Below are 288358 nucleotides of genomic sequence, written 5' to 3' on the forward strand. Positions count from 1 at the left end.
CTAGCAATGCAACTCAACACAAAATGTGTTTTAATTTTTCTTGCGGTTTCCTCTCTGACCAGTATTATTTAGAATTGTGTTGCTTAATTATTAAATATTGGGGTTTTCATAGATGTCTTATGGTTCTCTACCTTAATGTAAAACATTTTTGTAAGAGAACATACTCTGTACGATTTCAATGTTCATATGTTGTTGGTGGACAGATCCTTTATCATTAAAAAATGTTCTTTGTGTCTAGTAACATTTTTTGTTCTTAAAGTCTGTTTATTTGATATTAATACAGCCACTCCAACTCTCTTTTGTTACCCTTTGAATATTTTTTCTACCCTCTTAATTTCAACTTGTTTGTATCTTTGAATCTAAAATGTGTCTCTTGTAGAAAGCTTGTAGTTGCATTATTTTTTAAAATCTATTCAGCCCATCTCTCCTTTTAGTTGGCTATTTAATCAATTTATATTTAATGTAATTATTAGGTAGGATTTATAGCTGCCTTTTTTGCTGTTTATTTTTTGTGTAGCTTATGTATTATTGTATTCCTCTATTCCTCTGTTAATTCCTCCTTTTGTGTTTAACATATATTTTCTAGTGTGCCATTTTATTTCTCTTGTAATTTCTTTCACTATATTTTTTGAATAATTTTCTTAGGGGTTTGAAGATTATAATTAAGATCTTAAAAATCTAGTGTGGATTTATATCAATTTAACTTAAAAAGTGTGTAGTCTTATGTATTTGCCTATATGTTTTTATGGCACTCTTCTTCTTAAGAGTTGAGGTTACTATCTAGTGTCCTTTCATTTTAGCCTAAAGTAGTTCCTTTAATATTTCATGTTGAATAGGTCTGCTAGTGACAAAATATCTGTTTGTTTTTTATTATTTGTGAGTGCCTTAATTTCTCCTTTATTATTGATGAATAGTCTTTCTGGATATAGACTTTTGGTTGACAGTTTTTTCTTTCAGGACTTTGAATATGCCTTCCTCCTGCCTTCTGAAATCTATAACTCCTAGAGAGAAATCAGCTATTCATCTTATTCAAGATGACTTGTATGTGACGAGTTACTTCCTTTTTGCTGTTTTTAAGATCCTATCTTTGGCTTTAACTATGAAATCTTATTATGAAGCATATAGATGTTTTTCCTACCTGGAGTTCACTGCAATTCTTGAATATGTAAATTAATTTTCTAAACCAAATTTGGGAATTTTTCAGCCGTGATTTGTTTAAATAGTCTCATCATTTGTTTAAACAATTTGTTTAAATTGTTTCTCTCCTGTCCATCTGGAATTTCCATTATGGGTTCATTGGTATGCTTGATGGTATCCCATAAGTCTCTGAGGTTCTGTTAATTTTTTTTCTTTTTTCTTTCTGTTCTAAGACTAAATAATTTGAATTGATTTGATTTATATTCAACTCAAGTTTGCTGATTCTTATCCTGCCTGATCAACTCTGCTATCTAGTCTTTCTAGTAAATTTTTATTGGACTTTTTAAACTCTAGAATTTTTATTTCTATTTTTAAATAATTGTGATCTCTTTATTTGGTGAGACATCATTCTCATATTTTACTATAGTTCTCATGCTTTTGTTTTTTGATATCTTTTTTTCATTTTTGAAATACTTGAAATTGCCGATTTAAAGACTTTGTTTACTAAGCTCAATATGTGCACATGAACAGTTTTTATTCTTGTTTTTTTCCCCAGTGCAACAACTATATTTTTTTCCTCCTTTAAATGTTTTGTATTTTGTTGTTGCTGTCACTGGAAACTTTACAACTTAAAAAATACAATATGGCACTCTGAAAATCATATTTCTCCCACTTTCCATGGTTTGTTTTTCTGCTCTTGCTATTTGTTTTTGTTGCTCTTGCTATTTGCTTTAATAACTTTCCTGAACTAACTCTGTAAGACTGTATTTTTTCCTCATGTGTGGCCACTGAAGTCTCTGCACTGTTTAGTGGTCAGATAATGGTTGGACAGAGATTTTCTTAAATGCATGTAAACAATAAATACAAATATCTGTGTTTGTCAAGAGCTCTGTTTTCATGTTGCAGTATGCTTTCGGTACTCGGCAAGGCAGTTTATAACTCTGCCTTAGCCTTTGCTTGCTGTTTGTGCAGAGCCTCCATGTCAGTCTAGGTATGGATTTTTAGGTATTTCCTGAACATGTGCAGCTCTGGGCATGTGCTCAGCCCTACACATGTACATGGCCTTCTTGAATTCCAGGAATATGTTAGAGCTTTTCAAAGCTCCTATGGACCTCTCATTCCTCATACATTTTCTTTTAAGACTTTTGATTAGCCAATTGTTTTCCCCAAATGTTATCCAACATCTCAGGCAGTCACAATGTTAACTAATTGCTAATGATTGTTTTTTTATAAATGTCTCCAAGAAAAAGAGTGCATTAAATGATCTGAGTCAGGTCAATTAGAGACAAGTCTTGTGAATGGGGTTTTCCAGGGCAGCACTAGACAGGTCAAATGATAACAATTCTCTGAGAATTGTGCTTGGAAGGATCCCCAATGCCATTCTGTTCCCTCCAGTGACCAGGTTATTGGTTTTCATTATGATTGCAGACTCTTGGTTTTCAAGGCTACCATGTTGCTGGGGATAGAAAATTAAGAATAGAACAAGTCAAACGCTACAAAACTCACTGTTGTTACAAATATTCAGCTATTTTTCTTGAACAAAATGGCCACTGGATTGCTGCAAGTCTTTGGTTAATTTTGAGTTCTGAAAAGATTGATTCCATTTTTTTTCCCAATGTTCTCTTTGCTTTTTAAAAAATTTTGAAATCTTTTATTAAGTTCTGGGATACATGTGCAGGATGTGCAGGATGTGCAGGTTTGTTACAAAGGTAAACATGTGCCATGGTGGTTTGCTGCACCTATCAACCCATCACCTAGGTATTAAGCCCAACATGCATTAGCTATTTCTCCTGATGCTCTCCTTCCCTCCTTCCCTACCCCCACACAGGCCTCAGTGTGTGTTGCTCCTCTCCCAGTGTCCGTGTGTTCTCATCATTCAGCTCCCATTTATAAATGAGAACATGTGGTGTTTGGTTTTCTGTTCCTGTGTTAGTTTGCTGAGGACAATGGCTTCCAGGTCCATCCATGTCCCTGCAAATGACATTATTTCATTCCTTTTTATGGCTGCATAGTATTCCGTGGTGTATATGTACCACATTTTCTTTATCTAGTCTATCATTGGTGGGCATTTGGGTTAATTCCATGACATTGCTATTGTGAATAGTGCTGCAGTGAACATATGCATGCATGTATCTTTATAACAGAATGATTTTTATTCCTTTGGGTATATACCCAGTAAGGGATTGCTGGGTGAAGTGGTATTTCTGATTCTAGACCTTTGAGGAATCGCCACAGTCTTTCACAATGGTTGAATTAATTTATGTTCCCACCAACAGTGTAAAAGCATTCCTATTTCTTTACATCCCTGCCAGCATCTGTTGTTTCTTGATTTTTTAATAATTGCCATTCTGACTGTGTGAGATGTTATCTCATTGTGGTTTTGATTTGTGTTTCTTTAATAGTCAGTGATGTTGAGCTTTTTTTCATGTGTTTGTTGGCTGTGTAAATGTTATCTTTTGAGAAGTGTCTGTTCATGTCCTTTGGCTAGTTTTTAATGGGGTTGTTTTTTTGTAAATTTAAGTTTCTTGTAGATTCTGGATATTAGACCTTTGTCAGATGGATAGATTGCAAAAATTTTCTCCCATTCTGTAGGTCATCTGTTCACTCTGATGATAGTTTCTTTTGCTGTGCAGTAGATCTTTAGTTTAATTGGATCCTATTTGTCAATTTTTGCTTTTGTTGCAATTGCTTTTGGCATTTTTGTCATGAAATCTTTGCCCATGCCTATGTCCTGTGTCTATTTATTGCCTGGATTTTTTTCTAGGATTTTTATAGTTTTGGGTTTTACATTTAATTCTTTAATCCATGTTGAGTTAATTTTTGTATAAAGTGTAAGGAAGGAGTCCAGTTTCAATTTTCTGGATATGGCTAGCCAGTTCTCCCAGCACCATTTATTAAATAGGGAATATTTTCCTCATTGCTTGCTTCTGTCAGGTTTGTTGAAGATCAGATGGTTGTAGATGTGCAGTCTTCTTTCTGAGTTCTCTATTCTGTTTCATTTGTCTGTGTGTCTGTTTTTGTACCAGTACCATGTTGTTTTGGTTACTATAGCCTTATAGTATGGTTTGAAGTTGGGTAGCATGACACCTCCAGCTTTGCTCTTTTTGCTTATGATTGTCTTGGTTATACAGGGTCTATTTTGGTCCCATATGAATTTTAAAATAGTTTTTTCTAATTCTGTGAAGAATATCAATGGTAGTTTTAATGGAAATAGCATTAAATCTATAAATTACTTTGGGCATTGTGGCCATTTTCACAATATTGATTCTTCTTATCCATGAGCATGGTATGTTTTTCTATTTGTTTGTGTCCTCTCTAATTTCCTTCAGCAATAGTTCTCCTTGAAGAGGTCCTTTACTTCTCTTGTTAGCTGTAATCCTGTGTATTTTATTCTCTTTGTAGCAATTGTGAGTGGGAGTTCATTCATGATTTGGCTCACTGCTTGTCTGTTGTTGGTATATAGGAATGCTTGTGATTTTTGCACACTGATTTTGTATCCTTAGACTTTGATGAAGTTGCTTATCAGCTTAAGCTTTTCGGCTGAGATGATCATGTTTTCTACATAAAAGATCATGTCATCTGCAAACAAAGACAATTTGACTTTCTCTATTCCTATTTTAATACGCCTTATTTCTTTCTCTTGTCTCATTGCCCTGGCCAGAACTTCTAATACTATGTTGAATAGGATTGGTGAGAGAGGCCATTCTTGTTGCATGCTGGTTTTCAAAGGGAACGTTTCCAGCCTTTGCCCATTCAGTATGATATTGGCTGTGGGTTTGTCATAAGTGGCTCTCATTATTTTGAGTTATATTCCTTCAATACCTAGTTTGAGAGTTTTTAACATTAAGGGAGGTTGAATTTTATCAAAGCTCTCTTCTGAGTCTGTTGAGATAATAGAGGTTTTTGTCTTTAGTTCTGTTTATGTGACGAATTACATTTATTGATTTGCATGTGTTGAACCAACCTTGCATCCCAGGGATTAAGCTGACTTGATTATGGTGGATAAGCTTTCTGATGTGCTACTGGTTTTGGTTTGCCAGTATTTTATTGAGGATTTTTACATCAATGTTCATGAAGGATATTGGCCTGAAGTTCTCTTTTTTTATTGTTTTATCTCTGCCAGGTTTTAGTATCAGGATGATGCCAGCCTCATAAAGTGAATTAGGGAGGAGTCCCTTCTTTTCAATTGTTTGAATAGTTTCAGAAGAAATGGTACCAGCTCCTCTTTGTACCTCTGGTAGAATTCAGCTGTAAATCTGTCGGTCCTAGGCTTTTTTTTGGTTAGTAGGCTATTTATTACTGTCTTAATTTCAGAACTCGTTATTGGTCTATTCAGGGATTCAACTTCTTTCTGGTTCAGTCTTGGGAGGGTGTATGTATCCAGGAATTTATCAGTTCCTTTTAGATTTTCTAGTTTATTTGCATAGAGGTGTTTATAGTATTTTCTGATAGTTGTTTGTATTTCTGTGGGGTCAGTGGTGATATCCTCTTTATCATTTCTGATTGTGTCTATTTAACTCTTTTCTCTTTTCTTGTTATTAGTCAGCTTGTGGTCTATCTATTTTATGAATTTTTTCAAAAAAAAAAAAAACGGCTCCTGGATGCGTTGATTATTTTTTTGAAGGTTTTTTTTTTTTTTTTTTTTTGTCTTTATCTCCTTCCATTCTGTTCTGATCTTGGTTATTGTCTTCTGCAAGCTTTGGGGTTTGGTTGCTTTTGGTTCTGTAGTTCTTTTAGCTGTGATGTTAAGTGTTAATTTGAGATCTTTCTAGCTTTTTAATGTGGGCAATTAGTGCTGTAAATTTCCCTCTTAACATAGCTTTAGCTGCTTCCCAGAGATTTTGGTATGTTGTCTTTTTGTTCTCATTAGTTTCAAAGAACTTCTTGATTTCTGCTTTAATTTCATTATTTACCCAGGAGTCATTCAGGAGCAGGTTGTTCAATTTCCATGTAGTAGTGTGGTTTTGAGTGAGTTTCTTAATCTTGAGTTCTAATTTGATTGCGCTGGTCTGAGAAACTGATATAATTTCAGTTCTTTTGCATTTGCTAAGGAGTGTTTTACTTCCAATTAAGTGATCAATTTTAAAGTAAGTGCCATGTGGCCTGAGAAGAATGTATATTCCGTTGTTTTTAGGTGGAGAGTTCTATAGATACCTATCAGGTCCACTTGATCCAGAGCTGAGTTTAGGTCCTGAATATCTTTGTTAATTTTCTGTCTCAGTGACCTAAAATTGACAGTGGGGTGTTCTTCTAGTATTATTGTGTGGGAGTCTATTTGTAGGTCTCTGAAAACTTGTTTTATGAATCTGGATTGTCCTGGGTTGGGTGCATTTACATTTAGGATAGTTAGCTTTTCTTGTTGTATTGATCTCTTTATGATTAGTAATAAACATATTTGTCTTTTTTGATCTTTTTTTGTTTAAAGTCTTTTGTCAGCAACTAGGATTGCAAACCCTACTGTTTTCTGTTTTCCATTTGCTTGGTAAATTTTCCTTCATCCCTTTATTTTGAGCCTATGTGTGTCTTTGCATGTAAGATGGGTCTATTGAATACAGCACACTGGTAGGTCTTTATCCAGCCTGCCATTCTTTGTCTTTTAATTGGAACATTTAGGCCATTTACATTTAAAGTTAATATTGTTATGTGTGAATTTGATTCTGTCATCATGATGCTAGCTGGTTATTTTGCAGACATGTTTATATAGTTGCTTAATGGTGTCATTGGTCTGTGAACTTCAGTGTGTTTTTGTAGTGGCTGGTAATGGTTTTTCCTTTCTATATTTAGTGCTTCCTTAAGGAGCTCTTGCAAAGCAGGCCTGGTGGTGATGCATTCCCTCAGCATTTGCTGTCTGAAAAGTATTTTATTTCTCCTTTGCTTATGAAGCTTAGTTTGTCCAGATATGAAATTCTTGGTTGGAAATTCTTTGAAGAATGCTGAATATCGGCCCCCAATCTCTTCTGGCTTGAAGGATTTCTACTGAGAGATCTGCTATTAGTCTAATGGACTTCCCTTTGTAGGTGACCTGGCCTTTCTCTCTGGCTGCCCTTAACATTTTTTTCTTTCATTTCAACCCTAGAGAATCTGATGATTATATGTCTTGGGGTTGATTTTATCAGGGAGTATTATACTGGGGTTCTCTGGATTTCCTGAATTTGAGTGTTGGCCTGTCTTGTTAGGTTGGGAAAGTCCTCCTGGATGGTATGTTTTCTAAGTTGTTTCTGTTTTCCCCATCTCTTTCAGGTACCCCAGTCAGTCGTAGGTTTGGTCTTTTTACATAATCTCACATTTCTGAAAGGTTTTGTTCATTCCTTTTCATTCTTTTCTCTCTAATGTTGTGTGCCTGTTTTATTTCAGGAAAATAGTCTTGAAGCTCTGAGATTCTTTCCTCTGCTTGTTCTATTTGGCTCTTGACACTTGTGATTGCATTGCAAAGTTCTCATGTTGTGTTTTTTCAGCTCTATCAGGGCATTTATTTTCCTCCATAAACTAGTTATTCTGGTTATCGGCTCCTGTAATGTTTTATCATGGTTCTTAGCTTCTTTGCATTGGGTTAGAACATGCTCCTTTAGCTCAGTGAAGTTCACTATTACCCACCTTCTGAAGCCTACTTCTGTCAATTCATCCACCCCCGTCTCAGCCCAGTTCTGTGTCCTTGCTGCAGAGGTGTTGCGATCATTTGGAGGAGAAGAGGCACTCTGGCTTTTTGAGTTTTCAGCGTTTTTGTGTTGATTTTTTTTCTCATCTTTGTGGGCTTATCTCCCTTCAATCTTCGAGGTCTGCTGGCCTTTGGATGGGTTTTTTTTGTGAGGTCTTTTTTTGTTGATTTTTTTTTGTTGCTTTGTTTTTTCTTCTAACATTCAGGCTCCTCTTGTGTAGAGCTCCTGCCTTTTGCTGGGGGTCCACTCCAGACCCTGTTCACCTGAGGCCCTCCCACACCTGGAGGTATCACCAGTGGAGGCTGCAAAACAGCAAAGATGGCCACCTGCTCCTTCCTCTGGGAGCTCTGTCCCAGAGGGGCACCTATCTGATGCTGGCTGGAACGTTCCTGTATGAGGTATCTGGTGACCCTGTTGGGAGGTCTCACCCAGACGGGAGAAATGAGAACAGGGACCCACTTAAAGAAGCAGTCTTGTTGCCCCTTGGCAGAGCGGGTGCTCTGTGCTGTCCAGACTCTCCAGAGCCAGCTGGCAGGAAAGATTAAATGGGCCGAACCACGAAGACTGCAGCCACTCCTCCGAATGGGGGCTCTGTCCCAGGGAGATCAAAGATCTGTCCATAAACCCCTGGCTGGAGTTGCTGAAATTCTGGTGGGGAAGCCCCGCCTGGTGATGAGAGATGGATCAGGGTCCCACTTAAAGAAGCAGTCTTGCCACGATCTGGCACAGCCACTGTGCTGCACTGTGGGGAATTCCTCCCAGTCCAAACCACCCAGTTTCCTTGGCACCGGCAGGGGAAAACAGTTGACTGGAGCTGCAGAGATGGCAGCCACCCCTCCCCCTGGAAACTGGTCATCTTAGGCAGTCTCCAGCCTGCTGCTACTGGCCAGCCATGGTTTCCAAGCCAGTGGATCTTAGCTGGTAAGGTTCTGTGGGAGTAGGGCCTGTTGAATGATGCCACTTGGTTCCCTGGCTTCAGCTGCCTTCTTGCCTCACCAGAAGTCCCAGGGCTGGAGTATCCACAACAACTCCCCTGTCTCATTGCCTGCCCGAGCAGCCACTGAGAGTCTGTGCAGCTCTGTGCTTGGGACCCAAGGCCCTGGTGGCATGGGCTCACGAGGGGATCTCCTGATCAATGAGTTGCAAAGATGCATGGGAAATGTGTGCTTTCCCAGGTGGGGTAGCACACTCACTCACCACCTCCTTTAGCTGGGGGAGGGAGATCTCCCCTTGCCCTATGCCACCCCCAGGTGGGCTGTCACCCCACCTTACTTTTCCTCACTGTCTGTGGGTGGTACCAACTGCCTATTCAGTCCCAATGTGAGAACCTGGATACCTCAGGTGAAGGTGGAGAATTCATTTGACATTTTCCTTCCTCTCAGAGAGCGCCACAGCCCGCAGCTGCTTCTAATCATCCATCTTGGCCCCTCCCCACTCATTGCTTTTATGGAGGAAGTGATTTTTGGAGGTCTTTACCCCACCATTATCCCAGCTCTTTGTTTTTTTAAATCATTTATCTTTCTCTCTACAGATTGGATATGTTCTATTAATCTATCTTCAAGTTCACTGTTTCTTTCCTTTGTCATATCTATTATTTCATTAAGCTCAGGCAGTAAATTTTTATTGTTAATATTTTTCAATTCTAAAATATTCATTTGGTTCTTTGTATTTTATATTTCCCTGATAATATTTCTATCCTTTTTTCATTTTGAATGCATTTTTGTTATTATCAAGGATGGTTCTATGATCTGCTCTAAAGTTCTTATGTAACTTTAAACACATGGATTCTCCCAACATCTGGGTCATTTTGGGGTTGGCATATGTTGATCATCTTTTCCTATAGAAGTGATTCATATTAGTCAGTTCTTTGTTGAGTAATTTTGGATTGGATCCTGGGCATACTGTTATAATGTGAAGGCCTCTGGGTTCTGTTACATTCCTCTGAAGAACAATGATTTTATTTTAGCAGATAATTCATTAGATCAGACCCAAAGTATAAGCTCTGTTTCATTTACTGTGGTTATTAGTTCAAATTTCAATTTAATTCTTTAAGCCTTTTCTGTGATGCTTTGAGTTTTCCCACACATGCATGGTGTTCTCCAGGTCAGAGATTTATATGAAATTCATATTCAGGATTAGGAAATGCCCTTTTTTTACATCGCCCATTTAGGTGGGATTCCTCTCTTTTTATCTGGGAGCCTGACCTGATATTTGGGGTTCCTTTCCCTAGTTCTTTCATCCAGAAATTCTATAGGGATTCTAGCCCCCCATCCAGATGCTGTGCTGTGTGTATAACCTGCCCTCAAGATAAAGCCATAAATAAGAAAAAAGAAAAGAGAGAAGAAAGAAAACTTAACTTTTTACACTTTACTTCTCCATACTTGACTTTTCTCAACATTTCTGCTTATATTTACTTTCTAGAATTTTTACTTAGGTTTCTTCCCCGCCCCCACATTTTAGCTAAACTTTATCTGTTTAGGAGTAGGTTTGCAGGAAGCTTCTACCATCAAACAGTAAGTAGAAGCCACAGACAATATCTAAATAGATCTTATTATTGGCTTGTTATTTTAAAAGTCGGCTTCTTTTACTTCCTTTCTAAGTAGAAAGACCTTTACTTTAGCCTGAAACAGACTGATTCTAAACCTAGTTACATCATTTATTTTCTGTGTGATTTTAAGTGAATTATTTAACTTTACTGAACTTCATTTTCCTCCTACTTAAAAGGGAGGAAATTATAATAAGGGATTTGATATGTGAATTAAAGGAAAGAGTGCAGATAAAGTGCCTAGGAGAGTATCTGGCCCATAATTGGGGCTTAGTAAGTGTCAGCCCTCTTTTTTTGTGTGGAAAGGAATTAAGCTAGCTGGTGATTATTTGGCTACTGCATTTGAAGGCAGTAAAACCAAAGTCTGAATTATCTGGGTTGATAAGATTATCTAGATCACTCTTAAATCTCCCTGCCACTTTATCCTGTTGATACTGAGACACCTAACTCTCAAATATAATCTTCCAAAAAGCAATCCTTTACAAGGCGACTCTGAAAGACTCTTTGTGCTAGCAAACAATACCCAAAGTGTGCCTTCCAGAGAGACAATATAGTAAAGCAGCACATTAATCTTGCCCCAAATCCTATTTCATGTCTTCCGGACATTGCAGAGGGGAGATGGGTGGAAACAATGGATCCATTGAGAATTACCGGCTGACCTCCAACTGAGACCTCTACCTGGGTGACTGCATTTGGATGGAGAACAAGTACTTTGGCCCCAGCCACAGTTTGTTTCCTGTTCCCTGACTGAGGTTGGCTGCAGTTCAGTTATGAACTCTGCTAGCAAGACTGTGACACTGGAAAAGACGTTAAAAGTGCCCACCCATTCAGGATTTAATTAATGGTCGCACAGGAACCAACTTCTTCCCACTCTGCAGAGAGGAAAGGGTTGGCAGCTGACCACTCCCCAGGCTGCCAGCTCTCAGTCCTTTGAGGACCTCAGCCATGCACCTGTGCCAAGAGGTTGGCAGCTGAGGTTGGATGATCCAAGGCCTCACAAAATCTCGTCCACGAATCAACGTGCTTATCGTTATTTCCTGCAAAGCTTCAAAACCATAAAATTCTTTCTCAGCTTTATTGAGGTATCATTGACAAATAGGAATTGTACATATTTAACATGTATGACTTGACTTTTTGATGTATGTATACATTGTGAAATGATCAGCACAATTAAGCTAATAACATATCCATCACCCATCTAGTTACCTCTCTCTTCTATTTTTTTTCTTCTTTCCTACCTTTTTTCCTCCCTCCTTCCCTTTCTTTTTTTCCTTTTCTTCTTTTATGTGGTGAAAATATTTAAGATCTGCCCTCTTAGCAAATTTCAAGTCTATAACATAAACTGTAGACTTGATCACCATGTTGTATGCTAGATCTCCAGAACTTATAACTTCATCTTATAACTGAAACTTTGGATACTTCGACTAACATCTCCCAATTTCCCCTTGTCCCTCACCCCAATCATTTTACTCTTTGCTTCTATGTATCCAAGTACTTTAGATTTTATACATAAGTGAGAGCATGCAGTATTTGCCTTTCTCTGTCTGGCTTATTTTACTTAGCACAATGTCTTCTAGGTTCATCCATGCTGTCGCAAATAGCAGGATTTCTTTAGGAGTAAAGAATATTCCATGGTATATATAAACACATTTTCTTTATCCATGCATCCGTCAACGGCCACTTAGGTTGCTTCTATAACTTTGCTTTGTGAATAATGCTGCAATGAATATTGGAATGCAGATATCTCTTCAACATACTGATTCCATTTCCTTTGGATATATGCACAGAAGTGGGATCGCTGGATCAAATATTTAATTCTATTTTTAGTTTTTTGAAGAACCTGTATATCGTTTTCTATGATGGTTGTATTAATTTACTTTTCAATCAGTAGTGTACAAGGATTCCTTTTCTCCATATCCTAACACTTACTGTTTTGTCTTTTTGACAGCCATTCTAATAGGTATGAGGTATCAAACCCTCATTGTGGGTTTGCATTTCCCTGATAATTGGTGATGTTGATCACATTTTTACATACCTGTTAGCCATTTGTATATCTTCTTTTGAGAAATGTCTATTCAGGTCCTGTGCACATTTTAAAATTAAATTATAAGTGTTGATTTCTTTTTTTTTTCTATTGAGTTACATGAGTTCTTTATATGTTTTGGATATTAACCCCTTAGCAGATAGATGATTTACAGATATTTTCTCTCATTCTTTAGGTTGACTTTTTTATTCTATTGACTGTTTCATTTGTGAAGAAGCTCTTAAGTTTGATACAAGCCCCCATGTCTATTTTTGCTTTTGTTGCTTGTGTTTTGGGGGTCATATCAAAAATACTATTCTTACCAATGTTAAGAAGTCTTCCCTACCCCTGTGCATAAACCCTTCTTTTACCCTCAAAATATCCTTTGTTGTTGCTAGAGCATCTGTTGCCTTCTTCAGTAACTGACTTCCTTTCTCTTGTCATTTTATAGTTACCATTTGTTGAGTATTACTAGGTACCAGCTATGTCCCTTTAGAAAACAAAACCTTATAAAAAATTCAAAACAATTCTGGTTACTAAAGTTACTCCTGACTAGGTCAATTGCCAACGAATGAATGACACATTGGTTGCAAGCCTGCACCCGGCTGGATGGAAGAGTAAATTTCCACGCACTTGTGGTTTTCTGTGCTTGCAGCCAAAGTGAGTGCTGGCAGTGTGAGCCTGCCCCTGGAAGAAGAAATGCAGGTGCTAGCTTTGGGAGTAGAATCACACCACAGGCTGATGCAAGAAAATGGCTAAGTGAACCAAGCAGATATGTTGAGAGCACCATGTAGCTTCTGCTGCAATCATACATCTTTTCTGCTTAGGTTGTAATTTTGTGGGATTCCTTGGTTAGTGACGGTCCACATCTGTGAGTCATGAGCCCAGTGAGGGCAGAAAACTTGTGTATATCTGTTAAACTTTGTAGAATCCAGTATAAATGGTGCAAACTTTCATTGACTAAATGATTAAATGCCTATTCCTAAATGCAGAAATTAAGGTTCAAATTAAGGCTCAAATAAATGAAATGACATTGCTATTGACCAGATGGATTCTTTGGGGGAACTCAGGATATGAATTTGGGGTTCGTAGGGATGCAAATGCCTTGCTCTTAGTCAACATAATAGGCTCTTTACGAATCCAGTGCCATTGTATGAAATGTCTGTGAGTCTTGGTTCACGTGCATAATTAGGAGAGTCAATAATTATTTCATGTCTTAAGATGCAGATAATTACAGAAATTCAGATTAATACGTGGAAAATACAAAGTATATCCCTTGCTCGTAGCAGATGGGCATTAATGTCAGTTCTTATCATTATATCATCATTGCTTCTTTCGGTTCTGCCTACTTCTGTTGCTAGTCTTTGGGAACTCTAACATCTTAATACATTGTTATTCTTGGTTTAACAGATAAGTCCTAAGAAAATTTTCTGAAAATAAGCAAAACATTAAAACTTCATCAGATGATTCTTAAGGCAGATTAAAAAAATATTTCATAAAATCCACAAGACATTAAAGAACAGTGTGTCCACAATTCTTTCCTCTAGATATTTTTTCCTATTAACCAGTAGGATAGAAATAAGGGGATAATACCAAATTAGTTTTTCCTACCTTCTGCCCTCTCCAACCCTAGCCTTATCATAGATATTTTTCCCTCTTGGGATGGAGATGACTGCAAATACAGATGTTGCTGCTCCTGCCAAACTCTTCAAAGTAGGTTGAATGAATCATGTGTAATGCCAACGGCAGAGCCCCATCACCGTAACTGTTTTCTGCAAGCTGAGTTCAGAATCTTGAACTCTTGTCCAGCAGAAACAGGCTTTTGCTCCTGCAAGGACCCTGTCATTGACATCACAACAACAATAGGTGTGAGCACAGACAGTCCTCATTGCAAGCATATTCTTTTTATTTAAACAGTTTTATTGAGATATAACTTACATACCATAAAATTCACCCATTGAGTGTCTAGTGGTTTTAGTATAAAGTTCGCAATGTTCGACTTCATTCTTAATTCGTGGTTCAAAGCAAAGTAAGCAATAGTTCAGTTCCCTGAAGATATTTCACTTTTGGAAAGGGAATGGGTCAGATAGTTTTAAAAATGGATAATTTCATAATGTCACCTTTTCCCTACACAGAGGGAGGATGACAATATTCTTGTGTTTTTTTATGGTAGCAGAGCATTTTTTTTGGGGGGGAAAGGGAACTTCAGATAATATCACATATATGAATTAAGAAGTGTTTCTTACTAGGTTTTTATTTTAAACTCACTACTCATCAAACTTGTCCTTAAGCTCAACAAAAATGTCTACCTGTCAGGCAAAAATCAATAAATATTTTTATAATACAGCAAAAAGTATGCTTACCTAAAAATTGTCCCTTAATTGACCTAACTTTTAAATCACTGAGTAATTTTAGGAGAGGCTCTAAGATATTTGGGTGTCAGTTTCTATATCTGTGAAATGGGGGAGATAAATGAGCTCTAAATTCTCTTCCAGTTCTTCATTTCTATCAATTTTCAAGTGGACTCCTCTCTGCTTAATGCCATAATTTTGTGATACTATTATTTTGGAGGAGGTTAAAAACACTTTTGCATGATCCTGCTGTGCATATATGATATTCACAATTACAGACTGAAACAAGCATTTTCAAATGCTAACCGGATCAATGTAAAAGTGAGGTTCTTTTTGTTTTTGTTTTTAATATTAGGACTATATGACCTTGTAATATTGCTTTCTGTATTTTTAAGTAAAGTCCATTTGGGTCAGGAACAAGATATTTTTCCATGCTTGGAGCTCACATTGCAGTCGACACTCAATACATACTCGTCAAAAGAATAAATGCATTTTAGTTAGCAAAAATGCAAGAAAAAAATATTAGTTAAGGCAGACCAAACTATGAAAGGGTGACTCTGCATGTCAGAGGGACTTTTAGCACTAAAACAAATATAACATCTAAGAAAATGTGAAATGTCTATCTTAGCAGGCCTAGCTGTGAGTAATAAAAGCCCTCACAATATGGGCATCATAACAAAGAAAGAAATTTGCTGAAAACAATAACAATTATTTCTTTATTGGTTTCAGACTATGTGGATATATAAATAAATAACATGTTAATATTTAAATATCGGGAATCAATCTTAAAAAATACAAAGACTGTGAATTAATAAAACTAGCCATTAAACAGAAACCAGAGGCCAAGTAAAGCACAAACAATGAACCCAACTTCTTGAGCTGGGCCAAAAACATCATTCTAGTGGCTCTTCCCTATATAACTTTTTTTGGTTTTCTTTTGTTTGTTTGTTTGTTTTTTGTTTTTCTGTTGTACAAAAGCTGAAGTTACCATTTCATTTAGTCAAGGCAACCAATGCATTTCTCGCAATTTATAAGGATGTTGACAGTTGGCACCATCCATTAAAAAATGATTAATTCACCTCTTGGCACCTAATGACCAAGCAGGAAATAGGATAGCAGCTGTCATTCCGCCTTGACTGTGCATTTCTATGTAAACACTCACACATGAAGCCTTGGGAGTAGCTTGCGAAAGGCATATTCCAATGGGTATTTCTTCAGCTTTTCTATTATACACTCTTTTTTAAAAAAAAGTATTTTTTTTTAAAGCACAGTAATCTAGCTCTTGCATGTGGGTGCTTGACTGAGAAAAATGGTCAATTGTTTTCAATGTTTCTGCTCCCCATCCTCCAAACCTGAGTGAGTGCAGGTGCTCCTGGCTTGCCTGAGAATGAGAATAAACTAAGATCACCAGCACGTGGGGTCTCGCCTGTGAATTCTTATCTTGACCAACTAATAGTTTGCTGGTGAAATGTACATGCAGAAGATGAGACAGGCAAAGGGTCACTTGATTATTAGCTAAATTTGGCCCAACCACTGCACAGCTGCATGGGATGGCATGCAACCACAGGCACTTGTCTAAGAAAACACATCCAAGCACTTCCTATTTTATTTTTTGGCCTCAGACCAGTGGTTCCAAACCTAGCTATTCTTGAGAAAAACTTGAATGCCTTTTAAAATATAAATTCCCAGGCCCCATCCTCAGGCTTAATGAATTCTATTTCTTGAAAGGGACCTGGAAAGCTTTTGTATAAAATAACTTTAGGTGATAGTGATGCAGCTAGTTACTTAGAAACCATTGTCCTGAATCTTACTCTGCAGCCAGCATGGCTCTCAAAAGGCATGGGGACAGGGGAGAGAAGACCCACTTTCTAGGAAGAGGAGACTCTCAGCTGCTAGGATATGGAGAGTCTGTAGGAACTGAGGGACACACTGAAGAACAGTAGAGCTAGGCCTTCTGCCAAGTGGGTGCTGCCCGCTCCTTCCTGTAGTCCAGCCACATGAAAGAAGGGATAGGAAGAGGCAAAGGGGGAAGTGGGCCTGGGCCTCGTCTCCATGAGGAACAGCCCATGGCTCTGGTTCATCTTCAGAGATCATCTCCGCAAGTGCTGTGACTGTTAATGGACCACTCCTTGTACTGCACACCAGTTTTAAAAAGTCTATTTGCCATCAGAATGGAGGGTTGAAGAAGACCACGTGGTTTGATCTAGAATAGCATTTTCCAGCGTGTGGCATGGGCATTGCAGTGCAACACGAGACAATGTCAAGCAATCTCCTAACCTGTATGGGGCAGAGATGGCCTAAATGGGGAGGCCAAGGCTGTGTGAAGAAGAGAAGAACAGGGGTTGAATGAAACAGGGGTGGGAAGAAGAGACATGCAGGATCTCCTTTTCCTAGATATTGGTGTCTCTTTTTAATCCCAATTAGAATGTTGGGAACAATTTTTAAACCTAATTTGTTCATTAAACCCACCAACAATTATAAAAATGACTTCTTTTTGTTATTGAATGACCTGATTATAAACTCGACTGTGTCCCTCATTAAACAAAGTTTGAGGAAGCCGAGCACAGTGGTTCATGCCTGTAATACCACCACTTTGAGAGACCAAGGCAGGCAGATAGCTTGAGGCCAGGAGTTTGAGACTAGCCTGGCCAACATGGCGAAACCCTGTCTCTACTAAAAATAGAAAATTAGCTGGGCATGGTGGCATAAGCCTGTTGTCCCAGCTACTTGGGAGGCTGAGGCAGGAGAATCTCTTAAGCCTGGGAGGTAGAGGTTGCAGTGAACCGAGATTGTCCCACTGCACCCCAGCCTGAATGACAGAGCAAGATTCTGACTTAAGAAAAAAAAAATAGTATAAGGAAACACTTAGGACACTCTGCAAGTATCTCTTCATGACGTTCAAAACAATATGGTGGTTGTAGATGAGTAAGGCACTATGCCATTGTGGAAATTAACAAATAGCTGGGCACATTCAGAGAAACACACTGTAGATATTGCTTTTGAAGCCTTTTCTACAAAAATTCGTTGAACAAACGTCACTTACATCATGATCCTCAATGTCGAGCTCTATCAGCAAAGGCACAATTAAATGGACATAATTTGCTTTTTCTCTGTGCAATTGTGAATTGGGATTCAAGATAATCTTACATAAAATCCCATATTTATTCTAAACTTAGTGATATTAAACTGACTATTCTTGAGAAACTACGAACAGGTCACTTAGTGTCATTGAGGAATTCTTTTATTTTCAGATGAGTTTTGTAAACCAATTGTAGTGACTATTTTATTTTGTAATTAAAATTAACAAATGTAAATATTTGGCTTTTGCGGCTACCCTTTATGCCATGTTCTATCGATTCTATGTTTAAAGGAGTTAAAAAACAGTTGATTTTAAAATAATTTCTTTTTTTTAGAGAAAATAATTTTTTTTTACTTTTTTTTTTTTTAATTATACTTTAAGCTCTCGGGTACACGTGCAAATCATGCAGTTTTGTTACATACACATGCCATGGTTGTTTGCTGCACCCATCTACCCATCACCTACATTAGGTATTTCTCCTAATGTTATCCCTCCCCTAGCCACCCCCCGCCCCCTAACAGGCCCTGGTGTGTGATGCTCCTCTCCCTGTGTCCATGTGTTCTCATTGTGCAACTCCCACTTATGAGTGAGAACATGCAGTGTTTGGTTTTCTGTTCTTGTGTTAGTTTGCTGAGAATGATGGTTTCCAGATGGAGTCTCACTCTATCCCCCGGGCTGGAGTGCAATGATGCGATCTCGGCTCACTGCAACCTCCGCCTCCTGGGTTCAAGTGATTCTCCTGCCTCAGCCTCCTGAGCATCTGGGACTACAGGTGCCACCACCAAGCCCAGCTGATTTTCGTATTTTTAGTAGAGACAGGGTTTAATCATGTTGGCCAGGCTGGTCTTGAACTCCTGACCTCAGGTGATCGGCCTGCCTCAGCCTCCCAGAATGCGGGATTATAGGCATGAGCCACCATGCCTGGCCAAAATATGTTTTACAGCAAATCATATTTTTACTTAAATAGATTTAAAAGTTGGTAGAGGTGATACATGCTTATGGGGAAAACTCATGATGATAGCAATTGAGTGACAACAGCTTGAGAATCACCTCTCAGGAGTCTGTGGTCCTCTCAGGAGGAAGAAAGTGTCAGTCACCCAGATCCAGGGGTGACTGATGAAAACCATCTTAGGTGTTAACCCTCAGCACCAGTGGAGACCACAAAGGTATTCAAGGAATTAAGATCTTAGGGGAAAGATAAGGTAAAACAGACAAAGCATGGAATCCTTATGCATATTTTTACATTTTCAAAGATAAAACCATATAGCACATAATTAAATGAACTTTTCCACATCACACTTAGCAATAATGGGTTCTGTGCTATAAATTTTCATAAACCATGTCTTACATAATACATGCTGATGTATTGTGAGGTATTGTGGTGTATTGGGCTATTGTGAGGATTAAATGAGATAACATATATAAATAGTTTAGTACAATATCTGATTCCCATTAAACACTAATATGTGGTTGCTCATTACCAAAATGTATAAAGACAATTTTTTTTTTTTCTGATGTGGTATCGTCTTTCTACCATTAGCATATAGAACCCATGCCAAGAGAATTCTTGCTCACGCTTTCCCTCCATCTTAATGGACTTGGAGTTGCAGGCTCCAGATACTCTGGTGTGATTGCCCAGGAAATACTATCATCCCAGAGCAAAGCAATTATTACGGATAAAGACTTAGATATGCAACGAGTCTTTAAGGATACTTTGTTGAAAAGACTAGCTAAGGATTTATTACTTCTCAACCCCAGTTCCCCATCTGAAATTCCCAGCTCTGCCCATAATTTATCATTGTTAAATCACTTATTGTCAAACTCCATTCACATGCATCTCAGGCAAAAAGTAGAGTTCTAAGGCCTGCATACCCTTCTTTTTCTTTCTCTATCCCAGGGTAACGCAGCACAGTGACGAGAACCCCAGTGGATTTGGGTTTGAGTCCTGACCCCATCACTCAGTGACTGTGTACTAGGGCTAAATATGTAGTGTCTCTGAATCCGAGTTGTCACCTGCCAACAAAGAATAATAGTATCTTCCTAAGTGAGCTATTGTTAGGATTAAATGAGATAACATATATAAATAGTTTAGTACAATACCTGATTCCCATTAAACACTAATATGTGGTTGCTTATTACCAAAAGGTATAAAGACAATTTTTTTTTTCTGGGTGTGGTGGTGGGCACCTGTAATCCCAGCTACTCAGGAGGCTGAGGCAGGAGAATCGCTTGAACCCGGGAGGCGGAGGTTGCAGTGAGTTGAGATCATATCATTGCACTCCAGCCTGGGCAACAAGAGTGAAACTCTGTCTCAAAAAGAGAACAAAATATCTTTGTTTCTGTCACCTATTTTATCTGCATCTATTCCATTTTCCATTCTTAATCATAATTTTTTGTTTGCTAAATAGCAATAATTTATATAAAAATTCTCAACTATAAAGATATGCATATGAACATATGTAGACACATATGTAATCACAGATGCAGGGAAAAATAGTCTTTTCAGAGCAATTGGACATAACTTCGCCCAGTTCTTATTCTCCACTGGTTTAATGATTCAAAATTTCAAAAAGCCAAGAACAATTACTTTGTATTTTTTTCTTCTTTTCCTGCCAATCCTTCCCTTCCCCATCTTTATTTTTACAAAAATATTTTACTAAAATGACTTTCAAACGTAAAAATACATTTATGGTAGCTTTATCTTAGATGATTTCCACAAATAAATGTTTTCATGACAATTACAGGGTAACAAAATAGTGTGTCCTCAAGAGGGTAAATGCGTCATCTGTTTCATCCTAGTATTTGATACTTTGATTTCTTCAAAGGCAAACAAGAAAAATCACTAGTTGTTGAATAGCTTATCTTTCCTCTTCTCAATGAAGTTACTCTCTAAGATTTGTTGTTGTTGAGACAGAGTCTCTGTCTGTCACCCAGCGGGGAGTGGTATGGCCCAATCTCCTCTCACTGCAGCCTCAGCCTCCCAAGTAGCTGGGACTACAGCCATGCGCCACAACAGCTGGCTACTTTTTTTGTATTTTCAATAGAGACAGGGTTTTGCCATGTTGGCCGGGCTGGTCTCGAACTCCTGGACTCAGGTGATCCATCTGCCTTGGCCTCCCCAAGTGCTGGGATTACCGAGGTGAACCACTGCACCCAACCATTCTCTAAGAGTCCTGACTGACATTTATACAGTTAAATTACCTTTGAAATTACTGACTTTTCACTAACTTATTCAAGAACTTAACAAGTGTCAAAGATAAAGAAATGGAATACTTTATTATAAAACTTATAAAATAATTAAATATTACACATATATTTTGACTTTTCTCTATAACCCATGGTTTTATTCAACATTTTTTCTCAAAATATTACTTAGAGAAGCAAGTGAGAACACATAATAGGCTATTAATAAATTAATTTTCCATAAAATAATAAAATGATAATTATATAAAGAAATAACTTGCTGTTTTTCAGAAGGCAATGGGGTTGTAGTAGAGAAATTTTTTTTTTTTTCCTGTTGATAAAATGGCCACTCCTCTAGGCCAAGCCAAGCAGATTGAGAGAAGTTCCTAAGCATTATTTCTCTGGGATTCAAGAACTCATGATTTTAATTAGAATGGGAACAAAGTATGCTGCTAAATTTAACAAACCACTGTCTAGTTGATTATGCTGAGCTGGCTAATCCAGCTTGAATTGAGACTTTTTAAAGAAGTAAAATTGGGTTACATTCATCAAAGAAGTTGAGGAATAAAGTAGAATTTATGTAAATATGCCCTTTATAACCACTTCTCAAAAAATTACAGGAGGACACAGTATTACAATTACTTTGGTTTTGGCAAAATAGTGTGATTTTTTTCAATTGAGAACAATTTTAAACTCATTAATGCCTACCAACAGCTGGCTTCTGATGACTGAAAATACTCTTATTCAGTGAGGGTCTTGTCATATTATGATTTATTAATATTAACATAGCAAGAAGACAGATAGATTTTTTTATTACCACTGTTTCCTCCTTTCTCTGTCTCTCTTTTTTTTTTCTTTTGCTGTTAGCTAAATCCTAGGGCAAATTTAAACATATCAGTTGGTAGGAAAAAGCCACAAGTGGTCTTTAATTTTCCAAGCAGCTCTGGTAGTATGTACAGAGCATTATAAATGATGGTCCCTTTTCCCTCACAACACTGCTGTTTTGCCATTTAGCTCCTCCTAGATATTTTTTAAATACCAGAAATGGGTATGTTGCCAAGTCTCATTCCCAAAGAGCGGGCTGTAGCTTTTCATGGACTGATTCAGCAAGCACCAAAAGTTATGAGGTTGGTAACATGTGAAAAGCATCCATATTTATCTTTTCTATGAGTTGTTTCCTTGCATGAATTTCAATTACGTGGAGATCTTAAATAGTCCATGTTGCCCTATTTTCATAATATTCCTTGGAATACTTTTCAAGTTGTCAATTTTAGTCTCAGAGACTTTCTATAAGCAGAATATAGTTTACACAAAATAACAAAGACACACACACACCAAATAAACATAACATGAAGCTTGCCAGTCCAGCAGCAAGCACAATTGCGAGCACCATTTGGCTTCTCATAGAACTCCTGGCTTGGGTGTTCACAGGGTTAGTCAAACTGTGAACTCCACGCAACAGTTAGGCAAGGTATTCCATCCAGATTTGAAAGTTCTGAGTCTCAGTCTTTGACCTGAAGTCATAAAGGACCTTTTTAAAACAGATGTCTTTGCCTTTGAACCCTTTGAAGTTCAAAAGGGGGTCTCTCCCCAAATCAACATATCTCAGTGTGATTCACCACTTCTTGTATGTAACAGTGCAAATCAAAGATTTTTTTTAAAGTCAGATTTGTCATCGCTTCCCATTTTCAAGTGCTTCAGAGTACCACGTGCTTCAGGGAATTGAAATAGGAGCCTACTGGCAACCTGTCTGTTCCTCAGAGCAGGCTCCTTCATCACAGCCGCACTCACAAATGGTTCTTGGTGCTCAGCTCCTGGTCTCAAAGGCAGCTGGTCTCTCCAGAGGTTGAAAGGTAAGCCCCTGGCCCTACGGTGTTGGGGAGGACACCAAGATCAGATCTTCCTTGTGCATGACTTGCAGCATTGTTTTCCGTAAAACTTGTGGTTGCAGACACCATGCTGAGGAACTAGGTGACACCAGTTGAAGAAATCTACACAGGATGGATCCTCTAAAATAAGAAAATACATTTAGCATGTTGGCTAGGGTGTCTATCCTTTTTCTTTTTTCTTTTTTTTTTGAGATGGAGTCTCACTCTGTCACCTAGGCTGGAGTGCAGTGGTGTGATCTCAGCTCAGTGCAACCTCTGTCCCCGAGGTTCAAGCGATTCTCCTGCCTAATTCTCCCAAGTAGCTGGGACTATAGGCATGTGCCACTAAGCCCGGCTAATTTTTGTATTTTTAGTAGAGACGGGGTTTTCCACCATGCTGGCCAGGCTGGTCTCGAATTCTTGAGCTCAAGTGATCTGCCTGCCTGCCTCGGCCTCCCAAAGTACTGGGATTACAGCTGTGAGCCACCGGGCCCAGCCTTTGGTGATTTGCATATTATGATTTATTAATATTAACATAGCACCTGTTTCTTAAGGTGAGGGCCTACAGATCAAAGGTCTTGGGCCCCCCTCCCTTGTGCCTCTATGTGGTTTTTCCCATTAAACATTGGGACTTTGGTAGGGGGGTGAGGTAGGGGCAGGATTTAGATGCCAAGAAAAGACTGTGACCATTAGCAAAATTAAATGATTTGTTTTTAAAAAATGTCACATCTAATCCAAGATCAATGTCTGATCCTCCCTATGTAGCCTGAGAGCTACCATGGAATTGAGTGTTCAGGGAAATACCCTAAAATGGTGCTTTAGGAATCCCCTAAGGATTTTGTTGTACCACTGGTTCTGATTCAGAAGGGCTGTCAGAGGGGAGCATTAAGGGAGGCTGTGCTGCTGGTCCACGAACTATAATTTCAGGAGCAAGAAGCCTGATATATTGGGAGTCAAGCCACCTAATTTGCCTGCAAATGGGTTGAGATTAACTGAAAAACCTGGGTCTCCAACGTTCTGTGTAGGTTTAAGTCCATCTCAACCAGTTTGCAAGTAAATGAATTTAAGTCAACACCAGTCCTTTCTAATTTCTTTAGTTGTTCAATGAACAGGATAGATGTGATTATTTTACTGTACCGCAGGAATTTTTACTCAGATGGTCCTCAGGAGATAGAAAATGCATGTGAATGGGGTATGTAAACATAAGCGCATGTTGTAGGAGCAAGGGCCCAGTCATTTCACTGTTTTGTTTGAGACAGAATTTTGCTCTTGTTGCCCAGGCTGGAGTGCAATGGTGTAATCTCGGCTCACTACATCCTCCGCCTCATGTGTTCAAATGTTTCTCCTGCCTAAGCCTCCTGGGTAGCTGCGATTACAGGCACCCACCACCACGCCCAGTTAATTTTTGTGTTTTTAGTAGCGATGGGGGTTTCACCATGTTGGCCACGCTGGTCTTGAACTCCTGACCTCAGGTGATCGGTCTGCCTCAGCCTCCCAAAGTGCTGGGATTACAGGTGTGAGCCACACCCCCAGCCCATTTTATTGTATTTTTAAGGCACAGTTTTGACTTTAAAAATATTTAGAGTCTACACTACACATAATTCAGAAATGCTTAGAGTTCCTTCTTCAAGCCTTGATTCTTCTGCCTAAAATTCCTTTTTACACACCCCCTTCATGTAAGTCAGGCAGCAGAAGTGAGATATATTACTATTCTGTCAGTATAAGTAAGTGCTTTCTTTGATTATAATAATTACTAACAGCTGGTTGTTTGAGCATCTACTGTGAGTCAGGTACTTCATTTACACTATTGAAGATGACCTTGGAATCATTTCTTTGCTTCACATTCTCCATGCAATCAGCAGATACCCTTGGCTCAATCTTTAAAATGCACCCAGCATCCAATGTCTTCAGTACTGCCACTGCTCTAGTGGAACCTCCTCCATCCGCTTCCTGGCAGAGTTGACAAGTCCTTGTTCTACTCTAGACAACCTGTACTCCTTTCACCTTAACTGCCAGTAAGCTAGATCCTGTTGCTCTTCTGCTCAAAGTTCTCCATTGGCTTCCATCGTACTCAGAGTTAAATCTGAAATCCTTACACTGACTGACAAGGCCTCCAGTACCACTTTTCATGTATTGCTTAACCACTCTTCACCTTGTTTCTTGTACTCCAAGCATTGTGCCATTCCTCAATTAGATTAGTATATTCCTCCCTCGGGGACTTTGGGGTCTCTCTGCCAGGAACACTCTCCTCCTAGATCCATATGTGGCTCACCTTCCTTGAGGTCTCTGTTTAAGTGCTAAATCATCAAGTGGTCTTGCCTGATGATTATAATCTGAAGTTGTTTTCCTATCTCCTCACCCCTGCTACTTTACTTTCTGACACTGTGTGTTAATTGGTTGATTTGTTGTCTGTTTCCATTTAGAAGCAAGCTTGTCAGAAGGTGGGATCCGTGCCTGTTTATTTTCTAATCAGACCCCAGAACAGTTTCTGGTTCATAGTAAGCACTAAAGAAATGTGTGAAAAATTGAATTACCTTCTTTAATACTCAAAACAGTCTTTCAAAGTAAGCATTATTTCCCGGTTTTATGAATGCTCAGAAAGTTCAAAACTTGCCCAAAGCTCCATAGCTACTAAGTGTCAAGTTAGTGTGGATTCAACTCTATTTTTATGATTATAGGGTCCTTGCTCTTTCCACCATACAATGCTGCCTGCCCCCATCTGAAGATGTGGGATTTCATGAGGAGCAGCTTATTAGTATTGAGTGCCTGCTCATCCTTAACTTAATATGACTAGTCTGCAGCCCAGGCAGCTTCCAGACATGTAAACAACCAGTTTCAATGCAGTGTGACACAAGTCTCTGGGTGGTATGACTGCTGTAGGGCCTTCTCTCTTTCCTGAAGAGAATTTTACATATAATATGTACAGTGCAACCATAAGGATGGTTTCATAAGGATGGTTTCCCCAAGGTGGAGATCCAACCAAGATAACCCAGATAAGGCATCACACACTGATGATGGTATACAATGACTGCCCCTAGACTGGCACTCAGTATGGGCAGGGATCTGGGGGACAACAAAGCTGTTTGGTGATACTGGATGACAGGATGATGCCACCATGGGCAGAATGGTCTTCTCTAGGGTCTAGTTTAAGTGACTATAAGGGGAGGAAACTCTCACAGTGCCTAGCAGAGTACCTGGTCCACAGTGGGGGACTCAGAGAAGAGGCAAAGAATGGAATCTTCTGTCACCATGCGCCTCCTTACTGCTCACTAATGTTTCCTGAAAACTCACAGCCAGAAAGTACACTCAAACGACATTCATAGTAGTCACCCTGCCAAGCATGTCATCATCCCTATACTTGTGATGGGAATGGGAGAAAATCCTCAACTTAGTAAACTGAAGGCCACATTTTTGGGTCAGAACAAACACGTGGGCTTGTATCCTTTATTCTTCCAAAAGGGACCTGACTCAGCCAAGAGGCACAGAGAGAAGCTCCTCTTTTTGAGACAGGGTCTCAAAAAAAGCCCAGGCTGGAGTACAGTGGTGCAATCTTGGGTCACTGCAACCTTCACTTCCTGGGTTCAAGAGATCCTCCTGCCTCCCCAGGAGCTAGGCCTACAGGCTAATTTTTGTATTTTTAGTAGAGACGGGGTTTCACCATGTTAACCAGGCTGGTCTCAAACTCCTGACCTCAGGTGATCCACCCGCCTCAGCCTCCCAAAGTGTTGGGATTACAGGTGTGAGCCACTGCACTCAGCCAAGCTCCTCTTTTAATAAGCCATTTCTCATATGCACCCGATGACTCCCCTCATTCCAGCACCACAGGTAGAACTGACCATCACTGTAACACTGTGAATATTCCACCACTTACTTCTTGTTGTAGCTTTCTTTTAAGAAGAGGACCCAGCTCTATTCTTTCATCCCTAGGAGAGTGTAAGGTGCTTGGTGACTTGGCTTTGAACAAGATCGAGGACCTCACAGCACTTTTCACACGATCTTTCATGTAGCCATACACCCATGCATTTATTCATGTAAGACTTATTGAGTACCTATTGTGTACCCGGTGTGGTATTAGGTGCTAGGTGAGCAAAAAATAAGACAAATGGCCTCCCTGGGCCATACGTGCATGTTGACTCTCCCCATCCTGTCCAGGAGATACTGTTGGGCAATTTCATAATTGGGCATTGTCGTTGGGGGTGCTGGTGGCCTTCTAGGCTGAATCTTTGGCAATTAAGGGTGGAAATGAGAAATCACTGATAGTGAAGAAAGGAGGACAGAGTCTGGAAGAACTTGACTGCTTGTTCGTTTCTTCCGTATGTAGTATGCCAGCATGGACTAGGATGATCCGGCTCTGAGTAACTGCTACAGAGCTTTTTGTTGTTGTTGTTCTTGTGCAAGATTCTTTAGCATGAGGCAAGCAGATTAGGCTAACAAGTGTGATCCCTTTGATCTGATTAGAAGGGTTTTAGGCAAATGCTATCTATCTTTGTCAGATTACTTTAAATAGTGAAGAATGGTACAGTTTACTCAGACTTTCCATTTTCCTGTCAGTACTCACTGCACTTCCCTTGAACTAACTTTAAGAAAACATTTAGGTATAGTCCTAGGGCAATACATATTCACTGATGACTATTACTTTTGATTTCTGAATTTTTTATATATTCAACAAATATGAACATCTTTATATACAGATTGTAGTTGTCTCCTCCATTAAAATATGAGCTCCTTGAGGGCTATTCTTGTTCACCTTTATGTTCCCACTTTCAAATTAATAATAGTTAAAAAGCATTATTGTGGCAATTAAATATTCCCTTCAGACCCATGCAAACAAGATCACTAGGATAGGCTGGGCATGTGGCTTGTGACTGTAAACCCAGAACTTGAGGCCAGGAGTTCGAGATCAGCCTGGCCAACATGGTGAAACCCTATCTCTACTAAAAATTCAAAAATTAGCCAGATGTGGTGGTTCACACCTATAATCCCAGTAACTCAGGAGGCTGAGGCAGGAGAATCACTTGAACCCGGGAGGCGGAGGTTACAGTGAGCTGTGTACTCACCTGCATGACAGAGTGAGACTGTCTGAAAAAGATCATTTGGACAGGAACTTCCCCCAGAGTGGTGCCTTATACAACTCCAGGGAGCACTGTCACATAGACCTCAGGCGAATGGCTCACCCTAGAGTTGTACAATGTCACAGGCTGCACCACCAACAAAGTAGGCTTTGAAAAAATTATCTCAACACTAGTAAAGTTGACTGGAGCATGGTGCCTTTTACCTCTCTTTTCAGGAGCTGGACAGAAGTTTGTATTACAGGCTCGTAGCACCGGAGGTTTCTGATGGAGCAGACAACTTGAGGAAGGCCGGCCTTGCTGAACACAGTGGACTGACCGGGTCTGGACCCCTCCCCCACAGGTGACTGTGCACTGCAGGAGAGAGAAGAGGAAGGAGTCAGAAACACTCTGCTGAGGTCAGTGACATCAAACAGAAGGAATTCCCATGCTTCATGACATTACCAAGATGCCTGCTGATGAAACAGATTGGCTGGAGCCAGGCACATGTGCTTACAGTCCACAGCATCTATCCTAACAAGTGTGATCCCTTTGATCTGATTAGAAGGGTTTTAGGCAAATGCTATCTATCTAGCCCAAGAGTGTGTGTCTCCCAGTTAAGTGACTCACTCATAAAGAAGAGAAGCTCCAGAAATACAGAAGCTGCTCTAAGAATGCAGAAACAAATACAGGCACATCGAGGGAGTTAATCACAGGATTTAAAGAATTCCAGACAATCTGTGCAGCTGCAATAGTGGAGGACATAGTTCAAAACTGGGATAGAAAAAGAAATGGTCAGAGACAGCTCTGGAATTAGGTCCTCGGTGCCCAGCCACATTCTGAGTTGGCATGATAGAGTTGGTGCTTCTTAGAAGTCGTGGATTTCAGTATGCAATTAAAAATTTTCAAAAGTAGACAACTCAACTGCCTTTCTTCCAGACAGCCATATGAAAAAGTTACAAAGATACTTCATAACAAAAGGAAAACCAGGGAAAAATGTAGCCCTTTAAACGGATTTTTCTTATTTTAAAAAGTTACTACATTTAAGAAAAATGTACATACACATTAATGTACATATGCATTATAATTGACTGTAGTTTCTATCTCAATTAAAATTTGAGGGCAAGTCTTGTTATCAAATTATCTAAACTAGGAGTTTGTAAACTTTTCCTGTAAAGGGCAAGATAGTAAATATTTCAGGCTGTATAGGCATATGGCCTCTGTTGCAAGTACTCCTCACTGCCTTTGTAGCACTAAAGCAGCTGTGGTCAATATATTAAGCAAATGAACATGACTACTTTCCATTTAAACTTTATAAAAACAGGCAGGTATTGGGGGAGCAGATTTGGCCGGGTAGCAACTGTCTGTAAACTTATTAGAGTCAATTTTTAAAAGAAATCCCCAGCAATATGTGTAACACCTAGCATAATGCCTGGCCAGAGACAATCAGGCTAATTTCCTTTCCTCTCATCCATGTGTTGGTTTCCAGATCCTCCCGAATAGATAACGTATGTACATATTTATACCTCTACCCGGACTCTGTGATTAATGGTGAGGTGGGTAGCACCTGAGTCCTCTGAACAGCTGTGCAACAACATCTGTTGGATGGAATGCTGGAAGGACCGCATCACACACCAATCCTAGCTAAAGTTTCACCCAAGTTTTCTGAAAAGAAGGGTGCCTCTAGCATCTGATAAGTTTAAAAGCTAAGTATCCTTGGCTGAATTGCCTGACATTCTGAGCTTTAGGGACCATACTACCCTGAATAGGAGTACTTAGCACCATGCATAGTAATAGCTCGACAAATATTAGCTATTACATTGTTCAGAAACATGATGTAAGAACCAAATGAGTAAAGGCTGTGAGCAGCATTTCTAAACAGAAAGACTAGAGTGGTAGTTTCAGTAGCAACAGCAAGGACCAACATTAGGAGCGTCTAACTGGCCTAGTGCTAAGTGTTTTACACACATTTTCTGATGAACAACAACAAATCAACTCTGCCAGATAATAATAATTTTCTAGATGTGAAAACTGAGGTTTACAGATTGTTACCTGCCCAGGGCCACATGGGCAGAGATGGCCAAAGAACAAAACCCATTCTGCCTTCAGAATTGGAGCCATTAACTGTTTCTACTTGGACAACCACTAACAGATGGAATGCCTCATTTTTCGACATCTCACTTGAATAGACACCTCCTCATTTGGCCTGTACCCACCTGCTGCCATGGCGATGAATACCATCCAGCTCCCACGTTGTACACTGGATGGGCTGGGCAAGCCCGTCGGTTGCAGGTCTCTTCCAAGTCCAGGTTTGGTTTCTTAATATTACGGCATCTTCGCTCTGGGAAAGTGATCAGCTTTCCCTGGAAGCCCTTCTCGCTGCACTTCATCTCCCTCTTCCTCACACCCAAACCACAGGTTGCAGAACACTAGGAACCAAGACAGGATGTGTAAAAGTGAAGACTGCCAGGATCACATCTTCTGAACAGAGGCAGTTTGACATAAGGTTGCACCATCCACATGAAACAGGAGGGATGGGATTACACAAGGTCAACCACACTCACTCAAGGATCTTGATACAGCAGCTAAGTATCTCATGCTATAGGTAAGGAAACCAAAGTTCAGAAAACGGAAGTGACTTTCCCCAAATCACACAGATCATTAGCCTTATAAAACAAAAAAGGGACCTTGAGATGCCACACGGGTGTGGAGTCCAGGAGAAAGGCAAGATGGGCAAAAGGATTTCCAGGTTTAGGGTTACACACTTATAGGTCCAGGTCTACCTAAGGCCTGAGGAGTTAGGAATCCGAGCTGAGGAGGGTAAGGGTCAGAGAAAAGGATTCAGAGCTTAATGGGAAAAACCACTGTACAGCAAATAATTGCCCTTTAAATTTACCCAACCTCTCACACACAGGAGGTAACATGATAAGGGTCAAAAATATCCTTTTAGGAAAAATATCCTTTTAGGCTGGGTGCAGTGGCTCAGGCCTGTAATCACAGCAGTTTGGAAGTCTGGGGCAGGTGGATCACTTGAGCCCAGGAGTTCAAGACCAGCCTCAGCAACATGGTGAAACCACATCTCTACAAAAATTAGCTAGGTGTAGTGGTGCCTGCCTTTAGTCCGAGGTAGCAGATTAGCTGAGCTAGCGAGGTGGAGGCTGCAGTGAGCTGAGATTGTGCCACTGCACTCTAGGGCAACAGAGCAAGACCCTTTCTCAAAAATAAAAAATTTACTCCCCAGTATTTGAGAGATATATTTCTAGTGTGTCACCCAAGGCCCTCACGATCTTTCCACCCCATCCCATGTTCCTTCTTTACTAAATGTGCAGTCATCACTCCTGTGTAAAGGCTGCAGCCTCTGTCTGGGACAACCTTGCCCCAAATCCCCTTTTGCTTTGATTCCTGCTCATCTTTCAGGCCATGCTCCCTAGAAAGTCTCTTCTGACAAGGGTTCTTCCCGCAGTCCGGCTCCGGTGAACCTTGAGCTCTCCCACAAAATTACAGACTTCTATCAAGGCACTTGGCATAACTTAGCCATGGTTCTCTGCGTGTGCTTTATGAAGTCTTGCGCCCCTACTGCCCAGACATAGGCTTGATCAATGTGGGGGTGCTTTAGCAATGTTTCGTAAAGAAATCAGGAGAGAAGAACTGGCAATTAGCAGGCATTTGGTATCAATGTGTGTAACACAAAGGAGTTTTGTGAGCCTAGATGCTAGCAGGTCAGCTGAGCATCTCAAGAAACCTCCAGCAGTGACTTTTTTTTTTTTTTTGGAGACAGAGTCTTGCTCTGTCACCCAGGCTGGAGGGCAGTGGGGCAATCTCGGCTCACTGCAAGCTCCGCCTCCTGGGTTCACGCCATTCTCCTGCCTCAGCCTCCCCAGTAGATGGGACTACAGGCGCCTGCCACCTCGCCCAGCTAATTTTCTGTATTTTTAGTAGAGACAGGGTTTCACCGTGTTAGCTAGGATGGTCTCGATCTGACCCAGCAGTGACTTCTAAACCATACCTCGCTCCACGAAGAAGCGACCCACTGTAGCCGGTTGTTCTTGGGGCATCGTCTAAGCACACAGCCCTCCTGCAGCTCAGGTCTGGGGAGGCTGGTACACTGGCTCTCGGGGAGGGTTTCTGTGGCAGAGCCCTTGCACAGGAGTTCACGCTTCCTTACCCCTCGTCCACAGGTCTTGGAACACTTGAGAAAAAAAAAAGTTCTATTTGCATTCCCATTAGGTTTCAGTAGCCACATTAAAAAAACAAAACAAAACACTAAATATATATTCCTGTGAAAGGTGGGATAAACTCCATGAACTAAAGCTCTTTTTATGAGATCTACTTTACCACCCCCATTCCCACTTCCCTTTATCCATACCCACCATATATATTTGGCTAAAACAATTATTTGAATTCTTTTTGTAAATTATATTGCTAACTGCAAAGAAAGAGACTAGACTCAACACCATGTACTACTTAGATTTACCCTCTGCTATAAAGGAATATATTCTCTCATATGAAAGAACCCCTAAACAAGCTCAAAAATATTCTCTCTCCCTCCTGAACCCTAATTCCCTAACATAGCGGTCTCCAATTTCTTTGGCATCAGGGACAGCTTTTGCAGAACACTGTATTTCCATGGACAGGCAGGGCGGTGCTTTTGGGATAAAACTGTTCCACCTCAGATCATCAGGCATTAGATTCTCATGAGGAACACGCATCCTAGATCCCTCACTTTTGCAGTTCTCAATAGGGTTCAAGCTCCTCTGAGAATCTAATGCTGCCACTGATTTGACAAGAGGCGGAGTTCAGGCTGTGATGCTGGCCCGCTGCTCATCTCCTGCTGGGCGGCCTAGTTCCTTACAGACCACAAACAGGTACTTGTTCATGGCCTGGGGGTTGGGACCCCTGTGCTAACAGATAATTCCTAACATTAAAAAAAAAAAAAAAAAGCCTGTATATTGCTGAAATTAATCAGAAAGCAGCACCCTCCAGCATGTAACATACCCTAAAGGAAAACACAGCAGAACTGTCATCAGTGGCTGCTGCCTGGCTTCATAGTTCAGGCGGTAAAACTCTCACCGTTTTTTCATTCTTCCCCATAATTTGTTTGCCAGCCGTGATCGAGCAGCGGTTGACCTATCATCCGCAAGGGAGGCTGTAGGGAAGGGCTTCTTCCCTTCAGCACCATTAACATTTTGGATCAGATAATTCTTTGTGGTGAGGAGCTGGCCTGGGCTGTGTAGGACATTCACCTCTACCCACTAGATGCCAGGAGCACTCATCTCCCCAAGTTGTGACATCAAAATGTCCCCTGGTAGGCAAACTTACCCACGGTTGAGAACCTGTGCTTTAGAGGGAATTCTGAGCTGTGAATGACAGGTAGCTCTCTGTCCCTTCTAACTTTAAAATTTTATGGCTTTCACTGGGAATTTGTGACCATAGCAAATTTTATGCCCTACTTTCCTCTGTATTCTTCTAACTTTACCTCTTTCCCATTGAAGCAAGAGTTAAATATCTCTTCTATGCTTCATTCTTTGTATTTGCATTTCCCATTTGCTTTGGAGAATTCAGTAGCCAGGTCTCTATGCCAGTCTTCTTACACTGGAATCCTTTCTAGCTGTGCTCACGAGTCTGGCCTAAATGGCCCCCACACTCCAATTTCTGGTCCTCTCAGGAGGATTCTAAGCTCTGGGAGAGGGGTGCCAAAACTTCAGATTTCCTAAGATTCCCTAAGGAACGTTAGTTAAAATGCAGATTCCCGGGTACATGAACTCAGTGTGATTTCCATGAAGATGTAAACTGCCAAGAGCCCCTTGGAGAGCAAAGACACCTGTACTTTTGCCTTCGTGGGGACCGAGAATAGTAACTCCCGAGTTTTCTCCTGTTACCTGAGACCAGGGTCCAAGGCTCCATTCTGGAGGGCAGGCGTGGCTGTTGCAGGCTTGGACCTGAGTGGGTGTGCTCACTGGACAGAGAGAATGCAACACTGCTTCCTCCTTTTGGAAGGGCTTCTTTTGCACACACTGGATCTTTCGGCTCTGCTGGCCTCCGGCACAGGACTTGCTGCACGTACTCCATTCACCTGGCATCCAGCTTTCAGTGCAAAACAAATATTTCCAATGAAGCCAAACTTTGTACCATAACTTCCAAAGCAGTTATTGTGAAAGGTAAACCACCTATGGAAGCCATGGATCAATGTCAGAACCAATAAGATAAGTTATTCTACTTGTTCTTTGATGGATCCAGAGGCTTATACTAATGTGACTGAGATATAAAGAATCACTTTTAATCATCCCACAGTTCTACAGATATACTCCTGCCTCTGCATGAGAAGAAATCCATGTCACTTTAAAATCTGCACAGTTCATTGAGCCAAATTTGTTGGGATTTTAACTATGTGTCAGGGACTCTCCTAAGCATTAGGATTAGAAAAATTAAGGCGGCAGCCTTCTTTCCATTAAGGAGCCTATAACACAGTAAAGAGGTGGATATGTGAACAAATAAAGACAGTACTTTCTGATAAGTGCTGCAATGGAAGTCAACATAAAATACAATGAGGAGGCTCATGGAAGAGTCATCAATGAGAGAGAAAGAGAGGGAGGTTTGTGCAGGAGAGAGGGGTACGTTTAGAGAAGGTCTCACAGAGGATATCTTTATCCTCTTTTTACTTTTCTGATTACACCTGAATTTACTGATGGGTTAAATACCTACCTTCATTTTCTTTAAAATTTGCCAGACCAGTTTTTTCTTTTAACACCTGTCTGAGACTTGGTATATATTTGAATGGTTTTTTGTTTTTGAGATGGAGTCCTGCTCTTGTTGCCCAGGCTGGAGTACAATGGCGCGATCTCAGCTCACTGCAACCTCCGCCTCCCGGGCTGAAGTGATTCTCCTGCCTCATCCTCAGATTATGACAAATGCACTATTATTTACAAGAAAAAAAAAGTGTGTGTGTATGGATATATATATATATATATATATAAAATAAACACACACACACCTTTATATATAAAGATTGTGTAATATGATTGCATCACCACAAACCAAACACTACTTATTAAGATGATGTAAAACATTGGTGAATGCAACATTGCTTTAGAAGAAACTCCGCCCATTTTATATAAATATATTTGGCAGAAGATAAATCACATAAAAGAGACTCCCTTTAACTGGGAAGATTACTTAAAATTAGTCTTCAAACAATAGTGTGGCTAAAGTCAATCCAAGAACAAACTCACTGAGCCCCTCCAAGGCTGCCATCATCAGCGGTGGAGTTACCACTTGCCCTATACCCCATTCTTTATATTTGTGTCTTGCTACTGTGTAATTTTGCATTTGGGGTTTCATGGCCTGCATAATATTATGATTTTTAAATTCTTGGACCATTTACATAAAAGTTAGGCACACAACCACACACAAATTGAACTAATTTAGGATTCTGTGTTATTTAAATATCTGTCTGATTCCATTCAGAGAAGAGGAATCCCTATGCAAAGGTTAAAAGAAAAAAGCACCTCACGCCTGTAATGCCAGAACTTTGGGATGCTGAAAACAGGCAGATCACTTGAGGCCAGTAGTTCGAGACCAGCCTGGCCAACATGGCAAAACCCTGTCTCTACTAAAAATACAAAAATTAGCCAGGTGTGGTGACGTGCACCTGTAATCCCAGCTACTAAGGTGGTTGAGGCACAATAATTGCTTGAATCCAGTAGGCAGAGGTGGCAGTGAGCTATCATGAGGCCACTGTACTCCAGCCTGGGCAACAGAGTGAGACTCCTTGCTGCTCCTCCCCTCCAAAAAAAAAGATGCCTTCATAGCCCAAGAAAGCTTGCTTTTAAATAGCCAGTAAATTTATTCCTGACTAGCAAGCCAAAGTCAAGTGAGTACCAAAAGTAAATTTGTATTTTTCAACTCAAATTTAAACTTCAACCATCTTTTGAAAAAAACATTGTTTTTAGAGACAAGATCTCACTCTTTCACCCAGGCTAATATGTAAGTGGCACAATCATGGCTCACTGGAGCCTGGAACTCCTGGGTTCAACTGATCTTCCCTCTTCAGCCTCCCAGGTAGCTGGGACCACACACGTGCCACCACGCCTAGCTCATCATCTTCTATTACTTTTTAAAGTATTGCGTCTACCTTTCCATTAGCAGTATTGACAGTGGGCTTTCATCATCTCATAACAACAATGAAGGCATACAAGTACAAAAGTAAACAAAAAGACATTTCCAAATGACTTACTAAGCCGGGCAGGAGAAAGCGTTGCAGATTTTGGGTTCAGTTACTGGCTTGGTTCTTGCACTGCAGAATGAGGAATTGACTTGAGTATTTTGACCTCGCAAGCAAATGGCCTTTACATTTATGTAACCTGGTAAAACATCAGAAGTGACAAAGTGAAAATTACAGATTATTATTTCAATTTGGTTTTCTAAGTTTAGCTTCTGATTTACCAGCATTGTGATATTTTATTTCAGATATGGAATCCAAATATTTTATGGAAGCACCTCCTTTTGATGAAATCTGCAACTAATTTGAATTCCATTCCCCCCCAAAATAATATATTTTATATTTTAATAATTATAACATGTAGATTATTGGTTTTCAAGACTGATGTGGATACTAGATCCATGAAGTGATAAATACAACCTTTTGAAAACAGAATGACTATAAAGGGAAACATCCCAGGCAAACTTTATTATCAGATGAATGTTCTTCAAAGAAAAACCATTAGTGTGTTACATGTGGAAACCCTAAGATTTTGCCTTAACATGAAATATCTCATACTTCCTAAGAGCATGGGACACATAAAAGCAAAGAGTAGAACCCACTAAATATGTTTTAAAACCTATCAGCCAGGGCTCTGCGTTTGCTTTTTTTTTTCTTTTTTTTTTTGAGATGGAGTCTCGTTCTGTCGCCCAGGCTGGAGTGCAGTGGCGTGATCTTGGCTCACTGCAAACTCTGCCTCCCGGGTTCAAGCGATTCTCCTGCCTCAGCCTCCCAGATAGCTGGGATTACAGGTGTGTGACACCACACCCAGCTAATTTTTGTATTTTTAGTAGAGACGGCCATGTTAGTCAGGCTGGTCTTGAACTCCTGACCTCAGTGATTCACCGGCCTCAGCCTCCCAAAGTGCTGGGATTATAGTTGTGAGCCACCGCACCCGGCCTCTGATTTTGCTTCCTTAGTGGCATCCCACTGCCTTGCTTTTGACATTAATTTCAGGACTTCTTATCAGGGGCATACATTTTTTAAAAAATGTGTGAATAATTGTATTTTTTAGTTCCCCAAATAGAGATGCTGCCTCCCCTTTGAATTGTGTTTTTTATTTACATTGGAACTTTGTCTTCAAATATAATCTGAGAAAGAATAAGTCACTCCTGCTATAATGATTAGCAGTTAGTCCAGCTCCTGGGGCTGAAGCAGGTTTGCTTTGAGGAGGCACTCATGAAAACCACATCAACGCCGGGCACGGTGGCTCACACTGATAATCCCAGCACTTTGGGAGGTCAAAGAAGGCAGATTGCTTGAGGCCAGGAGTTTGAGACCAGCCTGGGCAACATGGCGAAACCCTATCTCTACAAAAAAGAAAAAAACGGGCCAGGCATAGTGGCAGGCACCTACAGTCCAAGCTACTTGGGAGGGTGAGGTAGGAGGATCGCTTGAGCCCCAGAGGTCGAGGCAGCAGTGAGCCATAATTGTGCCACTGCATTCTAGCCTGAGTGACAGAGTGAGACCTTATCTCAAAAAAAGAAAGAAGAACAAAAACAAAAAATCAACATTCCTTGAAGTTAACCATTGACTTTAATAGGACTTATTCATCTGAATTCTTTTTCTCTTGGACACAGGACACACCAGGGTCTGTGAGTCATGTGAAGGGGTTGCTAAGGCAGGGCAAGACAAGAATTTAACAACTGGCTTCCTCTGCATCCTCCTCTTGGCTGGATTTAGTTTCTGTAAATGGAAAGCAAATCAAACTTCTCTCCTTCCCAAGTCACTATGCTCTCCCTGGAATACCAGAAAGCTATTGGAAATGTCCTCAAGAAACATTGGATATGAGAAAAACCTCATAATCTGTGACTAAATGAAACAGTGTGAAGAGATATCTATAACATGATTTCAGTACAGAGGGATACAAAATGATACTCATGGTATGTGAGTCTGTCAAACACATGTTTGCTTACATGTGTGTAGGAAAAAAAATGATATAGATCAAAATATTAACATTGGCTATTGCCTATTTACAAATTATGGGGATTACCTTTCTTCTTAATAGCTCATTGCCTTTAAAATGTGTATTACTGGAAAATGTATTACCTTTTAGTTATTTTATATATGTATGCTAAAAAAGTATTTTTTTGTATTTTGTTAATTAGCATGGACCTACAGATAGGCCTTTCAGATATAAGAATTTCTTCATTTTCTGTATCTTTGCTCTGTCTCCAATTCTAAGCCTTATTATGCTTAGTGGGATGGAACCAGTAGGAAGTCTCACTGTCACCAGGTGCTCTGAATAATAGGAAATGAGAGACCAACATTCATGCTTTGGTTTCAGGAACTTATTTTTGGGTACTTGTTCTTCCTCCGAAATGGGCAAGTGTGACAATTGTTTAACCCCCAAATATGTGACATTGTTCACATCTAAATAAAATGCCTTCCTTCTACTCACCGAGTAGACGGTTGCTGTTGTTCCTTCCTTGCAAGGGTTGTCTCAGATTTAATCCATTCCTCTAGTGAGAGAGCCTTTGCTGACCTTACCCCTGAGGGGGGATATCCATGTTTCAGATAGACATCTTAAGTTTTGCCACGTATGTGTCCTCACTTCCCTTGACCCTAGCTTTTATAACTTCCAAATGGAAGGTTTATAATGACAGAAAAGTCAAGATTGGCAGAAACTAAACTATAAGCTGAAAATTAAAAAACATATATGTAATATAAATATGCTTCTATTTGTAAATAATTGAATATATTTTATATGTTTTTCCCATAAGTTTTATATGTGTAACTTTTGAGCCTTGGTTGTGGTTGATTTGAGCTTTGTGAGACTTGATTCCTTACCACATAGGAAAACCCTTAACTAATGCCATAATATTTGCTTTTACGGTGATGGTTCTTATAAAAGACAGTTCTTGGGTGGCTTATTTAAACCATATTGTGTTAAAGATGCCTGGAGTGAAAAAACCTGTTTTAAGAGAGACAGACTTGGAAGACAGAATGAGAAAATCATCTACCTCCACCGCAGGAGACGGAGCACTCTGACTGCACGATACTCCAGGCATAAGCAGGTCTTTTTGTGGTTGGTGGAGTTCCATTCACGACCTTGGGAAGTGCATACTTCCAAGCTATCCCTGGATTTTTGCCTTGCATCAGAATCTGGACAGTGTAAGATAAAAATCAGAGATCAAGATACAGGTCAGACCCTGGAATTCCAGAAATCTTACTGAACATTTTAAAGATATTTACATGACATTTTGACCTTAACATTGGTATACTTCATTGTTCCCAAGTACGTTTTATGTTGACTTAAAGTTTTCCCAGGACACTTTAAAATGTGTACCCTCATGTTATCAAAACTGTGATTTAGGTAGATGCTAAAGAGCAAAACATGATTGACATTTGCCATAAGCCCATAATGTATACACAAACACATACATACACACACTCACACACACTCACACACGTATATGTATCATAATGAAGAAAGGTTATATTGTTGGGTCTAAACCCTAACTTAAAAACCTAGCATGGTGAACACACATAGTCGTACCCTACAGAAAATAGTTAACACTGAATCTACGTATATATATTTTTATGATCTATCTTAGGTCACAATTTGCAAGCTCTCTCCTGGGTGCTAGTGGAAGCCGAAACAAGGGAAACACTCCAAAACCCACAGAATACCCCACTTAGAGTTGCTATCATCAGCTTCAGAATCCAAATGTGTTTCTAATATAATTTCCATAGAAAATTTTCCCAAAGAGAATTTGTTAACTGTGGGCTAGGATGAGCAGGTAAGAAGACAAGAAACATGTTCAGAATCAGCAATTGGAATATATGCATTAGAATAGACTTAACCTCCAAAAAGGCAACAACTTAGGATAAATCTGATCCCATAAAGTCTGACTACTAAAATAAGAGCAATCACATATTGGGCACTTCCCAAGTGCCAAGCACTCTGCAGCCATTCTTAATGCATCATAAAACATTCTTCTAACAACTCTACAATGTAGCTGCCTATATTTTCACTGAAAAAAAAAAAAAAACTGGAGAGAAAGAGAACTTGTGCAAGATCACACAAATGACTAGGGACTGAGCTTAAATAAAGCCACCAACCAAAATGTGCCTACACAATGCAATGTATCACCTTGTTTTTGATGTAGGAAACATATCTGTCTGCCTTCTTAATGCCCTCTTAACTACTCCTCTTTCTTCTTTTTTCTTTTCCAAGCTCAAAGCATGAATATAAATAGCTGGTTCTTTCCCACTCCATGAATCTTGTGGAAAATTCTTTACCACTAGAACTGGGCATTCATGCCCAAGAGGCAAAGCTGATTGCCAGTTAAAAATAGGAACCGCTGGCTCTATCTCCGTCTGGTGGGATCCCACCTCCATTAGAGTTTGGTGGGTGGCAGCTGTTCAAGGCCCTTCATTTCACCAGATCACTCTTTAGGATGGTACAAAATGACTTCTCTTTTGCTACTGGCTTAAACGTCTCCAGGAGTATTATGACTGACTCTTAAGATCTTAAGATTCCATGGTGTACACATCAGTTTGTAGTGCAACAAAACAAATCTTGATGCCTCCCAGAAACAATCAAATGTTAATAGATGGATCTGTGTTCCCCCATCCAAAACAAAATCAATACAAAACACAATAGGTAGTACCATTACATGAACAAATGCCCAATTATTATCAGTTGCCAATAAAAAAAATCTCAAAATCAGTCTTAGGAATCTTTTAGTTTTGAAGATCTTTCTAGTCTTTGCTTTTTTTTTTTTTTTTTTTAACTTTCTCAGCTAAGTCATACAGCTGTTCTTGGAGTCCTGTGTTCAACTTAACACAACATTTCACACATGTTTAATAAATACTATGCTTTCCTTATTTTCATAGTGTTTTTGAATAAATAGTATGCTTTCCTGCAGTGTTTAATATTTTCATCTGATATTAAGTAAACACAGAAACTTTACAGTTTTATTCATGGTCAAACTAGAATTGTGAGAGCAGTTTTACATTCAGAAGATGATCCTGATGCTGGTTAATAGTTCAATTTCATATTCAGTTAAAGCAGTATTTCAAATGTAGCACTTATTTTGCTTTTTTTCTTATGCAACAAAATTGCAGAGACCTTGTACCAGAGAAAATTACACACTGTACCGTATTTACTTGTGTGGCAATACAATGTGAGTGCAATGCATAAGAGTTATGGTGCGCTAAGGCCCACAAGGCAGAATGGTATTGCAGTACAAAGGGTCTCATCACACACATATGCACATGGTAAAGGCAAGCTTAAGTGTAAGTGCTATGCAGAAAGAAATTAACTTACTCATCTCCGCTTTCTAGTACTACCCCATTCCTCCCATTCAAACTAGATCCTAATATTTTCTGCCATAGGGGAACAGATCCCCATTAAAAACGCAAAGAAAATAGAACATTAGTTCTTGCCTTTTGAGCTTCTAGGACTTACATTCTGCTGATTAAAAAAGTAGTTTGACAAATTTTCAACAGACATTTGAAATATATTCCCCTTTCACCTTTTAGACAGATTCTAGAGGCTAAGCCATACATGGCCTATGGTTTCATTGCAAAACATTTTTAAATGTTGCTATGAACAGCAGGATGTGTTTAAGAAAAAAACGTGTTTAAGAAAAAGACTGTGATGATAAAAGTGTCACCAGTATTAAGCAAAAACAACTACACGTCAAGCTTCCCCAGACTTTCACTCAAGCCAACCATAAAAAATTATCAATGCAACCAACAAGAAGGGAACTCACACAATCTCCCATTGTCAAATGTTTCTCTGCGTCTGTATCCGTATCCTCCTCCTCCTCCTCCCCTGCTGTCACTCAGGATGCCCTGAGTGAGTATCCCAGGGCCAGTCCTCTCCCTGAGTTCCTGGAGCCTGGATCTGGGAAGGTGCCCTTACTTTTTGAGCTCCAGCACAGAGGGCTCAGCCCCAACCGATCTTGACCATCTGAGCTGCTAACTCTTTCTAAAAAGTCAGGACTTGGCTTTTACCCTCCACTTTCAGATGGTTGCCCTTGTATTTCTGTTTTTAAGGTACAAACAAGGAAAATGTGTAATGGAATTTTTGAAGGATGGAAATGTGCACAACTAGACATTTGCTTGCAGCCTGAAAATATTTCTTGGGTAACAGATTTCTCAGCAAATGCTTTTTTTTTTTTTCATAGCTAGTTGGTAGGATGCCCTTTTAAGGGATGGCTCCAAGTCCAAGTTCTTTACTACATACTGATTCCATCTCCCCTCATCTCCACCAGGATGTGACCACCATAGTTGCCCCACATATGGCTACTAAGCGCTTGAAATGCACTCGTGTGGTCGAAGTAAAAAGCCTTTTAATTTAAATTTAAATAACCATGTGTGACTAATGGCTACCATATTGGATTCACAGCTACGGATGAAACCCAGCCTCTGACGCTCATCTTCCATACTAGATTGTCTACTCAACATCTCTACTTGAATGCTTAAAAGTGTATCAATGTCTAACTTTTTTCTGCCTCTCCCTGATAGGCTGCTCATAGGGAATACCCTTCCAGTTGTTTAGGCCAAAATAAAAACTTGGAGCCATTTTAGACTTCTCTTTTTCTGACACTCATATTTAATATATCACAAATAGTGTTACTTTAACATTTACCCTCTCTCATATCTTACCACCTCATACGTTGTTGCTCCTGCCCTGATCTAAGCCACCATCATGTCTCTTGTGACCTCTACGGTCAAGACAATTAAAAAAATGACTTTCGGGAGGAGGAGAAGTGATATCCCTCAGTGGAGAAGATGAGACAGATTCACATATTAAAAAAACACAGTCACAGTTACTTGGGTTAAAAATCAAGTGCTAGGGCCGGGCGTGGTGGATCACGCCTGTAATCCCAGTACTTTGGGAGGCTGAGGTGGGTGGATCACGAGGTTAGGAGATGGAGACCATCCTAACACGGTGAAACCCCGTCTCTACTAAAAATATAAAAAAATAGGCCAGGCCTGGTGGTGGGCACCTGTAGTCCCACCTACTCAGGAGGCTGAGGCAGGAGAACGGCGTGAACTCAGGAGGCAGAGCTTGCAGTGAGCCGAGATCGCGCAACTGCCCTCCAGCCTGGGCAACAGAGTGACACTCCATCTCAAAAAATCAAGTGCTACAGATCCTATAAAAGGAATTCAAATGTTTTAGTAAATCTGAGGTGGGGGAGGAAATCACATTATCATCTAAAGAAGCTTTGTAGCTATCACTTATTAATAACAAATCTTGGTTATGATTACAGCAAAGAAGCCACAAAGCAACACAATTTGAGTTTCTGGCCAGGCACTTTGGGAAGCTGAGGCAGGAGGATCTTTTGAGCTCAGGAGTTCAAGATCAGCCTGGGCAACACAGCAAGTCCCCATTTCTAAAATAAAATTTTAAAAAACTAGCTAGGTGGTGTAGTGTGTGCCTATAGTCCCAGCTACTTGGGAGGCTGAGGCAGGGGACTGCTTGAGCTCAGGAGTTGGAAGCTGCAGTGAGCTATAGTCGCACCACTGCACTCCAGCCTGGGCCATAGACTGAGACACCGTCTCAAAAACAAAAACAATCAAACCCTTCTGTTTTCTTTGAAGATTTCTATTCCCCCTCTGAAAAAGACAAACTTTTACACTGTTTCCCACATCCCTTTTCCTAAACTTGAAAATGAGGATCCTCAGCAAAGTAAAATCCTTGAACTAAAGGTAAGACCAGCAATGATCAGAATATTAAACAGCAGTAAGGGAACAAATCCATTTCATAATATCATGGTAATAAGAAACTCATGTATCTGGCCAAAAGAGAAATAACTTACACAATTTACTATACATGTTCTTAGGAATGTGCAGCTTTAAATTAACTCATAAAATACACAGTAGCTAGTTGTATGCCTGTGTATGTGTGTTACTATTACAGTTTTATGGCCGGTAGCATATAGAGCATATTGTTTATAGTTTATTTCCTTAACATATTAATGCATTCAATGAATACATAAATGAAGGCCTCTTAACTTTACAAAAATCAAATGACTCAAGGCTTGCCTTTAATGTCTGTGTAGCTATAAATTCACATGCAGAGTTCAATGTGTTATCATGTAGACTGAAAGACAATATTTGTATAAACCAGCAGAAAGCTGATGTAAGAATTTACTTAACATCAGCTCATAAAGGCCTAGTAAAGGAAGTAAAAACTTAAACAAATAAGTACCAAGACCAAATATATAAAAGATAAGTATGTGCCAATTGTACTATATTATTTGCTTCTCAATAAGTGAGATGCTCCTTGCCCCCATCTTTATCCTGTGTTGAGAAGAACAGTGACCGAGAGTATCCCAGAAATCCTCTTATCGCTTACTGTTTGATGCCTGCAAATACTTAAACCTTTGGAGATTATTGTCCACTTGGCTCATAGAATCTCTGTGGGAAAGTTTCTCTTTCACCCTGTTCTTAAAAAAAATCAGAATTTTCTTAAATCAAATCCACCCTCAAAAACTGCTAATTTATAAAGCCCAGTGCAAAATGAAAATTCAACAGTCATTGTTTGAAAAAATTAAGAATTTCAAGACAGTGACAGTGAAGCATTAAGCCACAGGGTCCTTCCAAGCACAGGGTCCTCTGCAGCTGGGCAGGTCCCATGCCCATGAAGCTAGCCCTGCCCAGCTAAATCCAGGTTTTCTCACCTGGATCAGTTTTAAGACACAATTTAAAATTTTTCAAATTCTAAATGACCCTGCAATCTAACAATGACTTCTCTCTCATTTCCTGGTTGGAGAATATAGCCCCCAATTTGGTGGCCTTGATTATATCTCAGCACGTGCTTTAGTGTGTCCATCACCATCAACCAAACCACAGAGAGCCTCTCCCACTGATGTGGGGAAGCAGGACAACCTTGGAGAGGTGTACATAGAACCACCTAAGATGCTAACTTCCTCTATGAATGCCAGGGAACACATCTTGGGCAATATGTAACTTGAAAATGATCATTCCCATTGTTCACATTTTAAAACATTTTCGGTGACCATATCAAGAGTAGTCCATTGCTTTTCTCAGCATTCCTGGAGAACACAAACACCCTTAGGGCACAGGAGCACCGCATCCCTTCCGTAATGGCACCACATCACAATAATGCCATTGCTTACAACCCCGTGCCGCATGTTGGAGTGTATAGCCAAGCTGTTAAATGCACAAATTTGGAAAGACCGCCAGTGATTCAGTCTACTTAACTGGACTTAGTCCAGAGAATTTTCCAGCCAACTGGCATGGAGTCTCTAATTTACAGCTGGCAAGCAACCTCCTTAAATGCTTCCAGGTCCTCCATAGAGCTGTTTAATGTCTACCTTTAACACACAAACCACCTGACTTCAGACACAACACTCAGCAGCTCTAACCGCAGGGTGCAGAGTTATAAAATTTACAGCTTCTTAAGTTGGAAAACCACAGACAGGGGCTGGAATCTACCAACCACTCTCTGAAGGAAGGGGATGCAGTTTCTGTTTAGGGCACATAAAATTAAAACAAAGGATACCTTGAATCATCATGGGTAAATGATTCTCTTTAGCCCCCACTTTTAATTTTTAATGTTAAAACTTTTTAAAATTCCTTCAGTCAGCTTTGTATTTGTTTCATTATTTAAGGCTTCTTTTTTTCTTCTTCTTCAAGAAGTTGTCCTCATTTTACCATACAGGTTATGGATAAATTTTAAAGACTAGCTTTTTATTTAATGCATGTTAGGAAGCTCAATTCCTGTCCTCAATAATGTATTTGATTGCTTTAAAACTAACAATGCCTATTGAGTGCTTATTATGTGCCAGGCAAAGCATTGTACATGCATTATCTCATTTAAAATTGATAATGACATTAAGAAGAAGGCACTATTAGTTCCAATAGTGTAGACTAATAAACCAATACTCAAGGTCACATAGCTAATAAGTCACAGCAATGGGACTCAAGTCTCTGGTCTTGTTTAACCCTAAAACCTCACATCTTCACTCTCACAACATTGCCTCTCAAGCTTTGAAACACCAAGCCCAGGATTCTAATTCAAAATTTTAAAAACTGTGTTAACTGTTGGAAAGACAACACTGGGCCTCCCTAGGGTGCTGTGACATTTACTTTGTGACACTGGGTTTGAACCTAAGAATTTTATTTCTTGAACTTACTGGCATCTAATTAAAGAATACTTGATCTCCTCAATCCATTTTCCCCTGGATTTATTTATAACCATTGTTTTAACAACTGAAATATAATAGACTTTATTGGTTGGCCTTTTCTTGATAAAGCCCAAATTGCACCTTACACTCCTGTGTCTCAAGGAAGGAATGGTTTTGTGGTGTGGATTCATGTTTTTGTAAGCTGTGATATTTGGAAACTTTTGTGATGTTAGAATTCAGCCAGTTTTCTCTGACTTCTTATTCGCTTCAAAGCTGGAAGAACATGACCAGGTATCATCATTGCTATTATGTGTGAGTGATTGAATTTGACAAGAGACAGTAATACAAAGACCCTGATCGGGGATTTGGAAACGCATCTGTTAGGCAGCTTCAAAGGTGTGGGCTGACACATTGAACCCTGACTACAGTTCTAATTCAACTCATCAACATTCCTCAGAGCGTAGTAAGGAGAAATAAATAGTGTTCTCTAACCCGTCACAAAAGTATTTGCCATGAATTAACTGGAGGCCCCCACTTCAAATAGCAAATGGCAATCTCTAGACAAATGACGTGCCATCGCAAAAGTACCTCTGAATCGTCCTCTCGAGCCTGACTTTTCTATCATCTGTTCTGAATTAATTCTCCATTACTTCTCTGCTTCTTTTGTTTCTTGTGTCTTCACTCAGTCCATGCTACTTGGCTAATCTCCCTTCCCTTACACTGATTGTATCTTGAGGCACTTCCTTACTCATTTCAGCCCCTTTACCTTGGGGAGAATTCAGCAGGCAGGGTCACAAAGGAGCTGGATGACAAGGTAATACTTCGTCAATGGTGCTCACACTGTCATCTCATTGATCAATGTGCCTGTCCACCTGGTCCCCACCACCCTGTCATCTCCTTTGGCCAAAGAGTGCAGGAAGTTGTTTATTATAGTAATTTTCTTTAGATGTCTCTTCCTGCCTTGAAACTAGCCTGTGGTTAACCTATTTCTCACTTACTGTCATGAGAAAGGCTGCTGTAGTTTTCAGCTTCAGGATTCTCCCTTATTACACCAGGAATGGGCTTTCAAAGAGTTAAACACCCTCTTCTTCTGCTAAACATAGAGAAAAAAAATTCCTAACGTAAACGAGAGCTTTTCTGTTTTTTAAAACTTTTTAAAAAAGGAATGCTGTAAAAACACAGGTGGTCATATTTCAGCCATACAATATCAACCTGTATTATCATGTCATACTGAATCACTTTGTTTATCAGACAGGGATGAAGTTACTTTATAATGAAACACTCATGATGAATTTCCTCACCTCCACTCCAACTGCATGACAGCTTGATAGAGAATGTGACTCATTCATTGTTGTGTGTGTGTATGTGTGTGCGAGAGATACAGACAAAGAGACAGAGAAAGATTGAAATGGGGGAAAAGGAAGAGGAGAGAAAGGAGGAGTATGAGCTAGTAAGATACCTCATCTCTAGTCACTTCTAGAGAATGTGTCATCTCTAAGTGGACACCTTAGCTAATCATGAAAAAAAAAAAAACTTGTGTACATTTTAATCCTTATTGCCAAGGTCTCCTAAAACTGTATATGAAACAGGCCTTTTCCATATTGCTTAAACAAAGGACAAAGTCAGTGACCTTAAATTACCTACACCTAAATCTCAAGATGGAAAAACATTGTTTTCAGGCATACTCCAAAAGCCCAGCATATATATGTGTCTACTTCAGACAAACTGTCTGTCAACAAAGCCTTGTGTAAAGTTTCACTCTGATCTTCAGTTTTCACAATTCCATCACTTGAAAATTTAATTTCTTACACACACACTTAATTTAGATATTCAGGGGTGGAGAATTAAAATAGATTTAGTTTTTCTCAGTATTCCCAAACCCAATAAAATAAGCATAATGCGGTCACTGATACATAATATCCTAAACTCAATTAAAATAAAAGCTAACTTTTAAATCTTCTGGATGACTAACAAGTACACTAGTTCAGTGAGAGATTCCTTAGTCTTTATGCCAGACTTATGTTGCAGAAAATAAGTTGAAATACATGGAAATTATTTAGTTTTATATTAACTATATCCATAGTGATCTCAGAAACTATGTGATCGCTAAATCAATATTTATTTTTATGCTAATGTGTGCATGTACCTGGCTAGTTTTCTTTTTTTCTGGGAAATACAGAAATATAACACATGGTCAAGAAAATTATCTCCTTTTCTCCAAGTCACTTATATGCATATATGTGTACATATTTCAAGATCAAAAACTTGATTGATTTGAATAATGCCTAAGAAATTTAAGACCTAAGACAATCATACAAATCCTTGATTACCCTGAGGTATATCCCTTTGACACCAAGGAAATCAATGGGGCCAGCACTGTATAAATTGACATCCACCTGTTGCACATGTTGAAACCATCTAGAACCAAGGACCCAAGGAGAATGGATGTCTGTAATACAGACTGCATTTTAAAATTGGACTGGCATGTGACTTAGTGATAAAAGTGACAGTCTGTTTTCTATTTAGCTTAAATTCTGAGCTTTCCATGAAGACATTCTGTAAAGTTTTGACATATAAAAATAACCAGAAGCAGAAGACACTTTTATTTGGCATCAAACCATGCACTTACTTCCTGGGGTTAACTGACAGCAGTCAATTATTTCCAGGATTGCATTATCGTGCCTTGTACTAGAAAATACCAAGAAATAAGTGGAATGATTGGCAAACTCAACACCCTGAAAGGGTAAATTGCTATTCATCTAGATTGAGGTAAGTCCGCTGTGAACTAACTGGTCAGTGACTTCCTAGGTGTAAGTTACTCACTTCAGGAAAGCAAGTGTTTTAGGAAGCACATTAATTCCTCAAATGCATTTCAGGAGATCAGATTTCATTACTTTAAATGCTATTTGCTGTACTTAACTTTAAACCATATGGTTGTCAAGACCAGTCTCAAGAGATGATCAAATACAGTGGTTTTTAAAATGTGTATTACAGAAGCCTTGGGATCTTCAGAGGATTTCAGTGCTGAAATGGGGTAAGGACAGGCTGGGTTCTGGTCCCTTCACTCCTGGCTTCAGTGAAAGAAGCTCTCATTTTATGTTTTGCTTCCATGTAAAATTTTTCAATTTGAAAGAAGATTGCAATGAATGAATTTTATCATTGGATGTTGTTCACTCAATACATTTTCTTAAACATCCCACAATGTTCCAGATACTTTGCCAACTGTGGAAGTTACAAGTATAACTAAGTCATTGGCTGATAACACAGGGTTTGGGGGTGCTGTAAAAGTACTTCAGGACAGTGCTGTAGGACACTAATGTGGAAGACGTTAGTTCAGCCTGGGGAAATCATTTCTGAAATAAGGAAACTGGGACGCTGATCATTTCAGTGATTTTTCAAAAGTCACACAGTTTGTAGCAGAGCAACCTATATCCCAGCTATTTATGCAGTGCTCCTTGTCTAACCCATGTTGCTTCCCAAAAGAATGGAATCCACATACCAACGCTTGTTTTTTACATTATTTAAAGACAAGGCTGTAAAGTTTTGGTGACAAGATTTATGTCTTAACCTTTTTTTCTTTTTCTTTGGAGACAGGGTCTCTGTTGCCCAGGCTGGAGTACAGTGGCACAATCACAGCTTATTGCAGTCTCAGCCTCCAGGGTTCAAGGGATCCTCCCTCCTCAGCCTCTGGAATAGCTGGGACTAGCAGCAGGCACCACAACTCCCAGCTAATTTTTGTATTCTCATGGAGACAGGGGTTTTGTCATGTTTCCTAGGCTGGTCTCAAACTCCCGTGCTCAAGCAATCCACCTGCCTCAGCCTTCCAAAGTGCTGGAATTTTTGCACCTAGCCTGATTGTGCATCTCCAATATCTAACAGAGGGCTGGACACTGAATGTTTTTTAAACCAGACTATGAGAGGAAGTGAACAGAAGAAAATTGTTTTGATGGTAATTACCTACATCGATACATATGAAGGCAGATGAAAATGAAATTTAGCTAAGATATGGGGAGAATATGATGTCATACATATGAAATGGAAAAAAAGAGGAACATTAATCTCACATTGCCATCCTCATGTTTTGGGAAACATACACTTCTGCGGAATTTTACATCATCATAAGGACTTAGTGAATATACAATAATTTTAGGTGGCCAAAAGAGACGGTGCTTTCATAAACAGATTCATTCTTTCTGTGGATGGAACAGCATTTTTCATTTTAGTAGGTTCCCACAGTGACTTTAGTGTTTCACAAGATTATAAAATAGATTAAACATTTTTGTTGGAGTAAATATATGTTTGGCTCCAAAAGTATTCATTTTGGCTCAATTCATAGCTGTTGTATGGAAAGCCCTATGAACTTTATTTAACTTCCTTTAAAGAATACAGCCATGGATCACTTGTATGTCAATATACAGTCCACTTTTGGGAAAATATAATTTATTGCTTATTATAATTTTATGTTTTTAGAATATATGTGTTCCATCCATTTTAGAGAGATACGAGCATGTGCTAAAAACTGACCAGCAATTTGACGATGTTCTCTAGAGAACAATAAAGTGTAATTTAAATACCAAAGGCATTAACCCAAATTATTTGAAAAGATATCATAGACAAAATACTAGATTACAGGAGGTTGTTTTTTTTTTTTTTTGCTTCGAATATATTTGCAACTTTTGAATGAAACCATAACTCCTTTAAAAATACAAGCAAGGCACGTCCAATTAATCATACAAGTTTCCATTTAGATTGTTTTCAGATAGGTCAAATTCCTTGGACATTAAGTTTTTCTTGAATCTATTGGTAGAATGAGTGCATAAAGAAAGATTTTGGAAAACAATAGCCAGGCAAATATGACCTTATTCCACAGTGGTGAAACTACAATTTTGTATTACTGGAGATATTGCTGTAGTTCTTATTATTTTCTGTAGTAGTAAATAATTATTTTTAAAATATATTATACATATCCAATTGAACCTGGGGAAGACTTCGTTTTTATGGTTTTATTTAGATCTACTCAACATTTGTCCTTACATCTTATTTTTGTTGTTGTTGTCATTCAAGGTGCTGTCTCTATTATTTACAAAGAGATAGATTGATGAACCGGATCAATATGAGAGAACTCTATCACCAATGGAGGTCAACCTTCCATTCCTTAAAAAAAACTTTTCTTTTTTGTGTTTTTTTTTTTGAGACAGAGTTTTGTTCACGTCGCCCAGGCTAGAGTGCAATGGCACAGTCTTGGCTCACTGCAACTTCTGCCTCCTGGGTTCAAGCAATTCTCCCTGCCTCAGCCTTTCCAGTACCTAGGATTATAGGTGCCCGCCACCATGCCCAGCTAATTTTTGTATTTTTAATAGAGACAGGGTTTCACCATGTTGGCCGGGCTGGTCTCGAACTCCTGACCTCAGGTGATCTACCAGCCTTGGCCTCCCAAAGTGCTGGGATTGCAGGCGTGAGCCACCACACCCGGCCGTCTCAAAAATAACTTCTAACTATCAGGAAAAATCTTACACCTGGTGAAAAATCTTAAAGTTTAGTTTTTGTCAGGGCTAAATCATGTTGATGAATGACATATAGAGCTGTGCATAGATTAAATAAAGCACAAATATGCAGCCAAATATGAAAAAATGCTCATCATCACTGGCCATCAGAGAAATGCAAATCAAAACCACAATGAGATACCATCTCACACCAGTTAGAATGGCAATCATTAAAAAGTCAGGAAACAACAGGTGCTGGAGAGGATGAGGAGAAATAGGAACACTTTTACACTGTTGGTGGGACTGTAAACTAGTTCAACCATTGTGGAAGACAGTGTGGTGATTCCTCAGGGATCTTGAACTAGAAATACCACTTGACCCAGCAATCCCATTACTGGGTATATACCCAAAGGATTATAAATCATGCTGCTATAAAGACACATGCACACGTATGTCTATTGCGGCACTATTCACAATAGCAAAGACTTGGAACCAACCCCAATGTCCAACAATGATAGACTGCATTAAGAAAACGTGGCACATATACACCATGGAATACTATGCAGCCATAAAAAATGATGAGTTCATATCCTTTGTAGGGACATGGATGAAGCTGGAAACCATCATTCTCAGCAAACTATCACAAGGACAAAAAACCAAACACTGCATGTTCACACTCATAGGCGGGAATTGAACAATGAGAACACTTGGACACAGGAAGGGGAACAGCACACACTGGGCCTGTTGTGCGGTGAGGGGAGGGGGGAAGGATAGCATTAGGAGATATACCTAATGTAAATGACGAGTTAATGGGTACAGCACACCAACATGGCATATGTATATCTATGTAACAAACCTGTACATTGTGCACATGTACCCTAGAACTTAAAGTATAATAAAAATAAAATAAATAAATAAATAAATAAATAAATAAATAAATAAATGACTCAAGGTTAAAAAAAAAAAAGCTTAAATTACAAACAGAATTGTGGAAGCCTGCTGGAATGGTTCTGTGTTTATGAACAAAACTGGAGAGACAAACAACAGAAAAAAATGGTTGCTTGTCATGAAGCGGTAAAAATCATATTTCTCATCAAGAGTGATTTGCACTTTGTTCTGATTGCACACAGCTGAGGCTGTCAGATGCATGTACCCCTGTTTCCCTACTCAGGTTCACTTTCAGCCACAGAACTTGGTTTCTGTACATTTCCTGTGAGGTGGATCGAAGGCCTCTTGGCAAAAATTAATGAAGTCCTGCTCTCTAAAACTGATACCTTCAAGCTGAAAAAGCCCCTCAAAAGAAAAAGAAGTCTGCTGCTCAGATGCTTAGTAGAAAAGAAATAGGTAACACAACATATCTAAAAAATGACTTAAAACAATCCAGAAATCTTTAATAAGAGAGTTCAACTCCTATGCCTTAGGTTTAATTAAAGTATAATATCAGAGGCTGGATTCACTGTTGAGCTCCAAACTATCCTGGCCATAGTCTATTTTGATTGGGAAATGCTAGTATCTTCCTCTCCAATAAAAATGCTGAGAGGGTTGGAAGAACATTTCTTAATGACAGCTTCTCTCGAATAGGTGGTATGAGATCTTTGAGGGATGTCCACCAAACAGATGGACTGATGGGACTAGGTATCTACAGTGAGGAAGATGATGGGAGTTAACTCACGATCGAGGTTGCAAACTCAAGTATCTCCTGGGACTAGAGGTTTTCTTAAGAGTTTTAAAAATTCATATGTATAAGTCAACTGATATTAAAGCATTAATATATTTTGTCCATTTTAATATTATACATGGCTGGGCACAGTGCACACCAGTAATCCCAGCACTTTGGGAGGCCGAGGCAGGTGGATTACTTGAGGTCAGGAGTTCCAGACCAGCCTGACCAACATGGCAAAACCCCATCTCTGCTAAAAAATACATACAAAATTAGCTGGGCATGGTGGTGCACGCCTGTAATCCCAGCTACTTGGGAGGCTGAGGCAGAAGAATTGCTTGGACCCAGTAAGCGGAGGTTGCAGTGAGCCAAGATTGTGCCATTGCACTCCAGCCTGGGCAACAAGAGCAAAACTCTGTCTCAAAAAAAAAAAAAAGTGTGTGTGTGTGTGTGTGTGTGTGTGTGTGTATGTATATATGTACATATATACATACGATTGATAGATAGATAGTGCGGGCCTAGGGCTGAACTTGACTTGTGATCACCAGTTTGCTAAATATGGTCTCAGGTTTCATATATATATATATATAAAATATATGTGATATGCTCAGAAGGCAAAATAATGGCAATAGTAATTAACATTATGGGCTAAGTATTTTGTAGCCACTGAACTTATCTTCAGTTATCCTTATAATGGCCCTAATAATTAGCTGGTATCATTTGCCCATTTTACAAGTACAGACATTAAGTGACACAGAGATTAAAAAACTTGCCCAAGTTATATAGCTAGTTAAGAGTCTGTACTCTCAGCCATTCTGTGTGTAGAACATCTTAGAACTTAAGGTTATGTGTTTTATTTTTAATTGTCTGCTACTCTTCGTCCTTAGTAAATATTTAAGGCTACTGCTACTTAATCACTACTCTTGGAGACTAATCCTTCATTTTCTATCACCATGGCCTAAAAAAAATATTTCTCTATCATCTACCAATAGTCCTTTGACATTATGGAAAATGCTATGCTTCTGAAATCTGAATAATAGATTGCACGGTCTTAAAACTATGAAACTGGCACTTAGTGGGTTTCTCTGATTGCCTCCACAGGGGGTCTCAAATGTCATCAACGGAATAAAGTAGCAAAGCCTGTTGTAAACTGAATTTGCATAGCTCTTGCGTATAAGATTCAGACAGATTTTAAATACCTTAAAACCTGGATAGAAACATATACAATTGGAGCAACAGCAGGAAGAACAGCTAGGATGCCATCCCTGTTGCCATGAATGAGGGCATTCCACTCTTACGTCTGTGGGTGTGCAGGTGCAGGGCAAAAATACATAACAAGATGCCAGCGTGATGACAGATTTGCATCTCCATACAAATTCCATGACATCTGTGAAGATCCTGTTTCCAGTACAAGCACACCTCTCCATGACAGGTGCATGCTCCTCTTTATCGGTGGTGTCAACCAAGGCTCAACATCTCTTCACAAGGCACATTCTGGATATTGCAATTATTTGGCTACTCCCAAGAGGCAGCTTATCAAAGAAAACTTAGATCCAAGTGCCCTGCTCAGTCAACAAATGATATACTACTATACTACTTTAGGTATTTTTAGGAACTGATTTGCATATTCATTCCAAGGCTTTTTTCATGCATTTTAAACACATACTCAACTGCCTACTTGACAGCTACTCTTGAATATCTAAGATACATTGCAAATATATGGTGGCTAAAATGGAATTTTTCCCCATCCCTACACCGGTTTCCAGTCATCCTCAAGACAGTGATAGTGGTAAAACCATCCTCCAAATGCTGAGGGAAGAAACCTGAGACTCTCTCACATCTTCCTCCCTCAGAGTTCATTTCTTATACATCTCTAGTAACTTTTCTAGCTTCCAATTCTCTACCATAATACACTGCAAACAGATCAACTTCCTGCCACCTTCACAGTCACCATCTGTTTCAGCGTCTATCACTCCTCACCTGGAATTCTAGAACCATTTTCCTTTTCCCCAGTTTACTTCTTACCTCTCCAATCACTTATTTACATAGCAGCCTGGTCGAATTTTTTTTTTTTTTTTTTTTTTTTTGAGACGGAGTGTCGCTCTGATGTCAGGCTGGAGTGCAGTAGTGCGATCTTGGCTCACTGCAACCTCTGCCTCCTGGGTTCAAGCGGTTCTTCTGCCTCAGCCTCTTGAGTAGCTGGGATTATAGGCATGCGCCACCATGCCCAGCTAATTTTTGTATTTTTTAGTAGAGACAAGGTTTCACCATGTTGGCCAGGATGGTGTAAACCACCCTCTTCCTTGACATCCTGATGTTGTTATTGGGATGAAATCTAAACTCCTTACCATGGTTTATATTATCTGTGGGCCACCCCCCGACTATACCCAACTCACACCTCAATACTTTCTTTTCTCACTACACTATAGCTAGATTCTCCTATTTTTAAGTTCTTCTAAAATATTAAGTTGATTCTCCACATCAGGTTTTATTTATTTATTCGGAGACAGTCTCGCTCTGCCACCCAGGCTGGAGTGCAGTGGTGCGATCTCGGCTTATTGCAGCCTCTGCCTCCCAAGCTCAAATGATTCTCCTGCCTCATCCTCCCAAGTAGCTGGGACTACAGGCGTGCACCACCACACCTGGCTAATTTTTGTTTTAGTAGAAACAGGGTTTCACCATGTAGGCCAGTCTGGTCTCATACTCCTGGCCTCAAGCAATCCGCCTACCTCAGCATCCCAAAGTGCTGGGATTACAGGGGTGAGCCACCATACCCAGCCCACGTGGGGTTTTAAATTGTTGCTTCCTCTGCCTGAATTTCCTCTACTCTTTACCTGGTTGGGTCTTCTCATCCTTCAAGTTTCACCTCACATGGTAATTCTCAGATAATTCCTCACTGACTCTCTAATTCAAAAAGTCTGTTTTTTTTTCCTCATACTTTATTTTCTCTCAAAGAACCTACCACAATCTATACATCTGCCTTTATTTATATATTCATTTGTGTAATGCTGTATTGTACCCTCCAATGCTCTAAGTTTCATTATAGCAGGAGGATTTTCTTTTCTGTTTATCCACTACTATATACCCAGTTTACTGTCAATGTGAAACACAAGAGCAGTTCAGTGCAAGTGACACAGAGGAATACAGTGATTTCTTTTGTTTGAGACGGAGTCTCACTCACTCTGTTGCCCAGGCTGGAGTGCAGTGATGCAATCTCGGCTAACTGCAAACTGTGCCTCCCAGGTTCAAGTGATTCTCCTGCCTCAGCCTCCCAACTAGCTGGGATTACAGGCATGCGCCACCACACACAGCTAATGTTTGTATTTTTAGTAGAGATGGGGTTCCGCCATGTTGGCCTGGCTGGTCTCGAACTCCTGGCCTCAAGTGATCCACCTGCCTCGGGTGATTTCTTAATGTGTGGACATTTTCACTATTCTGCTTTCTGAAGTTCTAGCAAATCTAAGAATCCATGAGAGAAACTTCAAGATGTCATCTAATTTCACCCACCATAACTCAACACACAGAATACAAACTCCCACACACTGGGTAAGAGAAATTCATTTCTATTGCTTTCCCCATGAACCACTGCGAGCTGCAGAAGGTCATTAATATTATCATGGTAACATGGTATTTGTTCAAAGAATTATCCAGTCCCACTGTGCCTGGAACTGAGAAAGATGACAAATTGAGTGCTTCAGTTTAGACAGAAGAAGTAGCTGCCTCTGAAAAATTGCCTTATTCATCATTAATCTGACCAAAATACCCTGAGATGATTGAGGACACAGCATGCTGTCAGCCCAGAAAACAAGCACTATGTTCCTTTCCTCAGCACCAAGAACACAGTAAGTACCAATAGTCTTATGTGAATTAACATATATAAGATAGAGGAAAATAAATTATTTTAAGTAAAAATCATCAGACAAGTTTATGAACACAATCTTCCTAATAGTCAGTTTTCAGATCAACCCTCTAATTGCCACAGATCTATGTCAGTGTTGGTCAAAATACATGGATATGTTCTCAATGTTTTATGCACTCAAATCTGGATGAGAGATGTTTCCAAATAGCAAACTATCTATTCCCAACCTCTAGTAGGCTTTGTACCTCCCACAGAGGCAACCATTTCACATTGAGAAAAACCGTATAATGACAAGTAGCTGAGCCTTGCCAGTATTGGTGATATATTAAGATAATGGTGTGGGCAAGTCAGCCAGGAAGACTTATGTTCAAACCTCAGTCCTACCACTTATATGTAACACAGTCTCTTTAAGTCTCAGTTTTCTCATCTGTACAATGGGGATTAAGTAACAATACGTACCTTCCTAAGGTGGTTGTGGGCATTTAAGAAATGAATGCATGAAACTGATCACAGAATGCCTGAACCTACTCGATTACAGTCATGATAATAATGAAAATAATAACAGTTACATTGATCTTGTGTTTATTTGAGAAGAGAACAGTAATCTGAGTGTTACATAGATCTCATACTCCTGGGTGGAAAAGACTTTGACTCCAGTTCAGCTCTGTTTTTTCCCTAGCTGTATGAGATAGGCAAGTCTTTTAATCTTTTTTCACACTTGATTCCTTATTTTTCTGGTTAGTGAAGTCCATTTTCTACCTTAGTTTCACAGGTAAGAAACTGAAACTTAAAATGACTCATAAGAGTAGCTGGATATGCAAGTGCTCAGTATCACTTCTGTACAAACGGAAGCAAATCACTTGCCTGTAAGAGCCAACAGTCAGCCCCATTTTACAAACGGAGAAAAAGCACTCAGAGACATGATGAGGACTAAAGAAAATGTTTCTATGATAACAGCCTTGCAGAGTCATTTCCAGATATGTTGCTTCTTTTAATTATCATTTTTATTACCCTTTTTTTTCCTTTTCTTATCTAGGGAAGCTACAACCTACAAAATCATGGTAGTTTAGTATGACAAAACTCTGCTGACACCCAGGCAAGCATTTTCTCTACTATTAATCCCTTCTCCTAGGCCAGTTGACCTATGTTACGAATAGCTACAATGGAGCATCCAAATGGCAGACATAGACAAACCAGAATAATATAAAAAGTATTCTTGCTACATTCTTTGGCATTCTTGAAACCCAAGCATATTGGTGAAAGGTTGACCTCTAAATATGAAAATCAACCCATTCTCTTGGAGGCCCTTTGGGTTCCTGTCTTCTCCCCTTTACACTTTGAAATTTAGCCTATTAGGAAACACCTGTTTTTGTTGTTGTTGTTGTTTTGAAACAGTCTTGCTCTGTTGCCCAGGCTGGAGTGCAGTGGCGCATCTTGGCTCACTGCAATTTCTGCCTCCTAGGTTCAAGCAATTCTCCTGCCTCAGCCCCCACTAATATAGCTGGGATTACAGGCGCGTGCCACCACACCTGGCTAATTTTTGTATTTTTAATAGAGACGGGTTTTCGCTATGTTGCCCAGGCTGGTCTCGAACTCCTGACCTCAGCTGATCCGCCCACCTCAACCTCCCAAAGTGCTGGGATTACAGGCATGAGCCACCGTGCCCAGCCAAGAAACACCTTTGAACTAGAAGGATTGGAGTTCTTCAAGCTGGCTGAAATTGCAGTCATCAATATAAATGTAGCAAGAAGCACTGAGAACTGAATACACAGAAGGAGCTTACTTCGAAGACCAGCGTCTCATTTGTGGGCCCTGGCGCGTACAGACGTTCCGGGAGGTTGAAGGAGCGCTGGTATTCAAACATGGTCCCAGCGAAGGGGAACTCCCCGGGCCAGTCGATGCTCCAGCCCCCAGTGAGGTAATACTTTTGACTGAGGCTTCGAACTGCGAGGTAACTGGAGGAAACGTGCAGCTCCTGGATTTCGATGCTTCGGGCGCCAGCTGGAATGATGACCACTGGATAATATTCTAAATGGAAAGAAGAGAACATGTCTGAATTCTACCCTGTGCATTGGAGAAAGGCGACTAGAAATGGCCCGACATGTAGTGTTCAGTTTTATAGAGTGAGGTTTTTGAATCATTAACTAAATTCATTCTTACTCTATGAAGTAAACATGATCAATGATTTCATTGTCCAAATAGTAAGAACACTAGACTACAGAAAATGTATGTGGCTTCCCAAAGCCTTCCAAGTATGTTTTCTGTGGACAAGAAATACACTCCTCTCCTTCCCAGACCAAAAAAGGCCACCAAATTCAAGAAGACTTTAAAAAAATCTTCCTAAGACCAAAGTGGGCGGATCACCCGAGGTCAGGAGTTTGAGACCAGCCTGGCCAGTGTGGTGAAACCCCATCTTTACTAAAAATACAAAAATTAGCTGGACATGGTGGCAGGTGCCTGTAATCCCAGCTACTCAAGAGGGTGAGGTAGGAGAATTGCTTGAACCTGGGACGCAGAGGTTGCAGTGAGCTGAGATCACACTACTGCACTCCAGCCTGGGTGACAGAGCGAGAATTTGTCTCAAAAAAAAAAAAAAATCTTTCTGGAAGAAACTTAGAGCCATGTATCTTCAATGATGAAATTCAGAAAACAGGGATCAAAAGTTTAATTTCACCCAAGATATTCAGATAACTGCTTTAAATATTCATTTAGTGCTGTGAGTAGAGATCACGTAAGTTTCACAATGTTTCTTTGCTGAACAAATGCACTTGGACGTACATGGGGCCTGGTCGGCATACTAAAAACGCGAAGCAGAAAGGCATTTATTTAGCTTGTTTCTACAAGGTAATGTATTGACGAAATTCCTCACAACTATCTTCCCTTAGTCTTGCACAAGTGACAAATGCCACCATCACTAGTGTGTCCAGTGAACTAGTAAAAGGCTCAACCACATTTGGCGTGACTCAAACTTGTTCAGTAGCAAAAGTTGTATCTCATTAGCAATAACAAAGAGCAGCATCTCTCACCATTTGCTTTATGCTGGTTGAGGTACAGGCCTTTATAAAACTTGCAAGTTGAATTATCACCTTTGCAAACACCACATGCATCTGAAACTGCTTTAGAGCCTAGTTCATGATCGCATCCCACTAGCTGTGACAAAAACAAAAAACGTGAGAAAATCAAAGATCAGAGAAGCCAGAGGCTGGGAATAATTGAGAGCTATATTGTTCTCTGTATTTATAGAACATTAGGGAAGCAGTACAGCTTATGCTTAAAGATCACAGCCTCAAGTTGGACTCACTTGGGGTTCAAATCCCTCCCCTGACATTATTAGATGATTGGGCAGGTTGTATAACTCATCTAAAGCTTAGACTCTTCATGGATGAAACTGGAATAAAAAGTCACCATTGCCACTAGTACCAGCTGAGATTATTCAGGCCAGCTGTGTGACTCAAATATGAAAATGCTGGACAATATACATGCATGCATGTGTACAAACACACACCCTTAGAAGATCAAAGGGCTCAAACTAAAATTAAAATGGAAGAGAAAATGAGCACTCAAAGTGAAAGGAAAAATAACTGGGGACAAATAGTATTATTTCAAAATACATTTGTGAGGTTCTAATCATGTAGTAAAGGTACTTAGTACACATGCAATAAAAGTTTATTATTTACATTCTTATTTCATTTTTACAGCTCCTATGCAAAGTAGGATATAGCATCATCTCCATTCTATATATGTGCAAGTAGAGTAAAAAATAAACTAAAATAATTGGACAAGGCTCATGCAACAAGTAAAAGAGGAATGCAGATATGGTGCTCGGCCAGGCATGGTGGCTCACGCCTGTAATCCCAGCAATTTGGGAGGCTGAAGCGGGCAGATCACCTGAAGTCAGGAGTTCAAGACCAGCCTGGCCAACATGGTGAAAACCCGTCTCTACTAAAAATACAAAATTAGCCAGGCATGGTGGCATGCACCTGTAATCCCAGCTACTCGGGAGGCTGAGCAGGAGAATCACTTGAACCCAGGAGGCAGAGGTTGCAGTGAGCCGAGGTCGCACCATTGCACTCCAGCCTGGGCAACAGAGTGAAATTTCATCTCAAAAAAAAAAAAAAAAAAAAAGATATAGTGCTCAAATCCGGTGAAACACTTTGCCCTTTCCCTCTATGCCACCTGCTCTTCTCCAGACACACAATCTCTCACACCACTCTTCATGGTACATATATGACATGATGAAACACAAGCATGCTCATGCATTCCAAAGCAGAAACGTTCTCTTACTTCACAAACCCCGTCAATACAAACATCATTTTTGTTTGGGGAGCAGGGAGTTCCATCTTTCACTTTGCTGGACATTGCAAAAAAAAATTCAAAGTTCTCAGCCTTGCAGTACAGTTTGCATCGATCTTCCTCTAGAAGCAAAAGATCAAGATAGGAAATGGTCAAGAGGAAACTAAGGAAAAATGATACAATTGCCAAAAGGATGAATTAAATTTACTTAGAAAGCTATCATGATGAAAATGGAAAATGTGTGTGTATGCACATATAAGCCCACATGATGTAGCTTTCAAAGCATGAGTCCCATTTAATAATCCATATAAAACTAATTTAACAGTAATACATAACAATTTTATTTTTCTCATCCTTAGGGATAGTCACCATACACATGATCGATGGGTTACTATCCAGCCTCCCTGGATAGTAAACCCTTCAGGTTTCAAAGGCCTGATGGTCAGCCACTGACAATGTAGAAATGAAGTAGTGTGGCTGTGTTCTAATAAAATCTGATGAAACAAATACACACCAGATTTGGCCAGCAGGCCATAGTTGGATGACCCTGATTTAGAGCATGGATTACTTTAGACATTTACTCAGTCTGTTAAGAGAAAAGGTTTTAGGCACCAGGGAGAAAAGGCATATGGTTAGTTATGTTTGTAAAACATATAGAGATAAAAAACATGTCATAAAAATGAAGAGAAAGCAAATAAACTTGTCCTGAAGGCTACAAAAAGGTAACTTCTATTGGCCCTTAAGTCCCTGAGACGTTTCTGATATCAAAGGCAAAAATTTAAAAAAATTATATTTATAGAGCTCTTGTTATCAGAAAGGAGTTCCTATGCCAATTTCTCAAATAGAAAGAGCTCTTCTTGGCCAGGAATTCCAGATGACGTTTCTCACAAGAGACCTATGTGGGCGATATTGAGCGATATCCCTAACAACAGTTTTACAAACGTGTAAACAGTTTGCAAATAGTTGTGCTTCATAAAACCTCTCAATAAAAGACAAACTCAAAACTCAAACGTGAAAGGAGTTAAATTATCACAGTCCAAATATGCAGATGTGTGGGTGGGTTAAAAGTTTCTCTCCCATCTATAATTTTTTTAATAGCAGCTTTATTTAATGCCTAATTTTTGCAGATGAGATTAGGGAGTTGAATGACATATGTGCCCTTTCTTTTCTCTATCATTTCCAGGAATTAACAAGTTTTAGAAAGTTCTTTTTTTTTTTTTTTTTTTTTAAAGCACAGATTCCTGGGTGAGTTTATGAGTCCATTAGAAACACAGAGGAAAGAAGGGAAAAAACCTCACTCCTGTAGCACAGAGATTGTCCACATTTATGAAAAAGTCTTCCCTTGTTCTTCTAAATTGCAGGAATGTCACAAGACCTTCAAGTCATGGTCAGTCTCCCCTGATATAAGTAGCAAAAGGAGACAAGGAGAGACTAGAAGGCCTTAACGTTTCTGTCTCCCTCCACTGAGCGGTAAGATCCTAAGGCTGGGAATCTATGTTTGATTCAATGCATTCTCCTATGCATCTAGCAAAGTGTCTCCTACACAAAAAGAGCTCAGTAAACATCTGTTGCATGCATGAATGAAATTGCATGCCCCCTACTCAGTGGAAACTGCAATAAAATTAGTGAAAGAACTTTGAAATCAGCAAGCATTTTCTAAATTGCAAAATTTATCTGTTTAACTTTCTCCTTATATCTTCAACACAGAATTTCTTTAAGGGTGATAACAGGACCAATTTCATAAACACTATACTTGAATGAAAGATGTAATGTGATAAAGGCCAAGGAATATCCATGAAGCCAAAGTAAAAGCAAAGAATAGAAAAGGAAGTAAAAGGAGGGACAACAGAGTCATGGAGAAAGAACCACAGATAGGAAGCATGGGATCTCAAGAGTATACAACCAAGAGAAAGGAAATCTTCCAAGTTTGGAATTGGAAGCAACTGCAGCATCCTCTGGGACCTGCTGTGCAGCACGCTTCCTACGAAATCACTCAGCTCCTGGTAGAATGCCTCTAGTGACGGGGAGCTTGTTACTTATAGAGGGAGTATATTTTCATTTTGGACAGTTAATATTTATTTACTTATTTATTTCAAAAGTTATAACCATTACATAAATATATACCAAGTGCTGTTCTTGGATGCTAGAGATATAAGCAAGCTCAAGGTAGACAAAGGCTTAGTCCTTGTGGAACCTAAATTCTTGTGGGGAGGAAGACAACAAATAAATGACTACATAAAAATACATCCATGCACTGAGAAGAGCTATGAAGAATAAAACGGGGTAAAGGGTTCAGAAAACAACACGAAGGAAGAATATGTTGACAGGCTGTCAAGGAAGGTCTCTCGGAGGAGATAATATGGCTAGAATGTTCTCAGCCCTCGAATTAATTCTGTTATCTAAAGCAATTTGAAATAAATCGAACATCCTTCCTATTCAATAGCTCTTTGAAGTTTTGAATGTAAGTCGTTTCTCATGTACAGTAAACCTCTATAGATCCCTCATTACTTCCTCCTAAGACACAGCTTTGGAATTGTCACAACTGTCTCTACCTATGCTTTCTGGACAAACAGTCATGACCCAAAACCACATCAGTGCTCCTGAAATGGCTGGGCTGATACTGAGCAAAGCTGCACAATCCTCTCTTTTGATTTGGAGGCTCTACTTGTTATAATGATGCCTGCAATTATATTAGCTTCTTTTATGATCACTGATTAATATAGGTTCATGTTGAGCTTTTGCACAGAACAGCCCATGAATTGTCATTAAACTTAGTCTCTTTCCATTCTACACATGGGCAGTTGGGATTCACATATAATCCTGTTTCAAGACAGCATGAATAAGTTTTGATAAATCTAATGGATGGAAGTAATGAAACAACTAGAATGATGACAGCTTATTCTACATAGGTAAGAGCAACTACATTAAACTCTTCTGCTGTAACGTTTTATTATTCAGTCAAAATAAAGACATATTAACTTAAAAAGTAAAATACAAGCCATAACTTTAAGTATAGTAAGTACCAAGAACCTAGTATAATTTTTATTTATGATTCTGTGTGTGTGTGCATGCTTGCACACACTCTACAAACAGGCCTTCCCATGCTTGTAATCAACTGACATGTCAGTTACTGTGTATGGTGCCTCTATGGGGTATATATGGTTTCACGAGTTTTTGGTCTGGACAGTTCATACCAATTTCAATTAAGATCCCTGGGAGACTTAATTGCCAAAACGTCAAAGGTAAGTTGAGAAACATAAGTACATTCCAAACATATGAAACCTTGGGTTTACAGATGTAGGAGACAAGAGGTATCTTATGGGGAAAAAAAAAAAAAAAACAGTGGAAAAATAAACAAAACCCATGGAATGAAACACTGAGCCAGGATGGGTCTGGGGAGTGAAAGGTAAACATTCAAACTCTTTGATACAAGCAGCAATTTCTTCTGTATTGGTCAATCCCATTATTATCCACATAGAGACTTATTTGAATGTCACAGAGACCAAATTACCTTCCACTTTTGTATAGGGTTTCCACTGGTAGAACCATCCACGGAAAGGTTTGCTGTTATATTCTGCGCACTGTTGAGCCCGAAAATCCAAGCTATTTTCATTGCAAGGGTTAATGTTGCACAGCTGATAAATACGGCTAGAACCTGGACAGAATTTGCCACCATACTGAGGCCTGAAAATGAAATTAATGAATTTTAATGTTAGCAATCAAAGGGCTCATTATTAGTCACATGCAATAATATGAAGAGGGGTAATTAAGATGAGCATTGCCACAGTGTATGCAAATGCATACAGTCTATTACAAGAATGGAAGTACATAGCATACAACTTAACACCTTCCTTCTTGAATCTAGGCTAGACGTAAGTAATCAATCAGGGGATTTTTTTCTCGTTCTTTTCATTACCACTGTTTACTCATTAAAATTGGCATGCTAAATCAAATTCATTTGCCATCACCAATCCAATGTTTACATTCTGTCCATTTCCTTAAACACTGATGAAAGAATTTTTACTTTTTCTTTTATTATTTTTGAGATAGGGTCTCACACTGTTGCCCAGTCTGGAATGCAGTGGCATGATCTCGGCTCACTGCTGCCTCCACCTCTCTGGCTCAGGTTAGCCTCCTACCTCAGCCTCCCAAGTAGCTGGGACTAGAGGCATGCACCACTACACCTGGCTAATTTGTGTACTTTTTGCTGAGATGTGGTTTTGCCATGTTGCCCAGGCCAGTCTCAAACTCCTCAGCTCAAGTGATCCACCCCACTCAGGCTCCCAAAGTGTGGGGAATACAGGTGTGAACCACTGCACCCAGGATGAAAGGATATTCTTTTGTTTTTAAATTTAAAAAAATTTTTTAAACTTTTATTCTAGGTTCAGGGGTACATGTAAAGGTTTGTTATACAGTTAAATTGCGTCTCGCATGGGTTTGGTATATAGACTATTTCATCACCCAGGTAATAAGCATAATATCTGACATGTAGTTTTTCAATCCTCTCCCTCCTCCAACCCTCCACCCTCAATCTTTGTGTCCATATGTTCTCAATGTTTAGCTCCCACTTATAAGGAAGAATATGTGATATTTGGTTTTCTGTTCCTGCCTTAGTTGGCTTACGAGAATGACCTCCAGCTCTATCCATCTGACAGCAAAGGACATGATCTCACTCTTTTTTATGGCTGCATAGTATTCCATGGTGTATATGTATCACATTTCTTTATCCAGTCTACTGTTGATGGGCATTCAGGTTGATTCCATGCCTTTGCTATCATGAATAGTGCTACAATGAACATACACGTGCATGTGTCTTTAAGGTAGAACAATTTTTTAATTTTTTTTATTTCAATAGGTTGTTTGGTTACATAAATAAGTTCTTTAGTAGTCATTTCTGAGATTATAGTACACCCCTCACCCGATCAGTGTACCCTGTACCCAACGTGTAGTCTTTTATCCCTTGCCACCCCCTACCCTTTCCCTTGAGTCCCCAAAGTCCAATGTATCATTCTTATGCCTTTGTGTCCTCATAGCTTAGCTCCTACATGTGAGTGAGAACATACAATGTTTGGTTTTCCATTCCTGAGTTTATGGCAGCACAATTTGCAATTGCAAAAATATGGAACCAGACCAAATGCACATCAATCAACGAGTCAAGAAATGTGGTGTATACAGACCATGGACTACTACCCAGCCATAAAAAAGTAATGAAATAATGGCATTCACAGCAACCTGGATAAAACTGGAGACTGTTATTCTAACTGAAGGGATATTCTTGACCCTCATCATATTAGCTCCTGTGTTAAGGAAATCTGTAAATACACCTAAATGTTTTTTTACTGTATATGTGTGCTTGTGTGCTACATGCACATACCCTATCTTTTGGCATCAAAAGCTGTTCAAACATGGACCCAAGCTATCTCTCCAGCTTTCTCCCATTTCCTAATACTCTCATTATCTTCCCACACTTTGCCATGCACCTGCTATTACATAGAATGACAGCACATTGGGGAGAAGGAACAGAAAGCACCATTTGCTGCTCTCCCCAATCCAGCTGTCAGTCACTGAGACATTTTGAGTATAATATGACTGTTTTGTGTTTCTTCTGATTGATTCTGAACCCAGAGGGAAAACATTCTCTTGTTTTCATCAGCATAGTCACTTTTCAGCTTTGCAGGTGGCCTACTCCTTTCCTGCCAAGCACAATGGGAAATGGATTTCCAGAGTAGGGAATTCCATTAGAACATAAATAATTACGATGTAAAGGTAAGCTCTTTAAGATCTTGGTAGGCAGATTCTAATATGCAAAAACGAGAAAGCAAAATAAAGGGAAAAAAAGCACCACCACATTGAAAATTACCCATAACATCGTATCCAGCTTACTCCGTGTACAAAGATGTGGCTTCTTGTGACTCCTCCCATTTTGAGGTTTTCTCTGAAGGCCAAAACTCAACTATGGATCATCTTGTATAACATGAAAGGCGGCTCCAGGTTAATACATTTATGTGATTAAAATTCCTTGTCTCTTTAGGAAGCACAAGTATGCTCTAAAACAGCCCTGGAATTGCTTCAGCATAATTAATTTATCCCATCCTCCTATAACTGCATGCTAAAATGGATTCAACAGAAACGGGAAATGTCACGCTGCCAGAATGAGATTTTTATGCTATTTCAAAACACTCTGGAGCAACTACTTAAACATGCAGCAGCCATTGTGATAAATCAAATCCCTGAAGACTTCTTAAATGATTATCTGAAAAGCACTTAGAAAAATCTTAAAGTGCTATATCATAGCCTCAATATTCCAGTCATCTTTACAAGGCATATGTAAAACTAATTTCTCAGTTTAAGACTTTCTGTGATTTAACGAATAAACCTCATTTGGGCTCTATGTAGTTAATGAAGTGAAAGAGGACTGCAAGGTGTTACTTTATCGACTTACAGAACTTGTAACTTGGAAAAGACCACCAAATTCATACAGCCATTGTCCTCCTTTCATAGATGAAGTGAGAACCAGCTGACAAGAGCTTACAAAACTTGTTGAATGAGGGTCACACAGCTAGAAAGAAACAGAGATGAGCTCAAGCTCAGGCCTGTGGACTCAGTCCAGGATATTTTTTGTACTTAACTATGCCTGCATTTAACTGAGTTCTTAGGCCATGGGGCCGGGCATGGAAAGAAAGAAGAATAGACAGTAAGGTGCAATGTTTAGGGAGCTGACCTTTTACAATGAGGCAGATTCTCTCTCTTTTTTTTTTTTTAAATTTTGAGATGGAGTCTTGCTCTATCACCTAGGCTGGAGTGAAGTGGCACCATCATGGCTCACTGCAGCCTCAAATTCCTGAACTCAAGTTATCCTCCTGCCTCAGCCTCCTGAGTAGTTAGGACTACAGGCATGTGCCACCATGCCTGGCAAACTTTAAAATTTTTTATAGAGATGAGGGTCTGTGTTGCCCAGGCTGGTCTCAAACTCCTGGCCTCAAGCAATTCTTCTGCATTGGCCTCCCCAAGTGCTGGAATTACAAGCATGATCCACCAAACCTGGCCAGACTCTGATTTAAATACAGTATTCTCTGCTTCCTACCAGCTTAATTTTAGGTGATTTTATGTAACCTTCTCATTTGCAAAACAGGAACAGTTGTGACAATTAACTGATCTAACTTTTGTAAAGAATGTAGGGCAGTATCTAGGGCAGAGTCAGAATAAATAAATTATAACTATTTTTAAATGCCTTATGCTTTTGTATTGAGTACCTACCCTGTGCTGAGTATTATGTGATCTGATTTTTATATACTAATACATTTCATTTTTAATTATGGGATATGGTCAAAGTGATCAAAAGTAATTGCTAGCAAGCATTTGGCCATTTCCATAAAAATATAGGCAATATTTTTCTGCAGCTTTGAACATGAGTGTTAGCCTAACTTTACAGAAAATTCTATCATAATATGTCTTGGTGTAAGAAGTTCTTTAATATTAAAAAGAAATATAGAAATAGAAAACAAAAACCTAGGCACATGATTTTGTCCTTATATTAGACAACTATAAAGAGCATACCATCATTTGCTTCTGCATCATTTATCAAGTCCTGACTACAAATAGTTACAATGGTGTTGCTTGGGTGAGTATTAGAATCACTTGGAGAGCTCTGTTAAACTATACACATACACAGACTCCTGGGGACCTCCACACACTTTCTCAATAAGAATATGAGATATGGAAGATTCAGAAATCAGTATTTTTAAAAACACACCTGGTGATTCTGATAACCAGCTGAGCCTCAAATTACTAGTTGGAAAATACACCACCAATTAGATTCAATTATTCTTCTGAGGCCATGATTTTCCTCCATGAGCTAAGTGGCGTGAGAGTTAGCAGACAATTCTTTCTCAAATAGACTCATGTTTTAGAAAAGTTCTAGTACACCTTAGCACATCACTAATAATTTTCTTGGAGAGTTTATAGGAATTTCACTGGGATCCCTTATAGGGTGATAGTTTAGTAAACAAGGAACCAGAAAAAAATGAAAAATGTCAAAGGATTAAGACTATGGGATCTTAATCTGACTCTGCCATTACCAGCATGGGGACTTGAGCAAGAGTTGCTACCGTGAATGGGGCCCTCTGCCTCCCCTGGTTACTCATCTGTGAAATAACTGGATTAGGCAGCAGGTTTCAACTTATGTGTCAGTTCTAATCTGATTGAGAACAAATGCCTAAAGGAGGACACTGGGAAGGTCCCTGAGGCATAGGAGGGCTCAATGAAAAACAGGGCTTCCATTAGTTAAAACTATTTACCACTTACATGGGACAAAGGATGTCCCTGTCTGCCTGGCATTGGCCATTCCAGAGCCAGATAGCCGTCAACAAAAAAAATTGGTAAATCTATGAATCAGCCAAGAATCATTCATTTTTTAAGAAATAAAATCTGTTCTGGGAAAAACACCTTTATATGAAACAGAAACCTCACACTGCTTCTCAGATGAGACAATGAAAATGGCTACACTGAGTGATGTGAATAGAACCAAATGCTTAAACTGAAGCAAGAAAGAAATCCATAACTTGAAACAAGGAGAAAAAACAGCATTACTGCAACAGAGTGAAACAAGAACAGAGAGAGAACAATTAATTCAGTTGTCTTGGGAGAGCCTATCATCTACTTGTTTTATTTTTGGCTTCATGCAGAGTTAAAGTAAACAGTATCCTGATTTATTTTTCATCTTGTTTTAAATGATAAAACTCCACTGAATGAAAATACTTTAGTGATTAATTATTCTATTAGGCATCTCTAAATTACAATATGTTGTTTCCATGAACAATGCCCTATTATAATGAGAGCTCTCAATCCTACAGACATGAGAGAGGTTTTAATTTAAATCTCAGGGGCGTCATTCATGCACTTTACCAGCAGAGCTATTGAATTAGGTAATCTATGTCTTTCTTGGGAAAATATCGAGATTGTAAAATGTTGTAATGTATGAAAACCAGATCCATGAACTATACTTCAAAAATGTAAAGTAATATGATTTTAACAAATCAACTTAAGACATGGCTGCGTCCAAAGTATCAGGAGGCTAAAAACTACCCTCCTGCTTAAACCAGGAGATACTAAAACAACATCATTAATTGTTTTAATATTGTTATTAAAACAATAACCTGGTATAAGTTGCAAACGCATCGCCAGCCTCCTTATCATTACATTCAGTCACTGGGCCTGATTACATCTGTGAGTCCCAATCAGAGATTATTTTGTCCTTATCATTACATTCAGTCACTGGGCCTGATTACATCTGTGAGTCCCAATCAGAGATTATTTTGTCCCATGTAGGACATTTGGCAATGTCTGGAGACATTTTTGGTTGTCACAGTTTGGTGGGTGGAGGGAAGAAGAGTAGATCCTACTGGTACTAGCAGGTCAAGGGCAGGGATGCTGCTAAACATCTTACCATGTACAGGACAATCCTCCACAACAAAGAATTTTCCAGCCCATGTCAATAGTGCTGAAATTGAAAAGATCTATTTTAGCCTGCGATATTCCAAGTAGCACCTAACACGTGATGGTCAAAGTGTCTCCAAACTCTGCTTTATATTTTGGGAAAAAAATAGACTTTTTATCTAACTCAGACTGCTGACTCAAATGAAGTACCATTCATCTTTTTAAAAACTTCCTTTTGCTCTAGTGTCGTTACTTCTCAATTTACCAAATAGTTACGCAATGCTAACGACATGTCAGACCCTCTTCTAAAGCACTTTACAAACGTTAACTCAGTTGACATAGGTATTATCGTTATCCCGTTTTTATAAGTGAGGAATCTGGAGCAGGAAGACTAAGTTGTCTGTGGTCATAGATCAGAAGTATTAGGGTCAGGATGCAGAAACGGTCTGTCAAACTTCAGAGTCTATGTTCTCATCCTCTGCACTATGCTACCGACTTAAATTGTGTTGTAAATTAAATCTGTTTTCCAAGGTTCCATCACATTCTTCTCACTCCATCACATTCTTCAAAAGTCAGTTTCATCAGTAAAGGCTCTGCCTCTCCACCCTGCTTCGGTGGGCTGACCCTCTGTGACCCTGTCCTCCTGGTGAGCTTGGGATGAGGATGATGAAAACCACACAGATCCCAGAACCTTTTGGTGAATGCCCACTGAATGTTCCCCAGTCTGTCAAGCATCCTACAGATGCAATTTCTAATCCTCCTCCAACCTTCCAAGGTTATCTTCTACATTTTTTTATACGTAAACCCAAGTCAAATGACTTTTACAAAGCCACAGAGTTAAGAAGTGGCAGACACAGGGTTTAGATTCTATCTATCGCCAAAACCTGGGCTCTGTCTACATCATTCTGCCAACTGGAAAATCTACATCTCACACATGTTTCATGTGGGAGTTAGAGCATACAAAAGTAACATAAAACCACCTTCATGTGCACAGAGCACAAACTGCAGTTCAGACTCCAGTATGACCAGACAAAACAGTGCCCACAGGTGACCACAGGCCAATTTCAATCCACAGCTGATTTGACTAGTTGTCACAGTGCGTTTTTCTGTCTTTAAAGAAAATTGAATTTGCTGTCAATATTTTTAAAATTGGGAAATTTCACACGCAGCATTTTTCCGTATTTCTGGTTTCTCTTGAAAAGTCAGGCAGATCTGTCAACACATGTTGATGTACATTCCTGCAAGGCAAAAATCAGCATACTTTCTGCAGTTCACCAGTTTGAGAGACACTCACAAGGTTTGCCAGCCAAACTTTTCTATTCTACAATATCACAAGTATTTAATTATATGACTGTAGAACCCTAGTGTAGATGAACAGAGTAGCTCAGAGTCTTACTGGATCATCACAGTCCCATAGAGAATGACTCCTCTGCTGTGTTTTGGTTTCTGCCCACCATACCTTCGCTCGGTGCACAAGGACTTTATATGCAAACAGGAAAACTCTGGTTGACTGTTACTCACCGGAGGGAAGAAAATGGCACTTTAAAACGACATCAGGGCCTGTCGGGGGGTGGGGAGCAAGGGGAGGGAGAGCTTTACGACAAATACCTAATGCATGTGGGGCTTAAAGCCTAGATGATGGGTTGAGAGGTGCAGCAAACCACCATGGCACATATATACCTATGTAACAAACCTGCACATTCTGCATATGTATCCAAGAACTTAAAGTAAAATAATAATAAAAAAAGAAATACCAGAAAAAAATAAAACAGTGTATTCTGTTGGTGGGAATGTAAATTAGCATGGTGGTTCCTCAAAAAACTAAAAGCAATCCCAAAAAAATCCCAAAAGGAAGGAATACCCCAAAGAAAGGAAATCAGTGTACAGAGATATCGGTATTCCCATGTTCACTGCAGCATTATTCACAATAACCAAGATATGGAAGTAACCTAAGAGTCCTTCAGTGGACGAATAAATAAAGAAAATATGGCACATATACATAATTGAATAGTGTGCCATGTTTTCTTTATCCATTCATTCTACTAATGCTGCTACATAGTATAATATAGATACTAGATATTAATAGTATAATATATAGTGTTGTATATACTAAATATAAATACTGTAATATATAGTGTCATATATGCTATATACAATAGTGTCGTATATGCTATATATAATATATAGTGTCATATATGCTACATATAATATATAGTGTTATGTATTACATGTAATATATAGTATATATGCTATATATAATATACAGTATAAATAATACTACATATATTATACTATTATACGTATTATATAATACTACATAATATATAATATATAGTATATAGTATTATATATACTATATATAATAGTATATAGTATTATATATACTACATATACTATAGTCTATAGTATTATATATACTACATATACTATAGTCTATAGTATTATATATACTACATATACTATAGTCTATAGTATTATATATACTACATATACTATAGTCTATAGTATTATATATACTACATATACTATAGTCTATAGTATTATATATACTACATATACTATAGTATATATAGTATTATATATACAATATATACTACATATACTATAGTATATATAGTATTATATATACAATATATACTATAGTATATAGTATTATATATACTATATATACTATAGTATATAGTATTATATATAGTATATGGTATATAGTATTATAATAGTATATATAGTATATATAATACTATATATTAATAGTAATTATATATAATATAGTATAATAGTATTATTTGAATTAATGGTATTATAATACTATATACCATATACTATATATAATACTATATACTATATATTATATACTATATACATACTATATATGTAGTATATATACTATATGTACTATATATACACTATATATAGTATATACATAGTGTATATATATACTATATATAGTGTATATATAGTATATATAGTATATACATTATATATATAGTATATATAGTATATACATTATATATATAGTATATATAGTAAATATATAGTATTATATATACTATGTATATACTATATACTATAGTATATAGTATTACATAATACTATATATTAATAGTAATTATATATAATATAGTATAATAGTATTATTTGAATTAATGGTATTCAGCCTATTATGATAGTATTAATCCTCCTTAATACTATGAATCCTATTTAATACTATTCGGCCATTATAAAAATGAAATCTTGTTATTTGCAACAACATGAATGGAACTGGAGGATATTATATTAAGTGAAATAAGCCAAATGGAGAAAGACAAATATTGTATCTTCTCCCATGTGAGAGCTAAAAAAAAAGAAAAATGGAACTCACAGAGCTAGAGCTAGAGAGTGGATTGACAGAGCTGGGAAGGGTAGTGGGCAGGGAGAACGGTAATATCAGCGTGGTTAATGGGTACAAAAATATAGTTAGAATGAATAAGATCTAGTATTCAGTAGCACAAATAGGGTGACTATAGTTAACAATAATTCATTGTATATCTTAAAATAATTAAAACAGTGGAATGGGCCTAATAAAGAAATGATATTGGAATGTTTTTTAATAAAGAAACAATAAAGGCTTGAAGTGATGGATACCTCATTATGCTGATTTGATCATTTCACCTTGTATACCTGTATCAACATATCACATGTACCCCATAAATATGTATAACCATTATGTAGCCATAATAATTAAAAATAAAAAAATAAAGTTCTTAAAGTATGAACAAGAAAAACCAGTGTGTTACAGGCTGAAGGTTAAGGCCTTGCAAAGACTAACTTTCTGCTGGAGGCTTACTTGGGGTTATTGCAGTGTCTCTCCTGGTACTTGACTCCTCCACCACATGTCCGGGAACATTCTGACCACTTCGACCAGGCGGACCACTGGCCGTGGATGGGCCGGGGCCCGAGCTCCCCAAACTTTACGCACTGACCTTGCCGACACCACTGTGAAAAGAACGTGCAAGATGGTTCCTGTCAGAGACCACCTGGGAAAGCGCAGGGAGTTGCCAACACCTGCACAGTAACAGGAAAAACAGGTCTGTTGGGAGAAAAGGAAAATGCCTGATACCTTGATAAATTCCTTTGCTGTGCTCTAAAAACACTCAGCTACACTGCATTGACCACATACATTTTGAAAGGCTGACATCTACAGAGAAGTGGCATTGCTCACCAAAAGGCTGAGTATGATAGGCTTTGTGAGCTGTGGAGGTGACATGTTCAGATAAGATTCCACCTAACAGCCAAGGGAGTCAGTATAAAGTTACAACGAAGCCTGCCTTGCCACTTAGAGACAACACTACTTAAAGAACAATTGGGATCACTCATTCAGGAAGAAACAGTTAAGATATTAACACGATTTATCATTCTGAAAGAACAACTGGGATCACTCATTCAAGAAGTAACAGTTAAGATATTAACACGATTTATCATTCTGAATGATTATCTTATCATAAAATAGATACAATTACACATATATTATATTTTTGTTTATTCCAAACCCGTCACTATAGAGCATTTCTTAGGAAGCTGAACAACTCAGTCTGTACAAATTGTTCTCTTCAGATAGCATCCTTTTTCCTTTTGTCTACATAAAAGGTGCCCACTTCAGATGCTCTGATGACTTTGAGCTCTTTCAGTGTCTTTGATGAATTAGCCCAGGGTCTTTCATTTGCCCATGATCTGTACAAGCTAGATGGAGAGCTTTTTTCTGTATTAACCTTTCCATTTTAGTTCTCCTTTGTAACAAATTCCCGGCTTTGCTGGTCATCTCTCCCTAGGGGATGCATTAGCCTCTGGTAGTGTTTCTTTTGTTTTTGTTTTATTTTTTGTTGTTGTTGCCTACCCCCCCATGCCTGACCCCTGCAGTGCTTTGATTATGAGCAAGTTCTGCATGACTTAGCATAACTGCTCTTTTCAAAAGCCTCTGCAATTAGATCCAAAGGGTTGGGGTTTGGACCATGCCAGGTTTTGCTGAGGAATTGGGGGATCGGTTACAGAATTATGGGAAGGTTGTTTGACTTTCAAATCTTCACTTATCCCCTGTGATACATTTGGCTTCATGACTGTTTATTGTGTGGCTTGGTTGCTAGTGCATTTTGTCTAGGTTAAGATATTGCTTCCTTTCTTCAAATTCTTGCCATGTGCTGATTAATTCTTCTGTTTTTAATTTTTCTTTTCCCTGGATTAATTGCCATTTCAGAGTTTGCATGAAATCATATAACACTATTGAGAAGTTTTTGGGGAAGGCAATCGGTCATTTGAGGATTTTGTCTACCATAAGCATGCATCTTTTCCACCGGGAATCACGAGGACTCTACTGGACTGAGTTCAGTGGCTGAGACAAAATTACAATAGCCAATAACAGTAACAGCAGCAGCAGCCACAGGTTATCAAGCTGCTTCTATGTGCCAAAAATGGTGCAGAGAGCTTCACATGCAGTATCTCATCTAATCCTTGCAAAGCACTGAGTTAAAAGCCGTTTTCCTCAGTAGGAGAAATTTAGCAAAGAAATACTAGCTAACTTGCTCAGAGTGACACAAACTGCCCAAACAGATCTATTCAAATAACTATGCAAGTATAAGAGATTAGATTTAACTCAGTAGCCAGAACTCCTAAGAAGGACACTTCTACTTCTCATCTTGGAGGCAAATTACTGACCAATGTACCTTAATTCTAATCTAATTTCTTTTTGGAAAATGTGTTTTTTAGATCTCTTCCAGTCATTCAATTAATTTGATGTTCTATTACTTCAGTATTCATTCTAGTATTAGGTTAGGCTGCTATCAGATTGTCTCTGTTTGGCCTTTTAATCAGTGTAGAAATCAGGAATATAAAGGAATGTACACACAGACCTGCACACATTCACATGTTTAGATAAAATTCTACATAGAAAATGCAAATTTAGAAAACATACACCTGTAATTTTATCCATCTTTTCTTTTTTTTTTTTTTTTTTTTTTTTTTGAGACGAGGTTTCACTCTTGTTGCCCACGCTGGAGTGCAGTGGCGCAATCTCAGCTCACTGCAACCTCCACCTCCTGGGATCAAGCGATTCTCCTGCCTCAGCCTTCCAAGTAGCTGGGATTATAGGCGCCTGCCACTACGCCCAGCTCATTTTTGTATTTTTAGTAGAGACAGGGTTTCACCACGTTGGCCAGGCTGGTCTTGAACTCCTGACATCAGGTGATCCACCCACCTTGGCCTCCGAAAGTGCTGGGATTATAGGCGTGAGCCACCACGCCCGGCTCCATCTTTTCATACATACATATTTTTCTTTGTTGTTGTTGTTGTTGTTGTTTTTAGACAGGTTATCACTCTGTCACCCAGGCTGGAGTGCAGTGGCACGATCTTGGCACACTGCAGCCTCCACCTCCCAGGTTTAAGTAATTCTTGTGCCTCAGCTTCCTGAGTAGCTGGGATTACAGGCGTGCACCAGCATGCCCAGGTAATTTTTTGTATTTTTAGTAGAGATGGAATTTCACCATGTTGACCAGTGTAGTCTCGAACTCCTGGCCTCAAGTGATTTGCCCGCCAAGGCCTCCCAAAGTGCTGAGATTACAGGCATGAGCCACCACCTCCAGGCCCAGCATACATATTTCTGGCACTACATCTAATTTCCAATTGAATGGCCTTGACTTGGGCCATTATCTTTTTATAGACAGCATGCACAAACCTTTCTTTCCATGCACACATCTCTAGATAAAAGTAAGTGGCTTGGCCGGGCGCGGTGGCTCAGGCCTGTAATCCCAGCACTTTGGGAGGCCAAGGCGGGCGGATCACGAGGTCAGGAGACCGAGACCATCCTGGCTAACACGGTAAAACCCTGTCTCTACTAAAAAATAGAAAAAATTAGCCGGGCGTGGTGGCGGGCGCCTGTAGTCCCAGCTACTCAGGAGGCTGAGGCAGAATGGCGTGAACCCGGGAGGTGGAGCCTGCAGTGAGCCAAGATCGTGCCACTGCACTCCAGCCTGGGTGACAGAGCGAGACTCCCTCTCCAAAAAAAAAAAAAAAAAAAAAAAAAGTAAGTGGCTTTCATACTGCCGCATGTTGGCTGAGTATTCATAGTACAAATATCGCTGAAGGACAAGGGACTGGAGAAGAAAGAGGAAGGACAGAGTTGGGTTCCAGTTACAGAGAAACAAATGAAACATTGAGTACCTGCTACTGTGTGTCAGACACTCCAGATGAAACAAGAGTAAAACCAGGGCACTGGCCCTCATGAAATTTACAGTCTAACAAGCAGCCAGTTATATCCCCTGGTGAAGGAGGAATCTGAGGAACCCGTATCTGAATGTAATAATCATTACACTGGAGTGATGACGGATGGAACTTATTAAGATGCTTTCTGTTGAGGGTGACATTACATTTAAGGGCTTTTCACCAGTATATAACTATAGCCTGGTGTTTTAAAATAACGTGCTGTCGCAGTGATATCAAGACATTTGTTTTCCCACTTCTGACTTTATTTATCTCGTGTTCTGTTTACTGAAGCCTAACACAAGTATGTTTTACTCCCCTTGGAACTTAGATACCTGATGTGCTTATGTAATAAATCTTTAGACCTAGGTGATGTATCACTTATTTTTCTCATTCATTATATAAATATTTTCCTGTGTATCCCTTATAGGTAACGCTGTTGCTTTTTCAATTAAAAAAGAAAACACTAATCCTTAAGTCACAAGTTCTAAGTTGTGGTGCCTCAAAAGCAAAAAGGACTTGAGCACTATTTATATTTTAAATTATGCCACTAATTCATTGTTTTGTATCATCGTGGCCCCAACACTTCTATTAACATTTTCAAGAACAGTCCTCATTGGGATTCCCTAAGACCACTATCGGATTAAAAATTGCACATAACTCCTCAATTTTTAAAATGTTCATTTTCTTTAAAGAGTTAAAAATTACATATCCTTTTAAGAGATAGTGAATAAACGTCCTAACAAATATCAGAAATCTGTGCCTTTGCCTCTGATGTTGGCCTCTCTCTGAAAAGTCCTTTTCATCATCCAGCTGAAGAACTTTAACCCACAACCCAACAACCATCTTGATGCACACACTTGCTGTGGTTTATTCTAAGTGCATACCTAATCTCAAGCAAGATTCGGCTCTCATTTCATCTGGACCCTGATAGCAACTACTGCTTAGAGAAGGTGTGTTTAAAGAGAGAATTACTTACTTGCTTCTGTATGTGTTTCCCCTGCTAGACTGTAAATTTTTATTTTTTTAATTTATTTTTGAGAGAGTCTCGCTCTGTCACCCAGGCTGGAAATTCAGTGGCACGATCTCCACTTCCTGCAACCTCTGCCTCCAGGATGCAAGTGATTCTCATGCCTCAGCCTCCCAAGTAGCTGGGATTTCAGGTGTGCACCACCATGCCCAGCAAATTTTTGTATTTTTAGTAGACACAAGGTTTTACCACGTTGGCCAGGCTAGTCTTGAACTCCTGACCTCGAGTGATCCACCCACCTTGGCCTCTCAAAGTGATGGGATTACAGGCATGAGCCACTGTGTCCCGCCTGGACTGTAAATTTTCAAAGAAATACAACTGTGGTTTATTTATCTCTACGTCCCCAGAGTCTCCTGTTCCCCAGATCTAGTAGTCAATAAATTATTGTGGAATGAAATAACTTTTTCTTTTTTAGAGACAGGGCCTAGCTCTGTGGCCCAGGAAGGAGTGCAGTGGCGTAATCACAGCACACTGCAGCCTCAAACTCCTGGGTTGAAGTGATTCTCCTCCCTCAACCTCCCAAATTGCTGGGACTACAGGCATGCACCACCAAGCCTGTTTAATTTTTTGTAGAGATAGGGTCTCGCTATGTTACCTGTTCTTGAACTCCTGGCTTCAAGCAATCCTCCCTGCTCAGCCTCCCAAAGTGTTGGGATTACAGATGTGAGCTATCACACCAAGTCTTGAAATAACTTTAAAGGACCAATGACCATTTTTTTTCTGTATAGGTTTATACTGCCTTGAGACAGAGTCAATAATTAAGATCTGCAAACCTGTAACATCTCATTATCTCTTGTCATTCATAGCTCCTCTTTGATTGGTCTTTCAAATGAACTTCCCAAATCTGGATCATTTACTAGTAGCCCAAATGCAACCTGCCCTCCCTCCAGACTCTATTGAGAAAGAGGAAGAAAAATAGAAATATATGAGTTTTTCATTCAAAATATTGAGATTTCCCATAATCTTTCAAAATGGAGGTGGTTCTCTTGGTAGAAGATGCTCACCAGCAAAAGGACCTTAGGTACACACTAGGTGGAGGCGTCTCTTACCCTTCAATAGGAAAGTCACTGTACATGATGGGAATCTATAGGGCATGTCAGAAGCTCAATGACAGGTCCTGTGAGTTGAGCTGAGTAGCCGAAGCCTTGGTCTGGAGGGACAGTCATGTCTTGACTAACAAGATATCTGATCCCTGAGACTTTTTAAATACCACAAGTTTAAAAGAAAAATGGTACGCAATGAAACCTGTAAGCTCATTGAAATAGAGATATTTTGAGCCAAGCCACCATCTAAAACAGGAAGACAAAGAAAAAAGAAAAAAAAATCTTCTTAAACAATTGAGCTATCTGGGTTATATTAGCATTAAGCTTTGTAACTGCTGCTACATAATGTTGGTTAATATAAAGAGAAGTCAGAGAATATAAACTACCAAAGCATTCCATCCTAAGGTCACAATACAAACAGTTTGAATTCTATGCCTTATCAAATTTCTGGAGCTAAAAACTAACAAGTATGCAGTTTACCATACTCAAGCCACAAACGGTCCCTTCCGCTGCGGGCATAAACTTGGTCTCACACCTGTGACCTACTCGGTGGCACCAAAGTGATTTGCAAATGTCCTGAAATAAAAAAAAAGTGGGGGGCTGTTAAGGGTGACATACAATAAAAACAAAAATATTCAAAGATGTTGTATACAATATTATATTTTGGGGTAGCTGAAATCAGAGCAGTTATTCAGAAAGTAGAGGCCAGTGAAGTTGGTAACACCAAAGTTAATATGTTTTAGCAACTATATAAGTGGGGGCTTTCTATAGCATCCAGATATTCATGTGTGTTTCGTAACAGCTGGTAGGTAGCAACAGTTAATTTAGAGAACACTTGGCTTGGAAGTGATAGATCTGGTTTCTCATGATAGTGATAATAATAACCGTCATAGCCGAATACATCAAGATTGGAATAAAGCAAGTCGGATTCAAATCCTCATCCTGAAATGCCTGGTTTCATGCCCTATGGACATGTTATGGAATCCCTTTCAGATGCAGTTTTCTCACCTGTACAATAGTGATCAAATGAGCACTTGACTCTATAGACTTATTCTCAAGGATAAATGAGGAACTACATGTAAAGTGATGGCTTCACCTGGCACAGGCAGTTCTCCAAAATATTGCCTATCATCATTACTACCTTTTTCACCTTTTTAAAAAATGTTCTACAGTTGCTTTTTCAAGGTCCTGTATGTGCTTAACTGAAGCATTTTCTATGAGTGCTGTTTATAGTTTATTCATTGACTGACTGTAGAGACAGATTCTTGCCTTGTTGCCCAGGCTGATCTCAAACTCCTAACCTAAAGTGATCCTCCCACCTCAATCTCCCAAACTGCTGGGATTACAGGCATGAGCCACCAGGCCTGGCCACCTTCTTCATCTCTATTGCAATTTTCAAATATGTAGACAATTTAACTCTCAAACCAGGCCTATGAAATAATTTCATTCTCATGCTAGACTGTGGTACACAGAATAATGGCCCCCAAAGATGTTCGCATCCTAATCCTGGGATCCTGTGAATATGTGAAGTCGTGTAGCAAAGGAGAATTAAAGTTACACATGCAGTTGAGTTCGTCATCAATTGAAATGGAGAGGCAGAGACTGTCCTAAATTTTCCAGGTGGGCCTAACATAGTCACAAGGGTCCTTATATGAGAAAGAGGCACTTAGAAGAGAACCAAGAGAGATGACAGCCTGAGAAAGACCTAGGAGAATGTTGCTGGCTTTGAAGATGAAGGAGGGGCCATAAGCCAAGGAATGCAGGCAGCTTCCAGAAGCTGAAAAAGGCATGAAAATGACTTCTCTCCTAAGGCCTTCAAAACCCTGCTAACACACTGATTTTAGACCTTACTTTCTTTTTTTTTCTTTTTTTTTTTTTTGAGAGTGAGTTTCACTCTTGTCACCCAGGCTGGAGTACAATGGCACCATCTCGGCTCACTGCAACCCCCACTTCCTGGGTTCAAGCAATTATCCCTGCCTCAGCCTCCTGAGTAACTGGGATTACAAGCATGCACCACCATGTCCGGCCAGTTTTTGTATTTTTAGTAGAGATGGGGTTTCACCACGTTGGCCAGGCTGGTCTCGAACTCCCAACCTGAGGTGATCTGCCCACCTCGGCCTCCCAAAGTGCTGGGATTGCTCACATGAGCCACCTTGCCTGGCCTGATTTTAGCCCTTTCAAATATCTACTTCCAGAACTATAAGATAATAAATGTGTGTTGCCTTAAGTCACACTAAGTTTGTGGAAATTTATTTAGATAGGGAACTAATACTTTTACTACCATTTTAGTGGTGGAAACTGAACTAATTCTTCATCTAAACTCATTTAGCTGAAAAAACTGAGCAAGCTTCTGATGCTGTTGAAGTTTTAAAATCACACAGCTGGCCAGGAACAAAGGCAGGCCTCAAGCTGGCCTGATTTCTGAGTCTAGTAACTTAACCACTACACTGGGCCTGGATTTGCCACTGATGGATATTGGAAGGCTCTCAAATTCTCCAGGCCTCAGTTTTCTAGTCTATAAAGAAATGGAACCAGATTACTTTCCGTTCTAACAGTTAAAGTCGATATTTAGAATTATAGCACCAATGGAATGTTGTGAAACATTGTGAAAAGTCAAAGTGACTCCATTTTGGTGGCCACATTCTATTTCCTAAGATTAAAAATGTGAAGATGTACATTTTGGAGAAAATATAAACAACCAGAGAGGAGAAAAATAATTTTTGTCGTTACTTGTTGTAATCCTGAAAATTCAATGAACCAGGTACCTAATGCCCCAAACACTCCATTTCATGTAGATTTTACAGTTAGAAAATATGGCAAGAATATGCTTAGAAATATTTCACAAACACTCAAAAAAAAAAAAAAAACAGCTTTCCATGGAACTGAGAAAACACAGGGAAACCAGATATACATATATATATATATAGTAATTTTGGTCTTGTAGACCATAAAATTCTTCCCCTAAAAGGAGAATGGAAGAATATCGAGGACACTACTTAGAAACACCAACACCACTAGCTGCCCCAGATGTGGGCACGTGTACCATTCCCAAATCTCAAAACAGCTCCTAAGCTAGAATATATACATCTTCCCATGAACCTGCCACTGACATTAGCAGAAAGCATGAGGCAGCCTCCCAGCAAAATGAATCAGGGTCATCATCGCTACGTGTTGTCGTATTGAGTCACCCTCGGTTTGAGGGAAATCAATCAATGTGGGTAAGAGAGCCGCCTATGTGAAACGGGAGGCATGAGAGATAGCACTGAAACGATTAAACCTACACTTAGAAAGGCTTTCAGAACTAAATTGTTTTTCTTCTTACAGCCAGGAAAAAGCCATAACCCACACCCAGTGCCTATGTGGCAGCCACCAAAATGGCCCTGGGGCAGACCAAAGAAAAGGAGGGCTAGCTGTCGTAGCCAATGCCAAGCCACAGAACCAAGAGAAGGGGCAGCTGGAGAGAACCAGGAAAACAAAGCAAAACAAAAAAACACAGGGATTCCAGAGTGAAATAAGACAGGCTGCATGAACATGTTATTTCTTCTGCGGTGGCGTGCAGAAGTCAAGGGTAATTATAGCCAGCTACATACTCTGACGACCATGAAAAGCCCCTTGAGAAGGCTCCCTTTCAAAGGAAATGCAAATCAGAGTTTGCAGTTTTTTTGCTTGTACCTCCCCCCTCTTTTTACCAGCATATTCAAATAATTTTCCCTTATCTATAATTCCCTGGACTTAAGTCATAATTTAAGGGAAAAAAGAAATAACCACAGAGACTCCAAGGTCTCATGTTGCCTGCATATAATTTTTTGGAACTAAGCAACATTTTAAAGGAAAGAGTCCCAATGTTATCCATTATTCTGTCCTGTCACTTGCTGTGTCTTCCAGTTGTACTCTATAGGCTGGATACCCCTTCAAGTAAAACCTGACATGCTGAAAATGTTAATGGTTTTTGCAAACCAAATTTTATGAAGCATTACAAACTGAACACATCCAAAATAAAAGTTCTTCATCGGCTCCTCCAAACCTGTCCCATGTTTCACTGTCCCCATCTCACTCTATGACACCTCTATATTCCCAATGGTTCTGGTAAAAAATCCTAGAGTCATCTTTGACTCTTCTGTTTCTTTCACATTCTGTCAAGAAATCTCCCACTAGATCATGAAATCATTTTGGCTTTGCCTTCAAAATATTTCCAGAATCTGAACAATTATGGCCACCTTCCATTTCTACCACCCTGTTCCAAGCCACCCGACATGCAGCTCACTGCCAGGTCCTCCTCACAAGCCTCGAAGGTCTACTTTACCCGCACCCTCGCCCAGTTTATTCTCAACACAGTGACTAGAGCTGTATTGTCCAATATGATAGTTACTTTCTACATGTGGCTTGTTAAACCTGAATTTACATTACTTAAAATCAAATTAAGAATTCACTTCCTCAGGCACACTGGTCACATTTCAGGTTCATATGTAGTTAGTGCCTACCATATTGGATAACAGAATATTTGCATCATTATAGAAAGTTCTGCTGGATGGCACTCAGTTAGGGAGAGCCTTCCAAATCAACTCAGTGTCGGTCAGCTCATGGCACTTTTCTGCTCAAAACCCTGTTATGTCTTGTCAGTTCATCACGAGAAAAATCCAAAGTCCTAACTGTCATCCATGAAGTCATATGCAATCAAGCCCCCTGTATCTCCCTGACACTGTATCCTACCAGTTTACGTCTTGCTCACTCTGATTTAGCCACACTGGCTCCCTGATGCTCTGCAAACACTCAAATCTTGCTCCCAAAGTGGGTCTTTACACTGGCTGTTCCACTTCTTCAACTATCTGCATCTCTCTCTCTCTCATCTCCTTCAAGTCTTTGCCTAAATTTCACCTCCTGTGACCTCACTATTAAAAAATTTATTCAGCCACCAACCAGTCTGTCTCCCAATTTTCCTTATCTTATTCCAAACTTATTTAGCACTTGTGGCTTCATTTACAACATCATTTACTTATTTATAACGTTTATTGTGTTTTGTTTTCTCTCCCACTAGCCACAAGAGTACAGAACTGTGTTTTCTCTCTGATGTATCCCAAGCACCTAAAACAGTGCCTGGTACAAAGTAGGCTTCAGTAAATTTTTTTTTTAGTAAATCAATATATGAATAAAAATGACAGACTTTATATTTTAAAATGGTCTTCATTTGTAATAAAGACTCTGGAATTTTTAAGAGTTTTCAAGAATTAAAAAAATAATAACATGAAAGAACCTGGCAAACAGCGTATGCTAAAAAAAAACTGGATAATGAGTTTTGCATAAATTATTTCATTGTATCATCACTGTGGCCATATGACGAAAGTATGACTATCTCCTCAACGTGCTCATGAGAAAACTGAGACTCAGAGAAGTTAAGAAACTTCTTCCAACTTCTCTTAGCAGTGAAGTCTCTAGTTGGCCTGGATTTAAGCCCATGTATGTCTGAGTTTATTGCCCAAGTTTTTAAGCTAAGCAATAATTTAAAAATAACAAATGACAATTAACAGGTAGGAGTCACCAAGAATTGCCCCGATGCCATTTAAAAAATCAACTTTACAGAGGTATGATTTATACAATAATATGCATTCATTTTAAGTGTACTGTTCCATGAGTTTTGGCAGATACATACACCACTATAAACACCAACACACTCAAGGCAGAATATTTCCATCATTCCAGAAAGCTCCCCCGTCCCCTTTTGCAGTCAATTCCCTTCTTAGGGCAACCACTATTCTGATTTCGGTCACCAATAGGTGAGTGTTGCCTATTCTCTTAAATTTCATATAAATGGAACCATACAAAATGTACTCTTTTGTTCAGCATGTTTTTCAGTCATCCATGTTTTTGTGTGTATCAATAGTTCATTCTTTTTTATTGATGAATGGAGTTCCATTATATGAATACAGCAAAATCTAATCTGCTCGTACATTCACCTTCTGCAGGACATTTAAGTTGTATCCAGTCTTTGCCTTCTATGAATCAAATAGTAGCTGAGAATATTCTTGGACAAGCCTTTTTATGAACACAGGCCTTTATTTATTTCAGGTAAATACCCTGGAGTACATTTGCTGGGTCAAAGGGTAAAGGTAGGTTTAACTTTCTACATTGAAACAACTCTGTCAAACCATTTCCAAAATGATTATACCACTTGACGCACTCATCGGCAATATGCAGAGTTCCAGTTGTTTCTGGTCTTTGGTATCATTTGGTGTTGTCAGTCTTTTTAATATTCTCCATTCCAGTCAGTGTGCAGTGGTGCCCCATTGTAATTTATTTTATATATTCCTCAGAGCAATTGATATTGAGTACCATTTCATGCATGTATTGACTATGTGTATGTCTCCTTCTGTGATATATTAATTTATTTTATATATTCCTGAGAGCAACTGATATTGAGTACCATTTCATGCATTTATTGACTATGTGTGTGTCTCCTTCTGTGATATATTAATTTAGTATTTTGCTCCTCCCCTCCTTTTTTGGTAAGGGGGTTGGTACTGGTACCGTTTTATATTTTTTCTAGGTAGATAATATGACAGGCAGTATAGTATAATGGTTAATAGAATGTGCTACCCAGATCCAATTTTAGTTCTGCCATTTGCTCATATAAAGCTTAGTAAAACATTTATTTTTATGTACTTTAGATTTCTATCTAGAAAATGTTAATAATAGCACATGCCCCAAAGATATGGAAGTATTAATATGTATCATGTGCTTAAAGTACTATTTGATACATAATAAGCACTGAATAAATATTAGTTATTATTACGGGATGGAAAGAGTATCTTACCCTCAATTTTCTATGAGTTCATTCACATATAGATATTGCTACAATTTTGACTCTAAAACCTGGGCCTTTTGTTTTCCTGTGTACTAGCACTTTCTGCCTAATCTTGCTCAGATTATTTAACTTCAATTTCCTTTCTGCTGGATTGAGGGGGGACAATAAATAATGTTCCTGTCTCTTCCACCACTAGATAAATAAGATATTGGAGTCCAAGAAACGGAAATCTAGGTAATAACCTTATTACCGACAATCATGAATTGGGGAATGTGGCTGAGATCTGTGGCCAAATAGGTCTTCCAACACTATCTCCACTGCATTAGACCAACCATCCCTTCACACTTGCAGGTAGAGGAGGCAAACACAAGTCTCCCATCCGAGGCAGGCAACCTCCGGGGTGGCAGAAGAGAAGTCTGCATCCTGCCGACAGGCAGCACAAGAGAGAAGATGCTGAGATGGTACCGTGGCATGCCTGCTCAGATATAGTGTTAAACTGGTCGATCAGATAAGTCACTCCTGCTTCTTTGAGGAGGGATGAGAGAAGAGGCAGAGGGGACATCTTCCACTTTATGGAAATGGGAGTGCTAAAACATGTGAGCTTTGGTTACCACTGTAAGCCCAATAAATAACACTGAGTATCTGATATGACATCCAGCACATGCTAGGCATGGCAGATACTCTCTATCAACTGAGGCAGCAGATACTTTCTATCAACTGAGGCAAGAGATGTGTATACATGGTTAAAATGTATCACAAGTTCATAAAAGTGACACATAAGCTGGAAGTGGAGCCCAGAGAAAGAAATGTTTAAATCTCCCTGAGGAAATAAGGAGGTAACACTTGTACTGAATCTTTAGCAACAATAAAAAAAATGATTAAGTGTCACCGGGTGGCCACACAGCATACTAGAATAAGAAACATATACAAAGGCTTGTAGACATGGAAAAGGAAATATTTGGAAAACACACAAGAACATCAACATCACTGGAGCGTAAGTGCATGGGGGAAAGTTAATAGAAGTTCAAACGTGATGCAGTAAACTTGGTATATTACAAAGTAATAGTATAATAGTATCAAATAGTATGATTCCATGCTAGGAAGTTTCTAGTTATTCTCCATTCATTAATCCTGATGTCAAATTCTTAAAGAAGTGTGAAAGGAAGTTAAAAGTTAAATGTTGGAACCCCAAACTCATTAAGCCAAAGAGAAAAGTCAAGCTGGGAAATGGGTCACACAAACCTGTCTCCCCCTTTTGGTTCCTAAATAAGATGGCTACAAGACGAAAAACTACACGCCTCCCCCATATTTTGCCCACAAGGAGATTCGTAGTGAGCTGTTAAAATTTCACCACGGCAATGGAAACTGATAGCTTATCTTTACAGGCGCAGTCACCCCAGCCCACCAGACACAAATGCATATCTGATTGTTCCCCTGCCCCACTGTGTCTATATTTATCTTAGGTAAAATGCAGTTTCACTGCATTTTTCCTCTGCCCCATTTGTTCATGTCATCTTATGTAAAAAAAAAAAAAAAAAAATGCAGGTTCACTGAGCCAGACAAAGGCATGAATAACTATTGTTCCCTACCCTACTCTTACATGAAAGTCGTGTACTTCTCAATTTCCCGCCCTTTCCCCTTTAAAGTTGGAGCCCTCAAAATCATCTTCAGAGAAAGGTATAGACCTGTCTCCCGGGTGCATCCTTAACTTTGGCAGATAAATCTCCTAAAATGCTTGAGACTTGTCTCGTCATTTTTCTTGATTGACAGAAGAAATATACATCGATCCTGCTATCCTTCCAATACAATGCTCTCTAGAATGATGCGCCTGAGAACATTCACAAGAACTTAAATATCTTCCCCACAATTTCTACTCAGCTTCAAACTCTCAGTGAGTCTATAAATAAACATTAAAACTGAGCTCCTGCTATGTGACAGTAACTGTGCTGGCTCCTGAGGTACAGGGTCAGCTAAAGAGGATGCATTTGTTCAGCTGCTCACTTCTAGCTTAGTAAAATAACCAGCACAGAAGGCTTGATCAGTCTGTGACAGTGCTTGGGACCCTCTGACAAACAGCATCAGCTCACTCATGGAGTCAGTAAGCATTTCTAAAGTGCAGAATAATCAAACGGGCGCTCTCTCCACTTGTTACAGAGGGAATCCTGCTTTGAGTCTTTCCAGATAACACAGAACCATTAGAAAGATTCTTAACTCATTTTCTTGAACACTTTGGATGAGAACAGAGATCAAGTCTGGCATGCTGAAGACACAGAAAACTCGTGGCTGGGAGAGGAGGGGAAGATGGGGATGAGTGATCCAAAAGAGCCAGCCCCAGAGCCTTTACCACGGCAGCCACTGGGGAAGAAGAGTCAAATGTGATGGTGGCAATGACGCTGAAGACATAAGGAAGAGAGTTAGAAGAAACCGTATTGTTTATCAAGTGATGCGACTGTACCAAGAGATGAATCCTCACCAATGAGCCTTGGAGGAAGTATTATAATCTTCACCTTTCAAAGGTGAACTCTAAGGCTAAGGGAGGTTGAGTCATTTCCCCAAGCTTGTAGGAAATCTCAGAACAAAATTTTAAAGCTACGTCTTTCTGACTGCCAAATCCAGAGATTTGTGTGTGCCAATGTGTATGTGTGAACGTTCAAAATTGAAGACTGTCTAACTCAGCGATCCTCAATCTTGACTGAGCATCAGGGTCATCTAGAGCTTTCGTTAGAATATGGGTTTCTGGGTCCTAGCCCCAAAATTTCTCATTCCTTAGGCCTGGGATGAGACATTTCTCACAAGTTTCAGGTCTTGCCGATACACTGCACCTGCTGGTCTGAGAGGACACTTTGAGAATTAGTTCCTTTTTGTTGTTGTTGTTCTTCTAATCACTATGCAACCCTTTCACTATGCAATGCTTTCTAGGAGGCATGGAGGAAAAAAAAATAACGTGAGGAGAAAAGATTAGAAAGTAATAATGGGACAATAAAAGCCCTGAAGACAAACTTCACCTCTTTCCTGCGTTGCCAGAGCGGGTCTAAACTGTTTCTACTAGACAGGATGAATAAGAGATTTTGTTGTTTTGGAAATCCCTCCTGACTACAGCCTGACAATATTTATGATCCTCAGAGGTGTGGCCATGGGTTCAAGTTATAAGTAGGTTTAAAAACAATACCAAAAGCTAAGCTGTGAGGAAAACAAGCTTCAGAATCTATCAAACCACCCCTACCTTCTCCATTAACCTCATCACCATCTTAAATCATTTCTCTCTTAAGCAAGTCTTTCTCACTTTCCCTGTCCTTGTTTGACTCCATCTTTTACTTTGGAATTTTCATTTCTCTTTGCTCTGCTTCCCATGAAAGACCATCAGAATGAGAAGCTGTCTTTTAAAAATATAGTAAGGTCCCATAAAGCAATCTATAATTTAAAAAGGTTGTTTAAGCCCTGCACACTGCCTGACACAGACCAGGTACCCCACAAATACATGATTCTGAAGGAATGATAGTAATTTTAGGAAGCTCCTTTGTATTTCTAAAGAAAATCATACTTATTACCAACTGTGCTTTTGCTGCATAGTATGTAATAAATTTGTGATTAATAAATAAGATAACGAATCCTTTAGAATGAAGTGAACAAGAGGTAAACTTTTTTGACAAAGTGAATGGCTACTTACTTCTGCCAAAACCATCAACTTAACAGGCAAATAGAACAGTCTGTTAATTTTTTTTTCTTAGCGATAGGGTCTCAGTCTGTTGCCCGGACTGGAGTAGAGTAGTGCTATCATCCTTCACTTCAGCCTCAAACTCCTGGGCTTAAGTGATCCCCCTGCCTCAGCCTCCCTAGTAGTTGGAACTACAGGTACATGCCACTAGCCCAGCTAACTTTTTTATTTTTGGTAAACAGGGGGTCTAACTTTGTTGCCCAGGTTGTTCTCAAACTGCTGGCCTCAAGTGATCCTCCCACCTTGGCCTCCCCAAATCTTGGGATTACAGGTATAAGCTACTACACCCAGCCAATTTGTTAGTTTTTACATATGGTTCACCAGCATTTCTGAAAGTAAGGTCCATGTATCATGAAGGATACACCAAAAAAAGTGAATGACATCTGGAAAATTTTTTAATAGGTATGCATGGAAACTGTACTAGAAAAAAAAATGTAATCCCATATCAAACCTATGATTTGATGAATATTATTTCTTAGGACTGGAGTTATATTTTGAATGTGAATTGGTTTCTAGAAAAGCAATAAGTGAATAATAATATAGAGATAACACAACTAAAGAAGGTAGTTATTAATGACTGAATATTAATGACCGAAGTTTAGGAAATAATATAGAGATAACACAACTAAAGAAGGTAGTTATTAATGACTGAACCTTAATGACTGAAGTTTAGGTACCAGTCACCAGTGAAGAAGAGGAAATTTCATGTCAATGTGTGTGACTTGTTTTGTTAAATTCCACCATTTAAAAGTCTGTGGCTTTGGGCAAGTTGAAAATATTTTCTGAGCTCCAGGTCAAAAGCGGTAATAATTCTTACTTGAAGGGTTTTTGAGAAGATTGAGGTAAAGTAAAATAAAACTTTAAGTAGAATGCCTTACGTAGGGCACAGGCTCACTTAGGAACTACTGGAGATGATAGTAAATGGTGCTAGTGATGGTGATGGTGGTGGTGGTGGCAGAGAAGGAGGAATAGGGAGAGAAAGAGGAGGAAGAAGAGGAACAGGAGTAGAGGGGGAAAGAGGAGCTATAAACCTCCATAATTTCCATGCATTTTTCAGTTACCTAGAACTTCCATATTTCTCTTTGGATATTGGGAATAAACCAACTTAAAAATGATTCTACTTTTTAGTATGGGCCGGGCGTGGTGGTTTATGCCTGTAATTCCAGCACTTTGTGAGGCCGAGGCAGGAGTTCACGAGGTCAGGAGATCAAGACCACGGTGAAATCCTTTTTCTACTAAAAAAAAAAATACAAAAAATTAGCTGGGCACGGTGGCAGGCACCTGTAGTCCCAGCTACTCGGGAGGCTGAGGCAGGAGAATGGCGTGAACCCGGGAGGTGGAGCTTGCAGTGGGCCAAGATCGCGCCACTGCCCTCCAGCCTGGGTGACACAGTGAGACCCTGTCTCAAAAAAAAAAAAAAAAAAATTTACTTTTTAGTAAAGTTGAGATTGTAATACTGTCAGTAAAATGTCATTCTTGACCAAGTGGAACAAGGTGTCTCTCATTTCTATAACCTGGACTTTCGTACTTTCCCAATTATCTTTTTTATAATTTATAATTCTTTGAAGAAAAGACTTGACACAAAAATCTTATTAATATTACTCAAGATATACCTTGAATTTATAGACAAGATTAAAAAAGCTAGCTGCTAATACCTTTCCTATATTATAAAAGGCATATAATGTATTTTGGGATGGTGATGATTTGAAACATATTAAATTAACAGGGAATAGGATCATATAGAGAACAAAAGCAGTGATTAGCGAGCAGTGATTAGCAGTAGGTACAAACTATTGTTCCCAGGTTTACTAGTAGGGATAAAGTTTTCATTTAAAGAGAAAGAATTTTCTACCAAGCAGTATTTAAACCAGGCATGGTCTATGTGGATAGGCCTGGATAATTCACTGACAGTAAAATTGCCACTTAATTATCATGCCAAACAACTGACATGGTAGAGATAACCCAGACCCTAACCCTTGGCCTTGGCAAACCAAATGTTTACACTTCTGTTAGGGACACAGACACATTGCAGAGTCTTAATGTAAGTTTGAAATCACAAGCAAACATACCTTCACAAAACCAAGGCTGCATAACTTGGCTTTTGCTCCAAATTGCCATTTACATTGTGTGTCAGCATCATAAATCTGTCCTGGTAGTTTGTCCGGATATTTATACTGTCCTCCTTGCTTGGGCTCATCCACTAGACACCCCGCCTGAGGTGTGCTGTAATGACAATACATGCTTATTAATTACTCTGTTGATCCGTGATCTTTCCATTTATGACAACACACTTCTGAATGCACTCATGCAAAGAAAAATATAACATGGTTCGAGAAACAGGTATATGTTTTAAAGTTCAAATCTATGTTTATGCCAAAGAGTGAGTCTGTCTAAGAGGATGGAATGTACACAGCCAGGAAGGGTTTTACAGGATGCTGAAAATTCTAGCCATCCAAGTGATTTGGCTTGGGATTTGACAGGAGACAGGAAAGGTTAATACATTTGAAAACTCCCATCAACAATCTTATTCAACAATATTTGACAATTTGTACTGAGTTCCTACTCTGTGGCAAACCTTAGACAAAGCACTAAAGGTACAAAATAAACCAGACAGACACAGTACCTGTCTTCATGGAGTTTTAAATCAAGTATTTTCTTTTTTTAAACAGATAATGGAGCAGAGGTCAAAGATGTACTTTAACTCACAATAAGCCTTACAGACAAAAATAAATAACATTCCTAAAGAATCAAGAGGAATAATGAACTGGGGTATGAGGCAGAAAAATTTCCTTCAGATATGTTTGACTGGCACCTGTTGAGAGCAAAAATCAGTCCTGATGGCATGGGTATTCTTAGCACCTTATCTCCACTTACTTAAATAATTAAAATATGGTACCACTGAGAGGTTAATTAGCATGGTGGTTAAGTGTAATTTTGTAGTGAGACAGATGGGGGTCCTAATCAACCATGCAACCAAGACCAAGTTATGTAGCTCTTATACAGCTCATGAGTGACAATGACTCTCATAAAGGTTGTTACACAGTTCAAATGAGAAAATATAACACGCTTCATAAAGCATAGTAAGCAAAGTTAGCTGCTGCTGTTATCATTGTTATAACATTTAACTACAAAAGCATTTAACTACATACTAATGGAAATTCAACCTATGTTAAGTTGATCTTGACTTTAATACTTATTAATTGCATTGTTACATGAGTTGGAAAAAATAATTTTAGTCACCAAACCATGAATTTAAAACTAATAGGAAAATCTTCATGGCAAAGTTTACTAACAAAAAGTCTGTTTATTTTTTACCACCCTTTGGGCATATGTGGTTAGATATCTTCACGTTTAATATGCTTTGTGTCTATATCTTACTATTTCTTTAAACATTTGCAAATAATATACAGTGGTACAGCTTAAAAATAAAGTATCAAAAATGTCAATTCCCAAAGAAATTTCACTAACATCTGGTCAAAGAGATATGGGATTAGCATCTAAGTGTCCTTGTGGGTCAATATACATTAGCATCTAAGTGTCCTTGTGGGTCAATATAATTAAAAAGGTAGGGGTGTGTGTGTGTGTGTGTGTGTGTGTGTGTGTGTGTGTGTATTTCAATTTTGGGTTAATTGTTTAATATGAATTAAATAGTACAACTTTCCTAAATCCTACTTTTACTGATGCAACTTAAGGGTTCTGTGTTATTAAAAGCATGTTGTATAGCTACCATCTTCTCTGGCTATCATTTGGACGTAAAGCTAGCTCCTGGCCATTTCAAACACAATAGTCAAACAAGAAAATGCTCTATTCATTAAAACACAAACACACACTCATACCATTTGAGCATTTTTTAAATACTCTATGACACACTGATTGATAAGACTGAAATAATTAGTCACAGTAAAAAGATAATATGCCTAGCAGCCTCTGGAAGTCACAGGGGACAGACGGTTGAGTACAGATCCTAGAGTCAGAAAAGATCTAAGTGTGAGTCTTCTGTCTGCAACTTACCAGCGATAGTACCTTAAGCAACACAATTAACCTCTCTAAGACTTGATTTCTCAACTCTAGATTGAGGATAATAGTATTGCTGTGAGGACTGAAAGAGGAAATGTGTGGAGAACATTTAGCACAATATTAGGCTTCAATCTATTTTTTTCAACAATAATGTCATCATCATCATCATCATCATCATCATTATCATCATCATTTGTCTTTTTGTTTATTGAGAGATCAAAAGGTATTTCCACTGAGTATTTGTTTTCAGGTCTATGGAGCACAATTCTGTCATCACTCCAAAAGTAGGAGCACCCCTGGATTTAACCTGTCATACCTGAGGAATTTCTTGAGATACTGGCGGCTGCAGGAAGACCATGAAAACACTCCATTGTTTCCGGTCAGTGTGGGAGACATGATATTGCCTTCAGCCTTTCTGCAGGGATTCCCTTCTCCGTCATGAATCATGCCAAAGCTGAAACAGAATGAAGAAAACAAAATCCTGCTTTGTGAACCCATTTTTCTGAAGGATAATCTGAGGAAGAAAAAAGATGTATTGATCCTCAACAAAACCAAGTAAGAGACAGAGTTATTAAAACTGGAAAAGAGAAAGACAAATTACTATAGACTGTTATAAAATTCATGCAGAAAATTTAAAAAATGCTGAGGGCTTTGTTATACTATTTCCTGACCACAGAATCAAAGAATGGTCTAGCTGCTACATGTTTTATGGGCTGGAAAATTTTGGTCAAGTTAAAATTTAGGTATAAGCTAAGCCAAAGTGACGGAACAGCCAAATTATTTAGTTTCAAACAGTAAAATTCTTTTCTTGTCACCAACCATGGAACTATGGTAAAGAAGTTCAGAGTGAGTAGGAAGTAGGAACAGAGAGATGGTGATTATAAGTTGTTTATGAAGTGTTCATATATAAGGCTAGCATGGTATAAAAACTTCTCTCCAACTATGATCAATTTATTAGCTGAAATCACAAACTCTAATTGTAATTAAACTCTCTTATAATAAACATTTTTTAACATGCTTGAACCCCTTTATTGAAGGCTATTAAATCTTGACCATTACTGTTATCTTTCAGATGTATTATATGAGAAAACTTTAATTTGTTTCATCACAGAAGCATCTAGTAATTATAGAAGAAAAACTTTAGGTGGTCTACTCCCTAGAAATCATGCACATTATACCTAAAGAATTCTCAAATTTCCTGACAGGAAGAATAAATGTGACATTAATGTGCATACCCACATAGGATACATACCATAAAGACAAAGCTTACTTCAGGCGATGTTAAAGTGGTAGAAGATGGAGAAATAAGAGTCTTTGATCTTCTCTAAAAAATTCAGCGCAAAGTCTTTTCTGATTTTTTTTTTTTTTTTTTTTAGGGATGCAGAGGGCGGAAGGATATAAATATGAATTTCATCATTAATTTAAATTGTTCTTAATCTCATTATTTAAAAGAATGAAACTTGTTTCTTAGACCATACATTTATAAGGCAGATATGATTCCTATGTAAATAAATATGTTATTCTGATATAATTTCATTTATAGAGTTAGCCTTTGAAAGTAGTCTATACCAAATAAATATGTTACGATAAAAGATATGACTTTTTTGTGACCCATGTCTATCATATGGCCATTTTTCCAGCATTCTTTCCACTTTGTCAGGAAAATAGTAGCAGGGCAGCTGTATGCTATGATCCTATCAGTGACTTCCTTAGGTATTCAGATGTGACCACTCAAAAATAGGTATTGACTAACCTCAATGTATACTCAGTGAAAGCATTTTCTTATCCTCAGCTTTTCCCAATTTAATTCTTCTTCTCACCTAACCAAGACGTTAAGGGGATTTGTTTGGGAGACACCCTTTCTAAATATATTTGTGAAAGTAAAAAACAGAAAGAAACCTGTAAATAAAGGACGAGAAGAAAGAGCAAGAATCCCAGAAACAGAGATGGGGTAGGAGAGATTGAAGCCATTACACTAGAGGAAAAGAACTTACTTAGAACTTCAGTGGAATTTTATGTGCGTAAGAAAATCAAGTTGGAATTTAATTTTGAACTTAACATTCTTAAATTTAATAGCATTTTAGAAGATGATAACATATTTTCTTTAGCACGTGCCAAATGCCATATAAATATCTCAGGAATTGTCTGTTTCAAAACTTCTTAAGTCCATGTTATTTAGAACTTAGGTATGTATTTTATTTTACCATCTGTCCTTGCCCCAACCTCTGACTTCTCTCCCAAATCCTACCTGAAGAATATGTTCTGCTTTTCCTTATCTAAAATGTTGGATTTTGATTTTGGATAATTTTAACACATATGCAAAGATTATGAAATTTTTCAATGACCAGTATTTTGAAAAGTGAGACCTGTTCGGTTGGACTTCATGCTGGTAAAACAAACTTAGACATACATGTGATATGCACACATATTTTGTTTCCTGCTTTGTATGAGAAGCATTGTTCTTAATGAGCATTTTTGCTTCTCCATTTACAATTTTAAAAATTGGCTTATTCATATCTAAGAAAGTGTGCGTGTGTGTCTAAATGTGTGTGTGTGTATAATAATGTTGGAAATTTGTTGGATAACAATAACAACAATGATCAAGATCTAAATTTCCTAAGATAATAAATGTAGCTCATAGAAGATACTGGCACTGTCTGGGCATGGTGGCTCACACCTGTAATCTCAGCACTTTGGGAGACCGAGGTGGGCAGATCACCTGTAGTCAGCCTGGCCAACATGGTGAAACCTCATCTCTACTAAAACAATAAAAATTAGCCAGGCATGGTAGTGGGCACTGGTAATCCCAGCTACTCAGGAGGCAGAGGCAGGAGAATCACTTGAACCCGGGAGGCAGAGGTTGCAGCGAGCCGAGATCGTGCCACTGCACCCCAGCCAGGGCGACAGACCGAGACTGTGTCTCAAAAAAAGAAAAAAGATACCAGCACCAACATATAAAAATATCAACTATGGTTACTGAATGATATTTGCTTTTAAGTCAAAAATTAACTAGATGCTTTGAAAATATATGAGTTATTTCCTGTATGTTGAATAAAATATACACACAAGTACACACACACACAAACATTCCTAAACTGGTGTATCTGAAGAGTACTACACATTGAAATAATTATTTTGTAAAGTATTATACTTGCTCCAATGCAGCTGCTATTGCTCAAATGTTTGAAAATTCTCTATGGCGTTGTCGCCACCATAAAAGGAAGATTTAGTAACACCAATTCAAAGAATATTAAGTACATGCAATGTTGCCAACTAAAAGAATATTCAGTACATGCAGCAAAAGTTTTTTTTAAAAAGCAGCGTGCCATTATACTCTGGGAATTTATTTTTCTCCATGATTACTTCCTGTGCATAAAGAATCAGCTAGAAGTGTCTTCATTGCTGCAAAACATGAACAAAAATAAACAAATGCCTAGCAGCCTAGAGACTCAGTTAAATAACTTGCAGTCTGTGCACACGAAGGAGTACTGTGTGGCTATAAAATGCTGCTGTTGAAAAAGAATGAAATCAACAACAACTAGCCTTTATTGAGCCATTTGTATAGTCAGAAACTATTCTAAGCTTTACACAAGACTGATCCTCTTTGTTCTGCCTAAGTCAACAACAACCGTTAGAGGAACGCCAATGAATCAGCCAACTAGTTTTCATATAAAGTAGTGGGTCAAAGAGCCACTTACTTGTGCCCCGACTCATGAGCGATGGTGAAGGCAAGGCCAAGTCCTGTGTCCTCATTGATGGTACAACTTCGGTACTTAGAGCACATTCCACTGATGGGGGCAAACCCTATTGAAAGAGCAGTTTCAAATGTGAATCCAAAGGTTGCACACACAGATACATGATGATTTATGTCCTCAAAATGTTCTACACAGTTTTAATCAATTCATTCAGTGTTTTTGAAAAAAAATATTAAGGATCTATAGTTCTTTGTCCTGTGTAATGATAATGTATAAATGCAGCATTTCCTATTTTCTTGCTTTTGTTACATATTGTTATCAATTGATCCTCATAAGAGCCCTGTAAGGTCAGTATGAGTACTGTAATTCCCATTTTACATTTAGTTTAGAAAGTCACAGAATATTTATATGCCTTGTCTGAGTTTATCATTCGGGTCAGAGCAACAGATAGAATGATAGCAAAACCAATGCAAAATGCTCACTGAACAGTGGCATTAACGTCACAGCTCAGGGTGTATTTTCCGAGGAAAAACACACATCCTGGTCTTTTACTAGAGCAGAAAACATGAAAATGCCTAAGCAATGTGTGCAGATTAAATTCATTTTTCTCTGGTTCTTTATAATGTGGTAAGTGCTTCTGTTCCCAAAGTTACCCCCCTCTAAGAGCCGTTATAAAAGCATCCCAGCCAGCCATTAAGTCTATCCTGAAATACAATGTGGTGTGTGAGAACATCTTTCTTTCCAGTTTTGGGTCCTAATAATCAGTAGAACAAATCTATGTACCCATCTAATATTGAATGCATGCTTGTGAACTGATTGTACCCACTCCATTGTCAAGATGGAAGTGAGATCAGCTGGGAAATCTAATACAAAGGCACAAATAAGGGGTGGCATCATTATCATTACTGCCATCATCATCATCACTAAATAAATGGTTGCCAAATTCACACACTGTGCTATATGTCTATCATATATCTGTGTGTGTATGTATTTATAGCTTAGCAAACCAAAGCTCAGAGAGGTGAATTAACTTGTTCAAGATCTCAGAGTCATAAATTCTAGACTCCAGAATCAACCACAGACATAGGGGAAGTCAAAGCCCATGCCCTTTGCATTAGGACACACTGCTTAAAGTAAGTGACCTTTTCCACAATTGGTGGGGTTTCTGATGTTTTGTTTTTTCCAAGCCTTTTAGTACATTTTGGTCTCTGGATAACAGATAACACTGTCTGCTTCTCAGAATCTCTCTTGAAAACATCAACAATGCACTGGATTATCATATGTCACTTTGGACGTTCCAAATTCAGAATATGAATAGATATATACCATATTTCGTTATAAAAACCCTTTCTATGGAACAATTCCCAAAATAGTTGTGTTTTTGAAGACTGTGATTAATGGCTAATTGTTAAAATAAATTTATTTATAGGACATAACAGAGAAACTGCAGAGAATTTGAGAAACATAAAAAATAAAATTTCTGCCCTGGCACAGTGGCTCATGCCTGTAATCCCAGCACTCTGGGAGGCTGAGGCGGGTGGATCTTTTGAGATCAGGAGTTCGAGACCAGGCTGGCCAACATGGTGAAACCCGTCTCTACTAAAAATACAAAAATTAGCCAGGTGTGGTGGCGGGCGCCTGTAAACCCAGCTACTCTGGAGGCTGATGCAGGAGAATCACTTGAACGTGGGAGGCAGAGGTTGCAGTGAGCCGAGATTGCGCCACTGCACTCCAGCCTGAGTGACAAGAACAAGACATCATCTCAAAAAATAAAAAAATACATAAAATTTCTTAGGAAGTCCAACATACTATTATCTCTAATCTATCATAAGGGATTTTAAAGTACTTTGAGGAAAAATATGAGAGGAGTACATCACATAAGCTTTTCTCAGCTCCACAGAATTTTACCATTCATCTGGACTATTAGTTTTATCAGCAAACTATGGCCCCTGTGTTCTGTTTTTGTAAATAAAGTTTTATTAAAACACATCTGCATTCATTTATTTACATATTATTTGTGGCTGCTTTTGCAACAATACAGCTGAAATGACTAGTTGCCACAGAAACCTGTGGCCTGCATAGCTTAATATATTGACTATCTGGCCCTTCACAGAGAAAGTTGGCTGACTCCTGATTTAGACAGCCATCCATCAACTTTTAAAAAATGTTGAATTCCTATTATGTGCAATGGAATATACTAGAATATAGTATAAATATCAAAGATACAATTCTTGCTATCTCTGTCTTGTACGAATATGGAAGAACTGAGTACTTCAAAGTCAAGTAACTTTCTAAAAAAGGCACTGCTACCTAGTGGCACAGTTAGGTACCATGGAGCCCAGTAAAATCCTCTTCAGCTACCTGATTCTGTGGTCATGATGCTTATGAAATAACCTACAAGTTTCTAGTTAAATAATGTGTCTCACACCTCAGTGATCATCAGTAGGATCAATAAAGAAAAATACAAGCCAGGCGAGGTGGCTCATGCCTGTAATCCCAGGACCTTGGAAGACCGAGGCAGGCAGATCACCTGAGGTCAGGAGTTCAAGACCAGCCTGGCCAACATGGTGGAACCCTGTCTCTACTAAAAATACAAAAATTAGCCAGGCATGGTGGTGGGTGCCTGTAATCCCAGCTACTTGGGAGGCTGAGGCAGGACAATTGCTTGAACCCAGGAGGCGGAGGTTGCAGTGAACCGAGATTGTGCCATTACACTCCAGCCTGGGCAACAAGAGTGAAACTCCATCTCAAATAAAAAAAAAAAATACAAAATGAATAAAGTAAGTGGGCTCCCCACATTCTAAGTTCACTTAAAAAGAACAATAGTCACCAGAGGGTACGTGAGGTTACTCCACAATTTAAATATTATGTCTCTTTATTAAGGAACGTAAGGGCTATCCATCATCCATAGAAAGTTTGCATACTGTGTTTTCAGCTAACAGGTGTGTGTGAAGGATCTGTTCATACCATACCTAGAGTGTCACATGGTTCATTCTTCCAAGAACAAATATCAAATCCCGTGAGTAAGATGGCATGATCATGTCTCTTGCCATTCTTTCCAATGAGGGCAGACTGCCATTGACAAAAACTATTCAGAGACTGGTCTGCATGATGGTTGATCAATAATCCTCCCTATGGGAAACCCACACAAATCAAAGTGTGAATTTGTCACAGAGATGAGAATGTTGAATCATTCCATTTGTACAGGCAAGCACAGAAACATATTTCTAGGGAGAAAGATCAGTAAACACTTGAGCTAAGGTAGGAGACAGGAAAATCTCTATTTTAGGTAAATGCTCACAATATTTAAAGCAACTACAAAGTTTCTGTAGTGTGATTTATGATTGACTATAGTTCTACAAAAAATAACCTGGCATCAGTTAGAACACCTTTGTTCATCTCACCTAGTACTACCTTTATAAAACCGTTACAACTTTTAAAACATGGTAATAAATTAATGGTGATGAAATTCAATGGCTTTTCCATAAACCTCATCATTATTTCCATAGATGTCAAAATTCCCCGCAAAGCGTCTGGCACATGATAGGTTACAATCAATCAATCAATCAATATAATGAAAATTCACTGAATGAATAAACAAACGATGATAGGATTCCAAAGGATAAGAGAGGACCTACCCTTAAAATAATCATTTGTCAAATGTTTGCTTAGTCAAAGCTGTTGACTTGGCCAAGTTGAAGGTGTTTAGACAAGATCTTTAATTATCAGTTAATTAGGATGTGGCTGGCTTCAATGTCCTTGGGCAACCTATTAGTAGGCTAAAGACAAAAGTGTCTCCTAACCAGCACACGTCCTTTCTATCTTTCTAAAATTCCAAAAGCCATTTGACAAGCTGTTAACTTCTGTAGCTCTCCACACCTGAGCAATTAGATCAATTTTTGTCTTGTCTGTGTCTCCTTGCTTTTTATGTTTTTTATTGGCATTACAGAAGAAGAGGAAAAGCCTCAGGGGACTTAAAAAATAGCTATTTGAATGGTACTCGCTATCTCAGAGAAACAGAGTTTAAACATCAAAACACTACAAAGCAGTGAGTACCATGTAATTTAACACTTTATTACATGTTCTGGTTTTCATAATTTGCCCCATGTTTGTGTCTTGCATCTCACTGTGATCAATCCAAGGGCAGCTAAATATCCCTTGTTTATTCCCTGTATTACCTAAGATGGTACTGGGGATACAGTAGGTTTACTACAATAATTTTCTGATGTCTTATTTTCAGTATATTTTTGAAATATCCTTCTGCATCTACCAGCAATTACTCAGCATATCAAACTTGCAAAATCTAGCTAATCCTTAAATCTATGACCAAATTCACCTTCTCTGTGAAGCCTACATACCATTTATTTTATGTAACATATTTATATTTCATGTTTTTGTTTATATTATCTATTTGTATATTATTTAATAGTTATGTACCATTATTTATGTATATATATGCATATATAATATAAATGCATATAAATATAAATATTTTTCTGGTGCTTTAGTTTAATTGTGTGATTACACAACCTTTTAAAATTGTACTTTGAGGAGAGTCAGCCTAGTTTTAAATTTGAGCAGCTAATGACTGGTACATGGATTAGTGAACACAGTAGGTGTTCAAGAAATGTATTCTGAATGGCACACTGAATGAAGACATAAATGAAGTTTGCCACTTACAGGTTCTTGTTCCAGAAGAATTAGGCTCACCACAACCACATTTATGTCACTTCCAATAGTTCCATCTTTAAATAGGCCAGAAACCTGTTGGAACAATGGAAATCAAACAAAATCTCAAAATTTTCAAAACCTTAGGGGGAATCAATCAGACATATTGATTGAAGTACGTAGGCTTCAATTTTACCAAATATATGTACACATAAAGACAATTTCCTCAAAACTCAACTTAAAAAAATAAAACCACAAATGTAGCTATTAAAAGTCATGGCAGAAACTGCAATTACATTTGCACCAACCTAATACATCTGCTATTCAATCCATGCAAGAGAATTCTATGACTTTCATCTTCTTTGGAGAGCCAGAAGGTTTGTGACACACCCCCCCCTTACCATGTTCATGACTGTGAGAATGTACGTGGTGACATTTCCCTTGCCATGCTTTTCCACCATTTTCTTGTCTGCCACCACAAGGGTTTCCACATTTAGGCCCTTTTGTGATTTTCCAGCTGATCTCCTGGGTCGCCCAGAGCTCCCATATTCATCAAACCTTAGATAGGTGTCCTCTGTGGGAGGCTTGGGAGCATCTATGATGAACAGAAGAGCATTTGGAAGGAGTATTAGAGAATATCTGGATAAGACAGTTGAGAGAGAAACTGAAACAAGGGAAGAAGAGAAACTATGTAATCAACACTCCACCCAATCCACTAACAAGTGATGCTGTCAGTGCCTGCCCAGGTGCCTTGCATCTAGTATGTGGTCAAGAAGGACGTACTCAATAAATGTTTGGATGCACAGATGGGTAGATGGATGGATTGGACAGGATAGATGGGTGGATGGATGGATGGATGTGTGGATGGATGAGTGGATGGATGGATGGTGAATGGATAAACGGGTAGGTGGATAGAAATAAATGAATAATAGATGAATTCAGTAACTCAAAAATGCTCTAAAAAGAAAGAAAAGAAAAGAAAAAAGAAAAGGAAAGGAAAGAAAAGAAAAGAAAAGGAAAGGAAAGGAAAGGAAAGAAAAGAGAAAAGAAAAGAGCTCTAGGCCAGGCATGGTGGCTCACGCCCGCAATCCCAGCAATTTGAGACGCAAAGGTGGGTGGATCGCTTGAGGTCAGGAGTTTGAGACCAGCCTGGCCAACATGGTGAAACCCCATCTTTACTAAAATTACAAAAATTAGCCAGGCATGGTGGTGCATGCTTGTAATCCTAGCTACTTGGGAGGCTGAGGCAGGAGGATCACTTGAACCCAGGAGGCAGAGGTCGCAGTAAGCCAAGATCATGTCACTGCACTCCATGAGGAAGTCTCTTTTATGTCCTCAAAAGAAACACCCAACCACACCTACACATTCACTTTTGAGATACAGTCTCTGGGTGACAGACTGAGATTTCATCTCAAAAAACAACAACAAAAACAAAAAGCAAGCTATAATTCTAGTTAGTAGAATGGATCAACAAAAATCAATTTGTGGGGAGAAACTTTGAAAGTAGAAAATGCTCATTTTACTACTCAAAAACTGCAGAAATAGTGTTCATCCTTGGGATCTAAATTTATTATTTATGAATTCATTAAATATACCACTTTATACATTATCTTCTAAATAAAATGTAAACAGTTCTAAAATACTGGCCATGTCTTAAACTCTCATTTCATCAACACAGACTTTAACATAGCACATAAGAAGTGCTCAATAAGAACTCTTTGATGTGATATTGACTTAGTTATTGGGGAAACAGCATAGTTGGGGGTGATATTAAAAACCGTATTAAACACTTTTCATAACCGGTAAAGTGTGGGTACCAAGTTAACAGAATGGATGCTGGCCATAGCCATGGAGCAGAGACCCAGAAGTGCCTGCTGGGCCAGACATGACGCCTTTAGTTAATGGAGAGCAACAACTATGAGCATTCCTGGGAAGAAAAACGGCATCCAGAAAGCTCAGGGAAGTAACCGTGTACCAACTAGTACAGAAATATTTTAGTACTATAACACCGGTCCAGCCGTAATAGTGAAACTAGCTCTCTACAGAGTAAAATTACAAGATAAAATTATTTAGAGTTAGATTTAAAAACTCAGGTTGGCCACTTATGAGCACAGTGACCTTGCGCCTCAGTTTCCTTATCTATGAAAACAGGTGACACTTGTTTATAAGGTTGCTGTAAAGATTTGCTTTGATGTCTCATATCAAACTTGTCTTACCACTATAAACATCATTACTATCATTAATACAGGCTAAATCATTATATATGCTAAAGGGATGCCCCTTAATGAGGATATTTCAATAATACCAAAAACTCAAAAACCAGTTAAAATGGTAGAAACTCTTTCATTATTCCTCCTGATTAACATCTTAGTGATACCAGTTCCTCTTCTCCATGAGCATAACCTTCTTCTGGCTGTGCTATCCAACTTGGCACACAATTTCCATGAGCAGCTACTGAGCCACAGAAGAATTTAAAAGTTTAAAAGGCAATACTTGATTCAGGTATTGAATATCTTTTGGCTGGGCGCAGTGGCTCATGCCTTTAATGCTAACAATTGGGAGGCTGAGGCGGGTGGATCACCTGAGGTCAGGAGTCTGAGACCAGCCTGGCCAACACGGGGAAACCCCATCTCTACTAAAAATACAAAAATTAGCTGGGCGTGGTGGCGTGAGCCTATAATTCCAGCTAGTGGGGAGTCTGAGGCAGGAGAATTGCTTGAACCTGGGGGGTAGAGGTTGCAGTGAGCCGAGATTGCGCCACTTCACTCCAGCCTGGGCAAAAGAGTGAAACTGTCTCAAACAAAACAAAACAAAACAAAACAAAAACAAAAACAAAAAAAAACAAGCGAAAAGAAAATGTTTTAAATGTTTTAAGTATGTCCCAAACAACTTGAGTATGTAAATCTACTTTTTTGACCTTAATTTTATGCAAGTTAAATGCAGATTAAGTATTTCCAATAAAAATTTATCATCTGAATTGACTGGTTTAAGTGCTATAAAGTTTAAAATAAATGCTGGATTTCCAAAACTTAATAGGAAAAAATAATGTAAATCTCTCACTAATAATTTGTTATCCTGATTACAAGTTGAAATAATATTTTGCATATGTTGGGTTAAATAAAATGTTATTAAAATTCATTTACCCTTTTTTTAACTTTTAAAACTTGTGGCTATTAGAAAATGTAAAATTGTATTTAAGACTTGTGTTACATTTCTATTGGACATCGCTGGTCTGGAAACGGCCGAAGGTTGTACCTAAGTCAGAAACCATGCTCAAGGATACCTGTGTTTCATAGCTACCTCCCTCACATGCTAATGTTCTTGTTTCTGGAAGTCTCTCCTTTGTGTCCTCAAAGGAGACATCCAACCACACCTAGACATTTACCTCTGATTTCTTTTGTCATTGAAAATCTAGGTACTTTTCTCGGAAGCACAGAAATCAAGACTGGGACCTATGGCATGAAAGTAGGAGATACTAAAAGAGTAAAAAAGAAACCATATCTAAACCTTTCCTAGTTTAACCTAGAATAATTGATCATCCAGCATTTGCCTGAGAGAGATAATTACTGGTCCTACGCCAAGACAGATGCTCAGGGTAGCCCCATTTTGACTTGCAAAGCTTGTACACCCAACAGCACTCAGGAAAACCGGTCGAGGCCCACCTAAGAACAGAACAAGAAAAAGTTTCCTTACATACATTTCTTGCGTCGTCCACAAAAATGCTGCTTTTGCGACCTTCGATGGTGATACTCTGTCTCTTGACTCTGAGACGCATGGGGAATGTGACTTGGGGAGTAACCAGGATAATTCCGGCCGGAGCCGGGGTAGCCACGGTACCCCTGGACCTTCTCCTCTGCTGTCCTTTTGTATAGTACGTGAGGATGGTGACCCGCAGGGGAGCTGTAGTTGTGTTCCTGGGCCAGGAGTTGAGGTAACGGCGAGATGAGGAATTCATTTTTTCGTGTCCTGATTAAACCTGACTAAAAAGCCAAACACAAAACAAACAGTCATGATTCCATGCATCCCTGTGCAAGGGTTGGTTTTCAACAACTGCTTCCTGACTAATTCCTGTATGTGGGCACAGGAGCTAAAAGCTTCACACATATTGCCTCATTTTTATCTGCACCATTACAACAAGTTGCTATTATTATTGAGACAGGGTCTCACTTTAAAACTGAAGCTGGAGAGCAGTGGCGCAAACATGGCCCACTGCAGCCTTGACCTCCCAGGCTCAAGTGATCCTCCCAGTTCAGCCTCCCGAGTAGCTGAGACTACAGGCACGTGCTACCATGGCCAGATAATTTTTATACTTTTTATAGAAATGGGGTCTATGTGGCCCAGGCTGGTTTTGAACTCTTGGCCTCCCAAAGTGCTGGGACTATAGGCATGAGTCATCGCACCTGGCCCAACAAGTTGCTATTATTATCACCCCCATTTACAAAGGAGAAAACTGAAGCTAAGATAATAAGTAGGAAAGCTAGCATGGGCACTCAGAGTTCTCTACTTTCAGAGGCAGGACTCACAACCATTGGACTGCCAGTCCTGATGATTGTGCCTGAAGGGCTGAGCCATGGACATCCTGCTGCATCTGCATTTATAATCTGGCAGATGCCAGGCTCACCACTGTATAGAGTGATGAATATAAAAACACCCCCACTCATTCTCAAGTGGTTCATACTTGATTTTTCTCTTTTTTTTTTTTTTTTTGAGATTAGGTTTCATTCTGTCCCTTAGGTTGGAGTACAATAGCACTATCGTAGCTCACTGTAACCTTGACCTACTGGGCTCAAGCAGTTTTCCTGCCTCAGCCTCCTGAATAGCTGGGACTACAGGTACACACCACTGTGCTCAGAAATGGGGTCTACGTTGCCCAGGCTGGTCTCAAACTCCTGGCTTCAAGTGATCCTCCAACCTCAGCTTCCTAAAATGCGCAGATTACAGGTGTGAGCCACCAATTCCAGCCCATCTTGATTCACAGTTGCTAAATCAATTTTTTTAAAAAAAATTAGCAAGGATGGCAGAGAAAGGTATGAGTGATGTGATCTCTAAGTGGGGGTCTAGAGAATCTGATGAGTGGTGCTATAATGAAGAGACATATTTACCAAATCAAGAAGAAAGGGGAGACCCTGGGAAGCCCATTCAATCACAATCTCACTTTCCAAGTGGATGGCACAGTATGTACATCTTCGTACCTGATTTTGCAGCCAAGATGCACTCTTGTCTTTCTTTCAGGAAATGCTGTACTCTATCTTCTCTAGATATCAGAGTTCCCTGATACCCAAGAACCTGCTGGGGAAAGTGTGGTCTGCAGACCAGTAGCTTCAGCCTCACCCAGGAACCTGTGGGATTCAGAATTGTGGGCCTCACCCCAAACCTGCTGGATCAAAGTCTGCGCTTTATTGATATCCTCACATGTTTATGGGATCCTTTTTATTTCTGCGGTATCAGTTATGTCACATTTTTCATTTCTGATTTTATTTTAATCTTTTTTTCTTAGTCTAAGCTAAAGGTTTGTCAATTTTATCTTTTCAAAAAACCAACTTTTTGTTTCATGAACCTTTTACATTCTTTTTTCAGTCTATATTTCATTTATTACTGCTTGGATCTTTATTATTTCTTTTCTTTAATTAATTTTGGGTTTAGTTTGTTATTTTTCAAATTCCTTGATGTGCAATATTAAGTTGGGTTATTTTTGGGATCTAATTTTGGATGTAGGTGGTTAACGCCAATTAATTTGAAAACTTAGAAAGAATAGAGAAATCCTGGACAAATACAGCCCACCAAAACTGAATCATGAAGAAACAGAAAATCTGAACAAACCAATAATGAGTTAAGGAGATTGAATCTGTAATAAAAAGTCTCCCATCAAAGAAAAGCCCAGGGCCCAATGGCTTCCCTGATGATTTCTACCAAATTTAAGGAAGAACTAATAAGAATCCTTTGCAAACTATTGAAAACAAGTTGAAGATGGGGTAGTTTTCCAAACTCATTCTACATGGCCTGCATCACCCTGATACCCAAATCAGACAAGAACAAAAAAGAAATCTACAGGTCAGTATACCTGATGAACATAGATGTGGGAATCCTCAACAAAATACTAGCAAACCAAATTCAACAGCACATTAAACAGATCATTCACCATGATCGAGTGGGATTCATCTCAGTGTTGCAATAGTTTAACATACATTAATCAACAAACATGATATATCACATTAACAGAATCAACAACAAAAAACATAATTTTAAAAGATGCAAAAAAAGCATTCGATAAAATTTAACATCTCTTCATGATAAAAACTCTCAACAAATTAGGTATAGAAGAAGTGCATCTCAACAAAATAAAGGCCATAATGACAAACTCCCAGCTAACATCCTACAGAAAGGGGAAAAGTTGAAAGAAAGCCTTTGCTCTAAGATCCAGAACAAGACAAAGATGCCCACTTTCACCGGTTCTATCCTACATAGTATTGGAAGTCCTGGGTAGAACAATGAGGCAAGAGAAAGAAATAAAGGGCATTCAATTTAGAAAGGAAGAAGCCAAATTGTCCCTGTTTTCAGATAACATGATCTTATAAATAGAAAACTCTAAAGAAACCATCAAAAACCTATTAGAATAGAGGAACACAGTACAGTTGTAGGATGCAAAAATCAACACAAAACATCAGTAGCATTTCTATATACCAACAGTGAGCTATCTGAAAAAGAAATCAAGAAAGTGGCCAAGTGCAGTGGCTCACACCTGTAATCCCAGCACTTTGGGAGGCTGAGGTGGGTGGATCACTTGAGGTCAGGAGTTTGACACCAGCCTGGCCAACATGGTGAAACCCTGTCTCTACTAAAAATACAAAAATTAGCCGGGCATGGTGGTGGGAATCTGTAGTCCCAACTACTCAGGAGGCTGAGGCAGGAGAATCGCTTGAACTCAGGAGGCGGAGGTTACTGTGAGCAGAGATCGTGCCATTGCTAGTTCAGCCTGGGAAGTAAGAGCAAAACTCTGTCTCAAAAAAAAAAAAAAAAAAAAATCAAGAAAACAATACCATTTACAATAGCTACCAAATATATATATTTGGTATAAATTTAACCAAGGAGAGGAAGATCTCTACAGTGAAAACTATAAAACATTGATGAAAGAAATTGAAGAGGATGCAAATAAATAAGAAGATATTCTGTGTTCATGGATTGAAAGAATATTTTTAAAATGTTTATACAAGGCTGGATGCAGTGGCTTATGCCTATAATCCCAGCACTTTGGGATTTGAGATCAGCCTGGGCAACATGGTGAAACCCTGTCTCTACAAAAACTATAAATATTAGCCAGGTGTGGTGGTACATGCCTTCTTGTACCAGCTTCTTGGAAGGGTTAGGTGGGAGGATTGCCTGAGTCTGAAAAGTGGAGGCTGCAGTGAGCCAAAATCATTCTACTGCACTCCAGCCTGGGTGATAGAGCAAGACCCTGACTCAATAAAAAAAAAGAAAGAAAAAAATAAAAAAACACAATCCTAATATTCATATGGAACCACAAAAAGACCCTGAAGAGCAAATGCAATCTTGAGCAAAAAAGAACACAGCTGGAAACATCACATTACTCAACTTCAAAATATACTAGAAAGCTACAGTAACCAAAAAAATATGGCATAGGAATAAAATAGACACACAGAACAACAGAACAGAAGAGAACCCTGAAATAAATCTACTCATCTATAGCCAATTGATTTTTAACAAATGCACTAAAAACACACAGTGGGGAAAGGACAGTCTCCTCAACAAATAATGCTGGAAAAACTGGATGTTCATATACAGAAGAATGAAATTTGACTCTTACATCTCACCATATGTCGACATCAACTCAAAGTGGATTCAAGACTTAAGTAAGATATCTGAAACTACTAGAAGAAAACATAGGGAAAATATTTCATGACACAGGTCTGGACAAGGATTTTTTGGAGAAAAACTCAAAAGCACAGGCAACAAAAGCGAAAACAGAGAAATGGAATTTTATCAAACTAAAAAGCCTCTGTACAACAAAGGAAACAATCAACAGACTGAAGAGACAACCCACAGAATTGGAGAAAATATTTGTGAACTATGTATCCGATAAGGGTTAATATCCAGAATACATAAGGAACTCAAACAACTCATCAGCAAAAAATAACAATAATAATCTGATTTTTAAGATGGCCAAAAATCTTAAATAAATACTTCTCAAAAGACATACACATGGCCAACAGGGGTATATGAAAAAAATGCTCAACATCACTAATTTTCAGGGAAATGCAAATCAAAACCATGTGAGATATTACCTCACCCCAATTAGAATGACTATTATCACAATGACAATAAATGCTAGTATGGATGTGGAGAAATGGGAACCGTTACACATTGTGGGCAGGAATGTAAATTAGTATAGCCATTATGGAAAATGGTATGAAGGTTCCTTTAAAAATTAAATGTAGTTCTACCATATGATCCAGCAATCCCACTACTGGGTATTTATTCAAAGGAAATGAACTCAGTATGTTGAAGAGATATCTGCACTCCAATGTTTATTGCAGCACTAGTCACAATAGCCAAGACACAGAATCAATCTAAGGGTCTGTCAACAAACAAATAAAGAAAATGTGGTGTATATACACAATGGAATACTATCCAGCCATTAAAATCATGAAATCTTGTAATTTGTGGTAACATGGGATAGTCATCTCAGGAGCTGTGGCATCGACATGATGTGTAGAGCCTGAACTCAAAGATAGAGTCTTCATTCACAAGCACATGCTGGGCACCTGAGTCCTGGTCCTGTTCTAGGCATTGCCATAAACAAGAGTGGTACACAAGTAAATGAAATGGTTCACATCCGTGGCCTTATGAAGATTATGGGACAAGAGAATCAATAGGCAAGATAAGTAAAATCTCACAATCCTAGAAATTCCAGCCATCATATCTTCAGGATATACCTCAGAGAAGCCCACCCTTCCAGATCTAGCACACATCATGCTGGTAGATGCTCACATCTCTTATTTGGACACTTTCTATTAACGTCCCAAATCCCACCTGTCCTATCCAATAGGGTTTCCCCACATCAGCCAGAGTCCTCGTCCAGCACTAATCAACTTCTTCCATTCACTCTGGTATTAATCACAAATTCCTGGCCCACTAATCTCTGCATCATCAACTCCCTGCAGAACCTGCCAGCTTTCTGTCCTCTCTTCCTCTTCTCACACCATTCTAAACAGGACGCTCCTTTCACTTTTTGAACCTAGTAAGTTCTTCGATACGATGGCATTTTCACACATTTTTTTTTCTTTCTCCTACAGTCTTCTCCTGTCAATTCACTTGGCTTTCTGGTGCTCATTGCTGATGTCTCAATTTAAACACCATCTTCTCAGACAAGCCATACTCATGACCCTATTGAAAATCATCCTCTCAGCCGGGTGCGGTGGTTCATGCCTGTAATCCCAGCACTTTGGGAGGCTGAGGTCAGGAGATTGAGACCATCCTGGCTAACACAGTGAAACCCCATCTCTACTAAAAATACAAAAACTAGCCAGGCATATAGTCCCAGCTACTCGGGAGGCTGAGGCAGGACAATCGCTTGAACACAGGAGGCGGAGGTTGCAGTGAGCTGAGATCACACCACCGCACTCCAGCCTGGGCGGCAGAGCAAGACCCCACCTCAAAAAAGAAAAAAAGAAAAGAAAGTTATCCTCTCTCATGCAAAGGCATAAGAATGATATAATGGATTATGAGGACTTGGGATAAAGAGTAGGACTGGAGATGAGAGATAAAAGTGTACAAATTGGGTGCAGTGTATACTGCTCAGGTGGTGACGGGTGCACCAAAATCTCACAAATCACCACTGAAGAACTTACTTATGTAACCAAACACCATCTGTCCCCCAAAAACCTATGGAAATAAAAAAATAACATAAAGAAAATTATCCTCTCTCACTTCCAAGTAATCTCAGGTCACAGTTTACTGGCTTTATGTTTATCTTCAATAAGGAAACAAACAAAATGCAACCCTCTCCCCACCATCCCTCATAGGCAGTCTTGTTGTACACTCTGTGACAGCAGGGGCCACCTGAGTATCCCTGATGCATGCCACTTGTTATCAGCTAGTAAATATTTGTTTCTCTAGGCAGGGCGTGGTGGCTTACACCTGTAATCCCAGCACTTCGGGAGGCCAAGGAGGGCAGATCACGTGAGGTCAGGAGTTACAGACCAGCCTAGCCAACATGGTGAAACCTCATCTCTACTAAAAATATGAAAATTAGCCTGGCGTGGTGGCAGGTGCCTGTAATCCCAGCTACTCAGGAGGCTGAGGCAGGAGAATCGCTTGACCCCAGGAGGAGCAGTTTGCAGTGCACTGAGATTGCACCACTACATTCCAACCTGGGCAACAGAGTGAGACTCCATCTCAAAAAAAAAAAAAAAAAAAATTGTTTCTTCATCCCCAGACTTTTATCAGAGTGGAGGTGATGCTGAAGGCATGCCAATATCAGAGAAGGAAACCAGACATAGGAAGTAACAATTTCAAGACTATAATGCACATGAACTCATCTATATTTCAGACATGACGCCATAAGCATTCAGTGCAATATCTTAATCTAACCTCACAACTCCCTTGGAGGAAAACCCAACAGGAAGCACAGGCAGAATTCAGGTCCCTCATTCTCTTAGCAGGACCCTCCCCATGCCCTCACCTCTTTCCAATTGCAGGCAGACAAAAAACACCATTTAAAGTCCCTCACAGACTAGAAGGAAAAAAAAGTGAATTATCCCTGAAAGGCCTCCAGCCTTTGCTAACTTCCTTACTTGGCTCAACTAATATCAAAGGCTTAAGCCACTTAAGTGCTTTAACTGGACTAACTGGTTTGGAAGCTTTCTATTTTCTCCCTGTTACATGCAAACTGCAGACAACTCAAATGCATAGAGAAAACTTCCACACTGAGAAAGTAATTTAAAAAATAATAACGATGGGCATCCTATATTGAGACAAACACTTTGTCTCACATAGCCTGTCATCTTCCTATTCAGGGTGACACAGATAAAAATCTAGAAGAATTCTTTATAACAAAACAAGAATTTTACAGTGCTAGATATTAAAAAAGAAAAGTATTATTTTTCTGCTTTAGTTTGATAAAAAACCTTGGAATCTAACCAAATAAATACATTTTATTGCTTAAAAATATAAACCCAATACACCCAAAAGAAACCATCTGTTTATTTGTGGAGTGTGTGAAGCATTTTGAGATATCGAACACAAGCAAACTTCTGGCTGAGTAACAGTGAATGAGACAGATCTGTGGTCTCCCGTGGCTTCCAATTCAATGGGGGAACCAGGGACTAAACCAGCAAATATCACAAATGGGAATGAAATATTATTCCTCTGTATAAAGTGTGAAGAAAAAGACGGGGTTTCACCACGTTGGTCAGGCTGATCCCGAACTCCTGACCTCAGGGGATCCGCCCACCTCAGTCTCCCAAAGTGCTGGAATTACAGGCAGGAAAACCCATCTTTACTAAAAATACAAAAAATCGCACCACCGCACTCCAGCCTGGATGACAGAGCAAGAGTCCCTTTCAAAAAAATAAATATGAAGAAAAAGAGCAAAGTTCTATGAGAGAAAATAATAGAAGAGGTGAGAGGAGCGGGGAAGCTAATTTTAGAGAGGGAGGTAACTGAACACTTTTCTGAGGAGAGGCGTTTCTTGTGAGACCGGAAGTCCTCTCCTGGTCCATGATGGGGAAGTCTAGATGGAACTGAGAGACTCACATCTCAGAGCTAAGGAGCGGAAGGGGTGGGGAGAACAGGAGGAAAGCAGAGACCCAGTGGCCTGCTAAGAAGGGGATGGACTAGGGACGCCCTTAGACTCCTCCTACAATAGAGGACAGGAAAGGCCTAGATTCATCCGTTCTCGCACTGCTATAAAGAACTACCTGAGAATTGGGTATTTATAAAGAAAAGAGGTATAATTGGCTCATGTTTTCACAGGCTGTACAAGAAGCATGGCTGGAAGCCTCAGGAAACTTTCAAAACTTCCAATCACGGCAGAAGGCAAAGGGTTTTACGTTTTTTTCTTTTTGTTTTTTTTGTTTGTTTGTTTGTTTGTTTTTTGGAGACGGAGTTTCCCTCTTGTTGCCCAGTTTGGAGTGCAATGGCACGATCTCGGCTCACTGGAACTGCCGCCTCCGGGTTCAAGCGATTCTCCTGCCTCAATCTCCTGAGTAGCTGGGATTACAGTCATGCGCCACCACGCCCGGCTAATTTTGTATTTTTAGTGGAGACGGGGTTTCTCCATGTTGATCAGGCTGGTCTTGAACTCCCGATCTCAGGTGATCCACCCGCCTCAGACTCCCAAAGTGCTGGGATTACAGGCATGAGCCACTGCACCCGGCCGCAGACACATCTTACATGGCTGGAGCAGGAGGAAGAGAGAGTGAAGGGGTACGTGCTACACACTTTTAAACAACCAGATCTCATGCAAACTCACCATCATGAGAACAGCAAGGGGGAAATCCACCCCTAAGACCCAATCACCTCCCACCCTTCCTCCAACACCGGGAATTACAAATCCACATGAGATTTGGGTGGGGACACAGAGCCAAACCATATCAGGCCCCAAGTCCACTTAGATGTGGCTGCCGAAGGCTGATGGTGGTGGAAGAGCTGCCCCCAACTCTCCACCCAGGGAACCCCTTTCCCTCAAGAGACAAGAGTCAAGCCGAGGGAAAGGACTGGATTGCGCCCCCTACTGGACTCTGTGTGCTGCAGAGTCAACTCACATTGCTTCTTCCTGCATTGTGTTTTGTCTTTTCCAGAAGATACAGAAATTCTGTTATGTGACTTAGCTGCTAAAGCTTAAAAATTAAATTGATTCTGACCCAGAGTCAATATTCTATTTAAATAATGTTTTATTCTTTAAAATAAGATAAAAATAAATATGTTTTATTTGTGAACAGGTGTTTTCTATTTTAGATTTCAAGGGCCTAAATCTTTTTTTTTTTTTTTTTTGAGACAGGGTCTCCCTGCAACACCCAGGCTGGAGTGCAGTGGGGCAATCTCAGCTCACTGCAACCTCCGTCTCCCAGGTTCAAGCAATTCTTCTGCCTCAGCCTCCTGAGTAGCTGGGATTACAAGCGCCCACCACCACTCCCGGCTAGGGTTTGTATTTTTAGTAGAGATGAGGTTTCATCACATTGGCCAGGCTGGTCTTGAACTCCTGACTTCAAGTGATCCACCTGCCTCAGCCTCCCGAAGGTCTGGGATTACAGGCATGAGCCACCTCATCCGGCCTCAAGGGCCAAAATAATTCTTAAAGGACTCATGCCAGGTATAAATCACACTTTATGCATTTTCCCTAAAGTTTCCTTTAAAATATACTCCTCATTGGTCATATTTCAATTCCATCACAGGCTTTAGATTTAACAGAAAAAGGGAGACTGCAGCCTCCAGATGTAACTGATAAATTTAGTGTTAGGATGAGTGCACAATTAATTTTTAATAGTTCAGTGTGAAGAGCTTTAAAGATCAAGGAAAATTAGGAAGCTATAAATAAGCTTCCTGAAGGCAGGGACCATGTCTTACGTGATCTGTATCCCAGTATTTATACCTATTAATCAAAATTTAAAAGACCTAATGAACAAATAATGTTTGTAACAATAGAGCCAGAACTTCAAATAGAATGATATAAGCATATCTTAAAGAAATATTTGAAAAAATAATAAAAACAGCCCCATGGGCAGTATCATTATTCTGTTTTTATTTTTAGTAAAGGCTAATTGACAGATAGAACAAAGTAGCCCCAGTAGGCTGCCTGGAAAAATACTAGCAAAGACTATTTGTGGTCATCAATAATCAAGTTATTTTTCACTTTTTAATTTTGAATCTATCTGCAACAACTAAAAAATGCTCTTACCTCAGTCAAGATGTCACATTCTTTAAAAATTTTTTTAAATATAAACAAGAACACTAAAGAGTAAGTCATTGATTTGTTGCCCAACATGTATGAGAATACCCCCAAATGAGAAATCTCAGTTCAGAATAAGAGAAAGACTTAAAGTATAATCAATATGAAATAGAAATTCATGGTCCAGGGGTTGGGGTGAGGAAGGAGGGAAAGAAACACCAGAAAAATTAAAGACTAAGTAAAGAAAATGCTGAGAAACTCTTTGAGGAAAACCATTGGTATAAGGATGTTTAGGATTTTATTTAGCAGCAATGGGCCAGGTGTTATAGCACATGCCTGCAATCCCAGCACTTTGTGAGTCTAAGGCAGGAGGATCACTCGAGCCCAGGGGTTTATTAGCATGGGAAACATCGCAAGATCCATCTCTACTAAAATAAAATATTAGCCAGGTGTGTGTGGTGGCATGCGCTATAGTCCCAGCTACTCAGGAGGTTGAGGTAGGATAATAGCATTAGCCTAAGAGGTTGAGGCTGCAGTGAGCTATGATTGCACCACTGCTGTCCAGCTTGGGTGATAGAGTGAGGCCTTGTCTCAAAAAAAAAGAGAAAAAAAAAAGCCCTTTACTTAGATAATTTTTAGAGGATTAAATGACTTAATACTTTTAAAGTGCTAAAAACAGGCTGGGCGCGCTGGCTCACACCTTTAATCCCACCACGTTGGGAGGCTGAGGCAGGCAGATCACTTGGATGTCAGGAGTTCAAGACTAGCCTAGCCAAAATGGCGAAACCTTGACTCTACTAAAAATACAAAAATTACCCAAGCAAGGTGGTGCGTGCCTGTAATCCCAGCTACTTGGGAAGTTGAGGCAGGAGAATCACTTGAACCCAGGTGACGGAGGTTGCAGTGAGCCCAGATCACACCACTGCACTCCAGCCTGGGTGACAGAGTGAAACTGTGTCTCAAAAAAATAAAAATAGAACAAAAATAAATAAAAGTGCTAAAAATAGTGTTCGGCACATAGATAACACTCAATACATATTTATTATCATTATAATTATTACATTTGACTATTTGAGGGAACAAAGAGAAGTCTGGCCTTTTTCTAACAGTGTGTTTATATTATAACTTTCCCCTTCAATTGGACTTGAAATTCTGGGAAGCAGCATAAATATTCTTTCAGTTTATTGAGAAAAACAATGAAAGAACTACGCAAGGTTCGAAGACCTGAAAAGACACATATTGATGAAATTCTTGCAAAAGTAACTGAAGATATTTAAAGACAGAAGAGAAACCATAAATTTTTCTACCTTGGAGAGATGATCAACCCAAGGACTCTAGGTTTTAGTTTTGACCGGTTGGTGTGTTTTGGTGGGGATGGGAAAGAAAAGTGACCAATGGCAAGGAAAGTATGAGGCTGCCTCTCTCATGAGGCCCCTTCTTGGGCCTATTAACTTCACCACCATAAGTTTTACCAGTTCAAATGTTTAACTCCAGCCTTCGTCCATTCTGAAGGCTCAAACTCTTCTCCTCCTGCTCCACTGAAAAGCAGCAACAATCTCTTTTTGGTTTGGCTAGCATCATGGGGAGAAGAATGCTTGTTACAGGCCTTAAAGAGTAAATGAATGGTTATTGCTGAGAGAACAAAGCAAAGTAGACTTTATGGAGAATGTGGCAGAATAGACTGTGACTATGGACTAGAGTTGTCACCTTATATGCTGGCCATCTGTTTATTTTTATTACTTTTTGAGACAAAGTCTCACTTTGTCACCTAGGCTGGAGTACAGTGGAGCTATTTCGGCTCACTGCAACCTCCACCTCCTCCCAGGTTCAAGCGATTCTCCCACCTCAGCCTCCTGAGTAGCTGGAACTACAGGTGCGTGCCACCACACCTGGCTAATATTTTGTATTTTTTGGTAGAGACGGGGTTTTACCATATTGGCCAGGGTGGTCTCAAACTCCTGACCTCAAGTAATCCATCCACCTCGGCCTCTCAAAGTGCTGGCATTAAAGGTGTGAGCCACCATGTCTGGCCCTATCTGTTTAAGATGAGACAGGTAAAGGCCCACCCCTTCCAGTGAACACCTGAGCACTTCAAGGTCACTCCACAGATGCTCACTGAGTCCTCTCCACCCGTGGTTCATGCAGCTGCATCACTGGGCAAAGCTGATTTGTGAAAGTAATCCTGATCTCCAAGCTTGGCAGGTAGTGTCCATGCACTCTCAGTCTCTGTGACTTTCTGAGTCATGCTGATAATGATAGACTAGAAAAAAGGTTCCAAAAATCTTGCTGCCGAGGTCCTCAGAAATGCTTGGCTTTCTTCTCTTCCCTCACCTGGGATGTTCAGCTACTTCAAATACACCAATAGGCTCAAAAATGAATTATCCTTTCACTTTACTCACTAACCCATTGGGGCTCCAGAACAACGTTAACTAAAATGACTTTGACTATATGCAGTGGTTTATGCTCCTGACACAAAGATTAACAGATTCAGTCTCTGTCTTCAAAGCCCTTCAACTATAACCGTCTGTACGGATGTAAATGTCATACTAGCAGCTCTTAGTAGATATTAAATAACATATTGATGAAAATTGATTTAGCTAATTATAATTTCTACTGAAATAAACACTTAATGACTTCAACAGCTCATATCTCATGAGACCAGAATACAGCATCATGGCTGTATTCAAAACTCCGTATTGGTTTGGAAAGTATAAGCAGATTCTGTCCAAGTTATGCCTGTGCCCATTCTCAATAGAGTATGTACCTCTAAGAAACTCTTTTTAAGCTCTATGTACTAATACCAAATGGTTGACATTCTTAACATCTATTGCATACATTTTAATATTAATTAAAAAATTAAAGGTAAAAATGTTAAAATGCATATAGTTTATAAGCAGCCATAACCTACGTTTCAGCATTTATAAATTAATCTCAGTGGTTTAATAATAATCAACAGATGTTGGTAAGTCCCTTTTCCTTCTTATTCTCCCTGCCTTTTTTTTTTTATTATACTTTAAGTTTTAGGGTACATGTGCACAACGTGCAGGTTAGTTGCATATGTATACATGTGCCATGTTGGTGTGCTACACCCATTAACTCGTCATTTAACATTAGGTATATCTCCTAATGCTGTCCCTCCCCCTGCCTTCCTTTAACATACCCATCTCGGGGTCAGTGTTTCCTATGCACCAGACACTGCACATAGCATTTTATCTGCAGAATTTCAACTGACTCTCACTGCAGCTCTATTTGTTTTTTGTTGTTTTAATTTTATATTTTATTTATTGAGACAGGGTCTTGCTCTGTCACCCACGCTAGAGTACAGTGACACGATCTCAGCTCACTGCAACCTCCACTTCCTGGGTTCAAGCAATCCTCCCTGCCTCAGCTCCCGGAGTAGCTGGGATTACAAGTGCTGCCATCATGCCTGCTGAATTTTTGTATTTTTAGTAGAGACGCGGTTTCACCATGTTAGTCAGGCTGGTCTCGAACTCCTGAGCTGAGGTAATCCGCCTGCCTTGGCCTCCAAAAGAGCTGGGATTACAGGCGTGAGTCACCACACCTGGCCTTGCAGCTGTATTTGATGGGTACTTTATTAACCCTTCTATATCAGGGGGCTGTCTGATTCCATGGCCTGCCCACAGTCTTAAAAAACACACAGTCTGTTCAGATTCAGGAAAGATTCCTGAGAGGGTGGGGGTTGGGGGACAGCTGAAATGCTGGACTCTGAAGGTATGACTCTTTAAGAACAAAGCAGTTTTGGGCTGGCATAATGGCAGTAGGTCCTAGCCTCCTGCCAACTACCTGCTGTTCCTTTCCCCGCTTCAAAAGGACCAGAAAAACAAAGAGATGCAAGTAAACTCAGGTCATTCTCAGAAGTGAGGGCTGAGGTTAAGTGGCATTAAAATCAGAGAGTTGGCTGGGTGGGATGGCTCACGCCTGTAATCCCAGCACTTTGGGAGGCCGCGGTGGGTGGATCACGAAGTCAGAAGTTCGAGACCAGCCTGACCAACCTGGTGAAACCTCGTCTCTACTAAAAATACAAAAATTAGCCAGCTGTAGTGGTGCGCGCCTGTAATCCCAGCTACTCAGGAGGCTGAGGCAGGGGAATCACTTGAACCCGGGAGGCGGAGGTTGCAGTGAGCCGAGATTATGCCACTGCAGTCCACCCTGGGTGACAGAGCGAGACTCCGTCTCAAAAAAATAAATAATAAACAAATAAATCAGAGTCCTCTCAATTTTCACACCAAAAGATATGAAAAAAGAAAGTCCTGTGTTTAGCGGAGACACTGAGAAAGCTTCCCCCATGGATCCAGACATACCTGGCTCAATTGTTCTCTGGAATGTGTCCTTACTGGTCATCACCAATCTAGTTCAGATTTCACCCTGCAATACTCTTATTCTCTCTCTTATGGGGTATATTCTACATACTTTCAGGGCAGAACTGGACTACTCTGCCTTGCAACAGCCACGCCACATCCTGAATGCCGGAGATACTCCACATATACTTGGGAGAGACATATCCACAATAATAAAAGATATCATATCTTCCCAGCCCCTGAGATAGCCAAATACACACTAACAACCAGTTTTTGTTTTGTGTGTTTTTTTTTAAAGGTGATCTCTTAATCTTTTTTTTTTTTTTTTTTTTCTGAGACATTGTCTTGCTCTGTCACCCAGGCTGGAGTGCAGTGGCGCAATCTCCGCTCACTGCAAGCTCCGCTGCCCTGGTTCACGCCATTCTCCTGCCTCAGCCTCCTGAGTAGCTGGGACTACAGGTGCCCGCCACCACTCCTGGCTAATTTTTTGTATTTTTAGTAGAGACGGGGTTTCACCATGTTAGCCAGGATGGGATGGTCTCGATCTCCTGACCTCGTGATCCGCCCGCCTTGGCCTCCCAAAGTGCTGGGATTAGGATTACAGGCGTGAGCCACCACACCCGGCCCCTAACTACCAGTTAAAAGGACAGATACCGAAGCTGCATGACCTTTACAAGTGGTTTGGTCATGAAGACTTTCTCAATCTAGGGAAGATGAAGGAAAGCTGCTTGACACCCTTGTGCCTCATAATCCTCTTTGCTCCATGCTTATGAATGTGATCATTTCAAAGGAAGCTTAAGGGTATCATTTGGAAAACACATGACTGCCACAAAGGCTGTTGGTGAACTGTGAATGACCAAGACAACAGCTAGCATGTCTCGATTTAATGGAAACCAGACTTTCCATGAAGTTCACATGGGAACATGCAGCCAACCTTCCCCCTGGATCATTCCAGGCTTTGCTGCTGTGTCTGCTAATAACACTCCTCTTCACACGTCAGCATCCTTGGGAAGCAGGGGCTTGAATGTCTGGGAGGAGAAGATCCTACCTCATATCCATGTAAGTTGTGTGTTTTAATGTGAATTTCGTGATCCAATTTTGTGTTCCCCTCCTCCAATCCTTCTTTGCTCCAAACTGACATCCTATGGAATGCGGCATTATGCAGTTAAGAATACTGACAAATTGCAACGAACAACTAATCTCTTGAGCTCCTCTCTCTGTCCTTCCTGTGTTCTCATTCCAGTCTGGTCATGTATTGCCCCAAGCCTAGACTAAGCAGTGGTCTCCTATCTGCTCTCCCTGTTGACAATCTCTCTTCTCCCTTGCTCCAAAGTTGTTTTTTTCCAAAGCATCGCTTTTAACAGGTCATTCACCATCATGCTCTATCACTACAAGATGAATTCTTGACCAAGAGATATGGATTTCAAGCCACTTTGCAGCCCAGTCCAATCCAAATGCAGCATCTAGTAGCTTCTCTAGCATCTTCTACCTCTTATTTTTTCTTTTAACTGAATTCCAGCTACATTCGGTCCATTGCTGTTCTATAAAAAAGCCAAGTTTCCATCTCAGTATTTTTTCATTTGCTGTTTCCTGTGCCTAGAATGCTCTTCCCCTAGATATCTCACTTCATGTAGGTTTTTGTCCAAAGGCGACCTCTTTCGTTGTTGTTATTGTTGTTGTTGGAGACAGAGTCTCCCTCTGTCACCCAGGCTGGATTGCAGTGGCGCAATCTCAGCTCACTGCAACCTCTACCTCCTAGGTTCAAGCAATTATCTTCCTCAGCCTCCCAAGTAGCTGGGATTACAGGCACCCACCACCACGCCTGGCTAATTTTTGTGATTTTAGTAGAGACAGGGTTTCACCATCTTGGTCAGGCTGGTCTTGAACTCCTGACATCGTGATCCACCCACCTTGACCTCCCAAAGTGCTGGGATTATAACGTGAGCCACCGTGCCTGGCCCAAAAAGCTGACCGAGAAAACAAGGTTGGCTTTGTTTCAATAGGATGCTTCAAAGGCCACCTGTTCAAAGCATCCTATCAAACGAAACAAAGCCAACCTTGTCATTTTCTCAGTCAGCCTTTTTTTGCCCATAACAGCCCTTATCATGACATGACAGTGCCACACGCAGCTGTTTTCTTCTGTGTTTATTGTTCATCCCTCCTATCAGCTCCTTAAAGGCTGGGACTTCGTGTCTGTTCTGCCGACTTCCCTATGTCCATTGTTTGGCAGCTGGTAGGAGCTTTGTAAATGTTTTTGGTATTAATCAACTAAAAATAAAGCAACATGTATGGTGCTAAGGGAGATATAAAAACAAGCAAGACTTCAATGTCTACATTTAAGAAACTCCTCTACTTCTGGAGCTAAACACATCCAATTAATCAGATATATTATATCCTTTTCCCAATTCATCATTCTGATTTACATAGCCCCCTCGTAGGCTTCCATACCATTCACAGCACATATCAAGAAAACAATTATTTCTCTAGTTTCTCTCTCTTTCCCTGTAATATAAATCCCTGGCAAAGCAGAGTTGATGTTGTATTTGATTTTGTGCCTTTAGAACTCAGATGGTACTGGCATGACACTCAAATCATACTGACTGAATAGGGGAATATGCAAAATTCTCTAAGAGTACAAAGTTAGGGCAGACCACCTCTGAGGATAGTGTTTGAACGTCTGTACAGTGGGGAATGTCTGAAGGTTTTGAATGGAAAAGCCATAAAAACCAATGTACGTTATAGAAAACCCTGGCTAACACCCAACTTATGGGGCATTTCTACTGCCTATAGCAGTGAAGATTGTACTAATTTAACACTTTATATTCTACCTGGCATTACTGTGAAATATGACAAAAATTTAGACAAGAAGAGAAACGTATATAGTAAGCTACACTATCTAACACCCAGTTCATCAGCTCTTCTTCTGATACCATTTCTGCTTCAGATTTCTTTTTTTAAAATCTCAACATTTCAGATATAGTTATTAAAATATTTAAATCTAACCTCTCCATACCAAATCAATTCAGATAAGGTGTTTTTGTTTGTTTGTTTGTTTTTCCTGAGACAGTGTCTTGTTCTGTTGCCCAAGCTGGAGTGCAGTGGAATGATCTCAGCTCACTGCAATCTCCACTTCCCAGGTTCAAGCCATTCTCCTGCCTCAGCCTCCCGAGTAGCTGGGATTACAGGCGTGCACCACCATGCCTGTCTAATTTTTGGATTTTCAGTAGAGACGGGGTTTCACCATGTTGACCAGGCTGGTCTCAAACTCCTGACCTTAAGTGATCCACTCACCTCAGCCTCCCAAAGTGTTGGGATTACAGGCATGAGCCACCACGCCTGGCCATAGATAAATATTTTGATATAAGTTTACTATCCCTTGACATCGAAAGTCTAACTCCTTTGCTATTTAAATTATCATTATCCAAATGTATTTGGTTTCTAAGTTTGGATAGTAAGGAATTTATACTTGATTCTCAATGCATGTTTGCTGAAAATAGTGACTTTCTGAGAAGGAATAGTTGACTTGTATTCTGTAACTAAGCTGGTGCTGCATAAATAGCATCTATCACATTTGCAAGACAAGGATTCCAGTTTTTGGAATAAGTGATGCTCTCCCTTCCCAAGGCTGCTGGCTGCTGATGCACACTATCAGAAAGACACATGTTTTTACTTGTTTCTGTGGTGGTAATGGGTTATGTCAAGCTCTCCACCCAACCCTGCCCTGCCTCCCTTGGAACTGACAGCATTTATTTGTTAAACAGACAGCTGGAGCTGGAAGTCTAGGAATCAGCTGTTAAGAATGTGATTAAGTACGCTACGTGGCATCAACCCATTGGGCAGGTGCACAGTGGAGCTGGATGATTGACAGGACTTCCCAAGCTCTCCCAGGGGTGGGGTGGAAGAGCCAGACATGACCACCATGTTGGAAACAGCTGGTCCCAATTTTTCTCAGTTATTTATCTTTTCCTGCCCCTCCTCACCCCCTGCCTTGAGGTAAAACAAAGAAAAATAATCATAGGATTAAGAGATGTTAGCAATTGTGCAGTCCATCCCCCTGATTTTACAGAGGAAGGAAATGGGATCTGGGGAGAACAAAGAACTGTCCAAAGTCTCAAAGCTGATTAGTAGCAGAACATGTCTGGCTAGCATTTAGTTTTCCTATCTATTTAATGAAGTGATTGGACTTGGTAACTTAGGGGTTATTCCACATCTGAAATTCTATTCCTTTTTCACTTGGGATGTATGGAACTTGCCGTGATACAAAGTACAATTTCTGCACAAGACAGCAAGCTCCCTTGACAGCCTAGTGTACACTCAGCAGTAAAAGTGTTTTGATGCTGCTGCATATTGTCAGAGCCCAGTTAAGGGGCTCAGAGCTCATCATCAACCTGGCTGAACACCAGGCTTAAAGATGGAAATACCTGCACCCAACTTGGACTTTAAGATCCGAATTTCTAGGGTTTTAAAACCAATTTTCTAAAATAGACTACAAACCTATACCTGCAGGCCCAACCTGGACTTTGACAGGTTTTGTTTGTTCCTCTCTGTGCTAACTTTTCCCTAAAGGAATTTGAGCCCAATATTGTCATTTCATCCAATTTTTCAAGAGAAGCCAGAAATTCCATTTTGTGTGTACAACTGCTGGGCAGCAGCTAGAGAGTGGCCTCCCCATAAAGATGTGGCATAAGCTCTCCAGTTCATCAAAGCCCTACCCCTTCTGCAACCCTCATTATATTACTAGCCTAGTGCCCATGAACATTTGACTTTGTGACCCCTGCCCTAATTCAACCTTATACGTGATGCATTTCTTATGCAAAAGTCATATCTTGCTAGCTAGGGCCTTTCTTTTTCCTTCTTTTATAGCTGTCAGATCACCTGTCACAAAGCTAAGAAATCCATATATACCCAAAGATATTTTTTCCTCAATAATTACATTTGCATGTAACTTATTACATGCAAATATGAGAAAACATGAGGAAAATTGGAATAGAAGCATAGTTTATTTAACTTTGTGAAATCTGTGAGTCTGCAAATTCTTGGTGCTGTCCTGCAGAAACAAACTACAGAAGCCCGCAAATGGGTAAACACTTCTGTTGGGTGAACTATGCTTGCCTTCTGTAGCATCCAAAATGTCACTCCAAACAGATGCTGGGGATGATAGCAGAGGGCTGTTTGCGTACTAATATCCCCCATCCAGATTCAGATGCAGAGGGACATAGATAAGATGTGTTAGGCAAATGCACATGCGGTTAACTCGCTAACATGTAACTGAGAGATTAATGGAATGTGTGCAGTGATTTCCAAGTTTTTCCTCCCGCTGTCATCGATTTTCTTGGCTCACCCAACCGTCATGCATATTCTCTTCCTGATACAAGCACAGTGTGGCAGGAAGAAAAGTGGCTTTCTTGCCAAACTCTGGCTCATTTCCATCTCATGTCGGATAGTCATGGGTCATGGATCACTTTACAATGTTTTTCAAATTAAAGATGGCTCAGGTCATCGCTGTCATGGGATAAATTATATTTCATAAACCAAATATGTCTAGGCTTCCAGATTCCCAATAAAAGCAGATAGCCAGCTTCTTGGAAACAATCTCAAAATGCACTACTCAAGAGTACACACACAGAGGAAGCTCTATCCTAACTCTGGCCATTCATGCCTCCTTCACTGCAAATTACTCCATATCCCTTACTTTTTATTTTAATGTAAAGCATTTGAATGCAAACTGCTTCCACGGCCATGTCTTTCTTGTAATGAGGCGATTACAAGCTGGGTATCAGTGGCTTGCCATGATCATATTAAGAAAATCAGCAGCTAGATGTTGAGTTTTTTAACTTCTGCCAAAAAAATTTTAAGAAGTTTTGATCGTCCAACCACAGCTAAGATAACACGTGAACTGAGATGGCAGTCAATATCTTACATTTGTCCATCAACAAGACTGTGAGTAAAGCAACCTTTTCTATCCAGGAGTTTATTTATTTAACTGATGACTGCTGCCCCCATTTGGGCGCTGCAGACTCATCCATGAAGCTGGAATGAGAAAGATGGTGCCTGCTCCTGTATTCTCTGTGGTGCTCTCTCACCACTACACTTACTCCCAACCCCCATCCTTTACTGCTTCCTAGGATGGCAGAGCTTTCCACTGTTCTTTAAACCTGCTAAACCTGTTTCTGTCTTTCTCTGGTAGAAGCTGTAGGCACTACGTGCTCTGCAAGGCTAGATTCACCTACTCAGAAAGCTTTTCTTCTTTTGAGATGCAGTCTCACTCTGTTGCCCAGGCTGGAGTGCAGTGGCACCATCTCAGCTCACTGCAACCTCCGCCTCCTGGGTTCAAGTGATTCTCCTGCCTCAGCCTCCTGAGTCGCCGAGATTATAGGTGCCTGCCACTGTGCCCAGCTAATTTTTGTATTTTTATTAGAGACGGGGTTTCACCATGTTGGCCAGACTAGGCCTGAACTCATGACCTCAAGTGATCCGCCCGCCTCAGCCTCCCAAAGTGCTGGGATTACAGGTACGAGCCACTGTGCCCAGCCAGAAAGCTCTTCTATGACCATCTCATCAAAAACACTTCTCTTTAAGTCATAATATCAGAGAATATCGTGATCACACCACAGACTGGAACCAAACGTGTGGGTTCAAATTCTGACTCTACTGCTTGTAAGGCGTGTGAACTTGGATGAGTTACTGATTTTTGTGCCTCAGTTTATTGAACAGAAAATGAGGATAAATGAAGGATACAGGCTTGCTCTGAGCACTGAAGGCATTAATGTATATAAATCACTTAGAATAATGCCTGCCACACAGTGAGTGCCTAGTGGGCCCATTTCATTTGCTGCTTCACTGTCTGAAAATACTGGATTTCTTGATTGACTTTTTGTTTTCTTCACCTCAGCAATGTTCAGGGAAGCAGAAAGGAGGACCCTTGTATATTCTGGTCCAGTTTTTTAATCCCCAGATTCCTGGTACCAGGAGTAGTATCTCATGCCGAACAGATTCTGAATAAGTGTTTGTCGATTTAATGACTAATGTCCAAATGGTACTTTTGTGTCAAGGTAGCAACTTCTAATGAAGCTGGCAGCAGTCAACTGAATGAAGAAGTCATTAGGTGGAGAATCAGTGATGTGATTAAGTAACAAATAAAAACAAGAGTAGGCTGGGCACAGTGGCTCACACGTGTAGTCCCAGCACTTTGGGAGGCCAAGGTAGGTGGATAGTTTCAGCTCAGGAGTTTGAGAGCAGCCTGGGCACCATAGCGAAACCCCATCTCTACCAAACATACAAAAAATTAGCAAGGCATGGTTGCACACACCTGTGGTCTCAGCTAGTCAAGAGGGAGGCTGAGGCAGGAGTATCACTTGAGCCTGGAAGGTCAAGTCTTCAGTGAGCCTTGATGGTGCCACTGCACTCCAGCCCAGGCGACAGAGCGAGACCCTACCTCAAAAAACAAAGAGTAGTCCAATCTTTACATGATCTAATTCCACAAAATGCATCTAAGATTATAGCTTAAGTGAGAGGGTTGGTTTTGTTTGTTACTGTTTTGTTTTGTGGGAGTGGCATGGTGTTATGGAAAACTCCTTTTATGACAGTGTGTGTCTGTCAGGTTAATTCATTCAACAAACATTTGTATTTATAATGGGCCAGGCACTGAAGTAGGCCCTGAGAACAAGGAATGGAGCAGGGCTGGACGAAGCCCTCAGGGTAGTCAGTTTCTTACCAGGAAGACCTACAGCTGCACGGACATCACAAGACAGCCATTTTCTGCCTACTTGGAAGACCACTCAAGGCACCTGATAAATTCTTTGAAAGGTCTCTTAGAAGAGGGGAATCTATGCCTTCCTTAAAGAGGCTAACGTTAGTCAAGTGAACAAAGAGAGAATGGGGGAAGGAACTCCAGGTGAGGGAGCAGAGGTGAAATAGAGACAGGGGCTCAGTTGCTTGCAGCTATTTGATTTTTCAAGCATAGAATAGATCTGTGCACTGGTATGCATTGGCTGTTAGCAGTAAAAAGTGGTAGATTGTTTTTAGAAGCCCTAAATATTAAAAAGATAACGTGTACCCACATGTGATTCAAAATAAAAATATTAGAAAACTGATGTTCAGCCAACACTGAAATAGCTAGAGTTCTACAGCTTGGAATAAAATCTACAAAGCTACTATGCTCATTAATACTAAGGACTTTGAGCTTTACCCTAAGAAAAATGCAGACTCCTCAGGGATTTTAAAGAAAAGAGTGGCTGTGGATTAAAAGAAAGACAAAAACCGAGAACAGGAAATCAATCAGAAGCTATTGCCTGGGTTTCTGCAAGAGATAACGGCAACGGAAACCAAGCAATGATGGTAAAGATAAAGTAAACAAATTAAAAAAAAAGAAATGTAGATTTGTCAGGGTTCAATTACTGGTAATATGTGGAGAAGAAAATTTAAGGAGGGTACTCAGATCTTTTTTGTAGGTAACTGTGTAGATCAGACAAGAGCCATTGGTCTCATTTTTTATCACCTGTAAAGAATCACCCCGTCCTTGCCAGGTGCAGTGGCTCACACCTGTAATCCCAGTACTTTCGGAGGCCGAGGCGGGCGCATCACGAGGTCAGGAGTTTGAGACCAGCCTGACCGAAATGGTGAAACACCGTCTCTACTAAAAATACACAAATTAGCCGGGTGTGGTGGCATATGCCTGTAATTCCAGCTACTCAGAAGGCTGAGGCAGGAGAATTGCTTGAAACCAGGAGACGGAGGTTGCAGTGAGTGGAGATCGCACCACTGCACTCCAGCCTGGGTGACAGAGCAAGACTCCATCTCAACCAAAAAAAAAAAAAAAAAAAAAAGAAGAAGAATCACCCAGCCCTGATGGCTTCCTTTAGACACTCCCTTTACCCCATTGGGTCTGCACTGTTCAGTACAGTAGTCACTACCCATATGTGGTTATTTAAATTTGATCCATTACAATGAAATAAAATGAAAAATTCAGTGCCTCAGTCATACTAGGCATATTTCAAGTGCTCAGTAGCCACGTGGTTGGCAGCTACCATACTAAACAGCCTGGAAAGTTCTATGGAACAGCATTGCAAACTATTGCCAAATATGTCAGTGATGCTGCCATTTCTCATGCCACCATCCTTCCATTGACTCTATCCAATCTCAATTGTGTATGACTCCTTTCAACATTTACATTTTGTTTTTCCTTCTCATCTAAAAGACATCAAGCCACTTCTGAAATCAGGAGTGTCTATCTACCTACAGGCATAAGTTAAACACACAAATACTTTGGAAGAGAAATGTGCCAGATTAGAAACCAAACCTTTATAAGTCCTTTCTTTTATATAAGACTAAAAGACAGGCCAGGCACGGTGGCTCACGCCTGTAATCCCAGCACTTTGGGAGGCCAAGGCAGGCAGATCACCTGAGGTCAGGAGTTCGAGACCAAACTGGCCAACATGGTGAAACCCTGTCTCTACTAAAAATACAAAAATTAGGTGCACGCCTGTAGTCCCAGTTACTCGGGAGGCTGAAGCAGAAGAATCGCTTGAACCCGGGAGGTGGAAGTTGCACTAAGCTGAGATCACACCTCTGCACTCCAGCCTGGGTAACAGCGCAAGACTCAGTCTCAAAAAAAAAAAAAAAAAGGCTTGGGACAAATGAGCTGGAACCTGTCAATGTCAAATAACAAGTAATTGTTTGAGTATTCCTAACAGAGTACCAATGGCCAGGAAGAGGGGGAGGAGTCACCCTAATGAGATTCAATTCATCTCCCTTTTAATAGTTGCAAAGAAATTTGTAAATAACCTATAATCTGCTGGGGTTAGAAACAGAATGACAATATCTGAAAATGACAACGAAAACTACAACTCTACTTGATTTCAAGTTAAACAGAAAGAAAAGGTATTGTTTTCTTAATGCAGGGGTCAGGCAAGGGGACCCAGGAATTCATTTTAGATCAACTGATACAGATATTTCACTTCCTAAGTTTCTAAAGAGCCTCACAAAGGGATCCATCCACATCATGGAAAGAAGGTGGTTTGGTGAAATAGACAGAGGTGCTCTAACTTTAAGAAATGTAATAGATACTGCCATTGAAAAAATGTATTTCATTGATTACCTATGTTCCCAGAAACTTTAGTATCAGAAAAACAGTCTCTCCACATTGAAGATGCCCAGTCATTGTGCAGAAAAATTGAACAACACCAAGACAATCATGTAATCAATTGCTGACCACACAGATGTGCCAGGAACACCTGATAATGCTCTGGGACAGAAGACAGAATCAAGTGGTACCATCCACTCCTCTGCTCCAAACCCTTGGCTGGCTCCTGTTGAGCTCGGAGTAAACGCTGAAGCTCTCATCATGGCCTAGGTAGTGGTGTCACGTTAATTTTGTGATTTGCATGACCTGAACTCACCCCTTCTTCTTTGACTTCATTTCCTAGTGCCCATCCCTTGTTAACTGAGTCCCAGCTACACTGGCCTGATGGCTAATCTTGGAATATGCCCAGTATGGGGCTCCAGTGTGGAGCATTTTAAAGTCCTGCTTATTCTGCCCTAAACATTTCCCACTGGGTTCACACCCTCATTTCCTCCTACACGTGTCTGCCTCAGAGAAAACCTCCCTGAACACCCTGTATGAAATCTCCACCCCATTACTTCCCATGCCCGCCCCCTGCTTCACTTTCCTTCATTACACTTTACCCCCAACAGATTCGATAGATTCTAAATGCCTTTGCCTATGGTCCATTTCTACACTAGAGTGCAGGCACCAGGGATACAGGCACTGCTGTATTCCCAGTGCCGAGCCCCATTCCTAGCATAGAGTAGACATCGTAAATATCGGTTGAATAAATGAGTGCCTCTGTCCTGATGGAATTTACATCCTAGATGGCAGATCTCTGCGCAAAAATATCAAGTGCTAAAATTATACATCTTTCTGACACTACAGTAATGTCTTTCATTTACTCTTCAGTTTAATCAGGCAATAAATGAGAAGGCGTAAATGGCATCTATTAAATCCTTTTCTATGCTGACTTGATGAGTGGTCTGGCAGAGGGAACTTTTAGACAGTATGGAGAGCTCGTGGTATCTGAAAAAGCAGAAAAATGAAGGCAATAAAGGAAAAAATGGACCCAGAATCAGGAATCGATGGGTACCATCAAAGGGGTAATTCGCTGGTCATGATTTCACTGAAAGTCAGCTGCATTTTGATGAATCGTATTTAAAGCACTCTAAAAATGAAAGAGTACCCAGGGATCATCTGGTCACCATGGAGGTGAAAACGGGTGTCTAGAGCAGAACATGACTTGTTCAAGGTCATGGAGGGGCCACGCTCTGCCTAAAACCCAATGTGCAGCCCTCCTGGGTACAACTCTAAGTTCAGGGCAGTCATTATTACGCCATAGCCCTAATACAGGGGTCTCAAAATGAAAGGCTGCCTGAGGGTTTGCATTCATCCAAAAGAGGAAGCAGGCGGGTTTGAGCCAGCAGGGGCTAGGCTGCTTACACTGCTACACATGAACGAATGGACAGGGTTCGAAACCCTGAGCTGACATATAGACTAGCTGCTATGATCTGAATGTTTGTATCACTCCAACATTCGCATGTTGAAACCCAGTCACCAAGATGATGGTCTTAGGAGGTAGGATCTCTTGGGAAGTGATTAGATCCAAAAGGCAGATGGAAAGATGAGTGCCCTTATAAAACAGGTCCCAGAGAGCTGTCTTGCTTCTTCCACCACGTGAAGAAGCATGGAGGTGAAATCTATAGCAAGAAGGTGGCAATCTATAACCCGGAAAAGGGCCCTCACCAGAAATGGACTGTGCTAGCATCCTGCCCTCAGACGTCCAGCTTCCAGAACTGTGAGAAATACATTTCTGCTGTTTATAAGTTACCCTGTTATAGCAGCCCAAGTGGACTAAGACACCATCCAAACAAAACACCTTTGTGGGCTGGGCCCATTACGGTCCAAAGGCCTCTATTGTTGACTCTTGCTGTAGGTCCATTCTTTCTTCAACTGTCCTTTAACAAATAGAAGCCAAGCATGAGGAACATATCAATCCAGTAGGATTTACTTAGCCACGGTGTACACCATATTCGGCTGGTCCTGGCTATGAACCATACATGTGGTCTAATGGGATTATTGCTGCTGAGATACTTGATTCAAGTTAACAGGGCGTTACATGATTGATGATGATTTTGTTTTTCAAGACCATCAATTTCATTATAAAGACTGATCCCCTGGAATCCATTAAACTTGATATCACTGCACATTAAAACACATCCTTAGCAGCCATTTGGTGGGGTGGAAGTGCAGAGGATAATGATCCCATTTCCAAAGGATTTTTAAATACAGTCTAGTCCATTTAAGTGTGCTTGCTTATAGACTATTCATTGCTTCGTGTCTGGAGACAGCTGGTGGTCACAGAACAGGTAAGAAATAAGACCTAGTTTTAAATTCTGGTTACTAGCTAGGTGACATTTTTCAGTTACATAACCTCTCTGAGCTTCAGGGATCTTATTTAAAAGAAGAAAAAGACAATAGCTTTGCTTGGGGGCTGGCATGAGGATTAGTTATTTGTCTAGTACCTGGTACACAGAAAAATGTTAGTTATTAGTGTTAATGGAGAAGAAAGTTTTCAGGGAAAGCAAATAAAACTAAAGCATTAGAAATTTGTGTGAAAAGGAAGTGATCAGTATGTAAAAATACCTTAATAAACAGAAAGAGGAGGGTTGAAATCTATTACCGATTAAGATAAACACTTAAGGTAAGCGCATTTGAAATTACTTTTTGAATAAGAATAAAATAGCGTTCTCACCCAAAATTTGACTTACCAGGAAAATTTCAAGAAAGTATTTAGCATAAAAAGCAGGCAATTCTTAGATTTTTGGAATTCTAGAACCTGATAATAAACTATAACTGATAAACATTAATGTAGGATTGCCATCATTAATTCATCAGGCTTGGGATGGTCCTTTAGCATCCGTGTTTTTATAAGCTCCATGGGTGAGCCAACTCGGCCATCCTCACTCTTGAGTGCACAGCATAACTGCAAGACAACATGACCATCTGCTTGTAAGTTACAAGTCCATGTTCCTTCCACCATTTCTATGTAGGCTCTCAACATGCAGAAAACCCTAGGCACACGAAGCTGCATTTGCCTGTGGCTAGTGGGACTATGGATGATCTTCCCTCAACAGCAGAGCTTCACAACAACTTTATTTCTGGTCCAAGGAGGTCTGAGGAAGGATACAGCAAGCCGCCGTACCAGAGGAGACCTGAGGAAGACGGGTGAAATTTTCATTTGGGGAAACTGGAAACTCTTCTTCGGTCTTTCCGAATCAATTAGCAGTTAGTAAATGTGACCTGAGATGGGGTTGGAAGGTGGGTAGGGAGCATTTGTAGAGAAGGCCAAAGTTCTCTGGAAAACCAATAAGGTCCTTGGGACTGGCCTCTGAATACCTGTGCAGCCTCTCAAGGACTGTTACTTGGCTTTCTACTCAGTGTGGCTCCATCATGGTAGCCTCATTGGTTCCCCAAGTCAGCCATACTTCTTCCTCCTTCAGAGCATCTGCACAAGTCATTCCCTCCACTGGGGCTGCTGGTGAGGTTTCCTCTCTGCCTAGTTAAGGTATCTTCCTATCATCTCTCAACTGAATCACCTTTTCCCTCAGGGCTGCTTTCACTCTCCATAAAGCATAACTTCATAGCACTATGCTCCTTTCTTTTGAAGCACTTGCCCCAGTTTTAATAACATAGCTCCATGATTCTTTAATGGAAACACTCACCTTGACAGTGTTTTAAGCTATACATTCCAGAAGGGCAAAGATCACACCTTTTAAAAAGTCAATCATTTTATCTCTAGCACCTGCCCTGACACTAAGAATTTTAAAAAAAGAATAATAATGAAAGGATGGAAATAGACATTGACAATAAGACCCTGGAGAAATTTGAATTGGAAAAGCCTTTTGGAATTTTTAGGTCTAGAGAAATGTGATGGATATGAGTTGGATATGATATTATTACTACCACTGCTACTCCAAGCTTCAATGATAGTCATGATATTTTCTAATGTTTTTGAAGCGTTTACCACTATGAGTCAGGCAGAGTACCCAGCTAGTCAATGTCATTTAGTATTCCTAACAGCACCCTAGGGTAGGGACAAGACCATTAATATTTTGTAGATGACAAAATCGAGCCTCAAAAGAAGTTTAGCAACATGCCAAGGCCACACAACTCTTTTGGGAAAGCCAGAATTTTCACTAGCCATTGATGACCAAGCTGTGTTACTAAATCATAATTAATAACTGCCTATCATACTCCACCCAAGTTTTACCTAGAATCAGAGAATTTTTAATCTCTAGACATTCCAGTTGGGTAAATAAAACTATTGCCACTTGACAGCAAGGGAAGTCAAAAGGTGAATCAACTTACTGTGTTTGCCATAAAGGGAAATTTGAAATATCAGCAGAAAGAAATTTATCAATATGGCTTCAAACTGCTGTAAATTTCAAACAGATCACAGCCCTTCTACAAAAAATATGACTGCACTTCAGCATAAATTCATTTAAAAATAACTATTTCCAGATACCATATGGGTTATGAACCAGTTTCACATGAGTAGTATAATTTTTGAAGGAAGTTGTTATTAGAAACACAAGGCTGAAAAATCATTTTAGACCAAAACTACAGGAAATATTTGAAGGTAGATATCTTAATCGAAAAACAAATGTTAAAGGTAAGATAGCTGGTCAAGAGAAAACCTGCAGAGAGGAAGTTCAAAATTCCAGGAGACAGGGGAAATCCAAATTCCAAGAAGGCATGTAAGATATGGAGATTGTTTTGTAAAACACAGAGACCAGGTGAATTCCAAAAACATTACTGTTGTCAGAGAGCCGCACATTAAAGGCTATTCCAGCTTTGTTCATTAAACAAGTGCCAGTCTTCATTGCCTTTTTTTTAAATTTTTTGAGACACAGTCTCACTCTGTCTCCTAGGCTGCAGTGCAGTGGCACAATCTTGGCTCACTGCAACTTCTGTCCCCTGGATTCAAGCAATTCTCTTGCCTCAGCCTCCTGAGTAGCTGGGATTACAGGCACCCGCCACCACGCCTGGCTAATTTTTTGTATTTTTAGTACAGATAGGGTTTCACCATGTTGGCCAGGCTGGTCTTGAACTCCTGACCTAAGGTGATCCACCTGCCTCAGCATCCCAAAGTACTGGAATTTTAGGCGTGAGCCACCATGGCCAGCCTGGATTGCTTTTTAGGAGACCCATACTGTCCGAAATCTAACACAATTATTTCTACATGTAGAGTAAAGAAAAAAATAGGTTTAGAATCTAAGTTAGACATGGGAAACAAGAAATATCAACTGTGTAGAAAGGAGAAACTTTGTGTATTTATTCCTACATAAGTGAAATACACTGCATACAAAAGAAGGGCAGAGTCCTCATTTTTCCAAGTTTCCCAAGTACAAATATAAAAGGATGTTAGACTTCCCACAGGCCATGGCTATAATGTTAAAATGCTATAATTAATATAACTTTTCCACTGCAAATATTTTCATTATCATTCAGCAGATGTTATATTCAAAGAAAGAAATAACTCCATTCTAAAGGGAATGCTCATCTTTTTGACAAGTTTAATGGGTTCTTCTTAACTAGATAGATATGTAGGTCTCATAGAATTTGGAGTCACTAACAGAGTGCTGTTAATCTATTCCAAGAACTGAGTAAAACTGCCCACTATACAGAGCATGAGAAGAAAACAGGATTTATACAAAAAAAGAGAAAATGTTGATATTTAGGATGATTACAAACTGGTAACAGACATGTGCTTTGTTTTGCCCACGCAGAGCTTACAAAAAATGTTGAGTAAGTTGCCCACATTAAACATCAGAAGATTTCACATCATATCCAGATGTTGGCTTGTCTGGAAAACTCAAAGCAGGCAACACTTAGACCTTGATCCTGAAAAACTGAAGACAGTAAGCACCTTCCCTACTGAGATGTAGCCTCCTGTCCCTGTCTGCCACAGGGTCCTCTGTGTTGTCCTATGTACAGCAAAATTGCTTTACCTACTTGTGTATCCTCCCGACCTTAGGATTTGAGTTTGGGACACCCAATATAAAGGATGATAAGGGTAAGAAATCAGGAAGAAGTAATCTAAAGAAGAGGAAGGGCCAGGCATGGTGGTTCACTATAATCCCAGCACTTTGGGAGGCTGAGGCAGGCGGATCACCTGAGGTTAGGAGTTCAAGACCATCCTGGCCAACATGGTGAAATATTGTCTCTACTAAAAATACAAAAATTAGCCGGGTATGGTGACGCGTGCCTGTAATCCCAGCTGCTTGGGAGCCTGAGGCAGAAGAATCACTTGAACCTGAGAGGCAGAGGTTGCAGTGAGCCAAGATCACGCCACTGCACTGCAGCCTGGGCAACAGAGAGACACTCTGTCTCAAAACAACAACAACAACAACAAAATAAATAAATAAATAGAGAGAGAAAAAGAGAGAGAGAAGAGCAGGAACCCCAGGGAGTGGTATAACAATCACACATGACAGAGAAACGGAGCGCTTCCAGAAGGCAGTGATCAAAGTTGCCAGACACTTCAGAAAAGTCAGATAACCTAAAGCCTGAGAGCAACCCACCAGCTTTGCAACAAGGAGGCTGTGATAACTTTGGTAACAACCATTTTAAGGCATTGGTCTAGATCATGGTTTCTCAATCTCTGCACTGTTGACATTTTGGGTCAGGTAAGTCTTTGCTGTTGGGGGTTGGGGGCTGTCAGTGCATTCATTATAGGAAGTTTAGCAGCATCCCTGGCCTCTACCCACTTGATGACATTAGTACCCGCCCCGAAATATGATAACCTAAAATAACTCCAGCCATTGCTGAATACCCCCTGGGGTACAAAATCCCCCATGGTTGAGAGCTACTGTTGTAGGTAGAAAACAGATGAAAATGTGTTCAGAAGTATCAGTTTAAGACCTACAGAGAGAGAAGATTGAAAATATGTACCTAGACGTTTGGGTGAGATGAGAAAAACTGTCATAGGGTACCTGCTGCAGGGAGATATTGAATATACAAAAAATAATTTACTTATATATGTAGAAATAGAGCTGACATTAACCTGTAAAGTGGCCATCAGCATCCTGACCTGACTGGCATCTTTTCTTGTGGGCCAAGAGGAACATGTCTTTGTGGGAAATGCTTCCCACCCTACTTTCATTCCTTCTGATTCAGGTAGCAGCTAGACCCACCACCAGCTTTGGGGGCTGCCACTTTACTCAGGCTTAGAGATGAGGCTATCTCAATCCCAGCCGAGGCACCAGCACTGTGCACATTGCTGTCTTTGGTCTGAAACTGTTAACTGATAGGTAGTAAGGCTAGGTACCACTTCGGGCAGTGGGGGATGCTGAGGATGAAGCAGACAAGAAGGAAAGTAGGCCCAAGAGATGGAGAGACACCAAGTCCTTCTGACATCACTTAGCACCTGAATCCCCCAGAGTTAGAACTAGATACTTCTTTTTCACTTAAATTCAGGTGAATGAAGCATTTATCTCTTGAAAGAAAGCCTCAGAGAAGCTAGAGGAGTTCTGACTGAAGTTTTTATGTTGTTGTTCCCCTACCCTAGAAGAAGATAAAACTAAGTGATGTCTTTTGTTTCTTTTCATTAAGAGACTCTACTACTACTTGCTAGTATTAGGGTTCTAGAAAGTTGCTTAATCACACTGTCCTTTTGCTGTTTCAATCGAGAAATGGAGAAGAAAACACTATACACTTCATAGAGTTGTCTGGGGCTGCAAGTAATACGCTGCTGAGCACAAAGTAGTAAAATGCCTGGGTTACACTAAGCACTCAAAACATGTCAATAGCTACTATTCAGGATGCAACCATGACTTATATTCAGGATGCAACCATGACTTGATTACCACTACTGCTGCTGGTACTACCACTCCTACTAATAATGATGGTATTTACAACTATAACTGTAATGTCCCTAAGTAATAGTCTCTAGTATAAACTAATTACAGATAGCTTTGTCTGTACAATCTGGAATCCTATATGAGTCTATCTTTAGGAAGAGAGTGGCTTATATGAACATCTTGCCAGGTATGGCTTTCTTTAAAATAAGCAAAAAGACTTTCAAGGATCAAGAAATCTATGGTGGCACTGGTTAATCAACGCCCCGTAGCCAGATATCACAAATAAGCTAATACAATTTAAAATGGAATCTCTGACCCTGCATACTTGAAAATCTACCCCCCCAATTTGGGGTCTCATAGAAGACCTCCAAGGTCTTCCACCCATTCCCTATAGGTTCCTCTCATCTCAGCCCCAGCTGCAGTAGACAGTTCAGGGTAAGCTCAGCCTTGCCTCCAGCAGACCACATCCAACCTAGAGCCAGCATTGCATATCTTCACACCTGTTCCCCATGGGTTTCTTCTATTCCAGAGTCTACTTAGCCTCCAGCCATCCTTTGGGGATGGAGTGAGTTAAGACCCCTGGGACAACCCCCTGGAGGGTAGAACCCAGTGAACATCCTATTTCAGGGGGAATTCTCTGTGTGTGTGTGTGTGTGTGTGTGTGTTTGTTTTGGTTTTTGGTTTTTTTTTTTTGAGACGGAGTCTCGTTCTGTTGCCCAGACTAGAGTGCAGTGGCACAATCTCAGCTCACTGCAAGCTCCGCCTCCCAGGTTCACGCCATTCTCCTGCCTCAGCCTCCTAAGTAGCTGGGACTATAGGCGCCCGCCACCGCGCCCAGCTAATTTTTTGTATTTTTAGTAGACACAGGGTTTCACCGTGGTCTCCATCTCCTGACCTCATGATCCGCCCGCCTTGGCCTCCCAAAGTGCTGGGATTACAGGAGTGAGCCACCGCGCCTGGCCTCTCTGTGGTTCTTAAGAGATTCTGGCAGAATTTAACTCACAGTGCCCTCAGAAGAATCCTCTAGAAAGCATTCTTATACTGTTATTGTTCCTTCCTTATCTCATTCTCTCTGTCTGCTCACTTCTGCTTCCTGGGATCATCTCCCAAATAAACTACCTGCACCCAAATTCTTATCTCAGGCTCTGCTTTGAAAGAAACCAAATTGCCAGGCATGGTGGCTCATGCCTGTAATTCTAGCACTTTGGGAGGCTGAGGTGAGTGGATCACCTGAGGTCAGGAGTTTGAGACCAGCCTGGCCAACATGGAGAAACCATGTCTCTACTAAAAAATACAAAATTAGCCAGGCGTGGTGGCGGGTGCCTATAATCCCAGTTACTCAGGAGTCTGAGGCAGGAGAATCGCTTGAACCCAGGGGCAGAGGTTGCAGTGAGCCGAGATCACGCCACTTCACTCCAGCCTGGGCAAAACAGCTAAACTCCATCTCAAAACAACAACAACAACAACAACAAAAGAAAGAAAGAAACCAAATTGTAACATAAATCAAGCCATAATAATCCAAGATAATAGCAAATATGTTTACTGTGTACTAGATGCCATTTTCAGACCTTTACTGAAATTAATTCATCATTCCTTTGAAGTGGATGATATTACTGATTCCATTTTGGAGATGTAGAAAGGGAGGCACAGAACACTTAAATAATTTGTCCAAATCCCACAGCCACCAAATAGTGAAGCCAGGTTTGGAATTCTGGCTGCAGAGCCTCAGTCACTGTACTATGCTCTCCATCTCTACACTAGAATTGACAAGTTCTGTGTGATGATGAACTTTATGTATCAAATTGACTGGGCTAAGGAATTCTCAGATAGCTGGTAAATGTTACTTCTGGGTGTGTCTATGAGGACATTTAAGGAAGAGAAAGCACGGGAATCAGTAGACTAAAGAGGATTCACCCTCACTGACACAGAGAGGCATCATCTAATTTCTTGAGGGTCTAGATAGAACGAAAATGAAGAGGAAGGATGAACTTGCTTTCTCTCTCTCTTTTCTTGAGCAAGGATATCCATCTTCTTCTGCCCTAGGACATCCACACTCCAGGTTCTTGGACTTCTGTAGTTTAGGACTTACATCAGCAGCCCCCACATTCTCAGGCTGTCAGCCTTGGAGTGAGAGTTACACCTTTGGCTCTCTTGGATTTCAGGTGTTCGGACTCAGGTCAAATCACATCACTATCTTTTCTGGTTCTCTAGTTTGCAGACAGCATACTGTGGAAATTTTCAGCTTCCATAATGGCATGAGCCAATCCCTATAATAAATTCCCTAGCTACCTAGCTACCTGCCTACCTAATTATATGTCCTATTGGTTCTGTTTTTCTACAGAACGCTGACTAATACACTCGGTCTCTTTCTAGAACAGCTGCAAACACACAGGTATACAAAGAACTTTAGTCATACAATGAGATACTCAATTTCCTAAGTTTCCTGCTGCAGCACAAAATATGACCCATCACTTGCTTCCTCCTGCCCAGTGAAAGGAATATTCCACTGGCAGATGTCCAGTCCCTCCACCTCTGAGCACTCCTGTCCTCTTCTGGAAGCAGGCCTAGGGGCCAGCAATGTCTATTATCCCGATAGTCCTGGAACACCCTTCTATGTGTGTTAGGTCCTAACATAGAGGGGGCTTTTCCAGGCTCCTACAAATCCCTGGGTGTGGCCTGGAGCATTTGAGGTTGAGAAGGAAAGAACTGGATCTACTTGTAAGCAGTGGCCGAGAACACTAATGCGGATTTCAACTCTGAGAGCAAATTTCAGTCCCAAATTTAGGTAGAATGTAAATAACTTTTAAAAATAACTAGGTAGAAGATTTGTTTATGGGCCTTCCCTTCCCTCATTTGATCAACTTGAATAATTAAAGACTAACAATAGAAAACACAATTTCACAAAACAAAGTGAAGGCTGGATGAGCACGGTTGGTCTCCAAAAAGCAAAGTTTTGACTTCCAGTTCTCATCTTTACAAAATTATTCTAACTCTCTGCCTTTTTAAAAGGTACCTGGCTCAAGACCAAGAACTCCAGCCATGGTTGAATGCCCTGAATTTTTTACCTTTGTGTCCAGCTTCCTCATGGGAAATGCCCCAAATGTAACTGAAACACAACCTCTCCCAAATACACATGGAGCAACTGCCGGGCAGCAATCACATGGTGATACGTTATTAATAATGTTTCATCATTACCATAAATTACAACAAACAGTAGCCGCTATGTTAACTGCTTATTATGTGCCAAGTACTGTTTAAACCTTTGTACTTGTGTTAATGCAATTTCATACTCACTATAACGACGTGACAGATAATGATGTCGATGTCAACTTCGTAGTTAAGGCAACTGATGCACAAAGAGGTCAAATGACTTACCCAGGGTCATATAGATAAGTGCGAAAGAAAAGAATTTATTATTAAGAAAGTGTTAGTACCATTAATAGATGGAGTCATAAATGTGAGTCCAGAAAGAATTTTTTTATCCTTAGGCTAATTGTTAATAATAATGACCAGCACTTATTGAGCATCCTTTAAGTCATCTCATTTAATCCACATAATGAAATTTGGAGGTAGGCAGTATGAAGAGTTAAGCAACTTTCTCAATGTCACAACAATTTTATCAAGTGGCAGAGCCAGTATTTGAACTCAAGATTATCTATCCCCAGAGCCTGTGCTTCTAACTCACTACACATCCCACTATCATATGACATGAAAAGATAGAAAATGAGAGAATGGGAGGAGAGAAGGTTTAGGGACCAATGTGGTTAAAAGTCAATAGTAATAGTTCCCTGCCCTCTGAATATCTCTGTCCCTCTGCCCGGAATACAGCCTGTTGATGCCTCAGTCAGGCCCTCTGAACAACACCTAAATGACCTGTCTGTCTCAGCCAGTTTACTATCTGTTAGGAGAGACTGAGTCATTCATTCATTCAAAATAGATATGTTGAATATTCATATACATCAGAGATGCTGGGAAAAATCAGACACAGCCCTCCTCACAGCACCTACAGTCTAGTGAGAGACAAATAACCAAGGAATCACACAATTTCAAATAAGTAACTTGAAAGGAAGGGACACGATGCCATGAAAGTATAAAACAAAGGGACTTGAGTGAATCTAGGTGGAGAAGAGGGTTGGCTGGGAAGTAAGGCTTTCCTAAGAGTGTGACCTTGGAGCAGAGATCTGAATGACAATCGGAGTTTTACATTGGAAGCAACCCACCCTTCCTCCCTCCCTCCCTACCGTCCTCCCTTCCTCCCTTCCTCCGCTTTCTGCAGAGTACAATATGAAAATTCTTCAGATGGTAATCCTTGTGAAACAAAAAGTCTTGCCCTTTAAAGAAGACAACTGTGTCTCCTGGCAGGAGGAAGAGGAGGAGGTAGAGGAGCAAAAAAATGTGAATGAATAAATCAAGAGCTGGAACTGACTTCTGCATTTCTGCTAAAACAATTATCAAACTTCACAAGCCAATAGATGCCTATGACCAAAGGGAAGGTGGAACTTCTCAGGGCAACAAGCAAATAGATTTGGAGGATAACTTTACGGGGTCACAAAAAATTAGATTTCGGGGGGAAACAGATTTTGAGTGCAAACCTCAATTCCACTGTACTATATAATCATACAGACCTAGGATTTCTCTATAAGTTCTTCTCTATAAGTCTGCAGAACCAATGGCCATAATAAAATTACAAGAAAGAAGAAAGGAAATCATAGAAAATTTACTATAAACTCTGTGGGGCTAAATGTCGTCTAAGAATCAACATTGGAAATAAGACCAAACATAATTTGACTCTCAAATACATAGCAGATGGAGTAGTTAACAGTGTTGGACTGTTTTGTTTGTTCTGTTTGTGTAATGAAAGGATATAACTTCCCTAAACCCAATCCACGTCATTCTGTCCATCTTATTTTCTGATGTGTTTCTCACACAGTCCACTCTGTGATCCTTTGCGTCTAAGGTGACTGATTCTATGCTAGGCTCTGAAGCTGCAAAGATGAGAATAATCACTCTCTATCCTCAAGAAGTTCCTTATCTAGTAGGAAGACGGCCAAGTAAACTGGTAACTGCAGTGCAACATGATGACAAAGATAAGCCCCAAGAGCTCAAAGCATGAATCCTTAACACAGTCTGGGAGTATCAGAGAAGAATTTTTGTTGAAAAGGATGTTTGAATAGTGTCTTAATGAACAAGGCCAGAGCCCCCGTGGTGGGGGAAATGTTTTTAGTACTGCTGTTAATTACCTTAGCCACTGGTGAGGAAAAAATTCAGAGTGATTTTGGGCAGATCAGCTCTGACTAAAGGTGACATTAAAATCCAGACAAAGGGAGCATTTGTCTTGAAGCAGCACTTGGCCACCCCTGTGCTGGGACTGGGAGAGAAAATCTGGACTCCTCAGAGGCATGTTGACAGCTAAGTAGATCCAAATTCATGTCCAGACAAGCAGCTTATGGTCAATTGCATTCAAAATTGTTCAATCCTGAATGAAAATCAAACTGAAACAGCGGAATCCTTTTCAATACCTCGAGGACCTTTCCATCCCACTTGGGAGAACAGCTTGCAATGTCCAATCCTGCATCCAGTGCAGCTCTCATTTTGATCATCAATAGGACAGATTTATTGTAATGCTTTGAATGAGCAGATGGCCTGTAGTAAAGTTTCAACTCAATTTGATGTTGAAGAAATAAACCTTAGGAAATGATCCCTTCCTGTGTGTTCTTAAGTTCAACTTTTCCTGAGTAAGAAAGCAGTGTTAAGCCTACAAAACTTATTCCTCTGCCTTAATAGATGGGAGATCTTGAGTGATTAACCTCTTGTATTGTCTGCCAGGGCTTTCCTAACAAAATACCATACACCATGTGGCTTATACAACAGAAAGTTATTTTCTTACAGTTTTGGAGGCTAAAAAGTCTAATATCGAAGTTCTGGCCACTTTGGTTCCTGATGAGGGCTGACTTCCTAGGTTACAGATGGCCACCTTTTCACTGTGTCCTCACATGGTGGAGAAGGAGATCTCTGGTATCTCTCCCTCTTCTTATAAAGACACACTAGTCCTATTAGATTAGAGCCCCTTCTTTATGACCTCATTTAACCTTTACTACGCTCTCACAGATCCTACTTCCAAATACATCAGGGGTTGAAGATGAAAAAGTGATGATCTAATAATCTATATAAGAAAATGAAAGAAATATTAAACCCAAAGCAAGCAGTAGAAAAAAATCCACATTTTTCAATTCACTTTATGAAGGTAGTCTAACTTTGATACCCAAACCTGACAAGGGGATAGCAGTAAAATTATAGACCAAATTTTCTCACAAACATACAGATGTGAAATCTTAAAAATTTACAAATGAAATCTAGCAATGACTAAAAGTGACACTACATCATAACCAAGTAAGTTTTATACCAGAAAGCCAAAGCTGGCTTAACATTTGGAAAACGAATCCATTTACTGAGGAAAAAAAGAGAAAAATCATATGGTCAAAATAGATGCTGAAAATATAATGTATAGGTATAAATTATTAGAGAATTACAAATAAAAGGTGTTATCATCAATCTGATAGAGGGTATCTCCAAAGAAACCCACAGTTAACATCATGCATAACAGTGAAATAAAATCTTGCCCTCCAAGATCACGATTGAAACAAAGATGCTTGCTTTCATCACTTGTAATTATCACCACACTTGAGGTCCTTGACACTACAATAAACAATAAATAAATAAACAAATAAATCCATGAAGATTGGGGGAAGGGGAGAACTGTCATTATTCATAGGAAACATATTGTATATTTAAAAAACTGAAAAGAATTTATAACATTACCAGGTATATACCCAAAGGAAAATAAATCATTTTACCAAAAAGACACATGCACTCATATGTTCATCACAGCACTATACACAAGAGCAAAGAGGCAGAATCAACCTAAAAGCCCATCAATAGTGAACTGGACAAATAAAATGTTGTACATATACACACAGCCATAAAAAAGAATATTTTTTTTTGCAGCAACATGAATGCAACTGGACACCATTATCCTAAGCAAATTAACACAGAAACAGAAAACCAAATACTGCATGTTCTCACAAGGGGGAGCTAAACATTGGGTATATATGGATATAAAGTAGGAAAATTAGACACTGGGGATTACTAGAAGGGAGAGGGAGGGAGAAGAGAAAGGGCTGAAAAACTACCTATTGGATACTCTGCTCACTACCTGGGTGACAGGATTATTCATACCCCAGACCTCAACATCATGCAAAACACTCATGTAACAAACCTGCACATATATACCTCCTGAATCTAAATAAAAATTGAAGAAAAAAGAATTTATAAGTAAACTTCTACAACTGATAAGTGAGAGAGTTCTTAATCAGAGTCTATATACAAAAATCAACTTTATTTCTACCTATATCTGTGGCAGAAAATTAGAAAATAAACACAATTATTCCATTTTAAATAGCATAAAAATATCAAACAGGCACGAATAACAATCTAAGAATGAGCAAGATCTCTATAATGAAAACTACAAAACATCACTGAAAAGAATTTAAGACTTAACCAAATTAGATATACCATGTTCATAGATGGAAAAGCAATAACATAAATATTAGCCTGTAAATTCAATGCAGTCCAAATAAATATCCCAGCAGAATTTTGGTAGAAATTGGCAAACTAATGCTAAAATGCAAAGAACACAATATAGTCAGGACAATCCAAAAGTACAAAGATGAGGGACTTATACTCCTAAATACATGTAAGACATGTTACAAAGCTACCATAATTAATAAGGTGTGGTATTAGAATAAAGACTTTTTTAAAAAGTGAAACAAAACACAGAACTCAGAAACAAACCAACACATACACAATCACCTATGACAAGTATCAGATAGCAATGTAGTGTGCTTGTAGTGTCTTTCCGATAAAATGCTGTATCAGCTGAATATCCAATTGGGAGAAAATGGTAGCTAGACCTGCATTTCCTATCATCCAAAAACTGATGCAGATTATAAACTAAATGTAAAATTCCAAGCAGATTATAAACTAAATGTAAAGGCAAATAAATATAACTTATAGAATTTTACACTGGAAAATATTTTCATGATCTTGGATGTAAGAAAGTGTTTTAATACAGGAAGCCAGAGACTGATAAATTGTGAGAAATTAAAATTTAAAAAGTGATTCATTTTTAAAAAGCCATTAAAGGGATAAAAAGGCATACCAGCATGTACAAGAAAATACACTTATCCAAAGAGATGCCATATCCAGAAAATCTAATAGAAAAATGGCAAAAAACTTAGGGAGATATTTGACAAAAGAGGATATCTAAATGTCCAGTAAATGTGAAAAATTTGCTCAACTTCTTTAGTCATCAGAGAGACACAGGTTCATGATATGTTATACTAAGCATACTCTAGATTAAAATTTAAAAACACAAAAATACCAAGTACTGGCAAAGATGAGAAACATGTGGAACTTGTATGGACAGTTTGTGGGAATGTAAATTGGTAGAACCACTTCAGAAAACTGACATTTTCTACCGAAGCTGAATTTGCACATGCTAGATGACCCAGAAATTCCATTTCTAGACAAATATAGCCGACAGAAATGAGTACATCTGAACCATAAGACCTGCAAAAAGAATAGTCACAACAGCATTATTTGTAATATCCCCAAACCAGAAACAACCCAAATGTCTGTCAACAAAAAAATAGATAAATAGTGGTTTATTCATGAGGTGAGATACTTTGAAGAAACGAGAATAAACTACGGCTACGTATAACAATATGGATATTATGAACATACTATTGAGCAAAAGAAACTCGACAAATTAGAGAATTAGGGCACTCTATTGAGTGCATGTATACAAAGTTCAAAAAAAGGCAAAACTAACCTTCAGTGACAGAAGTCATGGTAGCAATTATGTTTGTGGAGTGAGACAATTTGGAACTGAGAGGAGGTATGAGTGACGGCTTTTGCAATGATGGTGACATGATATATTTTCATCTGGTTGGTGGTTAGAGGAGTGTGGCCACTTTCTGAAAATCAATTGAGCTGTATACAATAGTTCCTCCTTAACCATATTTCATTTTCCATGGTTTCAGTTACTCAAAGTCAACCACAGTCTTAAAATAGATGAGTAATTATAAGATACATTGAGAGAAAGACCATAGTCACATAACTTTTAATACAGTATATTTTACACTTGTTCTATTTTATTATTATTGATAATCTCTTACTGTATTAAAATAGTTTAATACTGGGTGCAGTACCATCTGCAGTTTCAGGCATCCACCGGAGGTACTGGAACGTATCCTCTGAGGATAATGGGAAGGCTACATACTCATTATTTGTGTACCTTTCTAGACATATATGCTATTTCCATTAATTATTTTTAAAGCAGAAACTGAAATATTCTTCAAAGGAGAGAAAGCAGTTTGCAGGATTGCAGAAGCACCTTGTAAACTGAGTGGCCACATTTTAGTCAAAATCTTTAGACTAAAGCTACATTGCCTGAAGCCTTGTCCTCCGAAACAGACACCGAAGAAAATAGAGATAAGAAACTGCATTAGTGTCAAAAGTAGCATTTAACTGGGGACTGGCTTATTCCACAGAGAATAACAAAAAACTGTTCTCCTAAGTTGATATGACAGGATAAATAGTATCACAGACATTCTGCTCGCAGTAGCTGACTCAACAGCCAAGGCTGACAGATTTACAATGGAGAACTGAATCCTGAGATCAAAAACCATGTGCTCTGTTTGGGGCTTGATGACCTACAGTATACACTGAAACCCTTAAATCAACAGGTCTATGGCATTTATGGTGAACCACTCTGACGGGTCTGCTTCATCAAACAAGCCTTGTCTTGAATCTGAGCTCAGCTAAAAGCTAAGCTATCAAAGGCAAGGATTTACTAACATGTGAGGAAGAATGCTCCATTTTGGTTCAAATGCTTAATAGAAATCTTTCTTGTGCTTTTGGAGTAAAGAAAAAAAATGGCACCAATGTATAGAGATGTTTATAATCTTTAAGACCTATAGTGCTAGAAAATACTTATTCAGTGATTCCATACCTCCTGCTAATATTACCGCAGTAGAATTCTCAGTATTTGTCTGGGTGGGATCAAACTGACTCACCCGATACTATTTACTTGGGGGACAATTACATATATGACTGTATAGATCTACTAAATTTTGATGCTTTATAATAGTGTCTCTTATACTATTGACTAAAAGCCATGGCTAGGAATTAGCACACACACCCACACACATTTTATAACATGGCTCAGTGCACAAACACACTACAAAGTTTCATGAAATACCCATTCTTCCTAGATATTATACAATCAGATGTAGTCTCTTCTATTTTATGTTACTTTATGATATTTTCTTTCTTATTAATGTTGGTCATAACCAACTGAATTGATTTATGACCCATGAATTGGCTGCAACCCAAAATTTGAAAAAAAATTCCTACAAAGAATCAAAAATGTTTAAATGTATGACTAGGCCTAACCTTTTTAAAAGAATTTCACTGATTCTCAAAATTTGGTGAGCATGAGGATCCTCTAGCGTGCTTACTGAAAATACGGATTCAGTAGATCTGGAATGGGGCCTAGGAATCTGAATTTTTATCAAGTACTCCAAATAAGGCCTATGGAGGTACACGATGGCAGTTTGAGAAATGCATCCCTAATCCTATCTTCAAATGAGTAAACTGAAGCCTAGAAAGGGGAAATAATTTGCACAAGAACACAGTATTTGTTGAGTCTTGGGACTAAAACCAAGTCTCTTGACTCCCCTACCATCTTAGCAGGTAGCCAGCGACCTCCCTTGCTTGTTGTAATCCCTGCTGAGAAACTGATGGTATAAGAACAATAAAATTGAGTATTAGAAAGAAGAAACTAATAACACTGGATGTCCCTTTTCAGAAATGAGCTAGCCCAAACCCAGGAGTGAGTACAGGTAGTTGGGAACCCCTTTTAGCACCCAGCCAATATGGCAACAGAAATGCATTTAGCGCAACAAATCATTCTAAAACCTTCCTTTTTATCATCAAACTTCACAGTGTGGCAAAAAATACAATATTCTGGACTTTCAGATATTCCCTGTTTATTCACTAGTTTTGGAAGGCCATTACATCTTTTCCATTGGCTCATTCATTCCAACTGTAACCCTCATTTTCCCGCAAGTGCCAATGAAACATGAGTATCAACTGACTACCTGTTTTAGGTGATGAGTGGAACAGAGTAGTATGGCAGCAATGATTTATTGTGATGCTTGATGCTTATTGAGTATTTGGGTTCCTGGAGTATACCAGTCATTCCTCCTAACCGCAGGGCATTCACACTCACAGCCATCCTGCTGGGGTGCTCTTCCTGATCATAGCCACATGGCTGGCTCCCTGACATATATCCCCTGGTCTCTGTCAATTCATCAGCAAGACCTTTCCTGGCATTCTGTATGAAAGAGCATGCTGGAGTCAGTCTCATGCCAACGCCTTTTTGCAGGACCACTAGGGCCATATTGCTCTCTGGACACTCTCTGGTTGGACCTGCTTGACACTTGAGACATATTTCGTGAGTGAGTAGATGGACTTGGACTTTAAAAATATTTAATAATAGATCATTATTTTGGAGTTCATACACTCATGACACTAGCCATCTAGTACAGGAGACAGACATTATTCAAATACACACATGACTAAATGTAAAAACACAATTGGAGTGTGTTATGAAGAGGTGCAAAGTCAACTTTACCAATGAATGGTGAAAAGGCCTTGTGACGGTTAATTTTATTTGTCAACTTGATGGGCCACAAAGTATCCAGATTTTTTTTTTTTTTTTTTTTTGAGACAGAGTCTCACACTGTCACCTGGGCTGGAGTGCAGTGGTGCAATCTTGGCTCACTGCAACCTCTGCCTCTCAGGTTCAAGCGATTCTCCTGTCTCAGCCTCCTGAGTAGCTGGGATTATAGGTGCCCACCACCAAGCCCAGCTAATTTTTTTGTATTTTTAGTAGAGATGGGGTTTCACCATGTTGGCCAGGCTGGTCTTGAACTCCTGACCTCGTGATTCACCCGCCTTAGCTTCCCAAAAGTACTAGGATTACAGGCGGGAGCCACCGAGCCCAGCCAGTGCCCAAAGATTTAAGCATCATTCTGTGTGTGTCTGTGGGGGTGTTTCCGGGTGAAACCGACATTTGAATCAGTAGACTGAGTAAAAAGCAGATGGCCCTCCCCAGTGGGTCTCATTCATCCACCAGGTGGGTCTCATTCATCCACTGAAGGCCTAAATAGAACAAAAAGACTGAGTAAGGAAGAATCCCTCTGTCTCTGAGGTGGGATATGCATCTTCTGCTGCCTTCTAACTCAGACTGTAACTCATACCATTGGCTTTCCTGGGTCTCCATCTTCTCAGCGAGTCTTGGGACTTCTCAGTCTTTATAATGCATGAGTCAAATAATATTATAATAGTATAATAAATTTCTTTTTTTGAGACAGGTTCTCACTGTAACACAGGCTAGAGTACGGTGGCACTGTCATACTCACTGCAGCCTGCAATTCATGGGCTCAAGTGATCCTCCTGCCTCAGCCTACCAAGTAGCTAGGACTACAGAAGTACGCCACCATACCCAACTAATTTATTTCTTTCATGTTTTATGGAGATGGGGTGTATTAGTCTGTTTTCATTTTGCTAATAAACACATACCCAACACAGGGTAATTTATAAAAGAAAAGAAGTTTAAGGGGCTCACAGTTCCACATGGCTGAGAAGGTCTCACAATCATGGTGGAAGGTGAAATGCACGTCTTACATGGCAGCAGGCAAGAGAGAATGAGAACCAATGGAAAGGGGAAACCCCTATGAAACCATCAGACCACATGAGACTTATTCACTACCACAAGAACAGTATGGGGGAAAATGCCCCCATGATTCAATTATCTCCCACCAGCTCCCTCCCACAACACATAGGAATTATGGGATCTACAGTCCAAGATGAGATTTGGGTGGGGATACAGCCAAACCATATCACAGGGTCTCACCATGTTGCCCAGGCTGGTCTTGAACTCCTGGTTTCAAGCAATGCTCCCGCCTCCGTCTTTGAAAGCTCTGTGATTGCAAGCATGAGACACCATGCCTGGCCCTTATAATGCATTTCTTTACACACTCACACACACATATACATTTATATGTATGAAAAAAACTTGTTGGTTCTGTTTCTATGCAGAATTCTGGCTAATATGCACCCATTCATGTTCATCCTAGCAACAAGAATAGACAGAGAAAGGAGTCACACCTGAAGAGCACCCACTGCTATTTCCCTAAACTGAGAATTCTTTCTGTAGAATAAAGGCCACCTGCTCCAAATTTCAAGTATTCCTGAGAAAACCCTCCCCTACTTTTTGGGCCTAAGGAAACCAGGACTTAGCAAGGGAATAAAACATTAAAACTAAAGACAGGCTCTAACTCTCCAGCTATGGAAGAAACCACCTCTGGGGTAGAGCATAGAAAAACCTTACTCCTGGGGTGATTTCTCCTGCCTTTCTGTGGAAATTATCTGCTTCAGTGCTAGCATTGCCACCAGCAAGGAAAATTTGTTCAAATCCATTTGAGTAGAAATACAAGTTAACTAAAATTTCTGGTACACTAAATGTGACCTCAAGTCAGATACAATTTATTTTTGAATGCCCACTGCTCCGAATTATTTTTGTCACTCAACCCCTCTATTAGGGAGAGAAATTTATAATAGTGGGACATTGGGTTTTAATTTCCTGACCATGGATATTTTTAAAACTATAATTGCTTTGCTTTCTACATATGTTATTTAGTATACTTAAATATGTTATTTAGTATACTTAAATATGTTATTTAGTATACTTAAATATGTTACTTAATATAGCTATTTAGTATAACTAAGAAAGTTATTACAAAAACAAGCCATAAGGCTGACACTTAATAAAGAGGTTTCCATTTGAAAAAAAAGCAAAAGTTAATTAAACTAGCAAGTTTTAACCAAACATAATTAGAAGAAAATCAACATGTACATTCTGAAAATTTTCAGAACATGACCTATTTCACTTATCTTCAAAAGAAACATTTAATTCAATCTCTTTATTTTAAATTCAGTTTTTGCCACCAGAATTGTACAGTTTTCTACACAACTACATAGAAATATAATGACATAGAAATTTCTGCATAGAAACTATATGACCCATATAATGGGTGCACATTAGCCAGAATTCTGCAGAGAAACAGAACCAAAGTAAGTATATAATGGCTGAGTGCCTCCAAACCTGTCCACATCAGAGTATTCAGCTGAAAACTGCATATTCTCTGAAACTACTGTTTGAAAGACAAACAATTTTAGCAAACCAGTCAATACAAAGGGACTATTATTCAACCGGTTTGCTTTCACTGTATCTGTTAGGGAACTTCAGGGTACGAGATGGCTATACCTGTACTGCCCAAGACAGTAGCCCTTACTGGACACTTGAAATGTGGCTGGTCTGAACTGAAAGTACATTAAGTATAAAATGCACACTGGACTCTGAAGGCTCATGTGAAAAATGAAAGTATTTCATTAATTTTTGCAGATTATATTTTGAAATACCAGTTTTAAGGTATTGAATTAAACTATAATACCAACATAAATTTTCCCTATTTCTTTTTCCTTTATTTTTTCCTATGGCTACTAGAAAATTTAAAATTATATAGGTTGACTTGCATTATATTTCTACTGCACAGCACTAGCCTGAAGCAAAGAGTGGTAGAGTTCCATACATCACAAAAAAGAAATAGGAGATTTCATGGGGGAATAAAACAAACTTCTGTTGTCATTATTTAAAAATAAAAATCTACTGCACACTAAAATTAGATTCATTCAAATAAACATCTTCAAAGACACAAATGAACTGCATATGAAGGTTGAGCAATGGTAATCCATCAATAAGAATTCTTGGTTTACATCATTACCCCACATGTCATCATCCAAACAACTAAAAGAAATCAATTAAAAATGGTTATAGAGTGTGAAGTCATCCTCTAAGCCAACCATGAAGCCTCTGTCTCCCTCCAACTGCTCACTAACAGGCACATAATGTGCTCACTTGTATTTACTACTTTAAAAGCATCTGCAGTTATTGTTGGCAGACACAGAGAGGTGAGTAATAACAAGACAACTGACATAGAAAGTAGTGAATCAACAAGACCAATAATGTATCCAAGATGCACTGTGAGGAACAAATATTGACAATGCTAGATGCCATAATACTCTGTGCTGTGGGCATTACACCCAATAAATGTTGATTCATGAAGTGTGTAGCCAAATTGCCCATTGCATCTACCTGTCAGCCAGTAAATGCTCAATGTGCTTATTGCACTATGCTTGCCTGTTTCCTCTATGAGACTAGGAGCTCTTTGCAGAAAGTGTCTAGAACTCATTTATTTCTATCATAGTTTGGACTTTCATTTCAAAATGACAGGAATGAAAGTTAAACTAGATTAACAGAAAAGTGGAGAGGGATTTATGCATAAGAGACCCATAGTACTTTAATTTCAGGCATAGCTGCATATCACGACTATGATGACCCTACTCTCAGGGGGCAAGATGGTTGCCAGCAAACCTGGGATGATCTTCCATCCTCTTTGCTAACCCCAGGTGTCCCAGAATTTTATTTTTATTGGCACTGATCTTGTTGCGTGTTTATTTCTGAACCAACTACTGTGAGTCAAGGATATCTGATGTTCTGACTAGTCAGTATGTAAAACATGGTCACCTCCCCACAGTCTGCATGGACTTGGGGAAGGTAGATCCTTAAGGAAAGCTTCAACGTTATCAGATGACTGGAGTAATGAATGCTGGGCAGGCAAAAAAAAAAAAAAAAAAAAAAAAATCAGAGGTGGCCACTGTCATTTTTGAATCCCCACATAAAAGACACGCCATTGATGTTTTTCCCAATGGATGAAAAAATGAGAAATATCCAATGTATGATGCATTTCAGACATAGAAATAATTTATCTATTTCTAAATTGCCAGGATAATTCTATACATTCATGTAACAAATGTTTATTTTGAGTGCCTATTACTTGCCAAGGATGATTCCAGCCACTGGAAATACAGCAGTGAACAGCAGAGATAAAGCCTCAGCCCTCATGAAGCTGATATTCAAGGGGGCAGGCAGAATATGCCAGGTGATAAGTGAATCAAGCACTGGGCAATAAATAATATAAAGAAAATTACAGCAGAGAAGGGGGTTGAGGAGTGATGGAAGTGTCAGGGAAGACCATTCTGGAATGACAGTATTTGCATAGAGAACTGAGTGAAGAAAGAATCAGATGGATACTTGGGGGAAGAGCATTCCAAGTGCAGTCACTGAGGTAGGACATCTGGGTATGTTGAGAGGCAGTAGAGCCAAGTGGAAGAGCTCAGTGTCGTGCACAATAATGGAAGAGATAGGAAGTTAGGTCCAAGGGGCTTTGTAGGCCATGCTAAAAATCTGGATTATCTACTGAAATGGTTGGGCTGTGTCCCCACCCAAATGTCACCTTGAATTGTAATAATCTCCACATGTCAAGGGCAGGGCCAGGTGGAGATAACTGAATTATGCGGGTGGTTTTCCCCATACTGTTCTCATGGTAGTGAATAAGACTCAGGATATCTGATGGTTTTATAAATGGGCATTCCCCTGAACAAGCTCTCTTGCCTGCCGCCATGTAAGATGTGATTTTGCTTCTCCTTTGCCTTCAGCCATGATTGTGAAACCTCCCCAGGCATGTGGAACTGTGAATCCATTAAATCTCTTTCCTTTATAAATTACCCAGTCTCAGGTATGTCTATTAGCAGCATGAGAACAGACTGATACATATATACTATGCTCAATGTAAAGCCATTAGCTGGTGGAGAAGAGGAAAATGAAGTGATCTTGCCACTATGAGAATAGACTAAAGGGACAGAAGAGATGAAAGAGTTATTAGAGAAGAAGCTGCTACAGGAATCCAGGTGAGAGACGAGAATGATTTAGAACAGTGACGGCAGCAGTGGTAAGAAGTGGTCAGAATTGGGCACGTTTTTAACTGACCTGTGAGCAATGAAGTTTACATGGCCTTGAGCACAAGATTACTCGGTATTTATATATCGTGAAGGGCAGAGGCAGTTGCTTACATTGCTTGCCCTTTAAAAATTAGTCTCATCACTTATTTGTGTTCCCAGGGTCCTTTACACATACCTTAACTATAATATTAATTTTGTTGCAGCATCCTTATGACATCATTACTGCTCACCCTCACATTGAAATGTCCAAGAATTTAGGAATCAAACTATCATTTTGGTATTCTTAAAGTCTGTCATAATGTGAAGACATATAGTAGGCTGAGGAAAATGTTTTAGAAATGTGAATGGGAGGATAGATGGGTGGGTGGATAGGTGGGTGGGTGAGTGGGTGTGTGGGTGGATGGATGGGAGAATGGAAGAAGGCATAGAGGGAAAAGAAAAAAGAAATGTCAAGTTGTTAGTTACTGGCAGCTAGAGACACAAGCCCAAAGTGACTTTGACTTTGCTTACCTTATATATTTATAAAGATATTGAGAAATTTAGAACATGCTGCTAATTATATAAATGCCAGTGTACTACTCACTGTTAGCTGATGGGTCTATTCAATGAAGGGATGGCAGGGAGAGGTTAAATGATTAGGTCAGCTAGTGAGTCTATGCAGATGGGAGAATTAGGTTCCATGTCTTACAATCCAATTGCAAAAGAGCTCTTTGCCTCTTCAAGTATGGCAACTATTTTTAAAAGAACTAAAGTGTAAGTGGCCCAACTACATACAATAGATAGAAAAACCTAATACACCTTTCCAAGGTTCTCAGGCAAGGGCACACATTTGCAAAACACAGGAAACATCCCTTATTTCATTTTCAGAACAGCTCATCGCTCCTATTCTTACAGGTCAAGAGAATATAGAGGACGTTTAACTTTGGTCTTAGGTCAACTGCAAAAGCCCAGAAACAGAATCCACATTTCAAATCTACATCCATGTGGTTAGGCCCCTTTCCTCATAAAAATGCAAGGGTGAATTTTATTATAAATATATCTCTGCTTCTTTAGAGATCCAGTCATTTTCAGGAGTCTGGGTTGTCATGCTGTGAAATTCAAAAGCAAATACACATCTATTAAAACATTCCCAGATGGGTTTTCTGCTGCCATCCAATCGACTCCTAGCCCGCACACACCATTCATACGTAGTCTCAGCAGCTAAGTTCCTCAAACATAGATTACCTGAAATCATTATTCATAATGACAATGAAATAAACAGCAGGTTACTCTGAAAAAAAAAATAAACTCATATAAATGCACTGTGGTAAAGAATAGAGTTTGTGACTGTGCTCTGTGAGTAGTTCTCAGCTGGGGAGAACTGTGCCCCCAGGAAAGATACTAGGCTATGTCTGGAGACACTTTTGGCTGACATAACTGGGGGTTGCTACTGGAATCTAAAGGGTAGAGAGGCCTGGAATGCTGCTAAACCTCCTACAATGCACAGACATGCCCTGCACAAAAAAGAATTATCCATCCTAACAAACCAATATGTCTCCAGACAGCTTCCCCCAAGAAAGAATTATCCATCCTAACACATCACAAATGCCCGACTGAGAAACCCTGTGCTAAACATAACAATTTCCTAAGCAATTTTAAATAATGAATATCTAAGAAAACTTGCTTCTTCTCCTTAGGCTTACTGTCTTACAAGTCATTGACAGGATAATTTAAGATGGCCATGAATCTGAAAAAGGAAGGGACTATTTGGTGAACACCTGCCAAAGAATGGGCACTATACATATTTTCTGTATTTGTTTTCTATTGCTGCCTAACAAATTACCACAAATTCAGCAGCTTAAAAACATCCAATTATTCGCTGAGTGCGGCAGCTCACGCCTGTAATCCCAGCACTTTGGGAGGTCCAGGCAGGTGAATCACGAGGTCAGGAGTTCAAGATCAGCCTGGCCAATATGGTGAAACCCCGTCTCTATTAAAAATACAAAAATTAGCCGGGCGCGGTGGCAGGAGCGTGTAATCCCAGCTACTCAGGAGGCTGAGACAGGAGAATTGCTTGAACCCAGGAGGCGGAGACTGCAGTGAGCCAAGATCATGCCACTGTACTCCAGCCTGGGTGACAGAGCTAGACTCCATCTCAGGGGAAAAAAAAAATCAATTATTAACTCACAGTTGTGCAAGTCTGAAGTGTGGGTATGGTGTGACTGTGTTCTCTGCTTAGGGTCTTCAGGATGTCACCCAGGCTACATTCCTTTTTGGAGGCTCCAAGAAAGAATCCACTGCTAAGCTCACTCAGGCTGTAGGGAGAATTCACTTCCCTCTGGTTGTAGGACTGAAGCCCCCTTTGCCTGCTGTCAGCTAGAGGTCACTCAGCTCTCTGACACCCCCTTCTCACCCCTAGAGCCCCATGTTCCTTGTGACATGGCCTCTTCCATCTCCAAAGTCCACAATGGAGAATTTCTCATATGCTAAACCCCTCTAGCTATGAACCTCTCTGACTTCTCCTCTCTTTGACCTCTAGACCCAATCAAATTTAAAGGGATCATGTAATTAGGTCAGACCTACGTGGAAAATATTCCTATCTTAAAGTTAACCAATCTGCAGTCATGGTTACATCTGCGAAAACTCCTTCCCAGAAATTGACTGAATACTTGGAGAAAGTGTCGGTACACTGGGAGCCAGCAATTCTGGGGGCTGTCTTAGAAGCTGACCTCACCAGGCACGGTGACTCATGCCTGTAATCCCAGCACTTCGGCAGGCAGGTGAATCATGAGGTCAGGAGTTCGAGACCAGCCTCGCCAACATAGTGAAACCCCGTCTCTACTAAAAACACAAAAAATTAGCTGGGTATGGTGGCAGCGCCTGTAATCCCAGCTACTCGGGAGGCCGAGGAGGAGAATTGCTTGAACCCAGGAGGCGGAGGTTGCAGTAAGCCGCATCACGCCGCTGCACTCCAGCCCGAGCAATAGTGTGAGACTCTGTCGCAGATTTAAAAAAAAAAAAAGACGTCGACCTCCTACATTTTAGACACATTATCTCAATTCTCACAACACCCCTTAGAAGCCTTTTTTTTTTTCCATCTCCACTTTACAGACGAGAAAACTAGATTCTCAGACAATTTGATAATTTCCCAAAGGTGGGTGAAGGGTACGTGGGAACTCTCTGCATACATGTTGCAACTAGTAAGTCTAATTATTTCAAAATAATATGTCTTCAAAAAGTCATTTCTCCAAGATCACATAACTAGCATTTGAACATACCATCGTGCCATGTTAAACTGTGACACCACCATGTCTAAGATGATTGCATCTCTAAAGCCCATAACATTTACCTAGCCCAGGGTTTCTCAAACTCAACTGTGCGTTAGGACTACCCTGGGGAGTCTTTAAAATAACACAGACGTTTGGGCCCCATCCTCAGACATTCTGCTCTAATTGTTCTGGGGTGAGACCTGAGCATAAGCGTCTGTGTTTTTTAAAGCTCCGTGCACTAAGAATCACTGTTCTAGACTTATGTGCTAGTCATACACACCAAGGTTAAATATGTAATACTAAACAGACATTAGTTGCTTCACACACAAAAGAAACTTTTTACAAGGATGGAATTCATCCTACTTCAATGCATTTTACTGGAAAACAGTGACAAAAGGAAAACCCTGTGACAAGATGTAGAGATATTCATTAGCATATTTAAAGAGTGAAAGTGCATTGCGGTAATATTTTTTTCCCATTACGTCTCTTCACAGCATAAAACAGACATAGACTCAATAATTAAGGCAGGGGGAAAAAAAGACTGCATGCAGTATTTACCCACAGAAAATTAATTTTGAGTAACACTTCATTTACCTCCTAGAAGAGGCAAAGTTAAATAGAAAAAGGAGATGAGGAATTGTAAAATCACAGGGTGAACCCACAGACACTAAAAAGTACTCTGTTGTAGCAGAACTCGGTAAATCAGCAGAAAGATAATCTCCTTTTACCAGCTTATCTCAATCCCTTTCAAGTGCCGTCTCTCAAATAAGGGTGTGCACATAGCTGACTTGTAGTAAATTAGTGATGTGCACTATATAATTTATATTAGAAAGCATGCCCCTTTGACTTGTAGTGGTAATAAGGGGCAGATAAAATATTCCCAAGCTCAGCAGCATGAAAAAGCAATCAAAGGAATTCAGCTGAAAATGAAATCCTTAGATACATCAAAAGCATCCCTTCAGGAGAGGTGAGCTTGCTGTCCAGACAGAACACTCTCACCAGACTTGCATTATGGTATTTGAGTGTATTTTGCTCTGTAATTGGATAGAAAACCGTGGGAACGGGCTTTCATGGGAAAAACTTGATGTGACTGAAGAGGAACTCCTGGGTTTGTTCACAGAGACGTGTACAAAGTCCAAGCAAATGTTTTTGGTCACGAAAGCCTTAGTGCTATCATTAGGCCTGTTTATATTTAGACTTCAGATATTTATCAGTACCACTTTCTCTTAAACTGTTTATTGCTCATGGTGGGAAACCACGCAATTTCACCCACATTTAGGGTCTTCTGGAGAGAACTTTCTAAGCCACTGCCCTAGGCTTATGGAAAACAAGGATGAAATGAGTTCTCAGTAACTTTGCATGTTATACAAGCAAGGTATTGATGATGGTGAAACTGGGTGGTTAATGTCAATGTTGGCAAGCCATATCTGGCTACAGCTGATGTCCCATATGTATTTGACATGTCAGCTTTTCACAAAGTAGGTCTCTCTCTCCCTACCCTCCTCATAAAATATACAATTGCATGCAACCAAGAAGTGTCATATATCTCCATGTTATTTTCAGCAGCATCACAAAAAAATCCTGGAAATAAACATTAATCAGAAGAAAATAAATATGCAGTAATTAAAAGAATAAAATAGATCTATGCATAGTAATAAAAAAACCCTCCAAAATATACATTGTTTTTAAGTAATCCCTCTTCCCCCACCAAACAAGATGTTTGGCTAATGCAATTTATGTATGTTTTAACCACACACACAACTTCCAGAAATAATAAGCTCTGGTTTCATGAAGAGTGTCCAGCCAAAAACTGTGCAGCCCTCAGTCTGCTATGCATCATTCCAGACCTGCTTCTGTGCATTAATTCACAGACCAATCCATAAATAAAAATATGGTTTAGTCTTGTTTGGATACAGAGACAAATTTAATGTGGTCCTCTGAGGCTTGCAGATAGGTGAGAGACCATATAAAGCTCTCAGCCCCACATACTTCTTCTCAGGTATTATATAGGGTCCACCTGTGGAGTATATTGCTGAATAAGTCACAGGAGATGCCAGGTACCCAAGGAAGTGTTGAAATCTTCATCTCAGGTGGCCACACATGCAGAAGGAAGCCAAGCAGAAGCAAGAAGAGCCAACAGAAAGAGAACAGTGGTGACATCATTGGATACCTTGGATCTAGCCTTGCTGAAAGCTAGCCAATCCTAGTACAAGGGAGGAAGGAAGAGATGCAGGGAGATGGAGAGCGAGGGAAGAAGAGAGGAGGGTGAAAAAAAAAGAGGAAGGAAGGGAGGGAGAAAGAAAGGAAGGAGGTAGGGAGGAAGGAAAAGAAGAAAGGAGAGAAAAAAGGAGGGAGAAGGGAAGAAAGGAAAGAAGAAAGAAAGGAGGGAGGGATAGAGGAAGGAAAAGATGAATTAGGAAGATTATTCCAGAGCCAAAAAAATGCATATTTTTTATGCTTAACATAGCCTGAGATGGAGTTTTCTACTTACTACTGAAAGTCTTATATAAACAAGAACAATCTCTACATTTTGATTCACACTAGCCACCCCACTTCCCTCCTTAGAATACCTACCAGATAATGCTAGGCTGTGCATTGACAGTCACACTTATATGGTGTGATGCATTCCACAAAGCAAAAACAACTCTCCCAGAGAGGTTCAGGCAGTCTCGTTTCCACTGAAGGTCCTGTTCAGACACCTTGAGGACAATGACTGAGTCCCCCATACGTGAAGCTTTTCTTTCCTTTATTAAACTTGAATTCCTAGGCTCTACCCAGGATCTACCGAATTTTCAGAGGTGGGACCTATACATATTTTTCTTTTCAAGTTCCCAGGTCCTTTTGAAGTGCCTTACTAAAAAAAAATCCTACACCTCAGACGTTAACTACTTATCATGCCAGCTCGCAGTTAAATATTCTAAAGGCCTCCCTGTGTGTTTTAGCTGAATCTCTTCTCAATGGCTCCAGTGTTAATAGCCAGAGTAGTTAATAAATATTAACTGTTATGTTTTTATCTAGGCTGAAACTCTTTTCTGCCTGTGGGTTGTAAGAACTGTCAGCAGTCAATTTTGAAAACTCCTTTGCAGAGGAAGGTCTGCAATAATGATAATTAGTACTATATCATTATCACAACTGATATTATCACTATGTGCCAGGTAATGATATTGGTTTTGATAATGATATAGTAATAATATCATTCTAACTATGCACATAGAATATTTTTCTTTCAATTAAGCATCCATAGCCCCCATGAGAGAAGTACCATCATTATTCTCAACTTATCAATGAAGAAAGAAAGCATAGCCAGGATAAAGAGTTTTCCCTGTGTTATGTAGCTAGCAAAGACAAGAGATGGAACTTCAGAGTCTCAGCCCAAAGACATTACACTACGCTGCTTCATCATACATGAATTGATGCAAATCATTATCTATCCGTTGATACTCCTCTTTGATTCTTTTTCTCATTTTATGTCTTCAGTTTATAAAGTAGTGGTTACTTTCCCCTCCTACAAGATCTCCAAACATTCCCGCAAGGAGAATTGCCAGTATCAAAGTGTTCATTTCCTGTTCTGACAGGGTTGAACTTTAAAAGGCCTTAAGGCAAGACAGGGGTGGTAGCCGGTAGAGAGAGAGAGAGAATATGTGTGTGTTATGGGTGACTCCAATGGCCATTTCCTTCCCAGACCTTCTCCTAGTTCAAAGTCAAGACTAATCAAGCATGGAGCTTCCACCGAATACCAAGCTAAGCACTCATAAATCTTCACAATCTTATGAGAGAAAAAGAGGTACCGTTCCCACTTTACAGATGAGAAAACCAAGGCCCAGAGACATGAAGGAAGCCCAATACTTAACAACACAGGACTTGGGGAGCCTGAAGCCTTAGTGGTCATACCCAAAAAGGCAGGCAGGCCAGGCATGGTGGCTCATGCCTGTAATCCCAGCACTTTGGGAGGCCAAGGCAGGTGGATCACCTAAGGTCAGGAGTTCAAGACCAGCCTGACCAACAAGGAGAAACCCCGTTCCTACAAAAAATACAAAATTAGCCAGACATGGCGGTGCATGCCTGTAATCCCAGCTACTCAGCAGGCTGAAGCAGGAGAATTGCTTGAACCTGTGAGGCAGAGGTTGCAGTGAGCCAAGATCACACCATTGCACTCCAGCCTGGGCAACAAGAGCGAAACTCCGTCTCAAAAAAAAAAAAAGTCAGGCAGCACAGGCAGGAAGGACTGGCCTTTCAGCCTCCCATGTGAGACCCCCTCAAACTGACCTTAGTCACCTTGGGGTCCTGCTCTCTGGCAAGAACCTTGGCTATTCTTTTTAAAAAGGAGTTTGATCTGGCATTTTGCTACAAGTTTGTTATGAGCAAATAATTCTCTTCACAAATCATGTCTGAAGAGAAGTCAAAACAAAACAACAAAAAAAACTTTTTAACCTTTCTTGATGAATTGAGTAATAGCCTAAGAAAACATCACTGATTTCAGTTAGCCTGTCTCACAAAACACGTAAATACAACCCAGGCTAATCCTGGGGATAACTTCACGTGATCCTCTCAAGTGACCGAAAAGCTCCAAGGGGGTATATGTAATTCAACAAACCCCTACTAGCTAACAAGGCCCTCCAAAGCAGCTGAGCCTAGTTTCTTTCTGCCCGCCATGGACGAAGGTCATTCAACTTCAGCCCTTTTATGAATGGAAATCAGCTTTGTAAAGACTGTTTGGCAGGCAGTGACCAGCAACAAACAACTCAATGACTGAGCTTTCTGAGTCATAAAATACTTTTGAAAGGGGGAGATCAAAGCGTCCCTACCGCCTATTGAAATCCAATTGCTTCCAAAGTTCTGCAAGAACCCAGGCTGTCTGGAGAATGGGTCACTGCAGTTGTAGTCTAAAAAAGGCCACCACTAAAAAAAAGATACAATGGGGACATTAGGGCAGCCAGCCATGGGGGAGAAACGCCACTTACGGTTTAATTGTTGGGGACAAAGAAAAGAGAAATGAGGGGAAACCGAGTGACAAAATTGGATGATGCATCAGGAATTGAGGCTGGAGGGGGTTCTCATGGCAGCCTTGATCACGGTACATACTCCACTCAGAGCATCAGATGCAGTGCTAAGGCTGGATGGTAATCAGACACCGGGCAGAAGATCCAAGAGAAACAGCAAAGCAGTCCACTACTCTTGCCAGTTGGGCCTTCACTGAAGTTATTCATCAATGGTAAACTCACCCATGTATTACAAAGCTGGGCAGAAATGCAATATGACTGACAGTTTTTGCATGTCTTTTCAATCAATCTTCACATGAAGAATGGAGCTTGGTTTAGAATTTCTTAAGCAAGGGGTGCATTTCCCCAACCGGAACACATGTCAGGTACAAGTAAAGTACAAATAATCTCAGACTTAGGAACTGCTCTTTTAGGGTGAACCGCAGAACCCTGGTACAAGATGTTGATGGAAGTGTGGTTCAAAAAGAGGAGGAGTGGGCCGGGCACGGTGGCTCACACCTGTAATTCTGGCACTTTGGGAGGCTGAGGTGGGCAGATCACCTGAGGTGAGGAGTTCAAGACCAGCCTGGCCAACATGGTGAAACCCCATCTCTACTAAAAATACCAAAAAAATTAGCCAGGCATGGTGGTGGATGCCTGTAATCCCAGCTGCTTGGGAGGCTGAGGCAGGAGAATCGCTTGAATCTGGGAGACAGAGGTTGCAGTGAGCCGAGATCCTGCGCTCCAGCCTGGGCAACAGAGCGAGACTCCATATCAAAAAAATAAACAAACAAACAAACAAAAAAAACGGGGAGTTGGTGGGGAGAAGTGGTCAAATTAGTATGGAAATCCTACCTCTTGGCACTTCACAATGCATATTAGCGTATTAAAAGGTATGAAATATGTTAAAGATTTTTTTTAGCTTCCTTTAAACCTCTAAATTTTCCCTAACTTGTATGACCATAAAGCACTTATTCCTGGAGCATATCTTAACAGTTAAAAATTAATACATAATATTATAGTATCTCTTTTGGGAACCATTGTGTTGATGTTTTTCATGTCACCACCAAACTGAAGAGATGCTCCTTGGAAAAAAAAAATTTTCATTGGCTAAAGAAGTTAGAGAAACTCTAGGTATAAAAAGAGTTAAACAGGTGTCTTTAATATAAGACATTTCTGACTTGTCAATATGCTAATATGCATTGTACAGCTCAGAGAGGTTGCATTTTGGCAATAACTTGACCGGCTCCCCACTTTTCTAAAACCATACTCTGTAAACTCCTTGTTTCAGGGTTGAGTCACAGCTTGGTTCACAATAAAAATAGCAGTTTCCAGGTCTAAAAGTATTGCTCCATTCTCTTCCCTAGATTGTAAGCTCTACGACTCGGATCTAACATCCATCTTGTTGGTAAGCTTCATCTACCATGCTCTCAACAGTGCCTGCACACTAGAGGCTAATAGTTGTCGAATGAAAAAAGAATAGGGTGGGGTGTGGTGGCTCAAGCCTGGTAATCCCAGCACTTTGGGAGGCTGAGGCAGGAAGATTGCTTGAGCCCAGAAATTTGAGGCCAGCCTGGGGAACATGGCAAAACCTCGCCTCTACAAAAATTGGCCTGGTGTGGTGGTACGTGCCTGTAGTCCCAGCTACTTGGGGGGCTGAGTTGGGAGTGTTGCTTAAGCCTGGGAAGTTGAGGCTCCAGTGAGCCATGATTATACCACTGTACTTAAGCCCAGATGACAGAGTAAGACCCTGTCTCTAAAAACATAAGAACAATAAAAAATGATGAGTCAATGTGTCTTTCTAACAAGTTCTAAAAATACAAGCATTTTCACTAAGTGGTTCTCAGATATTCGTATGCATCAGAATCATCTGGAGAATTAAAAATATACCTTCCTGTGTCCAGCCTCCCTGAGCTTCTGTTGTAGACAAAGGAATTCACATTTCCAGCCCTTCAAGTGAAGCTAATCATAGTTGATCACATTCTGATAATCACTGTCCTGACAAAAAGGATCACTTAGACTATTTTTGAGCAGTAAAATTTCTTAGATCTCTTAGTACATAGGAAGAAACATGCAAGTTTGTTCTGTTGGAAGACAAAATTAAGAAATACATGTAAAAATTTTAAGATTGTGGTTCAACAGCAAGATGAAGAGTCTCCACCAATGTCATGGCTTGCTGGATGTAATGACTTTCTCATCCCTGTGCTAGTCAGAGGGAGGCTGGATATAGTAGAAATGACAGACATGTCAGATCACCATTAGATTAGGTTAATCTGTACCTCTGAGATTCTGGGACAAAGGCTGCAAATCCTAGTACCTTCACAGATTATAAGGCCACCTGGTATAGAAGACAGGGGTGACCTTTTCTAGGTTACCCTATAAAAGCATTCAAAATTTTAAAACAATCATCTCTAAACATAACAGTAGGCAGTATTTACTCAGGGAAGTGTGCAACCCCTGTTTCATGAATTATTCCAAGTAAGTAACAACTACCTCAATTCTGGAATAAAGTGAGACCTGTGAGTTGGCAGGAGAGATGGGTGCATTTTAAGAAATTATTACAAATATTTCAAACAGGTTAATTCTGAATGATTAAGGCAAATTCTCTGCTAGAAAAATTTTAGCTGGAGTATGTATGCATGCATGTCTGCTTATACGTATGTATGTACGTATGTATTCACTATTATAACCGTTCTACCATTTTTCACTTTCTTTGGGGATTTCTCTAGCAGTCAAGATAATGGGAGATTCCTATTAGTACTTTGTCAAATCATTTAAAGGTGACATTGCTTTCCTAATATATAATGCATGCACACTAGAAAATTGCTACCACATCCAAAAGGATCCTAAGGCCAGTGGTCTGGCCCCACTCAGAGAAACACTGATACATAAACTTCAGGTGAAGAAGTTTCATCTCCCAGTCTCGTTCATCTCTTCTCAGTTTCTGTATTAATAGAAGAAGAGTGGCTGTCTCTCCTGGCATGTTAACTTGATGAGTCTCTCCAACAAGCCTGTTAAAGTCTTGTTCCTTTTCTGAACTCTTGAATCATCTACAATTCTGAATCCGTTACTATAGCTGCTAATTAACTTTAGAGGAGTTATGAACCCCTGATTAACCAAAGAAGCTGAGCAATGTCTATAAGAAAATGTAAACAAAAAAGTGCCTTCAATTTCATTAACCATCAGAACAATGCAAACTACACCCATAATGTGGTACTACTTCACATCTATCAATCAGAACAGCTAAAATGGAAAAATAGGCAATATCAAGTCTTCAGGAGGATTTGGAGCAACTGGAACTCTCATACACTGGGGATGAGAGTTTAAATTAGTACAACCACTTTGAAAAGCTGCTTGTCGGTACTCATTAAAACTGAACATATACAGGTTGAGTACCCCTAATCCAAAAACTGGAAATCCTGAAATGCTCTAAAATCTGAAACTTTTGAGTACTGATAAGACACTTAAAGAAAATACTTATTGGAGCATTTCAGATTTTTGCCTTAGAGATACTCAACCAGAATATATTCTGCAAATATTCCAAAATCCTCCCCAAATTGAAAATCCACAACACTTCTGGTCCCAAACATTTCAGATAAGGAATAACTCAATTTATACACACTCTATGACTCAACAACTTTATTCTTAGGCATGTGTGCAACAGAATGTGTCCATAAGTTCATCAAAATGCATATACAAGAATGTTCAGTCATAACAGCCCCAAACTGCTGGTGGGGGTGTAAATTAGTTCAACCATTGTGGAAAGCAGTATGGCAATTTTTCAAAGAGCTAAAAGCAGAATTACCATTCAACCCAGCAATCTCATTACTAGGTATGAGAGGAACATAAACCATTCTACCATAAAGACACATGCATGTGAATGTTTATTGCAGCACTATTCACAATAGCAAAGACATAGAATCAACCTAAATGCCCATCAATGACAGATTGGATGAAGAAAATGTGGTACATATACACCATGGAATACTATGCAGCCATAAAAATAAACGAGATCAGGTCTTTTGCAAGAACATGGATGGAGAGGAAGGCTATTATCATTGGCAAACTAACGCAGGAACAGAAATTCAAATCCCACGTTCTTACTTATAATTGGGAGCTAAATGATGAGAACTCATGAACACAAAGAAGGGAACAACAGACACTGGGGTCTACTTGGGGTGGAGGGTGGGAGAAGAGAGAGGAACAGAAAAGATAACCATTGGGTACTGGGCTTAATATCTGGGTGATGAAATAATCTGTATAACAAACCCTTGTGACATGAGTTCACCTACATGACAAACCTTCACTTGTACCCCTGAACCTAAAAGTTTAAAAAAAATGGATAAAAACATTGTGAAATCTTCATACAGAAAAATTTTGATTCTACTCATGTGAAATTTTGATAATATTAATCTATTACTATGAGATTATTAATTTGAGACAATTGATCAGATTCTCCATCACTCACAGAGTGAAGTCCTGAGAGTGCTAAACATGAGGAGGCTAAGTTTTGCTGAAAACAGAACAGCTATGGAGCAATTATTCCCTGCCAGGAACTGCTATAGCACTTTCCACATAAGAAGTCATTGAATCCCCACTTCCCTGTGATGTAAACTCTTGTTATTCCCATCTTAGAAATAAAGAAACTAAGGCATAGTTAACTCTACTTAACAAAGAGTTAAACAATTTGTCTAAGGTCTTATGAGTAAATACTGGTTGGCAATTAGAACCTGGGCAGACTGCTTTTAACTACTGGTATGTGGAATGGGATAGTTTAAGCCACTACGGTGGGTTGTGTAAACTCCTCCTTTAGGATACTGGAATAGACAGAAGAAAGAGAAATACAGAGGGGATGCTAAGTAAAGAGCAGGAGATGTGCCACAACAAAACAAACAAACAAACAAAAAACCAAGATATAGTCATGTGTGCACACACAGAGGCATGTAACCGTGTTATAATATATAGGTCAATGGTGAGCCATGTTCATCATTTTCAATAGACCAAAGAAAGAATACCATGATTGTGGTTGTAATGAAAGGTTTTAGCCGAATTTCAGGCCATAATAGGGGGAAAAAAATTAAAAAGTAACTGAAAGTTTCAACTAACAAAGAACATGGGAGTCCACATTCACCCACACCCAAGCCACCTCTCTTGTTTTGTGCCATGATGTACCATGTACATTACTCACTACATCCTCACTTGGGCTTTCTCACGTTTTCCTTCTTCTGGCCATGCCAGAGCATAATCGCCATGTGTCTCAACACACACAAACTCTTCTGTCAATTCAAGACACTTCTCAATCACAACACAGAATGAAATCAACCCAGAACAACATTTAGCGCCTCGTATATTTGATTGAGTCCTGAGAAGAGTATCATTTACACTGATATTCTTGGCCTGGTGCTCAGCAGATGAGGATTACATAGGGAGCAAATAACACTGATCCCAAATGCTTTTAAAAGGTTCTGCTTCCCTGGATGCCACATTTAATCCTGCCAGCCCAGGAACACAGCACACCACATTCTAAAAGGATGTCTTACGTGAGCACGACACCAGCAACAGATTAGTTCAAAGAAGACAAAAGGCCTCCCTTCAGCAAAGTGAAGGTTGACCTTACCAGGGCTGCTGAATGCAATTTCACATTGAAATACAGTTTTCCCATTTCAAAGCCATGTAGATGCATGCAGCTTGTTAGATTTATAGAATGCCTGGTCTCCCGGGACATTACAAAGCGAATGGCATCCATCAAGTTAATTTCCTTGGAGATCATCTCAAACATGGAGAATGAAAAGTCCCAGGCCATTAAACATCAAAAGATTGTTCTAAATGGTAATTAAAGTTCTATTATATTTTCTTTTTCTGGGAGCAGATTAGATTAATTCAATTGAGAATATTAGAAGTATCAAGGCTGACAGTGTGAATGTGTGGAGTTGGCTGGAAGAGCACTTACATTGCAGACATCTGTTCATTCAAGTTACACAAAACACGAAAGAGGGAGCTCAACTCAGACTGGGGTGTACTTACCAAGCCAGCACACGTAGACACAGCGACAGAGGAGGAGCTGTCATTTCTGATAAATCCCTGGTAGAAGCATTGCTGCACCTCGGGTTTCTGAGTCTCTGAAGCACCATCTTTTCCAAGTACCTGGACAATAAAGTGACTGCTCAAAATCGCCGAGGGCTTAAGTTCTAAGTGCAGTTCCTGTCCAAATGCTGAAAATCGGTAGTGCAGGGAGTTTCTGGCATTCTGCGCCGATCGCTTTTTCCTGCCGTTGTGCAAAATGTCGTGTGAAATATATGACCCGGCTGAGTCTACTTCTACTGGCGTGACAAAGACGTAATCTGCAGTGGGAAAAGTTCAGCTGTCAGCACCCAGAGCCCACAATTCCAAATGGTCTCTTTCCAGCAAGCTGGCAAAGAACAACACAAAGCTCAAAGATATCTTTGTTCCTGTTGCCTTGCACCTAGATCAAATATAATTCAGAGGAGCACAGGAAGCAGAAGACCTGTCTCTACAACTAACTCTGCCACAGTCATTTCTACAGGTGCCCGAAAGCCAAGCACGATTTTGATGAATTTCATGGATGTCTATGGAAAAATTTATCATCTCTCATTGTCTAGAGAGAGATTTAGAACACTCTTTTGATGTTTAATGGTCTGGGCCTTTTATAATATTGGCCACAGAACCATTCATATATATAAAATTTAATTTTTTGGAAGATAAAGTTAATAAGCATAAAACTACAAAATCGGGAAATTTCTTCAAGGAGGTTAATTTCTGTGTGCTTAAACTGAATCGGGAGCATTTTGGCAGAGGCAGAGTTTGCATTTCAAGTCCTAACTCACAGTGTGGGGTAGCTTCAGATATTTCAGATCATTGGCAAACAACAGCATTTTCATATTTCCAATATTATTTATGTGTGATAAGAAAACTCTGGCACTTGTATCACCCTTAGCATTTTACTGTGAGCTTTCACAGGGATGATCCCATTTAATTGTAAGCATAAAATACAGTCATGCACAAAAATGCCTCAAAATTGTCAGAACCCTCCTATATAGTCTGATGTATAAAATTGCTCAGGCATGTTGGTGGAGGAGTGGCAGATCAGGGGACACCTGGAAAGGCATGTGTAAAAATACCTTCACCACTGCTCCCTAGAGCAGCACTAATTGCTGAATGTTCCAAAGAGGAGCTAAAATACAATTTGCTATTTGAAAAGCAAAGCCAGCACACTGTTTTCTTTCACCAAACATTGAAGCTGAAAAGCATCATCCCACAAAAATGATTTGGAATATGCCCTCTGCGCATTAAAAAACAGCCTGCATTTCCACTTTCGAGGCACAGAATGGGAAACTACTTTGGAAAGTCTTTAGAAAGCTGTTGAATAATGACGAGGTATGTTTGAGTCACTTGGGTCCCCAGTTACTTGAGGAGGAAAAGGAAGAGAAATTTCTCTTTTCCCTAAACAGTCAACAACCTTCCCCCTCCTCCAATGAAAAAAAAAAAAAAAAAAAAAAAACCTAAGGAATAGTGGAGCCCCTGTAGCTAGCAAAGATCAATGAGTGATGGCCTAATTAGGCTCACATTAAAAAAGAATTCTCCCCAATAGACAATAATTTTCTTCTGTTTATGAACCATCTGTGACTTATTCCTTGGGCAGCTTTCATTTTTATATTATGTCCTCCCACTCCCATTTTTCTTGTTGAATCCCTCCTTTAACTAAAAATGCTGTATAACTGACACACATATTTTACAATAATGGGGGGAAAAGTTTTTCCCTTCTCTTAACCTTCAAAATCTGAGCCAGATATACAATATTTTTCTTCTCTTAAAAATCTGATATATTGCTTTAAAGGGATGTGGCTCTTGATTATGTGCAAGTTCTTAGAGAAAGTCTACCTTCTCCTTCTGTCAAACTTAACTATGAAAAAGATTCCTGACATATGCAGGAAGTTTGTTTCTCACCAAATCATCTTGTCCCAAATCATCTGAAACTCTGCCTGCTCTTACTTGGAAGGCTCTGTAGGAACGTTATCCAGCCAGCCTTCTATGGAACCAGCCATCAAGCGGCCCCAGACACCTGCTACCAGCTTGTTTCCAAGCAGAGAATAACAGGCTGTTGGTTACATTCAGTCTTTGATGGAAGAAGGGCAGTCAGTGTCCCCTGTAAAGAGTGATCTCTGATTGATCACTTCAGGAGCTGAGTAAGGGTGAGGTCCTTACAAGGTGGTGGCTGGGTCGGACGTGGCCTCCAGCCATCTGATCCTGATATAAGAATGAGGGGTGGTTTTAGAAACTGCAGCCTGTTTGGACAAAAAGTGAATCCCTTCTCCATGACTCCATCCTGCCCCACTCCCCATTACCCTGACAAGAAAAGGAGATAACCTTGCAAAAATTACAGAATTCTAAAGAATCCAGGTTGAACTGTAAGGTTTTGCTAGACACCTTGCGTCAGGAATCAGCTGTTCTCCTGTAGCTGATGGGAAACAATCAAAACAAGGATTTCCCTCTGGGCTCCACGGGGAAGTTAATAAATGACAGAAGTGAGGGATTTTCTGGAAGTTAGTGGCTGGGGAACGTCAGAAAAGATAAAAGACTCAGAGACCTCAAGTCACCTGCTTTCCTCTCTCTAAAAGCAGCCTTAGGCATCCGTAAAACAAGGGAAGCAGAAATGAAAGAAAAAAGAAGATATAGAAAAGGAACAGAAGTCGAGAGAAAAATGAGGAAAGATGGAGAGAGGAAAGAGGCTCACATTCTTTCATCTCCCACTAAGAATTAGCTTCCCCCATCAAGAGTTAGGAGAGGGAGGAAATAAGTAATTCCTTAGTTAATGTCCACTTCCCTTCGAATTTCTCACTACAGTTAAGATTTTTTTTTTTCTTGTTCTTCTTAACAAGCCACCTGTGAAGGAGGGATAGTATTTGCTTTCATGTGACTTGCAGCTCGGGGCACTGATTCTTTTGATAAGTTCATTCCTTGCCAACCTTCCCCCCTCTCCAAATAGGAACCATTTCCAAGACAGCGCACACCTGCCAGGTTAGGGGGTGCGCTTTTCCATCTTTTCTCTCTTTGGGGGAAGGAAGGGACAAAGTGCTGCGAAAGCCCCTTCTTGGGAGTGGGGGGCAAATACGAACCATCATTTAATCCGCTGGCGCCGCTGCTGCTGTCACTGGCTAAGGCCGCGGCGACCGACGCACAGCAGAGGCAGCACAGCTGAAGCGCCTGCAAGAGAAAAGGTGACATCGCGCGTGAGGGGCGCGGCGGGGCTGGCGTCGGGCGCCCCCTGCCACCCGCTCTCGGAGCTCCGCTCGGCGGCACCTGCCTTGGCCACGCGCCCCAGTCCCGCCGGGCCCCTCGGCGGGCCCGAACCCGCAGCCGGGAGGGCACACGCGAGCAGGAGGGCGCACTCCATGGTCAGGTGCGGACGCGGCGGCTGCTGGTGGCCAGACGCGGCAGGCGGAGCGCACGAGCGGCGCACATTCTTTCCGCAGTCCCGGAGCTCGGCGCCCCAGGTGCGGCTCCAGGTGAGAGCTGCCGCCGTTCACATCGCAGTAGGGGCGCGCTGGGACCGCCCCTCCTCCGGCCGTCTGCGCGCCCTCCCTTCTCCCGGCGCAGGCCTGCTGAGCTGCAGTTTGCGGCACCCCAGAGGGTGCGGGGGGCTCCCTGGGCCGGGACTGGAGCGCAAACGGCTGGGAGACTCTGTCGGTGTCTGCCTGCCCTTCTGTGCGTCTGTCTGTGTCGGTGTGAGCGTCTGAGGCTACGGAGAAGGCAGCGCCAGCTGGCTCCCCCAGCGCGCCGGAGCCGAGCGCCCGCCTCTCCACCGCGCGGTGATTGGCGACCAGCGGCTCCCGGGTTCGTCCGAGCCCCCAGGCTGGTGCAAGGGCGTGGGATTCCCGGCTCCGGCTCCGAGGGAGGGGGCGAAGGGGGCGGGGAGGCTGGGTGGGAGCGATGGAGAGGGAGGGACAGAACGCCGTGAGAAGGAGGGGAGCGCCCAGGGTCAGGCTTGGAAAACGTAATTTAAGCGCACTGGGAGATGAGTTCAGAAGAGGAAAGGCTCAGGTGAGTGGCGCGACTTTTTCGCTGCCTGTGCAGACTTCTTATTTTCAACTCTTCTGGGAAAGAATCGAGATAGCGTCCTCAACACTTCCTAAGTGCTGGGAGCTATCCCCTGCTGTATCGCATTTGCCTCAGGCCCTACCTTTTTCAGGTGGAAATTGTTAATTCCTTGACAAAGATGAAGAAAAGGAGGCTCAGATGCGCACAAGATAACCTAGCTTCCCAGAGTCAGCAAATCTGAGGCAGCCCGGAGGACCAGAACAATGAGCCTGTCACTGTCTGCAGCACGTAAAAACTCATGGCACGCGGGGGGCCTCCCTCTTCTCCCGGATCTCTCTCTCTCTCTCTTCTCAACGTGACCGTGCTTCCCACTCTTCGAGATTGAATCTTGGCCCCAGATACCCACACCCACAGAAATCAGTTATAACAGCGCACGCCATCACCAGGAATATGCATCCAATTTGCTGTGTGCCTGTTCATTTACTCAAGACATTTATTTGATCCTTTGATCCCTGTTTGCAGAGGTGAACAAAATACATTCTCACGGGCCAGTGGAAACGAATCTGATTGGATAGCTCAACAACAGTAATAGAAGCAAAATGAACACAAATACTAAAAAGGAAACGAATAGTCTCCTAAATTAGATGGCAGCAGAATCTAATTTAGATGGGGGGAATAAGATGTGTGTATATGTGTGTATATATATGTACACACATATATACACACACACACACACACACATATGCGTGCAAGGCATCTGTTAGGAGCTGACACTTAAAATAAGGCCAGAGAGAGTGGATCGGTTTTATAAGGGAAGAGGGGAGTAGGATCTTGCATGTTAGGACAGGGGGCACAGCATAAGTGAGGGTCTCAAGGTAGTTAAGTGATTGCCACGTGAAAAGTGTTACAGGCCAGAGGAAGAAGCAAACACAGCAGTTGCTGGGTCAGCTGGACCTTGTAAGCTGGGGCGAAGCATGTTGGAAACCATTAGATTTAAATGAATGTGGGTTTGTGTAGGTGTAGGAGGCAACATCATGTCCAATAATAAAAAAATGTGAATCGTTTTTTGAGCGAGTGTGGGGATTGGATGCGCTGAGGCAGGGCCAGAGAGAAATAAACCAGGCAGCTGTTGCTGGCATGAAGGGGCACAATGACAGTGTCTTGCTTGGACGAGGGTAGTGGTAGTGGAAGTGCAAGTAGATGTATTACTCTGCTCAGTCCTGTGGGTACTGAAGTAGTTAACATGAGGTCCATGTCAAGCCTCGATGAAGTGATAGCTCAATACACATAGTCGGTTTTATGGAATGCAGCCGGGAAGAGGTAAACCCAGGCTGTAGCGGCAGAGAAGGTGATGGGTCTGCCTAAGGAACATGAAGCTAGGCCTCACAGAACATCAGGGCTAAACAAATCACTAGGGTTTCCCTACTTAATCTGTTTAAGCCCTGTGGCCCCTGTTTTATAATCTGTAAAATAGGACTCAACATGCTACATCAAAAGGATAGCCTGAGGGGTAAGTGAATATATTTTTCGAAGCACATTATAATGGACTTTAAGAAGTGATGGTGTATTTCTGTTATTTCATACATCCTGTTTCAAACTTGAATGTACGTCAAAATCACCTGTAATGCTAGCTTAAAAATGCAGATTTCCAGGCCATGAAGCACTGTGATTCCGACTCCATGGATTTGGTGTAGGGCCCAAGCGTGCATTTGTAGTAAGCGCTTGTGGGTGATTCAGACACAGGTGACTTAAGTGCTTTATATGATTCTGTGAAGAACTGGACACAAGAGGAAACCGGACATCAAAGACATGCAGTAAAACACTGCTGGAGGTCACGTCACCAAGCAACGGACTGAATAAAATAGGAGACTGGGATTGACAGCACTGTCAGCGGCATCATCAGGTGAACACTGACGGAAACTGGAGGGTGAAGGGCTTGTCCACACTCAGCTAAAAATAACCATGGCCCTGATTTGTGTCTCTCCATTAAGATACATTTGCATGAAATTGTCCATATTTTTCTGGTCCTCCTCTTTTAGGGCTAATAATATAGGTTACTCGCCATGGTCAGAGCTGAAGTCTGGGAGAACAACCCTTAACTATGCTCTATGCTCAATTGTGGAGTTTCTCAACCTCAGCAGTACTGAGATTTGGGCTGGATAATCATTTGTGGTAGGGGCTATCATCCTATGCATTATAAACATAGGATGTTTAGCAGCATCTCTGGCGTCTACTTCATTAAATGCCAGTAGCAGCCCCCAAAGTGCAACAAAATGTTGTGAGATTTCCAAATGTTTCCTGGTCGGTAAAATTCCCCTAGGTGAGAACCTGGATAAATAGTACAGATTCCCAGTCCTATTCTGTGACATTTTTTGTTGAGTGCCCATTTTTTTTTAGAGACTAGAGGCCTCCTCTTGAACTAAATGTTAGTGGTTTATCCTTAACTGATTTTACAGCTCTTCTTCCATACCCCAGTCAATCTTTGCTCTCCACAGATTCAAGTCCTCCATGATTGGGCACAGAAACTGAGACTCATTTCTTGCATAGTTATAGACCTAGAAGATAAAAACTTGCAGTTCCATTCATTTGTAGATGTCTAGTCTCTTTTTTAGGGCTGATAAATACTTGCAAAGCCATAACTTCTGGGATGATTTTATACGTAGTTTTCTAGGAACTGGCCCTGCAATATGTATAAATTGTCTCTAGATGGTGACAGAGAATCATGAGCCCATGCTCCAGTCTTGGAGTTGTAAACTGAAAAGTAGCTTTTAAGTTACTTGGGAATGTCAGTCTTCCCTGATTTTAAAATGATAAATCTAGGACACTACAATGGCTATCTGAAGTTTGTAATAAACCAGTGGGGATATGGGGGGCAGAGCTCATCACTGATGTGTTGTAATCTGTCAGACGTAGCCCAGAATATGCCATGTAACAGACATTCATAAATGTTTGTAAGAGAAGCAGAGGGAGGGAGGGAGGGAGGAATGAGGGGGAAATTTGAGATAGAGAGATCACACTGTTTCACTCTTAACCACGAAAAATATTCCTCCTTTCTCTTCCTTTAAAATCAATGGTACAGTTCTAGGCATTGATTTTCTTTTTCTACTGACATAAGCGTTTTTTTCTTTTTCTTTTTTTTTTTTTTTGCCAAATAACATTAAGATACTTGCCTTCTCCTAGACAGATCAAAAAATAAATGGCAAACCACGTTGCTTACTCACTTTCCTTTGTCCCTGGATTCATGAAGATGCAAACATCCCTTCCATGGTAAGTAAGAAACATTTACTGCCTCTTTCGGTGCAGTTGACTTTCTGTGCTATGACTGACTGACTCCTTATTTACTCCTCTCCTTTTCCATCAGCGAGTAGAGGGAAACTCTTCCTCCTCTAGCTGCTCAAAGCTGCATCAAACAGTGGGCTGGGTTTTACTGAACAGGTGTCCGGTACTTTCCTGTAGAAACATTTTGATGTCCAAAGAGATAGATGCCCATAGTCACACATCTAAACCTAGAAGAGGGTAAAATAGAACACAAGGCTTAACTTACTTCAACACAGTAGCCAAAAGGAAAAGAGAGAGATGGAAATGGATTTACCTCCTTGAAGGCCTAAGACCTAAGGGCTACTTTCTGGTCAGTGTCTCAGAAATGCAGTCCAGTTAGCAACCCAGACCTCAGAAACAATGGGGAGAAGGAGAGAGAGGAGGTGAAAGAGAGCAGCAGGTCCTAACTGTTATCCCTCTAGAGATAACCATCCAGAAAGATAAAGAGTTTATTTTGCCACACAAAGAATGTAATTCAAACAAGTGACAGGCAACAAACTTTTATTTACTTATTAGCAACAATACAGGAAGCAAACCCCTTAGTTTAGTTTTGTAAATAGATCCCTCATCACACACAATTTAGCAATTACCAAATGTTCTCCTTCACCTGCTATTTATTCTTCTCCTTAACTTTCTGAGGACGTTGGTATCCATTTCTTCCCTTTAAAACCTGTGCTTGTCTGACTTATCTATATGATAAGGTTCTCTCTGTTCATCTCATTTTCTCTGTTTCTTCGTACTCTGGCTGTATGGGCTTGCTTTCCTTTGTCTATTTTTAGTCCTTTCCCAAGCCCTACTATTAAAAGTAGCATGCTTGCCAGAGGCTGAAGAGGTAGAATTAGAACTAGACTACTAATTTCCACAAGCGAACTGGAGGCCAAGTTCTGACCTCTCTGCACAGTGAAGAGTGGAATATATTCTTTGTAAAAGCTCTGGAAAATATCAGGCTGCCTAAGAAGGGCAAATAACTTTTGTTTACATGGAGTATTTTCTCCTTCTTTTCCACTATCGTGAGCCCATCATGAACAAGCTCAGATGTCTGCCCCAACGATTCTCAAACTCTCATCTCTAACATCATCTTGGCCCCACTAAGCCTTTGTCCTGGAATAGCAAGGATTGGGAACTACTGCTAATCACGAACACCCAGAACATGGTTAGAAATATACATTCTTGGGCATCCCTGTAAGTATTTCCATTAAGTGGGTCAGGATTTCTGATGTAACTAAATATTATCACAAACCAATAATTATGATCCATAGTACTTGCACTTGAATGCCAGCAACACCTCCTAGTCAATAGGACTTAAAGCTTTTGGGATGCTTTTGACTCATTTCTTATTCATGGAGGAAGCAAAATATAGCAGAAAGAATAAAGGGATTTAAACCTGGAGTTGTTGGCTGTCCTCCTAAGCTGCAAAAAGAAAATACAGATAAAAGTAGAAAAGAAATAGGAAAATACACAAGTTCCAGTCTGAGGCCAATATTTCTGTCTCTTCTTTGATCCTTGAAATCACCACCAGGTAAGCCAAGAAATCTTTCTCCAACCCTATTTCCCCCTTTATATTAGTCTGTGTTGCATTTCTATTTCTTTCAATGAAAGTTGTCTTAGTACTTTTACTATGTGATGTTAAACATGAAGTCTTAGCATGCCCATCTCTAACAAAGGGAAGCAATCCCTACCTCACATCTATTTATTTTCATGAGGATTGAATAAGGCAACATACGTAAAGTGTCTAATGCAAATCCTCAACCACTACTGCTCAATGAATGGTAGTGTTCTTCCTCTTTCTTAACTTTCCTTTGATTCTTATTCCTGTAGCCAATCCCTTCCTAAGGCTGTGAACTCTTGTGTAGAGGTGAATACTTCAGTCTGAGCCCTGATATTGCCCATTTGATTTCAGAATTGCAATTCCCAGAAACAGTGACTGGGTGAGCATTAGAAAATGATGTTCCCTTTTGCATAGGCACAAAAAACGTGACCAAAAGTTGGAAGCTATGAAAATTAGGAAAAGAGCAGCCCTCTGGGCTAATAAAGTCTTGTGGGGACAGAATGAAGAAGGCTAAGACCTACTGGATTTCATTTTAGCTCACCTCAAGGCAGGATACAGCCATTCATCATGCCCAGCATGGGTTGCAATCTCCTTAGCCCTTTTCTTTTTTTTTTTTTTTTGAGACAGAGTTTCACTTTGTCACCCAGGTTGGAGTGCAGTGGCACCATCTCAGCTCACTGCAACCTCTGCCTCCCAGGTTCAAGCAATTCTCGTGCCTCAGCCTCCTGAGTAGCTGGGATTACAGGCACCCGCCACCATGCCCAGCTGATTTTTTGTATTTTAGTAGATACCAGGTTTCACCATGTTGCCTAGGCTGGTCTCGAACTTCTGAGCTCAGGCAATATGCCCGTCTCAGCCTCCCAAAGTGCTAGGATTACAGGCATGAGCTACTGCACCCAGCCAGGCCTTTTCTCATCTTAGATTGGGGAACTAAGTAGGAGCAAAGATTCATTCCACCTACTTCTATGAACTGCATTACAATTTCTAAGCTACCAATTCTGCTTTTTTCTTCCATTTACTGAGCATCCTTTCCATGAACTCACACTGTCTTCGGGGGCTCTTTCACAAGGCTTGGCTGTGAAGGTGAAGATAAGTACATTATATCCTTCATCAATTAACCTTCATTCTCAACAACCTGCAATCTGGCTTCTGTCCCCAGTCACATGTTCTTGTAAATAAAAGTGCAATAAAGTTTATGAATAAATGAATAGAAATAGAGATGTAGACCTTTCTCCTTTCACTCAGAGAGAACCATTAAAAATGCTAGAGAAAGAGAACCCATGCTAATCTTTAAATCGTTGTAGCGTTTGAAACTAATGACCACTGCCTCTTTTTTGAAACCCTCTTACCTCCATAGCTTCCAGGTCATTACTTTGTCCTGTTTTTCTGAGTTCCCCCCACCCCTCTTTTTTTTAATTTTTACCGATAAATTTTTTTTGACCTTTTTGTCTCTTAAATATTGGGCTTCAGACTTTGGTTCTTATCCTTCATTTTTTCTTACAAGGTAATCTTCTCTTTTCCTGAGCAATCAGGGCCCATCTGATCTGCTGATGAGTCCCAGGTCTATTATTTCAGCCCGCATTTCTGTCCCAAGTTCTAGACAGTTATTTCCTACCACTTACAGGGTATTTTTAACTAAATGCATTCGGAGGCACCTTAAACTTGATAAGGCACCAAGCACAGGTCATCGGCTATTCTCCATATGCCCAGAATCCCAAACCGGGAAGCTTAGGAGTCATCCTAGGATATGGGGGGTGTAAGGAGTCACCTAATCTTGCTTTCTCAATGACTCTATTCCTCTTCATACTCGTTGCAATTACCTTATTTCTGGCCATTAGCATCTGCCACCCTTAAAGACTCAAAAAAGGAAGTGTCTCATCCAGGCAGACTACCCTGACTGCCCTGGCTGAGCTAGGCTGGATTAAGCACACCTCCAAGTGTCCCCATAATAACCCACCATTCCCCCGTGGTCTCTGTCATAAAAATGAGACAGTACAATAGAGGCCATGACCGCCAACCCAACTAATGCTGCTGTGTCAGCTGTTTAGAGCAGGGAGATGTCATTGTCATCTTTGTTTCTAATACTAAGGGCCAGCACATACATGCTTGATAATATGTTAAATTGAAACCTCATTGCGCAGAAGGAAAACAATCCAGGCTGTTGAAACAAGCACTTTGAACCACCCCCTAAGCCAACCCCAACTATGGAATCTTACTACTATTCCTGCACCCCATAAGGGAGAACTTCCATGACCAAGTAGGTTCCATACCTGCCTGTCAGCTATGTCCAGAGATTTTATTTGTTTTTATTCCTTCCCCCATTCCCCAGTTTTTTCCTCATTTTCATTCTGTCTCTCACTCTCCAATACACAGTGGTTTCTTTTTCTCCTTCCCTTTTAAACTAAACTGTACATTATTGTTGTTGTTCAAATAAGTCTAAGTGCCTTGAGACTTACCCTCACCTATTTAGCCATACAGTTCCCCACTTTAGCAGATCTTCTCAACCTTGGTGCTCATTGAGCAAGTCCTGCCCCCGGAGATACTGAGTTAATGGGTCTGAATGCACATTGGAATTCTTTTTAAAGCCTTCTGGCTCCAGGTGAATATAAGAGCCAGCCAAATGAGAACCAACCATCATCTAGCCTCTCTGTGATCAGCGTGTAGTCCCCAGACCAGCAACAGCAGCGTCACCTGGGAGCACATTAGATATGCAAAGTCGCAGGTGACCTACTGCTTCCTGCATTGGAGCCAGACCCCCAGGTGAGTGTGTGCACACATTAATGTCTGAGAAATGCTGTTGTAGAGTCACACAGAAACTTGACACTAAAAGGATGCACTCAGAGAGTCCCCTGCCCTCAGTAACCTTCAGTTTCCCTGTCTATGTGATGGCGAAAATAATAGTGCTGTCTCACATGGATGTAGGGATCATGATCATCAGGTGAAATGCCACATTAAGCATTTGTTAAGTAGTAGCCTTGTTACCATTCTCTCTGTCTCCTTTATCCCTCCGCCCGATGTGGTGGGGGTGGAGCAGAGCAAGTACACTGTTTACTCCTAGGATGCTGGCTATGGGATCCCACGAAGCACAGCTAATAGGAGGCTTGCAGATGCTGCATTCACATCCAAATTAAACATTTCCCATTATAAGCACACAAACAGGTTGCAGCTCCCTTGACTTTCTGCATCACCCAAAACACCCACCACGATCTGGCCTCTGGACACCCTGTCTACCCAGTTACGCAGTCACCATCCCGCTGAGAGTGCTGTGTGAGGCTGCACCCTATTACACAGGCAATTTCTTTCCAAGAGCTGCATAGTGACTTGGCCCCCACCACACGTGAGACTGGTGTTTCCACAAGACTGCAAGGCACAATTTCAAGAGGCAGATCATTTAAAACTAATTATTGGAACTCAACTGGCTTTTACAAGGAATTAATTTAAGGAATCCAAGGTGCCAGGAGGATAGTAGAAGAGATGGAGTGGGGAGGGACATGTGTCTTATTTTTAAAGCAGTCTGGGATCTATTTAGAGAGGTTGCAAACATAAGGGTTGTGTCCAGAGAGCAACCTAGTACTTTATATTGCTCTCTTTCTGCAGAGTCCCACCGTCCCCTGTGACTGGATGGAGTGTCTCGCATTTTACATTGTCCCCGAGAGGAGAGGAGCCCTTTGGAAAAGTCTGAAAAGCTAACATTGAACTAGGACATAACAGCAGCCTTGGGATATCAGAGCCTGCTTGTGCCTGCTCTGCAGTATTGGATGTTTTTATGTGTACTACATTAAGAGCTTCCATCTCTCTGGACAAAGGGGAGAAGCGCTTCCATGGTGGGTGGCCCCAATTAAACCCTGTGCCTAGTGAGTTTCCGCCCAGGCTGACTGGAAGTCAGCCAGGGCTGATTAGAGAGCAGGTACCTCAAATGGCCCAGCACGGCCATAATGAAATAGCCCTGGAAAATTGCTAAATGACATAGAGGAAAATCATTACAATTGAAATGCCTCCCTCCCCCTTACCCTCTCTAACATAAAGAAACACTTCAGAATTGCCTAAATATTGCTTTGCCCAGTGAGTTAACTGTATAGTAAATGAAAGATCTCTCACAAACACACAGTTTTGAGCATACTGCTTTAATTATGAAATGTTTATTTTGTTTAAAAGCACATAAAGAAGACAAAAACAGAATAAAGAGGAAACAAAAGCAACTTTCCCCTACTCTACCCCTAAAAAACAAATAAATTGTCACATACACTATAGAATCGACTAGTAGGCTTAATATGGAAGGATTTTAGATATTTCTTCACTTAAAATAGTATAAATATTTGCTTTTTATGACAAAATCAATACAAGCTCTTCTTGAAAACATTGAAAAACATAGAAAAGTATAATGAGAGAATAAGAATGGCTCAGGTGCTGTGGCTCATGCCTGTAATCCTACCACTGTGGGAGGCCAAGGCAGGAGGATCCCTTGAGCCCAGGAGTTTGAGACCAGCCTGGGCAGCATAGTGAGACCCTGTCTCTTTTTTTAAATTGAGATGGAGTTTCACTCTTGTTGCCCAGGCTAGAGTGCAATGGTGCAATCTTGGCTCAGTGCAACCTCCACCTCTCGGGTTCAAGCAATTCTCCTGCCTCAGTCTCCTGAGTAGCTAGGATTACAGGCATGCACCACCATGTTCAGCTAATTTTGTATTTTTAGTAGAGACAGGATTTCTCCATGTTGATCAGGCTGGTCTCGAACCCCCGACCTCAGGTGATCTGCCCGCCTCAGCCTCCTAATGTGCTGGGATTATAGGAATGAGCCACCGCACCCAGCCTCTGTCTCTTAAAAAAAAAAAAAGTAACTCCGCAGCCATTCATCCACCCCTCAGAAATAACCAGAGTGAACATGATGTGGTATATCTTCCTTCTGTAAACACTGTTTTACGTAGTTGAGAATGCATTGTGTATACTTTTGTGTTCTACCTTGACTAGTACTATATATGGAATATGTTGCAGATATTAAGATTCCTTGAACAATTATCATTAATGGCTGGGACATAATCCATTAAAGGAGTGTAACGTAATGCACTTAGCAAAAATTTGGATGTCCCTTTGTCATGGGGCTACTAAGCTATGATAAGCAGTAGCAACATCTGCACCATATAATGGGGAAGGGAAATGGGGACTCATGTTCCATAGGGTCCCCAAACCTTCAATCCTCCAATCCTCCACCAACACCGTAAGGGGGTTATTACTCATCCACTTTAATAGATAAGGAAACTGGGGCTCATTGATAGGTGAGATCACTTGCTGAGGTCACAGAGCAAGGAGGCAGGGCCAGGATGATGAGCTAAGTCTGTCAGATTCTTTTTTCATCTTTATTCCTCATCCATCTCTAGACACAGAACAGTGAAGTCAAAAGAGCATGGTTTTGGAGTCCAGGTATGATTTGTCTTATACCTTGCAAATGTTAGGTGCCCGATAAATACCTGTTGCCTAAATGCTTTTTATTCTAATTAAAATTTTATGCATGCTATCACTCACAAACCTGGTGATTCCACCTGCTAAATGTTACATTTGGAAGGCCCTATCTTTTCACAAGCACTACAGTTTAGAATTCAGCTTTACATATGAAGGGTATCTTAAGTTTCATTGATAATGTAGAACCAGGAAAATAGAAGCAAGATAAGGCATGACTATATCTCAGAAAATTTCATTGTAGGGGAGAGAGACCCTAGTTTGGTTTAGAAATGAAGAGTAGTGATAACGATTAAACGTACTGTCATTAATTGATTGCTTCCCTGGAATGGGGCCAAATTTTACATTACCATTTAAGGAAAATAAGCATCAAAGTAGTTTTCTAATCTGGAAAATGAAAGCAAGACTGTCTAATGTGCAAAGAAGTAATTACCAGCTGACATAATTTGGATAAGAGGCAATGGTAGAATACGAAACTAGATCTGAGTCTGTTGTATTCTAGAAACACATGCTAGGTTCCTCTCCCCGTTCTTTATTGGGTAGCCTGGGGCATTGGACCAGTGGGTGTGAACCACCCCCAGTCATGCCAGCAGTCATTTCAGGTTTCTAGGTGTTCTAATGTAGGAAGAGAAGCCCCTTGTACTCCAGGAGTCTGCCAACAGATGTCTGTATAGCCATCCCTGAAGGCTTGACCAGAAAATACCTCAGCGGAAATGGGTTTGGAAGTCATCCCTAATAGTCAGAATTACATGAAAAAAAGTACCTTCACAGTTCACATGGGCTATGGCCATTGCCAGCCACAAGCCTGACCCAAAATGGCATGTATATGCTTAAATTCTAGGGAAAAGGAGTTAAAGGAAGCAGAAATCAAGACATGCCAGGGGGAGGAGAAAATTTACGAAGGAAAAAAAACCTTAGAGAGCAAAAATCAAAGCCAACAACCATCAAAGGGATGTAACACAATGTAAAATAAACCATTAATAGTGTGTGAAAAGGTAGCATGGAGTAATATCAGTTGGTATGTATTAAATTGGAATAGCTAACTCCTTTGACCCTTACAACAGCCCTCTGAGACGGGTAATATAAATATGTAAATGATTGTTGATAAACTCCAGGCTATAGCACAGAATGCAGTCTCCTTGAATCTCATGTTTCGTTTGTTTTTTTGTTTGTTTGTTTTTTAAGACAGGGTCTCACTCCAGTTGCCCAGGCTGGAGTGTGGTGATGCAGTCTTGGCTCACTGCGGCCTGAACCTCCAAGGTTTAGACCATTATCCCATCTCAGCTGAATCTTTTTTTTTTTTTTAAATCCTTCTATATAAGCCAGATGACAGCTGAGTTCACCCTGTCCCTTGAAATGTGAACACCATCAATGTGATCCCTACATCCCATATAGTGTAGGCAGTCTAGCATCCTTGCCAGGACTTGAGTGACTTCCTAGGGATCTGCTTCCTCATGTTGACCCACCCTAACGTTCCACTGTTCTTTCCTCTGTCCTACATCAACCCAGACATAGAAGGTAGCTCCTTTAGTTTGTCCCAAACCACTCAAGGAAGGCATGCACGTATGTGTGTGCATGCACACATGTATTTGGCAGTTGTTAAATTTTGAAAACTCACACTGGTTTTATTTTATTGTGGTAAAATACACGTCACATAAAATTGACCATCTTAGCCATTTGAAAGTGTAGAATTCAGTGACATTAAGTGCATTCATGATGTTGGGCAACCATCCCCATCATAGAATGAGGTTTACATCACACAGGTGGAAACCAACTTAAAATGAGTATTAGATATCCCGTTTCTTACAAGTCAACTGACCACCCACCATGTTTCTTGAGTCTCTGTATTCCCGAGAGACTCCCCTTCCTCTCCCTTTTCCCTATTTTATGTGCAGAACTATTTAGCCTCCATCCCAATCAGTTCCAGACCTATCTGAGCATATCAAATAACTCATTAATGTGCTCTGAAGAAATCAAAGATTGTTAATTCCTTGCCTCATTCCTCAGTAGAACAGAATAACTGACAGAGGGCATCTCAGCCCCCCATTCTGCTTGCCCAGTTCCCCCAAGTGAACAGCAGCTGAGAAGAGACGAATTACTTCATGGCTATGAAGGGTGTCATTTCCCTGAGAAGGCAGAAACGTTAATCATCAGCTTCAGCTTAACACAAAAAATTGCTGTTGTTGTCAATTTCTAAAATGTGAAAGCTGGAATGCATTCTCTCCACCATGGAGCTGGAGTGAAACCAAGCCCAGTCTTCTCAAAATGGGTTCAGATTGACCCAGTGGGTCTATTTATAAATATAACCAATGAAAGGTCAATTCTATAGGTCATAATTTGAGAAGCACTCAATTTGGCATCAGCCTGAGCTCAGATTTCTTCATGGGAAGCCTTCCAAACCATTCCTAACTTCTCCAGTATGGATTTATAAACCTTCCCTGTGCTCTTTGAACATCCATAGGGCTCTTCGAACTCTGTCATAGGACATAGAAAATTAAACCAAAAATTAAAATAAAGTAGAATGACTTCTCTGCTGGACTTCGAGACTCTGAGATCCAGGAGCTATGTACACACTATCTTTAATGGTGGTTCTTTACTGGGGACATTCTCCACCCAGGGAACATATGGCAATGTCTGGAGACGTTATTGATGATCACAACTAGGCTGGGGGTTGTTGTTGGGATATCGTGTGCAGAGATCAAGGATGCTGCTCAACCTTCTGCACTTCACAGGACAGAACCCCCACAAGAAAAAGTTATTTGGTCCAAAGTGTCAATTATGCCAAGATTGAGAAACTTTAATACTTAAGGTTATTCCTTTCGCAAATATTAAGTACTATATGTGTGTCACATCTTGTGCTAAGGGATGGAAATACCTTGTGCCTGTTTTTTTTTCCCCCCTCTCCAAGACATTTGAGAATGTTCAACTCTTGCTCTGTTGCCCAGGCTGGAATGCAGTAGTGTGATCTCAGCTCACTGCAACCTCCATCTCCTGGGTGCAAGCAATTCTTGTGCCTCAGCCACCCAAGTAGCTGGGATTACAGGCATGCATCATAACACCCAGCTGATTTTTGTATTTTTGGTGGAGACAGGGTTTCATCATGTTGGCCATGCTGGTCTCAAACTCTGGCCTCAAGTGACTGGCCTGCCTTGGCCTCCCAAAGTGCTGGGATTACAGGCATGAGCCACCATGCCCACCCATGTTTTCTTACTGTAATTATTTTTGTGATAATTATAGTAAATACCCAGTAAGCATTAAAGGATGTAGCCTCCTACATTAACTCCACATATACAATATTAATTTATATAATCTTCACAATCACTCTCTAATGTTACTGTCTACTTCTCCCCTCACTCTTCCTTTTTCAACAAATGGTAGAGAGAAAGCTCAGAATGATTGGGTAACTTTCCCAAGGTAACACAACATTTGATTTATGTTTCCTTGATTCATAACCACTACACACAATTGCCTGCCAGCTTAAAAGCAATTGGGAATCATACTATCTGTGTCAGAGGGCTGTTAAAAAGATTATTTATGCTATCTTGTTTGGTGTATTTAATGACCCCAACACTGTAGCTGATTTAGAGATGCCAGATTGTCACTTGAGGTGAGTGATAAGGAATTTTAAAAAGCAGCCATGATGGCAGGGGATTTGGAAGCTAAATTATTCCCCAGGGATGATGAAACTTTCTTGAAGACCCTCTGCAGGAGAGTGAGCATGTGTACGTCGGACAGAGGCAAACTTGATGAATGGAAGAAAACAGAGCAAGAATCCTGGTAAATGATGTTGATGAGACCCTGGACCAACTGACAAAAGAATTTCTTAGAATCTCTATCCACCTCTTTTCAGTAAATGTTTCTATATCTTCACACAAGTAAAGAATGTTCTGTGCCCTCTCATATTACCAGGATTAAACATGCAAGGATCTTAGGGGAAATGTCTACAAGAAGAAGTGGGGAAGAAGCTGGAAAGGCTGGGAAACTCGTCAGATCATAATGTGGGTGGGCATGACCCCAAGTGAATGAGAGAGGGAAACAATGGGTACATTGAACCATAGACTTAGATTCAACTTACACTTAGACTTCTAACTCAACTTAGACATCTGTGCAGTAGAAGGAAGGTTCTGGAAGCCACAGAAAAGGACTCAAGCCACAGTCAGCCATTAGAGGAGTCCCGTGTCGCCTAGAAATGTGTCTGCCTGGCTGGGTGTAGTGGCTCATGCCTGTAATCCCTGGCACTTTGGGAGGCGGAGGTGGGCGGATCACTTGAGGTCAGAAATTTGAGACCAGCCTGGCCAATGTGGTAAAACCCTGTCTCTACTAAAAATACAAAAAATTAGCCGAGCATGGTGGCAGGCACATGTAATCCCTGCTACTCGGGAGGCTGAGGCAGGAGAATCACTTGAACCCAGGAGGCAGAAGTTGCAGTGAGCCGAGATTGGACCAGTGCACTCCAGCCTGGGCAACAGAGTGAGACTCCATTTCAAAAAAATAAAATAAAATAAAGAAATGGGTCTGCCTTAGTAACTCTGCTACACACACTCACTGCTCACTGGCTAAGGGCCACCCACTAGAAGTGTGGCCTGTGCCCTTGGTCAATTACCCACCCCGTAGTTGAATGTTTCTGAGGCACATCTTCATGGCCACCACACCAGGCACTTTTAAATGTTGGATAAAACAAGCACAAATCCTCTGCTTTCAATTCAACTAGACATGCATGTACTCAAACACATGCCCTTTGGGCAAACAGCACATCACCTGCCTGCCCTCCGAGTTGCACCTGAGGCCCACTTTGTAGAATTAGCTTAAAACCAGTGAGCTCATCAGCTTTCAGGACATGTTATAAATGCCTGTCTCTGTACAGTTGATCTTCTTCCATTCCACCCCACCTCCCCGCCAAAAATGTCCTATTATTTTGTTTTGTTTGATATTAAAACCTGGATCTCAGTGTTGATTGTCTGGCCCTCGTGTTTCTTTCTGCAGCCACTAGTCCTGAGATAATAAGCTATAAACACTGTAATCATGTGTAAACAATACCTCTCTGAGGTGAGCTCCAAGCAAACAAGGCAGTCCAATAGCCTTCTCGTGTCCTGATGGTCCTGCCTGTCCTCCTTACAGCAGCACAGATGATGGAAGGAGCCAGCCTGAGCTGCTGGACCCTGGCCAGCCAGCTGGGAGTCCTCTGGCAGGACCTGAAATAGTGATCGAGTGGGCAGCTGGAGGTGAGGGGCTTTCAGGCTCCTACCTGAGTGCTTCATAGGTGGCCACAGGGCACTTGACTCAGATCCAAGAGAGGCACCTGGCTCCATGCTGGCACAGTGCCAGTTTCAGAGGGTAAAGCTTGCCCTGAATGATGGTGTCTGGACTCAGTTCATGTTTTATTGTTATGTGTCTCTTTAAAATTAATTCCTCAGTGAAAGACGTTTGAAACCTAAGCCTCCTCATTCTCCCTCCCCATTTTATTTTCAGTTGCAGGCACTTGTCCCTGTTGAAAATCAGGAGAATTACTGTTCAGCAAATTGCTGCTGGAAACTGGATTCCTGAGCAGTGCCAGGCACAATTGTTGAAATACTGAAGCTTCTCCTAGGCCTAGAAACTACCAAGGAAAGGGCAGACCTGTCCATTTCCTGGAGCATCCAAGGCTGTGACTAGTGTGGTGATGACGAAGTGGTGATTTCTCAAAAATGTTGAAACACAGAGATGTAGGAACTGACCTTCGAAACTCCATATGGACTAGTACAGTCGTTCTCAAAGTGTGGTTCCCAGACCAGCAGCATCAGCATCACCAGGAAACCCATTAAACATGCAGAGTTTTGATACATTCAGTCCATACCTTCTGAATCAGGAACTCTGGGGGTAGGACCCAGTGCTCTGTTTTAACAAGTTCAGCAGGGGGTTCTGATCACCACTAAAGTTTGAGAATCCCTGCTCTAGAGACAAAGGTGGTGCTTCTTGTTGTTCACAAATAAGTAGAACACAAAAGTTTGCTTAGTTATAGAATAATCCTATCATGCTGCTACAGTTTGGATGTTTGTCCCCCAAATCTCATGTTGAAAATTGATCCCCAGTATTGGAGATGGGGCTTATTGGGAGGTGTGTTGGTCATGGGGGTGGATCCCTCATGAATGTCTTGGTGCCCTTCTCATGCTAATGAGTGAGTTCTTACTCTCTTAGTTCCTGCAAGAGCTGATTATTAGAAAGACTATCCCATCACTCATCTTTGTCTCCTCTCTCTTCATGAGATCTCTGCACATACCAGTCCCCCTTCCCCTTCCACCATGAGTGGAAACAGCCTGAGGCTCTCACCAGAAGCAGATGCTGGTGCCATGCTGTTTGTACAGCCTGTGGAATCATGAGCCAAATGAACTTCTTTTCTTTATAAAGCAGCAGTTCCCAACCTTTTTGACACTAGGGACCAGTTTCATGAAAGACAATTTTTCTACAGATTAGGGGGGGTTGAGGGTTTTGGAATGATTCAAGGGCATTACATTTGTTGTACACTTTATTTCTATTACTATTACATTGTAACATATAATGAAATAATTATACAATTCACCATAATGTAGAATCAATGGGAGCCCTGAGCTTCTTTTCCTGCAAGTAGACTCTTCCATCTGGGGATGATAGGAGACAGTGACCAATCAGGCATTAGATTCTTTTAAGGAGTGTACAACCTATTTCCCTTACATGCACAGTTCACAACATAGTTTGCGTTCCTATGAGAATCTAATACCACTGCTGATCTGACAGGAGGCAGAGCTCAGGTGGTAATGAGAGTGATGGGGAGCGACTGTAAATACAGATGAAGCTTCACTCACCCACTGCTCACCTCCTGCTGTGCGGCCCAATTCCTAACAGATCACAGACAGGTACTGATCCATGGCCTGGGGGTTAGGGGCCCCTGTTATAAAGTACCCAGCCTTGGGTATTCCTTTATAGCAACACAAACAGACTAAGACACATGCCTTATCACAATGTATTTGCCTAAATACTTATTGAACTACTACTATGTACTAGGATCTATGTTAGGCATAGGAGGATGTAACGGCAAATAAAAAGAGACATGGTTCTTGTTCTCATGAGCTTACCTTTTAGTCAAGAGAACTGATATTAAATAAACACACAAATAAGTACATAAGTACTAATTATTTAAGGTGCTTTGAATAAAATAAAGTTTCTTTATTTTTTTTTTCCCTTTTTAAGACAGAGTCTCACTCTGTTGCCCAAGATAGAATGCAGTGGCACGATCTTGGCTCACTGCAACTTCTGCCTCCTAGATTCAAACGATTTTCATGCCTCAGCCTCCTGAGTAGCTGGGATTACAGGCGTGCGCCATCTTGCACAGCTAATTTTTGTATTTTTAGTGGAGACAAGGTTTCACCATGTTGGCCAGGCTGGTCTTGAACTCCTAACCTCAAGTGATCCACCTGCCTTGGCCTCCCAAAGTGCTGGGATTACAGGCATGAGCCACCGCGCCCAGTCTAAAATAAAGTTCCTAAATAACAATACCAAAAGACCTGATCCAGTATGCAAGATTAAGGAAAACTTAAGTGTGGAATTTATACTTAAGTTGAGATATAATGGAAGCATAGAAATTACATTGGTAAAATTTGGAATGGAGGTGGCTTTTTCAGCCAAAGAGAACAGCACATGCTAAGACCTTGCATCTGGGTGAAAATGTCTCACTCAACTGACAAGATTGGGGTGGCCAAAGTACAGGAATCAAAGGGCATAGAATTATGAGACAGGATGATTAAAAGATACTTGGAGTCATGTTAAGAATTGTTGATCTTTATTGTAAGATCCATAGGCAACCACTGAAGTTTTTTTTTTTTTTTTAGACAGAGTCTCACTCTGTTGCCTAGGCTGAAGTGCAGTGGTGGGATCTTGGCTCACTGCAACCTCCCCCTCCTGGGTTCAAGCAATTCTCTTGCCTCAGCCTCCTGAGTAGCTGGGATTACAGGTGTGCACCACCACGCCCAGCTAATTTTTGTATTTTTAGTAGAGACGGGGTTTCACCACATTGGTCAGGCTGGTCTCAAACTCCTGACCTCATGATCCGCCTGCCTCAGCCTCCCAAAGTGCTGGGATTACAGGTGTGAGCCACCGTGCCTGGCCACCACTGGAGAGTTTGAAGATGGGGGAGGGGCAATGGGAGCAAATGGCATTTGGAAAAATCCCATTCTGGTTGATGCATGGAGAACGGATTGGAAGAGGACTGTTGGGAGGGCACTGCAGTTGTTCAGGCCAGAGATGAGATAGGGGAGACCAGCATAGTGGAGGGGGAGATTCAAGACATCGAAGGAATTACAAGGTCTCGGGAAGAGTCTATCACAGGTCCCAGGTGAGAGTGACAATGGTGACAAGGATGGGTCTCATTTCTGGCTTGCATGCCTGGAGGAATGGGGAAACTATTCAATGAGGTAACATCTCTGAAAAGCGTCAGGTTTGGGACAGGGTGGGTGGTGAGACACACAGAGTTAAGTTTTTAAAATGTTGAGTTTTAGCGGCCCTTGAGATTTAAAGATGTAAGATTAGAATAGGATCTCAGAGAAAAGGTTTGGGCTGAAGATATCAAAATGTGGCATGACTCACACAGCTAAGTCTCAGGGTTGAAGCTTACAAAGAAAGTCTAAAGTGAGAAGACAACAGGTCTCAGGATCAGCCTGGAGGGACTCCAGTACCTGTGATTCATGTGTAGCAGGAGCGCAATAAAATTTTTTTATAATAACATGAAGAAGAAAGAAGAGAAGGACGGAAAAGGATGAAAAAATAAGAGTGAAGTAGACTGTATTGGATTCAAGGTCTGGCTCTGCCATCTCAACAAGTTTCTTATTCCTCAAAGCCTCAGTTCCCTGTCTGTAAAATGGAAAGAAGGTGGTTCATATCTCATGTATGTACCATGCGTATTAAATAATGTAATATTTGACACATAGCAAATGCTCAGTGAACTTAGCAATTATCACTCTGTGGATGGCACAGGGCAGGCTCTTAATGTTATTTATGAGAGTCAGGAATGAATAAATCATTGGTTGAATAAATGATATCTATCTCCTTTCTTATATAATTATTTTTTCTGAAATCCCATTTGTATTAAGAGTAATGGAGTCAGGGTGGAGTAGAGGGTGTATGTCTGAGTTATGCATTTCATGCAGTAATCTGGGGCATGAATTTTAAGCCTCTATCTCATTGAAGAAATGGGAAACATTAAGGCATGATTTTTTTTTTTAAAGACAGATTAGACAATCTGTGTTGTGTTCCTTTTCTCTAGGGAAGTAAAAGCAACCCTGTATTACCTGTGTTACACATCTCAGGATGGATTTTGCAATTTCTCCACTGATCTTTTTCACCCTGCCTACACTTACCATTTTTAAAAGTCCATATATTACTTTGAGAGACCTCATCTCTCAGAGCTATCATCTCCCTATGCACTTTTACAATACAGTTAAAAAGGCAAAAAATATCAGAAGTTGTAAGAGACACCAGCATGACTGGACAAATGAGGGGTTTCTAGGAGGAAATGAGGGGTTTCTAGGAGGTTGGAAGTAACCTTGAACTCATACATTCTGGTTTATGTGAACCCAGCAAAAGTAAGAGGGACCTCTCATTGCCAGACACTTGGGTCCATCAGCCTAACCAGCCTTCTCTTTATACTAACATTTTAATTAGCATCAGACATCTGCAGGGATTAAAAAAGAAATAGTAATGACAGTGACCTGAGAGCTATTGTCATTGTATTTTATTGAGTGCCTATCCATTTAATGGCTGAAATGTAACTATTTTAAAAAACAGGGTTGTTACTAGAAAACAAACATAAAGAACAATTGATGACACTATTGCATCTTTGGATAGAAATAAATATTTTCTTAGGATTAATTCAAGGAATTTCACTTTCTCTTTGCTTAACCCTATGAGAACATGGGAATGGCATGTCATAAATGTCATCTCTTAAACAATGACTTGAAGATTAATGCCAAGGTGTCCCCAGTCAACAGTCATGAGTTGGCTCTACTTTGGAGGAAGTCACGGAACCAAGGATATTGCCTGGAATCACATAAATTAAAAAGGATAATACTAACGAATAATGCAATCTGACAGTATTTATAATGGCTCCAAAATCTCAGTATAGAGATATCATGCACCATCATTCTGAAATATGCTTCTCTTCACATGTTAACCACTGTGAAAAAGAATGTATTGTGTGACTAATAGCATCTTAGAAACATGATGATAATGAGAAGAACAAACAATAACTAGAATTTATCGGGTGCTTACATTGTGTGCTGGGAACCATGCTAAGCCTTTTTTATGCAGTAACCATTTAATCCTTACAGTAATTCTACAGGGAAGGTACTGTTGCTCTCCTCATTTTATGGAGAAAGAAACTGAGGTACAAAAAGATCAGATAATCCAAGGCCACTAACCCAACGCCAGTAGACTAGTGAATGATGAAACTGAGATTTACAAAAAGGCTTATGTGACTCCAGACTAAGCTCTCTTAATATGAACTGGGGGGCAGTTTTATAAGTCTCTCCCTCTAGCCAACAAATAACTCTTCCCCCTTGTTAAAAAAAAATAGTAATGGAAGATCATATAGTTAGATATATACATATTTTGTGAATTTGAAAGAAAATAGGAATAGCATTGAATCTATACATTGCTTTGGGCAGTATGGCCATTTTCATGATATCGATTCTTTCTATCCATGAGCATGGATTCTTTTTCCATCTGTTTGTGTCCTCTCTGATTTCCTTGAGCAGTGGTTTGCAGTACTCTTTGAAGAGGTCCTTCACCTCCCTTGTTAGCTGTATTCGTAGGTATTTTGTTCTCTTTGTTGCAATTGTGAATGGGAGTTCATTCATGATTTGGCTCTCTGCTTGTCTGTTGTTGCTGTATAGGAATGCTTGTGATTTCTTCACATTGATTTTGAATTCTGAGACTTTGCTGAAGTTGCTTATCAGCTTAAGAAGCTTTTCACATTAGGTATCATTACTATTGTTGTTGTTAAGAAATAAGAAAAACAATGGGAATTTTCAAAAAAGAAAAAAAAACTAGAATAGCAGAAATTTTGGAAACTGAGTCCAATGGCTTGTGTGCCGACCTCAGTTTTGCTTGTTTTGCCAAATACCACCTGAACTATTTACTTCTATTTATGTAACTTACATTACTTGTATTTATGATTCACTTTACAAACTTTAAAATGATTTTATCCAATGTGACTATAAGAACAGTCGAAAGCGTCAAACTATTACCGTTTTTAAAAATTCTATGTGCCCCCAAGAACCTTCTGGAGTGCCAGAAATGGATTGTATTCCCCACATTGGAGACTCTGGTGAGAATGACCATGGGGAATGCAGGGGAAAAGACAAAAGAAAGCAAACAATGGCTAGGAGACGTGGTGGCTCCAGACCTCTCATCTCCAACTTCTTTTTTCAGCTTCCCAAGGAATCCCCATAGGGCATGACTCGGTTGCCTGGGCAACTCTGGTCTGTATAACCTGACCACATGTCATCCTGTGACAGATGGGAGAGCCGGTTAGCCACACTGAGGACCTGTCATAGACATGTCACCCTAGGTCTGCACATTTCATGTACAATGAGCTCTGAATTTAAAATCAAACGGTTACTCATCAGGAAGGAAAGGCGTCACAAAATAAAACATGAAATGTTCTAAATTCAACAGTGGATTTAAAAGCATATAACACTGTGGTCTCATGTACACATGCAAAAAATGCAGCAGCACCCAAATGTTTAGTTTTGAAAAAATGGAAACATCTAGTCAGTTCTACTCCCGTGTCTTCTCTGTGGTCCAATTAATCAAATCAGAATGAACTCAAAACTGGTAGCCACTTGCCAAGCCTGCAAAAAATGTCTTATTCTGATTATTAAATAAACAACTCCTAAAAAAGGAAGTATTTTGAAGAAAGACAAACATTTTCTTCTCTCTGAATTGCAGTGTATTGAACTCCTCCCACGAGTTGGTGGTAGGAAAAGACTAAACTAGCTAGAAGCTGAGAATTTATCAAATCATTCTTCATTCCAAACATAAGATACCAAAATGTCTAAATTGGCTCTTAAAAATTCAATAGTGTTATTGCTTTGTCTTCCATTTTAAAGAAAATAATTATGACACATTTTTGGATGGTGAAAGGTTTGATTATATATTTTTTCACAGAGTTTTATAAGATTAGTTTTCTCTTAAATGTGGAAGCTTCAGTGGCCAATACTAATGAATTCAATTTTGATTTCATATATTCTTTTTTAATGATTTTTTAATGTCATCATTCAGAAGGCTAGTTTTCACAACCCCAAGGCAGCCTGGTGTTGAGGTAAGAATCCACTGATTTAGACAGCAAGGTCAGAGTTTCAACCCTGACTGCTACATACAGCCTATAGCGGCAGTATGCCACTCACTCTACCTTTATGATCTTTATATTCATCATAAGGAAAGTGATAACCTTTCACATGATTGTTGAGGCTATAAGTGAAACAGTGAAGTGGGTACTCTTTGTGGTTGGACAGAAGAAAAAAATACATCTGCAAGGATACATATCAAATTCTCAACCACACTGTCCTTTAAGGTATTGAGGATTTGTGAAGGTGCATCTTGAGGAGGGGACTGAGTATATGGGGTGATGAAGGACTCCTATTTTATATTTTACACACTTCCAAACTATTTGAATGATATGTGAAAAGGAACATGCCACATGTGTAAATATCGAAGATTAACAAGACATATAAGAATAGAAATGGCAAGAAGACAAAAAGAAGGGGTTCATGGTTCTTGATTTGTTTGCTGAACTAAGTGAAACTAAGTGGATTTCCATGCCTGTGTTCCTTCTCTCCCCGGAACCATGGGGGCTCTTCCAGGGCTGTCTCGATTCTAAGGTCAGTTGTGCAGGAGAGTCATAGGAAAGGCAGCACCCCAGAAATCCTGGTCCACTCAAGGTCCAAACTGCCTCATTAAATAGCCTGAAATCCTTGAAGCATTAAAAAAAGAGAGCGAGAGAGAGAGAGAAGACAAAGAAAATGAAGATGTAAACCCCTAGCAAACTTCTGTAGTCACTCTGTTTATCATAACTATAGTCCTAACACTATTACTATCAATAATTAACAGTTATTGTAATTTTGCTATGGTCTTGGGATTATGCTTAGTATTTTTAAATCAATGTTTCATTTAATGTTTGCACAATATTTGAAGACATTATTATCATCCCCATTTTGGACATGTGAAAACTCATGCTAGGGGGTTCAGTTAACTGAGCTGTAGTCACAGGTTACCAAGTTATGAAGCTGCAAACCAAATTCCAGCAACCTGGGATGCTACATGGGCTGGAACAGCAGAAGCTTAACAGTACTAAAGCAGAGAAGTTGGCAAACTGGTTCTTTCTGAATACAGTTGAGTTTCTTGTGGCCTTGGATTACAGACTCAACATCATGAGTGTTATAAGGGATGGCGCAGGTCTTTGAGTTCAACCTCTCTGTCAATAAGAGAGAGTAAAAAATCTTTTCCACATATCCATGACAGATGATCTTCTATCCTGTTTAAACAGCTCTAGTAAAAGAAAATTCAAGATGTAATGTGAACAAATCTTTGCACTGCTGAATAATTCCACTCATTACAACCTCTTCCTTAAATTAAGCAGAAATTGGTTGCCCTATGAATTTGCACCAAAGACCTTGGTTCTTGTATCTGGAGAGCCACTTAGGTACGTGTTGCCTCCTCTGTAGAATAATGTGATAACGTTTGAAAGATATGAATGCAATGCTAAATTTGGATGGTTTCTCTAAAAGAGAAAGTAGACTCTGGGCTTGAGCAACCTACAGTTCTAGACTCAAAACCTCACTTTGGCTCTTTGCTAGCCATTAATCTTTGAGCAAGTTCCTTAAATTCCAAGTCTCTATCTATTTGAATCTACAAATTGAGGAATACAGTATCCATGCCATAGGACTTATGAGAACAAATATGAAGTTCCCAGTGCAGGATAGTGCCAGGCACAGAATAAGTATCTAGGATGTGTTTGTTTTCTCTTCTTTCACTCTTTTGTTTATCTTTCTGATTTCTCTCTAGTGTTTTTATGAACCTCTTGAAACATGAGACTCTCACATAGACACAGTCCTCCAGATGACTCTAATGCAAAAGAAGGTAAAGAAAAGTTGGACTGCAGATCTCATGACATAAACGGTGATTTTCTATTTAAATGTCTTCATTATTCCAAAGAAAAGTATAGCCTAAAAATAGGTGAAAAAATCAAATCCCTCTTCCCTGCTTCCTAACCAAATCTGACGTCTCCCATATTGAACTTACTGATTTTACTATTAGCCCAAAAAGACTATCATTTCTCCCTATTGAATTCTGTTTTCTAGCTCTTAGTCCATTGTTCCTACCTGTTGATACTGTGTTTTGGTTCTGTCATCTATGCTATTAGCAATCCCTCCCCCACTTAGTGGCAGCTGAAAATGTGATAAGCACACTTTCAACCCAAGGAACTGATCTAAAAAAGGACCAACAGGACAGGGCCCAGGAGTGCTCCCATGTCACATTGCTGCAGACCTCCCACCAAGTTGACAAGAAGTCATTAATCAACCCTGGCTGGATGGAGTTCCTCCATCATTGATGATTGTGTCCGGCGGTCCTACCATGTAGTTCCCATGTCATAATTCTATACGTGGCTGTCAGGGAGACTTTATAAAATGCTTCTCTGAAACCAATATACATTCAGCCCCGATACCATCAGCCTTCTAATAAAACCATCAACATAGGATGTGGAGTTATTTTGGCACAAAATCACAAACTGCATTAGTCTCAATACTCATTTATATATTATATGTGCTCACAATATTACAATATTACCATTGACACTAGGTTTTTTTTTTTTTTGGAGACAAGAGTATTGCTCTGTTGCCAGGCTGGAGTGCAGTGGCGAAATCTCAGCTCACTGCAACCTCCGCCTCATGGGTTCAAGAGATTCTCCTGCTTCAGCCTCCCAAGTAACTGGGACTACAGGTGCATGCCGCCATGCCAGGATGGTCTTGATTTCTTGACCTCGTGATCCACCCACCTCAGCCTCCCAAAGTTCTGGGATTACAGACGTGAGCCACCATGCCCAGCCAGATGCTAGGCTCTTTAGAAAATATTACTTTTCTCAAAAAGATGAAGTTACTTCCTTGGTTTCCAGAAGTGATTAACATGGATATCCTCCAGTTTAGAGCATCTGAGTGTTGCTAAGCTAGTGGAATCCTTCCTATTCTCTAATAAAATTCAACAGTTACAGAAAATTACGCTAATGAATCTCTAGACCTTAGAATTGTTTTTACAATCCCTGAAGGAAAGTATCTGCTTTTATGCACGTGATCATGATCTTCTTTCCTTCAGAGGATAACAGTTTCCACTTTTCAAGAATATGTTTGATCTTCTCTTAGCTGTTAGAAAATAGAGTCATGAAGCTTCAATTCAGATCAGAGGAGGAAGAAAAATGAACATCGTACAAGCAGAACTTTATTATTTTACCAAACAAGCCTTAGCTCTTATTCACGCATCTTCCTTATGTCATTTCCAGTTTATTTGTCATATTTTAAACTACGAAAATGGTTTAGAAAACTGTTTTTTAAATCTTATTTTAACAAGCTTCCTGAATACAGTCACCTTAGCACAAAATCTAAAAGATATTGGCTTTTGTTTATATGTATTCATATTTTACCTATTTGCAATCATATTTATTTGTATTTTTAAACTAGTAACGAAATATGCCTTTGTTTTTGCTGTTACACATTCTAGTGATAAGACTGAAGCCCAGTTTGGTATAGCAGCTGCCTGAGCTATAATATAAATCTTAAAACACTGAAAGCCAAAAAAGTACATAATTTTTTAATTTTTATATAAATATTTTTAAATCCTATCTATATTAGTAAAGAATTGCCTTATCTGTTTTATTTATTCATTTATTTATAGCACTGGAGTCTCACTGTCTTGCCCAGGATGGTCTCAAACTCCTGGGCTCAAAATGATCCTCCTGTGTTGGCCTCTCAAAGTTCTGGGCTTATGGGTGTGAGGCACCATTCCTGGCCTTGAATTATTTTCTTAATATTAATTCACCTGAGAGAAAGAATTGGATCAAAATGAATGAGTGTTATTCCTTTTTTTTGTTTTTCACTAAAGACATGTCATCCCTGCATTTTTATTCTTAATGTCTATTGCCATAGCCATTTACAATAATTCATAGTGCTACCACTCATGCATAGATATTGCTTGAACTGTTAATTTTCTAAGCACTCTGTTTTAATGGAGACCTTTCCTTTTTGTATTTGTTCCACCCAGTGCTATGTTTGTGGCTTTTAGATATTAGGGAGTATATAAATTTGTTACATCAATTGTCTCTATGATAAATTATAAAGAAAATTATTCTATTTAGTTTTATTCATCTCCTTATGAAATCATACAATTAGATTTTGGGATGTGACAACCTTACATCATTTTTTTTCTAAAATATCTAACTGGTATTTTTATCAGAGAGTTGGTTGTAATGCTAACATTATCACAGCTATGCATAAACCAACAATGGCCACTACAAGGCTTGTAAAAGCACAGGTAAAATATGAGATGACTTTCAAAATTCACCAAATTTGTCTGCCATAGAAAAAAACTGTTGAGAACTCATTTGTGCTAAGTAGGAAGGTGCTATGGAAAAGCAAAGAAGAATAAGACATTGCTGTTATATTGAGAGAGGTGTCATTGCTGAGGGATAATAAAGGAAATCTTGAAAAAATAAAACAGAAAGGCCCCACAGAAATAGAGGCAGAATGTGGAAAATGTCCCAAGTGGAATGAAATGTTATGGCTTTTAGAGATTGGAGAAATGAATTTGGGGTTTAAAACTCCCTGTTTGGGGCAGGAAGAGGTGGTGGAATTTATGGTGATTAAGATTTATCAAAGCCCCAAAAAAGACTTTTTTTTTCTGTCTCTCAAGTTATAAAATAGTGCCAAATAAGGCTAATTCCTGGGGAATCAGAAATAAACTCTTCTCCCTAGAGAAGGGTCTTCTCTTAGTCTTTGTTTTTTAAAAGCTGAGATTGTGCTGAGCAATGCAACTCTGGGAATTGTGCTGTGGGAGAATGCAGTGTGTTTGGGGTGTGTTTGCTTTTGGGTGGTGCTTTCCCAAGTAGTAGAGTTTGGTCTGGGGTCCAGAAAATCTCTGGAAACTGGGCTTGACTTCCCGTCATCATCCTGCAAGTGTGGAATGTGCTTTGTACACTGAGCCACCAGCGTGGTTTGCCATCCAACACTAGGGACTGCAAAAGACAATCTGTCATTCCAATATTTATCAGCAAGTCCACAAAAGACCAGACATTTGTATCTTCTTGTTTTTCCTCTGCCACAGAGAAATCCCACTGTAGCTAGTCCTGGGTCTGGAGAATGGAATGTATGCGTTGCATTCCTTTCTAGGATAGCTGATCAGGGTTGTCTGCCGCCTTACCCTGTGAGAAAATTTGTTTATTGATCTTCAGTAAATCTAGGAGCCTACATTCCAGGACAGCTTATCAAAATACTGGTCAAGTTAATATGTCATTTGATTAGTCCCTCATGGCTACCAAGGATCCCACAAATTTGATACATAAGGAAATATAAATCACATCCTTTTTTTCTCCCTTTACCTTTTCTCCCACAACTGTTAAAGTATTAAGTCATTCAACTTTGCTGATTAATCTTGAAATGCATACTACAATTCGTTTCAAAAGAAAGTTGGGAGGCATGGCTACAAAGCTTGGCTCTGCCACTATGATCAAGTGGGTTGGATTTAAGTGTGTGGTTTCTCATGCAATGATAGTGAATATTCTCCCAAATCTTTTTTTTTTTTATACTTTAAGTTTTAGGGTACATGTGCACAACGTGCAGGTTTGTTACATATGTATACATATGCCATGTTGGTGTGCTGCACCCATTAACTCGTCATTTAACATTAGGTATATCTCCCAATGCTATCCCTCCCACCTCCCCCCACCCCACAACAGGCCCCGGTGTGGGATGATCCCCTTCCTGTGTCCATGTGTTCTCATTGTTCAATTCCCACTTATGAGTGAGAACATGCGGTGTTTGGTTTTTTGTCCTTGTGGTAGTTTGCTGAGAATGATGGTTTCCAGCTTCATCCATGTCCCTACAAAGGACATGAACTCATCATTTTTTATGGCTGCATAGTATTCCATGGTGTATATGTGCCACATTTTCTTAATCCAGTCTATCATTGTTGGACATTTGGGTTGGTTCCAAGTCTTTGTTATTGTGAATAGTGCCACAATAAACATACGTGTGCATGTGTCTTTATAGCAGCATGATTTATAATCCTTTGGGTATATACCCAGTAATGGGATTGCTGGGTCAAATGGTATTTCTAGTTCTAGATCCCTGAGGAATCGCCACACTGACTTCCACAATGGTTGAACTAGTTTACAGTCCCACCAACAGTGTAAAAGTGTTCACCACCAAATCTTTAAATAACTGGCCCCTTCTCACCATTCAAGTGTCAGTTAATCTAGCAACACCTCAGATAGGGCTTCCCTAACAAATTTAGGTACATTCTCTTCCCCATTTCCCTATTGCTCTCCATCCCATTATATTCTGATATTGTATTATGATGATTTAATTTTGTGTTTATTTTATTTTCATCATAGAACTTGTCACTATCTAATGTTATCCCATTTATTAATATTATTGTTATTGTTATTATTTGTCTCCTATAACAAGAGGAATGTAAACTTCATGAGAGATAGGAGATTTTTCTGTCTTACCTTTTTTTTTTTTGAGACAGAGTCTTGCTCTGTCCCTCAGGCTGGAGTGCAGTGGCGTGATCTCGGTTCACTGCAACCTCCACCTCCCTGGTTCAAGTGATTCTCGTGCCTCAGCTGCCCAAGCATCTGGGATTACAGGCATGTACCACCACACCCAGATAATTGTTTTCTTTTGTATTTTTAGTACAGATGGGGTTACACCATGTTGACCAGGCTGTTCTCGAACTCCTGACCTCAAGTGATCCACTGTCTTGGCCTCCTAAAGTGTCGGGATTACAGGCGTGAGCCACCGTGCCTGGCCTATTTATCTGTAATGCCTGGCACATTTTCAGGCATAGGATAAACAGTCATTATGTGTTTGTTAAAAGCAAAGTTAAATGAATGGGATTTGTCAATGGATTCTTAGGTATGACACCAAAAACACAAGCAACAGCAACAACAAAAAAATAGATAAATTGTACTTCATGAATACTAAAAACATTTGTCCACCAAAGGACAATATCGATAAAGTCAAGAGACAACTTACAGGATCAAAGACAATATTTCAAATCATATATCTGTAAGGGTTCAATATCCAAAATGTACAAATAACTACAACTCAACAACAAAAGGACAAACAACCCAATTTTTTAAAATGGGCAAAGGATTTGAATAAACATTTCTCCCAATAAGATATACAAATGGCCAACAGGCACATGGAAAGGTACTCACCACCACCCATCATAAGGAAAATGCAAATCAAAATGATAGTACGATGCCATTTCATACCCACTAGGACAGCTGTACAAAATAGACATGGAGAAGGCAGAACCTTTGTATGTGGAAAATAGTTTGGATGCTCCTCAAAAAGATAAACATAACTACCACATGACCTAGCAATTCCACTTGTAGGTATATACCCAAGAGAGTTGGAAATAGAGACTAAAATATGCTTCTACACCAACTTTCATTGTAACTTTACTCGTGGTAGCCAAAGGTGAAAACCACTTGTCTATGAACAGATGAATGGATAAACAAAATGTAGTATATCCACAGAATGGCATATTATTCAGTCATAAAAAGGAAAGAAGTTCCGATTCGTGCTACAACATAAATGAACTTTGAAAATATCATGCTAGACCAGGCATGCTGGCTCATGCCTGTAATCCCAGGACTTTGGGAGGCTGAGGAGGGCGTATCACGTGGTCAGGAGTTCGAGACCAGCCTGGCCAACATAGTGAAACCCCGTCTCTACTAAAAATACAAAAATTAGCCAGGCATGGTGGTGTACGCAGTAGTCCCAGCTACTCGGGAGGCTGAGACAGGAGAATTGCTTGAACCCAGGAAGTGGAGGCTGTGGTGAGCCGAGATCACGCCACTGCACTCCAGCCTGGGCAACAGAGCGAGGCTCCATCTCAAAGAAAAAAAAATCATGCTAAATGAAATAAGCCAACTCATAGTACAATATTTAAGATCCCACTAATATGAAACTTCTACAATAGGCAACTTCATAGAGACAGAAAATATATTTAGAGGGGCTGGGGGCAGGGGAATAGAGTTATTGCTTGATGGTTACAGAGTTTCCATTTGGGGTAATAAAAAAGCTTGGGAATCGATAGTGGTGGTGATGGTAAAATATTCTGAATGTAATTAATACCACTGAATTGTACACTTAAAGATGGCTAAAATGGCAAATTTTATCTTATATATAATCTGCCTCAAAAAGGTTTTAAAAATTAAAATAAATGAATGATTTACAATACCAGTCCTTTATCTTCTCCCAGATCAGATTTCTATTACCAATAGTTGAAATAACTGATGTTATATTTAAGCGGCTTTTTTTTTCCCAACTTGGATTGTATTCCTAATATGCTTTGGAGGTACATCAATATGATTTTTGTATAACATTTGTGTTGAATGAATACGTGACTTTTAAAAAAGTTTCAAAAACTCAATCATTATATAAATCTAACAGTGCATTTATCACTTAGTATCTGCCAGGACCAGGAGATACAAAGAGAGTAAAGTATAGAAAATTCATTGCTCCAAATGTTGTCTCCCTAGTAAGGGAGAAAAATCCATTGTCTCCCTAGTAAGGAAAATCATGTATATCCCTGAGGAAACCTGTTGTGAAAATGAAAATTCCTTCAGGCTGAGAACTTTTTTCTTTTCTTTTTTTATTATTTATTTTTTTTTTTTTTTTTTTGAGATGGGGTCTCACTCTGTCACCCAGGCTGGAGTGCAATGGCATGATCTCGACTCACTGCAACCTCTGTGTCCCGAGTTAAGTGATTCTCCCACCTCAGACTCCCAAGTAGCTGGGACTACAGGCACGTACCACCACACAGGGCTAAGTTTTTGTAGTTTTTGGCAGAGATGGGTTTCCACCATGTTGGCCAGGCTGGTCTCGAACTCCTGATCTCAAGTGATCTGCCCACCTCGGCCTCCTAAAATACTAGGATTACAGGCGTGAACTACCACACCCAGCCCAGGTTGGGAACTTTTGATGCTGTCTATGTTCTTCCCTGGAAGCAAGCTTTAAAATTATGTCTTCTGGGAAGCCTTCTCTCAAGCATGGGCTAGGTTACGCTCCCTATCAAAGGCTTGTGACCATCACAGCTTAGGCTTTTTCGATAATACTCCTTCGAATTGGTGTCCCTAGCATGTGGCACACTGTCCCTAGTATGTGGCACACTGTAGATTCCCAATAAAAACATATTAAAGCCTGGCACGATGGCTCACTCCTGTAATCCCAGCACTTCAGGAAGCTGAAGCAGATGGATCACTTGAGCTCATGAGTTTGAGACCAGCCTGGGCAACATGGGGAGACCTCCTCTCTGCTAAAAATACAAAAAATTAGCCAGGTGTGGTGTCACACACCTGTGGTCCCAGCTACTTGGGAGGCTGACGTGGGAGGATTACTTGAGCCTGGGAGGCAGAGGCTGCAGTGAGCCAAGATTGTGCCACTGCACTCTGGCCTGGGTGACAGAGTGAGACTTCATCTCAACAAACAAACAAACAAATGTGTTAAGGAATGCAAGTTGTAAATGTAGCCAGAGGATCCTAATTCTTCTAGGGCATCACGACAAATTACAGAAATTTAACTTCATATAGAACATCAAACTCCCTAGCTAAATTGTCAAATTAGAGTGGGCATTATTTTTTCCATCTTCAATAGACGTTCCCAGCCAAGTAGGTTTTTAAGCTCAAAATCCTCAAAGCAGCATGTATTTCTTTGAGTTACTGTGGGGAGAAAAATGCCTCATACAATTTATTCAAGTTTCCATTAAGAAACCCTGTTAAACTCTTTCCCTCCAAACATATGTAGTCTTAGAGAGTATGGCTGTGTGTGTTTGTATGTCTATGTAAGATATACATGTCTTTGAGACATATCATTTCTATCCTGAAATGCTCCAGTTGGATATTTCATGTTGCACAGGATGAAGGGCGTTTAGAGGGATGGGGGAGGCAGAATCATTCTGAAGGCTACAGGGACTGAAGATTTCAGAAAGCCTGATGGAGTGAGCCTGGTTCTGACTATAGAGCCTCCTCCTCTTCAGATCCCAGGGGGCTCTTTCTCTGCAACTGTAGGCGTCTTAATCTCTTTGAGCCTCAGAGTCTTTGTTGTAAAGGTAGAATCATTTGACCTGAATAATTTGATCATAGTAAGGGTTAAAGGAGGTGATGAGTAAAGTCTCTCATGATTTCGGGTGGTTAATTAAGCCATTCTCACCACCATCACCACCACCACCATTTTCTTTCTGATAAAGTAAATGAAGCAAGGCGTGTGATAATGAGGGCTAAAGGGCCCCTATAAACCAGGACCCCACCCCGGGCCCCACCATAGAGCCTAAGCTCTGTGATCTGCTGGATGCCTCGAATCTGAGAACAGGCACAGAATAAAGAAATGTGATCCCTTTCTGAGGACCCAGGACCCTGAGTTACTGTATATACTCAGTTCGTCAATTATCAACAGCATTTCCTGTCATATCCACACATTTAACAGTATCCTCCTTCTTAAATGCCCATTGGCACACTCAATTTAAAAATTTACTTGTAAAAAAGAACAACAGAGATTTTCTACCAAGCCCGTCTGCCTTTAATTTTATTTCTGTCCCTAGGTCCCTAGTGGTTTTTGTTTTGTCTGGTTCTACATTTACGTGGAATTGCTCAGGGATGTTTTTTATGGTTAGAAAGTGCCTGATTTCCGTAGCCATGTATGTGTGAACATAAACCTCACCAGTTTACAAGAAGCTTGGACGTTCCAAATGGTAGAGAAACGGTTTGTACAGTGCTTGGTACTAGTTCCTGAGGCTTCTGTTCTGTCACTTTCCAGAAAGAATTAGGTAGTGCCAGAATTATTAGAGAATCTTTATTTTTATGTAGGGCATGTATAAAACTTGCACCAAAACAAGCAGTGATAAAAGTACAGGGTTCTGCCTCTTGCAAGGAAATTTCTCAAATGGCCAAGACGGATTTCAGCCTATCAAGGATAAAACTGTTAAACTAGACCTCTGGCTAGGCATCGGAGGGTCTCCATTTCCCATTCTCTATAGCAAAAAATATGAACCAGTTTCCACTGGCAGTACTGGAGGTGATTTTCATAAGTGCATGAACAAAATAACAATGAAATCTCAGGGACTGAATGTAATTGAAAAGGGACTCACTTTCTTATTTGCTAATTACATCAAGGGGAAGTTTTCTCTTGGCTCAGCCCCAGTGTGTCTTTAATTCTTCTCTGGTAAAAAGGGAGATTAGCAAGCATTGAGGAGAGAACAGGCTTCAGGCTAGAGCCTTTGGAAGGCGACAGTGTCCAATTAGAAGGTAATGAAAAAAAAAACAGTGAAAATAATAGAATGTTTTAAAATTCTTATTGTGGCAAATGATATAAAGGTTCCTTTTTATGTATTCCTATTTCGGAAAAAAGTGAGTTGGCTTAAGGAGAAATATTATGGAAATATTAATACACATGGTCTTTTGGATATCACCTGGAAGATTCCAATCCATCAGGGGTTCCGTCTATATCTATAATCTACGTTTTGCCCCTTTACTTCCAGCCTGAGGGTAAAGAACAAACAAACATGGGAAATTTTGAATTTCTTGAAAATTCTACAGGAAATAGAATAATGGCCCCTTAGCTATTTCCTTCATGTTTAGAGTTACAGCTGCTTTAATTAGATAATCTCTAAGATTCCTTCAAGCTGTAGCTGCTCACTTTTTAGATGAGACTGTTGGGGCTCAAAGAGGTAATGGAATTTGCCCAAATTCAAAGGACAAGGAAGTGGCAGACCCAATACAAGGACCCATGGCTCCCTGTTCCCCATCTGCTGAGTGAAGCTGTCTAAGAAGGTTGGGGCAATATTCCTCTCTTCTCCTGTTCCAAATGTGGTTTCATCCTGCCAAATCTAGCCTGTAGGTATTGGCCAACTGGGACAAGAGGGGCCTCAGCTTGCCAACTTCGAGGCCAAGACCATCTGGTGTGTGAGAAAGACATGTGTGATGATGACCTCAGGGATGAGATGACACCAGCCTCAAAGCCCCTGGAGACCCTGCAGTTCCGTTCTTCCAAAGAGTCCAATGATGGTCTCTTCCTTCCTATGACATAGGAGACTACTCTGTGTTTATTGTTCCCACAGCCCAGTCCCAGGGTGGGCCTTCTGTGACTGCTTCCCAGCCCCACCCTGTCTAAACATGCAGCCCCTACTGAGCTCTCTTCAGCCATCCCAGCAGAACTTTGCTAAACCCTACTGCTGATAAAAGCCAAAAGCCATTTAATAAATGCCAGAGATGTCGGTGTCATTTTGTTTATTAGATTTGGTCTCCTTTACAGTTAGAGGTCTACTTATTTTTTAACAAAAATTTCTTTTTACTAAAATATTGGCATAGGAAAATTATTTCCTAGACTCCTGTACGCAATAAGTCATCTGTCCATTTACAGTGTCATGCATAATACTACTGAGTCATGAATGGTGGATCCATTCAAAGACTGAAACCTACAAAGAAGGCATTAGCCCAAATTTTTCCTCACAGGGCTTTTCTTTTTTTCATTTTGTAATCAGGACATCTGGGAATTATATAAAATCAAGTGCTTTGATATGAATAAAGGAAAAGCCTATTTGTTTGTTTCATATGCAAGCAAAACAGATTCACAGATTTATCAAGAGAATTCTGCTATAATGATACCTGAGCTGGGACAGTGAATCTTTTTGAAACTTATGTTAAGGGTATTCCCTTAAGCACCAGAATTTACCCTCAGCAGTCTTGACAGACAATCCCAAATGGAACAAACAAATCATACGGATGAAAACTGGGAAGACAGATTTACAAAAGGACAGGGGAAATTGTGTTCCTCTCTCTCTCTCTTGCTCTGTCCTGAAATGTGGCTTCCACCTGCTCTTTTATTCTTCAATGAGAACTCTAAATGAAAGTGCCTGTATAGAATGAAAAACCATACTGTGCTATCAGCAACTAGTTGAAAATCACTTCCTGGGCACATCTGGTGCTCAAGCAGAAGGGACTTGACATTTAAGCACAGGACAAGAACAGCAAAGTGGTCAAGAGCATTTCTGGGAGGTCAGACTGCCCTCATTTGAGAATCCTGGCTCCAACACTAACCAGTTCTGAGGATTCAGGCATGTGACTTCACCTCTTCAAGCCTCCATTCCCTTATCTTCTAAAGGGAGATTATAATGAGATCCTCCTCACAGGTTGTGGAAGGATCATGTAATACCTTTAGAATGTGCCTGGCACTAAGTTTTTATGGTTTTGATATGCATGTGCCAACAATAATAAAAAATTGCTAGCAGCCTTTGTGCATGGTGGAGACTGCTCCCTCCAAGGTGAAAAAAACAGGGTCCTAAATTCTCTCCCTTGCCTCCTGCTGTATTTAAAATAGAATGAGTAGAATTCTCATTCCAGCTCACCTACCAACTGAAGGTCTTAATAGCAGGTAAATTAGTTCCTTTCTGTATTTATCGGGACTCTTTTGGTTCTATGTGGCACGAACCCTACTCACACCATTAGACATACAATGCAATTTATTAGAACATGCAGTTGGGAAGTCCAGGTACCAGCTTCAGGTACTGTTGGATACAGAGATCATAAATGACTAAACTCTGCTGACCTCAGGTACCAGCTTCAGGTACTATTGGATACAGAGATTGTAAATGATTAAACTCTGTTGACCTCAGGTACCAGCTTCAGGCACTATTGGATACAGAGACTGTAAATGACTAAACTCTGTTGACCTCTTGTTTTCTGATGCATTATCCTCATCCTTAGCCTTCTCTAATTCATGGCTTTGTTTCTATTGGGTCTTGTCTTATTCTCATCTATTGCACTCAAGTTTCTTTTACATGTTCCAAGATATCCCTGATCATGTCTTCCAATTCTGTTTCCCAAAAGATAAAGCCTCCTTTTCATCAGCTCTACATGAGCAAAGTCCTAGAAAAGAATTAGAATGACCCAGCTTGGGACTTGGAAGTAAAAGCTAGACTAATTGACATGATTGGAGAAATGTGGTTATGATTGCCTGGGTCTACATTACATACCCAACCATCTCTCAGTAGACCAACACTGAATGGAATATATCCACAGAAGAAAGAGGGGTGTTCAAAAAAACGAGAATAGTTGTACCCTCTCAGAGAATGAATTTCCCTATGTTGAAGGGTTTACATCAAGATATAAGTTGTTCTTGATAAAGGAACATGCTGGAATCTCAAGAAGAAAATGGAACATATTACTTTTCACACTCTTCTGCATTTTCTCAATTGTATTGTGCTTTATAACCCAAGACTTTGATATCCTCCCCAGTGAAGACTTGGTTTGCTATTTGTTTTGCTTTTGACTTTGAGATCCACTGAAGCAGAAGATCTTCAAAAATGCTTTCAATTTGACATAGTAAGATTGTTGTGAGGAAAGAAAACAATGACTCTTACTGGTGTGGTTCTTGTGTCTGGACCATAGGCTCAAATACCCACCCTTATTGAATTTTCACATCCCAAAGGAACAGGGAACTGGCCTCCAGAGAGTAGTTTGCGGTCTTATTTTCAACCCTAATCCCTTTCCATTCCCTGTCCTCCAGAGTAGTTTAAGTGAAGGAAATGCAGAGAAGAGGAAATCATATAGTCAGCTATTTCCAAGAGACAAACTTAAGATGAATTCTGGGATGTAACTCTTATAAGCTATTTGAGCTTAAAAGTCATGTTGCCTATCTGAGCCTCACCTTCCTCTCCTGTAAAATGGGATAAGGTTAACTTTCAATAAGATTAAATGAAACACTGGGAAGGGTACCTTCTGCTTCCAGATAAGATAAATTAACAAGGCTTACCCTGGTTAACCCTCGAAACACCTGAAACAAACCAACAAACAAAAGGAGAAAAAATACATAGAAAAATGGTTTTCAGAACTCTGTGCATCAAACTACAAAAGAGTGATCCCTGAAAGATGAGGAAAAGATGATGGTGATAGGACTGCAATGGCCACTGCTTACATCTTTGAAAGGGCTTCATCAGTCTGTGGTGTACGAAAGGGGATCTCATATGAAGCCTGGAAGACTCTGAGTTGAAGAGTTGAGCTGAGTAACCAGGGAAACCAAGGTGACTAGAGTATGCTGGGCAGAATCTTGGAAAGGAAAGAGCTGCACTTAGAGAAAACTCCAAAGATCATGAGATGGTCCTGCTTGAATATTCAACAGAGTACTAATCAGCACAGGCATCTTAAGAAACGATTCCAAATAAAGGAAAGAATCATCCAAAATATTAAAGGGAAGATTGTCTGGCACTCACACAGGACCAGAAATAATGTCTTTTACCCCAGCTATAACCCATACTTCTTAGGTAATTGGGTAGAGCCCTCAGGAAGCTCTTGCCTCCGCAGTAGGGAATAATAAACCCTAGACTGAACACTGCTCCAGACCTGCCTAGGAAACAAATAATAAATACGAAGACCAAAAAATGATCAAATTGTTTCCAAGCAACTCCACTGCATCACAGAAAAATCTCAAGAATAGTTACAGGAATACAAAAATATCCATTATACGATAAGGTGAATTCACAATGACTAGCATACACACATGACTAGGCATGTAATGAAACCAGAAAACACAACCCAAGTTGAGAATAATTAATACATTGAAAGTGACCCAAAACAGTCATGGATATTAGAATTAGCAGGCAGTGACATCAAAATGGTAGTTATAACTGTACTCCAAATATTCATAAGTTTTGACAAGATACTTTGACTCAAAAAGACAAAAGATATTTTTTTAAAAAGATTCACATTCAACATCTAGAAATTAAAACTATAATGTCTAAAATGAAAAATACATTGGAGGAGATTATTTCCAGATTAGACATCGTAGAAGAAAACATGTATAAACTTGGAACTATGGCAATAAAAACTAATCAAAATAAAACTCAGAGAGAGAGAAAAAAAGCCTCAGTGAACTAAAGGACAACTCGAGGCAGTAACTGGATTCTGTGAAGGAGAGGATGGGTAAAGGCACAAACAGTATTTGAAGAAATTGTGGTCAATTGTTTTGAAAAATTTAATGAAAGTTGTTGTATACTTACAGACCCAAGAAACCCTATGTCTCCCTGGTACAAGAGACACAAGGAAAACTATAGAAAGCTACCTCACAATCAAAATCGGCTCAAAAGTATCAAACTCACAAAAAACATTGCTTAAAATCAGTGATAAAGAGAAAATTTTAAAAGCAGCCAGAGGGGTAAAAGACAAGTTATGTCCAGGAAAACTAAAATAAGGGTGAAGGAAGATTTCTTATCAGAAACAATGCAAGTAAAAAAAAGTGGAACAACATCTTTTAAAAACTGAAATAAAAATTAAAAGCTAGCAACCTAAAACATACTCAGTAAACTATCTTTCAAAAAGTCAAAGTTAAATAAATACATCTTCAGAAATACAAAAGCTGAAAATATTAATCACCAGCACACACAAAACCAATAAATGTTAAAGTAAATCCTTCAGGAAGAAAGAAAATGATATCAGATGAAATGGAGAGCACCAGAAATCATGGCTTAATGAGCACATGTATCAAATTTTTAAATTATTTAAACTGTCCGGGCACAGTGGCTCACGCCTGTAATCCCAGCACTTTGGGAGACTGAGGCGGGCAGATCACTTGAGGTCAGGAGTTCGAGACCAGCCTGGCCAAAATGGTGAAACTCCATCTTTACTAAAAATACAAAAATTAGCTGGGCGTAGTGGTGAGTGCCTGTAGTCCCAGCTACTTGGGAGGCTGAGGTGGGAGAATCGCTTGAGCCTGAGAGGCAGAGGTTGCAATGAGCCAAGATTGTGCCACTGCACTCCAGCCTGGGCAACAGAGCAAGACTCCGTCTCAAAAAAAAAAAAAAAAAAAAGAGGATAAAAGAAACAAATAATAGATCGAAGAGAAAAATGCCAAGATGAAAAACTTTAAACCCAACAATATCAATAATCATATAAGTGTAAATTGTCTAAATGTCTCAATTAACTGGCAGAAATTTTCAGACTGAATCAAAACACAAGATTAACTATATGCTGCCTGCAGGAAAACACATTAAATGTAGACAGGTAAAATATATATCATGCTAATACTAGCCAAAAGAAAGCTGGAATGGCTATATTAATATCAAAGTAGATGTAGGACATGGAAAATTATTAAGAGGAAAAAAGGTTGTTACATAATAAAAGGATAAATCCATCAAGAGGACACAATTCTAAATGTTTGTGCACCAAATAACAAAGTATCAGAATACACGAAACAAAAACAGATACAACTGTAAGGGAAAATGGACAAATCAAAAATTATTGTGGGATATTTCAATATCACTTTCAATAATTTATAAAACAAAAAGAATATCAGACTATGAAAGACTTGACAATACTATTAACAAATTTGTTCTGATTGGTATGTATAGACTCTCCACGGCCAAACTCAGAACACAGATTCCTTTCAAGAATACACAAAACGTTATCAACATAGGCTATATTGTGGGTAATAAAACAAATCTCAACATATTTAAAATACTTAGGTCCTACAAATTATATTCCTTTCCTGCAGTTGAATCAAAATAAATAAAAACAAAATATATTCGTTGCTCACAATGGAATTAAATTAGAAATTAAGTATATTATTTGATCACAATAAATTATAATCAATGACAGGAAGATATCTGGAAAAATCTCAAAATATTTGAAAACTAAATAACACACTTTTAAATAACCCATTAGTCAACAAGGAAGTTGAAACAGAAATTAGAAAGTATTTTGAACTGAATGAATATGAAAATCAACATTTAAAATTCTGTGGGATGCTGCTAAAGCAGCACTTAGGAAAAATTTTGTAGTGCTAAGTACCTACATGACAAAATAAAAAAAAGTCTCAAATCAATTACTCAGCTTCCATCATAAGAAACTAGAAAAAAGAAGTGCAGTTAAAAAAAAAGAAAGGTAACTAGCATAAAGGACATAATGAAGATCAAAGTAAAAAATAATGAAATAGAATAAAAAGTGGAGAAAATAAATGAAATCAAAAGCTGGTTTTTTGAGATCAAGTTAGACTGGCCTTAAGAAACACAATCTTACACACACACACACACACACACACACACCCATAATATCAGGAATGAGAGGGGTAACGTTACTACAGAATCTGCAGATCTTAAGAGCATAATAAGGGGAAAATATGAACTACTTTATGACTATAAATTTGACAACTTTTAATAAAATTGACAGGTTTGAAAGATACAACCTATCAAATCTCACTCAAGAAGATACAGACAACCTGAATAGCCACGTATCTCAAAGAAACCTAATTCTTAAATTTTTGCAAAAAATAAGGCTCCATCCCCATAATTCATAACTTCTCTGGTGAATTCTATCAAACATTTAAGGAATAAGGAATAATAATCCTACACAAATTGTTTCAGTAAATTGAAGAAGAGGAAATACTTCCCAGCTGAGGCCAGTGTTACCTTTATATCAAAAAACAGACAAAGACAGTACAAGAAAATAAAATTACAGACCAACATTCTTCATATATATGGGTTTAATTTGTTAGCATCTTATTTCGAACTACTGTGTCTAACAATATATGTAAAGGATAATACATCAAGTGGGGCTTATCCAAAAAATGCAATCCAAGGATGAAAACCCATTAGTATAATTCACCATACTAAAACTAAAAGAGGAAAACCGTATGATCATCTCAACGGATACAGGAAAAGCATTTTTAAAAATAAAATATCCATTTTCTGAAAATAAAAACTCTCAAAAATTAGAAATAGAAGATAACTAGAAATAAAAGATAACTTTTTCAACTTGATAAAGTGCATATATGAAAAAACTTAGAGTTAACACTAGATTTAATGGTGAAAGACCAGATAGCTTTCTCTTAGGATTAGAGACAGAACAAGATTCTGCTTTCCACCATTTGTATTAGCATTTTACTGGAGGTCCTGACCAGTGAAATCAGAGGCAAAATGAAACTAAACAAAACAGAAATAAAAGGCATTTAGTTTAGAAAAGGAGAAGTACAATGTTTTAATTTGCAGATAACATAATTGCCTATGTAAAAATGCCAATGGAATCTACAAAAAAAAAAGCCAGTGGAAATAATGACTTTAAAAAGTGCATAAGAAATAAAAATCTTTTCTAGGCATAACAGTTAAATGATTTAGCTGGGCAAATTGGAAAAAAGCAAAGTCTCAGCAGAGATTGCGACCAGTGAGGCTTTTATAGACCACATGACATGTCAGTCAATTGGAAATTAAACCTACCTTCCAAGATGAGAGCTATTAAGTCATACTCAGCAAATAAAAACATAATTTCTGATTTTTCCCCTCACCAGAAACTACTGGTCTATTTGTGCTGTTATAACAACATACCTGAGACTAGGCAATTTACAAAGGACAGAAATTTATTTCTCACAGTTTTGCAGGCTGGGAAGTCCAAGATAAGGCACCTGCCAGTTTGGTGTCTGGTGAGGGCTGCTCTCCACTTCCAAGATGGCACTTTTATGATGTATCCTCTGGAGGAAAGGAAGGCCATGTCCTCACATGGTGAAGGTGGAGGGGCAAGACAGCTGAACACTATGTGAATGAAGCCTCTTTTACAAGATCCTAAGGTCCTTAATCCCATTCTCAAGGGAGGAGTCCTCATGGCCTAATAACCTCTTAAAGGCCCCCCCCCTTTTTTTTTTTTTGAGACGGAGTCTGGCTCTGTCGCCCAGGCTGGGGTGCAGTGACACAATCTCAGCTCACGGCAAGCTCCGCCTCCCGGGTTCATGCCATTCTCCTGCCTCAGCCTCCCGAATAGCTGGGACTATAAGCACCCGCCACCACGCCTGGCTAATTTTTTGTATTTTTAGTAGAGACGGGGTTTCACCATGTTAGCCAGGATGGTCTCGATCTCCTGACCTCGTGACCCACCTGCCTCGGCCTCCCAAAGTGCTGGGATTACAGGCGTGAACCACCTCGCCCAGCCAAGGCCCCACCTTTTAACACCATTACATTAGCCTGCAAGATTCAGCACTTGAATTTTTTTTTTTTTCTTTTGAGATGGAGTCTCGCTCTGTCACCCAGGAAGGAGTGCAGTGGCACAATCTCAGCTCACTGCAACTTCCACCTCCCAGATTCAAGCAATTCTTGTGCCTCAGCCTCCCAAGTAGCTGAGATTACATGCATGTGCCCAACATACCTGGCTAATTTTTGTATTTTTAGTAAAGACAGAGTTTCACTATGTTGGCCAGGCTGCTCTCCAACTCCTGACCTCAGGTGATCCACCCGCCTCGGCCTCCCAAAGTGCTGGGATTACAGGTGTGAGCCACCGCCGCCAGCCAGCACCTGAATTTTAGAGGGGAAACATGCAAACCATCTCTCTCTCTCTCTCTCTTTCACCTCAGTTCATAGTTCCACCCTTTGCTCATTTGCCTAGGCTGGAAACTCAAAAGTCATTCTGATTTCTTTACTCTCCTTACTTTCTCCCCACATCCAGTTCATCAACAGGTTTACTTCCCAAACCTACTCAAATCTGCCCACTCCACTCCACCTTCAAAGCCATGCTTGTCCTGGCTGGCACCATCTCTTACCCTGTTTCAACAGTCTCGTCATTTGTCTTGCTCTTTCCACACGTCCCCTTCATCATCACCCCGACCCTCAAAGTTATCTAGGCACCAGCCAGAGTGATCTTTATAAAACTGAAATTGGATCCTATTTGAAGGGTAATAAGAAGCCTGCCTTTCTTAACTCAACCTATACCAGCCCATTGGTTAGCTACATCTTAGCTATATTGGCCTTCTAAAAGTTCCCTAGGTTATCAGCTCTTTCCCACCACAGGGCATTTGTAAATGTCACCCTCCTGCCCGGAATCACTCTTCTCTCACTCTGTATGCTAACACCTTCATCCTGTAGGTTTCCTTAAATCTCTCCTTCGTGACACCTCTCCTAACTCATTTCTTTAATGCAACTTCTTGCTTCTTGACTAAACAGGTATAACAAAGGTACCCAAAATTCAGAGGCTCACTCAGAATAGAAATATATTTCTTCCTCATGAAATGGTCCATAAGCAGCCAGGCAGTCTAAAGCAGTAACTAAGCTTTGCTGAAGCTCCTTCTGTTTCTTCTGTTTTGATTCACTCCCATTGTCTTTGTTGGGGCAGCTATACCAAAGTACCATAAATGGGGTAGCTTATAACAGGTTATTGCTGTCAGTTTTGGGGGCTGCAAGTCTAAGACCAGGGTGCTAGCAAATTCTGCATCTGATGAGGACCTGCGTCCTGGTTGATAGGCGACCATCTTTTGGCTGTGTCCTGATTAGTCCCATCCACCAGGGTTTGACCTTCATGACCTAACCACTTTCTAAAGGCCCCATATTCAAACACCATCACATTGGTGATTAGGTTCCAATATATGCATTTAGGGAGGACAGAAATATTCCTTCTACAGAACCTATCCACACGGTGTTAACCCCATTCACAAGGTTGAAGCTGGCTTCCCCATGCATGGCAAGGGGAGAAAAGGAAAGTGCTTCCTCTAAAGGACATGGCTTAAAAAATATACATATTTTGTCCGCTCACATGCCATTGGCCAGAACTGAGTCCCAGGGCCAAACCTGGCTGCAAGCACACCTCTAAGTATAGTTGCTAACCTCAGGGAAGATTACTGCTTAAGGAAAAATGAGCAAGTATTTTGTGGAGTGATTATCAGTTATCTGTCAAACTGCCCTACTCCTATTTATTCTCTATCCAAAACTCTCTGTTTATTGGACCAGTTAGCAAATGTGTGGCTGCCCACAAGACTTTGAGCTCCTGAAGAAAAGAGAACAATTCAGTCTGGTGTATCTCCACACTAAGACTTTTGTTTGTTTGTTTCTGTTTTGTTTTTTAATTCTCTGTTAGTTTTATACTGCTTCTATCCATTCTTTTTTAAACAGCTTTATTGATGTGCAATTCACAAAGCATACAATTTGCCTATTTGAATGTATAATTTGATGTTTTTAGTAGATTTGCAGGATATACCACTATTTCCACACTCTAATTTTAGAGTATTTTCTCCCCACAGAAGAAACTCCATACCTATTAGCTGTCATCATACATTCTCAAGGTAAAGTCTCCCCTGGAAGATTGTTCTAAATACATATTGCTACTCAGTGGACTTTATCACTTTGTCTTGGAGCCCAGTATAAACAAATAAAACTCTACCATCTGGCAGGTAGTAATTATCTCACTTTGCATTGCCTCCACCACAGACATCTGTGAAATGTAGAATTATAGCTCCCATGTTACAGAAGAGAATACTCAAGTCTGGGTCCCTCCTCAACAGGTTGAGGATTTTGAGAAGTGTTAACCCACTTGCTCAATATGGATCTGTCTAAGTCCTCAGCTTCAGCTAAGCAAATAAAATGCATATCCACATCTCTTAGAAAATTCAGTCTTCATAGGGCTTCTTTTGGCCTGGGTGTGCAACCTGTTATATAAACAGTATTGATTTTGTTGTTGTTGTTGTTTTTTGAGATGTCACCCAGGCTAGAGTGCAGTGGCACTTGATCTCAGCTCACTGCAAGCTCTGCCTCCCGGGTTCACGCCATTCTCCTGCCTCATCCTCCCAAGTAGCTGAGACTACAGGCACCTGCCACCACACCCAGCTAATTTTTTTTTTTTTTTTTTTTTTTTTTTTTTTTTTGTATTTTTAGTAGAGACGGAGTTTCGCCATGTTAGCCAGGATGGTCTCAATCTCCTGACCTTGTGATCCGCCCGCCTCAGCCTCCCAAAGTGCTGGGATTACAGGCGTGAGCCCCTGCGCCCGGCCAACAGTATTGGTTTTGAAAGTGAACCCTCACAACCTGCTGTCTGAACTGCCTGCCAACCACTTTCATATCAGACATTCTGATTGTGCCATCATTTTCCCTAGTGACATAAATATCCACACCAACACTCAAAAGAACTGGACATCTTCACAGACAAGAATTTTTCTGTTTCTTAAACTGTTCCCCAGCTTGCTCTCATGGTTGGCAAGGTGCCTCTGTTGAATCACTTGATATTCTGACTTTTCTTATGGTAAACTCTGCAAACAACAAGGAGGACAGATAATCTTTCCTAACTGTGTAGATTCTGGGTACATGGAAACTTAAGAACATTCAGGGTGCTGTTTTCTCAGAGAAGGCCCTCACGGTTTGCATCTACTTGCTTTATTTGAATATAGCCATTTAATATATCAAAATGAAAATTTAAATTGTCTACAGCAGCTACCTCACAGCTCCTGGTCCTCGTCACAAGCCACAAAGTTGCCAACTGTTGTTGTCTGCACTTTCTCTCTTTGCAAGGAGTTCCCTTTTGAAAGGAACAATGGTTTCTTTCCAGACACCTTGCAGGGAAAAATGGCCGAAGCCAGGTGAAGCTGGCAAGGGTAGGAACTGCCACTAGAGGCTCAGGCTGAGAGGCAGCATGGTGAGGGAACCCAGGAGGAGGGCTGTGCAGCCTTGCTCCGCTCCTGTAGACTTTGTTGTTTTGAAGACGTATGGAAGGCAGCCAGGGAAATTCAGATACGCTTACCCAGTAATTGATTATTCAGCTGCATCTCAGAAAGACATAGCTTGGCCCAGGCCGACAGCTATTGTTTCCTTTTGCTGCCTTTCAGGGTGGGAGCCAAGGAAATGTGGGGCAGAGATGCAGCCTTAGGGGGACCGGAGGTAAGAAGTCATCCAGTCCAGGAAGCCTCTTGTTCAAATATTTGCCAACTTCTTTTGTACTTCTAGTCTGAGACGGGCAGTGGTAAGAAATAGAACTTGATAAAAAGAGCCATTGATGAATAGGTGGAAAAGAAGGGAAAATGAGTGCAGACTCTACGGACAAATAGAATTATTATAGGTTTAATGATTTTTCAATTCTTTGTGGGGTAAGTCATATGAATACCCCATAGTTCAGTGTGTACACAAACATTTTAAGATAATGAATATTAATCTGATCTACCATGCATTTGTCCCTCTGCATGTTGACTTTCATTTAATTTTTATATATACCACTGGAAGAGCTTATCAAATATTATACCTCTGTTCCTCTCAACGCAATTTTCTTGTTATTTTTGACAGATGAACAAATGTCCATGCTAATTTTTGAGTAATTACTTCTGTTGGTCGTTTTTCATAAGCATAATGGGCTAATACTCAGGCTAGGAAAGGAACCTTAGAGACCTTTTAGGGCAGTGATTTGAACTTGTTGTATATGAGTATTGGGGGGAAAGGTAGAATAAGAAGGTATATATCAGATTTTCGCAGGGGAAATTCATGTATGCACTTTACAAGGTTTTAAAATTATACTACTGCTTAGATTTAATGTGTTTTAAACAGTTTTATACATTTGGAAGATTCAAGGGAGTGAGCCAGCTTCTCTTTTACAGACAGGTAAACTGATGTCCAGAGTGATTTGCACAAGGCCACCCAGCTAGTGGAAGTGGCAGACTTGAGATTTGAAATCATTACTCATTCTAACCTCAGCCCCGTTTCCTGATATTCATATATTTGTGGCTGCAAGGACATGGTTTGGTGGCCACAAGGACATGGTTTGGTTTCTGTTCTAATTATCTCTCTGCTAAAGACAGGAAAATGAGGATCTTGTGAATGGCAGTTGATAAGTTCTAGACGTAGTGTTTAATAAATGTTATTAGTTTTTGCAGATCATTGTGCTAAGCATTTTATGTGCATGATCTTATTTAAAACTCATCACTATGCTACAAGTTGAGTACTATAATTACCTCCATTTTGCAGTGAGAAAAGTGGTACTGGGAGAGGTTCAGTATCTTGCACAAAGTCACATAGTTAACACGTGGTTGATTCAGGATTGGAGCACACACAATCTGACTATAGAACCCATACTCCTAAATGCTGGAACCTATAAATATCTAGCATCACAACTGTTTTTGCTCTCAAACAAGGCAGGCTCTGAGTTTAATAGAGTTGGAGGAGGATTTGACCAGTGTTCTTTCTCAGGGTTCTAACAATATTATGGGTTGCCTTAGCGTAGAGTGAGCTGAACATCACGGAGGAGAATCAAACCAGTGTTGAATATCTACTGAGGAAAGATGTCTCCAATCCAGGGTGAGGCTATTGACCTTAGTGAACCTCAGGTCTTTTCCAATACTGGGAGTCTATGACTCTCACAACCTGCATTCTCTGCCTTGCCTCTATGCTTCAGGTCTGCTAATTTTGGCTTTCCCACTGATCTCTCTCAGATTGTGGCACCTGTTGGAATGACAAAACTATATACCGTCTCAGAAATGAGGGGGGGAGGAGCCAAGATGGCCGAATAGGAACAGCTCCGGTCTACAGCTCCCAGCGTGAGCGACGCAGAAGACGGGTGATTTCTGCATTTCCATCTGAGGTACCGTGTTCATCTCACTAGAGAGTGCCAGACAGTGGGCGCAGGTCAGTGGGTGAGTGCACCCTGCGCCAGCCGAAGCAGGGGCGAGGCATTGCCTCACTCGGGAAGCACAAGGGGTCAGGGAGTTCCCTTTCCAGGGCTGACAGACGGCACCTGGAAAATCGGGCCACTCCCACCCGAATACTGTGCTTTTCCGACGGGCTTAGGAAACAGTGCCCCAGGAGAGTATAGCCTGCACCTGGCTCAGAGGGTCCTACGCCCACGGAGTCTCGCTGATTGCTAGCACAGCAGTCTGAGATCAAACAGCAAGTCGGCAGCAAGGCTGGGGGAGGGGCGCCCGCCATTGCCCAGACTCCCTTCCGTAAACAAAGCAGCCGGGAAGCTTGAACTGGGTGGAGCCCACCACAGCTCAAGGAGGCCTGTCTGCCTCTGTAGGCTCCACCTCTGGGGGCAGGGCACAGACAAACAAAAAGACAGCAGTAACCTCTGCAGACTTAAATGTCCCTGTCTGACAGCTTTGAGGAGAGCAGTGGTTCTCCCAGCACGCAGCTGGAGATCTGAGAACGGGCAGACTGCCTCCTCAAGTGGGTCCCTGACCCCTGACCCCCGAGCAGCCTAACTGGGAGGCACCCCCCAGCAGGGGCAGACTGACACCTCACACGGCCGGCCAGGTACTCCAACAGACCTGCAGCTGAGGGTCCTGTCTGTTAGAAGGAAAACTAACAGAAAGGACATCCACACCAAAAACCCATCTGTACAGCACCATCATCAAAGACCAAAAGTAGATAAAACCACAAAGATGGGGAAAAAACAGAGCAGAAAAACTGGAAACTCTAAAAAGCAGAGTACCTCTCCTCCTCCAAAGGAACGCAGTTCCTCACCAGCAACGGAACAAAGCTGGACGGAGAATGACTTTGATGAGCTGAGAGAAGAAGGCTTCAGACGATCAAATTACTCCGAGCTACAGGAGGATATTCAAACCGAAGGCAAAGAAGTTGAAAACTTTGAAAAAAATTTAGAAGAATGTATAACTAGAATAACCAATACAGAGAAGTGCTTAAAGGAGCTGATGGAGCTGAAAACCAAGGCTCGAGAACTACGTGAAGAATGCAGAAGCCTCAGGAGCCGATGCGATCAAATGGAAGAAAGGGTATCAGCCCTGGAAGATGAAATGAATGAAATGAAGCGAGAAGGGTTTAGAGAAAAAAGAATAAAAAGAAACGAGCAAAGCCTCCAAGAAATGTGGGACTATGTGAAAAGACCAAATCTACGTCTGATTGGTATACCTGAAAGTGACGGGGAGAATGGAAACAAGTTGGAAAACACTCTGCAGGATATTATCCAGGAGAACTTCCCCAATCTAGCAAGGCAGGCCAACATTCAGATTCAGGAAATACAGAGAACGCCACAAAGATACTCCTCGAGAAGAGCAACTCCAAGACACATAATTGTCAGATTCACCAAAGTTGAAATGAAGGAAAAAATGTTAAGGGCAGCCAGAGAGAAAGGTCGGGTTACCATCAAAGGGAAGCCCATCAGACTAACAGCAGATCTCTCGGCAGAAACCCTACAAGCCAGAAGAGAGTGGGGGCCAATATTCAACATTCTTAAAGAAAAGAATTTTCAACCCAGAATTTCATATCCAGCCAAACTAAGCTTCATAAGTGAAGGAGAAATAAAATACTTTACAGACAAGCAAATGCTGAGAGATTTTGTCACCACCAGGCCTGCCCTAAAAGAGCTCCTGAAGGAAGCGCTAAACATGGAAAGGTACAACCGGTACCAGCCACTGCAAAATCATGCCAAAATGTAAAGACCATCGAGACTAGGAAGAAACTGCATCAACTAATGAGCAAAATAACCAGCTAACATCATAATGACAGGATCAAATTCACACATAACAATATTAACTTTAAATGTAAATGGACTAAATGCTCCAATTAAAAGACACAGACTGGCAAATTGGATAAAGAGTCAAGACCCATCAGTGTGCTGTATTCAGGAAACCCATCTCACGTGCAGAGACACACATAGGCTCAAAATAAAAGGATGGAGGAAGATCTACCAAGCAAATGGAAAACAAAAAAAGGGAGGGGTTGCAATCCTAGTCTCTGATAAAACAGACTTTAAACCAACAAAGATCAAAAGAGACAAAGAAGGCCATTACATAATGGTAAAGGGATTAACTCAACGAGAAGAGCTAACTATCCTAAATATATATGCACCCAATACAGGAGCACCCAGATTCATAAAGCAAGTCCTGAGTGACCTACAAAGAGACTTAGACTCCCACACATTAATAATGGGAGACTTTAACACCCCACTGTCAACATTAGACAGATCAACGAGACAGAAAGTCAACAAGGATACCCAGGAATTGAACTCAGCTCTGCACCAAGCGGACCTAACAGACATCTACAGAACTCTCCACCCCAAATCAACAGAATATACGTTTTTTTCAGCACCACACCACACCTATTCCAAAATTGACCACATACTTGGAAGTAAAGCTCTCCTCAATAAATGTAAAAGAACAGAAATTGTAACAAAATATCTCTCAGATCACAGTGCAATCAAGCTAGAACTCAAGATTAAGAATCTCACTCAAAACCGCTCAACTACGTGGAAACTGAACAACCTGCTCCTGAAGGACTACTGGGTACATAACGAAATGAAGGCAGAAATAAAGATATTCTTTGAAACCAATGAGAACCAAGACACAACATACCAGAATCTCTGGGATGCATTCAAAGCAGTGTGTAGAGGGAAATTTATAGCACTAAATACCCACAAGAGAAAGCAGGAAAGATCCAAAATTGACACCCTAACATCACAATTAAAAGAACTAGAAAAGCAAGAGCAAACACATTCAAAAGCTAGCAGAAGGCAAGAAATAACTAAAATCAGAGCAGAACTGAAGGAAATAGAGACACAAAAAACCCTTCAAAAAATAAATGAATCCAGGAGCTGGTTTTTTGAAAGGATCAACAAAATTGATAGACTGCTAGCAAGGTTAATAAAGAAAAAAAGAGAGAAGAATCAAATCGATGCAATAAAAAATGATAAAGGGGATATCACCACCGATCCCACAGAAATACAAACTACCATCAGAGAATATTACAAACACCTCTACGCAAATAAACTAGAAAATCTAGAAGAAATGGATAAATTCCTCAACACATACACCCTCCCAAGACTAAACCAGGAAGAAGTTGAATCTCTGAATAGACCAATAACAGGAGCTGAAATTGTGGCAATAATCAATAGCTTACCAACCAAAAAAAGTCCAGGACCAGATGGGTTCACAGCCGAATTCTACCAGAGGTACAAGGAGGAGCTGGTACCATTCCTTCTGAAACTATTCCAATCGATAGAAAAAGAGGGAATCCTCCCTAACTCATTTTATGAGGCCAGCATCATCCTGATACCAAAGCCTGGCAGAGACACAACCAAAAAAGAGAATTTTAGACCAATATCCTTGATGAACATTGATGCAAAAATCCTCAATAAAATACTGGCAAACAGAATCCAGCAGCACATCAAAAAGCTTATCCACCATGATCAAGTTGGCTTCATCCCCAGCAAGGCTGGTTCAATATACGCAAATCAATAAATGTAATCCAGCATATAAACAGAACCAAAATATACGCAAATCAATAAATGTAATCCAGCATATAAACAGAACCAAAGACAAAAACCACATGGTTATCTCAATAGATGCAGAAAAGGCCTTTGACAAAATTCAACAACCCTTCATGCTAAAAACTCTCAATAAATTAGGTATTGATGGGACGTATCTCAAAATAATAAGAGCTATCTATGACAAACCCACAGCCAATATCATACTGAATGGGCAAAACTGGAAGCATTCCCTTTGAAAACTGGCACAAGACAGGGATGCCCTCTCTCACCACTCCTATTCAATATAGTGTTGGAAGTTCTGGCCAGGGCAATTAGGCAGGAGAAGGAAATCAAGGGTATTCAATTAGGAAAAGAGGAAGTCAAATTGTCCCTGTTTGCAGATGACATGATTGTATATCTAGAAAACCCCATTGTCTCAGCCCAAAATCTCCTTAAGCTGATAAGCAACTTCAGCAAAGTCTCAGGATACAAAATCAATGTACAAAAATCACAAGCATTCTTATACATCAATAACAGACAAACAGAGAGCCAAATCATGAGTGAACTCCCATTCACAATTGCTTCAAAGAGAATAAAATACCTAGGAATCCAACTTACAAGGGATGTGAAGGACCTCTTCAAGAAGAACTACAAACCACTGCTCAAGGAAATAAAAGAGGATACAAACAAATGGAAGAACATTCCATGCTCATGGGTAGGAAGAATCAATATCGTGAAAATGGCCATCCTTCCCAAGGTAATTTACAGATTCAATGCCATCCCCATCAAGCTACCAATGACTTTCTTCACAAAATTGGAAAAAACTACTTTAAAGTTCATATGGAACCAAAAAAGAGCCCGCATCGCCAAGTCAATCCTAAGCCAAAAGAACAAAGCTGGAGGCATCACACCACCTGACTTCAAATTATACTACAAGGCTACAGTAACCAAAACAGCATGGTACTGGTACCAAAACAGAGATATAGATCAATGGAACAGAACAGAGCCCTCAGAAATAATGCCACATATCCACAACTATCTGATCTTTGACAAACCTGAGAAAAACAAGCAATGGGGAAAGGATTCTCTATTTAATAAATGGTGCTGGGAAAACTGGCTAGCCATATGGAGAAAGCTGAAACTGGATCCCTTCCTTACACCTTATACAAAAATCAATTCAAGATGGATTAAAGACTTAAATGTTAGACCTAAAACCATAAAAACCCTAGAAGAAAACCTAGGCATTACCATTCAGGACATAGGCATGGGCAAGGACTTCATGTCTAAAACACCAAAAGCAATGGCAACAAAAGCCAAAATTGACAAATGGGATCTAATTAAACTCAAGAGCTTCTGCACAGCAAAGGAAACTACCATCAGAGTGAACAGGCAACCTACAAAATGGGAGAAAATTTTCGCAACCTACTCATCTGACAAAGGGCTAATATCCAGAATCTACAATGAACTCCAACAAATTTACAAGAAAAAGACAAACAACCCCATCAAAAAGTGGGTGAAGGTCATGAACAGACACTTCTCAAAAGAAGACATTTATGCAGCCAAAAAACACATGAAAAAATGCTCATCATCACTGGCCATCAGAGAAATGCAAATCAAAACCACAATGAGATACCATCTCACACCAGTTAGAATGGCAATCATTAAAAAGTCAGGAAATAACAGGTGCTGGAGAGGATGAGGAGAAATAGGAACACTTTTACACTGTTGGTGGGACTGTAAACTAGTTCAACCCTTGTGGAAGTCAGTGTGGCGATTCCTCAGGGATCTAGAACTAGAAATTCCATTCGACCCAGCCATCCCATTACTGGGTATATACCCAAAGGACTATAAATCATGCTGCTATAAAGACACATGCACACGTATGTTTATTGCAGCATTATTCACAATAGCAAAGACTTGGAACCAACCCAAATGTCCAACAATGATAGACTGGATTAAGAAAATGTGGCACATATACATCATGGAATACTATGCAGCCATAAAAAATGATGAGTTCATGTCCTTTGTAGGGACATGGATGGAATTGGAAATCATCATTCTCAGTAAACTATCGCAAGAACAAAAAACCAAACACCGCATATTCTCACTCATAGGTGGGAATTGAACAATGAGAACACATGGACACAGGAAGGGGAACATCACACTTCGGGGACTGTTGTGGGGTGGGGGGAGAGGGGAGGGATAGCATTGGGAGATATACCTAATGCTAGATGACGAGTTAGTGGGTGCAGCGCACCAGCATGGCACATGTATACATATGTAACTTACCTGCACATTGCGCACATGTACCATAAAACGTAAAGTATAATAATAATAATAATAATAAAAGAAAAAAATAGAAATGAAAAAGAAAGCATAACAATAAAAAATGAAAACAGGAAAAAAAGAAAAAAAGTATATACCGTCTTGACCATACTGTTAAACTGCCTTCACATAAGAATATGTGGGAATTCTAGAAAGAAGAATTTTTAAGAGTTTAGTGTTTTTTGTTTTTTTTTTTCTCATCCCAGTGAATCAGGCAATAAAGAGCAGGCCTCTTACCTGAGTCCCAGCTAGTACAATGGTGTCACCTGGGCTTATTGTAGGGTGTCAAAACCCTACAAAAGTGATGAATCTTTGCTTGAAAGCCACCTGCCACACAGCCACCTAGCAGGATTCTGGGAGCTCAGGATATTTGAGCAGGAAAGGATTTGATTACCAACTGAAAGCCATTTTCATTTTGACATATGAGGAAACCAGAGAGAGCAAGTAAGTTGATTTATGTCACACAGCAAGTTGGTGGTGAAGTGAGCACAAATTTGGGACAGCCCTGAGATCTTCCTGAGGAATTCTTCTATCCATTTTTTCATCCATCCAATAAACATCTGTCTGACCCAGAGACTGTGCTTAATTCCCAAAGTGATGACAAGTAACTAGACAAAATGAAACACATTAAGTGGCAGAACATGTGAAGGGAGAGGATCCACAATTGTGGAATCATCTTCTAATAACCATCACCAGTGCAATCATTTACAATTGGAAAGGACAGGCTGCTGGAAGACATGGGGCTGTCCTGGCAAGGCAAGCACAACCCAGATCCCTGCCTTTCTCTGTCTTTTCCCATTTCTGCACTGCTTTGACAGTTTTGAGCTGATTCTGGTCATGGCCTGGAGGGAGAGAACATTCATGGCAGCCCCAAAGAAGGACAATTAGGTTTCACATTAGCTTCTCTCGTGACTTCATCATTGACTGTCTCTCTTTGTTGAAATATTTGAGAAAATAACCCCAGATAGATTTCTGGAATACATGAGACTTGGAGATTTTTAAATAAAGGACATTCCACAGAGAACAAGCTTAAATATTGACTCATCAGAGGAAGCACATTCCCAAGGTAATGCCAATGGGTTCTGGAAGTTGAATCTGAGCTCTGCAAATTTAATCTGGGTGGACGTGTCTATGAGGCAGTTCCCCAATTTTCTCCCCAGATCTCCAGTGTCTAGCTTAAATAAGGATAGAAAACAACCATTAGTCGGCCCCACTTCTCCTTGTTTTCCTTTCCCTTGCCATGCTTGTTTTCTTTCTCCTTTCCCCTATCCTATTTGCTACCAATGTGACTGAGGAACTTTCACCCAGCCTTGATAAGAGCTAACCTTGACCATTCTTCTGTTTGGAAATAACCAACTCCGAGTCCTGGAGGATGAGGCCGTGGAAGCATCTTTGTATCTGGAGATAAGATTCAATTATTCCAGTATTTGCATGCCCTCCACCCTCCTTCTGCATTAGCTTAGATAATCCAGTGCTGTCCAAATGATTGTCTCTCTGCCTCTCCACAGTGTGAACATTTATTTCCATCATCTCCAATATTTTCCAGTTATGTGTTTGCATCTGATACATGTCTCGGTGTTCTCCAGTGTTGATCCTGTTTTGTTTTTATTTCTCCCTTTGTACGGTCTTTAAGTATTCCCTGATGGTATGTGTTGTGTGATTTCATATCACGAGAATGGTGTGGCCATGGCAGTGAGGCATTAGGTTGTACCATAAATCAAGCACAGTTTGGGGATACGATGACAGGTGTGATTTATAGGCTATTTCAGCTCCGATTTCCATAGAGTTATTCTCTGATTCACAATTATTCCTTGGAGGAACAAAAAGTAAAAGAAAGTGCAGTGTGGGTGGTAGGCTGCCTCCCTAGATATTCACAATAGTCATCATATCCATATAGGAAAGCAGATATTTATGCTTTCTAATGGATGAATATTATCCATGGCAACTGGGAAACTGTCAGAGCTGGAAAAAGTGACTCAACTAAACATTATTTTCCCTTGACCTTGGTAAAACAAGACTAATTTTACATAGTGGTCAAGAGAATTAGACAGTTGCCAATAATTTATGGTAGAGTAAATCCCCAGAATGAACCTAAACTATCAATATGTAAGTGAAATGACAAATTTTGATGATCAACTTTTGTTTACATTAAGTAGAAGCATGAAATGTGATCAGTTTTACCAAAAGATAATCCTTGTCACATGTATAGGACTTTTGAAACTTATCTGCCCCAGCTAGGGTGGACCACACAATATTATTTTCCAAACTGGGATGTTTTTGAGAGTGAAAAGGAGTGCATTGAATTATTCCAGGTAACAGGGAGTACCAGGAAAACTGGATCAAACTGTGACTCTTATCACATTAATGATTTTTACTATATCTTCTATGCCTTATCACTAGATCCTTAAGAGCAAGGATCAAGATGACATGGTTACTTTTTTGAGAGCTCATTTTATTATCTGCTAGGGGTTAAGAATATATTTGTATTGAATGAATGAAACATTGATGTTTGAAATAAACTCATCAAGGTGCCTGGTATATGTGTCCAGTAAATTATATTAATAAGTATAATTTAGATATAAAAATGAGCATAATTTATTATAGTTTAGATGGTCAACATTTTTTTGCAGATGCTCAATATTAGTGGTTTTCAGGATGCTTTAAAGTTTATCATTTTTTCACTGAATCTCTTTTAGTGCTTTACATATGTAATTTTACCCAGAGCCCTAATATATACAACTTATAAAACTAAGCATGTGTAGGTTGGCAGAAATCTTTTCAGCATTTGCAGTACTCGTAAAGCACACCTTCAGATCCAAATGCTTCATTTGGGGCAAAATTCAAACTCTATAACTCTAAATAAACCTTGACTAAAGTGTTAACATATGAACTAAACATAATTTGGAGGAAAAAAGTCCCAATACTTTTAGCAAGTTCAGAAGTGCATTAAGGAAGAAATAAGAAAGATTTGGCATTCACTGTGTTTTTGGTTTTCTTTAAAGTTCAACACTTAATAATAATGCATGTTGAGTCCTTGGTGATCCATTCAGCTGAACTTTAGAGATAGAACAGAACAGAAAAAGAAAAAGACCACTGCTAATTGCATCATTTATCTTTAGACTCTTGTAGACCCAAAAAACATTCAGTAGAAAAGAGATTTTCTGAGTGAGCTCTATGGTATTCCTTTTAAACCTCCTCTTCTCTCTGACCTGCTCAGCCCTTGCTTTGATGCTCTAGGCCTGTGTGGATAGTTGTTGTTCATTGTAATATTTGCTGAAATGTAAGTAGATTCTTCCATGTCATCGTGATCCCAGAAGATTCCACAGAATGTTCCTATTAAGGATTGTGAGGGCTGGAGCAAATAATTTGAATTCATTGACTGTTTTTAGGAGAAGCTTCTTTCCCATGTTCCACAAAGCCAGAGTTGTTGATGATGAGTTTGTGCCAAGGTCTTAGCAGGGCCATGCCCAAAACTATCAGGCTCAAATCTCTGGAAGCAGTTGGCCAATGACTGGGCCACACTGGGGTTTCTCTCCCACCATACATACTTTTTTTTTTTTTTTTTTTTTTTTTTTTTTTTTTTTTTTTGCCTCGCTGGACCTTAGAACATCACTGTATTAGGTATCTGTTGCTACATAACCAGTTGCCACAAACTTAGTGACTCAAAACAACGTATATTAATTATCTCACAATTTGTTTGTTTATTTATTTATTTTTGAGACAGAGTCTCTCTCTGATGCCCAGGCTGGAGTGCAATGGCATGATCTCGGCTCACTGCCACCTCTATCTCCTGGGTTCAAGCGATTCTCCCACCTCAGCCTCCCAAGTAGCTGGGACTACCCACCAACATACCCAGCTAATTTTTGTATTTTTAGTGGAGACAGGGTTTCACCATGTTGGCCAGGGTGGCCTGGAACTCCTGACCTCAAGTGATTCAACTGCCTCAGCCTCTCAAAGTGCTGGGATTATAGGCATGAGCCACTGTGCCTGGCCTATTATCTCACAGTTTCTGTGGATCAGAAATCCAGCATAGCTTGGCTGGGCCCTTGGGTATAGGATCTCTCACAAGGCTGCAATCAAGGTGCCATGGTTGGGTTCTCATCTGAAAGTTTGACTGGAGAAGCACTGGTGTCCAAGCCATGTGGTTGTTTTTCAGAATTCAGTCCCTGGAGGATTACTGGACTGAGAGTCTCAGTTCTTAGCCAGCTGTTGACCAGAGATGGCCCTCAGTTCCTTGCTAGGTGACCTCTCCATTAAGACAACTCACAGTATTGCAGCTTGCTTCATCAGAGCATGAAAACAAGAAGAGTCCAAGAAAGAGAAGAATTTCAAGACAGAAGTCACCATCTTTTTTTATTACTCATTTTTTTTTTAAATTATACTTTAAGTTCTGGGAAACTTGTGCAGAATGCGCAGGTTTGTTATATAGTTATACATGTGCCATGGTGTTTTGCTGCACCCATCAACCCATCATCTATATCTGCATTAGGTATTTCTCCTAATGCTATCCCTCCCCTTGCCCCCCATCCCCTGACAGGCCCTGGTGTGTGACGTTCCCCTCCCTGTGCCCATATATTCTCATTGTTCAACTCTCACTTATTATTGAGAACATACAGTGTTTGGTTTTCTGTTCCTGGGTTAGTTTGCTGAGAATGATGGTTTCCAGCTTCATCCATGTCCCTGCAAAGAACATGAACTCATTCTTTTTTATGGTTGCATAGTATTCCATGGTGTATATTTTATAACCCAATCTTGGAAGTGACATCTCATCATCTTTACCATATTCTTTTGGATGGAAGGAGATCTCCAGTTCTGTTCACGCTTTCAGTGGGAGAGGATTGCAAAAGAGTGTGAGTACCAGAAGGTGGGATCATGGGGGCCACCTGTCAGTCCACCTGCCATAATTACTGTAGGCTGTTGGGGACTCATGTGAAGTGGAGGAAAAACTAGAGGTCGACACTGGTCCAAGCAAGGCATTCAAGTCCAGCATCTCTGAACTGCTGTGCAGCCTCCTCAAGTATTACCCCCTCCCTAAGCCTTTTCTGTCTTCTGTGAGCACACCATGTCTACTGAGTCTTATGGCCATTGTGTCTGCTCCTGTCACTACCCAGAAAGTTCTTCTCTCAGCTCCACCTACAAATGGCTCCTTCTGTTTATATGTCACCTCTTCTCAGAGACCACCTGAATACCAATTGAACACTTATTTACTAAGCTCCTACTATATGTTAGGCACTGCCTGGGACCCTGAAACAAGTAAGAGAAAATTTCCAAAATATGGAATCTCAAGGAATTCTCTATTTAGTAGAAGAGATAAATAAGTAACCAGCACTCAGTTCACCCTATAACAATTTACTATGGGAGAGGCAAGGGCAGGGTGCAGACGTAGTAAACTACAAACTCTCAGTGGGCTGGGAGAAATATACTAATTTGCCCATAAGTTGAAGTCACACTCCTCAGTCTAGCACAAAAGCCATTCACAACTGGTATCTCTTCAGCCCCCACACTTCTCACCACATGATCCCATCCCAAAGAAAAAAAGTTGGGTGGGGACTCTATGTTGTGTTTGTCCATGCGTTTTCCCTTCCATGTGTTGTTTCCTCTGCTAAAAGTCGCTCTTCTTGCCTATTGAACTCTTCCACATTCTTACAAGGATCAAATCAAACCCCTTTTATAGAGACTTGCCCAAATCTCTAGAAATTTAAGTGGCTACACACATTTTGCTTCCACAATCCTAGATACAGAACTTGAATAGCAAGTGCAACATGTATTGCAATTGTGAATGTGACTCTTTTACTAAACGGTGAGCTCCTTGGCGGCAGAATATTTCTTCATCACTGTCCCTACAGAGCAAGGCTGTCACTCAGGAGTTTCTCAGTAACACTGTGAAGAATGCATAAGCAAAAACAGTATAACACTCTTAAGCTGTTCGTCACTCACCTTGATCTTTTTTTTCAGCTTGTGTAAACGCCCACTGAACTTCTGGCTGCCTGACTCTCAGCAGGAATGTTTTCAATACCTGGCCATCCTATAGTTCATGAGAAGTTCCAACATGCCCACCCAGAAATTAGAAACCTGAACAACCCCTGACTCTAGCATGGTCTTTGAACCCCAGTCTGAATTGGATACATCTGTCTTCAAAAGAACTTAAGATCCAACATGAAAGTAATGGAGGAAAACATTGTCTTCACACTTAGAAGGTGGGGTTCCAAAGCGTGAATTTTTCTGTCTGGTCAGGATTGCTTTCTTATTTCTAGGACCCCCAGGTCAATTGATGCTTTCTTGCTTCATGTCTCTGTTCTCAAAAGAATTGCTTGACTGCCAACGTTCTCTGTGATCTTTAAAGCACAAACTTACCCTCTGATAATATCTTATGTGCAATCTCTAATGTATTTCAATGTAGTGAAGACATGTCTTTTCTCAGGCTTTAAAATAAACTTTAACGTGTTTTAGGAGGTCTCACTCTACAATTATTTCTGCCATTTTAACCTAGCCCCTAATATTGATGTTGATAATGAAAATAGTGATAACAATAACTACCACTTTGAGCATTTATCATGTGCCAAAAACTATACTAGGTGCTTTCTGTACAGACATTTTTTTTTCCATTTTACTCTCTAAAGCCAACTGAGGTTGAGATTGCTAACACATTTTGCAAATGAGAAAATTTAGTCTCAAAGTATCTGAGGGCAGAGAGAAAGATGTACATTTCAGGGGAACAAGGAAGAGGCCTCAGTTCCTAGCTGACTATTGGTTGGAGGTCACCCTCAGTTCTCCTACCCCATCCCGTCTCCTGACCTTCAATCTTTGGGAATAAAGCCTCTTGTTCCCCAACAAGAAATAAAATAAGTGCAGCTGAGGCTCCAGAATCAAGAGCTAATAATCACACAAAAATACAGTGACCAACAATTGCACCTTTTTTGAGGATATGTTTCAATGAAAAAGGTTGAGGGAAGAATGAAAGATGAATAGGAAGTTGACTCAAGAACCCTAAATGACTAGAGAGGAAGGAAGGTATCACCTCTCTCTTATTAGAAAATTACCCAAATGATTAAGGCTAGTTGGACTGAAGATAAAACCAGATCAATAATTGTGACAAATTCTCCTAGAGTTGTGTCTTATTTATTCCTTCCTTTCTTCATTCAGCAAATAGGGTTGTATCTGTTCATCATACAGGATTAAATCAATGCCTAAATAAATACCATTCAACATCTCATATAATTTTCAAGAAATAATGTTTCAACAAGTTACCAATGACTCATTTTGTTTCTGAATTTGTGGCTAAAAAATCTGTTTCTTGTGTTATTCAATATAAGAAGAATGAGCACATGTAAATAATTATTTCACAACTTTGCAGAGCCTCAGGTTAGACCCCTATAGGTCTCTAACCCTCATGCTCTTTCTGTCTGTGTAATGGAGTCCATGTGAGCCCACCCCAGGATCTATGATCACTTCAGAGCCACTGTAAAGGGGATTTCAGGAGCCTTCAGTTCAATACTTAATGATCTGAGTCTACTCAAAGACCCTGCTTAGAAAACGAGATTTCAGGCTTATCCTGTGACCCTGCAACCAGCACCCAGTACTGTTCCAATAAAGGCCTGACATCCTTCAGGACTGCTGCTGTGCCCTCTGTTTTTCCTGCTCCCTCTTCTGCAGTGGGTCCTCCCACCTGTTGCTGAGGCTCTCTGCTTCCCAGTGCCTGCTTATGTTTCTTGGCATTTCCTCCTCTTGTGAGAAAACCTGGTAATGTGAAATCTATCGTAACATCCCCTGCTTTCATTGACAAGAGAATGGGGAAATATCCTGGCCTTAAAACTATTTTGTATGCTTTCCTTAAACAAAAGTAGACCTTCTTCTTGAAGGAGAGGGGGAAAAACCTTCCAATTAATTAAAGTTTCGGAATAAGACTTCTAAATTATTCTAATATTGACATCCTAAATGGTCAATGAATAGTTGCCAGTGCTGATCAGAAAGCCATAGAACAGATATTACTTGTGAGGCAGAAGAGACCAGGATTTTCTGTAAGTCACAAACTAATTAATTCCCATAAACCTTTGGACTAGGCAGACTTTCCTCATCAAGAAAGAACACAACCAGTATATACAGACTTTCATCCTCAATGCTGCAGTTTTAATATGTAAGATTTAGGTCATCTGAAATACAATATCCAATATAGAGATAGATGATAGATTGATAGATAGAGGAATGGATTGGGTGAACAGACAAGATAAGTGATGATGATGATGATTTTTTTTTTTTTTTTGAGACAGAGTCTCGCCCTGTGACTTCAGGCTGAGTGCAGTGGCACAATCTCGGCTCACTGCAACCTCTGCCACCAGGGTTCAAGTGATTATCCTGCCTCAGCCTCCCGAGTAGCTCAAATTTCAGGCACATACCACCACATCCAGCTGAGTTTTGTATTTTTAGTAGAGATGGAGTTTCACCATGCCAGCCAGGCTGGTCTTGAACTCCTGACGTTAGGTGATCTGCCTGCTTCGGCCTCCCAAAGTGCCAGGATTACAGGCATGAGCCGCTGTGCCCAGCCTAATTTTGTTTTAATGAACAGATTTTTTCTTTCTCCATCACTACCAGTATTTGAAAATCATCATAAAAAGGGATCTTACAGTACAGAACAGCTACATCTCAGAAAAAGAGATTTTGGCATGAGGAGCTGCCTCATTCTTTCCACATGCAGCCACCAGCCAGCAGGGCAATCAGGAATCTGGGGAAAGAGATGTTATACTCCAGGGGCAGGTCCACTCCTCATTGGAATGTGGGTAGAATCAGAGCCCTGGTCTTCAGCAGCCCTCTAACCCTTCTGGACTATGGATCCCTCCAGGAGCCAAGGACTTTGTTTGTTTTCCCTGCCTGAGAAGTCCAAAACAATAAAAATTAGCAAAGCAGAAGTGAGGCCACTGGGAGGAATTCAGCTACCCAACTTCCGTGAGCCACACATAGAGGAAGAAGTTGGACTCCATGCCCCCAAATGCTCATTTGGCGTAGAGGAAGACATAGACTTGCTGAGAAGGAAGGTAGAGGAGATACTGATGGTGATCATCGTTTGCCTAAACAGTAAAGGCAGCAGCCAAGGAAGAAAATCTGAGACTAGGTCTTGGGGAGGCAAAGGTGATGCAGGAAGTCATCCAGGGAGAAGCAGAGTGGAGTGTGGAAGGCATCTTGCATTACATTAATAGAAGCCAGAATGGAAAACACAAGGAATATGCACAGGTCATAAGATATGAGCTCTATCTAAAAGTCAAAAAATTTGAAGTCTCCTTGACTTCAGGTCAAGGAGAAGTTGGCCTGTTCATAAGCCACCCACTGGGCTGAGATACAACTCTTCCTTCTCAAGAAGCTCAGAGGGAAGCTTGGGGAAAGCAAGCTTCTATTTGTGCAACTTTGATCAAAATATGTCACTCATCCTCTGCTGGCCTCTATCCTGGTACCTTCTATAAAGAGACAAAGGCACTCAAAATGTTTATGCTCCTCTTCTGATGGAACCATGGCAAGAACACAATCACATGCCAAAGCAGATTAGAAAATGTAGGTGTTATTCTTTTTAAGTATCTGTAACATGCCAAACTTATCTTCATCCTCTGAGATAGGCATTCTTACCTCCATTTCGCAGATTAAAAAATTGAGGTGCAGAGATAGTAAGTCACTTGCCCATGGTTTCATAATGAATCAGAAGCAGACCAAAGGTTTAGTGTCAGCAAACCCAGCTACACCCAGTTCCAAACTCTATATTTTTTCCACCATAGATTTTAAGGCTATATAACAAACAGGCTTGGAAGGTAGAAATATTATCTCCCTCTGGAGCCATAGGCGGGCATGATTGCTGTCCCATAGTAAAGATTCAGATTCTCCCAGCCTGGGGTTCCTCATCTGTGACTCTCCCTACAGCTATGCGTTGTCCTGTAGGAGACAGGTGAGGACAGCTGACACAAATGTGAAGTGCAGGCTACTTGCTGCACTGGGATTAATAAAGCCCTTTGTCACTGACCCAGGAGTCTCACATCTTCTGCTAACATCCATAAAAGCTTGGGAGACTCACTTGTTAGCTGGCAAGTAGGGTAAAATCTCAGACCCCACCAGAGGAAGCTTCCTGGATAAGCTGGAAATGGGCAGAGAGATCCAAATGAACATATTCCTATGTATCTTCTGGCCCTAGAACAAAGTCTACATGCCCTCCTGTGGCACACAAGAGAGCTCTCAGGCACCGTGCACATCCTTAGGCAATGAAACCTAGGAAATGTCTTGGATAGGTATCAAGTCATTCTCACCAGGTCCTGGTCCTGAATCAATACCATCATTCCCTGGGCCGCCATGTGTCTATACAGTGAGGGCACTGAGCTAGAGTAATAACATCTGACTTAAGAATGACACACTTCTGAGAGCCTTATGTATTATTTCATTGCATATCAACAATAACTCTACAAATAAGGAATTATTGCTCTCAGAAAGGGAACTAGCTCATCCAGGTTACAGAGCTGGGGCACACATCTATCCAAATCCTTGCTCATCATCACCATCCCCGCGAGATTCCATCTTCCTCCTGCCACTCAGAAATTCATCACTCTCCTTGGAATATATTTCCTTTCGATTATTTAAAACTTTTTTTTAGATAGAGAACTTTGTGCTAGTAAGAAAAGGTAATTGCCACTCAGGGTGAAAATAAAAAATTAAAAAAAAAAACACCCTTGTTTGGTTAATGAGGAACACTTGTTCAAGCAAAGAACCACTCTGGGGCAAATGAAACTTTATTTTTTTCTCTAATCATCTGAAGTCCATGTTGGGGTAATCCAAACCTCCCCACAGAGAGAGTGCAGTCTGCATAACCCCATTTTTTTTCTTTTTTGCAATTACAGGAGCTATGAGGACCTGGGAGTGACCCAGGTCCCTCATTCTTTTGGAATGAAGGAAGACAAGACGCCCGTAAGTTTAGGAAGTGAGAATGCCTTTTGCTCAGCCAAGAGATATAACCAGTTCCTCAGTTCGTGCTGCAGTCAGGATGGAGGCCAGGCTGTAAATATGAGCCTGTCCATTCTTATGTAGCTGCTAGGACACTGGGACTGTCAATTTCCAAGGTATCTTGCCCTCTGACAAAGTCCATTTCAGGGAGGAATCCCTATGGACCACTTCTGGGAGGGCGGATAGATTGTGATCAATTGAGAGACATGTTATAACTAATGAGTGACTGTATTACTTTTCTAGGACTGCCCTAACAACTACAACAAACTGGGTGGCTTTAAACACAGAAATATATTCCCTCACATTTCTAAAGGCTAAAAGTCTAAAGTCTAAGGTGCTGGCAGAACCATCCTCTCTCTCCTAGCATCTCTTAGCAAGGAACACCAAAGGAAATCTTGCAGCTGCATAATTCCAGTCTCCGCCTCCTGCATCACATGGCTGTCTTCCCCCTATATCCCTGTCTTCATGTGGCATTCTCTTCTCCATGTGTGTCTATCAGATAAGATGTATTTCCTCTCTTTATATCAGGACGTTAAGTCATATTGGATTCAGGGCCCACCCTACTCCAGTTTGAGCTCATCTTAACTTATACCTCAACTACATCTGCAAAGACCCTATTTCCAAATAAGTTCACATTCACAAGTGCCAGGGGTTAGGGTTTGAGTACTACTCGAACCACAACAGTTATTATTAATAAAGTGTCCAAGTTTATCTATTTCTTTCATGTAGTTGTCTTTCATCTATTATGATGGAAAAAAAACAGAGGCCAGGCATGGTGGCTTACACCTATAATCCCAGCACTTGGGGAGGCCGAGGTGAGCAGATCACTTCAGGTCAGAGGTCAGGAATTTGAGACCAGTCTGACCAACATGGTGAAACCTCGTTTCTACTGAAAAAAATATATATATATACAAAAATTAGGCGGATGTGGTGGTGGGCACTTGTAATTCCAGCTACTTGGGAGGCTGAGGCAGGAGAATCACGTGAACCTGGAAGGCAGAGGTTGCAGTGAGTCAAGATCGTGCCACTGCACTCCAGTCTGAATAACAGAGCAAGACTCTGACTCAAAAAGAAAAAAAATCAGAATAATGCCATCTTCACGTATCTGTACTCTCTCTTTTGCCCTCTACACTTCAGGCATACCAGGCCTTTCTGGCCTTAGGGCTTTTGCACATGTTGCTCCTGCAGCCTGGGACATACTTCCCATGACTTTTGCACAGCTGACTTCTTGTTCTTCAGGGTCATTTTAAAAATATTGTCTCCTCTGTGATGCCTTCCCCTAAACAGCTTTAATCTCTACCTGGGTAGCCCACTCATCTCCTTGGTAACACTCAATATTCATCTATTATAATTTGTTTATTTGTCTAAGGATCATCACCTCCCATCTCACTGGCATGTAAACTGTATGTGAGCAGGAGTTTTAGTCTGTTTATTTTACTCTTGTATGGACCAACACATCACCTGGAACATAGTAGAAGTTCAATAAATACCTGTCGCATATGTGGATGGAGATATTTTGCATAAATCAAAAAAATTGGGATGTGCATACAGCCAGCACTCTAGAACGACCCTTAACATCAACAGGTCCTGGTGCAGGCAGGACATTTCTTTTATTGTATGTTAGTATTTTGTCTTGGTTAAGAATGTGGGCTTTGGACCAGGTGCGGTGGCTAACGCCTGTAATCCCATCACTTTGGGAGACCAAGACAGGCAGATCACTTGAGGTCAGGAGTTCCAGACCAGCCTGGCCAACATGGTGAAATCCCATCTCTACCAAAAACTACAAAATTAAGCCAGGCATGGTGGCGCATGACTGTAATCCCAGCTACTCGGGAGACTGAGGCAGGGAACTTGCTTGAAACCGGGAGGCAGAGGCTGCAGTGAGCCAAGATCGCACCACTGCACGGAGAACCTGTCTCACACACACACACACACACACACACACACACACACAGTGGGCTTTGAAATCAGACAACTGGCGTCCTATGGCTGGTCTTCCCCACAGTTCCTGTGTGACTCTCAGCATGTTGCTTGGCTTCTCTGAGACTCTGTGTCATAAGAATGTGTGATTCTTCTTTCATAAGACTATTGCATTCGTAAGACTGCTAACAAATATTTGTTGAAGTCTTATTGAGCGCCATGATAACCTAAGCCATATAACGCGCTTAGCAAAGGCTTTGGCATGTGAGAGGTATTAGAAAAGTGGGATTTTGCTTAACTGAATACCTAATATGTGAAAACAGAGCGAATTCAATGGAATACCTAATAGGCAAAACCAGAGCCTTGGAAGGGACCAAATGCCCTTAGTGTCCTTTCTCGCTCAGGGAGTCTCCTGCTGTTTCATTGTGAGCAGTAACATTTCTACTCAGGAGCAGGAAGAAGGGTGGTGACAGGTGTAAGTGGGAAAATAACCTGAGGTTTACTACCCGTGTGAAGCACCATTTGCCACCATTCTGTTGAGGAGTAGTAGGGGTGGAAAGGTTGGCATTACGAACTTGAGAGGTAACAATTCTATCAGCCAGAAGTGAATGCTGGGAAGGTAGAAAGGGGAGGCAAAATAGCACAGGCTCCGCAGTCAACCCCTTGGGTTAAAAAAAGAAAAGTTTCTGCTACTTACATGCAGAGGATGAAACAAACAACCACATTCCAAGAGGTTTCTTTGGAGGATAACATTGAATACCCAGGAGGTGCCACATCCTTCAATAAAATATCATATTACATGGTTTCACATAATCCTGACTCATTTCTTTGAGGCAGTCTTTAATATTCCCATTTTATAGATGTAAAAAAATATATCTTGGGAGATCAGCTCCATTTCCCAAAGACAACCAGCTCCTAAGTGGAGCAAGGGTTGTAATATGGTTTGGATTTGTGTCCCCACCCAAATCTTATGTCAAATTGGAAGAGGGACCTGGTGGGAGGTGATTGGATCATAGGGGCTGATTTCCCCCTTGCTGCTCTCATAGTATTGAGTTTTCACAAGATCTGATAGTTTAAAAGTGCGTGGCACTTCCTCCTAGTGCGCTCTCTCTCTCCTGCCGCCATGTGAAGAAGCTGCTTGCTTCCCCTTCCTCTTCTGCAATGATTGTAAGTTTCCTGAGGCCTCCCAGTCATGCTTCCTGTAGAACTGTGAGTCAATTAAACCTCTATTCGTCATAAATTACTCCGTCTAAGGTAGTTATTTACAGCAGTGTGAGAACTCATCTTGGGTGTGACCTCTGCATTCTTTCTGCTCCCAACCCTCCATATTCCTCCCATTTCTAAGATTTGTGGTTGTGAAGTTATTGAACCACGGGCAGGTCAAAGTTCTAAGTGGGTTGTTCAGGGCATAAATGTCTATGTGGCCATTTCTATCACTTTGTATAGGGAATTGAGTTATTTGAGTATGCTGGCACAAGGCTTTTCTGAAATGCCACTAGCCTCTTACATGAGTCCATATCATCAAAACCACATTAATGGAATACTTTATCTTTAAGGTGAAAAAGGGAAACTTTGAAGCAAAAATACTAGACCAGGTTTGTTCACCTCAGCATTATCAAAATTTGGGGCTGGCTATTTCCTTCCCGTAGGAATGCCCTGTACATAGTAGCATGTTTAGTGGCACCACTGGCCTCAATCCACATACTAATAGCACCCCATCACCCAGTTTGTAACAATGAAAAGTGTCTGCAGTTATTTCTACAGTTCCCTTGGAGAGGGGTGGTAAAAAAAACCACCCAGTTGTGACACAATAAGCTAAACAAACATAAACTCAAAGTCTTAGTCTGCAACTTTTGTAGCCTTGGGACAGTTGCACACTCTTCATGAGACTGTTTCCTTAAGTATAGAATGAAGATGGCAATTTCTATTTTGCAAGAAAACTGTGAGAATTAATGAGACGATGTATATAAAGCTCATCATTTGCAGGCCTTCAGTAGGTGCTCAAAAAGTGGAACTTATTTTTGTGACACCTTTGATTAGCTTTCATAATGTCCACATTTGACGACTGTGTTTTCTTTATCTCTGTCAAGAGCAAGTTACTCTCTTTAAAGTTGCTGCTTCCCCTTCCATGTAAATAGGTCTTCAATATTTATGAATAACATCTATCAGGTATGTTTTGCCCATTATCTCCTTTTAAACTTTACAGCAGTCCTACAAATAAGGTGGCACTGTCGTCATTTTAAAAATGAGAAAGCAGATTTAGAGACATTAAGTAATGTCCCAAAGATCACACAGCTAGAAAGCAGGGTTCAAACTCTGACTCAACATCCCAAGATATTTTCTAGACTCTTATCTTTCTTCTGCATGTATCCAACAAGTTCTTTCTGAAAACAGATTCTCTTTCATTTGGTTTACAAGGAAAAATAATCAATTGCCCTAAGAGTTATGAATACATTTTATAAAGGGGTAAAACCAAAGGGCTATGAAAGCACAGAGGAGGAATATTTATCCCCATCTGGAAGATTCTAAAAAGCTTGCCAGAGCTGGGGGCGCAGTGGCTCATGCCTGCAATTCCAGCACTTTGGGAGGCCAAGGTGGGTGGATAACTTGAAGTCAGGAGTTCGAGACCAGCCTGACCAACATGGTGAAACACCATCTCTACTAAAAATACAAAAATTAGCCAGGCATGGTGGCACACACCTGTAATTCCAGCTATTTGGGAGACTAGGGCAGGAGAGTCACTTGAAGTTGGGAGGTGGAGGTTGCAGTGAGCCGAGATTATGCACTACTGCACTCCAGCCTGCGCGACAGAGCGAGACCCTGTCTGGAAAGAAAGGGAAGGGAAGGGGAGGGGAGGGGAGGGAAGGGGAAGGGAGGGAAGGTGAGGAAGAAAAGAAGGAAAGAAGAAGACAGAGAGAGTGAGAGAGAGGGAGGGAGGGAGGAAAGAAGGATGGAAGGACAGACAGGCGGGCAGGTAGGCAGGCTTGCTAGCAGAAAAGATGCAAAGAGAATCACAAAGAACAACATGGAGGTAGCCAAGAGTATCCAGAAGACAAGATGTTCCAGACGGTGGTAACACAGGCATGAAATCCTAGCACTGAGAAAGAACATAGTAGGAGTAGTTCAAAGAGGACAAAGCTGTGACGGTAAGGAGAGGAGGAATGAGAGACGAGAGGGGAGGTCAGCCAGGGCCAGCCAGCCAAGGGGTGCCTGTCGCAGTGCTCAGAGCTCATCCCTTGCGGCAAGGGGCTTGGATGTTCCAACTCTCTCCTATGACCTACTTTGCACATCTACCCCTAGAATTACTCTCCAGTGCTTTGTTGGGATATAAAGGGCTCTGTTTCTTTGTGAAGATTGCAGCTGTAGAGTTGACATTTCACACTTTGGCAAGTGGAAACGTTCTCATGGTAGCATTGATCCCTGTGTTGGCACATCCTTTGGCCAAGGACCTAAAGAAGAGAAATTAACAAGTGAGCAGCATTTTATAGAGGACTCATAACAAGCCACATGCCACCAGGTTCTTTCCAGAAGCCTGCATGAAAACAGACACCCAGCTCAGCCAACACAGCAGAGGCCAGGGCTCCTGACAGGCTGAGCAGGGTTGGAAAATGGGCATGCAGTCTGGGAGGCAGGAGCAATGCTACTAGGATGACTCAAAGCCTGGATTTATGAGGCCAGATCTCTGCTGATCTTGGCATGCCCTCAGAGGCCATCACTTCCTGAGCAGGACAGCTCCTCCACGGTACCTCCTGCACATTACAGTTTCTCATCATGACCAGCAGGCAGGCAGGCTGCCCTTTCCCTCACATTTTAAACATTTCAAGTAAGAAATGTTCATTACATTTCAGACTTGAGAAACCAAAATGATCCAGTCTGGCCGTTCTATTATAAAACGTGTATATAGAATGGCCGCTGGGTTGAAGGGAGGACTTGTGGAATTTTTCCTCCAACCCTTGGTGCTTTGTTCATAGTGGGTATTTGGCAAACAGTGGGAGACAAGAAGTGAAATTGTATTCCCTACAGTAGCATAAAAAATGTTGTGTCTATCCCTATTATTCACAGCTCCAATCACCATGGATAAAAATATCAGGTGTCCAAAATACCTGTGGATTCTTTATTAACCATGTAGAGGGCAAGCTGGGAAAAAGGTTGTCCTAGGGAAGGAGATAATAACACACCTGGAAGTCAAGCCCATACGACAAACATACACACACACACACACACAGACACACACACAAACACACACTCACAGACTCACACAGAAACACATCAGACACACACCCATACACACACAGAAGCACACAGACACACACACACATAGACACACACACACACGCAAGGTATATATTACTCAAGTATAAAGTTTTTAAGTTACCACAAAGATAACAAATCATTTGTAATATAACAATGCCCTTGAAACACTCCCTTAACAAAGAAGAGAAGCAGGGGTAGGAATGATTTTGTCGTGCAGCCCTGGAGTGGTATCAGGGAGGCGGAGGGCTTGGAACTGACATGTCACTGGCTGTTAGGGACAAAGGTGCTGTGATAACAGGGAGGTCAGAAGGTTCTACTAGAATCCTCTCTTCTCTTCCAAGAAATGAATTTGAATATTAGGAAAGCTAAATAAACTCAGATCCTTAAAGAAGGGCTAAAGAAGCTGCTAATTTACACAGCATTTCTCTGCCTTCTCCCTAGTTAGGCCAAGCTATGCATATCAATAAATGGTAACCTCTTTTCCCTTGAGAAGTATTTGAGTTGTTCTGTGCCTCCTGATCCATAACCATACTGACAGATGAGAAGTAGCTGTCAAATTGAGTAATTTTATACTGATTTGATTTAATGCAGGAATTAAGAAATACTCAGATATCATATGCTAATACTCAAGTATTTATATTAAGATGCAACATCAGCCTTCCCCCTCAAGTTCTAAGGCCAAAGTATTTGACCTACACTTTGCACTTAAATCCACAAAGAAAAACTGGAAATTCAATGGTATTCCCTGAGTTCACCTTTTTTTTTTTTTTTTTAATTTTATTTTAAGTTCCCGGATACATACGCAGGACGTGCAGGTTTGTTGCATAGGTATACAGATGCCATGGTGGTTTGCTGCACCCATCAATCTGTCATCTAGGTTTTAAGCCCTGCATGCATTAGCTATTTGCCCTGATGCTCTTCCTCCCCACCTCCCTGACAGGCCCCAGTGTGCGTTGTCTCCCTCCCCGTGTCCACGTGTTCTCATCGTTTGACTCCCACTTATGAGTGACAACATGCAGCATTTGGTTTTCAATACCTTTCTGAGCTTAGTCCTTTTCTGGGATCCTGACTGATCAAGCTTCAGAGGAAAAGACAGATTGTTCGAGTTTCCACTGTGTGTTCCCAGTCTCTACCAATGACCACACACAATAAAGTGGGTGTAAGCCAGTCTAATTAAAAGAAAAGTCTAGAAGTTTCTCCAATTAAAAAAAAAAAGATAGTCAAGGAATCATTCCTTTGTTATTATGTAGGACACTCTTTAAGGGGAAGTTATGTTTGGCTGACTCTGGGAGCTCTAACATGTACCCAGCCCTCTCATTTGAAAACTCACAGGAAGTTTTGAATTTCAGGGGGTCATAGACCCCTGGGAGACCATCCATGGACATTCCTCTACAAACAAAGAGCTTCCTAAGCAAATTAACTGCATAGAAATCACTCTCTGAAGTAAGTAAACTTCCTACCTCTAAACAACTTCTACTAATTAGTTTTGTTTCTTATGGAGAAGTTCCCATTTTGACAAAGTTACTTAGAAGGCTTGTGCAATTATGTCAACAAGATCACTTCTGGGATTTTCATTCCTCATTAATGTGTCAAAATGACTATGACTATAGGAGAAGCTTCAGGGGAACTGAAAGGTTACCCTAGGATTTTCCCTGGGTAAACTTGGACAAGACATTTCCCCTTCTCAAGCGGCAGTTTCTTCATCTGTGGAATGAAAGGATTATCCTATATAATCTCCAAAGCTCCTTCTAGCACATGAGATAACTAACACTTACATCCCTGACCCTTTAAGAATTTTGATAGGCCTTCCCTGGAAAAAATTCAATAGCTAAATGTAGATGTTTATGGGAACAGAAGAGCAAGAGTTTCTGCAGACAAAACAAGGATGAACAAAGCCTGTGTTTCGACCAAGAACTGAAAATAAACCGGTGGCCTAATTTTACCTCAGCCTCTGCTTTGAAAATTAAAAGACATTTTTGAGTGTAAAAAATTCCTCAAAACTATCAACAGTGGTCAAAAATTAGCCATCAGAAACTGCAAAGATCTGTTGCAAAATACCAGAAGAGAAGGCAGGAGTAGGTCTCTGTTTTCCTTCTGAGTCCTCTGCTGACTTCATCACACCTTCTATTGGCTATTGCTTTCCTTGTAACATGAAGGCTGGCCAAAATGGAATAGGAAAGGAAGAGGAAAAGGTGAATCATCATTTGTTGGTGATTATTACAGACCAGGAGCTGCGCATATGTCATTTCATTTCTCATAGGAACTCATTATGAATAATAAGGACACTGAGACTTGGTGGTGATAAAAACCATGCAAAAAATAATCCAAATAAAGAGCATCATAACAGACATGTCTGTTGGCCCAGGGCTGTCTATTCTCAAACCCCAAATGGTTTTCAATAAATCAGGCTGCCTCCATGAAGTTCTGATATACACCCTCCACAAAGATATTTCTGCATTTGGAAGCTAAAAGGATCTGACATTTATTACATGACTTAGGTTTGTAAAACACACCACCAATGAAAGGGCTACAGATCATGACTACGAAGACTAAAATGAGGGATGATACTAAAAGGCAAACTTTGGCAGGGATGAATAGTATTATTCCATAATAAAGCACCATATTGAAGATGAGAATTCTGGGCTATCCTTTTTCACTAACCAGCTAAGAATCTTGAACAACCACTTCACATACCTAGGCTTTTATTCCTTTGCCCTTAAAACACAGTTGGATGGTATCATTAGACACCTTCCTCACTGGGCCTTTGTGATAAACAAAATAGTATATGTTAAGATGCCTTTAAGAGAACAAGGTGATGCTTTACGAATGCAATGTTTGAGAAGTTTTAATGTATATTTTGAATTTTCCGTCCAGCCATAGGTTCAATTAACCAAAGCCCAAGCCAACTAACCAGAAAATTACCTAACCTATAATTCACTTTTGATTGTGTTTGCATTCCTATGACTACTAAAGAGTTAAATAAGAAATAAAAATAAAAGCAGATTCCAGATACTATTTCATTAGAAGAGCACATGTTCCCTGATTAATTAGAGTCCCAAACAATAGTTTCTAGTTTTACCTAGGTGGTTGAAAACCTCTCTGTTTATCTCAGAGTGGGAACTTCCTTTAGTCTAGCCCATATCTCTCTTCAGTGCCTTATTTCCAAACATCAGACTGTATTAAGAATTTAAGGTTAGGAGCTCTCTGTCACATAGCTAACAAGTGGTATTATTATTCAAACTGAGGTGTGCGGGACTTAAACGGTGACACTCTTTCCACAAATGCTACCCTGCCTTGTGTAGCAATAGAGACTAAACATGAGAAATAAAGCTTGAAATTCCACTTGTCTGATTAATACACAGTGACTATCTGAAGATTTATGTTTGTTTTTCTACTAAATAAATGGTTACAGCGTTTCCCCAGCCAATAATACACTGGACTAATTAATACCAGCTTTCTTTCAAAGTCTACTGTATAGACAAAAATTCTATCCCTAGGGACCGATCCCTCACAAAGCCCACGGAAAGACTCTCTCAAGAGTCCTTCATCAAGAGACCCCTGAGAGCAACCACACATTGACACATTGTTGGCCGTTAACACCTTAGCAAAGATTAGCAGCATTTAGTTGTCAAGCAGAAAATAATATAGAATTGTCAAGAAGAAAATATTATAGACAGAATGGAAGAAGAAAGGAAAAGAGACAGAGAAGAGGGAGGAGGAAAGGAAAGAGGAACACAAAAATAAGAAGGGAAGAACAAAACTGTTGAGAGCCCATTATTTGGATGGGAAAGTATTTAAGGACCTGAAATATATATCTACATATACATATGTATGATATAGATATAGATATATGTCACAAAAAAGGAATGAGAGCCCATTATATTACAGGCACTTGCTAAGTAGCATACACATTGGTTCATTTAACAGCATACAGTGTTTTTTGTGTTCTACATTCACTATTTTTTCAAATGTTTAGATCGATTTTATGAGATATAATTACATACAATAAAAAGCAGAGGCTGGGGGAGGCAGCTCACACCTGTTATCCCAGCACTTTGGAAGGCCAAGGCAGGAGGATCACTTGAACCCAGGAGTTTGAGACAAGCCTAGGCAATATAGTGAGACCTCCTCTCTACAGAAAATTAGCTGGGTGTTATGGTGTGCACCTGTGGTCCCAGCTACTCAAGAGGCTGAAGTGGGAGGATCTCTTGAGCCCGGGAGGTGGAGACTGCAGTGAGCCATCATCGTGCCACTGAACTCCAGCCTGGCCGACAAAGGGAGACCCTGCTCCAAAAAAAATAAAATAAAATAGAATAAATAAAGCAGAGTTTGATGAGCTATTCACGTAGGTCAGCATCACTATAATCATGATACAGAACATTTTTGTCACTCTGAAATCTTCCCTCATTCCCTTTTTATGTCACCTCTTAACTTCCAGCTTCAGGCCATCAACTAATTTGATTTCACATAGATTTTTCTATAAATTTGTCTTTTTCTGTACACTTCACATAAATGAAATTGTACAATATGTAGCTATTTTCATCAGGCTTCTTCCACTTAGCACAATGTTTCTGAGCTCTGTTCCTGTTGTAACATTTCTCAGTATTTCATTCCTGTTTTTTCTCTGAATAGTATTCCATTGTATGAACTTATTCATTCTTCTGTTGATTAATTGTTTCCACTTTGGGGCCATTACAAATAAAGCTACTATGAGCATTAAGGTACAAGTCTTTGTGTGAACATTTGCTTTTATTTCTCTTGGGTAAGGATCTAGTAGAACTGCTGGGTTGTTTAAGTGCATGATTAACTTTTCAAGAAACTGCCAAACGGTTTTCAAAACTGGTTGTGGCATTTTATACTCCCTTCAGCAATGCATGAGTATTCCAGTGGCTTCACATCTTTGCCAACACTTCTTGTTGTCAGTCTTTTTAATATCACACATTCAGTGGGAGGGTTGTCACGTCTCATTTTGGTTTATTTTACATTTTCCTGATGACCAGTAATGTTGAGCATCTTTTCATATGCTTATTAACCATTCACGTATCTTCTTTTCTGAAGTGTTAGTTCATATATTTTGCCCTTTTTAAAAATTAGGTTATTCAACTTCTCATTGAGTTGTAAGAGTTTCTAAATATTCTAGTCTTTAGTTCTTTGACAGATATACACATTATGTTTTCCAAGTCTGTGGCTTAATGCATTTTATTATCTGAATGCTGCCTTTTAAAAAGAAAACATTTTAAATTCTGATAAAGTTCAATTAATCTTTTAAAAGATTTTATGGTTTCTGATTGTTATCCCATATGTAATAAATCTTAGCTTACACCCAGGTCACAGAGATTTTCTATGTTCTATCTTCTAGCTTGAGGTTTTACCTTTAAGTTTACAATTCTAATTAATTTTTGTATATGTTATGAGGTCAGGATCAAAGTTTTTTAAATTTCATTTTGATATATAACAAATGGTGTACTTTTCATTATATTTTTGAAAAGAATATCTTTTCTCCGTTGAATTACCCTAGTTCCTTTGTGTGGGTCTATTTCTGGATTCAGCATTCTATTTAATTAATCTATATATGTCTATGCTTATGTTAATACCACATTGTCTTGATCACCATAGATTTTTAGTAGTTCTTAAAATTATGTAATGCGTATCATCCAACTTTGTTCTTTTCTGAAATTGCTTTGACTATTATGGTTATTTTATATTTCTGTACCATAAAATTATAAAGTTGACTTGTCAATTTCTCCAAAGGAATTCCTGCTGGGAATCAAAACCAAAATGAGATACCATCTCACGCCAGTCAGAATGGTGATTGATTATTAAAAAGTCAAGAAACAAAGCAATGGCAACAAAAGCCAAAATTGACAAATGGGATCTAATTAAACTAAAGAGCTTCTGCACAGCAAAAGAAACTACCACCAGAGTGAACAGGCAACCTACAAAATTGGAGAAAATTTCTGCAATCTACTCATCTGACAAAGGGCTAATATCCAGAATCTACAATGAACTCAAACAAATTTACAAGAAAAAAACAAACAACCCCATCAAAAAGTGGGCAAAGGATATGAACAGACATTCTCAAAAGAAGACATTCATGCAGCCAACAGACACATGAAAAAATTCTCATCATCACTGGCCATCAGAGAAATGCAAAATCAAAACCACAATGAGATACCATCTCACACCAGTTAGAATGCCGATCATTAAACAGCCAGGAAACAACAGGTGCTGGAGAGGATGTGGAGAAACAGGAACACTTTTACACTGTTGGTGGGACTGTAAACTAGTTCAACCATTGTGGAAGACAGTGTGGTGATTCCTCAAGGATCTAGAACTAGAAATACCATTCGACCCAGCCATCCCATTACTGGGTATATACCCAAAGGATTATAAATCATGCTGCTATAAAGACACATGCACATGTATGTTTACTGCGGCACTATTCACAATAGCAAAGACTTGGAACCAACCCAAATGTCCATCAATGATAGACTGGATTAAGAAAATGTGGTACATATACAGCATGGAATACTATGCAGCCATAAAAAAGGATGAGTTCATGCCCTTTGTAGGGACATGGATGAAGTTGGAAACCATCATTCTCAGCAAACTATCGCAAGGACAAAAAACCAAACACCGCATGCTTTCACTCATAGGTGGGAATTGAACAATGAGAACACTTGGACACAGGAAGGGGAACATCACACACAGGGGCCTGTTGTGGGGTGGGGGGAAGGGGGAGGTATGGCATTAGGAGATATACCTGATGTAAATGATGAGTTAATGGGTGCAGCACACCAACATGGCACATGTATACAGATGTAACAAACCTACACATTGTGCACATGTACCCTAGAACTTAAAGTAAAATAAAAAAATTTAAAAAAAGTCAAGAAACAACAGATGCAGGTGAGGTTGCTGAGAACTAGGAATACTTTTATATGTTGGTGGGAATGTAAGTTAGTTCAACCATTGTGGAAGAGAGTGTGGAGCTTCCTCAAAGACCTGGAACCAGAAATACCATTTGACTCAGCAATCCCATTACTGGGTACATACCCAAAGGAATATAAATCATTCTGTTATAAAGATACATGCACGCACATGTTCATTGCAACACTATTCACAATAGCAAAGACATGGAATATACCCAAATGCCCATCAACGATAGATTGGGTAAAGAAAATGTGGTACATTTACTCCGTGGATTACTATGCAACCATAAAAAGGAACAAGATCATGTCCTTTGCAGGGACGTGGATGGAGCTGGAAGCCATCATCCTCAGCAAACTAATGCAGCAACAGAAAACCAAACACCGCATGTTCTCACTTATAAGTGGGAGCTGAACAATGAGAACACGTGGACATAGGGAGGGGTACAACAAACACTGGGACCTGCAGGGTGGAGGGAGAGCAGGGGGAGGTAGAGCATCAGGAAAAATAGCTAAAGCATGCTGGGCTCAATACCGAGGTGATTTGTTGATAGGTGCAGCAAGCCACCATGGGACATGTTTACCTATGTAACAAACCTGCAGCACATCCTGCACATGTATCCTGGGACTTAAAGAAAAAATTCCTGCGGGGATTTTGATTGCAATTGTAGTGAATCTAGAGATCAATTTGGGGAGAGCCAAATTGGGGAGATTCTCAATATTTAATTTTTGAATCCACGAACATATTATATCTCTCCATTTATTTTATTCAATTATATTTTTAAGAATCTGGATGATATGCTGACTTAGGGTTAGGTCTGAAAGATATCTAAGTGGTCACTAAACCCAAATCATTTATTTTATATGTAATAAACATTTTTTCATATAGGTGCCTAGTCTTTCTTTTCCATCCAACTAGCCAAAACGTTTTTGATTGTCAGTCTAGTATTCTTTTTCTTGCTCATTGAAGGTTAATTTGAGTTAAATAATAAAGGAAAGAGATAAAAAAATTTTTTTAAATGTTGAGTATGCTGAGGGTTGAGGTGGGTTCTTCCCTATAGCACTTGCATTCCTGTGTGGGCAAACACACACACAGTGCACACACAGACACCATCAAACCTCTGCTCAAAGAAAGATGCTAAAATATAGGAGGAAAGTGACTGGAAAAAGAAGCAGGAGAACTAAATATAAATGTGGACTGCATATTTGAGTTCTCTTCAATGTCTTTCAGTCAATGCCAGTAATACCTGTGGGTGATAAACTGTGATTCCTGAAGGTGATGCTGCCACAAGACTGAACCATTTGGGTTTCTGGATTTGTAAAGATCCCATACAGATAAAGGAAGCATACACCCGGGAAAGGTCTAGCTTTACTTAACAGTAAGGCAGAACCAGATCTGAACCTGAGGCTGGCCTCATTCGGAGCAGAGAGTCCTATGTAGATGTCCCCAGGTGAATGGAGCTCTGGCCCTGCCCTTCATAAGCCCTACTGTACGGAGCTGTGTGTACACAGCACATATCATGTGATCCTGAAGCACCCAGGTAGCAGTATTTTCATGACCAGTTTCTCTACAGACAAGGCTAAGAAGCATTAGTACGGCTATCCTCCTATTTAACTATTTAAATACTTCCATATGTGATGGAAGCCAAATGTCTTAATCAACAGCCATTTCTTCCAAGGACTTTCCCCCAGCCTATAGGGCCTCTAGCTGCCCTAGATGTACCAAATAACATTGCCACATGATCCAGCAACCAAGGGTTAAAGGTTGGCACAGCTGGCCCCCATTCCCAAACCCAGGGGTATGGCTTTTATCCATGCTGACTGGTACCCATGTCATACTAATTGTTATGTATTTTATATATCATCACTTTCTACAGAAATGTTTTAGAAGACATTTAATTTCACAATACCCATTTCCTAATATTTCCAGCCTATGCACTCCTTTTTATTCTCGTAGTCGCTATGTCTGACCTAGAAGCTTATAAAAGTGAGCATCTCATAGCTATAAAAAACCTAAAGTCACTATCATTGATTAAGTACTTACTATATTCTAACTCTTTATGGTCACAATTTCATTTAATCCTCAAATAAACCTACAGAGCAGGCACTTGGGTCTTCATTTAACAAATGAAGAGCCTGAGGCTCAGAGTGGTTGAGTAACTTTCTCCACGCCAACATCTGGGCTCCTTTCAGTTTGAATCTTTCTACCATGCCTCATCACGTTTTCCGTTTTGTGTAATGAAAGAGATTTAAAAATAAAAGTTTCAATTAAAACTATGAGGATCATCCTCAAAGGTTCCAATTCATATTAAAATGGTAATCACTTTGTCATTTTTTTTTATTATTATTATACTTTAGGTTTTATGGTATGTGTGCGCAATGTGCAGGTTAGTTACATATGTATACATGTGCCATGCTGGTGCGCTGCACCCACTAACTCGTCATCTAGCATTAGGTATATCTCCCAATGCTATCCCTCCCCCCTCCCCCCATCCCACAACAGTCCCCGGAGTGTGATGTTCCCCTTCCTGTGTCCATGTGTTCTCATTGTTCAATTCCCACCTATGAGTGAGAATATGCGGTGTTTGGTTTTTTGTTCTTGCGATAGTTTACTGAGAATGATGATTTCCAATTTCATCCATGTCCCTACAAAGGACATGAACTCATCATTTTTTATGGCTGCATAGTATTCCATGATGTATATGTGCCACATTTTCTTAATCCAGTCTATCGTTGTTGGACATTTGGGTTGGTTCCAAGTCTTTGCTATTGTGAATAATGCCGCAGTAAACATACGTGTGCATGTGTCTTTACAGCAGCATGATTTATAGTCCTTTGGGTATATACCCAGTAATAGGATGGCTGGGTCAAATGGAATTTCTAGTTCTAGATCCCTGAGGAATCGCCACACTGACTTCCACAAGGGTTGAACTAGTTTACAGTCCCACCAACAGTGTAAAAATGTTCCTATTTCTCCACATCCTCTCCAGCACCTGTTGTTTCCTGACTTTTTAATGATTGCCATTCTAACTGGTGTGAGATGGTATCTCATTGTGGTTTTGATTTGCATTTCTCTGATGGCCAGTGATGGTGAGCATTTTTTCATGTGTTTTTTGGCTGCATAAATGTCTTCTTTTGAGAAGTGTCTGTTCATGTCCTTCGTCCACTTTTTGATGGGGTTGTTTGTTTTTTTCTTGTAAATTTGTTGGAGTTCATTGTAGATTCTGGATATTAGCCCTTTGTCAGATGAGTAGGTTGCGAAAATTTTCTGCCATTTTGTAGGTTGCCTGTTCACTCTGATGGTAGTTTCTTTTGCTGTGCAGAAGCTCTTTAGTTTAATTAGATCCCATTTGTCAATTTTGGCTTTTGTTGCCATTGCTTTTGGTGTTTTAGACATGAAGTCCTTGCCCATGCCTATGTCCTGAATGGTAATGCCTAGGTTTTCTTCTAGGGTTTTTATGGTTTTAGGTCTAACGTTTAAGTCTTTAATCCATCTTGAATTGATTTTTGTATAAGGTGTAAGGAAGGGATCCAGTTTCAGCTTTCTCCATATGGCTAGCCAGTTTTCCCAGCACCATTTATTAAATAGGGAATCCTTTCCCCATTTCTTGTTTTTCTCAGGTTTGTCAAAAATCAGATAGTTGTAGATATGTGGCGTTATTTCTGATGGCTCTGTTCTGTTCCATTGATCTATATCTCTGTTTTGGTACCAGTACCATGCTGTTTTGGTTACTGTAGCCTTGTAGTATAGTTTGAAGTCAGGTAGTGTGATGCCTCCAGCTTTGTTCTTTTGGCTTAGGATTGACTTGGCGATGCGGGCTCTTTTTTGGTTCCATATGAACTTTAAAGTAGTTTTTTCCAATTCTGTGAAGAAAGTCATTTTTAATGTGTTTACCATCTCATACTTTAATATAAAAATATAAAAGTACCTAGATACGATTCTGGCAGTAGCCTGACTGCTTCTCTCTACAGTGGGGACTGTCATCTCACGTGCTGGGAATGTGAAGTCACCTCCTTTATGCACTGCACTAATAAAATAATTCACTTTTGCACTCCAAATGTTACGCTTGTATTTATTTATATTCTCAACCATCATTTTTTTCATGCTTTTACACTCCCTTGTTATAAAATAATACATAGATTTAATAGACACAGGCTTTGTCACAGTAAGAGGGCTGGATTTAGTGGTTTCTAGGGGGGAATTATTTGGGATAACTAGTTGAAACCAAAGCACATTACCATTCCTTGCCTGCAACAATAAACACTGGGTCTTCAAAGGCTGACCAAGTTTCCAATGATTCCCAACAATAGCAGTTGTCATTTTCAAATGATGGTCCTTTTGAAACGCCAAGTGGAGTGAAGAAAAAGTGCGTGCTATTGCTGATTAGACAGGAATATGACTTGCAGCAGCCTATGGTACTCTCTTGTCTGCAAATTTTCTGCCCTGATTAATTACAAAGAGTGCCAGAGTGTGTTGACGTTAGTTAAAAGCATTTGCTCTTTCCAGCCTGTCGTTATACCCGAATTAAGGATTTCTGTGTCAAGGTGAGGTCAGGAGAGTTCAGATCTGTTTTCCACTGATAAATCTTGCTGTCCCATAAGGATTAAAGGAACCCAAGGCTTTCATATGTAAAACTAATACATGATCGCCTATGTGTTTATGTCCCCATGATCAAAGAGCTCTTGGCCAAGTGGGAATGCCTCAAAGAGATAAGTAATTTGTTCACTACAAACATTACAATTCTCTATCCCTCTAGAAAGTACTGAAAATAAATTCTCTGATCAGAGTTAATTAGCATCCTTGTTGCTTTGGGTTGAGCTGACTAGTTCTCTTAAAGGCACACGAACATGAAAATTACAAGGCTTTTCTGAGCCAGCTATTTAAATTCTATCAAAGTTAGTTGGTGTATCCACCCATCAATTAGCTTCAACCCATTTACTTTAATCAAATTAACTGAATAAAATTTATTGCACTCCTTCTCTATATTCATGAATCCTTCCATGCTTCTATTTGTTGACTCTTTACTCTGTGCCAAGTGCCTTTTAGAGAGCCTAATGCCCTCAAATTTACAATACAGCATGAGGTGTCAGAGAGAGGAATTAGCACAAGCAGTCAGAGGCCAAGAGAGATAGAAATGACCTATGTTAGGTGATGTTCAAGACTGGCTTAGAAGAATGAATAGGAATTTAGTACGTTTATATGAGAAAGAAGGGCATTTCAAGAAACAGAACCAATAAAGGCATGTGAAATAATAACCGTGGATTCACACTGCTAGCCTTTCCTTCTTAGTAAGTTATCCATCAATTTTAAATGACTCTAGGAACGAAACAAATCAAGGCTATTTCCCTTTAGCTCTTTTAAAGGACAGGGGTAGAGACCAACAATGGAAAAAGAAGTCTTGGTATCAAGTGCCAGTTGTTCCTGCTAAATCCATGTTGCATGACATTTGGCTTCTCCAAGCATCTGTTCCCTAACTTAGCAAATGGAAGTAATATCTCGTCTATAGCTTTTCAAAAGCTGGCCATTGTAATAAAAAATAACCCAAATCAAGTCATTAATGACTTTATCTATAAATGACCTAATGGAGGTCCACAAAGAGCTTACCAGAACTTTTGTGTCACATTGCTGGTGCACGTTCTAATTGTGGGAGTTCATCTGGGTGCAGACTCCTTACGTGGACCTCTTCAGGTATCACTAGAGTCATCAAATTCAGGCTTTGCCATACTTTTTTTCCCCAATTTTCAAAATAGTCATCAAAGTTATGTGTTAACCAAGTCATATGCATGCACATCTACATGTTTGTTTCTAAGTTACAGCAAAGCTATAGGATACTTTGGGCATGAGAACAATTTCTACATGACCTTGCCAGAATAGATGAGACATTGTGGAAAGTAATGAGTGTATTGTCATCATCTAATTTGCTTAAACAATCTAACATTATATTGCTCAACAAGGAATCCTTTGTACAACCTCTTAGAGTGTGCAAAATCCTTTCACTTGCATTATTTTATTTCATATTTACAGTAGACTGTAAGTAAAACATATCAGAGGGCAGTAGTTATTATCTCTAGGTTACAGAAAAGGAAATAGAGTCTCAGAAAGGTCAAGAAAGCTGCTGAAGACTTTGTAATTAAAATATGATGACACCTACTCCAAAGACAGTACTGTTTCCACTATAGCACACTGCCTTCTCTGATCAGCAATTGCACAAGAAAGATCATTGACACACAGACCCTAACCACAGAAGTCCAACTTACCAGCAACCCTAACAAGTTCCTGCTAACTCAAAATGGTGGAGAAAAACAAGAGCTTAGACTAGTCGTTCTCAACCAAGGGTGATTTTGGACCTGTGGGGGCATTTTTCAGTGTCTGGGGACATTTTGATTGTCACAACTGGGGAGTGGGGTGCTATTGGCATCTAGTGGGTAGAGGCGAGGGATACCACTGAACATCCTACAATCACAGGACAGTCCCTGCAAGAAAGAATGATCTGGCCCATAATGTCAACAGCGCTGAGGTTGAGAAACCCTAGCTTAGAATAACTGCCCTTAGGATGACAGGAGAAAGGAAGGAGTATAGATTGCTTTTCCCATTGACACAAGATAATTTAGCACTATCCAGGATGAGCCACTTCCAGCCTTATGGGATGCTATGCCTATCAGGTCTGGGTGTTGGGGTGGGAAAGGATGTCCTAATGTTTTGCTAAGAGGTATTCCTCATTTTATGTAGGGAATAAATAGAAAAATAAATGCCAACATATAGAAATTCAGATTCAGTTTACAGCTAACTTTTTAATTCAGGATGCACTTATTCTTAATATCTTTGACTATCAGATGATAAATTACCCACTATGTGTAGGATTCATGATATACTAGGGAATATTTAGATTGCTCCCCTGATCTCATGAAGAGTACAGAAAAATGAACATAACTCAATTAATGACAAGAAACATCGAAGGAGAAAATCTGAAATGTCTACATAAGGTTTTTAAACTTTAAGATCAAAATATATTCTCAGAAATTTTTTTATTATTATGTCCTATGAAAAGAGAAGCAATAGACTCTCCATGCTCGAATAGTTTCTTTTTAACATAGTAAAGGAGTTATCAAAATATTTAAAATATTAGCAGCTTATTAATTCAATATTATAATTGTTATATAAACAGTTTGTAATCCCTGAAACTCAAAGTAGGCTAAATATAAGCTTACGATGATTTTGCATACACATCTTTCTTCCAAAGTGCAACCGCCAAACAAATGGTAACTGGGATGAGTGTTCCATTTTCACCACGAAACTGTAAATCCATCATCTATGAGAGAACTATAAATTATGCATTCTGGGGAAATTCCTCTCATTTGGCATGCTGGGGAAATCCAAGAAAAGCAGTAGGAAAAAATGACTTACTACCTCTCAACACTGACCTGAAACTTGTACACATACTTCATTGCCAGAGAGGAGAACTGGCAGAACGTGAGCGATTTAGCAGCAAAGCTCAAAATGAACTTCTAGGAGTGATGAAGAGGAGACAGAGGTAGAAAACAGACTCCAGTATTTTCATTTTTTCCCCCTAATCCAAGATACCTCTGGACAACCTGATTTGCATTCTTTGAAATACATTGATTTGACACATCAGGATATTATACACCACGGTGTAGAAAAGAATCGGGTGTTACCTATGTCTTCCATATCTGGTTCTTGGCAAAAGGATATCTTTGCATATTAAGTGCCAAATGCATAAGATACAAAGTGCATGAAAAAAATTAATCAATCAACTCTGAAATGATTAGCCAAGGTCTTTTCATATGTTGTCCAGACAATAAATACAATGTTTAAGAAATGGGGATATGAGAAATTTTTTTTTTTTGAGACGGCCTCCTCTGTCACCCTGGCTGAAGGGCAGTGGTGTGATCTCAGCTCACTACAACCATTGCCTCCAGGTTCAAGCGATTACTGTGCCTTAGCCTCCCAAATAGCTGGGATTACAGACGAGCCACCATGCCCAGCTAATTTTTGTATTTTTAGTAGAGATGGGGTTTTGCCATGTTGGCCAGGCTGCTCTTGAACTCCTGATCTCAAGTGATTCGCCTGCTTTTGCCTCCCAAAGTGATGTGCTGGGATTACAGTCATGAGCCACCGTACCCAGCTAAGAATGAATATTTACTAATACACCAAGAATAGTCCATCCCTTAGATTAAGTGAAGTTTGGGTCAAAAGAGCCACTGGTCACTTTGACCAGGAATGGGATTACAGAAAGTAGTGTAAGTTATTTTTCTGCAGCATGAAAGTATCAATACCTATTTCACAGGATAGCCAAATTTGTTAAACTAGACAGACACTCTGTGTAAAGGGGTTAGAGCATAGGCCTGTTCTATAAATGTTTCAGAATAAATGTGTCTTACCGTGTTCAGGCTGCTATAACAAAATACTATAAAGTAACTTATAAACACAGAAATTAATTTCCCACTGCTCTGGAGTCTGGGAAGTCCAAGATCAAGGTGCCAGCAGATTTAGTGTCTAGTTAGGGCCTGTTTCCTGTTTCACAGACAGTGCCTTCTTGCTGTGTCCTCACATGGTGGAAGGGAATGGGGCAACCCTCTGGAGCCTCTTTTATAAGGGCACTACCCTTATGACCTAATTATCTCCCAAAAGGACCCAACACCTAAGACCATCACCTTGGGGATTGGGACTTCAACCTATGAATTTTGAGGAAACACAAACACAAACATCCAGACCATATCAGGATGCAAGTAGGAAAAGAGATGGATAGGTTTGCTCCATGTAGCTCTAGAGCAGAGATACAGGACTGGTGTGAGAGCATGACAAGATGGGGAAGTCTGGCTCACATGGGAGAATATATAGGGGGAAGTTTGGCTCATGCAGGGGAATATGGTTAAGAAACTAGGCTCAGAAATCTAAACTTGTGTGACCTTGGGTAAGTACATTGATTTCAGTGAGCTTCTATTTCCTTCTCTGTAAAGTGGAAATACTATTAGTGCCTTTCTCAGTGTACAAATAATTTACACAAAGCAAAATGCTTAGGGAATTGGTCTGACAGATGTTTTAAAAACCCACTCGATAAATGTTAGTTATTATTCTATTATTACTATAATCATTACTAGCAAAGGCTAGCCTACACTATTCTCATTCAGAATGTTTCGAGACATAATGAGTTCTCATTATTGGTCATATTTAGCCAGAGCTGGGAAAATCACCATTTAAGAAAGCCATGCCTTGGCTAGAAGGTTGCTAAAACCCCAAGCATCTCATAATTTTCATCATAACTGGAAGCCAAATTCGTACCTGCTGAAATATGCAGAACTTTCAGAATGGCCCCCCGCTTTAAATTCTCAGCAGAGCCAAGTCATAAAATTGCACTTATTTCTCTGGTCCATTTCTTGGCAGGCAGGCCCTTCAGCATCCTGTAGCAACTCCCCAAACCTCAGCAATATCTTAGAGCATTTCCCATCCCAGTGCCTCCCACTAAAGTGCAAGACAAATTGGTAGCCAGGGGAAAGAAGTGTCTTGTGTTACATTTTGTGTTCTTTTAACTATCCCATCTGTGATTTATAGCTCAGCAGAGGGGCAGGGATATTATTCAGGGATGAGGGAGCTGGGTGAGTAAAATGTTGAGAATGAAAGGCTAAGCATCACATAGCAGCTGCACACAGGAAGACACTTGGCTATTTAGTTTGCAGGAAGCAGAAGCTAAGAGAACCAAGGTGATGGAACAGAGGACAGCATTTGAATGTGTGGCTGAATTTACATAAACAAACTTGGGAAAATTGCACAAGTGCATGACCAGTTTTGCCTGTTAGTTGTAAAATCATGATGAAGGTTATCTCAGGACCCCACACAAAGCTTAGCTTGTTCATCTGTGAACTTAATTCTGATGAGGAAGAAAGAACTCAATAGACGTTTTTGTGGGTCTTTCATATACACATCCCCTCAGATGCCAAGTTTATATACTTCTTTTCAAAATTGGAATCTCCCAGATCTGAAACTTCAGGAATAAGGGAGTGATTTTAGTGCCTTTAAGCAACATTTTATCAAACGTCTTGTTTATTAATCATTATTCTAAAGGTGCTCATGTATCTTTTTAGCTTTCTCTGTAAAGATTTAACTTTTTTATCAGAAGATCCAAGAACATAATTATGTCTTAGCTAAGAAGTTGATATATTTGTAAATTAAGCTACAAATTGTTTGTACGCATACATGGAAGTGAAAACATTCTTTAGTACATCTGATTTTACCTAATTACACTGAGGCATGTTGCATTTCAGCTTCTTTTAAAAAAAGCCAGAGCCGCAACAATTTAACGTAAAATTCTAGTTCGATGATTAAATATCTGCTTGACTGGATATACGTAGAACACAATGGGATGGTGAAAGATCAGGGCCTACCTTTCTATGACGCAGAAAAAAACGTATTAAAAGGATCTCAGGGCTGGATATAACACACGCCTAAGTCCATCTGTCAGATGAGATCATTGTCAATTCACTCCTGGATGAGGTTCTGCCTCTGAACTCCATAAAGAACATTTTTGTGGTGGCCAAACTCCATTTATTGGTGGTTCACTTTCTGTAGACAGGAATCAGAAAACAAATTTAAATCTCCAAATATGACCCATAGCCACACATTATCATGTCTAACAGAAATACATCTGTTCTAAGAATAATGCGGCCAGCTATACTATGTTAAGAAAGTTGGAATTGCTTCTTCATTTTACTCAATCATGATTTGAATTCAGCAAAATACAAAATTACTCAAACATTACTAAGATGACTTGGGTTGATAAAGTCATTATCAGGGATGGAAACACGGATGAAAAGCTTCCTCTTTATGGAAATTGCTGAAGTTCTGAACCTTCACTGCTAAGATTTCATCTACACTGTTATTTCTTCATTGAGCAAATAATTTTCAAATACTATGTTCTAGTAACTAAACTTCTTCGAACTTCAACATGCATTTTTCATTAGATACAATCTAGGGCCAGGCATGGTGGCTCAAACATGTAATCCCAGCATTTTGAGAGGCCAAGATGAAAGGATTGCTTGAGGCCAGGAGTTCAAAACCAGCCTGGACAACATTTCAAGATTCCATCTCTACAAAAAATACAAAAATTAGCTGGATATGGTGGTGCATGCCTGTAGTCCCAGCTACTCAGGAGACTGAGGAAGCTGTCTTTCCAGGCTTGAGCCTGGGAAGTCAAGGCTGCAGTGAGCTGTGAGGGCACCACTGCAACCCAGTCTTGGTGACAGAGCATGACCCTATATCAAGAAAAAAAGAAAAAGAAAAAAGACCAAAAAAAAAGACAAAATCTAGGTTCAAGGAATAGTGAAGAAAGTAATACAAATAACTAAGATAGAAACAAACAAATTATTCCTTTCACTCAAAAAGGAAAAGCAGGTGTGCTCAGCAAGAATTAGTCTTGGCATTCCAGTTGGATCCCGCACTTGATGAAGATGACCATAGGTCTTACTTCCCACCCCAACTGAGCCGTATCCGAAGTGGAGCAGAATGATAGATAACTCATCCAGAAGTGGGACTCTGAGAAGAGGAGCAAAGTGGAGGACTGGCCCAAGTAGCCATGAAGTAAAAGGAAGAGAGTAGTTAGGATGTTTTGGAATAGTTTGTCTACTGACTATCGGGAGAAGACGGTCAGCGCTGAAATCCATGTCATGTGATGCATTTCCATTGAAGGGTGGGGTTGGGACAATTGAAGACAGTGCAGGAGCCATTCTTTCACCCGTCACAACAAAGATTCTGTAATAGAGGATAGGATCTGAACTTGAAATAAGGCCAGGCACTGTGGCTCAGGCTTGTAATTCCAGCACTTTGGGAGGCTGAGGCAGGCAGAACACATGAGGCCAGGAGTTCAAGACCAGTTTGGCAAACATGGAGAAAACATGTCTCTACTAAAAATACAAAAATAAATTAACTCAGTGTGGTGGCAGGCGTCTGTAATCCCAGCTACTTGGGAGTCTGAGGCATGAGAATCGCTTGAATCTGGGAGGCGGAGATAGCAGTGAACCAAGATTGCACCACTGCACTTTAGCCTGGGCAACAGAGTGAGACCCCGTCTCAAATAACAACAACAAAAACAAATGAACTTAAAATAAATGACTATATTATACACTCTTTAGATGCTATATATGCACTTAACCAGGTAATATAAGGTTGTTTAATAGTGGAACAAAGAGGTAATTAAGTCCCTTCTTAAAGGAAAAACCCAAGACCTATTTATTTATTCATTCAATGAATCATGATTAGTTATGAAAAGCATGAGAAATACCAGGAGCTTTGACTCTTACCCTTCCTGATCTTTCTTAAGCATTAAAAGTCTTCAATACAAGGAGGTTGGGGAAAGGAAAGAGTCAAAGCCCAACCCTGAGCCTTATTCCCTTCCCCAGAGTAGGAAGAAACCAGTAGAATAGAGTATTGGATGAGACCAGACAACCTCACCCCAGTGAAATGTGGAATGAGAGAAGTCAGGAATTGGAAACAAAGATGCAGCACTTTTTCTGCCTCATTTAGTATCCTCACTCTACACATGACCACCAGGAATGTCAAATGACAGTTTCCCTAAATATTTTTCATGTGACAATTGGCCTTGGAACAATAAACAAAGTGGCAAAAATAAAATAATTGGTTTTAAATTACTGCTTAATTGCTTTTATTTATTAGCTTTACTTGTCTTCTTTGTCTAGTCATCACACGGCCTCCAAATTGGTTAGAGTAATAATAACTTATGATTGAAAATGCTTACAATTTACAAAAGGCTTTCACAAAGAGACCATCCTCCCAGTCCTCAGAACAACTCTGGAAATGAGGTATTACTGTTATTTTAACATGATAGATCTGGAAACCTGAGGTTCAGAGAGGTTAGGAGATTTGTCCAAGGAAATACAGTGTTATGCATACATCATGCTTTATCATGTTTTTTTTGTTTATTTGAGATGGAGTCTTGCTCTGTCGCCAACTGGAGTGCAGTGGTGCAATCTCAGCTCACTGCAACCTCCGCCTCCTGGGTTCAAGAAATTCTCCTGCCTCAGCCTCCCAAGTAGCTGGGACTAGAGGTGGTGCCACCACACCCAGATAATTTTTGTATTTTTAGTAGAGACAGGGTTTCACCATGTTGGCCAGGATGGTCTCAATCTCCTGACCCTGTGATCTGTCTGCCTCGGCCTCCCAAAGTGCTGGGATTACAGGTGTGAGCCACTGCACACGACCCACATCAAGCTTTTAAGCTGTGTGGTCTCCTTATTCCCATGTTGCTTTGTTAACTGAGTATAAAATTTTATGGAATCACATCACTAGCATCCGTCTTAGTATACTCAGTCCTCCTGTGTTACACTCATGCAGCCTGACCATCTGCAAAGAAATGAAATATGGGAGGGAGTGTTCAAAAAGAACCACAGACAGTAGTAGGTAGGAGCTAAGCATGGGTGTCAAGTAGATCTAAAATCAAATTATGATTGTGACTCTTTTTTTTTCTTTTTTTTGAGACAAGTCTCACTCTGTCGCCAGACTGGAGTGCAGTGGTGCAATCTCAGCTCACTGGAACCTCTGCCTCCCAGGTTCAGGTGATTCTCCTGCCTCAGCCTCCCAAGTAGCTGGGACTACAGGCGTGTGCCACCATGCCCAACTAATTTTTGTATTTTTAGTAGAGATAGGGTTTCCCCATGTTGGCCAGGATGGTCTTGATCTCCTGACCTTGTGATCCACCTGCCTTGGCCTCCCAAAGTGCTAGCATTACAGTCATGAGCCACCGTGCATGGCCCACATCACACTTTTAAGGTGTGTGCTCTACTTATTCCCATGTTGCTTTGTTAACTGACTTTAAAATTTTATGGAATCACATCACCAGCATCCATCTTAGTATACTCAGTCCTCCTGTGTTACACTCATGCAGCCTGACCTTCTGCAAAAAAATGAAATATGGGAGGGAGTGTTCAAAAAGAACCATAGAGGGTAGTAGGTAGGAGCTAGGCATGGGTGTCCAGCAGATCTAAAATCAAATTATGATTGTAACTCTTGGCAGTAGACAAGATAGTTTACATCTCTCAGCCTTAGGATTTTACCTGTAAAATGGAGCAAAAACAGTGCATGCTTCGTGGCATTGTCACGAAGATAAATATGCTAAGCACAGAAACAATTGCATATGCTATTTATGAGATCTCCCAGGCAGGCACTGTACTGACAACATTATAGCAACTGGAATTGGTAGCAAAACTATCAGCAGTAGCATCAGCAGTAGTAGTGCTAGTGACAACAGCAGCAACAATAATAGCAGTAGCATTAAGTAGTAATAATATAATAGTAGTAGTAGCTGTTTTGTAGCAGCAATATTAATAGTAGTAACAGTAAAGTAGTAATAGGCAATATCGTCATAGTCATTCTCACAGTATTTATTAGTATTGGTAGCAATAATAGTAGTAGTAATAGAGGGTATCTTTGGCTAAGAGTTCATGATCTCTCAAGTGACATAGAAACAAAGAAGACGAACGTCCATTAAGAAACATTTGCAGGCCAGGTGTGGCAGCTCATGCCTGTAATCCCACCACTTTGGGAGGCCGAGGCAGGCAGATCACTTGAGACCAGGAGTTTGAGACCAGCCTGGCCAACGTGGCAAAACCCCGTCTCTAGTAAATACACAAAAATTAGCTAGGCGTGGTGGCATGCACCTGTAATTCCAGCTACTCGGGAGGCTGAGGCTGAAGAATCACTTGAACCCAGGAGGCAGAGGTTGCAGTGAGCAGAGATTGTGCCACTGCAATCCAGCACCTGGGTGACAAAGTGAGACTCCGTTTCAAAAAAAGAAAAAAAAAAGAGAGAGAGAGAAACATTTGCAAAGGCCAAACAGAGCTAACAGTTTCTCTAGCTTTGATGGGTGTGAAGTTACCTTTGAGGGCACCTGATTAGAACAGATTTCAGTAGTAGAAAAGCATATATTTTATTTCAATAATTAGAAGATACTAATGAACAAAGGAAGTCCCACACAATCACTGGCTTCTATTCCATGGCAGTTAGAACCAGTGGCAGTGAGAGACAATGGTACATTGTGTGTCAGCTCCAGACACCTAGACTTCTTCTCTGCACTGCTGATGGAAGTAGCAACGATACAATACAACCAACGTACGTAAAAGTCATTTCTTCAAACTCTATTTTTTCCTTTGGTTTCCTCTCGACTAATTTCTGAAAGCAAGTGGGGCCAAATAAACTTTCTGTATAGAGAAGAAAATGAAAAGTGAATTTCAATTTCCTGAGTGCCTACGAAACATCTTACCCCATGCTGGGTTTGGTAACCTCATTTGATCATTGCTTATGACTGCGGAAGGGAACCAGGGCCCAAAGAAGTCAAGCAAGACAGTCACCATGAGAAACTGGAAACAAGCCTGCCTGAGTTCGTATCTTAATGTCTTTCTCACTAATCTATGCTGCTGTCTGAAACTATACTTCCGAAAGTCGTTTGCCATTAAAAATAAGGGCAAGTCTGTTAAGTCACATTGTCTTAGTCAGCTTGGGCTACTATAATACCATAGACCAGGTGGCCTATAAGTGACAGAAACTTATTTTATACAGTCCTAGAGGCTGAAAGCCCAAGATCAGAGTGCCAGCATTGGATGAGCTCTAGTGAAGGCCCTCTCCTGGGCTGCAGACCACTAACTTCTTGCTGTGTCCTCCCATGGTAGAAGATGCAAACAAGCTCCCTTGGGCCTATTTTATAAGAAAGCTAATCTCATTCATAATAGTTCTGCCCTCATGACCTAATTATCTCCCAAAAGGCCCTGCCTTCTATTACTATCACATTGGTGATTAGATTGCAACACACGAATTTTGGGGGCATGCAAATATTCAGACCAGGGTACATATGTAACTTCAAATTTAAATTGTGATCAGGATTGTAGCTATGAGTGCCCAGTCATATATTCTCATCGCTAAAGTGCTCAATCGGTTCTGTCTTAGGATTCCTTTTTTGTTTGTTTGTTTGTTTGTTTGTTTGTTTTGAGATGGAGCCCAGCTCTGTCCCCCAGGCTGTAGTGCAGTGGCACAATCTTGGCTCACTGCAACCTCTGCCTTCCTGGGTTCAAGCAATTCTCCTGCCTCAGCCTCCTGAGTAGCTGGGATTACAGGTGTGCACCACCGTGCCTGGCTAATTTTTGTATTTTTAGTAGAGAAGGGGTTTCACCATGTTGGCCAGGCTGGTCTTGAGCTCTTGATATCCACTGATCCACCTGCCTCGGCCTCCCAAAGTGTTAGGATTACAGGCGCAAGCCACCATGCCTGGTCTGCCTCAGGACCTTCTTCAGCTGCTGAAGCCCAATATACCTGCCCACCTGTAAGTGTGGGAAGTCAGAAGTACAAGGAAACAAATCCCATTGGGAACATCCCCCAGCCAATGACTGGCGAGAGTTAATGAATAAATACCCTGACTTCCTCATTCATAGGAGAGACACATGGAGGTGTTTGTTCTACATTGGCCTCAGTTCCCAAGCAAGACTAACATCCAGTGGTCACAGGAGTTACTGCCTTGAAAACATGTCTGTTATTAGCTGCCTTCCTTTTTCTATCTTACCTGCCCACACCTCCACTGGTATTTCTTTCCTCTCCCTAGTAAATTTCTTCTACTTAAATTCCTGCTCAGTGTCTGCTTCAATGGGAGCCCAAACTAAAGCAAGTATCAAAGCAGCTTTGGTCTATATGTGAACTGTGTTCTTAAATTCCATCCTACAACTGTAGGATCCCACCCATTTTTCTAAACCCTTCTGTATTTTTTTAATTAGCCAGAATCATGCCCAAGAAATCGCTGCTTAAAGTTAAATATAACACATTATTGTCACAATTTCATTATTTTGAGAGAACGCTGTAGACTCTATTTGGGTTTTTTTTTTTTTTTTTGCAGCTTCTAAAATTTCTATCAATTTTTCCATTGTTGCAAGTACAGGATGAATTATTACCAGCTTTGTAAAGAAAAAGAAAAAAAATATGATCCAAAACATTTCATATGTAGTACAAATCTGAGTTAAGGGAAAAAAAAGATCTCAGCCTTCCAACTATGTGTCAGAGTGAAAACCAGCCATAAGAGCAAGACAGAGGGGAAGATGAATGGGGCTGGTGGTGGTAGGGACAGGAGAGCACATTCACTAGAGTTTCTGGATGGGTGGGTGAGGTGTATTCATAGTCCTTCAGGTGCTGGTAGGGTCTTTATGGACAATGGTCTTTGAGGAGAATGTTCTTAACAAAACTGAGAAAGAAAAGGATGGAAAGAGAACACATATTGTGTTTTTACTTTTTAGGGATTAAAGGATCTTCCAGATACTTTATGTATCCTATTACAGGAATTACGTATTCTATTATAGCAATATTCTATTATAGCAATATTACTATTATACATAAGGCTTCTATAAAGACAATGATCACCATTTACACGGGCTAGAATAGCCTGAGAGAATATAATGTAGTGAATAAGACATTTAACAAGTGGCAAAGCTGGGGTCAAAGCCCAAATGTAATAGACTCTAAAGCCCATTAACATCAACGATAAACTACTGCCCCAGCAAAACTGCATGGAAATTACATCACATCACAGTTTGTGAAGAGCTTTCATTAAGGCTGAGAAAGAGAAAGAGGTGTTGACAGCCAGGGACTGGTCTGGCTCTATTAGCCAAGCCTTGGCATTGGTAAGAAGTACCCAGTATGCGTAGCTAGGTTGTGATGCTTTCCTGTAAAATGATTTCACAGAACACTAACATTAAGAAAGACCATCATGAGAAAATGATAATGAAAGAGCAAGACGAAGATAAGACCAGTCCACACTCATGCCTGAGAAAGATAAAAGTATATTCTCCAATAATAATAATAATTAATTTAAAAGACCAAACAACATCCTTTCCTGACTAATACAAGTTATTATTATGCTACGCTTTGTTCTACTTGCCTTCTAGATAGGAATTAATAAAATAACCAGTCATTCCAAGATGGCCAAGTAGGAATAGCTTTGGTCTGCAGCTCCCAGCATGATTGACACAGAAGATGGGCGATTTCTGCATTTCCAACTGAAGTACCTGGTTCATCCCATCGGGACTGGTTGGACAGCGGGTGTAGCCCATGCAGGGTGAGCCGAAGCAGGGTGAGGTGTCACCTCGCTCAGGAAGCACAAGGGGTCAGGGGATTTCCCTTTCCTACCAAGGGAAGTCCTGACAGACTGTACCTGGAAAAATGGGATACTTCTACCCCAATACTGCACTTTTCCCAAGGTCTTAGCAACCAGCAGACTAGGAGATCTTTCCCTGTACCTGGCTCAGCAGGTCCCACGCCCACGGAGCCTTGCTTACTGCTAGTGCAGCAGTCTGAGATGGACCTGCAAGGCTGCAACTGGTGGGGGGGAAGGGTGTCCACCACTGCTGAGGCTTAAGTAGGTAAACAAAGCGGCCAGGAAGCTTGAACTGGGCAGAGCCCATCACAGCTCAGCAAGGCCTACTACCTCTATAGACTCCACCTCTGTAAGCAGGGCATAACTGAACAAAAGGCAGCAGAAACTTCTGCAGACTTAAATGTCCCTGTCTGACAGCTCTGAAGAGAGCAGTGGTTCTCCCAGCATGGCATTTGAGCTCTGAGAATAGAGAGACTGCCTCCTCAAGTGGTTCCCTGACCCCCGTGTAGCCTAACTGGCAGACACCTCCCAGTAGGGGCCGACAGGCACCTCATACAGCCAGGTGCCCCTCTGGGACAAAGCTTCCAGAGGAAGGATCAGGCAGCAATATTGGCTGTTTTGCAATATTTGCTGTTCTGCAGCCTCTGCTGGTGATACCCAAACAGGGTCCGGAGTGGACCTCCAGAAAACTCCAACAGACCTGCAGCTGAGGGACCTGACTGTTAGAAGGAAAACTAACAAACAGAAAGGAATAGCATCAACGTCAACAAAAAGGACATCCACACCAAAATCCCATTTGTAGGTCACCAACATCAAAGACCAAAGGTAGATAAAACCATAAAGATGGGGAGAAACTAGAGCAGAAAAGCTGAAAACTCTAAAAACTAGAGCACCTCTTCTCTTCCAAAGGATTGTAGCTCCTTGCCAGCAGTGGAACAAAGCTGGATGGAGAATGACTTTGATGAGTTGACAGAAGTAGGCTTCGGAAGGTCAGTAATAACAAATTTCTCTGAGCTAAAGGAGCATGTTCTAAGCCATCGCAAGGAAGCTAAAAACCTTGAAAAAAGATTAGACGAATGGCTAACTAGAATAAAGAGTATACAGAAGTCCTTAAATGACCTGATGGAGCTGAAAACCATGGCACGAGAACTTCGTGATGAATGCACAAGCTTCAATAGCCGATTTGATCAAGTGGAAGAAAGGGTATCAGTGACTGAAGATCAAATGAATGAAATAAAGCAAGACAACAAGTTTAGAGAAAAAAGAGTAAACAGAAATAATCAAAGCCTCCAAGAAATATGGGACTATGTGAAAAGACCAAATCTACGTTTGATTGGTGTACCTGAAAGTGACGGGGAGAATGGAACCAAGTTGGAAAACACTTTGCAGGATATTATCCAGGAGAACTTCCCCAGCCTAGTAAGGCAGGCCAACACTGGAATTCAGGAAACACAGAGAACACCACAAAGATACTCCTCGAGAAGAGCAACCTCAAGAAACATAATTGTCAGATTCACCAAGGTTGAAATGAAAGAAAACATGTTAAGGGCAGCCAGAGAGAAAGGTCAGGTTACCCACAAAGGGAAGCCCATCAGGCTAACAGCAGATCTCTCAGCAGAAACCCTATGAGCCAGAAGAGAGTAGGTGCTAATATTCAACATTCTTAAAGAAAAGAATTTTCAACCCAGAATTTCATATCCAGCCAAACTAAGCTTCATAATTGAAGGAGAAATAAAATCCTTTACAGACAAGCAAATGCTGAGAAATTTTGTCACCACCAGGCCTGCCTTATAAGAGCTCCTGAAGGAAGCACTAAACATGGAAAGGAACAACTGGTACCAGCCACTGCAAAAACATGCCAAATTGTAACGACTATCAATGCTAGGAAGAAAATGCATCAATTAACGGGCAAAATAACCAGCTAACGTCATAATGACAGGATCAAATTCACACATAACAATATTAATCTTAAGTGTAAATGGGCTAAATGTACCAATTAAAATACACAGATTGGCAAATTGGATAAAGAGTCAAGACCCATCAGTGTACTGTATTCAGGAAACCCATCTCACGTGCAGAGACACACATAGGCTGAAAATAAAGGGATGGAGGAAGATCTACCAAGCAAATGGAAAACCAAAAATTAGGAGGGGTTGCAATCCTAGTCTCTGATAAAACAGACTTTAAACCATGAAAGATCAAAAGAGACAAAGAAGGCCATTACATAATGGTAAAGGGATCAATTCAACAAGAAGAGCTAACTATCCTAAATATATATGCAACCACTACAGGAGCACTCAGATTCATAAAGCAAGTCCTTAGAGACCTACAAAGAGACTTAGAGTCCCCCACAATAATGATGGGAGACTTTAACACCCCACTGTCAATATTAGACCGATCAACGAGACAGAAGGTTAACAAGGATATCCAGAACTTGAACGCAGCTCTGCACCAAGCGGACCTAACACACATCTACAGAACTCTCCACCCCACATCAACAGAATATACATTCTTCTCAGCACCACATCACACTTATTCTAAAATTGACCACATAATTGGAAGTAAAGCACTCCTCAGTAAATGTAAAAGAACAGAAATCACAACAAACTGTCTCTCAGATCACAAGGCAATCAAACTAGAACTCAGAATTAAGAAACTCATTCAAAACCGCACAACTACATGGAAACTGAACAATCTGCTCCTGAATGACTACTGGGTAAATAACGAAATGAAGGCAGAAATAAAGATGTTCTTTGAAATCAATGAGAACAAAGACACAACATACCAGAATCTCTGGGACACATTTAAAGCAGTGTGTAGAGGGAAATTTATAGCACTAAATGCCCACAAGAGAAAGCGAGAAAGATCTAAAATCAGCACCCTAATATCACAATTAAAAGAACTAGAGAAGCAAGAGCAAACACATTCAAAAGCTAGCAGAAGGCAAGAAATAACTAAGTTCAGAGCAGAACTGAAGGAGATAGAGACACAAAAAACCCTTCAAAAAAATCAGTGAATCCAGGAGCTAGTTTTTTGAAAAGTTAAACAAAATCGATAGACCACGAGCAAGACTAATAAAGAAGAAAAGAGAGAAGAATCAAACAGATGCAATAAAAAAAGATACAGGGGCTATCATCACTGATCCCACAGAAATACAAACTACCATCAGAGAATACTATAAACACCTCTATGCAAATAAACTAGAAAATCTAGAAGAAATGGATAAATTCCTGGACACATACACCCACCCAAGACTAAACCAGGAAGAAGTTGAATCTCTGAATAGACAAATAACAGGCTCTGAAATTGAGGCAATAATTAATAGCCTACCAACCAAAAAAAGTCCAGGACCAGATGGATTCACAGCTGAATTCTACCAGAGGTACAAAGAGGAAATGGTACCATTCCTCCTGAAACTATTCCAATCAACAGAAAAAGAGGGAATCCTCCCTAACTCATTTTATGAGGCCAGCATTATCCTGATACCAAAGCCTGGCAGAGACACAACAAAAAAAGAGAATTTTAGACCAATATCCCTGATGAACATCAATGCGAAAATCCTCAATAAAATACTGGCAAACCGAATCCAGCAGCACATCAAAAAGCTTATCCACCATGATCAAGTTGGCTTCATCCCCAGCAAGGCTGGTTCAACATACGCAAATCAATAAATGTAATCCATCACATAAACAGAACCAACGACAAAACCCACATGATTATCTCAATAGATGCAGAAAAGGCCTTCAACAAAATTCAACAGCCTGTCATGCTAAAACTTTCAACAAGCTAGGTATTGATGGAACATATCTCAAAATAATAAGAGCTATTTATGACAAACCCACAGCCAATATCATAATGAATGGGCAAACACTGGAAGCATTCCCTTTGAAAACTGGCACAAGACAGGGATGCCCTCTCTCACCACTCCTATTCAACATAGTGTTGGAAGTTCTGGCTGGGGCAATCAGGCAAGGGAAAGAAATAAAGGATATTCAATTAGGAAAAGAGGAAGTCAAATTGTCCCTGTTTGCAGACGACATGATTGTATATTTAGAAAACCCCATCATCTCAGCCCAAAATCTCCTTAAGCTGATCCACAACTTCAGCAAAGTCTCAGGATACAAAATCAATGTGCAAAAATCACAAGCATTCCTATACATCAATAATAGACAAACAGCCAAATCATGAGTTAACTCCCATTCACAACTGCTTCAAAGAGAATAAATACCTAGGAATCCAACTTACAAGGGATGTGAAGGACCTCTTCAAGGAGAAGTACAAACCACTGCTTAGTGAAATAAAGGAGGACACAAGCAAATGGAAGAACATTCCATTCTCATGGATAGGAAGAATCAATATCGTGAAAATGGCCATACCACCCAAGGTAATTTATAGATTCAATGCCATCCGCATCAAGACACCAATGACTTTCTTCACAGAATTGGAAAAAACTACTTTAAAGATCATATGGAACCAAAAAAGAGCCTGCGTTGCCAAGACAATCCTAAGCAAAAAGAAAAAAGCTGGAGGCATCATGCTACCTGACTTCACACTGTACTACAAGGCTACAGTAACCAAAACAGCATGGTACTGGTACTAAAACAGACATATAGATCAATGGAATAGAACAGAGGCCTCAGAAATAACACCGCACATCTACAACCACCTGATCTTTGACAAACCTGACAAAAACAAGAAATGGGGAAAAGATTCCCTATTTAATAAATGGTGTTGGGAAAACTGGCTAGCTATATGTAGAAGGCTGAAACTGGATCCCTTCCTTACACCTTATACAAAAATTAATTCAAAATGGATTACAGACTTAAATGTTAGACCTAAAGCCATAAAAACCCTAGAAGAAAACCTAGGCAATACCATTCAGGACATAGGCATGGGCAAGGACTTCATGTCTAAAACACAAAAGCAATGGCAACAAAAGCCAAAATTGACAAATAGGATCTAATTAAACTAAATAGCTTCTGCATGGCAAAACAAACTACCATCAGAGTGAACAGGTAACCTACAGAATGGGAGACAATTTTTGCAATCTACCCATCTGACAAAGGCCTAATATCCAGAATCTACAAGGAACTTAAATTTACAAGAAAAAAAACCCCATCAAAAAGTGGGCAAAGGATATGAACAGACACTTCTCAAAAAAGACATTTATGCAGCCAACAGATACATGAAAAAATGCTCATCATCACTGATCATGAGAGAAATGCAAATCAAAACCACAATGAGATACCATCTCACGCCAGTTAGAATGCTGATCATTAAAAAGTCAGGAAACAACAGATATTGGAGAGGATGTGGAGTAATAGAAATGCTTTTACACTGTCGGTGGGAGTGTAAATTAATTCAACCATTGTGGAAGACAGTGTGGCGATTCCTCAAGAATCTAGAACTAGAAATACCATTTGACCCAGCAGTCCCATTACTGGGTATATACCCAAAGGATTATAAATCATGCTGCTATAAAGACACGTGCACACGTATGTTTATTGCGGCACTAATCACAATAGCAAAGACTTGGAACCAACCAAATGTCCATCAATGATACACTGGATTAAGAAAATGTGGCACATATACACCATGGAATACTATGCAGCCATAAAAAATGGATGAGTTCATGTCCTTTGCAGGGACCTGGATGAAGTTGGAAACCATCATTCACAGCAAACTATCACAAAGGCAGAAAACCAAACAGTGCATGTTCTCACTCATAGGTGGGAATTGAACTAACCTGCACATTGTGCACATGTATCCTAGAACTTAAATTTTTTAAAAAAACGAAAAAAATCACTGAATAAAACCTTACTATGGATGAAAAAATTAAAAAATAAAATAAAATAAAAACCAATCGCAGAATTACCTTCCATCCTGAGAGCATCCAATCCAGGGTAAAGACCACTTCCTTGAAGCCTCCCCCAAATCACCCAACACAAGCCTATAAGTCTTTTCAAGCAACTTCTGAGAAAACCCACAGTTTTGTATGATGTGCATTCACCCTCATCACAGCAAGTTAGTAAACCCAACTTTGTTGATACAGCTATGTTTCCAACAGTCTTTGGCTGAAAGACATTGAGAGTATATTGATTAATTCAAACAACATTTTCTGAGTCAAACAAAGTGAATTCTATATATTTGTTTCCCCTACAGAAACGGACATAAATCCTGTATCTGTAATAGGTGAACAGTGACATATGTTCTAAACTCAAAAGCAATTTTTAAATGTAGAAAGAAAATATTAATAGATTTAATAACATTTATATTCAAAACTCTCCTTGCTGAGTTTACAACAAAATCATAGTAAACATTGTTCCTAAATGTTTCCACAAAAAGAAGAGAACGGGAGAGGAGTCCTTGGGAAAACATATGGAAACAAAGAAAAGAGAGGATAGAACAGTAATTATTGAGGTTTCCCCTGACAGTAAGGTTTGGGACAAGGATTGAGGCAGTTGAAGTCCCAGGGAGCAGGAGTGAGCACCCAGGAAAAGTTGGGGGAAGAAGAAAGCCCATATTAACAGTGTCATGAAAGTCATCAAGGTCACCACTAAGGACACTTGAAACTCGATCTTACCCAGATCTTTTTTAGAATGGCATAGAATAAATTGCCTACCCAAGGATTGGCCAAGAGAAGTATCAATCCATTTACTCTCATCCCCCATTTGGTTGAGTCTGTCTGTGGTGACATTAATTCTCATGAATTCAAAAGCTTCTTGCCCTTAATCAGTAGCACCTGTTGCATCTGCAAACAATGAGAAACTCTGGGAAAAAAAAAATGCAAGTCCCATTACTCATGCTAAAGGTGAGTCACCATCAGTGTGAACTGAGTCCAAAACTACACAAACTGTCAACAACCAACATCAGTGATGAGGCTGAATGGGTCTGAGTCTAGGGACCAGGGACATCTGCTGTGCAGGGTGAAAGAAGCTATAGCTCAGATATGTCAATGGGGCACCTGCCTAAGAGGAAAGCTTTAGCCTAACAGAACCTTGTGCAGTCTTGGGACCTGTAAATACCAAGTATCATTAAGAGCTGGAGGAATAAATAGTTTGAAAATGGAGGGATGGGTGATGGAAAGAGACCTTAATTTAAATTCTATGTACAGATGTCATCCTTCCCTACAGAAAACCTTATTTTTGTTCACTTTATAGTATCTAGCACTCCCCAGTGTGATGGCTACTCACTGAATGATCACCTCACCCTGATACCCAGAACTTTAAATTGATATTAAATTTTAATCATTAGATAGTTGAGAAAAGTGTTCTATATTCTCAAAAATTAGAGAAGATAAATAAAATAGAAAAAGAAATGACCCTGGGGAAAACAGATAATGCAGAGAACAAAAGGGAATTTTAAAAGCAAATTCTTGTTAAGGTTTCTGTGAGATTTAAAACTAGAATATTAATAAAACATGCATAAAATTTGTTTAAGATCCTAATAGATGCTAGATATTAGACCTTTGTCAGATGCGGTTTGCAAAAATGTTCTCCCATTCTGCATGTTGTCTATTTAATCTATTGGTAGTTTCATCAGCTGTGCAGGTGCTCTTTACTTTAATTCGACCCCATTTGTCAATTTTTGCTTTTGTTTTAATTGCTTTCGGTGTCTTTGTCATGAAATTTTTGTATGTAACGGACCTGCACTTGTATCCCTGAATTTAAAAGTTAAAAGATAAAAATAAAAATAGGTTTAAAATGCACCAAAAAACCAACAGAGAACAAAAAATGCCTTGGGAAATTAAAAAGTATGACTGTCTATCCCCATAAGAGTCTACAATAAGGTTAAGGAAGTCTTCAAGAAAATAAACTGAAAAGACAAACAGGCACAAGGAAGGGAGATATATCCATTTCCTCAGACATGTGACAGTATCAACACAGAAGTTACAATATCTAACTTAGAGCATTTTCAAAAAGGTGACAAACAGACTATCTGTTTCTAAATTTCACCAAGATGCTCTTTGGCATAGGTATTTTAAAATTCATTATGAAGGATCATTGGTCAATTTTCCTACCTGAAAACATGTTGAAATTAATGAATACAACTATAGGTAAACTAGAAAATGTACTCATCAAAATTGATAACAAGAGCCTCAAAATCTCCAATTTTTTAGAAAATAAAAATTGAAATGAGATTTTCTTTTTTACTTGTCAAATAAACTAAGCTTTTAAAAGTTGAAATGGTCAGTTTGGGCAAAAGAAGACTGGAACAGATACTGTCATTCTCTTTTCATAAGAATGCAAACTGATAGAAATTATCCAGAAAAAAAAATTTTATAACATGCATAAAATCTTTCAAAAAAAACTCATGTCCCTTGCTTTTCTCAAATCTATCTATCCTAAGAAAGTTAAACTTAAATCTTTTTGTAACAAAAATATTTACACAGACAAAGAAAGGGGAAAAAACTCAGACGGAGACATATGTAGAAAAATGTTTATTATTTTGGTGTAAACATGGGAAACAATCTAGACATCTAATAAGTAAAGCAATCGTTTAAACATTATGGTTCATCGGGTAGGCCATCCAAGACGATGTTTTAACAGACTATTTCGTGAAATGAGAAATAGCTATTGATAAAAAGTTGGATGAAAAAAATCAGGATTCAAACCAGCATACACAATAGGATACTGATTAAAATTGTACAATCCACACGGAGAGAGAGAGAGAGAGAGCGAGTTGTGGGGGAGAGAGAGAGAAATTCTAGGGATTGGGAGAACACTTCACTCCCAACTGTTAGCAGTGAATGTTTCTGATTGGTTGGACTATGGTTAATTTTTGTTCTCTCTTTGAATTCTTTTTTCCCCCAAACACTTAAATGAGTTTTGGGGGGGAAACAGTATCATTTCTAAAATAAGAATAAATAAATGTTTTATAATTTTGTTTTATGTTTAATCATTTAATTCTAATAAATTTTATTTGGGAGATTTGAGAGTTTAGTAAATGACCAACTAATGAAATCCACAGACAAAACTCATGAATCTGTTCGGCCGTGTCCATCCAGGCAGAGTAAAGGAGAAAGAGTAGAGAAATAGACCAGGCGCGGTGGCTCATGCCTGTAATCCCAGCACTTTGGGAGGCCGAGGCGGGTGGATCACCTGAGATCAGGAGTTCGAGACCAGCCTGGTCAACATGGTGAAACCCCTTCTCTACTAAAAGTACAAAAATTAGCCAGGTGTGTTGGCGGGCGCCTGTAATCCCAGCTACTCAGGAGGCTGAGGCAGGAGAAGCTTGAACCTGGGAGGCAGAGGTTGCAGTAAGCCGAGATTGTGCCACTGCACTCTAGCCTGGGCGACAAGAGCTAGACTCCATTAAAAAAAAAAAAAGAGTAGAGAAATAAAGGACATGGCAGTGGTGGTGGGTGTGTGTTTTTGGGGAGGTGAGGGAATGAGGAAGGCAGGGAAACAGAGTTCTCTCCTTCCATTGCAAGCCTCATGAATAGAAAGGTATCAAAAGGGTAACAACTCAATGAAGTTATTGCTGTGAGCTGCCTTGGTTTCCTCCCCCAGACACACGGAGCTAAATGGGACTTCAGTGGGAGTCTGCAAGTTCTAATTGTTCTCAGACCTGGCTCAAACACATCAAGAAGGACAATTTCCTAGAAATAGAACAGTCAGGTCTCAATTTCATGCAAGTTTATTCTTTTCAATAAGGCAGTTAAATCACATTTTACATCTGGTACTAAATTAACGGGTTGTATGTTGTTATGGACTTTTCATAGAACTATCTTCACAAGGCTTACATATGCATAGAGGTTAAAATCATAGACTTAGGAGTCAGTTCCAGTTAGAGCTGTTTCCTCAGGCAAGGTATTTCACCTCTCACACCTATTTCCTCACCTGTAAAATGGAGACAATCAAAGAGCTTACTTCTTTGGCTTTCTTATGAAGATGACATGAGTTAAAATGCATCAGGTGCTTAGAACAGTGCCTGAAAAAGAGAATATGCTACATTTTGAAATGTCTGTTCTATTAAATAAAAATAAGTTGGAAACATTTCTTGGTCAAGCCGTATCTGACCATATCATGTTTGCATCAGGAGACATGATTTCTTCTCTGTTGTCTGTGGTCACTGTCATAAAACAAACAGGTTTGTTTGTTCATTCAAATGTGAATAAAAAGAAAAAAGAAGCAATGGTCAGTATCTCTTTTGACTGCCCCAAGTCTCAAGAAAGGGGAGACAATGTGGTGTTTGTAGGAGCTCACCTAATAGAGTACACGAGGCTGCTACAAACAGGAAGCAGAGGGAGGGGGAAAGCTTGGAGAAGTAGTTGCTGATCTTGGGAGAGACAGGGTGCCCCAAACTTGGAAGGGGACAGAGGTTGAGAGGGCAGCGAGTCATGGAAAAAGAGCCTACTTTTTGGAAGCATCTAGAGTCATTGATGGGACTTCAAATAGTATTGATGCAGTGAGGAAGAAATACATCATCCCTGGCCTTCAGGGCTGAGGTTCAGGCTGCAGGTGTGAAGAGGTGGATGGAGAAACCTGTAAAGACGCCTCATCATAATAAGGAGGTGGAGCAGAAGGAGACAGCCATTTATGGAGCTTTCTCCTGGGTGCTCTCCCAACTTACAAAGTAGGATCATCTTTCCCATTTCAAAGATGAGCAAACTAAGATAATTCCCCAAGGGTCATGTAGACCTGGATTCACACTGCAAGTATTCAAATCCTTGATTTTCTATCTGTCCAGCCTCTGCACCTCTCCTGGCCACCCATTATCAGTAAATCTGGAAGCTGCAGGACAGTAAGTCAGTCAAGATGAGGCAAGGTTTGACCTGCCTACCTGGTCATTTGCAAACTTCCTGTGATTTAGCCAAAATCTCTACTTGGTCCTCTTGCGGGAGTATACAGAGGAATATACCATAGATTTCAGAATTTGCATGCTATTAGGGATCAAGGAAAGGAAAGGAAGGGTGAGAACAGGCTGGATAAAATCCTAATACATCAGCCTTCATCTCTGTAGAGGTCCTATTGATTGTTGCAAAGAGTACAGGCTTTGGCATCAGAGAGCATGCGGTTGAATCCCAGCTGGGATTATAAATTGTGTAATATAGGGTCAGTGAATCTCTCTATCTGAGCCTTATTCACTTTCTCTATAGTATAAATTACTATCATTTCCATTTCACATAATACCCTGTGAGGGATGAGTAAGACAACAGAGTGAGAGGCTTAGTTTGGTGCTTAACTAATATTAAGGCCCCCCAGCTCTTCCCCAAATGTATATCCATCCAGGTTTTCTTCTTCCCACCAAGACCAGGAACCTGATCTTAAAGGGTATGCCTCATGCCCCTGAGAACCAGACTGTGCTCAACATCCACACAGACATGTCTAAACCAGGTGGGCTCTTTAAAAACCTCCCTAACCCCTCACTGAAATTCCCAGTGATTATTTTAAATGACACAAAAAGAAGAACAAGAGGACATGAAGACAAAGAATGTTAGTTTTTCTAATAGCTGAAAAAGAAAACAAAATGAAGAAAAATAGTCCCTACGAAATTCGTATAGTAAAAAATACAAACCATGTTGTCTTTAACTGGGGTCATATAGTAAGTTCAGACTGTACGCGGGACATGTATACCTTGTAATTGTTCAATAGCTTCAGCCTGGACAGACAGTGTTAATCAGTTTCTGCTGCTTGCTCTCAGCTGTGGCTTTGGCGAGTGAGAAAAGATAAATTCCCAGAGTTGAAAACTGAAAAGCAACACTGTGCAATCATGGGAATTAAGGGAAAAAAGACAGTCTTGGGTTGAGTTATTGTATATTCCTGGGGAAGCTGTGCAAGGACTTTCCAGCTGTGAGCTGCTAGGAGAGTCTGGGCCAAAATGCTCACAGGGGAGCTACATGGACTGCTGCAGTAGAAGGAACAGAGGCAATGGATAGACAAATGGTTCTCAGCCAGGGTCAGTTCTGTTCCCTGGGAACACTCGACAATGTCTGGAGACGGTATTGATTGTCATGGGGGTTGGGGGATGTACTGCCGGCATCTAATGGGCAGAGGCCAAGGATGTTGCTAAATATACTATAATGCACAGGACAGCCTCCACCCCTGCAAACCCCTCTAAGAAAGAATTTATCCAGCCCCAAATATCCATAGTGCTGGACTTGAGAAATCTTGAGCAAAACATACAGACAAATGCAAGCTCATTACTGTGGGCAAGAGACAAGCTTTGACATTCAGACTTAGCATTTAAAACCAAATCTTGTTTCTTATAATGGCACTTCCCTCCTCAAAGCCACATATGAATCGGTAGCCTCCAGTCTATGTTTCTTTCTTTTCTGTCCATGAGAGCGGAAACACATTATTTGTCAAGCCCTTAACATGCCACATACTTTTCTAAGTGCTTTACAACATTGTCTACTAACTCTAATTCTCATAACTCTGTGCAGGATTTATGATGATCATACCCATTTTACACACCAGGAAACTGAAGCTCAGAGGGGCTATGTAAATTGTCTAACTATGTAGTAGCAAAACCAGGATTTAAATGCAGCCCTGTCTGATTCCAAAGTATCAACTCCTAACTTCTCAGCTCTTCTTGCAAAACTTAACCTTACAGCTTAGCCAAACCCAACAGGTCACTGAACATCCCTGACCTTTGTCCTCCTATGAAATGGAGATAATCATTGCTTCATAAGGTTGCCTTTTATAAAAGGGAAGAACCTAGCATGGTACCCAGCAATATCATCACCTAGGTTCCCTAAAAGGCTCAAGCAGAGAATTCCCATATGATCACACCCAGGAATGTCCTACAGTTGCATACAAGTTGGACTAGAGGTCCCCAGACCTTCTTCTAGTTCAAAGATTCCAGATTCTAGCCAAACCTTAGCAAATTTTCAGCACTTGACTCAAACCCTCCTCTCCTCCCGTGGTTACCCGATACTTTGCTTGCCCTCTATAGCACAGGTGAACTCTTTCTATAAAACCAAACTATCTTCCTTTTTGCACTGAGCTCCAGACAGTATTTCTTTTTATGTCAGATTGTAGAATTTAACTTGAAAGCATTCCATCATAAGTGTCCTGAAATGTGAATTTCATCACAACCATTTTTGTTGTCACGCAAAACAGATTATATAACATTGTTGTAAGTGATTAATAAATACATATGGATGATTTTACTCAGGTAAGCAGCAGAAGTAACAAAGCTTGATTGTGTACTAAGTGATTTTGGACACTTGATCTCATTTGGTCCCCATGATAACCTGTACAGGGTCAAAACAGCATCACCTGTCCCTCCCATGCCTCTCTTCCCACCCCTTTGTGTTATTCTGAGGATACTTCAGTGGCTTTGTATTCCCTTCACCTACTGTATGGAGGGGAAATAACCTTTTTAGGACTCATTTTTTATCTCCGATAAATACAGAGGTTGAACTCAATCAATGCCTTCCAAATGTTGGTATTTATTTAAAGGATCCCTTCTTTAAAGTCTTATACAGCACCTTCAAATAATAAGCAGAAAGAAGCAGAGCTGCCCTGGTGGAAGAGGGACAGGGTATAGGAGGTGCTAAGAAGACATGTTTGGAGCCTGCTCGTGATCCATTGTGATGGTTTCCAGTATCACTGCTGCTGCATCTGCTAGGTCACCCATGCTCCTGTTGGGCACTGCTCATCTATAAGCAGTACAGCACAGCAGGACCCAACAGAAAGACTCCTCTCAGCAGACTTCTCTACTGACCTGAAGCCTAAAAGCAATCAAGGCTCCAAACGTAGTATCCAACCTCCACTGATGTAACAGTCTCCATGTACCATCCAAGGTCCATTCTCTTCCAGGGGCAGCCCTGATGGGAGGCACAAGCCTACTTTGCCTGTTCATCTTATCTTTCCTCTGCTTCACTCCACCATTCTCTTTCCCACTTCTACCCCCCTCTGCTTCTTGAAGAACCTTCACATTCTTTCTTGCATTTAGGCATTCCCCTGTCTGCCAACCCTTGGATAACCTCCCCTTCTTAGAAAAGCCAACTCTGTAGCATTTATAAGCAAAGGCTTTCAAAAAAAAAAAAGTCCTGTTATGTCTCCCCACTAACTTTTCCAGATATGATGGTAAGGTCTGTGAGTAAGAACAGAAACATCATTCCCTTCTCACCTTCTCTGATGTGTAGGAAGGGAAGGGGGGGAAAAACACCCTTATCTTTTCATTCCATCATTGTTTTAGTGATTAACCACAAAAAGTCCAATTCTCTTGCAACATTCATTTTTTATCTTCCTGGTTTCTCCATCATTCTCCCAGACTGCATTTCCAAGCCAGCCACCAGGAAAATGACAAAAAACACATAGTACACACAAAGGCAACTGCATCCCATCCATTCTCCCCAAAGTGCACGATCGGGTCACGTGTGGAGAGATTAATGTGATTCTGAGCTTGGAAATGTGCTGCTTTATGATTATTAACGAGGGTACTTGGAAGTGAGAGGACTTTGCAAACACAGCAGTTGAAAAAATGTATTTTCTACCTTGTTTATGAGACACAAACATATATAATTCAGTTCAAGGGTTGAGATTTTCTGTTATTGTGTGCCAGGGATTATTTATCACAATTGTGAATAATTTCCCAGTACAAATTATCCTCATCTTATCATCCAAATGTACTTCCCTTCCACATCACTCATGTCATGCTGAAATCTAAGGCCATAAAGTCTAAACCATGAAATAAGTCTTCCTTCCGATGGCAGCATATGGTGTGTGTTGGTTGGGGTTTTTTAAAGCACAATGAAATTTACCACTGTCAAAGACTGGCCTCCCAGCTTTTTTCTCAGTTGGTGACTCTGGTGTCTGAAGCTGATAGAAAATTATGCACTTAATAAAATATGAGATTGCACGGGAGAGATAAAGCCAAAGTAAGCAGTAGTCCAGCAGAGGAGAACCCACTTTCAACAGCCGGTGCCTTCATGTCTATCATGCTGATTGAAGCCATCCAGAGGTAAAAACATAAGCTTGGAGCTATGCAAGACTTAAGGGCGAGAGCGAAGGCATCCTACTCAAAATATAAGATGAATGTCTACAAATGTGTGCTGGGCTGCTCTAAATATGTTGAAAACGTGGCATGTTGGAATATTTGCGTGAAAGGAATACAAACTCTGATTAGTGAATCTCTGCAAGGGGCATAGTGCATTTTTCTTTATTACATAGGGTACTTTTTATTAACACCCATGAAGAACCAGCAGATACATAAGAAAATAAAATCAAAATATGAATTTTTGTGTTTTTATTGAGAAATAAAACCAGATTTCAGAAAACCTCAATTTTCAAAAAAACAAGAAATATTCCTCTTCAGCAAAGCCAACACACAAAAAACATGGGTCCAAGTCAAGTCCCATGACACAATGCAACTTTAGAAAATAGTAAGAAAATGAAGCAACACAAAAGCAAATAAAAATCATTTCAATTCCTAAAAAGAGGGACTTAAAAGAATGCCACACATTTATCTTTAATAAGGATTCTATTTAGACGTAATCTGTCAAATATTTTGAGGTACATATCCATTGTTTTTGTTAAGGAAAGTGTTGAATGTTCTTTATTTTTTTTCTACAATGGAACATATTTTTATGATCTCTCTAACTTGTTTTTCTGTTCCTTATCCACAAACAGGCTTTGGTTGCTAGGCTGCATTGTCAAACTCCACCAGAAGCATGACCACAAGCTCAAGTATACAACCACCATATTTGTGGTCAGAGAGATGGAATCACTTGCTTGTGGTCACACAGCAGGTGATTAGAACAGAAAGCACTGGTCTGGAAGTTAAGAGGACTCGAGATCCAGCCTGCAGTTGATAGGCTCAAGCTCTGCACCTTAAAATATAATCTCATTTTCTATCTTCATACATTTTCCATCTTCAGAAACAAACTTCTCATATCACTCTTTGTTCCTTTATGTGCCTGTGAATCCATGGAATCATCAGCTTTCCCGTGAACTCAGGCCACTCCTGTAGCGTATTTACATCTGGAACCTCTTTCTTCCTGTCAACCACCAAGCCCCTTGTGTCTTTAAAGAGCCTTGCTAAATCTCTTCTCCTTCATTAAGGCCTCTGTGATGAGGTGTGAGCCAGGGCTCTGCTCTGCCGTCCCATTGCAAAGATTAGCACATGGGGTGCTGAACCAAAGAACACAAATGGAGAATCAGTTCATCTGGGACCTGACTGGATATGCTAAGGAGGATTCCAGCTGCTTAACATCTGCTCAATTGTATCTTATTCTGCATATGTCCTCATTGTCATTGCCTCAGCCTTTGGGATACATTTGCATCTCCCTAAACAGCAATTGGCAGCCAATGTGGGAGATGGTACAAGGAGGAGAGCCCTCCATGATAAATCTCTTTATTCTATCTCAGCTAGAAATGTGGGACAACCAAGCAGATGGCTATCAACATGGTGGGCTTTGGGGTATCAGTAAGCTTTCCCGAGCCAAGATTAGACCCTCAGCAGTCACCTAAGTTTTTCATCATTCACTCCACTCCTTATGGGCCTCTGAGAGATGTGCACACTTAAATGGTATTTCGTTACCTACTGAGGATAAGATAGTCTGGGAGAAAGAGTTCTAGACTAAGAACACCTGAGTTTCAATTGCAGTGATAACATGTGCTACAAATGTAAGCTTTGTGAAAGCATCTACTCTCCAAGTATCATTTTCTTCTTCTCTAAAATGAAATAAAAAATACTTGCCTTGTCAAATCTCCCAGGGTTGAAGTAGAAATTACATAAAGTCATGTACAGAAAAGCAATTTACAAAGTTTTCATGGACGTAAAATATACATGTAGAGAGTGTGCCTTTAACAAGTGCATGGCTTGGTGAGTTTCCCTGTACTGAATTTACACATGTAACCAGCAACAACATCAAAAAGCAAAACATGACCCTGAAGCTCCCTGTGTCCCCTTCCAATCCCTCGCTCCAGCAAAGGCAACCACTATCCTGAGGTGACTACTGAAAATTAGTTGCACTTCTTTCTTTACAGAAAAGGGATCACGCAATATAATTTGTGTCCCCTTCCTTCACTCCCGTTTCTCAGATTCATCCAAATTGTTGTGAGTAGCTTTAATCAGTTGTTCTCATGGTTGTATAATATTCTATTGTATGAATATGCTACACGTTTTAAATGCATCCTACAGTTGATGGAGATGTTAAACAGGGCTGCCAAACAATTTATACACTTTAAAGACATATATAAATGTAAGATATTATTATTACTATAAGGCCAGGCCTAATAGACATGGAGGCTTTGAGAGAAAAATATTGAGCAATGAAATTGTAGTGGGAAAAATAGGATGATTGAGGATGAGATGTGTTTTGCATCAAGAAAAAATATAAAATATAAGGTATGTCACAAATGTGAGATGTTGCCAAATGTTTTCAAATTCATGCACTTATGTCAGCCAATATCTGAGTTCCTATAATATGCCAAATGTTGTGTACTATTTTATATAATTCTAATAAAAATCCTATAAGGTAGACAGTGTAGGTATTCTTATCCCCTTTTTATGAATAAAACTGGAGCCCAGAGAAGTGTGCATCAACACTTTAATGACAGTGGCAGAGCTGGACTAGAGCAAATTCATTCATTACCCCATTCATTCACTCATTTGGCAAGTTTTCACTG

The 288358-nt window shown here is 40.1% G+C and overlaps 1 protein-coding gene across 4 annotated transcripts; it reads right to left on the reverse strand.

Annotated features, from left to right (window-relative positions):
- Nucleotides 1–21041: 21041 nt before the first annotated feature.
- ADAMTS18 (ADAM metallopeptidase with thrombospondin type 1 motif 18) lies at nucleotides 21042–174006 on the reverse strand. Of its 4 annotated transcripts, XM_054453617.2 has the most exons (23): nucleotides 173917–174006; nucleotides 173729–173816; nucleotides 170619–170935; nucleotides 106881–107163; nucleotides 103585–103778; nucleotides 103196–103279; nucleotides 101488–101647; nucleotides 98519–98624; nucleotides 95137–95274; nucleotides 92873–93026; nucleotides 80770–80865; nucleotides 74816–74964; nucleotides 65066–65238; nucleotides 61546–61676; nucleotides 60288–60411; nucleotides 59045–59289; nucleotides 39111–39252; nucleotides 36124–36250; nucleotides 33770–33974; nucleotides 31897–32079; nucleotides 30107–30319; nucleotides 28118–28265; nucleotides 21281–22983 (listed from the first exon to the last, which is right to left on the reverse strand). In XM_054453617.2, the coding sequence occupies exons 1-23, from the start codon at nucleotides 174004–174006 to the stop codon at nucleotides 22868–22870; spliced, it is 3666 nt and encodes a 1221-aa protein (XP_054309592.2). In that variant the 3' UTR covers nucleotides 21281–22867. The 4 variants fall into 4 exon arrangements, with proteins under 4 accessions (XP_063510174.1, XP_054309592.2, XP_054309593.2 ...); XM_063654104.1 differs by lacking the exon at nucleotides 173917–174006 and having other exon boundaries at nucleotides 21042–22983; nucleotides 173729–173826; XM_054453618.2 differs by lacking the exons at nucleotides 173729–173816; nucleotides 173917–174006 and having other exon boundaries at nucleotides 106877–107163; nucleotides 170619–170746.
- Between the last annotated feature and the right edge of the window lie 114352 nt (nucleotides 174007–288358).

The sequence above is a fragment of the Pongo pygmaeus genome, chromosome 18, assembly GCF_028885625.2.
Source record: "Pongo pygmaeus isolate AG05252 chromosome 18, NHGRI_mPonPyg2-v2.0_pri, whole genome shotgun sequence".
Classification (NCBI taxonomy): Eukaryota; Metazoa; Chordata; class Mammalia; order Primates; family Hominidae; genus Pongo; species Pongo pygmaeus.

What these genes read in the sequence shown, in the direction of transcription:
- ADAMTS18 (XM_054453617.2), bottom strand. Translation starts at nt 174,006, where the DNA reads ATGGAGTGCGCCCTCCTGCTCGCGTGTGCCCTCCCGGCTGCGGGTTCG. An exon ending in TGAACCATGTGACACTCTAG is followed by an intron (nt 98,625 to 101,487) that starts GTATGGTATGAA and finishes CTCTTTCAATAG; the next exon opens with GGTTTGCCCCCATCAGTGGA. An exon ending in CAACCAGCATAAAGCAAATG is followed by an intron (nt 59,290 to 60,287) that starts GTGAGAGATGCT and finishes CTTTCCATTTAG; the next exon opens with AATATTATCCAGTGGTCATC.